Genomic DNA, 288358 nt, shown 5'->3' with positions numbered 1-288358 from the left:
AACTGAAAATGTTCCAGATAGCTGTGAAAACATCAACAAATGTATTAGTGGTAACTGGAATAGCTTTTGTGTAACGAAGCAATGACTAGCTTTGAAAAACTGTACCCTAGCAAGAGGCTGTGCACCATTAGTGAATGTACAGCTTAATAGCCTTACACAATTTCCTGTAGAGGGAACACTACAGCACTCCTGTAAATAGACAGGGAAACCACAAAAGAAACCACTCCAGCAAACCATCCCTCAAAATGAAGTAATAGTCATCACAGTATAGAGTGTACACTCAGTTGCACAGTACAGTGCATTTTAAAACAATATTGACTTAGTTTTGAACAATCCATATATCCAGTAGTTGTAAAATTAGGACATTATAGTAGCATATACCTAATTACAAATCACAATGTTTATTTAGGACACAGAGGTACAACAGTTAGCAGTGCTGCTTGCTTCTCTCCAATCAGTTTGCATTATCTGTTCTTTAGATTGTATCCCCTTGTATATAATTACTTATAACCTACTGTAAAATGTTTTTATGTGTGTCTTTGTGGAACCTTTCTCCCCATCTCACTGTAAAATATTTATTCTGCTGTGGGGCTATTTTCCCCTTGTATATATATAATTACTCATCAACTACTGTTTAAATGCTGTTGAATCTGTTGTGGAGCTTTTCTCTCCATGCCTCCAATGAAAACAAGATATGACTCAGTCAGACTTTACCGGTTATCAAAGGAGAAATAAATAAATACATTTAAAAAATTACTACCAGTGCATAAATAGAAATCACTCAATCAGTGATTTTCTATGGAGAGCAGCAATCAGGGAGCATAAATCGTGAGTTTCAAATGCTCATCCATTTAGGTCACATCGACTAGTAGAGGTTAGTGTATGTCCTGTCGGTTCAATTCTCTCAAGTATGTCTGAGAACAGTTTTTTATTTCTTAATGAAAAAATTATCTTATTTATTTTATTCATTTAGTTATTTATTTTATTTATTTATCTACCTACCTATCGATATACTTTGGTTTACCTGGAAAGTCAGACTAGGCTTGATCCCATTTTCAGCAGAAGCCCAGGGAAAGAAGCTGCACAGTTATTACAGATATAAGTAGAGAGAACATCACAGAGCATTATAAAATGCTTACATAAAGGAGCATTGTGGGAGTGTTTCATTGAACAGGAAGAAAAAGCTGTACAATTAGTAGAGAGACATATGTTTAGAAATATATTAGCAATATTATAGGAAGTTACGTATGTCATCTAACTATTGTAAAAAGGAAGTTTCAGTAGTAAAGTAAGTACGTTTGAGTTTGAGACAGACATACAGACACAAAGATTTTAGCTAAGATAGGAATGAGGTTAAAGGATTAACATATATGGGTTAGAAGGAGTTATCTAGTAGTGTAAATCTTTGTAATCTAGTTTTAGGTTTCAATGTTTTAAGTTCTTTTCCCTGGTCTCTCTTAGTATTTATCTGGTTCTAGAAGTTGTATTGATGTTTAATAGAATGTATTTTTAGTATTTCCAGTTGCCTTCCTTTTGTAATCAAGTTGCTTTAGTTGAAGTGTTACAAGTCTGTAACTTGTTACTTGTAAATTGTTATTTGCACTCATTATAAATCTTTTATGACCATATGAAATGGAAATATATCCAGTCAGACTAGCCCGGTTAACAAATGTAAAATAAATAAATAAAATAAAAATCTATATCTGAAAGAGGAAATGTGTTTATGAGTGGCATTTATGTACTACCATGAGTTGTGCAAGAGTCCAGCCAATTATGTAATAAGTGTTTTTTTCAGTGAAGATTGATATAGATTTAGTTTGTCCATTTGTCTTAGTTCTAAGATGATGGAGTTCCAGATTTTTGTAGCATGGTAACGCGAGTAATCAGAAGTTTTTTATTGCTGGATCTGTGGGTTCTGGTTGTACTGTAAGATTGCATTGAACCTTGTAGAGATGGACATCTGTATGGTATTATATTAGTTTGTGGACTGTTGTGAGTAGTTAAGCAGAGTGGAAGTTAAAGCCAGTTAAGAGCTTTTAGGGGTAGACAGTTGTGAGTCTTTTCAATTTGTAGCAAATTTGGCAATTCTATTAAAGGCCATTTTAAGTTTGCTTTTTAGTGTGGAGTTGAGGTTAGTAAAGATAGTTAATACAGAATATAGAGATGGGAGTAGGTAACTTTTGCTATCGATTTTCTGTAATGGTCAGTAAGAATTTTATTCCCCCTATAGAAGTAGCCTAGTTTTCAGTTTGTTTTATTATGACTTGGAGAAGGAGGGAACATATTTGAGATGATCACTAATTAATATTGTGAGGAGTTTAATTTGAGAAACACATTCTCTTTTTGAGTTATAAGATGTTAGAATATGAAATTAATGTTTTTGTTCTAGGTTTTGTTTTCTCCTTTGGTCTCCTTTTGTTTGAAGGAGATTGGAGACTGTAAAGTGGTGACTGGGCAAAGTGTAGTTAGGCAGCATAGGATGGTGTTTTGTAGGATGACGTTGGTGATCAAGAAGAGGAGGAGGAGTGTGAGGGCAGCACCAAGGATCAAATGGTGGAAATTGAAAAAAGGTAATTGTGAGGTGGAGTTCAGGGATGAGTTAAGACAGGCACTGGGTGGCAGTGAAGAGTTACCAAATAGCTGGGTAACTACAGCAGAGCTAGTAAGGGCGACAGCTACAAAGGTGCTTGGTATGACATCAGGACAGAGGAAGGACAACAAGGAGACATGGTGGTGGAATGAGGAAGTACAGGAGAATATACAGAGAAAGAGGTTGGCAAAGAAGAAGTGGGATTGTCAGAGAGATGAAGAAAGTAGACAGGAGTATAAGGAGATGAGGTGCATGGCAAAGAGAGAGGTGGCGAAGGCTAAGGATAAGGCAAGTGAAGGAGAAAAAGACCTGTACTAATTGGCTAGACAGAGGGACTGAGCTAGGAAAGATGTGCAGCAGGTAAAGGTGATAAAGGATAATGAGGGAAACATACAAGCGAGGAGAGTGTGTTGAGCAGATGGAAAGAGTACTTTGAAGAGTTGATGAATGAAGAGAATGAGAGGGAGAGAAGGTTGGATGATGTGGGGATAGTGAATCATGAAGTACAATGGATTAACAAGAAGGAAGTAAGGATAGCTATGAAGAGGATGAAGAATGAAAAGGCTGTTGGTCCAGATGACATACCTGTGGGAGCATGGAGGTGTTTAGGTGAAATGGCAGTGGAGATTTTAACCAGATTGTTTAATGAAATCTTGGAAAGTGAGAAGATGCCTGAGGAATGGAGAAGAAGTGTTTTGGTACCGATTTTTAAGAATAAGGGTGATGTGCAGAGCTGTAGTAACTACAGAGGGATTAAATTGATCAGTCACAGCATAAAGTTATGGGAAAGAGTAGTGGAAGCTAGGTTAAGAAGGGATGTGATGATTAGTGATCAGCAGTATGGTTTCATGATGGGAAAGAGCACTACAGATGTAATGTTTGCTCTGTGAGTGTTGATGGAGAAGTACAGAAAATGTCATAAGGAGTTGCATTGTGTTTTTGCAGACTTAGAGAAAGCATATGACAGGGTGCCTAGAGAGGAGTTGTGGTATTGTATGAGGAAGTCGGGGTGTCAGAGAAGTATGTAAGAGTGGTACAGGATATGCACGAGGGTAGTGTGACAGAGGTGCGGTCTGCAGTGGGAGTGATGGATGTGTTTAAGGTGGATGTGGGATTACATCAAGGATCAGATCTGAGCCCTTTCTTATTTGCAATGGTGATGGACAGGTTGACAGACGAGATCAGACAGGAGTCCCCGTGGACTATGATGTTTGCAGATGACATTGTGATTTGTAGTGAGAGTAGGGAACAGGTGGAGATGACCCTGTAGAGATGGAGATATGCTCTACAGAGAAGAAGAATGAAGGTCAGCAGGACTAAGACAGAATATATGTGTGTGTGAATGAGAGGGAGGATAGAGGAATGGCGAGGATGCAAGGAGTAGAGGTGGCAAAGGTGGATGAGTTTAAATGCTTGGGATCAATAGTTCAGAGTAATGGTGAGTGTGGAAGAGAGGTGAATAAGACAGTACAGGCAGGGTGGAGTGGGTGGAGAAGAGTGTCAGGAGTGATTTGTGACAGATGAGTACCAGTAAGAGTGAAAGGGAAGGTCTAAAAGAGGGTAGTGAGACCAGCTATGTTATATGGGTTGGAGACAGTGGCTTTGACAAAAAGGCAGGAGTTTGAGTTGGATGTGGCAGAGTTAAAGATGTTAAGATTTGCACTGGGTGTGATGATGGTGGACAGGTTTAGGAATAAGTATATTAGAGGGTCAGCCCAGGTTGGAAGGTTTGGAGACAAAGTCAGAGAGGCAAGATTACGTTGGCTTGGACATGTGCTGAGAAGGCATGCTGAGTATATTGGGAAAAAGATCCTAAGGATGAAGCTACCAGGTAACAGGAAAAGAGGAGGGCCTAAGATAAGGTTTATGGATGTGGTGAGAGAGGACATGCAGGTGGTTGGTGTGAGAGAGCAAGATGCAGAGGACAGGAAGAAATGGAAACAGATGATCTGCTGTGGCGACCCCTAATGGGAACAGCCGAAAGAAGATGATGATGATGATGATGTTTTTGTTCTAGGTAGATTTTAGGGGTAAATAGCATTAGTGCTGTCTTTTTGTGGTTTAAGATTATATCTGAGTTATCTAGCCAGGATCTGATGGCTAAGAAGACATGTTGGATGATGTTTTGCAAGGAGGCTAGTGTCTGAGCAGAACAGATGAGTTTTGCATCACATGCATATTCTACTATGGTAGCTTGTTTGGAGATGGCATGTAAGAAGTGGCCTTACAACTGATCCTGGGGGGGGGGGCAACTGAGACTGGTAGCAAATTGGAGCACTCCTGGTGCCATTTAACAGCTTGTTTCTTATAAGATAGGTAGCTGTGAACAAAGTTAGAGTTTGAGCAGTGAGACCAAGAGAAGCAAGTTCATGAAGAAATGTTTGGTATGTAACTGTGTCAAATGCTTTTGTAAGGTCAAAGAAAACAGTTAAGACTAATTTACCATTGTTTCTGAGTTCACTGATGGTATTGGTAAAGTTAAGGAGGACAGTTTTAGTACTATGATAAGGTCAGGAGCCATGCTGAGTGTGAGAGAGGAGGTTCTAGTCAGTTTGGTATTTGATTAGCTGAGATTGTATGCATTTTTCTAGGATCTTAGTGGTAGGAGGATGTCAACTGGTCAGTAGTTGGTTAGGTTAGTGGAGTTGTCATCTTTATGGAGGGGTATGATGTATGACATTTTCCAGATGTTATGGTCATAGTTTTATTTTATAAATCTATTAATTAAAATGGAGAAGGGAAACTCTGTAGCTTCTGCTGCTATGTTTAGATAATCAGGTGGCAATTTGTCAGTAGCTAGGGTGGTAGGTTTCAGCTTTTGCAAGTTTTCTTTTATTGTTAAGGTGGGGACAGTATTGAGTATGAACTGTTTATTGTTAGTTTTGTATTCTGGAATAGTGACAATTGTTGAGGCATTTTGTTTGATGAGATATGAAGTGGGACTTGAATAGTGTTGTTATATTCTCTGGGGTATTTTTTTATCGGAGGGGGGTTGAGGTTTGCCCTGGTGTGAGTAGTTTGTTTTATGGACTGCCAGAATAGTTTAGGATTGTTTTGATTTGTGTCTTGTAGGTCTTCAGAATAAGCTTTTTGTTGTTACATATATCTTTTAGCTAGGTTCTGTTATGGGACAAGATCAGCTTACTAAAATATATATTAATTTCAGTTCATTAATGATGCTATAATATGATTGTTAAAAAGCAAATATAATTTGTATGCAGGGCTGGGAAAATACAGCTTGATAAGCCACAGTATTGCTGTTTCTTAAACTGCATTATTTTAGTATGTAATAAGAAATAACAGTACACGCTGCAGTCACTACAAAAGGAATTTGTTAGCCTGACTCCTCCAGGCTAGGAGTCCGTTGTTACTAGGGCAGGTTTAAAACATCCAAGGTCAGAAACAAGACCCCTTGGAAGCAGGTGGATTATGTATAAAAGGTGTTTAAGTGAAGTCTGAGGTGAAAATAACAAAGGATGAGGATCTGCAAAATTTTCTATAGGACACAGTCATTGTAACGTAATAAAATTGCATAACCAGTTTGATAAGAAATGCATTATCATTTTGATATAGTGTTTCTGTATATTACCCATGAATATCCTATGATAGGTTTTACATATCATATCTCTCTTTCCAAATTTTGAATTTATTCTTATGTCTTTATATACAGCTTTATTTAATGGGTGTTAATTAATATATATTTTATATTTATACTACATTTATATTATAGCTCATTTGAGCTTTTGATATTTATACAATTAATAGGTAATAATATTGAATTTACATTATATTTATACAATTATAGGGTAATATATTTTTATTTTATTTATAATACATGTTTACTGCTCACAGTATACAGCTTTTTATGATTTGACTTTAAGAACCTAATGGTATAATTGATTGATTAATTGATTAAGAGCTGCTGTTACAAGATATATAAAGGCATGATTCACTGCAATGTTTTTTTTTTGTCTGAAGAAAGAAGTGCATGCATGCGGAAGCGGTTTACTTTTTGGATTTTTTGATTTTTATTAGATATATATTGTTCGGTGGTGGGTGGGTGGTCCTTCATTTTATTGATAAGAAAATGTATAAAAATAAATTTTTTGTATGTAAAATGAGAATGCTTCATCAAGGCTATGAAGATTGACTACAGAGCTGTAAAAATAACATTTCTGTTTGCACATTCTGAAATGTTGTTCTTGACTAAAGGCATATAAGGTAAAATCTTAATGCTATTTATTTATGACAATAACAATTTGGTGCCGTGACTTGGATCTAAACTTTGGTTTTGCTGCAGACTTTCTGTGAATTCCACACTGCTTTGTGTGGAATAGTCAGAGATGCAGATGTGCAGCTATTCAGGGTGCGCAAACATACTAGCCTTGGCAGGAAAATTGTTTTGAAAGGGAAAAGGGTTGGTTTGTGTTTTTTTCTACTTTCTTTTTTGTAGACGATTTTAGCAAAATGCAAGTGCATGACTGTGTTTGTAGTATAAGTGCATGACTGTGGTTTTGTTTGACTGAGTTGTTTGCAAGGTATGCAAGTAATTGTGGGAGGACCCCACAGCAAATAAGTATAGTAAATGTATGTGCACATACAGTAAAGGACAAATTAACCCAAGTAGGCGCCTTGTGTCGAGGGCAGTACCCTCAGAATTAAAAGGTAAGAAGTATGAAAGATGCTTTTATTCTGTCAATGTATGAATGCATGAGAGAAAGAAAAGAAAAAGTTAGAAGTTAAAAATAAAGTTAAAACAAGTTCATGAGCCCACTGCATGACTGTGACATAGACTGTAAAGTTAAAACAAGTTCATGAGCTCACCGCATGATTAGAACGTAGACTGTAAAGTTAAAACAAGTTCATGAGCCCACCACATGATTGGGATGTAGACTATACAAGCAGTTTATGAGCCCATAGCATGATTGGGACATAGACTATATACTGTTAAAACAAATTCATGAGCCTACCGCATGATAGGACATAGAGGTATGCATTGTTAAAATAAATTCATGAGCCAAAAGCACGCGGGGACTTAACAGTGTGATTGTGAAAATGTACCCTCAGAGGGTTCTCAAGAGTGATCAGTTCTGGACACAGTACCTATCCGCCCTGTTATCCTGACCGCAATGCTGGAACTGTAACTTTTGAGCTAACACAGGGATGAAAGCAAGGGGGTGCTGTGGAAAAAGGTTAATCAAAACCTCTCCTCTGTTGCTGCATGCTGACAGACTTTCTACCTTTCCTTCCCTGTATGGTTTGTGGATTACTACAGTTATTTTTTCTCTTCAAAACTGCCAAAATCCAGAAGTTGTAAGGTATGCCTAACATTTTTATTATTACTTATTTATAAAATAAGAAAATGGGAGCAAAGATAAGTAAGTAACATCAAATCCCTGAAAGGAAACACCTGCATATTTTATGTATTTTAACTATGAAAAGGAAAGTTGTAAATATTTGCATGACTGATTTCAGCTTACTAAAAATTATGCTGGTGGGGTATTTCCATTAAATGAAACGTATAATATATTATAATAAATTGCTGACATTAAAAGGTATTTAAAAAAAACACCAAAGTAAGTGGGGGACAAATGACAGTATTTTATTCTTGGTACAGTGAAGCACTTAAAAGGGGAAAAGAGTCAGCATTAAGAGGGTTGCAAAATGTTAATAAATTGTTGCGACAAGTGAAAGAGGTTAAAAAGGCAGTACAGACCAGTAAAAAGGGATCCATTTATCCTGTCTTAGCAGGTTTGGAACAAACTAAGGATGGACAAAAAGCAAAAACTTGTAAAGAGGATAATAATTCTCCAGTAGCTACTGCACCCCCACCCCCATATACACCAGTATGAATACCTCCTGTACAAGACTCTGTTGTTTCTCAGACCTCTACCTTTCAGTCTACTGTCCATTGGACACCCAGTTTGCATAATACTGGTACATCTCAGACTGGTTCCCCTGTTCAATCTTCATCTTCTGAACAGTCATCTGCAGTCAAGGGGGGTTCTTCTTCCTATCCTTCTCAGATAGATTCTACTTCCCCAACAGGAGCATTAGTATTTAACACTCCTGTATCTCACCATACACACTCACATGACAGGGTACAACAAGAGATTACAACCTCTGGAGGGGATCTATTGGCACCTCTCAGGGAAATTTTGGGGGCTAACAATAGGAAACTTGTTCATCGTCCTTGATGATTTGCATACTATATCTAAAAATTTTCCAAATATTAGAGAAGATCCATTAAATTCAAAAAAGAATTAAAAACTATAATAAAATGTTACAATCCTATTTTGACAGATTTACATCAACTGCTGAGGGTAGTTATTTCAGATAAAATAAAAAAGCAGTTACTAAAAAAGGCCAAAATAATAGATTTTACTCTCATAGGGAATGCATTAACAGATAAACAAACAGAATTGTTAAACAAGATTACAGATTTGTGTCAAGTTAGGACTCACTGGTCTGAAATACAGGCATGTGAACAAAATAAAGGGGAAGCCCCTACAGATTATTTGAGTCCCCTTAAAACAGTATTTGCTAAACATGCAAAAATACCAGACCCAGAAGAGCAAGCTAAGTCAGCTATTGCAGCAGCCTTTGTGCGGGGTCTGCAAGCCCCTGTACAAAATCAAGTAAAGCAAGTGCTCATAGACTGGCAAAAAAGGACTTAGAGTCATTATTAAGTGCTGCAAATCATGTACAGAGTATCAGGAAAAAATGAAGCAAGGATACTGAGGATAAGCTGTTAACTGTACAAATCAGGCAGCTGAAAAACCCAAGGGGTTGAGGTAGAAGCAGGAAAAGGGGTAAAGGAATTGCTAGAGGATTTAGAAAAAGTGCTGCTTGAGGGGAACAAGGTGCAGCTGGTTGGCAACACCAAGCTGGCAGTGCCCCTCCAGCTTCATTTAACACATCTTGCTTTAATTGTGAAAAAGCAAGACATTGGAGAGGGGAGTGCCCACTCAGACAAATGCAAAATGTCCAAGACACTTGGACTAAGTGGCAACCAAATTATAATAATGCAGTTTTTCCTCCACCACCTCCTCAGATTGAAAGGAGTCAGAAAGCTCCATACTGACTAGGTAAAAAAAAATACAGAAGTAAATCTTAACCCAATACTGCCAATAAATCAAAATGGGCCCTACGGTAAGATAAAAATAAATTCAAAGAAAATCCCATTTCTGGTGGATACTGGAGCTACTAGGTCAGTGTTAAAAATTACTTCAGATAGTCAAATACCAGTATCAAAGCATAAAGTAAAGGCAGTTAGAGTAACAAATACTACAGTTACATATCCTGTTTCAAAACCCATCCTCATTTCTTTAGGTCCGATTTAAAAAAAAGCATTCTTTTCTTCTGAGTACTACTGCACCAGTAAACCTACTAGAAAAAAATTGTTATGTAAGCTGGGTTGTAATATTTACTGTATCCCAGAAGGGGTGTATCTAAATGTTCCAACAAAATCAGAGGGGGGAGTATTGGCAGTTTTAGCAAAAGCTGAGGAACAGCCTGGTAAAAGCATACAGGCAGATAAAAGGCTACTACCGCAGGTACCTACCAACTTGTGGGCTAAGCATGAAAATGAAGTAGGTATACTAAAATCAGAAAAAACAGTAAAAATAAAATTAAATCCATCAAAACCTTCCCTAAAATTCCACAATATCCACTAAAGCAGAGCAGAAAATCAAACTTGTAATTCAGTCTTTAAGACAGCAAGGAAAAATAATACCAGCTAAAAGCCCTTGTAATACTCCTATGTTTCCAGTGAAAAGGCCAAAAAAGGGTACTTATAGATTTGTCCAAGACTTAAGGGCTGTAAATAATGCATAACTGCCTACTTTTCCTGTTGTTCCAAATCCAGCAACAATACTGAGTTGCATACCACCTACAGCTAGTTACTTTTCTGTGATAGATTTATGTTCAGCATTCTTTTCTATACCTCTCCCATGGTGGTGGTGCTGTGGTAGCATTGTTGCCTCACAGTAAGATGCTGACCAGTTCGACTCTCAGCTAGAGCGTCTTCTGCGTGGAGACATGCGTGAATGGGCGTACCTTCGTTGAAGGTTGTGCTTTAGCGCTGGCAACTCAGCGTGTAAAAATCAAATGCCAATTATTAGCGGACCAGAGTTCCGCTGTGGCGATGCCTAACCAGGAAAAGCCGAAAGACACAACATTCTTTTCTATACCTCTTCACCCTAAGAGTCAGTTTCTGTTTGCTTTCACTTATCAGGGACAGCAATATACATGGATATGGTTACCACAAGAATATACTAAACCTCTTTCATTATTTTCTCAAATTTTAAAAAAAAGATTTGGAAAATGTAACATTTCCAGGTGGGTCTGTGTTAGTACAATATGTACATAATGTACTAATAGCATCAAACTCCTTTCAGCAACGTCAGCAGGATACCTTGCATCTTCTGACTATCTTTGCTAAAAAGGGACACAAAATGTCTAGAAAAAACTACAACGGTGGTCATCTCAGGTACATTATCTTGGTCACTTAATATCCTCGTGGTAGCAGGCAAGTGTTACCATCTCGTATTGATGAAATATCTAAGGCCCCTCATCCGACTACTCAGAGACCGCTTAGGTCTTTCCTAGGTATGACAGAATACTGTAGACAGTGGACACTTAACTACAAAAAAAATTGCCAAACCTTTGACAAATCTTTTAAAGCAAAATACGCCAGAACCTCTCCTTTAAAACAGTAAAGAAAAACATTCATTTCAAAACTTAAAGCAAGCTTTAGCTATTGCCCCAGCTTTGGGGCTACCAGGTTATAATAAACCTTTTATTTTATTTTGTCATAAAAAAATGGATTCACTCAAAGAGTACTTGCACAAAAACATGGGGACAGTTATCGTGCATTGGCCTATTAGAGCACAGCACTTGATTCTGTTGCAAAAGGTTTTCCACCTTGTTTAAGGACAGTTGCTGCTGCTACCATTCTAGTTATTCTGGCACAATCATTGGTGTTTGGGCATGATCTCACAGTAGCTGTCCCTCATTCTGTATCATCTTTTTTGCTTAAAATAAAAACTCAACCACTCTCAACTGCATGGTTAACTATATATGAACTTACACTTCTTTCTGATCCATCTAAATCTCTGATCCGCTGCCTTGCTCTAAATCCTACATCTCTGTTGCCTACTGCTGAGGATACTAAAAAGCATAACTGTGTGTGTGAAACTATTTTCTTTCTCCTAGAAAAGACTTAAAGGACACTCCTATACCCAATGCTGACATGCATTTGTTCGTAAATGGCTCCTGTAAAAGAAATCAAACAAAAAAGTTAATCTTGGGAATAGCAGTCTAGACCTAGGAAACAATATTGTTGCAACAAAGATTAGAGGGTGATCACTCTGCTCAAATAGCTGAGCTAGTGGCTTTGCAAAAAGCCTGTGAGTTAACCAAAGACAAGGTGACCACTATTTTTACAGACAGCCGTTATGCTTTTGGGGTGGTACATGATTTTGGGCAACTTTTGAGAGAATAGGGTTTCTGACCTCTTCAAAAAATCAAATTAAAAATTCAGGGTACATAAAATCATTGTTAGATGCACTTTTGTTACCTAAAAAGCTGTCTGTAAACAAATGTTGTGCACATCAAAAGGGACAAAATATTATTACCAAAGGTAATAATTTGGCAGACCAAGCTGATAAACAAGCAGCAGTAAATTGTAAAAATCTGTGTATATTAACAGTAACAAACTGCAACAGTAAGGATGTGTTTAATTTTGCAAAGTTGTCAGCTTTTCAAGCTAAAGCATCACAAAAAAAAGTTCTGAGGTGGCTCAAAAATGGATGTAAAAAATCCTCTAATGGCATATGGCAACACCTGGAAGGCTGACTGGTAGCACCTGCCTCTTTGCTACCTTACCTAGTAAGGGCATATCATCTACCAGCCCATACAGGTAAGACAGCTTTATTGAATCAAATTACCTAAAGTTGGTATGTCCCTCATGTCTCTTCTTTGATATTTCAGTATGTATAAAATTGTACTATTTGTTTAAAATATAACATAAGCAAGCATGCCAACAGCAAATCTGCATGTTTACCTCCACCCTGGGGACCTTTTGTTAATATACAGCTGGATTTCATCCAAATGCCTAAGACTAATAATTTACAATTTATTTTGGTGGTTGAGTGCATGTTCTCAGCCTAGGTGGTAGCTTACCCATGTCGTAAAGTTGATGCAGTCACAGTTATTAAAAAATTATCTGATTATATACCGAAATTCGGTATACCCAGCATTGTTAACAGTGACCAGAAAACTTATTTTAATAATAATCTGTTTAATTGCGTTATGTAAAACTTTTAATACTAAGTTGATTCTTCACTGTCCCAACCATCCCCAGTCATCTGAATTAGTAAAAAGGGTAAACAGGACCATTAAAAATAAAATTTCAAAGGTTTGTGCTAAAACCCACTTAAAGTGGCCCAAAGCCTTATTGAGTTTGAGGGCCTCACTAAATGCCACCAGAAAATTGAGTCCATATGAAATATTAGTGGAGAGACCCATGGCCCTTCTAGCTAGCCCTCCAGTAAAAAATGCTGATTTAACTTTGTCAGATTGTGCTATGATTTGTTATTGTAAGAGACTCCTCAAAAGTTTGCAGCAATATCATCAAACAGTAAGAGCAGCATTACCAAAGCCTCCTGACCAACCCTGTCATCAACTACAACCGTATGATTGGGTGTATGCAAAACATTTTCACAAAAAAACTGCCTGAGACCGAGGTAAAAAAGGCCTTTTCAGGTCCTGCTCACCACTTTGACTGCAGTTCGCTGTGCTGAACTACCAATGTAGATCCATTTGTCTCATTGCAAGAAGACCTGTCATGTGGGGACCCCAGACAAATCACCGCAGCCAACAGAGGGAAATCGAGGTGTGACAGATAAACCATCTGCACAGTGACACGGTCAACTTCAGTAGCAGTCCATAATGAATCCAGTGACAACAGATATTTTTGCTTTGTTTCTGCTGCTGTTTCCTTCTATAAACTGGTCAAGAAAAAATGTTTCTTGATAGTCCTTCGGCAATATGCCAAAAATCTAAACAAAACCAACTGCTGGATATGTTCGCATATACCTCATCATTTTAAGGCAGGAATTCTTATGATTCCCATCCCTGTATCACAGGTGTCATTTAAATTGGACCTCAATAACATCAGCTTAACCTGGCATAATATAACTGTTTTTTCAAAGGTCATGTCTCCTCAGCTTGCAACCACACATCATGGAGATGCATGTTATGCCAAAAATGGGACTGTACCAGTAGGGAAAAGCAAATGTAATGATACCAGGCATGAAAGTGTATTAGACTCTTTGCACTTAAAAAGCTATGACTGCGGGTGTGTGGCATGGACATGATAAGTGACCGTTACTACATCTGCAGTGATCATGCCTACCCCTGGTTGCCTACAAACTGGTCTAAATGTTGTTTTGTAGGCTATATTACTCCTGCTATTCAAAATTCTAAACACCCACCAGCAGGTAGACTTATAAATAAGTGAGCAATCCACTAAACAAGCAAGTATTTTCAATTTTTAATCCTGGGTATGGAGTACAAAGGACAATGCTTAAAATCGCCATGCTTGCCCAAATTCTACAAGAGGTGGCCAACAAAACTTCACATCACATCAAAATGGCAAATTGAGAAATGACTAAAATGTGAACTGTGGTGTTACACTATCAAATGGCACTTGATATAATGCTTGCTGCAAAAGGGGGGTCATGTGGTCTCATAGGAAGTCATTGCTGTTCATATATTAGTAACTATCATGATGAACAGAAAAAACTGGCAAACTTCATGGAACAAAGGGCCAAAGAGCTGGACAGCACATCCAAAAATTGGATGCTTTTTGGATAGTTGGTCAGTATTTTTAATAACCTGAAAACTAGCATAATCCAGGGTATTGTCATTGTACATTTTATTATATTTGTAATCAGTTTGGCATTTTCTATTCTAAAGGCTGTGATTACAAAATGTTTAACCTCACCTGCACATGAAATGCCACTGCATGCACAAATCAATGACAGTTCTATTTTGACAAAAATTATGATGCCTATTATGATGCAGAGGCGTATTTTATCAAGTTAAGAAAAATAAAAATATAATTATATGTATGGTATGACACTAATACTGTCAGAGGGAGGAAACTGTTATAGGACAAGACCAGCTTATTAATATGTATATTAATTTCAGTTTATTAATGATGCTATAATATGATTGTTAAAAAAGCAAATATAATTTGTATGCAGGGCTGGGAAAATACAGCTTCATAAGCCACAGTATTGCTGTTTCTTAAACTGCATTCTTTTAGTATGTAATAAGAAATAACAGTACATGTTGCAGTCACTACAAAAGGAATTTGTTAGCCTGACTCCTCCAGGCTAGGAGTGCGTTGTTGCTAGGGCAGGTTTAAAACATCCAAGGTCAGAAACAAGACCCCTTGGAAGCAGGTGGATCATGTATAGAAAGGTGTTCACATGAAGTCTGAGGTGAAAATCACGAGGGATGAGGACAGTTGCAAAGTTTTCTATCGGACACAGTCATTGTAATGTAATAAAAGTGAATGACCAGGGTTGATAAGAAAATATATAAAAATAAATGTTTTTGTATTTAATGTGAGAATGCTTCATCAAGGCTATGAAGACTGAATCCCAGCGCTGTAAAAATACAAATTTATGTTTGCACATCCTGAAGTGTTGTTCCTGACTAAAAGCATATAAGGTAAATTCTTAATGTTATTTATTTATGACTATAACAGTTCCTTAGATAGCTATAGTCTTGTAGCACACCTTTCAGCCTGTAGACAATGAAAGTAGGAACAAAAGTTCTCAAAAATAAGAACATACAACTAAATATCTGCACATCTTATTAGCATATCATTTGAATACCAAATAGCATGCAACTCTTCTCACTTTCAGTAGGAATGCAGGGTACTATTCAGAAGCAGTTGTTTAAAAAGCACAGAGTGACAGAAATGACAGAAAAATATAACCCTGTTGTCAAATAAACACTGTAAAATCTGTAGACTTTAATGAACTGTATTGCAAAATTCTATCATACAAGGTCATTTTGTGTCCTCTTTCTTTAAATTGTTATTGCCACTAGTGTATTGGTCATGGGGTTTGGTTTTCTGTGTGCTAGACAGCTTCAAAAATTACATGTGATGAAGAGGATAGGGATATACCTCCAGAAATAGGGAAATCTTAAATCAGGCCTGAAAATAGGAACATTCATCCAATCTAGGGACAGTTGAGAGAGCTCTCTTGTAAGGATGACTTATTTTTTCCCATGTTTTGCAAGTATGACCCCTTTTTATTAAGATTTATTTGGTGCATTTTGTTAGCCAATGTGCAGGTATTGATCTAACTCTTTTTTTGCTCTTAGTGGGGCCACATTAAGTGTATTTAGGAAAATTTGGTTGAAATAAGTTACTGCCTCATCCAGTGCTAATTTTTAGGGGGTTCCATTTATATCCCTGTACAGTAGAGATAAAGATTTCTGATTGAAATTTCTTTGATTACAGACTTGTTTGTAGATTACTTACTGATGAATGCTAAGCCACTACCTGATTATGGAAGTGGGTAGGTTCATAGGTTCATAGGTTCATACTAGGCTATCTGCCCTAGGGCATTTATAAGCCTAGCCAGAGTTGTGTGGCTTTCACCACCCCTTAGGTTGAAGAATACTATACCCATTAGTTTGCCGTGCCTCTGTCCAGCAGTGATACAGAGATGATCCCCGGGGTAAACCTATGATCTCCCATCCACTGGTCAATATTCCTCTTGAACAGAGCCAGCGAGGTGCTCTGTCTCACATGGACCGGGATTCTGTTCCACAGCATAGGGAGTCTCTGGGTGATGAATCTGTCCCTCCAGCATGTCCTATTTATATCCATGTTGAGGTTTAAGTCTCTTGCTCTTGTGGCTCTGGTGGATTTGGATTTTTTGAGGTGGAGCATGTCCATTACTTCCGGGTTGGACATGGCCTTGTATGTCAGGCACAGATCACCTCTGAGCAGACGGTATGCGACTGAATAGAGCTGGAGTTTCTTCAGTCGGGCAGCATATGGCATATTTTGAGCCCCTTTATCCTTTTGGTGAGGAACTTTTGGGGTCTTTCCAATTGCTGCAGGTGTCGGGTAAGATACATTCCGAGTGGGGCATTGTACTCAATCATTGGTCTGATAAGTGAAGAGTACAGGGGAACAATGACCTCCCTTGATCTGGATGTGAATCCCTTCATAATCAGGTGGGCAATGTAGAAGGTCCTCCTAACCACTTTGGCAATGTGAGTGTCAAAAGAAAGGTTACTGTCAACTTGGGTCCCCAGGTCCCTGATAACCTCTTCTGTGCTTAATGGATTGCCACCTATGTGGTAACTTGGGGTTACCTTGTTTTTACCAAAGCGTATGACTATACATTTTTTGGCGTTTAGCTTAAGGCCAAGGTGGTTGTTGATAATGTCAGGTAGGGCTCTACTATCATTAATACTATTGGGTTTATATGTGAGGATCTAGTCAAGTGTTGTTTCCCTTGTTTATGTCCAACCAATGTTTACATCACCTAAGGTTACATTTTCTTTATATACATTACTGTGTAGCCACTGCTGAATTTCTTCAAGTCTGGCTAGACTGTTTCCATGGGGTATGTAAAGGCCTATTAGGCAGATGGTCTTGCTATTATCGGGATTTAGATGGGTTGCTAGAACCTCTGCATTATGACATTGTGAGACTATGAGAAATCGGGGTTTGGAAGTTTGTGATATGAACAAGAGTATGAGGAGAGCTGTAGTGGGTGCATGTGAATAAGGCATTTCTGAATAAAAAAGTAGTTGTTTTTGGATCATTCTAGTAGTGTATTTATTAGTTGTGAGGTAGGTTTTTCAGACTGTAGTTGGTAAATAGTTATGTGGAGTTGGTGGCAGAAGAGGATTTATTATGTGGCTAGAGTTGGTAGAGAAATGTATTAGTGGTATGGATTCTGAAAATGTGGTAGTGGTGAAAGCTTTGGAGACATATGTGGAGATAGTAAGGAAGGAGTGTAGATCACTAATATGGATGGGTAGGATTTAACTGGAATTTTTAGCTAAAGGGTGATGTGGGTTGGGCTAGATAAGTATAAAAATAGATGCAGTGGGGTGATTGAGAATCGGGGGTAGGGTAGGGGAGTAAAGTGGAGCCGGAGCATTGCAAGGGTAGAACTAAGTGGGCTAAAATCCCCAGTGGGGGAAATTGCAGCAGTAATCTACATTAATGCAGGTAAAAAGAAGAACAGTCGGCAGCCTTTGAAGCTGTGTTTACACAGAGAAAAAGGAGGGTTTAAAATTACTATGTGTATATGCGTGCATTATGCATTTATTTTTAAAACTAAAAAGTGATGGAATTAAATTATTTATTTACAAAAGAATGGGGAAATGAAGACTGAAAACTTTGCTCAGTCTGTAATATTAATCCCAGTGTTAGTCATGTACAAATTATACTGGGGACATGCACAGTGACTTTACTGGAATGGTTTTAATAAAACATCTTGGAGGGTGTGAGGTATTATAGGGGTTTGGAGACCTCTAGTGGTGTACACACTACAAAACTGGCTGGGTTAAGCACTGGATGAGACACTGTTATAAGCTATTGCAAGCATATAAATATATTGACTGTACTTTCCTGCTTTTGTACTTTTGACAAGGATTCCTTTAATTGGACATGAATTTCAGATTATAGTGTCTCTCTGTATGAATTTCAGCTTACAAGCCAACCATAGGAATTTCTTTTTTCTTCCATATCTTCAGCTCAGTCATGTAGTAGATCTATGCTATATTTCTGTTTCTTGGTTGTCTAATCTTATGGTCCACTGCATTTATTCTTACAATCACTTCCAATGGCACTTGCCACTTAGCAAGAAGTTTGTATTCCATATAGAGTATTAATACCAGTGACTGCTTTTATGGCTTAAATTCTCTGAGTCATACAATTTTATTATAAACTCATTACATCTCCTCAACTTTCTGCATTTGCTATGGCCATAACTAGCATTACCCTGCCCTGAAAACTAATGTTGTGTTCTACTATACTTTTAAATGGTGTTTTTTCCTCTTCCTGGGTTTCATACTCAGTGTCAAGCAGTCCTTCTGAATGCCTGCATACAAAAGTTCAAATGGGGTAAGCCCATTTGAAACTTGCGGCACATCTCTTGTCACAGATTGCATAAGAAAGCTGTCTTAGGATGGATCTCGGTGTTTTATTGAACCTCTGTATTAATCCATCAATTTGTAGGTGGTAGACTGATATCTTCAGCAGTCTGACTTTTGGCATAACTAATGTAATACCATGACATAAAGAAAATACCCTGGTCAGTAACCCACTCTGGAGAATAACAGTACCAGTTTTCTGGCAATAGCCTTGTCATTAGCTTTGCATAAAAGCATCGCATCTGGAAATTTTGTAGCATAGTCCATATGCATATACAGACACAGACACACACACACACACACACACACACACACACACACACACACACACACACACACACATCAGTATTTTTTATCTTCCACATTTAAAATGAGCAAAACAGTATATATTATATTTAGATCCACTATATAGTAAAATGAGGGCATACAAGACTGTGTTTATAAAGGATTTACACATTATTCATGCATTAAATGACTCCATTTTGACATGTGACACCAGCATATGAAGTGTCTGATTAAAAATGCAATAAGGTACATGATGTTATACTTTATTGCTTAATCAGTACCTGTGAACAGGATAATTTTAGAAGCGTGTACCCACTGTTCCACGGGCAGTTGTTGTAACTCTCATATGGTCACTGTGTTCTTTAATTCTGATTGCTAGCAAATTATTTCACATTAGGTTGTTGTCATTTTTGTATCTCTAATATTAAAGTATGGTGTTTTTGTGCACTTGTTACAGTAAGAAAGAAAGAAATCTACATTTATTTTCCTTAAGATTTCATCTTTGATTAAAAAAAAAGGATTCTGGAATTCATTAACGGAGTAATGTTTCCAATATAAAACTAGAAAGTAACTAAGTGATAATTTGTCTATTTGAATGAATTAAGCAGGCTCTCTCTGTACAAGAGTAAAATTAAGTCTTGACTTTCTGGAAACAATACATTTGTGATAGGAGTCTCAGCTGCCAGAGCACTTCTATAACTATTAAGCTGTGAAAGCAGCTGTTGTACATATCAGATATAAAGTGTTTACAATCAAAGCCCCAGTCTTTGAATATTATATCAGTAGATGAGAGAGAGAGGAGGACAATTTTATTCTGACAAGACTCAAACCCTAGGATTCAGAGAGACATAAGCATAGCAAGGGCATGGATAAAAGGACGACTGTCCTGGGCACAAAGTGTTGGTGGTGTGATCAGCTCTTTATTGCATACCAACTTTTAAAAGCTGGCATTGCATTTGCTGCCAAACTTGAGCACTGTAGCACTCCATGCGTGGTCCAAACTCTAGCATTGTAGTAAGCAGTTTGTTACAGTTTAAAAGTAAACAAGAACTCTTTTTTTAGCTGAAACCTGAGTGCTATAGTGCTCTGTGTGAGGTATAAACAGTAGCAACTACTTGTAGCAAGCAGTTTGCTACAGTTTAAAAGATCTTTTTTTTTTTAACTAATGCCTGAGGACCATAGCTCTCTGTGCAGGATATAAAATAAAACAACTGTTACAATTGCATTTATTTATTTATTTGTTTATTTATTTAGTTTCTAGCAACATGAGAGGAAGGAGGGGCAGGGCATAGAAATGGGACCTAATTGGGTGGGGCAAAAGAAAGAGGAGCATTTTGTGTATCTGGCCAGGAGAAGGAGCAGACTTTTGGGGGAGGGGGATGGGTGGTGAGCAGATTGGGTACTGAGTTACTGCATTTCTGCAGAGTGACCTCACAGTCACATGAATTTCCTATCACAAATCAGACAATTTATGTCCCAAGTCAGAGACAGCTTTTGCCACAATGAGGAAGACCTCAATACTGGATAATTTGCATATCTCTGAATCACATTTTTGTATTGTTTGTGCTGAAACACCTTTGCAGCAATTGTGCTCCTGCAGCCCATGTATTGTGTTGGCAAGGGCACCCCCATGTTCATATACATACACTTAGCGCACATGCACACACACACAAACACACACACACACACACACACACACACACACACACACACACACACACACACACACACACACACACACACACACACACACTCCCAGACATTTGCAAGCACAGAAATCCTCTGAACATCACATACCACCCCATACACAGACATACACATGCTATATCAGACTCATGGACATGCTCACCCATTCACCCACTTGCATGTTTTCACACTCACACACACACACACACACACACACACACACACACACACACACACACACACACACACACACACAGCCACACAGACACATACGTCCACACTCTCAATATACTACTTATCTAACCACCCCCGGCTGTGCAGGCAGACATACACACACACACACACACACACACACACACACACACACACACACACACACACACACACACACACACACACACACACAGGCACACAGGCACACACACACACACACACACACACACACACACACACACACAGTCATCTGATTCCATTCATATTCCTACAGACATGCACATACACTTCCCTACACATGCACATACATGTACACATACTCACGCATCCTTACTTCTACACCTCTCCTGAATTTCACTGCGCTTACCTGCACCATGGCTTTTTCCATTGACTTCAATGGGTGACTACTGTCTTTGACTGAGTTAAATTTTTGGCAGATCATGATAATTTACACAGATGAGCACTTTTCTAAATTACTTAGCAGCACAGATCAGTATCTACAGGCATTTCCAGTAGAGACCACATGGCTAATTAATATTAGCATCTCACCTGGATTGCCTTATTACCATATACCATGGCTGGCACCATCATCCTCTGTGCCAATGCTTCCACGCCTGGAAAATCAATATGGTAGGTGGGTCTTTGAATTGGAAAAGATTACTATGAGGTTATAGTCCCTCATGGTAAAGCTCATCACTTGCAAATACCCTTTTCCAAATCCTTGGACTAAAGTTATCAATAACTTAACTTTGCATAGATTGAAATCATCCATTTAATTATTTGCCTGGTTATAAATAGCTCTGACATTATAAATAAATCAATGAAAGTAAACAGAAACTGAATTTTCAGATAAAGTTACAGCGATTTGTCCAAAGTGCAATAATATTGAAGTATGATACTATGATACAGCATTTATTTTAGTTCTAAATAAATACCTTCATTTTTTTTTTTTAACCAGATAAATCCATCAGGTGCTAATCTCTTTTCAGAGCACTATCTGTTTAAGTGACTTAGGCAAACTGAATCTAAGGCAGTCAAACACTGATCTGCAGAATGAAGCGTGTTAACAGCTCATAACATTAATTCTCTTTGCTAAACAGCCACAGAATGACCTGAAGATTCATACATGCCTGAAAGCATTGAGAGAAAATCATCAATGAAGGAAAGTTTTAGAGCTTGACAAATGTTCATTGTTACTTGTGTTTGATTACAGAAACCCACTTAGTATACATGTATATGTATATGATGTGGAAGTCCACTCTACCATGTTGTAAACAGACAGGAGGTTTTATGACATTCTGTGGTATTGAATGAAAAAAATCTTAAAATCAATAACATATTAGTCATTTTATGGTGAATGAGTATATATGTGGGAGGGGGCATTGTGGGTGTCTGGCAGAAAGAGACAGATGGGGACAGTGTTAACATTTTGGGGGCCCCCAGCAAATGTCAAGATGAGGGTTTCCTGAGCACTTCAAGTTTTAGTATCACCCTATACCTGACACCCCGACATAGCTACCTTTTAGTTTCTGCTCCAAAGTTTGAGAAGTATACGCAGACTGAACTGTAGCTACAATGCTTTCACATTACAACAAGCTAATGTGTCATACTGTTGGCCCATCTCACTGAGGGACATTCACAGTTACTGGTATTTGCTTCATTCATTCATTCATATGCTGAGTGTTACTCTGGACAAACTTTGCAATCTGCTGGATCAAAATCATTAGATCTCCTAGCAATAATGAAGCTTACTCTGCCATGACAAGTTACTGCACAAACGAAACTCAAACAGTAGCTAGCCACACACAACCACAAACCAGTAACTAAGAGAATGAGGCTGATACAAAAAAAAGCTGTCGTGCCAGTAAGAAACCCTTAGTGCTGTAACTCCTCAGCATCAAGTTGATAACACATGCACCAGACCAACAATGATTGAACTTTGTCCAATATTTATTAAAAAACAATATTAAAAACAAACTATACTGTGGAAACTTAGCACTTTCATCCCTTAACTAGTTTTGCATTGCGGGACTTCATCAAAGTTTTTTGTTGAACATGGCATCACCCAGTGACACAAAGCTATGACACTGCCTCTAAAATGATGAAATGTGGGAGTTGTAGTTGCTGTAGGTTCATCAGTGATGATGCTTTTGTCATAGCTGAAGGTGTAGACAGGACCCTGAAGTGTCCAGGTAGATGTAATTGCAACACCAACATGGTGATTTACCTGGTACCAAGCATCTCATGTGCAGGATTTTACTTTAGTAAAATTACAGGAAAATTGAGAGACAGAATAAATGAGCACACTTACAACATTAAGAAATGTAAAGCGATCAATGCACTTTATAAACATTTACTAAGTTGTGTATCTTTCAACAAATTTTTTTTTTTTCATTATTAATAGGGTGGTAATGGATTATAGAAGGAGTAACCCACAAAATTTGTTGTAATTTAAAGAATTTGTTTTCGCCAAATAGATTGAATGTCACGAAGAGTCCTGGTATCAATGAAAACATTTCTTTAGCAGTTTTTTTTTTAATTCCGGGAGAATATAATTTGTTAATTTGAGGGTATATTTACAGATTCAGTTTAGGATGTTAAAATACCATAATCTCAAAATTCAAAATATCGAGACCAAATCCTGAAAGTGCATTATGATGAAAGTTCACAATGTTGAATGTTAGAATGTTGAGTCAGCTGTGTAAACACTATTATGATGTGCAAATCGTTGCTGTGGCTTTAAGACTTGTTAACATGTAGTATAGTAAATAAGAAGGGAACATGACTGACATTACCTGTGAAACTCCATTAAGTATCAGAGAGGTATATAGTAATGCACAGTGTTTTATCAGTGAAGTAGTGTTTCTAAGAGAAGGTTGAGGATACTTTTTTGCAATTTAAACAGGCAGCCATGAAACATGGAATGGTATGTTTGCCATTTTGTTTGGTGTAGTGCGATCTCAGAGTTGATATATTTAAGTAGCAGAAGGTGTGGGGGGCACAGCCCCCCACATGGGGGCTGCAAGGGGGCTTTCCCCCTGCTTATATTTGGAGAACTTTAGTATAGTTTCTTTTTTATTTGTTTTTGTATGTTGTTGTGGTGGAGTATAAAAAGTGTTGTTTGCTATGCTTTTTCGATGTTATGGAATCTATGTTTTCATGTTTCAGTGTATTGCTGTTTTAGGATTTTGGTCTTGATATTTTGAATTTCAAGATTATGGTATTTAAATATTCTGAAGTGAATCCATATTTATATATGTGCACATACCAATATATTTCACCATATTTGTTTTATTTTATACTTTCAAGGAGAAATGGGCTTTAGAATCAGCATTTTTAATTAAAAAAGGTTTAGATTAATATTTAAATGATGGGATAGTGTTTGTGGTTCTAATTCATGTATTTAAGGAAATGATGTCATGTTCAACAACGAACTTTGATGAAGTCCTGTAATGCAAAACTAGTTAAGGGATGAAAGCGCTAAGTTTGTATGGTTTGTTTTTAATATTGTTTTTTAATAAATATTGAATGAATTTCAATCATCATTGTTCTGGTGCATGCTTTATCAATGTGATGCTGAGGAGTTACAGCGCTGAGGGTTTCTTACTGGCACACCATTTTTTTGTATCAGACTCAATGTGGCTGTTCCATTATTTGACATAGGCATGTGGGTTCCACCAGACAGTCTGTTGTATGAGCACAGGGTATGGAGAAAAACAATCAGTGAAATGTTGCAGAAAAGTAGGTAATATCACATAGATGCATTGCTGAAAGTGCAGGCAGACAGAGGCTACATGTACAGCTGCAGTGCAGGCTCAGAGGAGAGTAGTAATGAAGTCACTTACTTGCAGAACAGGGGGGAAAAGAAAAAAAATAGATGAACGATAGATGCCTGAGAGGAGAGAGAGTGAGAACGATGAAGATGTTATCTGAGATTGGACAAGATTATTAGGTAGAGTACAGGTGACAAATAACAGTTGAAAGTAAATAGTTTTGTTTGATGGGTTAATCCAATGGTAGCCTGCATAAAAATCATGAGTAAGAAAATAATTTCAGTTTTATTTTTTTCTTTCAAGGAAGACATAAATTGTGACAAGGCTTAATATTCAAAGCTGAGAGAAATAGTAGCTCATAATAAACTAAAGAGACAGTTGTGAAGATGCACATATCCTATATGAAAGTACTGCCTGCCTCTATAACTCCTCAAGAAATAGCCACTGCCTATGTGTATACCTCTTGGTTTATTTGGCCACAGTCATGTATTTTAATTGACTGCTCTCATACATATATATAACATGCCTCCTCACCCCAAGGCAGCCACCTGTATATGTGTCTGATCTTTGGCCATAATGAAAGTGAAAAAAGTAATGATTACAGTAATGTATTCCACTTTGTTGCTCTTAGACAGTATACTGCCTCTACAAAAACTATAGTAACTCTCTTTATATACCTCTGTGGTCTGTGATAAAAAGTAAAAAAGTAAAAGAAACAATGACCACACTGTCCCCAGCCAGAATACAAGCTAAAATAACCTCCTGTGCCAACTTCTAAGGTTTAATTGTGATGAAAATTAAAGTAGTAATGACCACACAATCCATAGGCCCTCACATAACCTACAGCAACTTTCTGTACAAACATTTGAATATGGGTGGTTTTAGAATAGGTGCATTGAGGGCAGAAGCCACCATCAAGTCCATGTCAAACTCCATTTATACAGACTGGGGTGCGGTGGCCACCAGACTACTAGAATTTCCAAGTATCTGAATTCTCTGAGATATATTTTATTTTTGCTGTTGAAATATAATTACTTGATAACTGCTTTTTTATGCTAACAAGAATAGCAATGTATGTGTCCCCACTTTACTGTGTGTGTTCACAGATAAAAATCTGTGATATTTTTACACACACATACACACACACACACACACACACACACACACACACACACACACACACACACACACACACACAAACACACAAGAACACGCATGCATGCACACACTGTTTCTTTGTGCTCAGGAAAAAGAGATTAATTCCATTTCACCTGCTGCATATTTTGGAGGAGTTGGCATTAACCAGAACACATGTATAGCCACTCAAAAACACACACACACACGGACACACGCACACACACACACACACACACACACACACACACACACACACACACACACACACACACACACACACACACACACACACACACACACACACATACACACACGCACACACACACACACGCACACACGCACACACACACACACACACACACACACACACACACACACACACACACACACACACACACACACACACACAGAAGATATACTGGTGCAATGGCAGTGCTACTCAATGTGCCACAGTGGCAATAAAAAGCTATTTTCACACATTCCTGCCAAATCACTAAAGGAAGCCATCTAACTTGTGTAAGGTCTATATTTTTATGGTAAATGAAAGAAAACATGGCTAGGTTGTTACTTTTAAACACACTGCAACCACCCACTCCCACATACAAGCATAATGACAATGTTAATGATATTTTGTTAGAAAGCAAAAGAAATTATAGCCAGCTTATATTTTTCTGCAGTGCATAGACAAATGGACACACACACACACACACACACACACACACACACACACACACACACACACACACACACACACACACACACACACACACACACACACACACACACGCATAAGCCATAGCAATACTAGTTTTGCATTTATTTCAGCAAAAGGCAATACATTGTACAGTGCTGGCAGTAATGCAGTAATACACAAGATCAATGATTGTTATTTACCAGTTGTCAAACAGCAGTAGGATAAATCACTTTTATTTACCTCATTACAAAGTAATACATACCTGTCACTGTCCCTGATTTTACAGACTGTCCCCAATTGTGTTTCATAATTTTCTTCTGTCTGTTTGATTTGTTGGTAAATCATTCAGGATTGCTTACAGTCAATAAATTCAGACATCAAATTTTCATAAATCTTATTGTTCAAAAAGTGCATGTTGATGCAAAACATGTTCTATTAGCTTTTTAACTTAATTAGTGTAATATTTTAAAAGTACTCCTGATTTTTGGCTTTTCTCAAAATTCTTGAGCAAAGAAGTTGAGAGTTATAGTATCTGATGTTCTGCCAGTATTTACAAAACTCACAGAAACAGAAAACCATTGTTGAAGATCGGAAGCATCAGCTATTTTTATAATCTAAGGTAAACACTTAGATAAGTCACTCTGGTCTGCAAAGCTCTATTGCTTACCTTGCTCATGTTCATCCACTGATTATCAGCTTTATCCTAATAGGGTCATATCAGAACCCTGTTTTGGTTAAACAGCATAATTGGAAAATGAATACAGTTTTTTTTTCTCTCCCCATTTCTCCCAACCTGCAGTGGCTTTTGTGGGGCCCCATAAAGTCAAGGATGATTATCCCCATATCCCCATAGCCACTGATATTGGAGGTACCTAAAGCTGGCGATTATGTTAGTTTTAGTGGACAAAATGCCCACTATCAGGATTTAACTAAGTCAGTGGCACTGTGTCAGTGGTAAAATATTTAATGAAATTGTGGAACCTGTTACTTGATAAAACACCATTATGTAACCAGAGATATTTTTTAAATTATAAAGGAGATATAAATAAAAGTTATTACTCACCTGGTTTATTAAGTACACAATATTGCTTTGCTGGCTTTTGTTGATTTGATAGACATGTTACAAAATATCAAAATAAGATAACCTGTTGTGGTTGGGGTTACCGCAGGGTTCGCTTGTGCCTAAAGCCTGCTATGCAGACAGATAGAGGCACAGAAGAAAGAACATGGAAATTACCAAGCATGAACTTTCAAGTGCTAGAGTACCTACTTTCTTGTTTTTTCTACTTCTTAAAATTATTGAGCAGGGCAGTCATGTTTTAATTTATTTAGAGCTCCAGCTTTTCAAAGTTAGGACTGTAGATTTTTTTTATATAAACAGCTTCCTATACTTAAGCTTCATAAAACAAAACCAGTATTTGGTTGTTATAGAAACTGTTATTGAAGTAGAACTCACAAGACAGAGAAAAAATACACATAGTCGGGGAAAATGACCATATAACCCACTCATCTGCACCTATATGTAGCTGTATTACATAGCTGCAAAGACTTATATACAATACACTTGAAAGTGGTTAATGTATCTTTTTCCACTCAGTCCCTTGGCAATTTCATCCATTTGTCCATTATACTTATACAAAGACCTGTTTCCACAAATCCCTCTTGATTTAGATTCCCTTTTACAACTATGTCACTGTGCATTCAAATAAGCTATCATGCTTACAATAGTATACGAATTAGAAAATGTTGTATATATTAATCTGGATCATTGCTGTTTTTGACATGTTAATCTGGATCATTGAGAAAAAATGTAATTCATGATGTCATACCAGCACCTATGTCACCTGTTCTGTATATTGCACCTTTTCACAACTATAAACTTTTGTCTGTCATATACTTCCTTCGTGCGTAATTCTCACCAGTGTGACAGCATTTCAAATCTACTACCATGGTGAAGAAGTATACCTTTTTCAAGTCTACTTTAATGTTTAGAACATCAAAGCTTTAACAAAAAAAAAAACCTCCCAGTACAAACTGCATAACTAATTATAATGTTGATACGCTTTTGCTGCATTCACTAAGCTTTCTTAAAATCTGCATAAATACTGTCTACTGCAGATTAGAATGCTTATTAAATTATATAAAGTTGCAAAGATTTTGTTCCATCCACAGAGCTTTCACAAGACCTCCATAACGCGTGCTTTAGTTGTGCACAATACATACAAGTATGAAAATTCAGCACACAGGTGAAGTACAGCCTTTATTTAGGCTAAATCAGGCAAAGTGGTAAAAAAACAGGCTTCTTACACAATCACAACCACTTTATAATATTGCTCTTCTTTATGTCCAGCATCATTGAAAATGCATTTTCTAAGTCAGGCTAGTTATTCAAAGCAATATTCCATCAGAATTCAAAAACTTCCCACTCAACACTATAATCTTAGACATGATTCTATACAAGAAAAACCCAAAATGATTTCCATGATCAGAGGTGTAAAAAATAAGGTGACTGCTGCAGCTGCTTGAGGTGCAAGGTGTCAGGGAGCAAGATCGGCCGTATGGTTTCTGAATACTGATATTGCATTTGCTATCAGGGTGGAAGCCCTGAACGCTCCATGTCTGGTATTTCGATCTTTAGATTGTTGCCACACCACTTGCTACAAATATAAGGGTGATTTTTTTCAAGTTCTCAACTGAAACAGCTTAAAGCTGAAGGGGAAGGGGCATCATATCAGAGAATAGCATAGGATGCTAAACTAACTGGCTATAGCTCTATCCATAATTTTCTTTATGGTGCTTCCCAAGTTCATGTCGTAGTACTCTGTCTGAAAATTGCATGGATTACACCACTCCATCTCCAATAACTTCTGTAGATTCATAACTCGCTCTCCACAAGGACTGAAATCCACTGCACCACCCTCACCACTACAACAAAGACTTCCCATCCCACAAAGGACCACTCTCCTCTAGGATCCATGATATTCAAGCTCGTCAGCATGGAATATTTTCCATTCTTCACCATGCGACTTTAACACAGAGAACTTCTGTATAACTTGGTACCACTAACCTCCTCCACACAAACTTTCACACCCCATTCATTAAATTAAAACAAAGTGAACACTCTTTCTCTGTGATGGCCCCCAAATTATTGGAAGCTATTCCAATACATATAAGAGATACCATGTCCTTCACAATGTTCATGAAAGAATTAAAGGCATAAAACTTCAAACAAGCAAAGTGTAGATGCCACTGCAAAGGTCATGTCACATTCCATAAAAGCTGCAGCATACCTGCGCATTAACTTCCAGTCCACGGAATCACCTTTCTCTCTTTGTATCTGCGGACTAGAAAATTGAATTTGAACTGATATCCTTTTGATTACAAAACACTTCTGTGTTACAAATCATAACTTAAACTATGTATTCCTGCAAGCTGCTTTAAACATTACTTATAAATTGTAATTTGTCTGTGTTTATTGCCTTCTATATAATCTTGTTCTTCATGTTATTGTCTTATACTTTTTCCATCCAGGTTGATCCTGAAAACAGTGGACATGTCTTCCTGTTCTGCCTCAATCAAAAAACAATCAAATAAATAAATAAATAAACAAACAAATCCTGTTTCTTATCAGTCTCCTTAGGAAAGTATTGATACAACAATTTACTCTCTCTCTCTCTCTCTCTCTCATTAGAAAAAGCTAATTTTTAACACAATAACTCTCATATCCCTGCTCCCAATAGGTCCATTCATTTTATAGGGCAAGAATCAGGCATCCCCTACTTAGGCAAGAGCCCCGTGACCCATTTGTTCCTACATGAGTAGACCAGTCATCACATTTGTTCTTCAGTCATGAGAATCAGGTGATAGAGAGAGAGACAGCATGCTGGTGCTAGGAAGCAGCACACCCTCCTCCCCCATGGAACACAACCCCTCTCCCACTGCAGCTCTCTGAGCTCCAGTGGATACTGTTTGCACCTGAAAACAAGTCTCCATAAGCTCACTGGACTATGTGCATGTGTACTTTGGCAGCACTTGCTCATAGGCTCATGCTTTATAAATGCAAAACCCAGTGCTCCTACTGGGTGTCACCCAAGTGGTAAGCCAAATTCACCACCCTCCCCCCAAGATGGGGGAGTCAGCAGCACCCACTCACTCCCATTATCTCTGGACAGGCCTATCAGGTGCTTCATTACAGGTTCATAAACACACACACACACACACACACACACACACACACACACACACACACACTATAGTGTGTGTGTGTGTGTGTGTGTGTGTGTGTGTGTGTGTGTGTGTGTGTGTGTGTGTGTGTGTGTGTGTGTGTGTGTGTACGTGAAATTACACTGAGGGAATATTTATTCAAAAAACGAAAAACACACTAAAACAAGAGTTTTTGCTAGGGACAACCCCCCCCAACAACACCATCATACCCCCTGCAACTAGCTCTGAGATCACCCAACAGTGGGAAAAAGAAGTTTACTTAACCTTGCTGTTTGCCTGTTTCTCACAGAACAGCTGCGACTATGGTGATGAAAGAGGAACTGATAAAATAAGTTAACCTTTCCTGTTTCAACAAATGCAGTGGTTTGATGAAGCCATCTGTGTTTTTATATAAATATATATATATATATATATATATATATATATATATATATATATATATATTTAGACAGAAAGATAGACATAGATATCTATATCTATCTATCTTCTCTCTCTCTCTCTCTCTCTCTGGTTGACCTTCAAAACATCTGAAACTCATAACATCTAAAATCAGAACATAGAGACCATAACATCTAAAATCCATAACATCTAAAACCTATAACATCGAATTCCATAACATCTAAACTGTATAATATGGAATAGTATCATCAAACGTGTAAATGTTATAATTTAATCTGTTAATTTTGTGGTATCACTATGGGATGTTGTAGTTTTTATTTCTATATTTATTATTTATATAGTGTAAGAATTTATACTATTTATATAGTGTTTATTTTGCCACTCTTTATGTGTTTTTTAGGCCGTACAGGTAAGTGATATCAACATTATGTGTACCTTCTTTATGGTAATCATGATACAGTGGAATTAGGAAATTAACTTTTTTCCTCTGCAGTTGGTATATTTAATTTAGGGGGGCTAAGCCCCCCACATGGGGGGTGCAGAGGGGCATGCCCTACTGCAGAAATGTAGTAAAATGTATGTTTGTTAGTTTGGCATTGTTATATGTGGAGTGGGTGTTATTTTCATGTGATTTGTTGCCATAGCTCTCAAGCTTCCATCTCCAAAATGAGAAACACTCGCCTTCATAATGTGGAACAAATGGGCAAAATGTGGAACACATACTAATGGGTCACTAACAACTTCAAATAGGAAGGTCATAGGATGGTTAAAATATGTTGGTTTTACTTATAAAGAAGATCCTTTAATGAATTAATATGATTAATTTCTATTTACCACGGATTTCACTTAAAAAAATTCCTAAAACTGAATGTGTGGCAGACTCTTTCAATGTGGAACTTTTAGGAACTTCGAGGAACATGAACTTTTTAAGACCCCAAATGAGGTATGTTCCTCATAATGAGGTACACTTGAGAGGTATGTTTGTTGCATTCGATGTTGTGATGCACATTTTAGATGTTATGAAATTTGATGTTATGGGTTTTAGATGTTATGGTTTTGATGTTATTCTTTTAGATGTTATGGGTTTTAGATGTTTTAAAGTGGAATCCTCTCTCTCTCTATATATATATATAGATCTATATACATGAATATATCTGCAGTGGAGAAAGTCAAACAGTTTAGGCATGAATATAGTTGAATTAGGGATTACAAATATTTAGAAAATAGTCAAACTAGAACCTTAAACCTGATTGAACAAACTAAAGCCGTAATAATGTTGTTACTTCTACATAAAACATTCTAAAATAAAAAATCAGTCCAGGAAAGGCAAATTACAGCAATGTATCACTGAGACATCACCAAAACTCTTTACAGAACAAATTGTTAGGAGTCATGAAAAGCTGTTTAGCAAAGCAAAAAAAAAAAACAAACACAAAAATTATCCTAAACAAAAACAAACCAGTGTATCAATCAACAAATATCAAACTGCAAAGACTAGACACACATACCTCAAACTCAAACACATTAATAAATCTGCATAAAAGTGAAAACAATTTAAACAAAGGAATATAAAAAATCTGAATTTTGACACAAATTAAGCATATTTCATTGTAATAAAAGCACAAAAGAAGAAAATTTAGTAATATTACCTTATCTTGAACAGTAAAATGCATCCCAAAAGTACAGAATGTAACCTGCTGAAGAAATTTAAAATTTAACTTCCACGGACAGAAAGTCAACCACTGCAGCCAGGAAGAAGAAGTGATAAAGTAAAACATTAAAAAACAATAACAGACTGGAAATAAGCTAAAAACGATAACAAATATAGGTTAATTCCTCAAATCTTAAATATATACTTGCAGAAAAGGTCCGCAGTCTCCATAGCAACAGGAGAAACACAGCCAGCCATTTTGATGTTTGTTTGCTCCTTTCACTTTGTCATCTGGTTGAGTGGACTGATGTAAGGACCTTTTAGCCAAGACATGAGCACAGTGTCAATGAAAGTTATGTTGTACATATGAACTGTACACAAGTAATTTATCCAACAAGCACAATTTCTCTCTATATATTTAAAGCATTCTCAGGTTGTCTTTAGTAAGTGGAGTTGTCTGATTTCCTTATTTAATATCTACAAGTGATTTGTGTAAGCATTATATACTTGTATACAAGTAGTTTACCTGAGACACAGTTTGCTAGAGTAATTTATATAAAACAAATCAAAGTGTATCTAGAAGCTCTCTAAACATCATCCAGGACTAACAGATTTGTCACTGTACAATAATAAATTTTGTTTGAAGGATGTTTTCTTAAAGTTTACTTATGTACAGTGATTAACTATGCTTGAATCAGGTTTTCTGAAAGCTGTAATTTACCTACCTAAGTTTACTTATGTGAAGATAGACTTTACCTGTAGTTTGAGAATTATAATGTTAGGCACAGAGGGGGTTATGAGATTAACTATTAATGTTGGTCAGCTTTATAGGTTAATTGTAGATAAAACCAGTTTGTGTTTGAAGTTAGTTAAGAGAGGGCCCATATGTTTCTATACAATCTCATATTTACAGTGCTTCCACACAGCTGCTGTATTCAAGCTGTAACAGAGGCATATTTAAAGGACAGGAATGTATTACCAGAGAAGTTCTAGGAAGATTATTGGATCTAACCCTTAGGAACAACTACTTCATGTTTAATAACAGGTTTTGTAAGCAGACTAGTGGGATAGCTATGGGGGGGTTGCCATGGCTCCAAGCCTGGCCAATGTGTCTCTTGGAAAATGGGAGGAGAAGGGGTAGTGTACAATAGCCCCTATTTTGCATCAATGGAATGCTGTTGCCATTTTATTAATGACATCTTTATCATCTGAGAGGGGGGGGGTGAATCCACACTGAATGACATTTACAATCATTTTAGTAATTCCACTAGCTTCCTGAGATTCACAACCTCTCACAGCAAGACCTCCGTCAGCTTTTTAGACATAACTATATCCAAGGATAATGAAAACAAATGCCTCTTCAACATCCTATTCAGAAAACCAGCCAGGGATAATATGCTGCTCCACAGTAAAAGCATGCATCCCCAGATCGCTAAGAGAAATGTTATAAAATCTCAAGGGATGAGAACTGCATGTGTCTCCAAAGAGCCTAGAAATTTAATCACAAATCTAATCAGCCTACAGCAAGACTTCCTGGCTAGGGGTACTGCAATAGATTACTAAATTCCATCCTCATCCCCATCAAAACATTAAAAGAGGCAAAGGACCTAATTTTGAGGGACCCCCAACTTCTAGGACTCAAGAGAAAGCAACCCTGGGATCCACAGCAAGACAAAGGAAAAGGCAGCATGGCATTCACTTTTACAGTAGATTATGAAACAATCAGAACGACCATGACTGACAACTGGGTGATGATTACAGACAATGAACTGGAAAAACTCTTGGACCTCATCCTTCTTTGTTTTCAAGAGAGCCAGAAACATTAGGGACTGGGTAGAGGCATAGTTAGACCAGAGGAGGGCAACAGAGGAACTTACCCCTATGGCTCCCCTTTTTTGTACTTACTGGTACATGAGCAACAAGGACTACTCCTATTGTCCAGTACAAAGAAATAAAAAATCAGCAGCACTTGTTCTAGTAATTGCAACACTGCTTTTGTGATTTACCATGCACAGTGTCTGCAGTTATTTTTACATAGGGAAAATTGTGAACAAATTCAAAATCAGGGTAGCAGACCACCTGTCTGACATCAGACTCCAGATCCTCAAAAATCAACTAGCAAATATTGCCGTGATTTCCAAGACCATGGAGGTTTCCATTTCCACATCCTGTACAAGGTTACTGTGGGTTCACTCAAAGGAAACAAAAATACCATCCTAATGAAAATGGAGTTAAGTTGACAGATCTGGACACTCACCACCACTACTCTGGTCTAAACTCCAGCATTTCCATTAAAAGTGTGATTCCACTCAGGAAACAAAACCATAAATCATATAGTTAAAATACTTGTATGTTTAATCAAGGATTTTAATATCATCTGTTAATTGATTCTAATTTCTGCTGCTAATGTGAAAAAGCCAATCGAGAAATTAGATTTTTAAATCACTGCATCTACCTTGCTTTGGGTTATCTGGTGAACTAGTGACATGGGAAACAAGCCTCTCTGTTTTTTGTTTTTTATTTGTTTTTGTTTTTTTTTTTTTATCTCTGTATGTGCACAAATCTAAACAGCAACTACTGTGAGTTTAAAATGCTTTTTACCTCATGATCTGCACAAACTTAAGCAGCACCTTTCATTTATTTGAAAATGTTTTCTAGTACTCTTTTGGGACTTGGGCTTTCCTTTTGTTGTTAGGAGTGAGAAAAAGGGGCCAAACACTAGCCTCCTAGTTTGATTGATAGCCCACACACATACTGATTATATCAGCCTCTTACATCATCTAATAACATTATTGCCCCATGGCACCACCCATTCTCTGAGGAGATTAGTTAACTGTCCTTCCTGCTGATCCCTCCCAGTTTCTAGCCCTTTATCTAAGCAGGCACAGAGCCTTTGCACTAACTTTACCATCTGGAACCCAAAGAGAGGAAGAATCTGAACAGAAGAGCCCTCACTAATTCCTACACTCAGAAAAAAGCCTGAAAGTGAAGGCACCAGACTGGAGCACCATATAACCATGCTCTGAGATGAAGCATTCTCCTTCTCACTGCAGCTACCTACAACAACCAGAGAACTTTAGCCACATGGCCTGTCATAGCTCCCAATCATCCCGAATTAACCGGGAGCACCTGTTTTTAAGCTTAAATAAGCTTACTTACCCGAGTGTCCAGTTTTGATGCAAAAAGACCTGCGATCTACAGCAAAGCACACTCTTTTCTGGCTGTAGACATCTCAGCCAATCAGAGCATTGCTTTACTGCAGCAGTTTTCCATGCAGCCAGCCAGCATGCTTCCGTTAAATCAACACCTACATGCGGAAGTTACAAGGGGCTGCAGCAGACCTACTATGGATGGAGGGCTCAATTAGGTCCGCTCAGTCTGCATTTATCAACTCATCGGGATGGTGGAAGGCTACATACCAATCTCTGAGGACTAGGGGTGAGGACTGAGCTACTGCGTCTGGCTGCTACTTGGAATCAGACTGTCAGAGGGAGAGAGGAGAGAACTGCAGAGAAGCAGAATACCGCTAGTTCATGTCACTGGATATTCTGAGAACTGAGAAGGCGAGAGAGAGAAGAAATCGTTCGGTTCATCTGTGAACTTGTGTGAAGAGTGATCGAGGTTTTTCCAGCTTGCCGTGGTGGTGGTCATCGTTTGTTCGTGCCCATGAGTGTGTGGATTAAATAATTGCTCCCGGGAGGTCTGTGGTCTGTGGTTTTTCTCCGTGTGTGTGAGTTTCAGAGGATTGTTTTTTATTTTCAGGTCAAAAACTTCATCAAACAGGTAAGCTCTAAAAAGCAGTTATTTAACTTGCATTAACCACTCCTATAGGCTTGGCTGCTACATTAGCAATGCAGCCTGGACCATGAGACTCCTCTCCATGCTGAGGACCCTGCAATAGGAAAACCTCAGCTGTAGATGGGTTTGTGAATTCAAAATAAGGTTTAGAGTGATGGGTAAACCTTCTGAATTAAGACTTCTCCATCCAGCAAAGCCTTTCTTTCTATATCCCAGGTATGTGCAGTATACAGTGTACAGAGCATGGCATAGTTTCAGACAACTGATAGTATTATTTGGTATTTACATTTCAAATCTATGGCTAGTTATTGAAAACTTGTTAAAAAAGCCATTTTTGCACCTTTGATAGTTTAACCTCAAGTCCCTTTAAAATATTTTTGTTGTATACGTCATGGACTACTTAATTTTTGTATTCTGATGTTTCAACATTTTCTGTGCTACTCATTGCATGCTGTACCTATTTTTGTGTCTATGTAATTAATTAACTGCATCATACTGTTTTTTAATGAAGTTTTGCTCTCTAGAACTCCAATGAAAAGGGTTTAACAAAGTGAGCAGTTCTGGTAAACAAGTACAATTAATGAAGGAATTGATTGACCATATATTGATTGATTCATTCATTAACTAATAGAATCTGGCCAAATTTTTAAAGTGCTCATTCTTAAAATAATGCCTTGTCTTTGTGTAATTGAACAAATGGGTGGGCATGTCCGTTAATGCACTCATTTAAATATGCATCTTATGTAAATTAGGTGTCCCTGAATGTCCCTGATTTTAAGGTCCTTTGTCCCTGATTCTCCGATCTGGAGGTTGAGAGGTATGTGGCCTGTGTTTAAGAAAATTTCTGCAATCTGCAGTACAATGTAAATTATTATCCTAAGACACCACTCCACACTGCTATGTTCTTTACACCATAGGCACAATTTGCCTTTCCTCAAAGAAGATCTGAGATTGTTACTTTTATTAAAGGCTTTGTATATTCTGCAGTTCACCAGTTAATGGGTTTTTTTCCATGGGCACAGAAAGCCTATACAAAAGTTTCTGAGGTCTCAAACTTTACTTGCATTTTTCTCCTACTTGTGCACATCCATAAGCTCTGTAAAAATGAGCACTGTGGCTTGTTTGCACAGTAAGCTATTCCTCTGGATGCATGTATTGTTCAAAAATGGGAGTAACCTAGTGCAGCTTTAAGTGATTACCTCCCCTGCATATAAAAAAGGTCTATCTTCATCAGGGAGATGAAGAATAAGGACTGGTCACAATAATCATGTCTATGAGTATCTTATAAGCAGGCACTGTAAACCTTTGTTGATATGCAAGAGAAGATTAGCCTTTAATAATGTATTTTAGGAGACATGAACTCCATAAAAGTGGGCACAGCCTGTCATATTACATATGATACAAGCATTGATAAGGACAAGTCAGACTGGAAAAAGTTCTATAATAAAGCTTTCATAATTGGCTCCAAGGAATACGAGTCCCACTGAGGCAGACACAGCCTCTCATATTACATGTGTTACAAAACAGGCTAATAAAATCGGTTGATAACCTCATAAAAGCAGGTATTTTCAATGATCAAAGTGTAAACCACGCTATTAGAAGGACTGGATGAAGTTCAGGCAAAAGTGTTTTCTTATAGTTCTCTACTGGTAGCTCATGGTGTGTTGTCATGTTTTGTTTGTTAAAAATAAAAATAAAAAACTTTTAAGAAAGAATGAGGTCCCACAGGCTACTGATCTGGTAAACCGTCATTCATCTTTGAGGAATATTTAAATAAGGGACTAACGTCTAAGATTTGTGATTGACTCCATGTTTCATCTCTCAGATTTTCTCCTATCAGTTCCCCTGGACCCTCCCACCATTGTCTGTAGCTGTCTTTAAATAACTGACTTGTTGAATGTAGTATACAAGAGCACTCATCCATCTACCTACTTAAGAGAATAAACTACTTGAATTTTCAACAAGCTGTCTTTATTCCTCCAACAGGGATTGTATCAGAGACAGTCACCTAGATATGCTAACTAAAGTGATTTTATCTGGACTACTTTAGTATCTGTAATATTTTGTTTTTATGTTAATCTGTTGTATTCCATGTCTTATTATTACTAAATTTCTGGTTAGTTCTGAAGGGCATGGTGGCTGTCTTGGTAGCATTCATTGTTTGTTAAGAAATATTTACGTACTTCCATTGAAGGTTTTGTTCAGCTGGGTTTCTGTTTCCTTGTATAGTTATGTAGTATGTTGTTTACATGCATTTTTTTTTATTTTGGAGGTATGATCCCATTCATAAAGAGAGATAAGAGCACAGGCCAAAGAAATGAGCCTTGGTGTAAATTTGGTTTCCATGTTGTATATTGAAGGTCCTATTAATTTGAACGCTTCTTTTCCAACTCTATGTTTCCTTAGTTTTAATAGGAGTACTAAGTGATCTATACAATCAAATGCCCTCTTTAAATCCATGAAGATTCCTCTGGCAAGGCTGCTTTAATACCACAGTGGAGCATATCAGGTGTGTGGCTGTGTAGATAGCTTTAGGAGTGTTATGACCTGACTTGAAGAAATACTGGGAGACTTTAAGTAAACTGCATTTCTTTATGTGGTCCAGTTTTCTGTGAAATATTTTTTCAAAGATTTGTTAAGTGTGCAAAGGGTAGAGTAAGTCTCGAGAGCTTATAGGTGCAGCAGCTTTTAGGATTCATATTAATTATACACGTTTAACTGGATATAGAACCTTGCCTGTGTCTGAAGACAAGCTTAAATACACCAAGGGGTTGCTAGATGCATTCCACACTTTCCATGGACAGTTTTTTTTTCTTTTTATTTGCTCTCATTTGTATAAAGAGAATAATTCATCCACTATACATTTTAACTTTATACTGAATATTTTGAATGCTGTGGATGGATTATTTGCTAGGTGCAGCCTTCTCCAGTCTATTTGCTCAAGTTCCACAGGCAGCTCATCCTATTGTGATTCAGGTAAGCTTCTAGTCTGCATTATTTTCTGCTTTAGTTTAGGTGCCTTAAAGGTGATGGTGGTTGTTATGGAAGCATGACTACTGATAGTACTTAGGGAGGGTTTTTAGGTCTGCAGATTTGTTCATAATGTTTCTTATAATTAGATCTAGGAGAGTATACCATTTTGTAGAAAAGGTCTTGCAAGATATATTTGAGTGAGACCATAAAGAGTAAGGTTTCTTAGTATTGCCTAATATGTCTAAGCTGGTTCCTGGTCATGATGATTTTGTTGTTTAATGTAAAGCGCAAAATATTTTTATAGTTTCTTGTATTAAGAATATGCTACAGGTCATTGGGATGCATGCTACCTCTATATAGAGATTGTCTGTGTCGCTTATTGTAACCTCGACAAGTAACCAGTCTATATCCTCTGTACATTTTTGTTTATTTTGCCTAATTAGAGAAGCTCTGAAGTTTGGAGTCCTTTTGATTATTAACACCTTGTCCATACCAATTTTTAAACCTGGACTTTTGTCTCAAACCATCCACCCATCCATTTATCCATCCATCCATCCATCCATCCATCCATCCATCCATCCATCCATCCACAACCCCTTTTTCCCATTTTTGCACATGGGGTCAGGATGTCACTTCAACTATGGCAATCATATGATGGGAGTTATTATTAAGATAAAAGGATGGCAGGTTATACATGTTTTAATCACATTTCTGAGATGTCCAAAATACCAGTGTTGCATTGCTGAACTCAAGTCTCTAAGGTATTGCACCTGTTATCCTCACACTGCATGTTTATGTGGTGGGTGTTTAAGCCATTTGGGGAGTTTGTTATGTGGATTAGTTTCTGGCTTATGTGAGATGCTGGGGGGCAGGTATTGTTTGATTACTGTAAGAGGAATGTGAGTAGTTGTTGTTGTTGTTGTTTAAGTTGCTTGTGATAAATTCAGCTCACATTTCACCCCCTCATCACCTCTGGTCACTCCCCATAAACTACACCCTACCATTCTTTTGCCTGCCACCACAAAAGAACATGTCATCACTGCACTCTCTAAAGCTAGAAACACAGCATCAATGGGCCCTGATGGAATTCTAGGGTACCTATTAAACAGCTTGAACATGACCTAGCAGACCCCCTCAGAGCTGTATTTAACTACAGTCTCCAGACAGGCTTTGTCTCAGTAGAGTGGAGAACAGCAACAGTCATCACTCTGCACAGGGGGGGGGGGGGGCATCAATGGACCCAGGAAACTACCAACCCATAAATCTGACTGGCCTCATATTTAAGGTTATGGAAAGGATAATCACGGACCTGATTAAGAGTGACAAATGAAATCTCCATACTCTATACCCAACCCAGTTCAGCTTCGTCAAGGGAAGGTCCTGCCTGCTCAGTTGTGTGAATTTCTTTGAGAAGGTCACCAAGACCATGGATGAGGGTTAGAAAGTGTATACCTCTTACCTTGACCTGGCCAAGGCATTTGACACAATTCCCACTTGGGTAATATAGATGAACTCACAAAATCGGGCATAAACCTTTACATCACCAGTTGGATAGCCAAATGGCTCATGGATAGGACATATGTTAATAAAATGGGGTAAATCCACATCCAGAAGGAGGACAGTCACCATTGGAGTACCACGGGGCTTAATGCCGAACCCTCTCCTGTTTGGGATATACTTCTCAGATGCCAAGGCCAATGTAGATGGCCTCTGGTTGGCCAGGCTTGCTAATAACTGCAAGTTGGGGGCAGTTATTGACTCCCCAAATGATGTTGATATCCTACAGAAAGGACTGAAGCAGACTATTTTTTTAGTGTCAAAGCCATGGCCTCAAACCAAATGCAAAGAAGTGCATAATAATACTCTTTGGGAAATCAAATACCCCCTGCAACTTACAACATTGATTGCACCTCCTTAAGAGTAGACCCAGTGGTGAGCGATCTGGATACTCAGATAGACAGTAATCTGAACTTTGACTAATATGTGTCCATGGTAGTGAGGAAATCCTTCTATGTGGCTCAGCTTAAAAGTAAGGGCACAGCGTCCAGATCTAAGGATGCCACAGTAACACTGTACTCAGCCCTCATCAGACCAATAATTGAATACAGTGCACCCTTTGGCATGTACCTCACCAGGCACCTGCAAAAGTTGGAGCATCCTCATAGGTTTCTCATAAAAAATACGGGTTATAACCAACATGTCATGACCAATTAAAAGCCCTATCATTGTATTCAGTTTCCTACCGATTACTGAGTAATGAGCTATATCTAATCTATAAGGCAGTCTCTGATCCAGCCCTGATGGAAATGTTGCATATTCGCAAAACTACCTGTATAAATGTTACCCATTCCAAAGATCTAAACCCAACCTCTGACATGAATAGATCATGCTGGAGAGATAGTGTCCCACAGATTGCCTCTCCTCTGAAACAGGCTTTCTATTCAAATTAAGCAAAGCCCTTCCCTGACCATTTCAAGCGGATTCTAGACCAGTGGATGGGAAATCACAAGTTCACTCCGAGGTGGCATCCATTTTTATTATGGACAGAAGCAGTCCATAAAAATTGTCAAAATCCTGCCTGCTGGCCCTTATTATCTTTCCCCCTAGCAATAGAAATTTGGGTAAAATCTAGATAAAACTGGCTAGGCTTGTAAGGGCTCTTGAGCCATTAGCCTAGTAATGTCCTATGAAGCTATGAACCTATGAAAATATCAGAAGAAACATCATATTCCGTCACAAAAAATAATTTAGCATTAAATTCCAACAGTTTAATGTATTTCTGATCAATTGAATACTATCTTATATTCTGTCTCACTAGTTCTTCGTGACTTAAAGCTTACAGCTATTCCTAACCTGTTTCACATCAGAGCCACAGTTTAAAAAACTTTGAATAACAACTTGAGCTTTTGTTAAGAAAGTCTTCCCTACTAGAACTTCTATTAACTCTTAATAGCTCACCATAAGTTAAATATATTTTAGTATGCACCAAATGACAACTAGATATGTGTAGAGATGTATTGGAGGTGATAGGTTTCCTATATAATCTAGAGCCCACAAATGTACCGTGTAGAGCATATAACGTGACATCTAAGGAATTTATTTAATTACATTGCATCTTGTATATACATTTCAAAACATATGAGTTTGAACTGTACATAATTACAAAATCAGTAACTTCATTATAACTGCCTTCACAGATACAAACAATATAATTTTGGACCATTTCTAGCTCTTTTGAAGTTCCCTGTTTAAAATCCATCTCTGGCATTTTTTTCTGGCTATACTACTCAGACACAGCTCCACGTGGTCCTGCAGAGTGGTCCTAGCTACAGAGAACTCAGAAAAGCGACTACTTTCTTGATTTAAGTATCCTGCTGTTTTTTTTTTACTTGAATTACCTTCTAGGACTTACCTCAAGCAAGCTTTAACTATTTTTTTAGCTGTTTACTGCATTTAATACTATCTGCACTTAAAGTTACATTTAGTCGAATTTTGATCGAAAATTTGTTTGTTTGCTGTTTAATTTAACTGTTGAGGCTGCCCACTAAAGTGTGCTAGCCTGTACAACTGATTTATTGCTGTTTCTGCATTTCTGTGTGTTTTCTATCTAAAAACAAAACAAAAAAAATAATCCTTGTTTTCCTGCCTCTCCTCAACTAGTTTAAACCAGTTTACAGGCCTTGCTGTATTCTGGGCTGTGGTGTAGTTCCTGCGTTGTCCATTACCTTACTTGGATAGAAGGAAGTTTCTTTGCTCACCAGTGGGAGTGGGGAGCCTTGAGCAGCCTACCTGTTCTTGAGGGAAGTGACCTCAGCATAAGAGCTGTAGTAATTGGTTGTTTTGGACCATTTCTAGCTCTTTTGAAGTTCCCTGTTTAAAATCCGCCTCTGGCGTTTTGTTCTGGCTATACTACTCAGACACAGCTCCACGTGGTCCTGCAGAGTGGTCCTAGCTACAGAGAACTCAGAAAAGTGACTACTTTCCTGATTTAAGTATCCTGCTGTTTTTTTTACTTGAATTACCTTCTAGTGCTTACCTCAAGCAAGCTTTAACTGTTTTTTTAGCTGTTTACTGCATTTAATACTATCTGCACTTAAAGTAACATTTAGTCGAATTTTGATCGGAAATTTGTTTGTTTGCTGTTTAATTTAACTGTTGAGGCTGCCCACTAAAGTGTGCTAGCCTGTACAACTGATTTATTGCTGTTTCTGCATTTCTGTGTGTTTTCTATCTAAAAACAAAAAAACAAAAAAAAGAATCCTTGTTTTCCTGCCTCTCCTCGACTAGTTTAGACCAGTTTACAGGCCTTGCTGTATTCTGGGCTGTGGTGCAGTTCCTGTGTTGTCCATTACCTTACTTGGATAGAAGGAAGTTTCTTTGCTCACCAGTGGGAGTGGGGAGCCTTGAGCAGCCTACCTGTCCTTGAGGGAAGTGACCCCAGCACAAGAGCTGTAGTAATTGGTTGTTTTGGACCATCTCTAGCTCTTTTGAAGTTCCCTGTTTAAAATCCGCGTTTGCACAGCTTTGTGCAATTGTGCGCATAGCGCAGCGCCGGTTAAACAAGGTTAAACTTCTTCTGGCTCCGCCAAGTCTGCTCTTCAAATTTTCTCTTAAGAAAGCTCTACTCTTTGTATAATCAGTCTACTCACTATATTATAAGCCTAGCACTTGTTCTCAAAACCTCTCTTATACGTAAGCACTCTCAAACTAAAGTAAGCACTACATCCACCCCTGTGAATACCCACTTCCCTTAAAGGCACAGCACTCCCTTATACTATTTTAGCATGTCAAGTGGTAGAGTGCTGGCATCCTCTCCGGTTCAGCTGGTTAATCTGGGAATCTTGAGACAATGTTACAATTGTCTCATGTACACAGACAACCCTCTCCTCCTCCCAACAAACACAAATACATGTGAGAGATGCAACTATATAGCCAAACTGGAGGCTGAACTATCTCAACTCAAGGCTGGCAAGACCAGACAGGAGGAGATGGTAACTACACACACAACAGATCCAGTCCCACATAGACCTACCCCAACTGCAAACCAATCACATAACAACACAAAGACATACTCGGAGGCTCTAATAAAAAAACTTACCAAAACAACAGAGGCCCCCGAAGCAGACACCCAAAAATCCACCACCTCAAAACATAACACATGCAACACATACTTCAATAAATCAGTGTGTCAAGCAATCACAGACCTTAAGGCCAAACATCATGCCTGATACACTAGTAATAGGTGACTCTATAGTCAGACACACTGATGTCCCACTTACCAGCCTGAGCAAGGAGAGGGTGACTGTGAGCTGCCTGTCAGGAGCTAGGATCTGCCACATAACACACGCACTCAGGTCACGCCCAAGCAAGTACAAATATGACTCCATCATTGCCCATGCTGGCGTGAATGACCTGAGACGTACCTCCCTGGACTACATGAAAAGAGACATAGAGGAGCTCTCTGATTATGTAGCCCAGGCTGGTATGACCCTGACCCTGAGCAGCATCTTGCCCTCACCAAGAATGATGCCTCAATACAATGACAAGATGATCAGCTTTAATAATTGGCTCAAGTACTGGTGTCATTCTAAGGGGATCCAATGTCTGTCTGCTTGGGATGACATGTTGGACAAGCCACGCTGCTTCGCAAGGGACGGCTTACACCTGTCACCACTGGGCTTCTGGATATTGGCTAAGGCTCTTGCCACCCCCATAGTGCCTTTTTTAAGCAAGGCTCAAAAGATAAACCCACCTCCTTAGAAAACAAAAATGGAAAAAAACTAAGGGTAATGCTGCTCAATGCCGGAAGTCTAAATCTCAAGATGCAGGCTCTCGAAGCACTCCTCAGTATGGAGAACATCGACATCTGTGCAGTAACGGAAACCTGGTTCAAGGCTCCTGAGAGCACCCCAGCACTACCAGTCTATACCTCGTATCATGCTTTTCGACCCCAAAACCCGGGCCGAACCACAAAGGGAGGGGGAGTGTCCATATTCATCAAGGACACCCACACCTCCAGGTTAGTAGCAACACATGAAGCATCAGAGACCATACAGGTGCAACTAACCATAGGCAATACTGCTATACAACTGGTAGCATGTTACAGACCACCCTCCCAATCTCAGGAACCCCATTCAGCCTTCCTGAAGACACTGGAGGATATCAATGTATCACCAAATACCATCATACTGGGAGATTTCAACTACCCTAACATAGATTGGGTGCATTATTCTAGCCCAAACACCCTGGCCCAGAGGTTCCTGGAATTCATAAAGTCAAATGCACTGGAACAGCTAGTCACATCTCCCACTAGGGGAGATAATATACTAGACCTGATAATCACAAACATGGGGACAAAAGGCTCCACACCAGAAGTATACCCCTCACTAGTGAGATCTGACCACAAACTAATCACCCTGGATATACATATCCCACCTACACCCCCAGCACAAAAGACTATATTGAAAAACTTCTCTAAAGCCGACTTCACTCTTCTTAAGACTGAGATGGTATCCTTTAAGCCCACTGGGCCAGTGGAAACCACATCCCACAATGCTGAATCCTTCACAAATGCATTATATGGACATCTCCAAGAATGCATGGATCATGCAATCCCAAATAAATCCAAGACCCTCTCCACCAAGGGCAAGCATCCTGTCTGGTGGACCTCAGCCATAAACAAATTGTATAACAAAAGAAGGAAGCAACTGCACGACAGAGCTAAATCCCATAAAGGGAAGGCGTCTCTGATCAACACTAGCAGAAAGCTATGTTCCCTCATAAAAACATCCAAGGCCAACTTTGAGAGAAAAATCACTAAGGACACTAAAGATAACCACAAGGCCTTCTTCAGCTATGTTAGAAACTTGGGTGGAAACCCTCAGATATGCTCAGAGTTAGTTCACAATGACAAAAAATACACTGAACCCACAGATATTGCCAACATTCTGGCTGACAGGTTCAGTGCAAATTTCTCCCCTCTCTCACCCCCAAAAGATGAAATACTTATCCCAGCTGAATGTAATCTCCCTGTCATCTCAGATGTCCAAGTGAGAGCAGCCCTCAGCAAAGCTAAAAACACAGCATCAATGGGACCTGACGGCATCCCGGGTTGTGTGCTACGTGAACTCCAAGAGGAGCTTAACCCGCACATAAAAATGCTATTTAACCTTAGCCTTACCACAGGATATGTACCTGAACACTGGCGTACAGCAACAGTGGTCCCACTCCACAAAGGAGGCATCTCTACACACCCTGGAAACTATCGCCCCATAAGCTTAACCAGCCTGGTCTGCAAAGCTATGGAAAGAATCATTATGGAACTCATAAACAGAGACATTGGGGACCTACAGACACTTGATCCCACCCAGTTCGGCTTTGTAAAGGGCAGATCCTGCCTTTTGAACCTGGTTGATTTTTTCAAAACAGTCACTAGAGCCATTGATGAGGGCAAAGCAGTCCATACAGCCTACCTGGACTTAGCTAAGACCTTTGACACAATACCTCACTCAGGCATCATAGATAAGCTCAGCAGCTTAAATGTAAACCCATATGTCACTAGATGGGTTACAAACTGGCTAAAGGATAGAACCCATAAAGTCAAAATCGCTGGAGCCTTGTCAGACTCAAAGCCAGTCACAATGATGAATACAGTGCACCCTTTGGCATGTACCTCACCAAACACCTGCAAGAGTTGGAGCATCCTCATACGTTTCTCATAAAAAATATGGGTTATAACCAACATGTCATATGCAGACCAATTAAAAGCCCTATCATTGTATTCAGTTTCCTACCGATTACTGAGTAATGATCTATGTCTAATCTATAAGGCAGTCTCTGATCCAGCCCTGATGGAAATGTTGCATATTCGCAAAACTACCTGTATAAATGTTACCCACTCCAAAGATCTAAACCCAACCTCTGACATGAATAGATCATGGTGGAGAGACAGTGTCCCACAGATTGCCTCTCCTCTGAAACAGGCTTTCTATTCAAATGAAGCAAAGCCCTTCCCTGACCATTTCAAGTGGATTCTGGACCAGTGGATGGGAAATCACAAGTTCACTCCGAGGTGGCATCCATTTTTATTATGGACAGAAGCAGTCCATAAAAATTGTCAAAATCCTGCCTGCTGGCCTTTATTATCTTTCCCCTAGCAATAGAAATTTGGGTAAAATCTAGATAAAACTGGCTAGGCTTGTAAGGGCTCTTGAGCCATTAGCCTAGTAATGTCCTATGAAGCTATGAACCTATGAAAATATCAAAAGAAATATCATATTCCGTCACAAAAAATAATTTAGCATTAAATTCCAACAGTTTAATGTATTTCTGATCAATTGAATACTATCTTATATTCTGTCTCACTAGTTCTTCGTGACTTAAAGCTTACAGCTATTCCTAACCTGTTTCACATCAGAGCCACAGTTTAAAAAAACTTTGAATACCAACTTGAGCTTTCGTTAAGAAAGTCTTCCCTACTAGAACTTCTATTAACTCTTAATAGCTCACCATAAGTTAAATATATTTTAGTATGCACCAAATGACAACTAGATATGTGTAGAGATGTATTGGAGGTGATAGGTTTCCTATATAATCTAGAGCCCACAAATGTACCGTGTAGAGCATATAATGTGACATCTAAGGAATTTATTTAAATACAATGCATCTTGTATATACATTTCAAAACATATGAGTTTGAACTGTACATAGTTACAAAATCAGTAACTTCATTATAACTGCCTTCACAGATACAAACAATATCATCTGTAAAACAATGATGTATCAAGAGCCATAAAAAACAAACAATTATGATAGTGGTCCATGTGGGTGTAAATGACCTGATGCATAAAATCCTGATGGATAGGAAGAGGAACATGACAGAGCTCCCTATGCATGTCAGAAATGCAGGTTAAGACCCTGGTTTTGAGCAGAATCATTACAGGTAAAAGATGACTGCATAGTTGGTGTCATTCCTTGGGGGAATCCAATATGTGTCAGTATAAAGAGGAGATGCTAGACAGTCATTTTTAGTTTGCAGGAGATGCCTTGCACCTTTCATTCCAAGGCTTCCGGACACTGGCTAAAGCTTTTGTGTGCCCTCATATCACCTTTTATAGGTAGAGTCCAGTTAATGGATCTTCCAGCCTAACAAAAGAACTATATCAATAACCAGACTGCTTCAACCAGACCTTTAGGCCCAGCTTTAATTGTAGTGAATATTTGTGTGTCTTATTAGAGGAACTTATTTTAAAACTACAGAAAGCGCTCCCTCCATACCAAGGTTTTGCGTGTAATACCCCTTTCAGTCTGATTGTAACTGTGGTTGAATATCCATATTTGCTAAAGACCACATCACACTTATCCAGATCCCTAGAGACCAAAAAACTGAATTAATTAGGTCCTTACAGATCTCCTTTATGCCCCCAGAAAATCGTGTTATTTTCCTAAACAAGAAATTCATTAACATAAGAGACTTTAACTACCCGTTGATAAACTGGGATACTTGTACCTCATCTGTAGGTTACACCCCATAATTTCTTGATTTTCTTGATGTTTAAGAAACTTTTTTATTGTAATTCTTATTTATATATTTGGACCACCAGGCTGCTTTACTTTTAAACTTCCCATTTTCTTTAGATTTAGTAGAGGCTGCCAGGTCAATGAATTTATTAAGATGCACTTAAGAGTTTGTTTGCGTAATTACTTCCTATGTCAATATCATGGGTAATACAGTTACAATTGCATTCAGACACATCTTCATAGAACTGTGAACATTTGTACATTTGAAGTCCCTGAACTTTGTAATATCTGCACCGAACTGTCTGGAGATTTTGAAGGAAAAGGCTATCCATTTGTGATCAGATTTAACTGGAGAAGGGAATACCAAAGAGATAGTTGATATCAACCTCATGTTGGTAAGGACCAGGTCATGAATATTTTGTGCTGTATTGGGTTCATTTGACGACATGGTCCTGGGAGATTTGATTGATTGCATGAGAAGCTAAAGACAATTACAAATCCTTTTTTAGTTATGTTAGGAAACAAAGAAAGGATATCCAGCATTGCTCAAAACATATCCAAAAATGGTACAACTTGCTCGACTCCAGTAGATGAAGCCAACATAGTAGTAAACAAATTCAGTGCATATTTTACCCCCAAACAACACTACAAACCCATATATTCCATAAAACTTCAAATGCCATCGTAACCAAAGAGCACCTTCCAAAAGGTACTTTCCAAAATGTAAAATACATAATCTATGTGGCTTGATAATTTACCTTGTTGCCTAATGAAAAATACAAAATCCAGCCGAGTGGAACAGCTTTCATAGCTATTCAGCCTGAACCTAGTCACCGCTTTTGTTCCTGAAGTACGGTGCACAGCTGTTGTGATGCCATTTCATAAAGGTAGACCCACCACTGACACCAGAAAATACAGACCCATTAGCCTGGCCTGACTAGTCCCATCTGCAAAGCCATGGAACATATCATAACTGACATAATTAGCTATGATATCAAAAATCATATAAGGTTTGATCCCCAGCAGTTTGCTTTGTTAAAGGAAGATCCTCTGTAATGAATCTGATTAACTTCTTTAACAGAGTAACTCAAGCCATGGACAGTGGACATTCTGTTCATACAGCATGCCTTCATCTGGCTAAGGCTTTTGACACCATACCATATGTTAGCATAATAAATAATCTGAATGAGTTCCAAATTGACCCATATATAGCTAGGTAGATAGTAAGCTGGCTGCAGGATAGAAAATATGTAGTGAGGGTGGCAGATGAATCCTCAGTAAACATGAAGGTAACCAATGGTGTTTCTCAGGCCTCTGTGCTCTGCCCTCTCCTATTTGGAATATGCTTTGCAGATCTCAAAGTTACAAATGGGGATCCTTGTCTAATCATCTGGATAAGTATCCACAAATACACCCCTGCTATGACATGTTGTTCCTTGAAAAAGTATGTAAGGTCTAAGGGTGGTTACTGGTAAAGCATAAATGGCCAGTGGGGCCAAGTTGCCTTCTATAAATTCTATGATTCTATGATGAGATAGTAACAGTAGTGTTAATGTATAGGGGACTATAATACTCTACCTTGGGGAAATCTAAGAAGCATAGAGTGAAAGTCAGCTGTCACCACAGTGTAAATGAGAAAACAATACGAGTCTGCTGGAACCAGAGTACTAAGGTAGACCTAAGACTCTGCTGTAACCAGAATGTGAAGGCAGAACTAAGACATTGCTGGAACCAGGCTGAGAAGGTAGAATGAAGACTCAGCTGGAACCCAAATGTGAATGTGAGGGTGTGTGGGCGGAGGGACAGTTTCACTCTACTGCCACCAAACTTTGGGAAAAGAGGGTTAGGCTATGCTGCCATGATAGCATTAGTGTAAGAGGTGAAGAGGGAATTACCTTTTTTCAATTAGAGAGTTAGGAAGCTTGAGTGTTAGAATAGAGGAGGAAGAAGAGCTATATTACAGTCTGCTATTATCAGAGGAAAGTTGTGATTGATGCGTATAGAATAGATAGGTATATGGTTAAGCCAGATTGTGCTGTTTATCTAGAGACTAAATGCATGGTTAGAGGTAAATAGCTGTGGAAGGGGAGTTGCTTAAGAGTTGGTTTAAGGAAAGTACTTGATCAGGAAATCGTTGAGATTGTAAAGAAAGTTGGAAGATGGTTTAGCTATGATATAAATTAAATTATACAGAGGTACGGGAGAATGGGGGTAGGGAAAACAGCAAAGCAAACTAGGCTGCAGTGTCTGTGTGGAGTGGGATTTTCTCAACCAAATCTTTGGTGTTTATTTGGATACAATCGGTGTGCACATGTTACTAGGGTTCGATTACACAATTTACAGTGCACTGCAATACAATTGTAGCAATATCACAGTAAGAATTTTGTATAGTTTTAGGGTGCAGTATTACACTGTACTGGGTGTACAAATAAGCGGAAAGGTGGAAGGTTTATCCCTGTATCAAATACTATGAATGATTAGTAGAATTATCAAACGGTAATGTGTTTGCAAGAGCCAAAATGACAGGGGACATGAAATAAGAAAAATGTTGAGAACTAGGGAAGTCTATCTAGGCTTGGGATACAACCACTGTCATACCCTCAGCAATACTCCCTGAAAAAAGCTGCTTGACCCTAAACAAGACAGAACTTAAATGGGGCACAAACGGTACTTTAAGTGCTAGATACACAACAGTTATACAGTCATTGTGTATTGGAAACTCCTGTTTTCAGTGAAACACAGCTTTTTTAACAACCTTATTGAATTATCACTTGTGACATAGGCAAATTTACATTTATACAAAAGTAATCAAACTGTATTAACAAATTAACATTAACAAACATTACACTTCACATATTTTGCTATATATCATATAATCTGAGCAAGATTACATAAATTATTCAATTTCTGCTCTCTTTTTTAAACAAGAGACATCTTTTTTAAACCATCACTTACAACATAAGCAATCATACATTTGCATAAATTAAAACAAATCACACTGACACAATCCTAGTTGCAAGCTTTTTTCATCACAAACCATACTGACACACTCCCAGTTGCAAACATTATACATCACTTATAATCTACCCAATCATTTTCAAACAGTACATATCTCATTTAAGTCCTGCCTTCTTTTAACCCTCATTCCTCACCTGTATATATTGTTCCCAAAATTCCCATTTCTTCGTATGTAATTTGCTCCTACCCTTTTCTAAAGATCTCAATATAGTTGTTTTATCTCTGTTACTATATTCAATACTTCTAATATAGTTGGTTTAGATTTTGACTTCCATTTCCTAGCAGTTGCTTTTTTAGCAGCCATCATTAGACACAGCAAGGCCTTACCATGTCTAGACAATTCCAATTCTGTATCATAACTCAGAAGAATAATCTCCCTCTTAACACCAATCCGCCCAGCCAACATCTCCAACAGTGCATCCCGCAGGGAATCCTTAAAGTCCACCAACCCATCACACACCCAGAAAATATGTTACCAAGTATCTCTTTCTTCCCTGTCACACCTCCAATATTTGCTGTCTACCTGAAGAAAACTTCTCTGGAGTATACTTGCAGTATAAAAATATCTATGCAAACATTTCCAAGCAAAAATCCTAAATCTTCTAGATTTTGTTGCATATTTGGGACGTACAAATATCCTTCCATTGTTTTTTTGTGAATTACTTATCCCATCTCTCTTCCCAATCCTTTCTAACATCCTCTGATTGATTCTTATAGTTGTCATGCAATATTTTATATGCTCTACTAATAATTATTTTTTTAATGGCAGCTTCTGTTCTAGATTCTACTAAAAACTCTACCAGTACTGGTCTTTCGTTTAGTACCCCCCCTATTTTTTTCTTTTTGCCTATGAGCTGGTATCAACCCTTGATAGGGAAGGCAACCTCTAACCTGGAGTCCAAATCAATTCTTGTTCTCTTCCCATTCGATTACCTTTCCCTCTCTAGTTACTTACTCCCAATACCTTGGTTCCTTTGCCAGTTTTCTCCTATAAATTCCAGCCCCCTCTTTTCTATTATCTATATCCCTAATTGCACTCATCCCTATCTGCCGAATCTCCTTTCTCCATTCATGTGTTGGCTTAGTTCTTGGAATACTTTCTGCTGCTTTATGGACATAATATTCTGTATGATTATTGTTATTCTCCTTAAAGGCCTGCATTCAAAATTCCAGTCTCACGGCTTTGTCTTAGTTCTTTTGGGGAGGATACATGTTTTAAGTCAAAGTATATTAAAAATGTAATAAATATAAACATTAGCCTTATGCCACAGTTACTGACCTAAAAGAGCAATGTACTTCTTTACCAGGACCTTTAATAAGTTTACAATTAAAGATTTTCCTGATATTAGCATAAGTGGCCACAGTCTAACAGTGGCAAGAAATTTAAAACCTACTATGTGCAAAACACCAGATCACATAATAATATTGTTAACCCTGGGGGGTTTTTGCTAATAGCAGGGTTTTTCTGGAATAGACAACCACATCCCAAAGTATGATTTATGAGATTACTTTTGTGACTGGCGATATATGAAGGGGATATATTAATAATTTTGATTCTTTGCTTACTGAGAAAATGTAAACAACAATAATAGCATAAAGACATGCAGGGGGTGAAAACACTATAGCCCTCATGTGGGCAATGCATATGTGATTATTAGAGTCCATCCATGCTGCTAGATATAGTGTTTAAGGGGTCTCTGATCACCAATGTTTGCTTATTTAGCCTTGCAACTCAAACTAGCTGGTAACATTAACAAAAAAAAAAAAAAAAAAGAAAACATAAGGGCTTCAGGCATGTTATATTTCCAAGCCCTGCAAGCAAAAAAAAAAAACAGAACATTACAATGCCCATAGCAAATATTTCACCATGTACTGCACTAGGTTTGACACAAGTCTAACAATGCATTTGTTATTACCCTTTACTGCTGTTGTTCATATTACCAGAGGCTAAACAGTTTGCTTTGCTCAAGAGATCACTTTCAGTATCATGATGACTACAAACTACAATCCCTTCACTAGGTTTGAAAAGAACCAAGTTAATACACTGAGAGAACTGACATTTCACTACCTGATCACTGATTATTTCCCTTTAATGCCCAGATTCAGTACACAAAAGTTAACAGTGTTTAAATACAAGTATACATCAAAATAATAGTAAAACACACAAAATATCGCAGACACTCAAGTTACAAAAAGGCAAAATGCATACCATCAGCTAATTCAACTTAAGAAAAATTAGAAGAGGAGACATTATTGCTTACAAATATTTGTCATTCTCTTATTTGCATTGCCGGCATACTGATTGCTTGAGTGAACATTTTTAAGCCTGGTCTACTTATGTATATATTTGTAAGATACTAGGCTACTGAGATTCAAGCCACTTCATTTGTACTCATTCAAACCTACCAAATGTCTGTTGGCTGTCACACTAGACAGCAATTTACCACACTGAGTCACAGAGAATTTAAATTTAAAAAAAACATTTTAAGATGAATAAGTAAATCACCTTTTTGTTATTTATTTGAATTTATTTGCACGTGTTTACTGGGGAACTTCGACAGGGAGTTAAATCACCTTTTCACTGGAGGTCCAAGGAGAAAAGCTCCATAGCTGCAAATATATTATGACAATGTGCATTTATAAGGTTATAATTGAGACATATCAAGAGTTCATAGGTTCATAGGTTCATAAATAATGTGCCCATTAGTTTGTTGTGCCATGATTAATTAACAGCACTGTACAACACATATACAGTAAAGTGAATATTTTATGCAAAATTAATGCAAAAATAGTTCTAGTGTATGCACTGTACAATTTACGTGCTTCAAAAGAAATTTTTTTCTAAGATGGTATTGGAGATAGTTAGGCATTCAAATACTGTAGTTGGAGGGTAATGATAATTGGGCTCCCATGTTGGGCTACTACAAGTGTGAAAGAAGTTAGATAGATAGATAGATAGATAGATAGATAGATAGATAGATAGATAGATAGATAGATAGATAGATTGGTAACTATCAGAAGCTCGAGTATTCAGAAACTAAAAATTTATATGATAGCGACCATATGACTGATACTCAAAGCTTTTGAATAAAGATCACAGTGCATTGAGGATCGGGAATTTACTCTTTTCCCTACTGTAGTGCAATCAATGAGTTGGTATATATACTATGCAGGGGGGTGCAGGGGCTTGCATATTTTGGAAAAGACTTTTTGGTCCTTTAAGAAAGCCGGTCTTGGATGGGAGCTTGGTGATAACATGATGTACTGGTTGTTTCAAAAAATTCTTATAAAAGCTTTTAAAGTTTGTTTTGCTATCTGATGAAGTTTAAGTGTTTAAAACAAAAGCGCTCATGTTAATCTTGTATTTTAAAATGTTCAGTATGGTCTTTCCTTATGTCAAACATTTCTTTGTGGATTGTAGTTTGTTTTTTATCATCTTATGGAGTTCTTGCCTTTTTGTAATATGTTAACATCATCGGGGAACTCTATGATTGCATTCAGTTTACAGTCATCTGCAAACCTGGTAAGCCACAGGCCATCTACCTTCATCTGGACTTCAGAGTAATACATTCCAAACAGTAGAGTGCTCAGCACAGATCCTTGCGGTACCTCACTGGTAACTGGTCTACTGGTAGAAGTGGACTCCCCAACTTTGACAGTGTGCATTCTGTCAGTGAGCCAGTTGGCTACCCATCTAGTAATGTATGGGTTAATCCCCAGCTGAAGAGTTTCTCTATGATACCTGAATGGGGGATTGTGTCAAAAGCTTTAGCTAAATCTAGACAGGCAGTATGCACTGTTTTGGTCTCATCCAGGGCTTTGGTGACATTAGCAAGATCTACCCTTGACAAAGCCAAACTGGATCAGGTCAAGAGTTTGAAGGTCGCTTACATACTTGTGGATAAGGTCCATGATGATTCTTTCCATGGCATTGCAGATAAGGTTGGTTAGGCTTATGGCCGATAGCTCCCAGGGTCAGTTGATAGACCCACTTTGCACAAGGAGATTACTGCAGCTGTTTACCACTCTGACATAACAAAGCCAGTTCTCAGGCTATGGTTAGAGAGATTGCTGAGTGGTTCTGCTAGGTCTTGTTTTAGATTGTTTAGGAAATAGCCAGGAATGTTATCTGGTCCCATACAGGCTGTGTTTTGGCCTTGGAGAGTGTTTGTATGACCTGTTCTTTGGAGATACTCAGTAGAGGGCTGGTATCTGGAATGCTTTGGGGTATGTCAAGTGGGGAAATGGGGGGGTGAAGTTATTGCCAAATCTGTTGGCTAGCAGGTTGTCAATTTCCCCAGGTTCAGTGTGAGTGGTACCATCCACAATAAGTTTGGTACACAGCTGGGTATTCTCTCTTAGGTTTTGTATGTAGCTAAAGAATATCTTATGATTATCTTTAGCTATGGATGCTATTTTAGACTCATAGCTAGCCATAGAGGGCATAACAAGATATCTCATTTGCTTGTTCAAGCTGTGGAGGGCCTTCTTCCTCTGTTGAGTAATTTCCTTTCTTATTTATACTTGCAGTCCACAAGGGTGGCTTGTTTCTTTGGGAAGACCTGGTTTTATTCCTGGTAGGTAGAGTTGAGTCAATGCATTTGTTTAAGTGGCTATATAGGGCAACTGTGTATTCTTCTGTATAGAAGACATTGTGTCTATGTTGTCAGGGGCTTAGAAATGTTTTATACCTTTGTTTAGTAGGCAATAGTTTGCTTTGGAGAATTTTTTATATTTTTTTACTCCTGTAGGGGTGTCAAATTTGATCTTTACTTCAAACAAGACAGATTTATGGTCTGACCTTACCAGGGAGGGCAATACAAAGGAGGTTGTGCAGTGACTTCCCCAATATTGCTGAGCACTAGGGACCAGGACATTTGAGCCCCTTGTGAAGGTGCAGACCAACTGTTCCAGGGCATTTGAATTAACAAAGCCCAGGAACCTTGTAGAAATCATGTTTGTGCTCATGTACATTGCCCAGTCAATGGAAGGATAGTTGAAATCTCCCAAATACAAGCTGTTTGGCTGTATGTTGAATGATTCTAGCAAGTCCAGGTAGGTGGTGTGCTTCTCCTGGTTCATGGTTGGGGAATTGTAGCTAGCGATGATGTGGAAGGGTATTTTTCCTATAGTTAATTCGACCTGGAGTAGCTCAAGAGAGACATACTGTTTTACCAGTCTTGAGGTGCATTTGGATTTATTGAAGATGGATACACCTCCACCTTTGGTTCTTTCATGCTCGTTTTGGGATCTAAACATATGAAAGGCATTGTAGCTTTGTACAGTTGGGGTGCTCTCAGTGGCTTTGACTCAAGTCTCTGTGACTGCACAAATGTCAGCATTTTCCAAGATGAGGAGTGCTTCCAGGGAGTGCAGTTTACTCTTTAAGCTCCTAGCATTATGCAGCATGACCTTCAGTTTGCCTTTAGTGGATTTCTTTACATTAGAAGTTTTGTTATTTGGACATTGCCTAAAAAAGGCACTATGTGGGAGGCAATCATCTTTGCCAGTATCTAAAAGACTTGAGGAGACAGATGAAGGCCATCTCTGGCAAAGCAGGGTTGACTGTCAACCATGTCTTCTCAGTCAGACAGATACTGGATCCTCCTGGAGTGACACCAGAGACTAAGCCAATTATCAAATTCAATCATTTTTTGTCTGTATTGTGACATCAACCTCCATGAAGGTAAAATGCTGCTTAGGGCCAGGGACATATCTGCCTGGGACACATAATCTGAGAGTTCTGTCATGTCTTTCTTCATATAGTCCAGAGAGGTACATCTCAAGTCATTCACACCAACACGTATGATGACAGAGTCATAATAGTAATCGCTGCTGAGCGACTTGAGTGTTAAAGGAAAAGGTCACTTAATTATGGCCTGATTTAACAAGGCATGATGATTATGCATATGGAGATGTGTAAGACATGGCCATATTTGTGAGGATTAGATCATGAATATCGGGGGCCCCAGTAGGATGGTTAACTATTTGTGAAAGAGAGTTAGCATTTATAATGTCAAGGAAGCACGGGACATGCTTACCATTGGCAGTGTAGGTCATCCAGTTTATTGATGGATAGTTGATGTCCCCCAGTAGAAAGGTATTGGGTTTAATACAAATTTCAGCTAATGTGTTAAGATAGCTATCATTCCCGGAAAGGGAATAGAGGGTGTTACATAGCTTGCTATAATGTGGTAAGTAGTCTTGCTTACAGTAATTTGGACTTCAAGGAGTTCAAATGTGTGTCCCAAGGAATCTGTTGTGAGATGATGATGATATCTTTGACAAATACTGTTACTCTCTCACAATTGCTAGTGGGTCTGAAGACATGATAGGATAGGCATTATTACTCAGAAACAGATGAAGTGCTTTCATTGCTCTGAAATCATGTTTCTATAACTACACATATACACATGTGTTCAAGATGCAGGACAGCCTCAAGTTCGGGCATTTCTTAAAGACTCCTGGCACAGAGTAGAGCCACAATAATGTGTTTCATATTAGAATTGAATAGGTTGGAATGTCCATCAGATGGACTCTGCCCAAAATACACTATGGTGGCAGCAAAAGCTACAGCCAGAATGTAAAGGCCTTGGAAAGAGAGGTGCAGACCACCCCTGGCAAAGCAGGAAGGGTTGTCAGTCATCGTATCCCAAGCAGACACATACTGGATCAACCTAGAATGGCACCAACTATATACCCAATTAAAAAAGCCAATTTTCTTGTCTTTGAGTCTCAGTACCATTCTGATGACAAAATACCACTCAAGACCAGTGCCTTATGTGCCTCAGACACATGCATAGCAAGCTCAGTCATATCCTTCTCCGTGTCTCTCTCTGGGTTGAGCATTTAAGGTCATTCATCTGCTCATGGGCCACTATCAGGACATAAACATACTTGTTAGGATGGAGGGATTTAAGAGCCTATGTTACATCCTAACTCCTGGCTCCAGAAACACAGCTAACTGTATCAGTATTCTTATCCAGCCAGGTGATGGTGGTGTCCATAGACATTACAATAGAGTCACATATTTCTAAAACATTATCATGGTTTGATGTAGTCTTAATGGGCCATAAGGTCTTGGAGTCTGCACCCTTGTGACTCTCAGAAGTATTTATCTTTGGTGTTAGTGTGAAGGGTAATGTCTGTGGTTTAGTAGCATTTAGCCCAGGAGGCTTATGCAGTGTTCTCTTAACAACCTCAGTGCAAGTTTGTTTAGTGGACATACTCTGTGTTGTGTGTATATGTGTTGTACTTACTGGATGTGTTCTAAGGTGAGAGGGTGACTTCCAAGTTAAGTAAATACATACACCTCTTACATACAGAATCATTTTGAGGTAGGAATAAAGAGTTTTCTATAAGCATCAAACAATTATTACACTGCCTCAAAATACCTAGTGCTATCAAGCTGGCTGCATATGGGAAACAGATGACCGAGATTCCATACTCATCAGTGCAGATGAAAGGCTATAGGATAGGTTAATGTTTTCCTATTTTTTATATAGAATAAATTCTTCCACCTAATGTTTTAAAGTTGCTACAGGATATGTAACTGTTATTGTTGTAGGAAGTATTTTACACCCAAAATATACAGTTATGTAAGTATTTAATAATATCTACACACACACCCACACATGCGCACGTGCATGGACGGATAGTCACTTCAATATACAGACATTTAGAGGCAGAGAGACAGTTTCACATATATCACACATATTAAGAAACTCAGATGAACATAGTCACACACTCTTACATATAGGCACACACATAGACACACACACGCACACACACACACACACACACACACACACACACACACACACACACACACACACACACACACACACACACACACACACACACACACACACACACACACACACACACACACACACACACGTCATTGTAACTGTTGCTGCTGCCATATTGAAAAATGGAGCTGGATGTGAAAGGTAGGGATGATATGTCTATCTAGCTGGGTAAATTACTGAACAACCAAGAACATCAAGAGGTGAGAAACAAGACAAGAGTGTCAGTGCAGAAAACAGATGTGAATGGTGTAAGGGGACTGTCATCCAGGAAACAGTAAAGAAAGTGTTGGGGAAGATACTGTAAGCTGAATGACAGAGGGCAGATGGGAGGCATCCATTCATCAAATCACGGGGAATCATGCTATGGAAGTGTGAAAGGAGACCACATGTAAGGGTTCCTTATGGGGAAGCCCAGCACATGAATATTTAAGTGATTGCTGACAATATTGGTAGTAGGATAGTATCTCGTGGTAAAGCAGCATGAAGAGTACCTGTATCTAGACTGTGTACAGAAATGGAACCATTTGTGAAGCTGAGGCATTTAAAGTTCAAGTACGCAGTTTAGGTGTCATCAGTTGTCATGTTTGTATTGTTATTTATTCCATTTTGTTAATATAATAAATACAACATAGAAAAAATGTATGAGTATACTGGGACAGATTCAGAAAACCACACATTTAGGGGTAGAAATGGTAAAATAGTCATTAGTTATTCCACAATGTATGACTGCTCAGCATTCCCAGATTGTGATTTAGCAGAAGCTGTTATAAATGAATGACTCCAGCACCCTCTAGGGGTAACTTCTATAATCTGCATAGGAGGTCCATTTACCATACAGAACTCTGCACAAAATGCAGATTAATAAAGGTAATGTGTAACTATAGCAACAGCTACAGTCACTGTCTTCTGACTTATAGATTTAAAGCTGTGTTTCTGTGCAACCAGCCTACACATACACCAAGCTCCACATCCCTCCATGTCCTCCCATCTGACATCACCATGATGTCAGTTTACAGGAAGCGATATAGCACTAAGTGACAGAAAGATGAGCTGAATCAGCATGTGACTTAGCCTGCGCTGATCTATTAATTTGTAACTCTTTCTGAATCACTCCCTGTGATTCAGCACAGACCAAAAGGGATTCTGAGATCCTGCATAGAACTTCAGAATCTTGCCTAATATTTGCTCAGAGTCAGAAATTAATTAATCTCCTACCTCTTGATGGTCTATAAGAATCATGAGTCATTGTTAATTTAATAATATAACTCGGCAAATTTCAGAAACATGGCCATGAGAACATTGTATTTGATATGCAGAATATTAAAATCTTAATATCTTAAAATCTTAGTTTAGATTAATACCTACACTAATCTAAGTTTGTTACTGTTGATAGACCTTCTTACGTAGAACAAATATTACTAAATACTATTTCACATTGTGCTGCTTGCCAACAGGTCTCCATGGTCTTTCCCATCCCTCTATGATAATATGTAAAAAATGTTTATCGTTATTCTAGCAAATCATGTTTTTCTATTGCTCTGCTTCACATTATGATATGCATTGTTTTATTAACACTCATACTGCAACTATTTATCAGCTCTTACTAAACATTCTGTTGTTGTCATGTTGAATTCTGATTTACTGTTCACATTCCAATTTTTTATGATCTATATTTTACCATTTATAGTGTAATTTAATTTGGTGATATTGTGTATTTAATTGTTGCCTTATTGCCCAGAATATGACTGACAGGGGTCTTTGGATCAATTTGCTCACCTGATTAACAAACTAAATAGCTTCTTTTTCTTCTTTCGGCTTTTTTTTGGTTAGGGGTCATCACAGTGGATCACCTGTCCGCTCATGATTGGCAGTGGAGATTTACGGTGTTGAGTTGCCAGCCCGGCGCCCAACCTTCCACAGAAGGCACACACATGCACACACACACACACACACACACACACACACACACACACACACACACACACACACCTACATCTAGGGCCAATTTAGAGTGTCCAATCCACCTACAGCATGCTTTGTGATGTGGAAGGAAACCGGAGCACCCAGAGGAAATGCATGCGACCACATGGAGGACATGCAGACTCTGCACAGAAGGCACCCCAGCCAAGGATCAAACCGGAGAACCTCTTGCTGTGAGGCGGCAACAGTTACATAATTGTCTATTGAAGTAAATACTAAAAGAGATAAGTTATACTTAAAAGAGATAACAATGATCAGTACTTCAATTCTAAACTACAGTAGACTGTTAGATTTATTAAAAATATCAAAAACAGTGATAACTCGATCAATAGAAAATAGCTGGATAGATTGTGTTATGTTCAGAAAACAGTAGGTCTTTAATTTATTTATTTATTTATTTATTTATTTATTTATTTATTTTGGTAGTTGCTGTTTCCACCAGGCAGAAGCAATTCTAGAGTAAACTTTTTCACTAACAAGACCAATGTTGAACTTAACAAGATATGAGTACCTCTGTTGATTATTAGTTTGTTAACTTGTTGGTTAATGGGGGTGCAAATGTAAACTTATTAACATAAAAATACACACACACATATATTGCAATATATTGCAGTAATCGGTAACTGCTTTTTTTAAGCAGACAAGACAGGGTTCTGTGATCAGTTTGTGAGAGAAATCTGCATATTTAATCAAAAGTAGTTTGGAGCACAGTGGTACTGTATGATGAGGTCAATTCTACTACTGGGACTGTATATTCTAGTTTGGATATGAGCATATTTTTGGCAAGAGCATTTCTAGCTACAGGGAACACTAGATTGTTAATTTTGCAACTAAGTTTGTTGCCAGAGTACTTTACAATCATTTCATGGATTCCGAAGGATAAAGTTGGATCTAGATGCAGTCCAATACATGTACGAGTAACCTCAATAATTATACAGTTTTGTGCGTTTTTAAAAGCATGAGTGTAGCAGTTTCTTTGCTGTTCTAAATTATGTGACATTAGGCATTTTGGCACAAATTGTTACTTTAATGTATAATGATCAATTCCAAAGTATTGTGAAGACAGACTAACTTTTTCCTGAACAGGGAAGTTTTCATCATTAGGCATATGAATGCCCCCACCCCAAAAAAATAAACAAAAAAACTAAATTCCATACATACATAATGAAGTACACTATGTAAAGATAAAGTGATAAAGCTGTATATGTGTTTTCACATCTGGAGCCATACATATATGACTTGTTCTGACAGACATTTAAAACTGTGTTTTCTGCTTCCACTCATTGCTACCACAGTATGCAATATACTGTACAAGTTTGTCTATCCAGGTGTCTTGTAATGACAAATGTTGAAATTGAATCATAAAACAATGCAGATGCACAGATCTCTTTAGGTATGGTAAAATTTAGACCAGAATGGCCAAGTAAAAGTGAACTGCAACAGCTGCAAAACCACTCAAAACCAGAGTGTAACTACAAATATATACACAGCAGTGATAGTTTTTTTTTTTTTTTTTTTTTTTAGTTGTAATGCTGAGACAGAAAAGCAGTTGGTAATAGCTGAGAGGCATCATCTGGAGAAATGGTTACTGGCAAAAGGATTAAATGGGTTACCAGACTATTCACTTAAAACTGATTACAAAAACAAAATTAAAAACAGAACAGTTTTCTAAATGAAACTTCTGACTGGTGGTTACAGATGTCTAAAAGTTTTTATTGCAAGACTTCAATCTCTTGTGAATGTTATTTTGAATGCACACTAAGGTGTGGGTTAAGTCTTTGTAAGAGTGTGCCCAAACTACAAAAGGCTTTTTCACTTAGAGACAAACGTTGCTCTTCATTGTGTTATGTGATGCTACTAATATAGATTTGGTACACCAAATATGACATGAAAGCTCTGAAAAGAGACCTCCTTGCTGTCACTTGTTCGGAAAAAAAAAAAAAAAACAAGTACTCCTAACTACCAATATCCTAGTCTTCTGTTTCTATGTAGCACACCCAAAACCCAACTGTATAAAATGTATGGCACTACAAGAATCTTAACATCTTAACTTTAACCCTAAATCTCCCACCATACCTCTCAACTGTACACATTTTCGCAGAATGTCCAGGTTTTTGCCTCAGATACCTGGTCCATTCCTCATAAAATCTGTGGTTTTCTGGCACATCACAGAGGATTGAAGTCACTAAAAATGACCAAATAATGATATATATTTGAGTTTCAAACGTCATATCTTTCAGAAAATGCATGGTAACACAAATCCTGTTATTCTAGCAGCTTTCTACATTTGTAAGAGCAATATTTAAAATCTGTCCCTATTTTTGTGTCTTTGGCCCACCCCCATTATTTTAGGCTTTTTCCAAATTTCTTGCATTAAGAGGTTAAGAGGTATGCGACTCCCACCCAGTTCCCAGCCAGAGTCCTCGCTCCCTTACCCTAAAACTCTACTCTTCCTCCTCCCTAACTCAGAAGTCCCAGATCATTCTCTATACCAAAACCTCCAACCCTTCTACCTAACCATAGAATCCGCCCTCGCGCACTTACCTTGCTAAACTCACAAACCATGTTCAAAGTAAGCTGAGGCAGCTGTTTGCCCTTACTTACATTTGAGTTTGTGTACTAGTGGCATCCTAAACAAGTTACAAAACACTCAAGTTCCAGGCTTCAAGACAGTATTTTTCAAGCACTTGAATTAAAAGCCATGGCACACTGTACCATTTTAGTTGAAAGAGATTTATGGGACTTACAAAACTCTGCAGCAAATCCTAAGCTGGTCTGCTCTGAGGATTTATACAAGGACATTTTAATTTCATTGTACTGCAAATGATTCCTGCCCAACTTTACTGGCATTTTTTTCCCTTTTTTAGCCACTACATGCAACTTGCCAATTTCACTTTGTTACAAATCATTACAGTCTGATACATTGTTTAGTCACCAGATTTTTTTCTGTGTGTATAGAAGATAATTTACTTATATACTGCGGTGGTGGTGCTGCGCCCGTTCGATTCTCAGTTAGAGCGTATTCTGTTTGGCGACATGCGTGAATGGGCATTCCTTCATTGAAAGTTGTGCATTAGGCCCGGCGAGCCAGCATGTAAAACTCTACTGCCAATCATTAGCAGACCGGAGTTCTGCTGTGGCGACCCCTAACCGGGAAAAGCCAAAAGACACAAACAAAGAATAGAAGATAATTTACTTGGGTTCCTGTAACCCAGATCTATTATCTGGAAGGCCACATCCGTCACCCCCTGTTCTTTCTATAAGTCCTCATCTAAATTCAAATACAGCATACTTATTCTTGCTAAAAGCTAGCCTTAGTTCCTGAAACAAGAGGATATGCTCACTACAGTTTATTTTTTATGAGCAAAATAAATCACAGCACTTAGGCAGGGGCCAGAATCACTATGGGTCATAGGATCATAGGTGTGTACTAGGCTAATAGCCCTGGAGCTGTTACAAGCCTAACCCATAGAAGTGCCCTGGCATCATGCCACCCGACGTTAGTTCACATCAATATCATAACATCGACAGCTTAGGTTGTCAAATCCAAAATCGACACCTAAGCGTCTAAAGCTAAAAACAGCAAACAGCCAAATCAAATTCTTTCCTAGGGAAAAAATTCACTTGGCCGTCCGCAAACAAAATAAACAAACGCAACCAAACATAGTGGGGGGCTGCACCCCCCCCACCCCCTAACTAAATATATCAACTCCGAGACCACTCTACATTGGGGAAAGGGCAAATCCCCGAAAATGGCCACTCAAATTCTTTCACGAGGAAAGAATTTGATGATGTGGCAGTTAGCTATTTTAAGCATTCGACACTTAGGTATCGAATATGCATTTCACAACCTAAGCTGTCAACAAATCAATAAGAAACCCATTAGTTCCCAGTGCCTCTATCAAGTACAGCCACTGGAGTGATCCCCGGGGTGTACTTTCTATTTCCCATCCACTCATCAAGATTTCTCTTGAAGAGGGCCAATGAGGTGCTCTGCTTGACATGTATGGGAAGTCTTTTCCAGAGCATAGGTAGTCTTTGGGTTATGAACCTGTCCCTCCAGCATGTTCTGTTGATTGTGGTAATGACGTTCAGGTCTCTGGAGCGTGTGGTGCAGAGGGATTTGGATTTCTTTAGATGTAGCATTTCTAACAGAACTGGGTCAGACATGGCTTTGCAAGTCAAGCAGAGATCACCTCTTAGTAGACGATATGAGACAGAGAATAGCTGAAGTTTTTTCTGAGTCGTCCGTGTACATGTGTTTAAGGCCTAGGATCCTCTTAAATAGCTAAATAAATAAAATCTTAAAGCACTGCAGTATTATAGCTTATTTCAAATGTCCAATCTTTGGGGAAAATATCATATTAATAATGATACAAATACCTCTCTAGACTCCGTCACAGACTCTTATCAGTTCACTGAAACCTGAAACAGTCAGAGGCAAAGAACTCACTTATTTTGTTTTTGAGATCCTTTTTTTCTGTGCAGTCAGTCCCATAAAACCCTCATGCTTTGACTCTTGCACACCCAAGTTGATATAAGCAACTCCAAGGTCACTGGATCTTTGGGAAACCCTGAATTTAGCAGTCTTATTTGATAAATATTTATATCAGCCTAGTGTCATTAGTCAAACACTTGACTATTGTGGACTTGACTGGATACCCTATAACACACAGCCCAGTCTAACAAAACTCACAGCAGAATTAGTGAGAGGCGAAGCATATCCTGGATCTTATGCTAGGTAACAAATCTTTAATGTTTATGTAGGGCTCTCATACCTTCTGAGCTCTTAGCTCATGAATCAGGAACAAATATAGAGAACAAAAGACCAAAATTAGAGACAGATTTTATATATTGTTTTTATATACTTAAAACATTGCTAGAATAACAATAACAGATTTTCCATCTGTATACATTTTTGGAAGCATATGAATTCTGAAACAATAAATATTTCTCATTACCTAGTGACTACAATCCTCAAGAATAGGTGAAAGTGTATGCATGTGTGTGTGTGTGTGTGTGTGTGTGTGTGTGTGTGTGTGTGTGTGTGTGTGTGTGTGTGTGTGTGTGTGTGTTATTACATGGATCCTCATACTCTATTAGTGCAAGAAATGATATTGTTCAAAGCTAACATAATAGGGAACAAAGGCCAAAAAATAGGGACATATTTTAAATATTATAACAGAATTTGTATAGCATGTATTTTCTAGAGGATATAAAGTCTAAAACTAGAATGTATGTCATTATTTAGTGACTTCGATCCTTAAGAAGTTAAATGCCAGAAAACCATGGAATTTATGAGGAACTGATGATAAATACGAGTCAAAAATATAAACATTCTGCTAAAATCTGGACAGTTGAGAAGTATGAATCCCTTCATGTTTGGGATCCCTAAAATCCATAAGAACCTGTCGGACCCACCAATGCGAGCTTTAGTGGACGGGAGATGTTCTATTACCCACCCTTGTGCTTAAGTTGTTGATCATATCCTTGGTAAATACCTTTTGCTACTACCTCAAATTTGTAAAGACTCTTGGTCTTTTTTAAAGTCTATAAATGACATCCCTTTCAATCCGGTTTACAACTTTTTAACCATCGATGTGGTGGACTTATACACTTCCATACCACATCAAGAGGCAGTGGAATGGGTGGAGCTTATGTTGGTAGACTTAAAAGCCCCGAAAGATGAAATTGATGTTGTCACTCTCCTTCTCGATATCATTTTATCTTCTAATTTCTTCATCTTTAATAATTGCCACTATTTGCAGAAAAGGGGAATTGCCATGGGCTCCCCATGTGGGGGCAGTGTGGCTAATTTAGTGGTTGCTTATTGGGAAAAGACCTTCCTTTTTAACAACCCTCAGTTTAAAGATGCCACTAAATTTTACACACGCTTTTTAGATGACGTGTTTGTACTCATTCAGGGCAATTTGGATACTGTTACAAGTTTGATTAAAAATATGAATGAGTCATGTACCTTTTTAAAATTTACTTATCATTTTTCAGTCAGTGAGATCGATTATCTTGATGTCAAACTTGTTAAAGATTTTCATAATAATCGACTTCTTTCTAGTATTTTTAGGAAGCATACTTATTGTAATGCCTTCCTACACTTCTCAAGCAACCACCCTTGGAAACAAAAGAGGTCAATTGTTAAAGGCCAGTTAGTTAGAGCTACACGTATGTGTAACACCTTAGCGGCCTTTGAAGATGAGTGTTCCACCCTTAGAAATATGTTTTTGAATAGGGGATACCCCAGTGAGCTATTAGACAATTTAATTGAAGAAGTCTCTTTAAAAAGAGATTTGGGATTTTATCAGCCCCTCCTTCAAGGTATCAAACATGGAACCTTAGATGTTACTGAACATTTGGAAACGTCCCCTCACAGTATGGAACTCGCATCTTTTCAACATGAATCCAGCAGCCCTTCTTATGGTCAACTCACATCAACCCGTGATTTTAAGACCAGTTTTATTATTACACACAATAGGCATGTTAACAATATGTGTTCCATTATTAAGAAGAACTGGCAATTCATTTTAAATAATGCCTACCTATCTGAGATTCTGGGCCCCTCTCCCTTTTTCGTGTTTAAAAGGGGTAAGAACCTAAAAGAGCTGTTGCAAACAGGTGATTTCCCACATGTTACATCTAGACAAACTGGGACATACCCTTGTGGGACTTGCAACTGGTGTAGACTCTTGAGGGTAGGGAATTCGTTCTCCATAAAAGGGGAAAAATTCAACATCAACCACAAGATCAGTTGTGATACTAGGTCAGTGGTTTATGGTGCATTTTGTAACTGTTGCCCTGCATTTTATGTTGGTAAGACGGACCGTAGATTACGGGACCGTGTTTACCAACATAACTATGCTATAAAGAATAAAAAAGCTGATAATGCTCTCTCAAAGCACATTATAGACCATGTCAGTCACAGTTTTTGTTTCATGGGTATTGATGTTGTCAAAGTTGGGACTAGGGGGGGCCCCCAATCCCTTTTGCTTGAAATAAAAGAGTTGGAATGGCAATTGTTATTAAATGCTTTCTCTCCCCCTGGGTTAAATGAAGCCTGCAACATTTCTGTCATTTTAAAATACAAAAGCTATCTTAGATCTTAGATGTGCATCTTATTTTGTCAAAAGCTGGTCTTTATATGGGATCATACTTATTTATTCAAGATTTCTCACAGTATGTATTTCCTAACATGCCTTTAAAAGGCGTTTTACTGTTAGCCAGTTTTTATTAGATTGCCTTATAAAATTACACCACTTCCTTTGGGTATTGAAGTGGTTTATATAATAAATTCTTAACATGTTTTTAAATGGATTATTTATGTTGATGTACACATATTCTCTTGTTAAACAGTGGTTTTAGCTACCACCTTGGTTGTTAAGGAAATGACATCATGTCAGTTAAATTTTAGTATTTAAACAGTGGTTTTGGCGCTTCTTTTTTTGTCTGAAGAAGCTTCTGTTGCACAGAAGCGAAAACGTTCTTAATAAAATACGTTAACATAAAAATTTTCTTGCTTCCGGAGGTTCTTTTGGACTCGCTTCGCTCTCCTGTTTATTGGTTTTGTTTTCTGTTTCCATTTTACCAGGATTTATACAAGGACATTTTAATTTCATTGTACTGCAAATGATTCCTGCCCAACTTTACTGGCATTTTTTTCCCTTTTTTAGCCACTACATGCAACTTGCCAATTTCACTTTGTTACAAATCATTACAGTCTGATACATTGTTTAGTCACCAGATTTTTTTTCTGTGTGTATAGAAGATAATTTACTTATATACTGCGGTGGTGGTGCTGCGCCCGTTCGATTCTCAGTTAGAGCGTCTTCTGTGTGGCGACATGCGTGAACGGGCATTCCTTCATTGAAAGTTGTGCATTAGGCCTGGCAAGCCAGCACGTAAAACTCTACTGCCAATCATTAGCAGACCGGAGTTCTGCTGTGGCGACCCCTAACCGGGAAAAGCCGAAAGACACAAACAAAGAATAGAAGATAATTTACTTGGGTTCCTGTAACCCAGATCTATTATCTGGAAGGCCACATCCGTCACCCCCTGTTCTTTCTATAAGTCCTCATCTAAATTCAAATACAGCATACTTATTCTTGCTAAAAGCTAGCCTTAGTTCCTGAAACAAGAGGATATTCTCACTACAGTTTATTTTTTTTGAGCAAAATAAATCACAGCACTTAGGCAGAGGCCAGAATCACTATGGGTCATAGGTTCATAGGTGTGTACTAGGCTAATGGCCCTGGAGCCATTACAAGTCTAACCCATAGAAGTGCCCTGGCATCATGCCACCCGACGTTAGTTCACGTCAATATCATAACATCGACAGCTTAGGTTGTCAAATCCAAAATCGACACCTAAGCGTCTAAAGCTAAAAACAGCAAACAGCCAAATCAAATTCTTTCCTAGGGAAAGAATTCACTTGGCCGTCCGCAAACAAAATAAACAAACACAACCAAACATAGTGGGGGGCTGTGCCCCCCCACCCCCAAACTAAATATACCAACTCCGAAACCACTCTACATTGGGGAAAGGGCAAATCCCCGAGAACGGCCAAGCAAATTCTTTCACGAGGAAAGAATTTGATGATGTGGTAGTTAGCTATTTTAAGCATTCGACACTTAGGTATCGAATATGCATTTCACAACCTAAGCTGTCGACAAATCAATAAGAAACCCATTAGTTCCCAGTGCCTCTATCAAGTACAGCCACTGGAGTGATCCCCGGGGTGTACTTTCTATTTCCCATCCACTCATCAAGATTTCTCTTGAAGAGGGCCAATGAGGTGCTCTGCTTGACATGTATGGGAAGTCTTTTCCAGAGCATGGGTAGTCTTTGGGTTATGAACCTGTCCCTCCAGCATGTTCTGTTGATTGTGGTAATGACGTTCAGGTCTCTGGAGCATGTGGTGCAGAGGGATTTGGATTTCTTTAGATGTAGCATTTCTAACAGAACTGGGTCAGACATGGCTTTGCAAGTCAAGCAGAGATCACCTCTTAGTAGACGATATGAGACAGAGAATAGCTGAAGTTTTTTCTGAGTCGTCCGTGTACATGTGTTTAAGGCCTAGGATCCTCTTAAATAGCTAAATAAATAAAATCTTAAAGCACTGCAGTATTATAGCTTATTTCAAATGTCCAATCTTTGGGGAAAATATCATATTAATAATGATACAAATACCTCTCTAGACTCCGTCACAGACTCTTATCAGTTCACTGAAACCTGAAACAGTCAGAGGCAAAGAACTCACTTATTTTGTTTTTGAGATCCTTTTTTTCTGTGCAGTCAATCCCATAACACCCTCATGCTTTGACTCTTGCACACCCAAGTTGATATAAGCAACTCCAAGGTCACTGGATCTTTGGGAAACCCTGAATTTAGCAGTCTTATTTGATAAATATTTATATCAGCCTAGTGTCATTAGTCAAACACTTGACTATTGTGGACTTGACTGGATACCCTATAACACACAGCCCAGTCTAACAAAACTCACAGCAGAATTAGTGAGAGGCAAAGCATATCCTGGATCTTATGCTAGGTAACAAATCTTTAATGTTTATGTAGGGCTCTCATACCTTCTGAGCTCTTAGCTCATAAATCTGGAACAAATATAGAGAACAAAAGACCAAAATTAGAGACAGATTTTATATATTGTTTTTATATACTTAAAACATCGCTAGAATAACAGATTTTCCATCTGTATACATTTTTGGAAGCATATGAATTCTGAAACAATAAATATTTGTCATTACCTAGTGACTACAATCCTCAAGAGTAGGTGAAAGTGTATGCATGGTTGTGTGTGTGTGTGTGTGTGTGTGTGTGTGTGTGTGTGTGTGTGTGTGTGTGTGTGTGTGTGTGTGTGTTATTACATGGATCCTCATACTCTATTAGTGCAAGAAATTATATTGTTCAAAGCAAACATAATAGGGAACAAAGGCCAAAAAATAGGGACATATTTTAAATATTATAACAGAATTTGTATAGCATGTATTTTCTAGAGGATATAAAGTCTAAAACTAGAATGTATGTCATTATTTAGTGATTTCGATCCTTAAGAAGTTAAATGCCAGAAAACCATGGAATTTATGAGGAACTTATGATAAATACGAGTCAAAAATCTAAACATTCTGCTAAAATCTGGACAGTTGAGAAGTATGAATCCCTTCCAAATCAGATGCAAGTGTTGATAAATACATTAAAAACTAGGCTTATGAGATTTGAGAGACGTAAACTAAAAGATGAATATTTAACACAGCATGTGGTGATTGAAAGTGTAGATTCATTTATGAACCTGGTTACATGGGTAGATCCAGCTTTGAGTTTTTCTAATCATATCAACTATTTGGTAGATAATGATATAACTATATAGGTTATATAAAAAGATTTAGAAAGTCTAGAAAATCAGAAATGAAGTGATTGTTAGTTACATTAAACTCACACTGAAGTTTGAAATAAAAATATGGAAACGTTATAAGAAAACAAGCATGATTATACTGGAAACAGTACAGTGGAAATATACTAAGGCCATCCATGGATGTGAAACTTATGAAAGACTAAAATATCTGAACTTGTACAGTGTCTCATATAGATATTTAAGAGGAGACTTTTTTCAGGTATATATGGCATTTAGAGACAACTACATCTGAAAATGTTTGGAGTTATCAAAGAAGAGAGAATCATCAGACAACGTATGTTGATTCTACAGGAATTAGAAGTCCATTAATTGGCTCTCTGAGAGAGCAGCTGATGCATGGAATAGACTACCAAATTACATTAAAGCAAGCAGTAACAGCTTGGACCCTTACTAAAGGAACAACTGTTTTAGTTTTGCAGGCTAGAAGGACATTATTGCTCATACTTGAAATATTTGCATGTAAGTGCACTTTTAACTCTTTTTGAATATTTCAGTTACATAATATTCAGAGAATAAAATGCAGTATTCGTGTTATATATATATTTAATATCACAGGATGTCACCATATGTTTAGTCACTTGCCACCCTACATTAACTATACTGCTGAGTTGAAATGCCTAGTGATCAGGCTATATTATATTAGTTAGTGTCAGTGTTTGTATTGTCAGTGGCACAACAGGTAACACCCTTGCCTTTGGAGCAGAAGGCTGAGGGTTATATTCCCACACTAGGTAAATTGATTACTGACACTGCAGTGTAGCATAATGGGGGTACTGCACTCCTGAGTGTGCTGTACTTCAGATGAGATGTTAAACTGAGGCCCCATCTGCTTGAGTTGGTGATACCTCTGGTGGATGTAAAAGATCCCTTGGCAAGCTACCTATTAAAGCATAAGTGAAGTCCCTGATGCCCTGGCCAAACTCCCCCTAGTAGTGTAAATATCACCTCAGCTCTCCCCTGATGTGGTTACCAGCCTAATGGGACTAACCCAGACAACAAATGGTAAAAAAAAAAAATCTTCAAAAAAGTGGCCTGTCCATTGCCTAGGGTTTGCATTATACCTCCCAAGCAACAGAAAGGCAAGGCCCAAAATCAGGAAAAACCAGGGGGAGATTTTATTTATTGGTCTTATAAACTTAGTTTTTAGAAACAAAAAACAAAAAAAAACAGGGTTTGTGTTGACATGTATTTTCTGAAAGGATATGCATCCTGAAGCTGAAATGTTTCATAATAACCAGATGAGGAGCACACCAAAAATATAATTGGCATTGCATTTCCTGAAGGTGATGTAGGACTGACTAAAAAAAGAGAGAATCATCAGACAGCGTATGTTGATTCTATAGGAAGTCCATTAATTGTCTCTCTGAGAGAGCAGCTGATGCATGGAATAGACTACCAAATTACATTAAAAATTGCTCCAGTGTTAGTTAGCAGAGCAACACATTTTGCATTAGCATACATTTCTAGATGGTTAGAAAGTCTGAAAAACAAATGTCTGTTTACCGACTGCAGTCTACAATTACTTGCTGGAAAGCCACACAAGTAAATGGGGATACTATTGAAAACCGGGGCTAGTTGAAAACTCTGTGTTAAAGTTTGATGAATAACCATGGATACTTGTTACATTCAATAAGAATTTTTTTTGTAATAGATGGTTTCAATATGGGACATTGAGGAGCATGAATTTTTTTTAACAATCAAAATGTTCTTTACAATGAGCTTAAACATGCATTTGCGTGTGTATGTACGAGAACTTGTGGTGGTGGTGGTGGTGTGTGTATGTCTATGTGTGTGTGTGTGTGTGTGTGTGTGTGTGTGTGTGTGTGTGTGTGTGTGTGTGTGTGTGTGTGTGTGTGTGTGTGTGTGATATAAATGGACCTCTTTGAGGTGGTACAGGAGCTTCTTGCAATGGATCACTGCTACTGAATGCCAGTTAAGTGTGACTTTGGACATTTCAGAAAACTGAATTTTGGTGGGGTGGATGCATTGGGGGTGAGGCAGCATGGATACATTGGTGGCAGGGCAGTGTGGATGTTTTTTGGGAGGAAGCAGTATAAGACCTTAGAGTACAAATTGAAAAAAAAACTGTCTACACCTCTGATTGATGGCAAAAAAGACATGCATTGTTCTTTTGTTGAAATCAGAAAATGTACAGTCAAAATAGCACATTTTTCCATTTAATGTTGCCATCTCCTTGCCCACTGTAAAATTAATTAACAATATGATAAATGTAGAAAGTCTTAGTTAATTTAGTTGTCCATCAAACACAAATAAATGTTTGACACTACTTTGTTGTGCTGGAACATTTTTTGCTAACAGTTTTAATGGTTCTATATTAGCATTGCATTAATGCAAGTGATGAGATTTAAGTGTCATCTTTCTTGCAACAACAGTGGGAAATTATATCATTCATTTCTGTAATAAGTGAAGCAAACAGGTGAATCTTAGATGCATTCGTTTTTGGGAATATGAGATCTAAGTTATAATAAATCTGAGATCTAATGAAAAGGACAGCAAATTGTTGTGTAGCGCTCAAAGCTTAATGTAGCAACATTAAAAATGGTTGCATAGCTACAGGTTTCAAAAAGGAATGAGTAAACTTTGCAAGCACTGTTTTATGGTGCCTGATGTAAAGAGTTTCTATATTGCACTATATAACTGTACAGGCATTCACATCAAAAAGACTAATAAGTCTGAGAAAGCCAGGCTGATCAAATGGGCACTTCCGTAGTTACTGAATTGAGTTGCTCCAGTAGGCAAACAATGATCGGTAGGACAGCTGGTATTCTGAAATTAAAAAATAAAACACTAAAAGCATGCCCTGTGCAATATATGTATGTGTATTAAGATTCCAAGAGCAGAGTAAGTTATTTTTTACATTTATTTCATTGACTTGCACTTCTTTAACTCTTATAATTGTGCTATATAGGTAATCTTCTACATTTTGCACTGTTATAAAGCTTTTTTTTTACTATTCACTGCATTTGTGCAATGTTTTATACTGTTTTAACTGTATTTTGCATTGCTGTAATCAAGTATCATATAACATTTGTTTGCAGTTAAAAGCATTCTCTAGAGTCTTCTTGCTCCTTTATCTGTTTAAAACTTTCATTTAGTGGCTAGAGCTAGTAGCTGCAATAGTGTTCATTACTGTAATTGCATTTTTACTGAATTACTAAACTGTAAACTGCTTTTTCATACTGAGACTTATATTTTCTGATTCTGAGTACTCTATCTGTGCTTTTCTGTGGCTTTATTGTGAGGTTTCTGTGTTCTACTCAGGTAGCATAATCTGGATAGAGGCCTGCTGCTATCCAGGCCAGGTAGTTTTGTTTGTTGGATTTCCTGTGTTTCTGGCAGCCATCTTCTGCTGATAGTGTCTTGCCTTCTTTGTTATTGAGAGTAACACATTTTCTGACCTTCTCTAGCACGAGTGTAATTAGAGCTTCTATTGGTGTCTTGTTCTTATACGTGGTGGCTTTCCAGTTGCCTGCCCATACTGTAAATTTGATCTGGGACACTCCTCCTCATCTAGTGTCATTAGCTCATTCTACCTAATACAGAGAGAACATTTGAGAAGGCCAACCCACTTAGGTTCTTAACCTTGAATTATCTTCTTTTCCTGCTTTCTCCCTTTCCAATTTACTAAAAAAAAAGAAAAATTTGCTAGAATCTCCTTGTGCTCTGACTGAATGTGCTTCTCAGCTGATAAGTATATATTTTTGGCAGTTTTTAACTGTTCAGAGTTGAATAAAACAATAACTGAATTCACTTCAGAATACAGTTTGAATAATTTGCATTTATTTAAACTGTATTTGCTCTGTTATTGCTACACACTCAAGTGTGCTAGCTTGCACTGCACTTGAATTGCTTTAGTGCGGTTTTAGCTGCTTTTTTGTATAAAAAATTTCTAAGCTTGTTTCCTACCTTCCCTGTAACTAGTCTAGTCCAGATATAGTTTTGCTGTATCCAGGACTGTTTGTAAGCTTCTGAGCCCCCCAAGCCTTTCTGTGTTGGAGGGAAGCCTTCTAGCTTGTCAATGGGTGTGGTAAGCACTAGGTAGCCTATCTACCACAAGAGGAGTGGTTTCTGGCCGGAAATTGTAGTTTATTGGCCGTTTGGGCAGTTTTTCCATCTCTTTCAACTTTCTGGTTTAAAAGTCTACATTTGTGTTTGTTTCCTGCCTTTCCTGCAGATACAGACTTGCTGTATCCAGGACTGTTTGCAAGCTTGTGAGTTCTGCCAAAGTCTGCTCTTCTATTTTTCCCTTAGATCTGCTAGTTCTCTCCTCTCCTGCACTTTTACTAGCTTATTCATCTAGCAATTTACCAGACTTCGTGTAGCAATTATTGTAGCACACAAAAGGGACTACCAGCACTAAATGTTCTACAAGCAAACAGCTCTAGTACTTATTATTAATGCCTACCCCTCTTGGAATGTCAAAAGGTCACTTTGCTGTGCTTTCTCCTATTAACCCTGTGAACTTGGGCACCCTGAGGCAATATAGCAACTGCCTCATGTACACTGATAACACTCTCCTCTTACCTCCCGTCACTCACACTTATGAGAGATGCACTTATATATACAAATTGGAAGCCATGCACTCACCAGCCAAGACTGGAATATCTGGCCTACCCCTCTTGGCATGTCAAAAGGTCACTTCGCTGTGCTCTGGTCAAGAGGAGAAGGTCAACACTTGCACCACACCACATGGCACACATAGCCCTCCAGAACACACACCAGCACTGCCTTCACATAAAACCACAAACCACACACCCACCTTCATGGAGGCTCTCAATAAAAATCTACCCAAACAGCAGAGACCTCCAAGGTAGAAACACACTCAACCACCACAACACAACACTAATCACAAGACACATAACTCTCCTAAACAGTGTGGCACTCAACTAAACCCCCTAAGGCAAAACAGCATGTCCAACACACTAGTCATAGGTGACTCAATAGTGAGGCACACTGATGTCCCACTCACTAGGTTGGATAAAAAGAAAGTAACAGTTGGCTGCCTGTCAGGTGCCAGGATCCACCATATAATGCACGCATTTAAGCCCTCAACAACAGGCATAAATATGACTCTGTCATTGTACATGTGTGTGTGAATGACCTGAGATGTACCTCCCTGGACTACATGCAAAGAGACATGGGGGAACTCTTGGATTATTTAGCCCAGGCAGATATGACCCTAGCCCTGAGCAGCATCCTACAATCACCAAGAATGATACCACAGTGCAAGCAGAAAATGATTGATTTCAACAATTGGCTAAATTTTTGGTCTCATTATAAGTGGATCCAGTATCTGTCTGCCTGGGATGACATGACTGACAGACGTTGATGCTTTGCCAGAGATGGCCTGCATCTGTCACACCTGGGCTTCCGGATACTGGCCAAGGCTCTTGCCACCCCTATAGTGCCTTTTTAAGTGGTGTTCCAAAGAACAAATTACCACTGTAACAGCTGCAAACAAATGCAATCTGAGGGTCATAGGTTCATAGGCTCATAGGTAGGTACTAAGCTATCTGCCCGAAGGCATTTATAAGCCTAGCCAGAATTGTGTTGGCTTTCGCCGCCCCCTTAGATTAGTTCCTTGTGCCTCTGTCCAGCAGAGCCATTGCAGTGATCCCCAGGGAAAGCTTTCTATTTCCCATCCACTTATCAAGGTTTCTCTTGAAGAGTGTTAGCGAGGATCTCTGCCTAATGTAGACTGGAATCTTGTACAAGAGCATGGGAAGTCTCTGGGACAGGAATCTATCCCTCCAGCACATCCTATTTATTGTTATGGTGAGGTTTAGATCCCTAGAGCATGTGGCTCGAGGGGATATGGTTTTCTTTAGGTGAAGCATGTCCATCAATTTTGGGTTGGACATGGCCTTGTATGTCAGGCATAGATCACCTCTGAGTAGGCGGCATGCAACCGAGTACAGCTGGAGTTTCTTCAGTCAAGCTGCATAGGGCATCTGTTTGAGGCCAGCGATCCTCTTGGTGAAGTACTTCTGTGGTCTTTTCAGCTGTTGCAGGTGTTTTGTAAGGTACATCCCAAATGGGGCATTGTACTCTATAATGGGTCTGATGAGTGATGCGTAGAGGGCCACAATGACCTCTTTTGATCTGGATGCAAACCCTTTTGTGATTAAGTGGGCCACATAGGAGGATTTTCTAATCACTTTGGCAATGTGATTATCAAAGGAGAGATTACTGTCTACTTGGGTCCCCAGATCCCTTATTACATCTTCCATATTTAGGGGGCTACCACCTATGTGGTAGTTTGTGGGTACTTTGTTTTTTCCAAAGGGGATGACTATGCACTTTTTGGCATTTAGCTTGAGGCCATGGATCTGAGGCCATGGATTTGACAACAGGTATCTGTCTCAGTGAGACCCTTTTGGAGGATGTCTGTGTCAGCTAGAGAGTCAGTTATAGCCCCTAGTTTGCAGTTGTCTGCGAACCTGGTCAGCCATAGACCTCCTGTGCTTGCCTGTACCTCTGAGAAGTATATCGTGAACAGGAGGGGGTCTTAGAACTGAGCCCTGAGGAACTCCACTTGTAACCGGTTTAGAGTCAGACCTAGCTGCCACAACTCTTACCATGTGGGTTCTGTCCATGAGCCAGTTGGCAGCCCATCTCGTGATGTAGGGGTTTATGTTCAGTCTGGTAAGCTTGTCTATAAAACCAGAATGGGCAATGGTGCTGAAGGCTTTTGCGAGGTCTAAGTAGACTGTGTGGACCACTTTTCCCTCATCTATAGCCTTGGTAACTGTCTCAAAGAAGCCCACCAGGATTAGGAGGCATGATCTGCCCTTAACAAAGCCGAACTGGGAAGGGTCCAGTGTTTGGAGGATCCCAATGTCTCTGTTAATGAGATCCATGATGATGCACTCCATAGCCTTGCAGACCAAGCTAGTCAGGCTTATAGGGCGATAGTTCTTGGGGTTTGTTGTGGCTCCACCATTGTGGAGCAGAATAACCATTGCTGTGCACCACTTTATGGGCACATAGCCTGTGAAGAGGCTGAGTTTGAACAGTGTGTTTAGGTGAGGGGTTAGTTCATCTTTGAGCTAGTGTAGGATGCGGCCTAGGACACCATCCAGTCCCTCTTTGAGCTTGTGTAGGACGCAGCCTGGGACACCAATCCATTGCTCAATGCTAGAAGTCTAAATCTCAAAATGCACTTACTCAAAGCACTCCTTAAAATGGAGAACATCGACATTTGTGCTGCAACAGAGACCTGGTTCAAGGCAGCAGAAAGCACCCCTGCACTACCAGGCTATAACTCATTCTACACCTTTCGGACCCAGAACTTGGACCAAAGCTCCAAAGGTGGTGGTGTTTCCATATTCATAAAGGAATGCGCACACCTCCAGACTGGTAGCCCAACATAATGCATCAGAGATACTACAGGTACAACTAACATTGGGTAAGACAGTAATTCAGGTTGTAGCCTGCTAATAGGTCTCCAACCATGTCCCAAGACTCACACTCCATGCTCCTAAGCACTGTGGAGAATATTAGGGTCCAACCTAACACTCTCATATTGGGCAGCTTAAACTACCCCTTCATTAACTGTGAAAACTACTCATCTACCAAAACTCTTGCCCAACGATTCCTGAAATTCATTAATTCCAATGCCCTGGACCAGCTCGTTCTTACCCCCCACTAGAGGTAGCAACATCCTTGACCTGGTCATTACTAACATGGGCGACTGTTGCTATACACCAATAGTCAACTCCTCCCTGGTTAGATCCGACCACAAACTAATCACCTTGGAAGTCTACATCCCTCCCACACACACCCCCTCACAAAGGTAATCACCATGAAAAACATCTCCTAAGCTAACTTTGGACTCATAAAAACAGAGGTGGCTAACTTCACGGCACCCATGCAAATGGAGAATAGTTGCATGACCACAGAATCATACACCAATGCACTGTACAAACACGTACACAAATGCATGGATCTCGCCATACCCAATAGAACCAAGATGCTCTCCTCCAAAAAAAGAAAGCCAATCTGGTGGTCCCCTGCCATAAACAAACTCTACAACAGAAGGAGGAAACTGACACGGAATAAGGTGAAGTCCCAAGACTGGAAAAACTATCTTATCAGCCTAAAACATAAAGTTGAGATCCCTCATCAAATCCTCTAAAGCTAACTATGAGAACAGAATTGCAGCAGATATTAAAGACAACCACAAGGCCTTCTATAGTTATGTAAAGAATCTCCACGGCAATACCTACATTTGCTCTGAGCTACTGCACAATGCTACCTCCTATACCAAGCCAACAGATATTGCCAATATACTTGCCGACAGATTCATTGCCAACTTTACCCCTCTCTACCCCATCAAAGGACCAATCACAATACCAGTAGATTGCCAGGCACCCAGTATTACTGTGCACAGGTCAAAACATCACTGTCCAAGACCAAGAATAGAGCTTCTATGGGACCTGACAATATCTCTGGCTGTGTTCTACATTAACTACAAAGTGAACTGGCACCTCTCCTTCATGCCCTGTTCAATCACAGCCTCACCTCAGGCTTTGTTCCTACGGAATGGTGCACAGCTACAGTCATCCCTCTCCACAAAAGAGGACTGACTACAGACCCTGGGAACTATTGTCCCATTAGTCTGATGAGCTTAATATGCAATGCTATGGAACGCATCATCATGGGCCTAATAAACAAGGATATAGGGAATCTCCAAACTCTGGATCCCACACAGTTTGGTTTTGTGAAAGGTAGATCATGCCTGCTCAACTTGGTCAACTTCTTTGAATCAGTTACCAGAGCTGTGGATGAAAGCAAGGTGGTTCATACAGCCTACCTTGATCTGGCCAAGGCCTTTGATATCATTCCCCACTCAGGAATCATAGAAAAGCTCACTAAGTTATATCACTAGGGGGTTGCAAACTGGCTCACAGATAGAATCCACAGTGTGAAAGTAGCTGACTCCAAGTCTGACTGCCTACTAGTCACGAGTGGAATCTCACAGGGTTCGGTCCTTGGTCCTCTCCTGCTTGGTATATACTTCTCTGAAGTCCAGGGCAACATGAAGGGACTCTGGCTGACAAAGTTCACAGACAAAAGAAGGCATTATAAGAGATCTGGGAACAAAGTTGACAGCAACCTCTCTTTTGATCACCACATTGCCACTGTGGTCAGAAAGTCCTTCTATATGGCACATCTCATTACTATGGGTTTTGCATCCAAGAAGAAAGGTCATTGTCTCCCTCTACCGTTTCCTCATTAGACCAGTCATAAAGTACAATGCCCCATTTGGCATGTATCTCACTAGACACCTGCAACAACTGGAGAGGCCACAAAAGTACCTCACAAAGAGAATCCTAGGCCTTAAACACTTGTCCTATATGCACAGACTCAAAAACCTACAACTATTCTCTGTCTCATATCGCCTACTTAGAGACAATCTCTGCCTGACTTACAAAGCCATCTCTGACCCAGCTCTGTTAGCAAGGGAGCCCGCAGGATTTTTTGCAGGGGGGTGCAAACCCAAGCCCCGCCCATGTAGCTCCACCCCTCTGTTGCCCCACCCACTCAGTCCCACCCACCCCGCCCATGCAGCCATTGTCCCATTACTTGGCTATTTTTCCCCATTTGTCATAGACACTATTAAAATCTGTCAGTGTGCATACTGTTTTATGCTTTAGTTCTACAATGATTACAGATATTTGGATTTCATTTACAATGTTTATTTAAAATTTTATAGCACAAACACTGATAGACGTTTACTAAACCTAAACAAAGCAATAGACTTACAATGAAAAGAGACTTGGCATTAAAACTTCTTTACCTTTGAAACCCACATTCACTGAAACAACATTGAAACCCGCATTCAAAGAAAATGCATCTGGCCAGTGGCAGGGTATGTTTACCTTTGGGCTTGTTTCAAATCATAGGCTCCTTGCACACATTTTTAGAACCATGGAAAAGTTATTTGATTCACCTTCCTGACTGGATTAATTGTACTATATAATAATTGAATTATATCCCTTGTATAATACAGCACCACTTGTTAGAGCGTATTTTAAATTTATAGTTCTGAACATTTTTCCTTTAAACAATGAAACATACCATATATACCAATAATGACAACCTGCCCAATTCAGAACATTTCAACCATAAAGGGCCACTCTACTCAAACTTCTGTCATACAATCCACCAATTTCAATCAATATGCAGAATCTTTGCAGAAGTAAAAGTCATCTGAATAATTCCACATTAAAGAGATCTGAAACCAGTGAAGAGGTTGTTGCTAGAAAACAACTTTATATTTCAGCGTTTAATCTACAAATTCATTGCCTGCTGCCCTTGAAGAATAAATTCCCTATGTTATATTAAAAAAAATGGTATGCTGGTATATTGCAATGAGGAATGGGTGGCAAGCTGAAAAACAAGTTCATAGTTATTAGGCATCACATCCAAAGGAGGACATACTCAGGACTGTAGCACTCCACCTCCTTAAAATACAAATCTACATGTTGTAAGAGTAGAACCTATAGCCCTATAGCCCTCTGTATCAAGATGCAAGTATGCTACCTGCTGTGCTGCTTTAAAAATTCTATACCACAATAGTGATACCATTTGCTAAACAAAACAGTTGCACATTTTAAGTAAGCTTAGCATGAGCAGCAGTAAATTTCTCTTCCCTTGAAGCTCACAATTCCTTGAAAATGCACTTGAAAATAAAATTCACCTGCTAACTCTAACTAGGGCATTTCACTCTCTCTCTCTCTCTCACACACACACACCTCAACCTCTTAATGGAAGAAATCTGGACAAAGCCTAAAATAAATAGGAGCAGATTATAAATATTGCTGTCATGAACTTAGAACATTGCTAGAATCACTGCACCTGCTTCTGACAAAGTACCTTCTTGATGACACACAGGACAAATATATATTTGTGCAGTTATTCAAATCCAGACTGTTTTTAAAATAAAAAAGTCACTTACTACCAATGGACAAATTATGCTACCAAAGAAAAATAAGTAGTAGATCAATAACTACAAATAGGTCTAATTAAAGAGCTGAATAATATTACCTATGTACTTTCTTCACAGTGCGATTCAGCTTCTTAACTACCACAGTTTGTGCCAAACCTGAAGTGCTGAGAGCAAAACAGAATAATGGAATCACTGGAGATAATTGAAAATAGTTTAGAACATTACTTGGCTAAAATATTATGAAAACAGCATGAGTTACAGAACTTCTTGGGAAGAAATTGAAATGCAAAGTAACATTAGTCAAACATTTCATTTATAGCCCCATGGGTGTTTTATGTAATGAAATAAGTACTTTGCCTGCAATTTCATAACATACATGTTTAGATACCTACTGTACGATGATGTATACTAGTTGGCCTAGTATACATCGAATGCAGTTTTTTTCAAATAGGGAATAAAATGTATTGTTTGAAAAGTAATGTATTTCTATAGTCACCTGCAGATATATTTTATAGAACTTCATATAAATGTATACATGTATTTCAGAACCTCTTACATTAACCTTTATAAAAATTTGTTAAGTTATATGTCTATGAACTTTAACTAAGAGCGACCATATGAATTTATTGGTGTGTGTGTGTGTGTGTGTGTGTGTGTGTGTGTGTGTGTGTGTGTGTGTGTGTGTGTGTGTTCATGATGAGTAGTGAAACCATATGAAATCAAGTTCCTTATTCCTACTAGTATTATGCTAAATTCAGTTAGTAAATATTTAACATTCAGTCCAGTTCATAAAACAAAGTTAATATTTTATTTCAATGAACACTTGCATCACTAGCTGGATTGCCAACTTCCTCACAGGATGCAGGAGATCAAAATAGAAAATGCCTCAGCGCCAAACCCTTGGGGACTCCACTGGTAACTGGTCTCTTTCCCTATTTTGATCTCCTGCATCCTGTGAGCAATTTGGCAATCCAGCTAGTGATGCAAGTGTTTGCTCCTATTTTATTCATCTTTTGTACTACACCTGAGTAGGGGATTGTGTCAAAAGTCTTGGCCAGGTCAAGGTAATGTGGTGTGAACTGTTTTACCTTCATCCATTGCTTTGGTAACAAAAGTAAAGCCTAAACTTTGCCCATGATTTTGAGCCTTTCACACTTTCCTCTGGGCTGTTTTCAAACACATGTTTAGGGTCGCAAGTGCATACATGTATGCATTCTTTGATTCACCTTCCTGATTATATTAAATTATATTTCTTGTATCATACAGCACCAGCTCTTAGACTGTTTTAAATTTGTAGTTTTGAACAGTCTTCTAGTAAGCAATGAAACAAAATGTATGAACCAATGACAGAACTACCCATTTCAGAAAATTTCAACCATAAAAGGCTACTTAAACTTCTGTCATTACAATCCACCAATATCAGTAAATATGCAAAATGTCTGCAGAAGTCAGTCATCTAAATAATTCTACATTAAAGGGATCTCTAATGAAGAGGTTGCTGCTAAGAAAACTTTATATTTCATTGTTTCATGTACAAATAAAGTGGCTGTTGCCTTTGAAGAATAAATTGCCTATGTTACATTAAACAATGATAAGCTAGTAATATTGCAATAGGAAATGGATGGCAAACTGATAACAGGTTCATAGTTACTAGGTAATTTGTCCAAAGGAGGACATTCACAGGACTGCAGCATCCACTCCCTTTAAAGTACAACAGTACAGTATCAACGATCCACCTGCATACTGTGGAAGTAGAACCCCTAGCCTTCTGCATCAAAAGTAAGGCAACTACCTGTTTTGCTACTAACAATGCAAACAGACTTGGAATAAGCAGCACTAAACTTCTCTTCTCCTGAAGCCCTCAGCAAAATGTTTCATTTATTTAACAGGAAAGTACAACTTGAACAAAGCCAATTTTCAGTGGAGGTGCAGGTAGAAATGCACCAGACCAAGGTATTTGTAATATAGGAGAGAACAGACCACCCAGAGGGAACCTATACAAACACAGGGAGGACATGCAGACTCCACACAGGAGGCACCACAGCCAAGAATCAAACCACAGAACCTCTTGCTCTGAGGCAACACTACCACTGCACCATCAACTTGCCACAGCTAAATCTCTCAATTTCATAGCAGAAGAAAACTGGAAAAAGACAGAATTTATTTGGGGAAGAGGCACATGCCCAAAACCAAGGACACATTGTAAATATTGCTTGCATTATCTTAGAATGTTGCTGAAATAGTGTTTTGTGTTGCAGTGTGTTCTGAAATAGTGTTTTGTGTTGCAGTGTGTGTTTCCAAAAAAAGATTATTTAGTGAATTCCATTCTCACTGATTTAACACAAAACCAGAAATTCTAAGAGGACCTATCACAACTGGATTGGTGGCGACAGCGTGGGTAGAGAATGCAAGCTGTTGTGCCTAAGGTTCAGGCTTTAAACCTGGGTAATTCTAACCCCCATGTATAAGTAACTGGGGCAACACGCACACACATTAAGTGAAATGGAGCACAGTTCTGCATAATGAAATGAAACAGCCTACTTAAATTGAAATGCCTGCATATAGAAATGAAACAGAGCTTACACACCCCTTAAATAAAATTACTTACTGAAGCACAGTTAAAAAATGAATTCAGGTTTGGACCCAGAAATACATTGCCTAATTGTTTTTATGTCCAAATAAAATGGCACAGGGGAATTGTTGCTACAACTGTGGTCCACAAGCAATGCAATATATTCTCAAATACTAAAGCTATTTTTGTGATAAAATGCTGGTGTTATATAAAATAGCAACTGCGAGTTGAGTAGCTAAAATGTTATACTATAAAATGCTAATCAGATCAAAATTATGTTCTATCTACCCAGAAGTAGCAGTTAACCACCAATGAAAAAATAAGCCTCTTAAGTTAACACTCTAACTTAAATGACCGTGTGCTGTGGTCTGAATATGTACAGTGAAAGTTACTTTCCTGAAAAGTTCTCTGTATTCAGTTTCCAGCATTTTTAATTTTCCACAGCAGAGAATTATCAAATTAGACAATTTTAACAAGCAAATGAACATGATAAATGCATCACATTTTTCCAACTTCCAGAAGGAAATGCAGAAATGTATTAACATTCTTTTAACAGTTTTATAGTTATGCTTTTATTTGTTTTGATATGTTTCTCATATTTTTTAACTTTGGATTAAATTGATATATATTCTTTTATCCCCCCCCCCCTTTGAGGAGTTCTTTATTCTTAAATGAAACAGAGCAGCACAGCTCTGCATAATGAAACAGCCTGCTTAAATGAAACGGGACACAGCTCTTGATGATGAAATGAAACACAGACATTTGTGTTACTATTTTGTGTGGTTCCAGAGGAAGACTTTTTGTTTTGAGAGACTTTTGACTTTGAATAACTGTTTCCCTCCAAAGAGGTTTCACATGTAAAATACACAAACATTTATTACAGTAATTCTCTGTTTTAGTAAACTCCCAACACTTCATTACTAGGACTTTCACTAGTAAGCATAAACTTCACATTGGACTGTCATCTCAGAGCCCTTGGTCTGTCTATCCTTTCACAAAACATCTTCAGACTCCTCTGGATTCTAACTCTAAATGACTTCTTCATCTTAAATTTTCCCTGGCCTTAAAAAAGGCACACATAATCAGCTGGTTCCCATTATCAGGCCCGTAGAGACCATTCATTATTTATTAGTCCAAGCTTAGTCTTCCAAGTAATAACTACTTTCCACTTCCAGAAACAGCTCAGCTTTGGCTCACTAATATTTCTCCTAAACAGCCTGCTTAAATGAAACCGAGCACAGCTCAGTCTCCACATAGAAATTAAGTTTGCAGCATTCCACAGGTGATCAGAATAGACTTGCACTGTACTTGCATTTTGAGAAACTAGAAATCATTAACAGGCACCCTTCTGCCTTAGCACAGATCTTCTAAAGCCACAGAAAACACCTTGACCAGGAAAGCTTTGATACTCCACACAAGAAACAATCATACTAAAATAACAGGATTTCCTATCAATGAACTGTAGTCTTTCTGATACAGTAACAGTGAAGTCGATAAAAAGTGCATGTGGCAAAGCAGCATACTTTCCTTAGCATAATACTGATAAATCTGGTGGAAATACCTAGTAGTTACAAATATATTCCTAAAGGAGTAATGTCCAAAAAAAGCTTTATTTACACTAATCAGCAACTGTTCTAATTTAAATGTATTATTTTTCATGTTTCATCCACATACATATTTACAGCTGATTTTAAAGAGTAAAAAAAATTGAAAGAAATTAAATGAAATGGAGCTTACCGTCCCAACCCGTGGAAGTTGACTTAGTGTGAACTGATGCGATCGTTTTTTTTCACGCGCACTTTTGTGTTTTTAAATTAAGTAGCGTGCGGCACACGCATGAGTCAGGCCTTGCAGCTGTAAAGTGGGAGGGTGCTTCTCTCCTCCTCGCGCTATGGTTCTGGCGCCTAAAACGGTATGCAATGGGCATTCTTAAAGGGGAATGCCCTTTCTTTAAAAACCAAAAAAAAACCTTTTTTTTTGTAAATTAAAATAAAATGAATTTCTCGGCCAGCCGATTCCAGGGGGGTGCAAGTGCACCCCCTTGCACCTGCCTGCGGGCACCCTTGTCTGTTAGACAAGCTACATCTAAAGAAATCCCAATCCCTCCACACCACATGCTCCAGAGACCTCAACCTCATTACCACAATCAACAGAGCCGGCAGGACAAGTTCATAACCCAGAGACTGCCCATGCTATGGAATAGACTTCCCATACATGTCAAGTAGAGCACCTCGCTCACCCTCTTCAAGATAAATCTCGATGCATGGATGGGAAATAGAAAATTCACCCCAGGGATAACTCCAGTGGCTCTACTCGACAGAGGCACTGGGAACTAAGGTTGGGTGGCACGATGCCAGGGTAATCCTAAGGCTAGGCTTGTAAAGGCCCCAGGACCATTAGCTTAGTACACACCCATGAACCTATGAAACTATGTGAATACTCTATACATATATATATATATATATATATAGATAGATAGATAGCTCCTTTCAAATATCGAATTGCCAGAATCTCGAATCTTGAAATACTGAGACTGGAATGTCAAAAGTTTGATTTCCTAAAAGTTCATAATATCATATGGCAAAATTCTGAAATGCAGTTAATTATGGTATGGTATCACTTTAACATTTTGTAGTCTTTGGACAAGGGTATGGTGGCCGTGAAGTTGGTGTGGAGTTTTGTAAAGTTTGAAAAGGAAAGTCTGTTTTTTAATGTTGAAGGGTAAGTGGACTGTATAGATTGGATTGTTTAAAGGAAAATGTATGTTTGTTTTAAGTGAAAGCTTGAAAGAATTGTTATGGTCAGAAGTAATTTAAGTTTGTAGAGAACAGTAAAGTGTTTAAGAGCTACATTGTTATGTACAGAGTAGAGTCTGTTAAACATTACAGATGCACCCGTACAGCTTGTACCAGTATTTTTACAATTTTTTCATTGTAATGCGATCTCAGAGTTGATATATTTTAATAGCAGGAGTTGTGGGGGGCACAGCCCCCCTGCTTAAATGTAGAGTAGATAATTATTTGTGTTGTTTGTTGGTGTAGCTTGTACTAGTGATCAGCAGGAAGGTAGGGGTTGTTTTGTGTTTTTCGACATTTTGGGTGTCTGTGTTTGGAATTTCAGGTTAATTACGTGTTCAACATTCTGGTTTCAATATTTAGTAGTTCTGGATTCTAGTAATTTGATATTTTAAAGTAGATCCATATATCTATCTATCTATCTATATATATATATATACATATATATATATATATATATATATATACATATATATAAAAGCCGAATTCCATATAGCCAAGACCATATGATCGACTTTTGAAATTTCGATCATGTTAAAAATACACAAACAGAACAAACACTAACCTTCACTGCTAGTGGGGGGTAAGCCCACCTGCACCCTCGTGGGGGGCTACACTCCCCAAAATTTAAATATACCAACTCCAAGATCTCACTACAGTGTGGAAGATGGAAGATGGAAATCTTCCCATTCTGCACTGTACAGAGATGCTTGTTCCTCATGGTCGATATTTCAAAACATGACCATATGGTCTTCGACTTCGTGAAATTTCGACCATGTGTAGGGGACCCATAAATAAATATATATATATATATATATATATATATATATATATATATATATATATATACATTCACACACACGCACACATATAGATAGTTTTGAAAAACAATCATTCACTCATTCATTCATAAAAAGACACAATCAGCAGGAACTGCACTATTTACTAATTTTTTGTTATTGGCTAAAAGTGTCAGATTTACTAGGGGATGCTAAAGCTCCTCCATTATGTCCATTTGTCTCTCAACTGTACCACTTTTGGAGGTATGTTGTGATGCCTTACAAGAGTGTCTCTTGAAATACAATTCAACTGTAAAGGATTAGTTCCTTATCAGCTGAGGCTCACAGTCTAATCATGTTTAGAAGCCACAGTAATCCAGCTCAAAGTTTCTGGGAAGTGAATTATTAACTCCTTCATGCTATAGCAGATATACTGCAGCTAGCGGGGTAGCAAACACAGTAAATTCTCTTAAAAAAAGCTTTGTCATGTCATCTTCCCATCTTCACATAAGCACGCCAGCCTCTGTAGCTGCTTTTATGGTCAAAAGTTTTAAATTGAGAATGAAGCACCAGCCCGCAACCTGGATCAGTAATTAGCACTTTTATTTATTCAAATAAAAAAATGCTGAAATAGGTAGTAAGTCATACTTAATTATATTTAATCAAGGTTTGTTGCTTGGGGCAGGGTGATGTGGGAAAACATTGCTAGTGACCTTTTTTTTTTTTTTTTGTCAGCTGGTAAACTCTATGGACCTCATAAAATAAGGTCATTACAGACACGGTGCGCAATAGGGGCAGGCCAAGATTTGGCAGTCTAGAACGGAAAATTTTTTGGCTGCTTCTGTACTAGCAGCATGTTTTCACTTTGCCTGCATTTACAGCTCAGTTCCATTGCTTTGTTTATGTTACTGAGTCATACAGTTTGCCAATTAGATTTATTTCTATTATACTTGCCATTTTTTATTTATTTTTGTTGAGCTGCTGGTCTTCCTTTTCTGTGGGCTCCACTGACCCCTTTAGACTTGTTTTGCCTGCTTGTGAGTTAGGGGTTCTAGCTGCTCATCTTATGCAGATGAAGCCTGGATCATTTTTTCTTTCTTCTTATCTTTCTGTGGAAATCCGAAGTAATGAAGAGTAAATTAAATAAATTAATTGTTAATCGCATATGTCTCACAGAGGTGGACAACATGTGATCTTTTCTTCTAGCTTTGCATTATATAAATATTTTATTTGCATTTCTTTTTGTTACACTCTAGTTGGGTCCTTCATAGGTTCATAGGTATGTATACTAGGCTGGTTGAGAGCATTTCTTATCACACAGTATTGGCATTGACAGTATGCATAGTCTATGTTTCTTTATGTGAATGTTTTTGGTGGCTTCTTTCTTTTTAGTTTGAGCATAGAATATATTTTTGAACATTTCTTTCTACTTTTTTGATAAGTTCTGTTTCATTTGTGAGTTTTTATGGCTTGCCTATCCAAACTAGTGTTTACTTCTATGTCCTGCATGGGAGGTATCGTCTTAGATAAGCAGGAGAGAATCAGAGAATGAGAAAGAGGCATAATAGGAACATGCAGATGGATTATTGATACTGTGTTTACTTTAAGGGGGGGTTGCTGCAGCCTTGAGTGTGTCCTCCTTTGGATGAAATGTGTAGTAACTACATTGGTTTGCCATCAATTCCCTTTTGCAACATTATCAGCTTACCATTTTTTTTTGTAATATAGGGAATTAATTCTTCAAGGGCAGTAAGCACTGTATTTGAAGATGAAATATAAAGTTGTTTGCCAGCAACAACCTCGTCATTAGTTACAGATCTATTTAATGTGAAATTATAAAAAAAATTACTTTTACATCTGTAATGATTGTGCACATTGACTGATATTGGCCGATTATAATGACAGAAGTTTGAGTAACCTTTTATGCTTGAAATGTTCTAAAATCAGCACTTTTGTCATTATTGGGTCATATGTTTTGTTTCACTGCTAGAAAAATGTTCAAAAGTACAAATTTAAAACACACTCTAAAAAGTAGTGCTGTATTATGTAAGGAATATAGTATAATACAATCAGGGAGGTGAATCAAAGAACACAGGCATGGGTGCATTGTCCTAAAAATGTGTGCAGGTATCATTGGTTTGAAAACATCCCAAAGGTAAATGCATCTGCCATTGGCCAGATGCATTTTGAATGCATGTTTGTTTCAATGAATGTGAGTTTCAAGACCAGTGAAGTTTACAGTTTATGCTGTCTGTTTTTGCTGTTTGTGCTGGACATACTTCCTGTCTTATTTCCATATGTAAGCTGCCAGTGCTTACCATGCTAACACACTCCCATTTATTTCTTCTCAGCCATAAAAGCAATTGCAGAGAATGTACAGTTGAACAGGAGAAGCCTGGAGCCCCTCAGAAAGTGCCAGGGCGAGCATACCAGTTGCAGTCAGTAAAGGTGCATCTGGTCACCTCTAATAACTGTAGTCAGGGTAGGTGTGGGTTTTCCACAGGGCTGCCAACTTATCATATCTGCAGTTTTGAACTCACATGATTTTACAGGACTAGCCATAATTACAGGCAGGAAAAAAGACTGTAATTAAATCTTACCCTACGAAGAAGGTCATTGTTGTACGTCATTTGTTTTGGATCTGTCCTAAAACTCTAAGGTTTTTCAGGTGCTAAGGTAATAGTTTAATGCAAGTGCAACAGGGATGTTAGAAGTATTTCTTTCCCTAATAGTTTGGAACATTTGTTATTTTACCTTTTATTTTGCAAAACACAGCTGCCTATGTAGGGACTGTTCTGCACAAAGGGGGATGGGTCTTAACCCTTGCTGTATGCAATTTTGGCACTTAGGGTTATAGGTGTATACCAGGCCCTTATAAACCTAGCCATGCCCACAAACTTGATTAATATAGGGTGGTGATTTAATGACTGCTTCTGTCAATCAGAGACATACGTGCCAGACCAAGAATGAATTTCTGATCGGTCCAAGTTGCACTTAAATAGGGTTAAGAAGAAATTCTGTTTCACATGGATGGGGAGCCTGTTGCAGAGAATGTGAATTCACTGAAAAACATATCTGTTTCTCCAACATGTCCTATCTGTGCAAAAGGCTCATCAAAACAGTGTCCACTGATGCCTTATATACCAGACAAGGATCACCGCTCAGAAGTCTGTATGATACTGAGTAAAGAAACAGGGCTTTGTGGTGATCAGCACAGGACATTGTCTTTACTCCCTGTATTCATTTTGTAAGGAACCTTTGTGGACATTTCATTTGCTGCATGTGTCTAATTAGGTACACACCAAAGTGGACATTATACTCTATGAAGGGGCTGATAAGGGCTGAGTGCAGTGGTATAATGACATCCCTTGACCTAGAAGCCATGCTCTTACTTATAAGTTGAGTAACATAGAATGATTTTCTTACTACTTTGGACACATTTGGTCGAAGACAAGGTAACTATCTACATGAGTTCCTAGATCCCTAACTAGTGAATGAATTTTTAGTGGTGTTTTATTGATAATGTAGTTATCTAGGATGACCAGCTTTCCAAAAGGAACTATAATGCATTTCTTAGCATTGTGGTTTAAGCCATTGCTTTGGCACCAAGCATTTATCTGTTAGACCTTCCTGAAGGGTGTTCCTGTCTTGTGGGGATTTGATGACTGCTTCCAGTTTACAGTAATCGGCAAACTTGGTCAGCCAGAGGGCTTTGACATTGGCTTTGACTCCTGAGAAGTAGATGCCAAAGAGGAACAGGCCCAGCACAAAGCCCTGAGGAACCCCACTGGTGACCAGCCAGTTTGTGGAGCTAGCCTCACTGATCCTAACCTTTTGGGTCATATCTGTGAGCCCGCTAGTTATTCAACATGTTATAAAGCGGTTTATGCCTAGCCCTGTAAGTGTGTTGACAATGCTTGAGTGGAATATTGTATCAAATATTTTAGACAAATCTAAGTAGGCAGCATGTACCGCTTTCCCCTCCCCCATTGCCTAAGTGACCTTTTTAAAGACGTCCACCAGGTTCAGTAAGCATGACCTACCTTTGACAAAGCCAAACGGGGATGCATCTAGTGTCTGATGGCCTTCTATATCCTTGTTGATAATTTCCATGACAATTCTTTCCATGCCTTTAAAATAACACTACTAGGCTGTATGTTCGATATTGAATGGTAGCTTTATAAATGGTTTATGCTATATATGTTTGTGGCTGAATGCTTCTGTGGAGCTTCACATGTAGATCAACATATTAACATGCTGCTGTAATAATCTTATGCTGCCAGTGGGTTTAGTTCCTCCATTGGCAAACTATTTTGACTTCACTGCTGTTTAACTTAAGTGCTTATTGTACTTTACAGTAGTACAGATACTACATTTAATGGGAAATTAAGGGACAGCCGCAGTCTTCATGTCATCTTTACAAAGTTCACACATCTATGTTACTAAGCTGCCTGGACTGATGGCATTAATGCATATTTAACAGAAATATTCAGTCAGATTATGCAGGTGGATCAGCAGCTTGTGCCTTTACCTTTGGTATTGTTTATGCTGATGGCTATAGGTTCTGTTCCCAGCTCTTGCTCATTTACTGTCACATTGTACACAATTTCCAGTGTGTGCTTAATTGCCCTTCTGACTATAGTGTCTTATGTAGTTTACAGAACCATTTGTGCTACAGCAATGGCTGTGATCTCCATAGACACTAGTGATACATTAATATGCATGACAGAAATAATCTTTTTGGGTATATAGATATTTATATTTATTTGTGTGAGACAGTAAATCAGTGCAGAAGGAGGAGGAAAAAGAATATGTTTGACTGGATAAATGAACTGGTTGCTCAATCCACGTCTTTATTGCAGTTACATTTATTTTCGTTGAAGAGGTGCGATTTGAAGTATTCTTGAATGCTTTTAACTTGTCAATTTTCCTTATTTCTTCCTGGAATATCATTACAGTTTGTTGGTGAAATTTATGAAAAAGCTTAACGATTAATTAACTAGTTGTATGCCCTCTTGGCTCCTAAGGAAATTGTTATGATGCCGGATGCACAGCTTACTTAGGAGAGAAGTGCAGTATCTTGGAGGTAGTACTTTATATATTAGTATGTTGAGAAGTACTGATGCTCTAGCTCATGCTGGAAGCCACTTAGCTATAATCAGTGTGATGCTGTGATGCTCTGTGTTGCGAGTTATGTTAATAAACCTACATATTTTGATATCTGATGTTAGTACCAATGCAGTATTCTGAAGAGAGAGTAGTGCGACTTTTGCTAGGCTATATTCTTATATCTTAGGGAGCACAGCATTTAGAGCTATGGCATTGTTAGATTCAGTATTGCACAGATTAAATATTTTCTGCAAGTTAACACTGTTAGTTTGAGATTCTTGAATTAAAGATTCTCATTTAAAATGATACCTAAATATTTTTACTGCATGGCCCAGGCTAGCTGTGTTCCTAATGGAGCAGGTTTGTTGGAAACCCTTTAGCATTTCTGGTGTTCTGAACAACTTTACTGCTGTTTTAGTGTATTTACTCTAAATTTGCTGTTATTGAACCTGCGATGCCCATGTGCTGGCCCAGTAATCAAGGAGCCTCAATCCTTACCACTAACACCAGTGAGGGGTGTCCACATTAGGGAGGATAACAAATACACACACACACACACACAGTAAAGTATAATTTCCCTTAAGAGCACACAAAGATCACAGTCAGTCTGAGGCTGGTTTCTACCTTTCTCTCCAGATCCCCAGTAAGACTCTTCTAGGGTCCAGATGTCAATCTACTGGTCAAGCTAAAACCTCCAGCACCCTCTCTGTCCAACCAGTGCTTTGTGTTATTGCTCAAGTAGCTGACACGCACACACTTTGAGATATGAGTTATATACAAACACACAGACACTCCTGGGGAAGGCTGGCACAGGTTCTCCAGCTATGACCCTTCTGCCCAGACTATATGGCAGTATCACTTGCCACCAACCACTAATATCAGCTACTAATAAGGCCCTTATCAAAGGGTGTCCAATTATTACTGTGCAATATTATTATCCAATTAGTAAGTGTGACCAGAACTTGTTAAGGCTTATTGGAGTGGTTTGGCCAGTATCACTATATACATGCAATATACTCTAGAGCTTAAATTATCTCTACACAAAACAGTCACAGTTGAAAGGTTTAAAATATTTAATAATAAATAATAAAAACACAAGACAATACTTCTTACTACACAGTACTGCTAGTCAAGAGTTCAGAGATCACGGGAAATGCTTAAAATAATACAGTAAAATTGTTCTGACATCAGTACAGAAAACAACTTGTCTAATCTTCCTATCTCCTAGGTATTTCTAAGAGAGACACTAAAGTCTAAGATCCTACTTACATACAGTGTACAGGCAGAGTGCTGGTGACTTGGATGTTCCCAAGACAAATGCAAGATGCTCTCTCTCTGTCTATGAGAAAGTCCTTTAAATTGATAATACATCCTGCTGACTCATTTTAGATCACATCATTCTTAACAATTTTCTAGTTCCCAGGCTGACAGAAACTCTACATTTACATTTCTTAGTAAGCATGCACCTGCTCAGAAAACACAGCAACAAATGACATTATACATGTAAATTCTAGCAATTAATTCTGCTCTCAAAACAATAGGAAGAATTCCTTCATCCAGACATCTCAGCTCCGAATTTTGAGATCAAACAATTATACAATGCTTATCAGCTTTCCTCCAGCAGAGTGCAATGTGGTTACATTTTTGAAGTTCATCTTCCAATATAATTGTATTATTTAAGAGAACAAGCCTGTGGCTTATATTGATATTTACAAATGACAGAATTATCTACAAAATTCTATCTAGCTAGGCTGGCAACCTTCCCATATCTTCACAGAATCAATTTCATATATTTTAAAATCTTCCTGTAGAACTTTTGTCATGGTGGATTGGTTCTTCTTTGCTTTTGTAATGATTATATCATCTGCATCCATTTTTTTATTTGGTCTTTGGAATATCCCAAGTGATTTCTCCAATAAAAAGAGAAATATTGGTATACTCAGAACTGACACTTTTGGACCCCCTTTATTGATAGTTCTTGTTTCTGAGTGCATTTTAGGATCAACACGTTAAAAGTGCTATTAGTGAGAGGACTCTTGAACACCTGAGTGATATTTCTAGAGAAACCAATATATGACATTTTTTTTAGAAGTATTTGCACAGTCAACTTCTTCAAATGCATTTTTTAGGCCTAGGAATATTACACCTGTTTGCTTTCCCTGTTCCATTTTAATATATATAAATTTGTTCTGTCAATGTATATATAACATTTGATGAGGATAATATACATATGCTACTTCACTCTAAGCAGTCCCTGGAAGTCAAGGAAAGCACAGGATAATAAATATTGGAGATATAGATTGGATGCAGCCAACACTATCTGTATGTTTTGAGAATGTCTGAAGGTTAACTTTGACTAGGAGTACTTATTTCAAATCCTGAATGATGACTATGATTTTGATATTCCTTATAGGCTGTGAATTTTGGTTGTTTGGGATTTTTCCCCCATAAAAACCCTGCAAAATCTTCCTAATGATTTTTGAGTTCTGGCTAGCATTATAAAACTGACTGCTGCAAGACATCAGAATCAAGAGACCAATTAGCAGTGGGGAAAAGAGGAGTGGGTGGGTGGCATTTTCCAGAAAAAAATTAGGTTATACACTGCATTCCATAAAGGACACAGGTCTATTTAACTTCCTCCGGTGACCAAGGCAGTTTATCTTAACTCATTTTAGTAACATGAATTTCTGATCTGTTTTCTTTATTCTTTTGCAATAGAATCTGCAATACTTCTGAGCTTGCATATATAGCTGAATTTTCAAATAGTATGCTGACCATTGTGTAAATAGTTTGTTGTGTTCTGGTTTGCTTTTCTCCTTTTCTTTTTCTATATACTGTTTACTTCTTTTTCTTATTTGGTCATTGGTGCAGACTGTTATCTTCTATTGTTTTGCAAAAATTTAATACATACAGTTTAAAATGTATAGGTAGCAGTTAAGTGCTATAGTTAAGGCAAAAGCCATGATGTTTATCAGTCAAAATATATTTTATAAAGTATCTGTTCATAGATAACCTCTTCCTATATGTTTTCCTAGTAAGCTTAGACTATCAATTGAGAAGTAATTTGCTATTGAGGGGGGAGGAGACCTTAGCTTGAGGTATGACTAGAGCATGTTTGAAACTAAATTGCTCCAAGAAGTTTCCATACTTTCTAGTGACTGGTAGTCTCTTGGAAGGCTAGAACATAATGTCCCTCTTTTATTTCTCCTACCAGGATCAAAACAGAAGCTCCTAATCCCAAACTGATCACTGAGAAGTGATTTCTTTCCAACCAGAGATTAGTAGTATTGGCCAAATGTCTGTGATTTTAAAAACAAGGTGGAAGAAATGACTTAATATTTTAGGTATTGCACTGTGTGTTTATCTGTGAGAAGATATGAAAGAGGTAGCAACTAAAGCTTTGACAGGCTAAGAGGATGGTCTTCCCAGTTTAAACTTCTACTGCTCACTAGTATAAACAGATAAGATGAGAATGAGAGGCGATTCCAATCTCAAATATACAGTAGCACGGGCTACCCAAGAGCCATTGAGTTTAGTAGCACAACAGGGAAAGGGTAAATGCATTGGGAAAATTAGTCACACAACAGCAGCAGCAGTCACAGATCAGTACCAGCTTCACAAGGTTAACATTTTTCATGTTCTGTTTACCTTAACTGCTACTTCTTAGCAATGCTGGATTAGGGGCCTTACAGGACAGAAGCTGAGAGGGTTTTGCTTATCTGACATGGTAACAGCATTTTGTTGCTTTAGATACTCCCTTAATAGCTGTTAATCCTAATCAACAATCTCCCCTAACACAATGGTAGCTTTCTACTACAGAAAGTGCTATAGTGCCCTCCTTTTTATTTCAAAATTATACTGATGCCATAAGTATCAAAACATCTAGGGAACATAGACCGTGGATACATCTCAAGTGTCCATACACTGCTCCTGAAAATACTGTTGCTGGCAAGCCACATAATTTGTAAATTCTTAACATTATTTTTAACCTGGCAGTCTGCAGATCTTTAAAACAATGACAATATTGACAATATTATATAGAAATATATGTAAAACAGATTTAAACATTTGTCATGAAACTGTTAAAAGGTTACCACTGTTTCAGCTTATTTAGGTTATTAAACTGAATATTGTTTGCTTATAGGAAACACATTTAACATCAGAAGAAAACTAAACTGGATGGATTTTGAATTGTGTCATTCTTCATATATTCCAATATTTAATTTATTCAAAGTCTGTATTCTTGAATATCAACTGGAGGATTGAGAAGGACGTATTCCTAGAAGATAGGGTAATTATTATTACAGATAATTACTGACAGTAATTTCTTGTCATCTTTTCGTAACCAGTAAAAGGCAAAGCTAAGTCCATAGCATGCAGGGATGAAGCTCTATGAACCAGAAGACCCATGTTTGAGTAGTGACTCATTGATAAAGAGACTAGTCAGAGAGGATACAAATGAGGTGATAATGCCAGCTTGCCCATCCTTGGTGGAGAGATAGCAGCATGATTTGACTTACAACACTAAAGCCACAGTAAAAGCTGGGTGTAGAAGAAGGAAGGGCAACAGATCAGGGGCATGTGTTAGCCAGCCAACATTTATACAGTAGATGAAAGATTATCCACATGAGCAGAAGGGCATGGAGTCTGGTACACATTCAAGTTGCTGATAATGGGGTTTGGCTAAAGTAGAAAATTCCCTGTCATCTTCTCTTCAATAGCTTGTAGGTTACCATGTAATTTCTCAGTCTGGGCACAATTAGGGACCAATATTACATGTCTGTTTCTCTGGTCTTGGGGTGTAAAACCAGGCCATTAGGTCATTGGGATAAAGAGATGCAGCTGAAGTGGAGACAGTGGAGAAACATGAAATAATTTGATTTATATGCCTGGTGTTAGTTCCTCAGGTGAGATCTTTCAGATGGGAGAGATGTAGACTGATGGAGAGTACCACAGTATCTGCAAATGTAAGGGGTGAAATCGTACAATAAAAATTGAAAAAATATTGAAAGAGATCAGTAATTCTCTTTGGGGATATTATTTGTATTGCATCTATTAGATATTCATGAAAATGAATTGTTTGTAGAATTTTTACAGTATCTATATGTTTAGAGTGATTTCTAGAGACGTGTTTGAACTATTTAGGAGATATCCATGATTCTTTAATGAGGAATTTGCATATCATCTGGTATCTCATATAGACAGATTGCAAATCAGTCATTTCATCTTTCCGTCATGCAGGGATCTAGCAGCAACATTTATAGTCTTAGTACATAACACTACCAAACTACACCCCTCTTCCAGATATCTAGCATTTCCAATATGCTGTAGAAAATCACTAGAGTATCTATAATTAATGAAAAATGGTCCTAAAGATAATTGGGGATTTAGAAACAGTAACAAGGTTAATATCAAATGTCAGTGTAATGTTTCTTAATGCCATGTGCCTATATTTTAACAAACTAAAAAGTTAGACAGATAGTTGGAAAAATAGATGGAAGAACATAAAGATATCATAAATTTGTTTTTATGACCATGGTTACTAAAATACAGAATGAAGTAGAATGCAATGATTTAGTCAAGATTGCAAGGGATGCTGACAAAGTGTCCACATCACTGTGCTGATAAAGTCCTTGAAAGAGTGAAATGTGCCCTGGGATTCATCAACATTCATGTAGGTGTCACACTAAGCCTACACAATTTAAGTGATTTAGCGTGATGAACAGCAGCACTAATCGAGTATCCATGCTGCTGATCACAGATATACCTTTGCACTAGTGTTTGTGGCCATGGAAAGGTGTTTGCAAGCGCTAGCATAGAATGTAAACAAATCAGCTTACCTATAGCCAAACCTAATATGCGAGTATTCACTGTAGCTCAGAAATTTATTTTTTATTTATTTATTTATTTATTACCTCTGTTAACCGGGAAAGTCTGACTGTGCTAGGAGCCTGTTTTCAGTGGATGCCCGGGGAGAAAATCTCCAAAATATAGTACAATGCATTCTATGAGTAAACAGCAGTAATTACAGTTAACAGAATAATAAGTAATTAAATACACACATTTTGTTACAACAAATACATACAGGCTATGTGAAAAATGGTATATACAAATAGCATGTTACCAGCAATAGTATTGTTAGACCAAAATTGAGTTGAAAACAAAGCTACTGTTTTTCAATAGTGACTTCACAGTGGTGCCAAATACTGTAAGAAAGGAGGGTTAAAGAAGGACAAAGGAGACAGTAGGAGATCAGGAAGAAAGAGGTAGTAGTAGGATGCAATATTTTTATGGTATAGGAAAGGTGGAATGAGGAAATAGGTGGATTTAGCCTGGGGTAAGATAGGAGCAGTGCCAATTGTTAGATAGGTAGTTTAGCAGTAGTAGTTTGAATTTGTGATGGTGTGGATTTTTTGTAATTGCAGGAGGGAGAGTATTCCAAAGTTTGGTAACTTTATTGGAATAAAGACAGTACTCGTGATAGATGTGGGATAGGTTGACCTTTAATGTAAGTTTATTGGAGGATCTGAGGGTTCTGGGGTGTAGACTGGGTTGGACAAGACTGGAGAGGGCTGGACAGTTTGTAGGTTGGTGAATTAACTTGTGGACCATCGAAAGTTGGTTGAGAGCTAGAAGGTTGGGAAGTTCTAGCCATTTTAGTTGAGAGAGTACAGTACAATGATGAGTCCTGTGAGGGGGTTTCAAGGCAAACTTGGCAATTTTGTGATAGTAAGCTTCTAGATCATTTAGGTCAGATTTGCGAAGGTTGCTGAGAATATGAGAGCCATAGAGGAGGGAGGAAAGCAGGTGTGAATGGGCAGTGGCAAACCTGGCATTGTGGGTAAGAAATGGAGTGGCTCTATATAAGGTGCCAAGCTTGATGTGCACTTTTTTGATTGACAGAGAGACATGTTTATCAAAAGTTAGATTCTTGTCAATAGTGACCCCTAGGAGTTTAGTGTGAGTTATGGGTTCTATATTTGTTCCGTTTGAGGAGTGGATTGACAGAGGGGCATGACAAAGTTTGGATTTTTTGTTTTTGAAGATTATTAATTTGGTTTTGTTAGGATTGAGAATTAGCTGATGTTCTGATAGGTATTTGTCTATGCTTTGAAAAGATGACTACATTTTTAATTGAAGTTCATGGGGTGAGCAGCAGAGCATACAAGGGTAGCATCATCAGCATATTGGACAATTGTGGCTTGATTTGTTGCCGAGCTGAAGTCATTAGTGAATAAGATGAAGAGTAGAAGGCTAAGTATAGAACCTTGGGGGACATCAACAGAGATGGGGAGTAGAGGGGAGAGAGTGTTTTGCCATTTGGTGGCCTGCTGCCAGTTGGAAAGATAACTGAGGAACCAAGGCAGAGAGGGGGAGCTGATTCCATAAGTAAAGAGTTTATTGAGTAGAAGTTGATGGAAAACGATGTCAAAGGCTTTTGACATGTCCGGAAAGATGGGGGAGACTACCTGGCCTTCATTTAGGAGCTGATGAATGGTGTTAGTAAAAGAGATTAGAGCAGTGGAAGTGCTGTGTTTGCATCTGAAACCATGTTGTGAATTGGATAAGAGATTGTTTGATAGTAAATGATTAAGGAGCTGTTTGTGGATGCATTTCTCTAAGATTTTTGCTGGGGGGGGATGGCAATGGGGCAGAAGTTGGTTAGCTCTTTGGAGTAACCACCTTTGCAGAGTGGAATGATGTGGGATATTTTCCAGAGTGTTGGGACATAATGTTCAGTAATTGAGCGATTGACCAAGATAGATATGGGGTAAGCAATAGATGGGGCTGCTACTTTCAAAAATTCATTAGGAAGCTGGTCAGCAGCCAGACAGCAGGGTTTAAGTTTAGCTAGGAGAGATCTTATGTAGCTTGTTTGAATGGAAGCAAAGCAGAAGGGGTTAAGATTATCTGAAGTAGATGTAGGGTGGGTAAGAGGAGTATTGGGTTTGTAGCCTAGTAGGGAGGTTATGGAATTTATGAAGTGGGAGTTGATTTGGATTGCTATGGGATCTGTGTTGTTAGTGGTTGTTGGGGTGGGGGTGGGTGAGTGGCCTGGGCTAAGGAGGTAGTTTATGTTTTCCCAGAATTTACGGGGCTTGTTTAGGTGTTTTTGTTGGCAGGATTGGAAGTACTTCTTCTTGTCTACTTTGATTTGTTTTTTTGCTTGATTCCTTAATTGTTTATAGATGGATAGGAATGTTCTATTTTTGGTGGTGTGGTAGTCTGACCAGACTCTGTCCCTTTGTTTGAGTAAGAGTTTAGTTTCTTTGGTTAACCAGGGCAGTGGCTTGGCTTTTGGGTGGACTTTTCTTATTGGGGCAAGATTGTTGAGTATGTTAAGGAAGGTAGTGTTGAAATATTGTACTGCTAGGTCTAGCTGAAGGTGTTTTAGGGGTGACCAATCATGTTGTTGCAGAATCTGGTTAAAAACTGAGGGGGAGAAACACTTTTTGCAACGGGTGTATTTGTCGATGTTATGTTGGGTGTGTATGTATACATTTCCTGTAAAGAAAGGTAGGGGAATAGTCACTGAGTGAGTCAGGAAGGCAGCCTGCTATGTAACGTAGGTTGGGATTGTTTGTTAGAATCCAATCTAATGTAAACTGTCTGTTGGTGTGTTTATCAATACGAGTTGGACAATTTATGCTCTGGGTGAAGTTGCAGGGATAGAGGAAATTGGAAGGGTTTTTGGAGGTACAGGTTTGCCAGTCGAGGTTGAAGTCACCAAGAATGATAGTTTCTTGGTTGAAATTTAGAGAAGCCCATGAAAGAAGAGTTTCAATGATGGGAAGGTTGTTGTCCAGGAGGGAGGTAGGAAGCTATGATAATTATTGTTTTGCTTGGGTTTATTTCTAGAAGTGTTGTTAGAATCTCAGTGTTGGGACAGTCTGGTGGGGAGCACTGCATTTGTTCAAGTTTAAGGTTTTCTTTAAATAGAACATCCACACCACCACCTCTTTTGTTTATTCTGTGTAGTCTAATAATGTAAACCAAAACACGAAACACAAACTTGGAAAAACAAAAAAAGTGATACTGTTGAACAAATCACGCTAGTCTCTACTAAAATAAAGAAATGTATTCCGTTCTGTTAGCGCTTTCGTGCATTAACAAATAGATGCACTTCTTCAGACAACATTTTAAAAAATGACTGGAACATATATAGGAAACCAATTTGTTCACACACCCAACAGCTCATTATCAATTAAACATTTAAAACAGTTGATGCATTGACTACTTAAGGAAATATGTAATAAGTGCTTTTTGTTACTTAAAAAAACAATCATTAAAAACCAAATATATATCGAATTATAAATGCAATTTCATCATGTTTTATAAATAAATGGAAACATATATTATTAACCAACGTTCTAAATATTTCCTAAGACACATTTTAAAAAAAGGCACTTAGATATATATTATATATTGCCACTTTTTAACATATAACACTGCTAAACCTATCGTTGTAAAGCCTTTAATTTAAGAAGACATTTAATTGAGCAGTGTTCATTTATACCTGGATATACATATGCTTCAGTTTTAAATTGCCACAGCAGTTCCTGCTCCTCAAGCCTCAAATGCCAAGGTCCACCTCTAAGGTTTTTATGGACCTTATTTACTACATTAAATAAAAAAACTGTGATTAGGGAACTCATTAATATGTTTTGCCAAAGCATTTGTAGGCATATTCCTAGATATAGCATATATGTGTTCATATATGTGTTGTTTTAACTGACACTCAGTTTTCCCCAAATAGAAAGCAGAACATAATTTACAGGAAGCCAGATAAACAACACCAGAGCTTTCACAGTTATACTTATCATTACAAAAATACTTTTTATTTTTAATCTCAAAAGAGGAACCTGTTTTTATATACTTGCAATAATTGCATCGTCCACACTTAAACATTCCCTTATTTGGTTTATAACTAATATTAGTTAATTCCAATAACATCTTAAGAGAAGGTGCCTTTTTATATACCACTACTGGTTTATAACCTAGTATGGAAATGGAATTTATATCATTGGACACCAATTTCCAATTATTGTTTAATATCTTCCTAACTTGAGGGGCTAGATCATTAAATTGAGTCAAGAAACTAACATTATAATTAGTTTTAGATTGGTCGATGATTTCTGTTCCCTGACTACTTACATTTATTTCACATACTAGGTTATTCATATTTGTTGAACCAGATGTCAATATAGGATTCATAAGTCCCTTATTTCTTTTAATACTGACCTCATTAATAATGGAATGAATAAGTTTCTTTGGATATCCTCTATTACTAAACATTGAAAATAATTTGTTGCATTCTTCAACAAAGAGGTCATCAGTACTACACATACGAGAAGCGCGGACTATTTGGCCCTTTATTACACCTTTCTTTTGAAAAAAGGGTGAAAACTACTAAAGTGCAAAAATGAATTACTGTAAAATGGCTTCCTGTAAATGTTGGAAACAAATCTATTGCCAATTAGATCTTTGGAAATAAGAATGTCTAAATAATTAATACTAGACTCTGCGTAGTGGTGTGTAAACTTTAAAAAGGAAGAAAAGGTACACATCTCATTTATCAATTCCTCTGCTTCTTCTTTTGTACCTTTAATGACCATAAGGATGTCATCCTGGTAGCGGGTATACCAAACTACCATTTTTTTGTATAAATTATGTTGGAACAAAAAATTACACTCCCAATACGCCATTACACTATTAGCAAAGCTCCCACCGCAGGGGGAGCCCATTGCTATTCCATTTTTCTGCAAAAAAATCTGTTTCTTAAACATAAAAAAATTGTTATTCAAAACAATCTCCAGTAGGCTGACTATGAGGTCTATGTCACTGCCTATTAAATGTTTAGCTAATAGAAACTCTCTTACCCATTCTACACCTAGATCTTGTGGGATTGCAGTGTACAAATCTTTAACATCTGCAGTTAGAAACTTTAAGTCTGGTTCAAAGGCAATGTCATTCAAAGATTTTAATACATGCCAAGAGTCACGGCATATTTGTTGTTCTGTTGCCAGTACCTCTTTTAATTTATTATCCACCCATTTAGCACATGTGTACGTAATTGAATGTCGACCATCTATAATAGGTCTAAAAGGCGGGTTGTTCATATTTTTATGTAATTTCGGTATTCCGAAAATTACTGGGACTAATGGAGATAGTATAGTAAAATAATGATACATCTCCAAAGTAATACTACCTTCTATGAACATATCACTTAGTGTGTCTTTGATTTTCTGATAAGCTTGATTTAATTCATTAGTAGATACTTTTAAGTAATCCACTGAGCTTAACATTTGACCCATCCTATGTTCATATTCATCATTATTCATTAGGATAGCCCCCCCACCTTTATCAGGCTTCATAATGCGTGTGTTCTGTGATTTAAGCAACATTATGAAGTCCTTGTCATGGGCAATGTAGCCATTATAATACGCCTTGTTCGAATATTCGTTAAATAGTGCTCTAATATGTAACTCAGAAATCTTTTCAAAAAGGGCTACATTAGCGTCTAATGGGGGATTATATAAACTGGAAACATGTTCGATACTTTGAACAGTAGCACAATTCTTAAACATTAATTGAAAGTTTAATTTACGTGTGTACAACCTCAAATCACATAGTACACGGGCTATATCTGCTGTTGGCACTGGTACAAAATTGAAACCTTGTGCTAAAAAGTCAATAAGTCCTTGATTTACTTCAACAGAAGAAAAATTTAAGACATTGAAGTCTCCGTGTATACTAGAGGAAATTTTAACAGTACAAATGTCTTGATGTTCATTTACCTCCTGCGTTTGTTGTACTTCCATTTCGGTTGTGCACGTTTGTTCCAGTTCGAATTCTTCTTGGTGGCACTGGCATAAGATCCGTGAAAACCGTGGCGCAGTTCTGCTGATTGATCCTGCACATCATTCACTCTGTTGTCAGCCTGCTGGTTCCTATTAAAAATACGTTCGCTGCGTCGAACTTCATTTACTTGGGGAGACAAAGAGTTTTCTTGCTGAAAATTAGGCATTTCCTGAGACTCGGTAATTACACTATTGTTATTTGAAGCCACACCTTGCGAGTTACGGTTAATTGGTGGATCCGGATAAGCCGTGCCTTGTGCATGCGCGGCTTTATCCCTATTGATTTTATGTTTTTTAGTACCCATGATTTTATCTAAAAGATTCTCTATAGTTGCAAATATTCTCGTGTAATCATAGTTATAGCGTAAAAAGTCAGGGTGGCTACAAATGTCTTTTTCTAAGACATCCAATTGTAATCTCAAGTCATTTATTTGGTTGGTGTATTCTGCAATAAGCAACTCAAGAAACTCTAGTCCTTGCTTATTGAATAACTGGAGCAGTTTACGGTGCATATCAGAGTTTTTTAATACACCTGAAGGGTATTTCCATTGACGTAGACCCTTTGGAACTATCTGAAGCTTAATACATTCCTGGAAATACAAAATTTCAACCTGCAATTTTTTATATTTTAAAAGGTTGACATCAAATGACTTCAATTTGTCCATAATAGTATTAGTTCTTACTTGATTTTCTTCCCGCACTAGATCTTTTTGGTTAGAGCAGTTGGAAAAAATATTAACGGGCGTATTTAAAAAGTCATTAAGTCCAGGTAAAAGAATCCCATCATTATTTTGATTGTTATTTGGGACATTATTTGTTAAAACTCCTACCAAAGGTGTATTAGGTAGGATGTTGTTAGAAATACTTGCGTTTCCATTACTATTTATATTAACTTGACTTTGCTGTTTATTAGAACTGGCAAAGCATTCACCAAGAGGACGATGTATCGCTCCTGTGCGTGGTCGCACAGCACTGCTAGTCTCATCGGTTCCTTGACCCAATACTTGCTTTGCCAAATTGTCAGCTCTTTGAGTTAGCTGCTGTATAAGAGCTGTTAGGTTACCAATAGCGTCCACTTCACGACAAGTAGCCCCAGGTAAATCAGGTAAACCAGTAGAGCTGGGGCTAGTGGAAAAGAGAGACTGCGATTGTTGCGTATCACCAGATTCAGCCATCAAAACTTTGTAAACCAAAACACGAAACACAAACTTGGAAAAACAAAAAAAGTGATACTGTTGAACAAATCACACTAGTCTCTACTAAAATAAAGAAATTTATTCCGTTCTGTTAGCGTTTTCGTGCATTAACAAATAGATGCACTTCTTCAGACAACATTTTAAAAAATGACTGGAACATATATAGGAAACCAATTTGTTCACACACCCAACAGCTCATTATCAATTAAACATTTAAAACAGTTGATGCATTGACTACTTAAGGAAATATGTAATAAGTGCTTTTTGTTACTTAAAAAACCAATCATTAAAAACCAAATATATATTGAATTATAAATGCAATTTCGTCATGTTTTATAAATAAATGGAAACATATATTATTAACCAACGTTCTAAATATTTCCTAAGACACATTTTAAAAAAAAGCACTTAGATATATATTATATATTGCCACTTTTTAACATATAACACTGCTAAACCTATCGTTGTAAAGCCTTTAATTTAAGAAGGCATTTAATTGAGCAGTGTTCATTTATACCTGGATATACATATGCTTCAGTTTTAAATTGCCACAGCAGTTCCTGCTCCTCAAGCCTCAAATGCCAAGGTCCACCTCTAAGGTTTTTATGGACCTTATTTACTACATTAAATAAAAAAACTGTGATTAGGGAACTCATTAATATGTTTTGCCAAAGCATTTGTAGGCATATTCCTAGATATAGCATATATGTGTTCATATATGCGTTGTTTTAACTGACGCTCAGTTTTCCCCAAATAGAAAGCAGAACATAATTTACAGGAAGCCAGATAAACAACACCAGAGCTTTCACAGTTATACTTATCATTACAAAAATACTTTTTATTTTTAATCTCAAAAGAGGAACCTGTTTTTATATACTTGCAATAATTGCATCGTCCACACTTAAACATTCCCTTATTTGGTTTTATAACTAATATTAGTTAATTCCAATAACATCTTAAGAGAAGGTGCCTTTTTATATACCACTACTGGTTTATAACCTAGTATGGAAATGGAATTTATATCATTTGTATCATATATGAACACATATATGCTATATCTAGGAATATGCCTACAAATGCTTTGGCAAAACATATTAATGAGTTCCCTAATCACAGTTTTTTATTTAATGTAGTAAATAAGGTCCATAAAAACCTTAGAGGTGGACCTTGGCAGTTGAGGCTTGAGGAGCAGGAACTGCTGTGGCAATTTAAAACTGAAGCATATGTATATCCAGGTATAAATGAACACTGCTCAATTAAATGCCTTCTTAAATTAAAGGCTTTACAACGATAGGTTTAGCAGTGTTATATGTTAAAAAGTGGCAATATATAATATATATCTAAGTGCCTTTTTTTAAAATGTGTCTTAGGAAATATTTAGAACGTTGGTTAATAATATATGTTTTCATTTATTTATAAAACATGACGAAATTGCATTTATAATTCGATATATATTTGGTTTTTAATGATTGGTTTTTTAAGTAACAAAAAGCACTTATTACATATTTCCTTAAGTAGTCAATGCATCAACTGTTTTAAATGTTTAATTGATAATGAGCTGTTGGGTGTGTGAACAAATTGGTTTCCTATATATGTTCCAGTAATTTTTTAAAATGTTGTCTGAAGAAGTGCATCTATTTGTTAATGCATGAAAGCGCTAACAGAACGGAATAAATTTCTTTATTTTAGTAGAGACTAGCGTGATTTGTTCAACAGTATCACTTTTTTTGTTAGTCTAATAATGTGATAGCCATTTGGGGTGATTTTATTGTCCCGGACATGTGGCTTTAGCCAGGTTTCAGTTATAACTGCTATGTCAGGAGAGTAGGTCGCTAAGGTGGCATGGAATTCACTAGTTAACTATACTGTGAAGGTTGAAATTGGTGAATAATAGGTCAGAGTTGGATGTTTTTGGGTCTGGGGGTAGAGATGGAAATTTGTGTGGGAGTGAGAGGGGAGAGATGAGATTTGTGGGGGAGAGGGGATGTTGTTGGGGCCTGGGTTGGGGTGGATGTCATATTGCAGTTTAAGTTTTGTGATAGAGTATAATATGAGTTGTCTTAGCTTGCTAGTGAACTTGGGATGTCTGTATTCAAGGGGGATCTGGACAGAAAGATTTTAGTAGTTTGAAGGAGGCAAGTAGATAGGTGGAGTTATTATATAGCTGTGGACAGATGTCAGAGAAGGAGTGGGATAGTGGACAAGTTCATTGAAAGAATTCTGGGGGTAGGAAAGTGAAATGGGGTAATTGTACACCAATAACATTAGTTGTACTGGAGAGGTAATTAAGAGGGGAGGGAAACTGGGGAAAATGCAACCAGATACTGCAGGCAAATGTGCTGAATTGTCAAAAAAATATTTGCAACATAAATACTGCCATACTGATGTAATGATAATTAATTTCAATGACGATACTTGACATATGCGTATAAATAAAAACTGGCATGCTAACAAAGGATGCAAGAGGGACATAAAGCTACATTGTAACAAAGGGTAGTTAATGTGATATACATTTTAATAAAATCCTGAGTTAAGATAACAGATGCCAAGGACAGTAGATAACATACAGAATAAATGCTTAGACTGCAGTTATTGCATATGAGATGTATATGCAGAGAATTTATGTATGCTGTCCAATACCACTGATGTATTCTCCACTTCAGCATGTAAGCACAAGAAGAAATGGACTTACTGCTGTTGTGTCATGCACATCAGAAAGAGTCATGTTTTTGCCAATAACTTATTGGCACCCATAGAAAATGGGTGTATCACCTATAAAGATGTAATAGACAGCCATGTGTTGTATAGTTATGTAAATGCCAAATGGTAATATAACAGCACTCAGCATACATAAGTGACAAATGACAACACAGATCTGATGACATGATTTCAGGTTTTCCATTGGTAAATGGCTCATGCATCATTATACTGGACATGCTCACAAGGAGTTATAGGGAACAGTGACATAACAGCAATTCAACAGTACAAAGACACACAAACAAGTGTCTTAACAAAGGCCCAGTCACACTTTCTGATGATCTGGCAGCATGCCATAAAGTAAGAAATGTTTTATGGAACCCCACATCTACTATTAAGCTGTACAGTGTAAAATAAGAATTACAGTAATAAAGCAATGTTTGAATGAACACATGCAATACAGAGCATAATGATTTTTAAAATAAGTAATGCCCGCGAGTAATGAATCACATAATAATCATTCACAGCTTGTCATTTTTAAACAAATGCCAGGACAGATATCAGAGAGATGTATATCAATTATGGATGCCACAGAAATACGTATACTAGTTGCATCATGAAGAACACCTTTGAAAGGCTTACAAGACCTTCCTATTATAAGGGGTATGGATGCCCTATCTTGCAGGATAAAGCCTGAAAAAGGTGGCCCTTTGTCCCATAACTACTTTCTATGTGTACGCCACTGCTGCCTGACAGAAGTTACCAGATTCAAACCCCTGCCTATGATACTAGGCTTTCTACAGATTTTTGTATTGACTGCATGTGCCACAGGAGACAGCAATGGAGGCTGTCAAAAATAACTGAAATCAATGTGTGAAGTAAGAATGGAGTTATAAATATAATTTGAGCAATCTGCTTTAGTCAAAAAGGAGTTACAGATGTTACTGTTGACACAACAGTGAGCAATTCAGTATCAATGCTTCTTTGCCAAGGAATGTGTCTCCATCATGTAGTACACACGCTGTCCCAGAACTGAACCGCTGTCTATCTGTGTAGGTACACTGTACAAGCCAGCACTCAATGCACATGCCACAGGAGCAAACAAAGCACAATATCCCCAAAATATCCATTTCACTGCCATGCAGTCACAACATGTGAGTATATGGTTTTTTTTAGATTATTATATTTTTTTAATATTTTTATATAATTTTTATATAATTATATAATTTATATTATATATTTTTTTTTGTAATATCAATGCATTCATATAATGCCACCCTTTTCTGGAACTGAACAGCAAGCTATGTAAATCTACTGACCGATGACATGTGGACGGAACACAAGCGCCACAGTAGAACTCTTAACACAATTGTCACGCTCCACCTATGCTAAGTCATTACATCATAGGATCATAGGATCACAGGAAGTTACTAGGCTATTGGTCCTGAAGTCCTTACAAGCCTAGCTGTGAATTTAGCCCATGTTCCAACAAGTCAGCACCCTATGCCACTGTTCAGCATGGACATAGGTGGAATTCCAGGGGTGTATTTTCTGTTCCCCATCCAGTTATCCAGGTTGTGCTTATAGAGGTACTCTGCTTTATGTGGTGAGGGAGTCTATTCCACAAAAAGGGGGAGTCTCTGGAGCACAAATATGTCCGGCCAACAACTCCTAATGATGTCACAGACCAGTTTGAGGTCTCGCGCATGGGTTACTTGAGTGGAGCTTGACTTGCAGATATGCAACAGTCCCATCAGAGCAGGGTCTGCAATTGCTTTGTATGTCAGACAGCGGTCACCAATGAGGAGTCTGTAGGAGACTGAGTAGAGAGTTTGGGCTTTTAGCATATCTGTGTAGGGTAGATGTTTGAGGACCAGGATTCTTCTGGTAAGGAATCTCTGTGGTCTCTCCAGCTGCTGCATGTGCCTTGTGAGGTACATGTCGAAAGGGGCATTGTATTCAATAATCAGTCTTATAAGGGAAGAATACAGGGATGTTATGACCACCTTGTCCCTGGATGAGATACCCTTATTAATAAGGTGGGTCTTGTAGAAAGCTTTCTGTACAATAGAGGCAATATGGTGCTCAATAGTCAATTTGCTGTCAACTTGGGTTCCCAAGTCCCTCATGACTTGATTGCATGGTCAGTGCCTTATTATCAATGTGATAATTTGTGGGGATGTCATTCTCCCCAAAAGGGATGATGGTGCATTTTTTGGCATTCAGTCTGAGGCCATGTTTCTGGTACCAGTCATTTGTTTGGGTGAGACCCTCTCGGAGAATGTCCACATCACTAGGGGAATTGATGACAGCACCCATCTGCAAACTTGGTCAGCCATAGCCCACTAGATTTGGCCTGCACCTCTGAGAAGTATATCCCAAATAGCAGAGGCCTCAAGACTTATCCCTGGGGTACACCACTTATTACGGGTCTACTATTTGAGGTGGCTTTCCCTATTTTGACTAGGTGGGTTCTATCAGTGAGACAATTTGCTACCCATCTGGTAGCATATGGATTGATGCCTAGTTGAGAGAGTTTATCTCTTATACTTGAGTGGGGAATAGTATCAAAGAACTTGGCCAGGTCAAGGTAGGCGGTGTGCACCATCTTCCCCTCATCTATGGCCTTGGTGACTGTCCCAAAGAAGTTGACCAAATTTAACAGGCATGACCTCCCCTTGACAAAACCAAACTGTGTGGGATCAAGTGTCTGGAGGTTGCCAATGTGCTTGTTAATGAGGTCCATGATAATCCGCTCCATGGCCTTGCAGATCAGGCTAGTTAGGCTGATGGGTCTATAATTTCCTGGATTGGTGGACACTCCACCTTTGTGCAGAGGAATGACAGTACCTGTCCTCCACTCAGCTGGGATGAAGCTGGTACTCAGGCTTTGGCTGAATAGGGTGTCTAATGGTGCTGCAAGTTCCTGCCTGAGTTCATGTAGGATGCAGGCTGGGATGTTATCGGGTTCCATGGAGGCTGTATTTTTTGCCTTTGAGAGGGCAGTGATGATTTTCTCCTTAGACATAAGGGGGAGGGGACAGGTACTGGGGATGTCCTGTTTTGCTGATGGGGGGGGCAGAGAAGTGAAGTTTTCACTGAACCTGTATGCCAGCAGGTTGGCTATAGCTACAGGGTTTGTGTATGTGGTGTCCTTGACCACCAGTTCTGAGCAGATCTGGGTGCTTCCCTTGAGATTGCGGACATATGTGAAGAAAGTCTTTTGATTGTCTTTAGTAGATGTGGCAAGTTTGGACTCGAAGTTTGCTTTGGAGGATTTCACTAGTTCTCTTATTTACTTGTTCAGGCTAAGGATAGATCGCTTCCAATTAGACACCTGCTCCTTCTTGGTCCTGGACAGCAATTTTTTTTCCTTTTATTATATAGTTTATTTATTGTAGATGTCCACCAGACAGATTTACTCTTCCTTGAGGAGGAGGATTTTGTCCTGTCTGCAGTGGCGGCTGGTGACTTCATATCAAAGGGGGAGCTGTAGGAAACAGCTGAATGGGTGGGGTCAATGGGAAGGGGTGCAGCCAACTAGAAAGGGGAGGAGCTATGCTCAAAACCACAAAAGCTAACTTTAATTAAATACGCTGCCCTGGGTGCCAAACCGTCATTATGAGAGTCCAATCAAGACAAAATGAAGTGTAGAAGAATAAAAATATTTCAATGCATTGGCTGCATGACAGCTTACTTAATATCTAGATGGACACAAAAAGGTTGTGAGGCATGAAAAAATAAATTATGTTTTAAATACATTACTGGAATGCCAGTCAAAATCAAGTATAAGGAAAAACAAGCAGCACTCAACTCAAACCACTTCTCCTTACACTGCAGTTCTAATTATAATTTATATTCAGCTTTATTAAAGTACCAAGTAACACACTGAAAGTAGAAATCTCTGTGATGCCCCCACTTGTAAAAATGTTTCTTATCCAAAATAGACCTGCTGCCTGACAACTATCTACTTGTTTCATGGGGAAAACATGATCAAAGTAACAAATGAAAAGCAAGCAGGAGACAAGCTCAAGATACATTGCTTAAACAGCTGAATGGGCCACACATAATTGGTATTCTGTTTAGTTTATGGATAAAGCCTGCAGAGATTACTGGAAGTCTCCAACAAGTATAATGAGCTTCTTAAAATAATGTAATCCTGTCCTTTATTACAAATACTGTCATATGCATTCCAATACCAAAGGCTTATGCATTATCTAGTTAAGTATTCTCAGCATGGCAACAACAGAAAGGCTTTTAGTGTTGGCAATTCTTTAACAGTATGCTTATTAAAGCTTACTTGTGTCTTACAATCTCAGTTAAGCTTACCTGATGTTCATTAAAACATTGCTACTTAAACACAGAGCAACAGGCACTTTGAGTAATAAGCATAAATCAACAGTACAACAATATGACAAACCAGACCATTCTGCAAAATCAAGGACAGATGAAAAGCCACTGTTGTACTTGTGTCTACCTTGGATGGGGGGATACTCTGCACATTTACACTGCATAACTACTCCTTGCCTTGCTTGGACACATCCAGAGTCACTACATGGGGGAGTGGGGTGCAACAAGTATGTCACAATTTGAAATGTTTCTTGCTGACTGTGATGGCCCTGACACATTTGTCATACCTCTCAACCACAGAGCAAGAAATCTGGACAAAGCCATACACAGAAATGGGACAAAGGCCCAAAAATATTTTAAATATTGCTCTTATAAACTTAGAAAGATAATAGAATAGGTCTTGTATTAGTATGAATTTTCTGAAGGGTATGAAATCTGAAACTCAAATGTCTGCCAATATTTTCTAACTTCAGTCTTTAATGAAATGTCACTAATTTGCCAAAAAAAAACAATTTTATGAAAAATAGACCAAAAATGTGATGCAAAAATATAAAATACCCACACAATACAGCTGGGAACCTGTCAAAGAAGGGACACTTTAATATTAGTACTGCTTACTTGAGCAGCTGACAAAATAAAATAATCTACATGCATTTCTGAAATAAAAGTAATCTATAACTCTGATTATTACAGTTATTTCTTAATTGTAAACCCTCCGTGTTTTCTTCCAAAATTGATATTTTGCGGAGGGATTATTAGGGGGAAGAGCAACATTTTGAGCCAAAATCTGGGACAGTTGAGAGGTTTGGCTATGCCTAATTCTATAAAGCAATTTATTTGCATGTACCTCTCAACCTGTTAATACAATAAATCTGGACAAGGCCAAATATATTGGGGGAACATATAAACTGTACTAAAAATTGCTCTTGTATAAACTGAGACAGTTAATAGAATAACTGGTCTTACTTTAGCATGCATTTTCCTGAAGGTTATGAAGTCTGAAACTCAGTGTGTCATTATTTAGTGACTTAATTCCTAAATGATTTGCCAGAAAACCACAAATTTTATGAGGAACAAACCAAAAATAAGAAGCAAAAATCTATTCATTCTTTGAAAATCTGGACAGTTGGGAGGTATAGTTCAGCTGGGGCTGTCTGAGTTTGCCGCCCTTCCCCCTCACAACATGGTCGAATGGAGCCTCCCCCCTGCAGCCATTCCAATGATCCATTACTTGGCTATTTCACTTCATTGACCATAAACACCAATGTGCATACTGCTTTACTTCTATGATGATATGGACTTCATTTGAAAGTTTTATTTTGCATTTTACAGGACAAACACTAAGACATCTGCTAAACAAAGCAATGCAGCCTCACAATGAAAACATACTTAGCATTAAAACTTCTCTGCCCTTGAAACTCACATTTATTGAAACAGCATTGAAACCCACATTCAAAGAAAATACATTTTGCCAGTGGCAGATAAAGATTAATTCTGGGCTGTTTTCAAATCATAGGCCCCCTTGCATATGAAACATACATGTGCTCTTTGATACACCTTCCTGATTGTACTAAATTTTATTCCTTGCACAATACAGTACAGTTGTTAGAGGGGGTTTTAAATTTATTAAGCAATGAAACAAAACGCATGCACCAATAATGACAGAACTGCCCAATTCAGAACATTTTTCCAGTAAACAATGAAACAGAATGCATGCACCCATAATGACAAAACTGCCCACTTCAGAACATTTCCACTTCAGAACATTTCCATCATAAAAGTCTACTCAAACTTCTACAGTCCATCATTATCAGTAAATATGTACGATTCTACAGTCCACCATTATCAGTAAATATGCACAATATCTGAAGAAGTAAAAGTCATCTAAATAATTCCACATTAAAGAAATATGTAACTAATGAAGAGGTTGCTGCTAGCAAACACCTTTATATTTCATGGTTTCATCGAAAAATAAAGTATCTGTTGCCCCTGGGGAATAAATTGCTATATTACATTAAAAAAAGATAAACTAGTAACATTGCAATAGGAAATGGATGGCAAACTAATAACAGGCTCATAGTTAGTATCTTCACCAAGGAAGACATTCTCAGTACGGCAGCATACACCCCTTGTGGGAGTAGAACCCACAGCCTTCTGCATTAAGCACAAGTACACAACCAGTTGCACTATTAACAATGCAAGCAGACTAAGCATAAGCAGCACTAAACTTCTCTTCCCCTGTAGCTCTCAGCTCCTTGTAAAATCCACTCAATACTCAACTGCATCTCAACTTTGCAGCACAAGAAATCTGGAAAAAGTCAAAATCTATTGGGGGGGGGCAAAAGCCCAAAAACCAGGGACACATTAAACATTGCTTGTATAATCTTGGAAAGTTGCTCTAATAAAAATGCTGTGTTACCACCATACACTTTACTGCCAAGGCCCCTGTGCAAAACAGTCAGGGCAATATACCACTATACCAAATCAGCTGATTTGTGAAAGAAAAATGTTGTGTTACCACCATACATTTTACTGCCAAGGTCCCTGTACAAAACAGTCAGAGCAACATACCACTACGCCAAATCAGCTGCTTTGTGAAAGAAAAGGAAGACTGAAACTTAAATGGCTATCATTTAGTGAATTCATTTCTCACCATAGCAGTCAACCTCTTAGCACAAAACACCTGGACAAACCCAGTAATGAAGGAATACAGCCCTCAAACATATTCATTGAATTCAGTTCTTGCCATAGCTGTCAACCTTAGCACAAAAAACCTGGACAAAGCCAATAATGGGGGAATACAGACCCAAAAATAGGGACACATTTCAAATATTCATCTTATAAACTTAGAAAATTGCTAGAATAAAAAGGTTGTGTTACTATGTATTTTCTGAAGAATATGAAGTCTGAAATTCAAATGCCTGTCAATTTTACTTCTGACAGAACAAAAACAATTTTCAGCAGATGCCCAGGGAAAAATACTGCAGACACGTCTTTGTAAAATGGCAGGACACCAGAGAAAATCCACACAAACACAGGAGGAGATGCAGACTCCACACAGAAGGCACCCCAGCCAAGAATCAAACCAGAAAACCTACAGCTGTGAGACAACAATGCTACCACTGCACCATCAAATATGTAAAGAATTAAACATTCAGAAACCTGAAGTCTGAAATTTAAATGCCTGTCAATTTTATTTAACATTTGTTAACCAGGACAGTCTGACTTGGAACAAAAAAACAATTTTCAGCAGAGGCCCAGGAAGAAATAATGCAGACATGTCTTTGTAACATGGGAGGACACAAAAGCAAACCTACACAAACACAGGGGAAAAGATGCAGACCCCATACAGAAGGCAACCCAGTCAACAATCAAACCTAAGAACCTGCAGCTGTGAGGCAACAATGCTACCACTGCACCATCAAATATCAAGCATTTATCATTTAGAAACCACAGATATTATGAGGAATAGAACAGAACAAATATGAGGCAAAAATCTGCAATGTTTTTACAAATGGTGGTGGGTAGGGAATTCAAGCCCTTAACACCTGCATACAAGGTACAGGGTTCAAGCCTGAGGTATTCCCTACCACACCACCATGAGTTTGCTCTAGCCAATAGTATATAGCAACTGGGGCATTACACACACACACACACACACACACACACACACACACACACACACACACACACACACATGCACACACATACCTCTACCTGTTTAAATGTGCCCAGATCTAAGCAGCAATACACTTCCAAGTCCATGAAGTAGCCTGCTTGACATCCATGAAGCAGCAGTACAAAATCCAGTCTGTGATGAAAGCCATGAATCCATGAAGCAGTATCAAGTCCACCCTCCATGAAGTCTGCAATAAATGAAATCCCCTGTGAGAGCTTAAAACTTTCACCTCTCTCCTGATTGGTCCTGTCTGCTGATGAAGCAGTCTGGAGCTCCTCTGTTCTGTGTAGTTGTCACCGCACAGATTCCTGGGCATCTGTAGGGAAGAAATGCCTTCCCTGTATCTAGACTGCTGACTCAGGCAGTCTGACTTCGCACAAATTCCTGGGCATCTGAGTGAATCTGTGCATGTGCAGCATTAGTTCTGGGACTCGTGAAAAAACTTTTATGTTTCACGGTTTGTTTTTCTTTTTGTTTGTAGGTAGGAGGGCTGCAGTCCTGCAGTCCTGTAGCACGAGCCTCACCTGCCTGTCTGGTATTCCTGATTCCATGCTATATAAATGTTCATATAGTACTTTGGTGTAAGTTTGGACATATGTGCCAGCTTCTGTGGAGGGGTGGGGCTGTGAAGGTGTTTATACCTTCCCTCAGTAGGTTGTAATCAGTTTTGGAGTGTTTTTGTTTGAGCCTAGCTGGGAGGGGGGTTGGGTCGGGGGAGATGGTGTCTTTGAAAGTGACTGTTTTGTGGTTGGATCTTACCATGGATGATCACACTGTAGGGATGCTGCAATGATTACTCATGTTGGTTAATACCAACTCCAAGATATTTTCACTTCTTTTGGAGGTGTCAACCAACTGGTCCAAGGCATTTGCATTAACAAAATCAAAGAATCAAGGAATCTCTGGGCATTTGTTTTTGGCATGAGTATTTCTTCCATCATATAATTGTGTCACAAACAATCTCTTTGAGGTAAAAGGGGTGGGGGAGGCATCTCCCACTAGCTGTTAACCGTGACGGATGTAAATCATGCATTACTTTTGAAGGCTACACAAAGCTAACAGTCACTGAATGTGGGTAGTGAACCCCTGAATATTTGACTACAGAAAATGTATGATATTGTACAGAATGAATGTGCAATGGTAGAAGTCTCACTGCAATTGTGAGATAACGGTATTTCAATGCATTACATCATATTATTGCTGCCTGTAACTGCCGTAGTAAGTCAGCGACATACAGAATATTGTCTCAGTCATTCATGTCAGAGAGCATGCTTTCTACAACTGTTATGTAAGGAAAATGTACTCACATATCATCATTATTCTGAATAAAAGCATTGCTATGTGAGAAATTATAATAGCTTTTTGTAAGAGGAATCAACATCTGTACTTGTACACAGCAAATGATAGTGACATGTACTGTTTCAATAAGGCTGACACAACATAGTCTGAGCAGTAATGTCTGGATTTGAAGTAACTAGCTAAGATCAAAAGCTACAAATTAGTGCCTGAATTACAAGCATCACATGACATGTTGCTGTACAACTGTGACAGCGCACAGTTGAATGGATGAGATCGCCATTGTTTATTAGCTGGATGTTTATGCTAAAAAGTCATCAAAGCCAACAATAATACTGTACAGCTACCCATTTTACACACACACACACACACACACACACACACACACACACACACATATATATATATATATATATATATATATATCCTAGTCTGAACATCAAAAGTACGTTAAATCAAAACGTACTATAGCAAACTCACTTTCGAGAAAGTGTATTTTACCGAAAATGCACTTTCGCAAAAAAAAAAAAAAAAAAAAAAAACAACATGCAGTTTGCATGTAGATATAGTTGTACATCTACATGTACTGTTGATTGTACAACTAAGCAAACTATTGCTTAGATCGCGGTACAGTGGGGATAAGGGAATATTCCCTCTTCCCTATTGTAGTGCGATCTTGGAGTGAGAATATTAAAGTAGGGGGTGTGGGGGGTGCAGGGGGGCTTGTTCCCCCCTGCATAAACATGAGTAGTGTTTTATTTTTATAGGTTTTTTTGGCATTTTGTTTTTTTTTTTTTTTGCAAAAGTGCATTTTTGCTAAAATGCACTTTCGCAAAAGTGAGTTAGCTGTAGTACATTTCTATTGAACTTACTTTCGATGTAGCAACATAGATCCATATATATCTATATCTATATATATATATATATATATATACATATATATATATATACACATATATATATATATATACATATATATATATATATATATACATATATATATCTATATATATACATAGTTTCACTTCAGAATCTTGAGCTACTGAAATATCAAACTTCAGTAGCTCGAGACCGAAGTGTCGAAACTGCACTTGTGCAAAAGTGCAGAATACTCAGTGTGGAAATGATGAATGTGGAAATGTCGAGTCCGCGGTGCAGCTGTAGCTGGAAATTCAGGCAAGTGATGTTTTACTAGGGGTTTTGGGTAGGGATTTTAGTGTGAGTGAGTGTGTTTGGAGTTTTCAGGTGTGGGTTGGGGTAGGTAGGTAAGATTGTGTGTGTGCAAGTGTTGCGAGTGGTGATATTTGTACATATGTGATGTGTGTTTGTGCAAGGGGAGTGTAGAGTGTGTAGTGGTGGTTTTTGTGTGCTTGTGTTTTTAGTGCGACCTTGGTGTTAGTATATATAAGTAGAGGGGGTGTGGGGAGGCACAGCCCTTCACATGAGGGGGTGCAGGGGGGCTTGCTCCCCTGCTTTTATGTAGGGCTAGCAGGTGTGCTTGTTTTGTTGTGTTTGTGTGTGTTTTGTTTGTTTATAGTATAGGGAGGAAGGTGTATGTGTGCTTGCTTGTGTGTGGAGTGTGTACATGGGCAGTTGTGAATTTGAATTTCATGCATTTGGGGTTTTTGAGTTTTTCATTTTTCAGCTTTACAGTCTCGGGATACTGAATTTCGATATTTCAGTATTTCAAGATTGTAAAGTGAAAATATATATTTGAAGAGTACTATATAAAGTATGAGAGTGAAAGACACACTCACTGCTGAACTCAAACTTCCTGCCTATATAGGTACACATTTTACAAAGTACAGAATCAAAGTCAAACACCACAGGAGAAGTCACGCTAGAACTGTGACATACTGCAGTTATGTAGCCATTATGTAATCATTGTGTTGCCAAAAATTGTATTTTCCATGGAGATAGTAGAAATTGTTAGTACTGAATCTTGGATGCTTAACAATCATTTTGCCCTAAATTAAAAAAAAAACTAAACTAGTAATTTTTACTCCTAGGAAAACCACTCCATTTGATAAAAAACTCTTCACTATACAAGCCCAAGGCAATACCACTATAGAAGTTGTCCCACACACTAAATTACTAGGCATTATTATAGATGAAAACCTTAACTTTGACCTACACATAAACAATAGCATCAAAAAACACACCAAAAGCTTGGTATGCTCTACAGGCACCAACACTTTCTTAGCCTCTCTACCAGACAAACCCTTGCAACTACCTTTTTATTACCCTCTCTCCTTTATGGTGCCCCTCTCCTCATTAATATCCAAAATTCTACAAAATCCAAACTTGCTATGTGTTACAACAGAATAGCAAAATTTGCCACCAAGGCCACATTCTCATCCCACCATTGTAAGTCACTGAAACAATTAGGGTGGCTGTAACTCCCTCACCATCTCTCATTTATCCAACTTACTACTGTGCACAAAATAATCTACAGACCCACAGACTGTCCTGTTCTCTCAATGCTACTTGCCAAATACCATTCCAGCAGGCATCTAAGATCTGAAAATCATCTACTTCTAAAAGTAGATAAGCCCACCTTACCTGCTGGTCAACTCCTCTATGCCTTCACCGTTGCCAAACTATGGAACTCACTTCCGCCTTCTATAAGAAACACAGGCAGCACCACCACCTTCAAACAAATGCTGAAAAATCATCTCATCTCTTCCTGGCTATGTTCCTGCTCTATAACCTAGCCTCTTTACTCTCCTTATATGATTACTAAACTTCTATGTCTTTTGCTACTAATGACTTATGATATTTTCTCCATATTTATTTGTATCTTCACTTGTTGATTCTGGTACAATAATACTGATCTCTGTTTATACCAATCTGATTGAATTAATTGAATTCTGCTTTAATGTATATTTTCTGTATATATTGCTGTAATCAAACAAACTAGATTCCTGCTTTTATGTATGTATTCTGTATATGTTACTATATTTACTATCTGCAACACTGTTTCTGCTTCTGTACTAATTAATGTTTATATTTTTTTCTGTATCTCGTTGGAGCTTTTCTCCCCAGACCTCCACTGAAAATTGACTCTTTCAGGCCCAGTGGACTTATCCCAGTAAACAAATGCAATAAATAAATAAATAAATAACACGGTGTCACTAAAATTATATCTCATAAGTGTACACAACATTGATTGTGTATTAGCCAACTATACATGACAGTAATCACAGTCAGACTATTTAAGCAAAGATGGACTCGAACCACTTATCTATCTAGTTACACAATCTGCAGAGCACAGTATCAGCAGCCAGTGCCATGGGAGAATTCTGAGTACAAGTGAGACATACAGCATCTATTAAGGGATTTTATTTATTTATTTATTTTATTTTTATTTGTTGAATTACATTGTTACATAATAGTACAATTGGTTAAATTAAAAAAAAAACAGGAGAGGAGGAGTCGTAATTCGTAATAAATAGTAGGTGAAGAGGGTTTAGATTACAGGTGGATAGATCTGGAACAAAAGATATGAGCATTGGCATAGCCAGTGGGACTTGAAATATTGGATTAGACGGCTGTTTAGATTGGTATAAGGTATGACTAGGTTCTTTAGTGTGCTGGATTTATATCCGATATTTGATTATTTTAAATGCCTCGATAAGTTGGGGTTGCTGGAAGGTTTGGAAGTTCTATCATCCCAGGTATTTTAGGGTTTAGTATGATGGCAGTCTATGTGGGATGACAACAGAATTGTATTACCAAGATGATGGGTGTTAAACTGATTTTTACAGTCATCTAGAGTTGCAAATGTTGTTACTACCAATGTATGTAAACCACTTCTGAGTCCATTTATAGCTTCACATGCATATTCTTAGAGAGTAATCACTGATATATTCTAAACTCCTATCTAGTTGCCCATTCTAGAGAACAGTGTTAGAATCACAAGTGCCACAGAAGTCAGAATTTTAATGTGCACTTTAGAAAGAATGACCTCATCAGTGTGTTACAGAGGAGATGCTGTTATGAAAAGTGGAATAAGGGGATGGGAAGTAATCTACCTATGTGAAGCTTTCCCCATGCGGAAGTGGATTGATTTCTGCTGTTGTAGAAGTTATAGCCACCTGACTCTACAGCCCCTCACAAAAAAGTTCACCAGTGTGAGATTCGGACATACTACCTATCGAGTTACAGGTCACTGCATTAAATGCACATGCTATGGTACAAGCCTGACTACAATAAGAACATGCATCATCTTTGAGGAGATGACATCATCACTTTATTATAGAAACACTGTTATGGTTAAAACCCAATACATTGATGTTGAATGGAATCTTACAAATTGCAAGTGTGAGTGAAAGTATTCCAGTGTATTATAAGCTCTACCCAGACATGGTAGTAAGTACTGTATTTGAACCACCTACCTAACTTCTTACACATTTTGGAGATCACTGTATGAATCCCAAGTGTTCCATGAGAAGTCTGACTTCCATAGAGTGAGAGTGCACTTTAGAAAGAATTGCCTCATCAGCATGTTACGAAGATGCTGTTGTGAAAGGTGAGATAAAGCAGTTTAAAATGTTTCTAGACTGGAAACTGATTGAGCGCAGGTGTGTTAGAGGATATGCTCACCTGATTTGATACCCCACTACCACCACACACAAAGTTTCCATGCTTAAGCATCAAACCTACTTATCTAGTTACAGAATCCAGAGAGCACAGTATCGTTTGCAAGTGACAATGAAGACGTCTGACTCTTAAGGGGACAGAGTGCCCTTTCGATAGGATAAACTTATCATTATGTTGCAGAGAGGATGTTTCATTAAAAAGTGGGATAAGGAAACTATGTGCAAAGTTAAATGTATTCCCCTCAGGGGAAGTGGACACAGCACCAGGTGTTAATTACTTTTCACCATATCTTTCTCTTAAACATGGGATAAGGGAGCTAAATGTATTCTCCTCAGGAGAAGCGGACACAGTTCCAAACATTACTTAACTGTCACTATACACCCCACCCAACACACACACACGTTTCCCATAGTGCAAACTGAATCTCCTACCTATCTAATCACACAATCTAGAGAGCAAATATTAGTCACAAGTGTAACAGGAGACTGTAAAAAGCACACTAGTAATTGATAAAAATTCACTGCTTGGAACAGGTTGTACTGTGCATCACATGTTTTGGGAAAATGTATGTGTGCTTAGGACAAAGTAACAGCACCATGGTTGTCCCATGTAATGATATACCTCTCTACTAAGATTTATGTACTGCCCTTCATGTACCTTGCATTACTGTGAGGGGACAAAGGCAATCACAGTTGTAAACCAGTGGATTATCAATCAGATGTTCCTACCACTTCATTCCAAGATGACTGTGCACTTGTCTTTTCTCATCTGCATTTACAAGACAAATAAATACTTCCAACATCAGACAGTGCACTGCAGAATAACAACAACAGATTATGTGTGAATAAGTTAAACAACATTGTAACACAGTTGCAATAGTAACTATTGGAGAGCAGACACACATTAATACACTGAATTAATTGAGTTAAAATTACTTTGAAATAAAGACAAGTTGTCAAAATTCAGTAAAGACATACAAGCTTTGTGCAAGCTAAACAAAAAATTATCTGTTGTACATTTTTTGTACTATCTGCACTTTCAAGCTCAATTGCATTGCTGATGGCAAAGTATCTAATTCATAATCTTATCTTGAGGTGTTGAACTGAGAATGGGAATTAGCAGTACTTTATGATGGCCTTTGCTGACTTTCATGCAAAAAAGCATTAAACACATACAAACATGTGTGGACCTGCTGCAGTACTGAAAATATATGCATTATGGTCATGTTTCATATGTAATGATTTACACATTTGTCACGACAGTTGCATTTACTCAGTCCTTACGTGAATGTCACGAGTATTATGAAACACATGAGAGACCAAACATGTTATTGCTGGTGGAAATATGGCTTATGGAAACATTTTTAAGTTTTTATTGGATTTTCAATTTGTAAAATAATCACAAAAATATTTATAGTCAGATATTTGTGAACATAATAAATGAAAAATGTTCAAATAAACCTCACACACAAAAGAAAAACAACTATTTACAGGAGTGTTCATTAACCATCAACTCATTCAAGTTATTATACATTACATTAAATCTAAAATGCAGTCATTTTTCCTTATCAAGCAGATCTCTAAGTTTTGTCCATGCATTGTAGCAAGAGGTAATTCTTGTTCTTGACTTAATTGTCATGATTTCCAGGTGACAGACTTCAGTTGCAATATTTATAAATTATTTGAAGGAGGGTGTAGATTTGTTCTTCAAATTCTGACTTATAACCTTTCTCACTATGGATAGTATAGACCACAAAATGCAATATTTCTTTTTTTAACACATATAGGGATAGGAGTGTTAAAAAGAATTAGTGATTTAAATAAAACAAATTTATCTTAAAAAAGCCTATAAAAGCAGATTAATGTTATTCAATAAGGTGTTAAGACCGTACAGTCAAAAAAAATATGTTTACATCACGAACAAACTTGTTTCTGCTTGAACATTAATTCAATTTATGTGGTGTGAAGAAAGATCTATGCAAAAGTTCCAAGTAAAGAGATTCCATTTGAGAGATGAAGATGTATGCTTAGAAGATATTAGAATAATTTTTTTATCTTCTTCACTTGGACGTATATTATTAATTTGGGTAAAATAGTTCCAATAATTGTCATTGCAGCTTTTTCTTTCTCTCCTCACAGCTTTATATAATTTTGATAAGAGACCCTGTCCCAATGTGTTTTGTTGCATTAAGAATATTAGATATTCAATTAATTTTGAGATGTTGTCTCTTATCCTTGGTTGCATTAACTTACTTTCCCCTGCTCCATGTTGTCTGCAGGATTGTACATCTAGCCACGTCTTTATCTAAATTATTTGTTGTTAATATAATCAACAGAATGTAGCTTTTCATCTTTCATTAATTGAAACCAATATGACAGATTTTTCTCCTTAAATGTGATCATTGTTTCTAACTTTGAGGTAGAGATGTTATTTTTGGTATACGCCAAAGGAAATATAAGGAAGATCCATGCTTTGTATGCCAGGTTTCTATATATACAATTTAAAAAAGTCTTTAATATAGTAGAAATGAAATAGGAGTCACTTGTCTGGTGACTTTTTCCTATAAGGTAATCCTTTAATAACCAATGTAGACTTTATTTAGTATGAGATGATTATTAGAATATCTATTATGTTCAGAGTTTATAAAAAGAGTTCCTAAAAATTTGTTCCACCTAGATGTGTAAGTGTTATTAATCCAAATATATATTATTTTTATAATTGATGATAATAAATATATAATTCTAGATCAGGTAGCCCTATCCATCCTGCTGCCCAGTGTCTCATATGATGGTTTAAAACAATTCTTGGTTTATTGGGATACCAGGGAAATCTCAAAATTAATGTGTTAAATTCTTTATTACATCTTTTTGTGGGGGTAATGATAGTGATTGCATACTATATAAGATTTTTGGTAAAATGATAATTTTGATTATTTTAATCTCTTTTCCATCATGAAGACAATTTTATTCCATTTTAATAGAGTCTTTATATTGTTTATGCTGTTAGTATAATTATGATTTATTATGTCTTAAATATCTGTTATAATTATTTCTAAATAATTAATTGTCTTCTCTTTGACAATATATTTAATTATTTTTTATTCTATTCTTATTTGTATTTATAAGTAGGATTTTTGTTTTATCTTTGTTAAATGTTAAACCAGATTCTTTTTTAAATACATCCATTGCTAAGAAAACTGTAGATAGAGAATTATCATTGTCATTTAATGTCAGTAGGATGTCAACAGCAAACAGTTGAATTTTGGAGTTTAAATTCTCATTCATGTTTATACCGTTTATACTTATGTTTAATTTTGATTATTTTAATCTCTTTTCCATCATGAAGACAATTTTATTCCATTTTATTAGAGTCTTTATATTGTTTATGCTGTTAGTATAATTATGATTTATTATGTCTTAAATATCTGTTATAATAATTTCTAAATAATTAATTGTCTTCTCTTTGACAATATATTTAATTATTTTTATTCTATTCTTATTTGTATTTATAAGTAGGATTTTTGTTTTATCTTTGTTAAATGTTAAACCAGATTCTTTTTGAAATACATCCATTGCTAAGAAAACTGTAGATAGAGAATTATCATTGTCATTTAATGTCAGTAGGATGTCAACAGTGAACAGTTGAATTTTGGAGTTTAAATTCTCATTCATGTTTATACCGTTTTTACTTATGTTTGATCTGAGAAAATTAACAAATGGTTTCATAATTTGGGTAAAAATCAGAGGTGAAAGAGGACATGCTTCTTTGGTTCCTTTCAAAGTTTGTATAGAGTAAGAAGTAAAAGTACATATTTTAACATATGCAAAACAATCATTATAAAGAAGATCAGTAAGCTGTGTGAAATTACTTGAGAAATTATATTCTTCTAAAACCAGCAAAAGATATTTCCAGTTTACTGAGTCAAAAGCACTATTAATATCAAGACTCATTAATGTTAAGTTCTCTTTTGTTTTATTTGCATAGTCAATTATTGTGATTATTCTTTTAATATTATCATAAGTATTTCTGTTTAAGATAAAGCCAGTTTGATCTTCATCAACCATGAAGGGTTGAATATATTTTAATCTATTGGCATAAATTGCCATGAATAAGTTATAATCTACATTTAAAAGTGAAATCAGTCTGTATGAAGAGCATTCAGGGGGATCTTTGTCAGTTTTTAAAATTGGAGAGATAAGGTTATATTTCCTTGAAGGAGGAAGTCAAAGAGGTTTATTCGATGACAAAGAAGTGGTGGGAAGAGGTTGACAGGAATACACAATACAGGCATAATAACCCAATATTGCATGTTTCATTTCTGCTCATATTTTTGTTGTGTTACTGTTTGCTTTATCAGCATAATTATTCAGGCAAGATTTGTACAAGACATGTTTCACAATAGGGAACAGGTTCATTAATATAGCAGCAGGATAATGGCATTTTAGGGAAAGGTATAGCCAAAATGTATAGCCACAGGAGTCATATAAAACATTCCATTTGTTGTATACATCTGGATTTCAAACTTGAGAACATTCCAAAAAAAACTACATACCTGAGTATTATTATTATAATTATTATCTAAAATCACCATATATGAACTCCACCTTCACAAAGTTCCCATGTGGCAGTAGATTGCAGAAAAGGAGAATTCATGTATTACTTTTCATTACCCTCTTGACAAATGTAAGCTCTGGATTAAATTCTTCAGCTTGTTGAAAAATAGAGTAACCAAACTATGAATAGCTAAGCACAACAGTGTCAAGGGCACCACAGTAATGTGACTGAAGGTAAAAACTCTCAAGATTTTGCCATATGATGTGTACTTCCATTTAGCCTCAGCTGCAGCTGCTGCTTGGCCCAGATATTGAGCAAGAAATGCAGAGGAAAACTAATGACAGAAATGGGAAGAAACAAAGACAAGGACAAAGACAAGTAACTTATGACAGATGCAAGATAATGCTGGCTCATAACAATATCTATACAACAGTTCCGCATAAAATAGTGCACTAAAAACAGTCAGTAACACTTATGTAATGCTTGGATTAGAACACTTGAAAGTAGTCAAAAATCTGCCTATACACGAGTATTATCTCAAAACACCACAAAGAAATTGCTACTTCATAGCATTTAAATAACACAATTGAAGGACACTACCAACTTACTGAAGCAGACGGAGTGAACATAGAGAGAGAGAGAGAGATAGAGAGAGGAATAGAAACTATTTTGTGGGACATATAGGACCATCTATATGGTGGTTACTCTTATTTATTGCCTCATTATTAACCTGTCATACTCTGTACACTAAGGTACTTTCTATAGGGAGCAAGAAGGGGTAGGAGACTGCAACCAAAATTAAGACATAAGCAGGTTAATGTTGGCTTACTAAGTTTCCTTGTTGGGATTGTAATGTTTTTGCAAATGATGTCTTGCTGCATGATTCAAATATTTTGTTGATGAAATGTGGTAAATGGAGAAAACTACAGATGTTTGCAGTCAACTATATGGTAGGGATATGAACTGTCATGAAATACTAATTTGACCTACAACTATAATCAAATCCATCATGCTACAAACAATGACATTTTCTCAACAAGCCATATAGAATCTTCTAGCTCATTGCATCTAGCTGTCTGAGAACTATTACAGTAACTGTTTCACAGTACTGCATTTAGTCTGCCTTTACACTGTATTCCCATAGGACAGCAGATTTAAACACATTTGTACAAAAGTAACCACACTACTGTGGCTAAAATTAAAATCCTCAGCTTTTGCTATAGGAAGTTGAATGCCAGTCACCATCACTCTGCATTGGTGCACTATGCCAACCTCCACACAAATGCTGAGGACAAAAATTAAAGGCTTTTCCATGGGCCATTTCTGGCTGGGTGTGTTCTGTGTGAGTCTATTTTTTGAATAGATTAACCATGTGAAAAAGGGGTTGATAAGAAGGTGGTGTAAAAATGGGGGTCAAGCACTGCGTCATGCACAAGGCAAAGAATATATGAATTTGCAGGAGGGTGGTATGAGAACACAAGAGCTATCCACTTCTTCAGAGCATAAATGTAGAATTATACAAATAATTTCATGACTTTGGAGAGTCACCACACCAGAGATGTATAACAATAACAGAAAAATGTTGTGTAGCCAATTGGACTAAATCAAATGTGTCAAGAAGTCTCACAGGTGAAGTGGTGAGCAGTGTATGGGGCATATATATATATTTTTTTGTGGGACAAGTGCCTATTTTCTGTATTTTTATAAAGAGAGAGGAATTTTGGCAAACAGGCTTAGGAATGTCAAGGTCAGGTTGGTAGGGTAGGTTAGAAAGCAGGACAGACATACAAGACAGACAAGGATGGTAAGGGACACAAAATGTTGGGGGACACCATGATTGGGGATAGGTAGGTGACATCAGAAGTACACCCATGTAAAATCTGAGAACAGTAAGAATCTCATCCTCACCATCAGAACTGCTATTGCAGTCTCCTGTGTCAGTTGCCTGGGTCAGTTGTGTGTGTGGCATTGATTTAACAATGCAATTCAGAACCTTTTCAACCATGCCAGTTCATTCACCAAGCCCCAGCCACAAGCCCTGGCATCTTCTGCTGGGAGGTAAAATAGCCACTTCCACTTGCACTACTTATGGTGTGTGCCACTGTGTAGCCATGGCAGAGCTACCACACACAGGTGTAGCAGGTAGGGCAGGGATTGTGGAGGCAATGCTGACAGGTTGTGAACCTAAAGTGCTGGGTGCCTGTGCTGCCATCTGTCAAGGTAGGACAGGCTGAGCCACAGTGCTTGGTCTACCTCTCTGTGATGTTAGCAATTTTGATCTCAAGAGCAAGGTATGTGTTGTTCATCCCTCTCTAACATAGATGACAAGCAGGTGGGGTATTCTGTTTAGATGCTTTAATATATAGAAACACATCAGAATGGATAACAGCATCATAAGGTATAAATAAACTGATTAACAGACAAACCTTACATACATACATGCTTACATCTCAACAGCTTACGACAAAATGGCAGTCAGGCTTGCACATGCTCAGTATTTATACACTTGTGCAAGTCCTTAGATACCTTCTTAAAGGTACACAAACACACTGATCTACATCCTCCCTCTTAAAAAGATTGCCCTTAGTAAAAACAACATTAGAGTTAGACATGCATCATTATAGATATTAGAAACAAACATAATGTTCATGTCCAAGTTGCCCTGTATCTATCACATGGTCTGGAGATACAACCGGATCTTGTAACATAACAATCTGGACTGAATTTAGCAACAGGGACAGTCTTCGATGAACAACTCATATCAGGAACTTCTGGATTCATTACAGGAATATTCTATGCAACTCCCTCTAGAACTGGAACATGAAACAACTCACTCTGTGATAAAGAGTCTTTCTAACAGGCTATATGATGTCGTATAGGCTTGGATACAAGTAGCAAATGTTTCTGATTCCACCTAAACTCTGCTCCTTGGGATACCACAATGTACGAGCTCAGCCTTGGGCAAATATTCTTCATAACTCCAATCTGATCATAAACTTTGGATGTTTGCAACCTTACCACTTCTCCTCTTAATGGATTGAGCAGTTTGCTGGTGTTATCACAGCAGGACTTCTGGGTTAAATGCTTCTTCAGCAGATTGGTTTTCACTGACCTGTTGTTCTTGACACATGTAACCAACAATTGACTACTGATTGGTAATGCGGTTCTTGTTTGTCTCGACAAAAGTCTCTGAGCAGGTGAAACAAGGTGTTTATCACAAAGAAAATTTCTGAGATTCAAGAGATTCAGGAAGACATCACTATTGTCTGATTTTGATTTCTCAATTAAGTGTTTTGCACTTTGAACTGCATGATCTGCCAAACCATTTGACCGCGGATACTCTGGGCTACTTGTGACATGAGTATATTCCCATTCTTCAGCAAATCTTTTGAATGGTTGGCTTGTAAACTGCATGCCATTGGCAGAAATAACTTTGTGCAGACTACCGTAGACTGCAAAATGCCACTTCATCTTAGTGATGACAGTACTGGATGCTAGATTGGGAAGTAGGTCAATCTCTAACCAATTGGAGAAAGAGTCTGCTAACAGCAAATGATGTTGACCATTCCACTCAAAAATGTCAGTGGCTACTGTCGACCAAAGTAGTTCAAGAATCTGGTTTAGACCAAGTGGTTCCTTATGTTGATGTGACTTAGTACTATTACACACTGAACAAGATGAAAGTATTCTCTCAAAGTCTTGTGACATAGAAGGCTAAAATACTAGTCCTCTTGCCCTTCTTTTGGTAGAGTTGGTTTCTGTGTGACCACAATGCAAGATAGTAATGTACTCTTGTTGTAAGGACTTTGGAACAATTACTTTTGGACTTTCATAATTATACCCTTGTCAGACAAAATCTCTCCTCTGTGTGGAAAATAAGGTTGCATTTCTTAAAGTAAACTAGATTGCTTTGACAGCCATCCTTCATGGATAAAGTGGTTAAACGTTTGTAAAATTGGATCTGTTAGCTCATCAAGACATGTGGAAGAAAACATTTCTCACTTCCATGACTTCAAAATCAAGGTTCTCATTCTCATGCTGCTCCTTGGTGTTTCTGGGTGAGATGGATAATGTATCAGCAAGATAAAGAAGTTTGCCTTTCTTGTAAACAAGAGTAGAATTATACTTTTGCAATCTCAAAATCATACGTTGCAGTCTGGCTGGAGCTGTATGCATAGGCTTTCTCAAGATAGTGAATAGGGGTTGGTTGGTGGTCTGTTACGATCTGGATAGGTCTACCATAAACATAACCATGGAACTTCAAACATGCACACACAATTGCCAAAAGCTCTTTCTCTATCTGAGCATACTGCATTTCAGTTTGGGTAAGAGTTCTCAATGCATAGACAACAGATTGACCCTCTTCTAGAATGACTGCACCAAGGCCAAATCTCAAAGCATCACATGAAGGAATGACTGGTTTGTGAACATCATAATATTTGAGAGCCAGTGGACTAGCAATTCTCTGTTTCAGAACATTAAATGCTCTTTGGTGCTGCTTTAACCAAGACCAGGATACATCTTTATGTGAAAGCTCTCTAAGTGGTGCTGAAAGTTGGCTTAAGTCTGACATGATAGTTAACCACGCCAAGAAAATTTTGCAGGGCTTGAACATTGCCTGGAGCGGGCATCTCAAGAATGGCTGTTTGCTTAGAAGGGTCTGGTCATACATCTGAACTAGTAAATAAATGACCAACATAAGTAACCTCTTGAAGCCTGAATCTGCATTTCTGTGGGTTGAGCCTAACATTCACTTGACATGCTCTTTCCAGAACTTTTCTGTCATGCTCACCTTCACCATTACCTCCAATTAGTATGTTGTCTACTATAATAGCACAAGGATACCCAGAAAAAAAATTGCTCCATTGCATGTTGAAAGACTTCACTTGCAGAATTTATCCTAAATGACATTGTCAAAAATCTGACTTTTCAAATGGAGAACTAAATGTAGTTAGCAATGATGATTTATTGTCGAGCTGAATTTGCCAAAATGAACTCTTTACATATAAGACAGAAAAAACAGTGGCATTTGGCACCCAAGCTGCAACATCTTCGACAGTGCACATTGGATGATGAGGTCTTTTTAGTGCTGTGTTCAAATCTCTCATGGATTAATACATATTCTGATGTCTTCAGAGCTTTTCTTATGAGCTACCACCATGGAAGATACCCACTCAGTTAGTTCAGCAACTGGACAAATCACACCTTGTTGCACCATTTTATCTAGCTCATCTTTGACTCTGTCCTGCATGACTATTGGAACTTTTCAGGCTGGCCTGATAACTGGACTGACATCTGGATCTAACTTCGTGGAGTACACAACTGGAAGCTTCCTTAGTGTGTCTTTGAAAAGATCAGCATAGGTAGAAAAAATGCACTGGGTGAAATTAGAGTACTGGTCTTTCAAGCTAACATGACGGACTTGCTTATTAAATGAAAGCAGTCCCATTTTCAAACTGTCTGAGCCCTAATAATGACTGGACATGCCTCTTGACCACATAAAAGAACAAGTCGTAACTTCTCCCAGCAGAGTAACATAAAAGCACTACTGAGCCTTCAGTCTGAATTTCTTCAACACCATAAGCAAGAACCTTAGCACACTTTGCCAAATCAAGCCTTTCACCATTACACACTCTAGCAAATATTTCTGCTGACATAACATTGTACTTGGGACCTGTATCAACTTTGAGCTCTATGGGTTTGCCATTTATCTGAACAGTACAAAATACTTTATTCTTTGCTCTTAAATCTACTGTATTAATTGTTTCATAAAGCACTGACACACCATCAACATAAAGAGTAGGGTTGCAGCTCTCTAATTGATCTACTCGTTTCTCGAAATTGTCTCTTATAATAAAATAATGTGGACCGTTTGTTTTACAAAACCTTTTGAAATTATACCATTTACTGCATTTGTGGCATTGCTGACTAAAAGCTAAACATTTTTTTCCTTTTAGATTCATGATTTCCACCATAATTACAACAGTTGGCAATATAACTGGGTAAGCACGCACCCTCATCCTTATGCCTGTTTGCTGATTCACTCTTAGGCTTCACTGAGACTGTGTAAACTCTGGAATTTACTGGAAAGCTCTGGGGTTTACCAGTCAGTGCTACAGTGGCTACAGTTACTGCCACATGCTTAGGCCTGTTTTTTTTAACCACTACTATCAACGTGAGCTTTGACACTGTGCCTTCTAGAGCTATTTCCGTTTGTAGGTATATTTGTGTGTTTTTCTGTGAGCTCGTATAGCTGACAAATCTTAATGGCCTTATTCAAAGTTAAATCAATTTCACAAAGCAAAATCATTCTCACAGCATCATCTTTAATACCATACAGAAGTCTGTCCTTTATCAACTCATCACTTAAATCACCAAATTTGCACATTTTAGCCTTATTCCTCAGGTCAGTTGTATATATGCTGCAAAAGTCTCACCAGGCTTTTGATCCCTTGTATAAAATAAGTACATTTCCATTGTCACATTTGTCTGCGGGTTACACATGTCTCTAAATTTACGTTTTAAACACTCAGGGTCCTCCCTTGACTCAGCTGGTACAACAATATGACATTTTTCCCCTCTCCTGTATAAATAGCAGGTGCATACACAAATGAATGTTCCCTGTCAATGGCTTCTGACCCAGCTAAATTAAGAAGAATAAATGCCTTTGTACAGTCATCTTTATCAGAAAATGCAGCCTGTATGAAAATGTACTCTTGCTCAAACACTGCCCAGTTCTCTGCAATATTACTGTCAAACATAAGTGCACTGGGTTTTGGAAATCCATCTGTCTTGCCCACAAAGTATACACAAAACACACTGAAAATATGACCCTTGTAATTATGTATGAACAAACTGTTCTGTGAGCTTGTAATAACATTCAAATGCACAATAAACTCTTTGAAATACTGTACATTGTGAAATATGCTCTGAAATGTTTTTATTTTGCGAAATAACTTTACTGTAATACTGCACAAACATGCAAACACTTAATGCACTTCTGATAACTCAGATATCTTTAATTAATATGAAAAATATGTGCTTTGCCCCTTATTTTATTAATTTTATGCAATTCAGACTTTATTTCAAACATTTTCCATAGTAGTTTGAATATGTTTGCCAATATTGGACATATCAGTTTATTCAAATGTCATTTAGAGGGTTCTGTATGCCTCAATTCATATTTTGCAAATAAAAAATAATTTTGAGCAAGTTTTAACATCTAAAATTAGTTTCTGACCTGTTTTGTGAATTATGCATGCTGTAGGGATGATTCACTACTCTATATTCCTCCAATGCCAATCAGGTGCCTCTCAGACTCAGAATGGAGAAATTGGCTTCCATTCTGGCCCCATGTACATTTTAGACATGCCTCTTCTGACACCATGTCACTTGTCCCTCTCTAAGATAGATGACAAGCAGGTGGGGTATTCCATTTAGATGCTTTAATACATAGAAACACATCAGGATGAATAGCTGCATCATAAAATGCAAACAAACTGATTAACAGATAGACCTTACATAAATACATGCTTACATCTCAACAACTTGCTACAAAATGGAAGTCAGGCTCGCACGTGCTCAGTATTTATACACTTGTGCAAGCCCTTGGATAGTTTCTTGAAGGTACTTACAATCACATTGATCTACAGTATGCAAACAGCAGAATTTTAAAAAATTATGAAAAAAGAGACAGAGAGACAGGAGTGGGGGAGACAAAAATAGAGATAGTTAGAGCCATGACACTTCACATTATTTTACTGTTTCAATATTTTTTTGTAATACACAAGCAAATATATCTGACAATTGTAGGGTCTATATTATAAACTCAAACATTTACCTTATCGAATCCTTAAATGTCAACCCGTCCTTATCGAACCGCATAAACACCGAACACCCAAAACCGCGAAATTCAAAACGTCGAACTATCATACTTGTCCCAGCCCACCACCCACTACATACTACCTACACAAACAAACTAAATAAACCACATACATACACTAACCAAAACCCTACTTCTAACCCTAAACTAAACCCTACTTCTAACCCTACACTAAAACTTACATATACCACCATGTATGTACTTAACTTAACCCGCACCCTAACCCTAAGGTCTGTAACTATCGCACACTTACCTTAAAAAGCTAAACCCAAACAAACTAAATAATCCACACACATACACTTAACAAAACCCTACACTAAATCTAACATACATTACCATATATGCACTTACCTTAACCCGCACCCTAACCCTAGGGTCTGTAACTATCGCACACTTACTTTACGGAGCTATACCGCAGAAGGCCAACCATGATGGTTCAACGTTTCTGGTTTCGCTCTTCTGGATGTTCAATGTTTTCGCGGTTCGATAAGGACAGGTCAACATTTAGGGATTTGATAAGGTAAGCATTCAACTTTACAATATATACCTACAATTGTACATCTTTGCCACATCCAGATATGATGGGAAGGTACTAATGTGTCATAAAATAAACAGGCCTTACTACTAGGACTTAAGAAATAGAAGAAAGAAAACAAGGTTCCTCTAACAACCAAAGAACTACACCAAAACCTTTTTACTCATTACACCCTGACTAACATTGCCCATGCCATAGCCTTTGCGATTTTCTGCTGGAATGTGAATGTTTTATACAAAAGACAAGCTTCCCCTGGCAACTAACATAGGTCTCCAAAACCTTTTCCTGCAGTGTTGGCAGATGCTTAATATAAGGTATTGACACATAATGTCATACTTGCTTAACTAAGAAGTTATTGTAGAAGATAGCACTTAACATCTTAAATAACATGTCTGCTAGCCTATATATATATATATATATATATATATATATATATATATATATATGGTTTACAATCACATAGTCAATCGCTCTGTGTGTTATTAACATATGTGCGTAAATCAGGTAGCAGAACCATTAGTGCGAGTACTATATTGTCGAACCTTACAATAGTGAACAGCCACTAGAGCAAGGTTTGACAGTGTAGTGCAGATTGCACTATATTGGGGACTGGGAAATGTACCCTTTCCTCAGTGTAGTGCGATCTCGGAGTTTGTATATATAAGTAGGGGGATTTGGGGGTGCAGGGCGGCTTGCCCCCCTGCAAACATGTTAAAATATGTTTAGCGGCTATGAGCATTTCAGTGAAGTTGAAATGTTCGACATTCGACTTCACTGAAATACTCAGTTCGGCATTTACTGTAGTCGGTGTTGTGATTTCCGAACATTTTCTTCATTAAAATTTTTAGATATACTAATCTCTTATCATAAATTACTCATCAATCTACAAATTTAATAACAAATCCACTATTTGTGTTCACATAACCTAATACAAATTTTGTTAGTCTTATATCTTCTATCTATCTATTTTTTTCCTTTGTTTGTTTTTCTAATATATATTAGACCTTACAATTTTGTGCTTATAATAATTAGTATGTGTATGTTTTGTAATATGTTGTAACTTTGTCTTTCTAATAATTTGTTGTTATTCTTTTCACTTCTTCCTCTTGCCTGTTTTTATATTTTTTTGATACATACTATAATATATAAAAATATAAATGTTAAATAAAAATAACTTATAATAAAAATGTAAAAGATATCTGCACTTTCGACCACAGTAGTGTCAAACATGTGATAGTAAACCTATATATATATATATATATATATATATATATATATATATATATATATATATGTATGTATTCCCAGCACCCTCACTAACTTTCTTCCACTTTCTGACTCTTTCTCTCTCTCTCTCTCTCTCCTGGACCACACTTCTACTGCTGCCATTCTCTCTACTTCAAGTTAGCATGATAGTCTTGTGCCATCTTCTTACTTCCTCCTGTGTTTCTTCCTATCTTCTCTCCGCATGTGCTTTAAAAGAAAAAGATACAAGCCTAATTATACTTTCTTAATTTGTGGAAAATCTTCCCCGGGATTCACAGAAGCTTGCATGGAGTGCAAGATGAGCATAAAAGCTCACGCTGGCAATATGTCTGCCATGCGATCCAGGAACAGCCGGCAGGGGCATGCATGAGAGCTGCTAAAGCTAGTCTTGCACAGACAGCGTCATGGTATGCAAATTACCTCATTTGCTGATGAAAGTCATGCAAATGAGGTAAATTTGTGATCCAGCAAACACAAACTGTTCGTGGAAGATTAGTGTTACCTGCAGAAATGTACTCCATTGGTAATGGAGTACATTTCTGGAAATAGCTAAATGGAGCTATGACAGCTCCAAATAAAGGATGCATACAGTTGAGGAAGCATGCCAATGGCCAAATATAAGGCCGTTGGCATTGCAAAATGTTTAAAAACATAAAAATGTAACTTTTTTTTCCCCGATCTCCGATGTTTAAGCATAGCGCAGCACCGCGCAAACGTGCAGCACTTTAAAAAAACAAGAAAATCATTTTAAAAAAGTCAAAAATAGGCATTTTCACTAAAAAGCTTATTTTGCCATGCATGTGAATGGCAGGCTGAAGGCAATATGGCTAATGACTAGTGGTTGCTAAGGGGGGAAGCTCAGTGTGAGAGATGTAACCATGCATTACTAGGCAATCCTATGCAAATGAGGATAAGGATAGTGAATCCCAATTTTCCCCAGCATGTGAAGCATGTCCCAAGAGTGTAAGATTAGGAGTAGGTGAGTAGAAGACTAGAATATAAGTGACATCATGAGGGGGTGTGTCAGACAGGCTGTAAGCTAATTGGAGCACAGTGGCTCGTGTTTGCCCTGAGTTGCTTAGGATTGCAAAGAGACATGTCTACAGTTGTCCTATTTGAAAACCTCAAACCCAAGGTGCACACTGTTAAAAGACAGGAAACTCCTTGCAAACATGCACACAGCATGTGTGTGCATTTGCGCTCGTTTGCGTGGTGCTTCCCCGGGCGGAAACAGAAAGCCAAAAAGAAGGAAAAGAAGTAGTAGGAAGTTAACCAAGGAGAACTAGCAGAGCTGCCAGGTGAAATATATCAGAATCAGCCAATTACACAGGCAGCAGACTAGCCCAGCCCAGCCCAGCACTTTAAACTCTGCAAACACCATTCCCCCCTGTTTTTTCTCAAGAACTCTGCAACACTGCAGTATACAGAGAGGGAAAGCTTAAAAAGCTTAAGTCAGACAAAATATCAGGGGCTGCTGTTGCTATCATAAACCAACATGAGCAAGGTGCTGAGGGTGGTGATGTTGTGAATGCTGCTGAGCAGCCCACAGTGAGGAGATGAAGAAGAGTGTACAGACCCAGGGTAACCTACCAGGGGCTACATGAGCTGGAGATAGTAGAGAGCTATAGGGTGGACAGGGACCTCCTGCAGCAAATTGTTGAGCTGTGCCGGCCAAGCCTCACACACAGAACCAACAGAGGGGAACCCATCCCAGTGGATACCAAGGTATGTGTTGGCCTAAGAATACTAGCTACAGGTACCTTCCAAAGACCAACTGGTGATATGATGGGGATTTCACAGGCATCAGCATCCAGAGTACTCCACCAGTTTCTGGATGCCATGTCAGCATATGTCAGTAACCACATATATTTCCACAATTCCTGTGAGGCATTGGCCAGCAATATGTGTCTTTTCCACCAAATAGCAGAATACCCTGAGGTAGTGGGTGCAATAGACTGCACGCACATACGCATCAAAGTACCACCCGGTGAGCGGGGTAGGGTCTACATCAACCGCAAGGGTTTCCCCTCCATCAACTGCCAGTTCGTGTGCAATGCCCAGGGCATAATAATGAATGGGTTGGGAGGGTGGCCTAATGGTTAAGGTGTTTGCCTTACAAACACAAGGTACAGGGTTTGAATCTCACAGGGGATAACTGGCTAGGTTTAAAATGGCTCACAAGGGCAGTTAGCCTAGTACTAGCCTATGAACCTATGAACCTATGTGTGTGCTGGATGCCCTGGAAGCTATCATGATTCCCATATTTGGCATCTGAGTCAGCTGTACCAGTTATTTGTCAATGGGGACATTCCCTACGGTCACCTAGAAGGGGATGCTGGATACGCACTGAAGCCATGGCTGATGACACCCATCAGAAATGCACACACACCTGAACAAGAACTCCATAATGAGGCACACGCACAAATAAGAATCATAATTGAGCGTGTGTTTGGAATGCTCAAGTCATGGTTCCGGTGCCTAAACACATCTGGTAGAGCCTTGCAGTACTCACCAACTACATGTACCCAAATTGTTCTGGTATGTGCCGTGCTACACAATATGATCCTGCAAAAACAGCTGCAGCAGGAACAGCATGGGGCAGGGCCAAACAGCCCCCCACCATTGCCAAGGTCTGCACAGGCACAGCGTAACTTGAAGGAGGAACAACCTGATCCTGCCCCAGTAGGCAGAAGGAGGCATGCCCAGTATGCCCTGGCCTTGGCAAAGAGGCAACACATAGCACATACACTGACTCAGTAGGAACCCTGGAAATGACACCTCTCTCTGACTCGCACATACAGTAAAAGGGATACCTAACTTGACACTACCTGTTTTCAAACATGTATAGGGAGTGTAGTATGTGCATCCGCCATAGGCATCCCTGCAGCACCACCCTCAATACTGGCACAGACACAGCTTAAGTCACTCACACATTCTAGTTGGGGGGTCACATACCTAACAGTCACAGCCAGCAGGACAGTTGTAGACAAATGCAAACACAAACAAATGCTGTATCATGCCCTCTGAAGAGGCATATGGGTAACTTCCCCCCAGGCCAATTCAGACAGATAACAGCAGTCCAGGCAGTGTAATGTGGGCTGGGTAGGCTATGAAGTCACAAACTAATATGCATGTAATTGAAAGCTAAGGTCTGTACTACAGTGGTATTCCTCAAGCCAGTATGATAGGCAGCAGTACAGACTGAAATGGAGTACCTGACACAGCAGTGCAAGCCTAGCAAATGTGTATAAGTGTCAGGTGTACCCCTCATCCTATGTACATCTACAGTAACAGTCAGGTGTGTCCCCTTCCCCGGTAGAAATGTACAAATAATAGCTGTCCCCCCTGTATGTAGAAATGTTGATAAGTCTATGCAAATTGACTCATGGAAGCCCTGCAGGCACAGCATGCTTCCTGTCGATGTACAACACAAAGGTGAGCCCTGAAGTAAAACCAACTTGATTTTTCACATACATATAGTATACATGCCCATAGTGGGAATGCTCACACACTTAAACAAATATAGCAAATTTCAGTCAACAACATACTGAAAGGTCATACTGGGCATGCTCACACACAAACAAACAAAGCAAATGTCAGTCAACAACATACTTGAAAGGTCATGCTGGGCATGCTCACACACTTTAACAAATGAAGCAAATTTCAGTCAACAACATACTGAACAGCCATACTGAGCATGCTCACACACTTAGGCCACGTCTGAGTATAGCAGTGGGCCACACATATCTGGCAGTTGCAGTTCTTACTCCAGACACATGTCACTATTCACCAATCCTCCCTTGCGCACACAGTGATATGAAAACAGACCCATATAATATATTTGACCCCTGTCATAATCAAACTATGTAATACAAATACTTAAGTTGTTCAAAGAAAGTTAAAATCCAAAGAAGATCAATAAATCTCCGATCAGTATCATCAAGAAACAATGAGCACTCCTAACATTATCCAAGCCAAGCTCTGCCAAAACTATTGCCAAAGATTCCATAGAGAACCATGGCGCTGTCTTTAACTATGTCATAAATATCAATGTAAACTCATATATGTTCTGAGTTAGTGCAAAGTGTAAATGAATATGAACATGACTGACATTGCCAACATCTTGTCAGACAGGTTCATTCATATTTACCCCTTTCTCACTGACAAAAGGGCCCATTACCATACCTGGAGATTGTGAAAACCCAGAAAACCCAGAAATCACATATACATTGGTTAAACAGCTCTATCCAAACCTAAAAACACGGCGTCTATGGGATGACATGGTGCCCCTGGCTGTGTCATATGTGAACTCTGAAACAAACAGACCCTGCACCTGAACAGTCTGTTGAGACTTACCCTTTGTACAGGATATGATACTGTTGAATGGGTTACAGCAATGTTTGGCACACTCCACAAGTGTTGGTGCACAACAGACCATGGGACTATTGTCTTATAAGCCTAATAAGCCTGATCTGCAAGGCCATGGAGTCCATCTTTATGAAACTCATAAAAAGAGCTATTGGGAGCCTACAAACACCGAACCCTACCCATTTTGGTTTGGTCAGGGGCAGATCATGGTCCCTAAACCTACTAGACAGTATTCAAAGCAGTTACCCAGGACATACAGCAATGAAATGAGCTCCACACGGCCTACATAGACCTTGAAAAGCCCTTTTCCAACATCCCACACACGTCATATCCACAAAATCAACAACCTGTGCATAAACACATATGTCATCTGATGGATTACCAACTGGAGCACAGATAGATCCCACAAGGTAAGAATTGTGGTCTCCCTGTTGGACTATAAGCTGGTAACAACTGCTGTCCCCCATGGCTCAGTCCTGGGACCCCTCCTGTCTGGTGTATACTTTTCAGAAGTACAGTCAAACACATGAGGGTTACGGTTAGCAAAGTTTGTGGATGACTGCAAAAAGGTTGTCATAATTGATGTTTGGGACAACAGAGATATCCTTAAAAAGGGTCACAGTCAGACAGATGTGGTGTCAAAATTATGGTCTCGAGCTACAGTCATACAAATACCACATAGGTGCCAACACCCTAAATACGGAGGTAATAATAAGGGATCTATGGACACATGTGAATAGGCATCTCTACTTTCAGAAACACATTCACAAAGTGATTAGAAAATCATGCTATGTGTCCCCACAAATTGCCAAACTCTTTGCATGTAGGTCAAAGGAGGTTCCCTCTACTCATCAGTCATCAGACCCATCAGAGAGTACCACGACACACTTGCGATGAATCTGACTAGGCACCTTCAGCAGCTGGAAAGACCACTGAAGTACCTCAACAAGAGGATTACTGGCCTCAAACAGTTGCCCCATGCAACTAGACTGAAGTAACTCAGTCTGTACTCTGTTGCATACCACCTACTCAGGTGATCTCTGCCCAACATACAGGTCCATGTCCAATGCAGAACTGATGTGCATGCTCTATCTGAAGTAAACCAAAGCTCACTGTGCCACATGCTCTAGGGATATAATAATCACAACAATAACTAGAACATGTTGGAGGGATACATTACTAACTCACAGACTTCCCTTGCTTTGGAACAGGTTCCCAACCTACATTAAGCTGAGTCCTTCACTGGCACTCTTCCAGAGGAGCCTTGATGAGTGTATGTGAAACTGAACTGTCACACTATGGATCACTTCATCAGCTCTACTACACAGAGACATAGGGAACAAACCCCAGGTGTGGTGATAGCTGCACACTCTGGCCATACTAATATATGCCTTCAGGCAGATAGCCTATTACCTACCTATGTACCTATGTATGTAGGGGGAACACAGTATAATAAGCCAAAGATGGATGGGCAAAGATGTGTGTAAGAGGGTGACCATGACAAGGAGCCATCCAGGACTGTCCCACCCAGCACACATCCCAATGGCACAAAAGACATGAGGTGCACATCTCACCCACTGTACATAATAGCCACCAGTATTTATTTTTATTTTATTTTACATTTGTTAACCGGGCTAGTCCAACTGGATATATTTCTATTTTCAGCAGAGGCCCGGGGAGAAAAGCTCCATCTTAACATTAAAAACAAAGTTTATAATGCACACTTATAAGATAAGAAAAAGACAAAGTAAAAAATATAAGAAATAATAAAACAACAAAATAAGCATTACAGTGTATGTGGTGCATGTGCCTGCTGTACAACATGACTGTACAATGAAGTACACATCTACTATCTGTAAACATGTACCTGTCACATAGGTTCATAGGTATGTAGTAGACTATCTTCACGAAGGCATATATTAGCCTAGGCAAGTTGTGCAGCTTTCACCACCCCATTGGTTAGTCTCCTAAGCCATAGTTCTAATAGTTAGTACCCAAAGCCCCTTTCTAGTAGGGCTGCTGATGTGATCCCTGGCATGAATTGTCTGTTTCCCATCCACTCATCAAGGGTCCTATTGAAGAGTGTCAGTGAGAGGCTCTGTCTGATGTTCATTGGGATTCTGTTCCACAGTAAGGCAAGTCTCTGGGATGGTACTCTATCCCACCAGCATGTTGTATTCATATCCCTGGAGTGTGTAGTGCGACTCAATTTTGTTTTCCTTAGATGGATCATGTTCAACAGTTATGTGTTGGACATGGCTCTGTATGTTAGGCAGAGTTTGCCTCTGACTAGGCGATACGCAACAGAGAACAGATTTAGTTTTTTCAGTTGTGTTGCATAACACAACTGTTTGAGGCCAGTAATCCTCTTGGTGAGGTACCTCTGTGGTCTCTCCAGCTACTGGATATGCCTAGTCGAGTACATCCAAAATGGTGAATTGTACTCAATGATGGGTCTGATGACTTAAGAGTAGAGGGCCACCACTACCTCTTGTGACCTTGATGCAAACCCTTTGTTGATTAGGTGGGCCACATAGGATTTCCTAACCACTTTGGCAACATGGTTGTCACAGGAAAGATGACTATCTACTTGTGTCTCCAGATCCCTTATTACCTCATCAGTGTTCAGGAGGTAACACCTATGTGGTAGTTTGTGGGTACTTTGTTTTCCCCAAAGGGGATTACTATGCATTTTTCCGCATTGAGCTTGAGGCCATGATTCTGACACCACATATCTGTCTCATAGAGTCCCTTCTGGAGAATATTTGTGTCATCTGGGGAATCTATTATGGCACACACTTTACAGTTCCCAGCAAACTTAGTCAACCACAACCCTCCTGTGTTGGCATGTACTTCTGAGAAGTATATAAAAAACAGGAGGCGCCCCAGGACTGAACCCTGGGAGACACCAGTTGTTACCAGTTTAGAGTCTGACATGTAGCCAGCAACTCTTAATTTGTGGGATCTATCTGTGAGCCAGTTTGCAATCCATCTTGTAATGTATGGATTTATGCCCAGGTTCGTGAGTTCATCTATGATACCTGACTGGGGAATGGTGTCAAAGGCCTTAGCGAGGCATAGGTAGGCTGTGTGGAGCTCCTTTCAATCATCTGTAGCCTGGGTGACTGTCTCAAAGAAATCCACCCAGTTTAGGAGGCATGATCTGCCTTTGACGAAGCCAAACTGGGTGCGCTCAACTGTGCGAAGGTTCTCAATGTCTTTATTGTTGAGTTCCATTATGATTAGCTCCATTGCCTTGCAGATCTAACTCGTCATGCTCATAGAGCAGGAATGCCAAGGGTCTGTTGTGGCCCCACCCCTGTGGAGTGGGAAGAATGTTGCTGTGCAACATTCTATGGGTACATATCCTGCAGAGAGGATGTAGAGAGAGGTGTAGGTATCCTTGATGAATATGGATACATCCCCTCCCTATGTGCTATGATCCAGGTTCTGATGCTGGAAGGTATGGAATGAGCAGTATCCTGGTAGTGCTGGTGTGCTCTCTGGAGCCTTGAACTATGTTTCTGTTACTGCACAGATATCAATATTCTCCACACTGAGGAGTGCCTCGAGTGTGTGCATTTGGAAACTGAGACTTCTGGCAGTGAGTAGCATTTAGCTCACTTTGTGGTTATATGTGTTGGTTACGGGGGTTGGTTTGTCCTTTGAGCCTTGCCTAAAAAAGGTAATATGGGGACAGCAAGAGCCTTAGCCAGTATTCAGAAGCATAGGGGGTGACAGGTGCAAACCATCTCTAGCGAAGCAACGAGGCTTGTTTATCATGTCATTCCAGGCAGACAGAGACTGGAACCCCTTTGAATGACACCAGAAGCTCAGCCAATTGTTAACGTTTATCATCTTTCTGTTATATTGCAGTATCATGTAGGTGAAGATAAGATGCAACTCAAGGTCAGGGTCATACCAGCCTGGGCTACATGATCATAGAGCTACTATATATCTCTTGTCATGTTGTCCTGGGAGGTATGTCTCAGATCATTCACACTGACATGTACAAAGACCACGTCATATACGTACCTGTTCTGGAGTGATGCAACTGCTTATGTTATGTGGTGGATCATAGCACCTGACAGACAACTGACAGTAACCTTCTCCTTGTCCAGCCTAGTGAGTGGAACATCTGTGTGCCTGACTATTGAGTCACCTATCACTAGTGTGTTGAGTATGTTGTTTTGCCTTAGGGCCTGTTGTGAGGCACACTGCTTTGGTGTATTATGTGTTTTCTGGCGTGTGCTTGGAGGTGCATGTTGCTTGCTTGTCTGCTTAGGAGGACACTTTTTCTTTTTCAGATTAATATTTGTATTCACCGAGTATGGTAATGTATATTTATGTGTGTGTTTTGCTCGTGCTTATATTGTACGTCTATGTGAGACTGTTGGTATTGTGCTTGTATGAACCTACTCCTCTTGACTGTATTGTCCACTATTGAGTTGACAGTGCTTAGCCACCAGTTTGACCCTGTGTGTGCCAGCATGTGATGCATCAACCCATATATGATATGGTTATGGCCTATGCATACAATACACTCACAATACACCTAGTATGATAAGCCTGCTGAGGTTAGCAAATGTGAAAAACCCCTTTGGGCAAACTGTCAGCAAGTAATGTCTGTATTGCACCCTGTAACTCCATATTGCTTGCTGAAGGGTAAAAAAGTACTTAGATTGGAATAAGAACCCCACACTTGCCAACTGTATGTGTGTGTGTCTGTCTGTCCCTGGGGAGAGAGCAACCTTTTTGGAGACTACTCATACCCCTTAAAAGTAATATGCTCATCTTTGTCAAGTCCAATGATGTCACCATCCTACAAATACACCTGTGGGAAAGTGAAATCCCAGTAATGTGTACAGCGTGTCATGTAAATGCTTACTGCTGTAGTATCATAATGAGTTAGGTAGGAGTCTGAATCCTGCCTTTGCCAACTGTGTGTGTCTGTCTCTCCCTGGGGAGAGGGCAACCTTTTTGGAGACTACTCACACCCCTTAAAAGTGATATACTCATATTTGTCAAGTCTGATGATGTCACCATCCTAGAAATACACCTGTGGGATGGTGAAATCCCAGTAATGTGTATAGTGCGTTGTGTATAGTGTGTTGTGAAAATGTGTACTGCTGCATTATCATAATGTAACTAGGTAGGAGTTTAAATCCTGCACTTACCAACTGTGTGTGTTTCTCTCACCCTTGAGAGGGAGCAACCTTTTTGGAGACTACTCACACCCCTTTAAAGTGATATACTCATCTTTGTCAAGTCTGATGATGTCACCATCCTACAAATACACCTGTGGGAAAGTGAAATCCCAATAATGTGTATAGCACATTGTGTAAATGCATACTGCTGTCATATCATAATGTAGTTAGGTAGGAGCTTGAATCCTGCACTTGCCAACTGTGTGTGTGTCAGTTTGTCTCTCCCCTGGGGAGGGAGCAACCTTTTTGGAGACTACTCACACCCCTTAAAAGTGATATACTCATCTTTGTCAAGTCTGATGATGTCACCATCCTACAAATACACATATGGGAAGGTGTAATCCTAGTAATGTGCATAGCATGTTGTGTAAATGTGTACTGCTGTAGTATCATAAGGTAATTAGCTAGGAGTTTGAATCCTGCACTTGCTAACTGTGTGTGACACCATTGGTCAATTTGGAGTCGGTTTTGATTTTTCTAGTGTATTACATATCACAATGACAACTGTATGTGCATAACACATGTAAGATAGCTGTGGGGCAAAGCCATGTACATACAATTTTTTCATAGATGGGTACTATGTTTTCTCCATGAAAGCATCCGTTAGCCTTGCCAGAGCGTGCTCGAGTTTTCCAGACGTTAGGTCACTTCTGTATGCTTGTGACAAGCTTAGCCACTGCAGTGATCCCTGGGCTATGTCTTCTGTTTCACATTCACTCATCACGGTTTCTATTCAAGAGTGTGAGTGAGGGTTTATGCTTGAGGTATATTTGAATCCTGTTCCAAAGCAAGCAAAGTCTGGCAAAGTTGACTAATCATTATAGGTGTGCAACAACCTCTGTGGATCTGCATGCAAACCCTTTATTGCTTATGTGCTCCACAGAGGGATTTCCAAAACCCTTTGGTAATGTGATTATCAAAGGAGAGATGACTAAGCACATGGCTCTATGTATACATTAGTACCTGTTCCACATTTTGTGGGCTACTACCTATGTGGTACTCTGGGGATACTTTGTTTTCTAAAAGTGGATAACTATGCTTTCTTTGGGTTAGCTTTACAGCATGATTTTGACACCAGGTATCTGTCTCTATGATACCCTTTTGGAGGATGTGTGTGTCATCTGGAGAATAAAGTATAGCCTACAGTATGCATTTTCATCAAACATGGGCAGACATATCCCTACTGTGTTTGCCTGTACCTATGAAAGCTATATGTCAAACAGGAGTGGTCCCAGGACTGAGTGCAGGTGAATACCACTTGTTACTGGCATAGAATTGTACATGGAGGCTGCAAATGTTACTGTGTGTCCTACATCTGTGCGTCAGTTGTCAATTCATCATCTAACAGTTGTTTATGGTCAGTCTGTGGAGGTTATGTATAATACCAGAATGAGGGATGGGTATAAATTGCTGGGTGAGCTATAGCTTGGCTTTGTGGACCTCCCCTCCCTCACCTATAGCCTTATTGACTGGCTTGAAGTCTATTAGGTGTAGGAGCCATGATCTGGCCTTTAAAGAACCTAAGTGGGTATGGTGCAGTGTTTGCAGGTTTATAATGTCTCTGTTAATGAGTTCCATAATGCTGTGCTCCATAGCCTTCCAGATAACATTTGTCTGGCTTATAGGATGAGAGTTTCCAGGATCTGTTGCAGCTCTACCCTTAATCAATTTATGTTAACATTTGCACTGGGTGTGATGAGGGTGGACAGGATTAGGAATAAGTATATTAGAGGGTCAGCCCAGGTTTGAAGGTTAGTAGACCAAGCCAGATAGGCAGGGTTATGTTGGTTTGTACATGTGCTGAGGAGGGATGCAGGGCATGTTGTGAAATAGATGCTAAGGATGAAGCCGACAGGGAACAGGAAAAGAGGAATGCCTAAGATGAGGTTTATGGATGTGGTGAGAGAGGACATGCAGGTGGATGGTGTGACAGTGCAAGATACAGAGTGCAGGAAGAAATGGAAACAGATGATCTACTGTGGCGACTCTTAATGGGAGCATCCAAAAGGAGAAGAAGAAGAAGTTGTAGCTCAACCCTTGTGGACTGTGAACACCATTTCTGTGCATCATTCCACAAGTATGTAACCTGTATAGAGGCTGCATCTGAACAGAGTGTTTAGGTGAATGGTTACTTCATATGTCAGCTTGTGTATGACACCGCCAGGGACACTGTCCAGTACCATTGCCACTGTAGTTTGGACTTTGGTAAAGAGATGTTTTAACTAGAGTGTCTGTGAATCATCAGATTTTACATTCTTCAGGTCTGGAAATGTGGCCCTTGCATAACGACAGGGTGGTGAAATCCGCATTCAAACTGTCTGACAAGATATTGGTAATGTCATTCAGATAAGTGTACTTTGTGACCATTTACATCTGACCCTATCTGAGATTTCCCCTCTAGATTATAAACAACACTAAAGAAAGCTTTAGTGTTGTCTTTGGAACCCTTGCCAATTTGTATTTTGAAGCTTGCCTTGTATGATTAATGAGGGCTTTTATTTTCCCAATGATACTGACCAGAGAGGTTATCCCTTCTTGGTATGTAACTCTTTTTTTGGAACAACTTCACAGCTTCTATTATATATTTAGTTTTCGGCAGGGGTCCATGAGACTAATGCACTTTTACGGTATAAGTGAGTATTTCTTGTGTTTGTGATAGCACGGTCCATGCAACCCTGTAGGTGAACAGTGTGCATTACTAAAAGATTATGCAGCTGGAACAGTGTTAACCTTAGTAATGCAAACCAATGACAGATAGCAACAACAGCATCACCCACAGCACAGTGTCAACCCATGTCATACACACACATGCATACTCAAGTTCCAAAATGTGTGTAGTACAATGCAACCTGGCCACCAATAGACACTATGGAGTGTTAACACTGGCCAATACAGGGCATGTCACCCTACCCATGTGTCCAATATGCAAGTACATGCAGACAGTGCACCTCCACCATGTTCACAAATGAACACCTGCAAACCTGTGTTGCACACACCCCACACTTACTGTCCACTGTATAATGCATGCTGACACAACTACACACATCAGCCAAGTGGCACATGGGCAAACAAAACACAATTGGAATAAACACTGGTGAAAACAATACAACATTGCTAATTACAGCTTTAATGCATCATGCCTGCTCAGCTACACCTTCAAGGATATCATTACACTTTACTGCTGACAACATGCTACACATCCAACCATTACTATACTTTATTAAAGTCACCCTGTGCATCAGCACCATGTTAGCCTGTTCCTGCATCAATGTTACAGATGACAGGAGGTGGCACAGGTTTCATCATATGCACAGGGTGTGTTGTTGGTATGCCAGAGACCTAAATTGAGCCATACAATCGACATGTGTGTGTGAGTGTGTGTGTGAGGGCTATGAGTACTGTTATGGGCCAATGTTGATGTCATGTGTGCAGATATGTGTTTGCCCTAGGTTTCTGGTTTATGTGTGTGTGTCTGAATGCACACAGTTCAACCATGTGGCTGCCATATACGGGAATTTGTGAGACAGCTACAGACTGTACCTGGCAGGCTTTACAGATCACCATCTCTGGCCATGGATACGGAACTTGTGCCTGGCAGGGGTGCGACAGACAGTATCAGGTACTACTCCAGATTAGGTACTATCCTCAGAGGTTGACAAATATCTACTGGATCCAGGTCCCTGCTGGGACTGGCCAGAGCCACGTGCACGTGGTCTGTTAGGACAGTCTATAGACAGCCCCCCCAACATTGCTGGGGCTGGTACTGGCACTACAGGAGCGGCTGTGACTTGCTGGACATTCACAGCGACCTCCAGCGGGTGATGTTGCTGGCATACGTCCACGTCAATGTCTCAACCGTCCCATACTGTCCTGACGCATGGACATGACATTATGGAGGAGATCCAATGTCTCACCCCAACGTCTATCAATGACCTCAGTGTAGTTACATATGGCACCTGCTAGGTCACGGATACTGTCATTTACAGAGGTGTAATGAGCCCTCTGTGCCCTTAGCCCCTGTCTGGTGTACTGCTCCATTTGTGTCTGTGCCTCCATGACAGCCTAGAACATGCATGTGGTAGAAAGAGGTGTGGCATGTCTGCCAGGGGCATGATGACCAGCAGTGCTCTGATGAGAACCCCTGAGCATCTGCCTATGTGGTACCATTCCAGACATCTGGCTATGGCTACTGTGTCCTGATACATGTGCCATAGATACCACACTGTCCTGGCCAGTGCCAACCGTACACTGTCCCTCAGCTAAGGGCAATGGTGATGATGGATGTACAGGCAGTATGACTGTGTGCATGGATGGGGTGAAGACTTGTGTACTGTCAATTGGTGGCCCAGCAATAGACCCTGACAAACCTGTCTGTGCCTCAACACACCTATCCTCATGGTCACTGTCTGTGTCAGTGACATCAGGTTCCTTGCTGTACTGAACCAGCCCTACCTTGCCACCTGTGAGAGGAAAACAGAAAACACACTTTAAGACCTGAACATAACTTCAGACCACATGAGCACATGCACACATGCGCACTCACAAAACTACACACCTCCCAAAAGCAAACACACACAACACCAGCAATCATAGAACATACACAATAGCAGGTGATGGTGGAGTACAGTATCACAAGCAAAACAGTCATATCACACCGGTCAGCATGAAGGACATGTGTTGCTCAACAGCATGCAGTGCAAGTGTAGTCAATCCTTGTTACTAACAGACATGGCTTTGATGCGTGTGTTTTGTTATTCAGCGATGGCCCTCCCCCTGAAACACAATGCATACATGGACACAACATTGCTGTGCAGGTATTCATAACCCTGTGATGTACTGTGCACCATAACTCACAGGTGTACATACCATTGCTGGATGTGTATCTGTGTGTCAGATAGGTATTCAATGCTGATTACAGCCTCTGTATCTTTAGCAAATAATTGTGGACACACGTTAATTGTGGACACATTTTTAGCACATGCATGATGAGTATTCACACAACATCATCAGTGGTGCATGGATAACTGATAGAATACCATTTGGCCACATACCCAATGTACGGTACTTATGGTGAGTGTAGATCATATTGTGTACATGCCAGTCTCATCCATGACATGGCATGCCAAAACACGACTGCATATTTAAACACTACACATACCCAATATGTGTCATATGACCTAGCCATTCAATAGCATCACAAGACATATATGTGTCAGTTGTGCAAATGGTGACTGGTATGCATACTGTTTAGAGGTGCATATGTGTGCACACACGCATCATTATAGTGTGTAGCAATGACAGCTATGTGCAGTACTGTGGTTACAATAACTGGATGGGGTACAGTACCATAGGCCATCATCATGAGTCATCAGGTGATCACTCAAGGCTACAAATGTTTCACAAACTAGCACAAATCATGCTGTGCTGGAACTGTACTACCTTGGCTAAATTCACAATTTCACAACCAGTTGTTACGTGATTTTGTAAGGAGGCCAATAAGGAGCATTCCCTGCCATCACTGTGTAGTGTGTTGCAGAGTGTTTAAATGCCCCAGGATAGGCCTCTACCCCTTAGGTATATTCTGTGTAATGTGTAGATGAGATTTTGGATACTGGAGTGTGTCATTACAGAGGGTTTGGGAATCCATTATGTGTAGCATGTTAAAATGCTCTGTGTATGACATAGATGTATATGTTATGTGCATGTTGAGTATCAACTGTGCCTATCCAATGGTCACTACAGTCTAGCCACATTTGTTTGAGATGGTCTGGGTATTGCATGTGCTTGAGGCTGCTAATCACATTAGTGAGATGTGCGTGCTCTTACACCAAACATGCACAGCATGCATTATGGGTAGGTGTGTTACATGTGTACATGGCCTACATCTTAACTATGACATGCACTTTTTATCTCCAATAATAAATATAGAACACACTCATCAGCATCTGTCCGCTGCCTTAATGTCATCCCAGAGATACCTACATAGAGATGAGACAGTTTGTCAGTGGCCACAGCCGTGGCATTGCTACTGTGTGTTTGCAATCTTACAGTACAACAACAGTTTACATTCACAGGGCTACAGCTTATGTTCCAAATGATCAGTATTGCACAACAACAGGCTCCACATCTTCGAACGACACACTACACATCTCACATATGCATGATCTACCAATACAGATAACAGTAGTCTACAGATATGCCATGTTACCTTCATGCTCCATGTGTACTTGCTGGCTGGCTCCAACCTCCATCATGGTGTATATCTGCTGCTGTTGTTGGGCAGTTTCCACCAGGCTCATGAGCAGCTCCTCCACTCTGGTGAGGGGGGGATGGATGCTAACACCACCCCGTGTTGCAAGCTGTTCCGTACACACAGCAGAGGCATGCTGACGGACATGTCGGAGAAGATCATTGCAGTGGTGGCGTACCTGATGATATGTGCGGTTATGCAGGCCTACCTCATTGACCCTGCAGACAAGATCTTGCCACATTGCAGTACGCTCCTGCTGGTCTTGGCTGGTTCGTGAAAACAGTAAATGGTAGTGCTGAATCATAATGCTAGTGATGATATCATCTTCAGCCCTACTGTAGGTTGGGTTCCTGTGGTGGGCCATGATCCCTGGAAGACATAAATACAAAAATATGTCTGAGCAAGTCATATGGTACATTTAACATTATACAGTACAGATATCACTTATATATATATATATATATATATATATATATATATATATATACTTACATACATCATACAATATGTTGTACCTGAGCACAGATTACAATAATTATTCACACACATGCATCTACATGTTGGAGTACATTTTCTGTAGTGTTGTATGATTGTACTGGATGTTATGTTTGTGACTACATAAATGATATGTATATCTGAGATGGCTTAGTGGCAAATCACTTATGTTGTGATGTGAATGGTTGTGTGCTTTTTTCCTAGTGAATGCTTTTCATTTTGTTACTAGCCAAAACAAAGGTCAGGGACTACAGACAGAATAAGGCACATTTCAGCAGTTGCAAGTGGGTTTTCAGAAGGGTAAGCACAGCTTATGAAAGTTTAGCAACCTATAAGCTAACTGAGAGTGAAACACTGTAACTGCCACTTATCACTGCTCACCCCACAATTGCTTGAAAGTGCCTTGCTCACTCTCTATCCAATGAACCATGTTCTGCACAACAACACAATAAAATCACTATATAAGGCTATAAAAGAGTACCTGGCACACTGTATCCAACACGATGCACCACCTAGCCACAGCAGATATACATCAAGCTGATGTGTAAAGAAATATATCATCCATCACAATCAGTGTAAGGCCCAGTAAATGTATTAATATTATACCACACAACTTGTTAATGCCAAACCCGTGGCCAAAATATGTGCACAATTGGGAATATAGGTCACATACTCCTGTAGTACACCATGAATGTTGCTAGATACACAGTTATATGTATTACCACACTTATGTCAAAGGACATGTTACAGACATACCCACACAATTGTCAGACATAATTACAGGACAGAAAGGTATGACAACCCAGATAAGCTTTCAGTGTGTACTATACAGTACTGTGTGTCAGTACTTACACAACCTTAATCTTGACAAATGTAATCTGTGATGAATACAGGGACCACACAAAATAGTAGATGCAAGCAACGTGGAAATACACCATACTTTGCTGTACAGGCCCAGAGCTTCAATTAGTATTACAGTACACACAGGATTTGTTTTCAAGATCGGTACCAATCAGCAATCATATATGTAGTGCTTTAGCCTCCAATGACACACCGTAGTTAAAACCAAGGGACTTAATCACACTGTATGCAATAACACTTGTTCTGCCTAGCAACAGAATATGCAGCTTTTGCTAGGATCAAAGCAAGGACCCAGAATACCATAAAATAAACAGTTTCCCAGTAAGCTATCCCACAGATACATATCTTTGACATATTCACAAACATATTGACCATCACAGTCAGTCAACAGTACAGAGACTCTATTGCAACAAGTACATGTAGGTGTGTATGAGTATATATGTATATATATATATATATATATATATATATATATATATATATATATATATATATATGTGTGTGTGTGTGTGTGTGTGTGTGTGTGTGTGTGTATATATATATACATTTACACATTCATTTGTCTATATATATATATATATATATATATATATATATATATATATATACACATATACAATTCACCTTTCATAGTGAGAATATTAATTATACAAAGGATGTAAGGTGTACAGTGATGTAATAACATTGCACAGTCTTGGGATAAATGCATTGAAGGTGTTCACAGCCCAGGTAGCTTTAGCAGGCCTTACTGGCTTCAACATTGCAAACTGAACAAACCACCCACAGTGCTTAACCATCACATGTCATATACCAGTACTGTATGCTGTCTTGTTTGTTACACACTAAAACCTACATACAAATATGCACATACTAACCTTCACCAACATATATACCCTCCCTTCGCAAATGGGCAGCTATAGTTGCAATATGTCCCCTGCTCTAGGCACATATACAGATGTGAATATATATGACACATATATATTTCTCTGTATGTGTGTGGCATACACACACATGGTCCACACTGTTGTAAGTCCCTGGACCTCACAGCTGAACTGTTGGGCCTTGCTGCAACACAAACAGGTGTCACATATGAACACAGACTAACATTAGGGGGGTATATATGGCAACAGATGCTAGATAAGCATACTAGACTACTACAGCACTTGCCAATGCTAAGCTACACTTTAATATGACTATCATGCATGTGTTGTTCTGTCACACCCATGTTTATATAATGTCAGCACTAATCCCCCCAACAGCCATTGGCCACACTACTGTACAGAACACAGATAACATGGATCAGATCTTTGACATTTAATGCTGAGCTACACATTTCACAGGTATGTCCCATTGCCCACAGGTACACACAGTATTGTCCATAGCAGTAGTTAAGCAGAACATCTGTGCAGAAAGAAGTACTGCTGCCACATATGAATGTTTCACATTATGTAGACTATTCTTCAATAACATCTACTACATGCCAGTAAATACATATGTGTCACATACCTTTCCTTTGTATAATTTGGTGATATTTCTTTTTCCTTTTCTCTTTCTCACTCTCTGTCTCTGTCTCTGTCTGTCTCTCTCTCTCTCTCTGTCAGTCTGCAACAGAGTGATTGAGTTTGTTGGCATAGATTGCAGCCTGCTTTTGTAGGAATTGCACATGAGCATATGATGGCCTCTGCACAATTAGTGCCCACCATTTGCTAATTGCATGCAGCCTGCTGTGTAGTAATTGAAGTAATCACTGTCATATTTGCCCAGTACTATAAACTGCTGACTCATGTAGGTGTGGCCCTTTTAGCTTTCCAAGATGATGATCATCCTTGTTTGGTATGGACATAATTGTTTAAGACAGAAGGTTGGAATAGTTCTTATATCAGAAGCCAGGTGTTTAGCCAGAGATTTACATTTTGTACTCAGACCTAATGTTGCTGCTTCCAGTACCCACTTGTCAGTGTAAAAATGTACTCACCCCTCAAAATACTACCCCAAAATACATGGAAAGATGTACTTTCTTTTCAACTGTTACAATTAACTGCCATACAAAGCTAGTTATATAGATGTATTCCTTTGACACAAGAATTGTTTGTGAACTGCTATACTGTAAATATTCATTTACACACTTCTAAACATTTTGTGCTTTTTTAGTGTTGACATTAGCATGAGCTGCTCAGAAAAACTGGACTCATTTCAGTACAGTGAGTATGCTTACCTACATCCTTGGTAGACCCTGCAAACACAGGTAAGTTTTACATTTGGGTAGGGTTGCAGAAGTACAGAGAGCATAAGTAGTATTGTGTGCATTTTATCTTGCTGGACTTATAGGGTTGCTGTGTACATCTTACTTTATCAAGGAATGTGGTCTGTCTGTGTAACTCCCAACTGTGGACCTATCCACATGATAGCCAGAGAATAGCCTGTTATTTTTTGTCTGTGCACCACACAGGTCTTTTCACCAATAGAGCAATGGCATTCTTATAGTTGGTTGCTACCAGTACATGGCTACATCCATTTGTATTTCAGTGTTTTATTCCTACATGAGGTTATGTTTCCAAAAACTCCTTCCAAAGCTATTTGCACAGTGTGTAACAGCAGAAAGGCTAATATGCCTCTGTGTTTCTGCCTCTAGCTCTGCCCTAAACATATGCCAGTGTTTGTCCTGCTGTGATACTGTGTGGGGTTGTAAGGTGATGGTGTAACATTATTTACTGCTAGAATGGCTGCTTCTCTTATCACAGTCAGGTAATGTAATCCTACAACAACTGTTGGTCAACATCCAGAGAACAAGTTGTGTGGTATTCCTAATTTTCCTTTACATTCACTTATTCTGATGCTTGATATAATTATTTAAGCACCAGCGTAATGTATATCTACCGTGGCTTAATGGTACTTCATGTTGTGTAGTGTGTGCAAGGTCTGGGGTTCGAGACTTACAGAGGTGTTTTATTTTGTTCCTGAGCAGAACAAGGGCCCTCACATACAGAGTGACTAAGGCACGTTTAAGCAGTTGTAAGTGGGTTTGCATGGGTTTGCACAATGCCTCGCATTGCTTAGCCAAGTTCAAACAAGCGCAAACCCGCTCACTACTGCTTAATAGTGCTTGCTCCCGCTCACCTCCGCACCTCCGCGCTAATTTCTTTGAAAGAAAAAAAAATAGGGAGATAGCAAAGTGGTGAAAAAGGGGCACAAAAAGGGAAAGACAGTATGGAAAATAGCTCAGGATGTGCAGGACAGGTGTAGGGAAGGTCCATAGCTGCCCATTTCTTCAACAGCAACAGCTGTGCATACGCAATAAATTTGGAGGTAGATATGAACCCTTCAACCCCTGAGAGAGGGGTGAGGACAACAAAGTATGTTGTAATGCCAATTAAATAAAATTTCATGTGTCCAGTGGACATGTGTGCAAAATGGGCAGCTATGTATGGGGTGTATTTTTTTTTGGGAACAGATTGCCATTTTTTTTTTTCAGGTGAGAGTGGAATGTGAGGTAGGGGAAGTAGGTATATTTGGGGAGGTAGGTTGGGGAGGTAAACAGACAAGACAAACAAGACGCATACAGGGGTGGTATATGATATGTGTGGTGGGTGAACACCTTTGACAGGGAGGGATGTTTGGAAACCGCAAGCCCATGAGCCCACAGATGGAAACAGTGGGACTGAGGTCCCCACCCATGGGCAGTCACCACTGTACCTTCACGGCCCAGAAGGTGGCTGTGCTCGGGGCTGTGTAAGAGGGGCAGGCTGACCCATGAGTTGTGCCACTCGAGCCTCAAGCTGGCGTAGAGGTTCTGCAACAGAATGTTCAATCTCTCTATGCAACACAGCCCGAACCCTACGAAGGGTGATAGGTGCCTCTCCGCCCACACTTGCACGGGGGGGCCGAGCCCCATCCCAGGCAGTGCTTCCACCTGAAGGTGGCACAGGGCCAATGGAGGAGGAGGTCCCAGGCTGGGCACCGGATCTGCTGGTGCCAGGTGCCATGGCCAGCTGAGGTGGGACAGGTGGATCCACTGGGACCGGCCTTCCCATGCGAACTATGTTTTGGAGAGTTTAATAAAGATATGGGTTGGTAACAGTCAACAGCATTCCAAATTAGTTATAACAGCATGCAGAAGTATTACCATTAACCCAACACATCAGATTTTCAACAGTTGAAAGGCAAGCATAACACATGCATATATAGAGCAATAGTGGACATTACAACAGCATGCAGGTTTAATTGAAGGCAACAGGCCACCAATATTGTGGTATTCTAACAGGGCACATGCATAGAAATAAATGCAAATATTTATAAACCAATGGGACATATGTACCAACAAATGTTTTGAGATTAGACATACCGATTGAGGTGTGGAATTGCATTTTTTATGCACATACAGTAGGGTGGAAAAAGATAGCTCAATTAACAACTTATATATCCTTCTAGTTTTGACTACATTCCTATTAACTGCAGTTATATGTCCCTTACATGTATTATTACACTACCCAATGTCCTTATATTGTGCAATTGGATTTTGCTAGATCATTATATACATGAGCTGTATCTTACATACAAACTGTCCAAGATGCAGATGTTACTGCATCATATTTTGAGAATTGCTCACAGACACTCCTGCTAAGATGGTACACTGACAGCTCTACTTTCATATAATTATCTACACATGTTCAGGTGAAAGTATCATTTACATGTTGACAGCTCCCTACATTTCTGGCAGCACACTGACATTTCTGAGGAATACAATACCAAGCTACTCATGTGCCAGATTAACCTGTACATGCTGGGCATGAACCAACAGTTGAGGGCTGTAAATGTGCATACAAGCTACTGGCACTCCCTTCATCCACATTATATGGGCCTACCCAAGTGTGAGTTGACACTGCTTAATACAACATTATTATTTGCAGAAGAATGCAACAGTATATCAAAGAAAATGACACAGACGCACTCCATGAATCATACATTTATTAAAGGATTATTACACCTTTATTTATTGGCTTAAAAGACTTTTTGAAGGCTCTCGCATTTATTTTATATAACAGTACATGCAGAATAATTACCAACCTGCCTCATGACACAGCCTTTGCAGCCTATCTTCATGGGCTTGCAGGTTCATAGCCTAGTTACCTGAAGCTGTGAAGTAAATGCAGTGATATTGAGACATACCTATCCATAATATAGACAAGCATGGCAATTCTTAACTACTTAATACAATGGCTACTTACTCAGTACTGGGGCATTAGGCACCATATGGGATTCCTGGATCCATCGGTCCAGTTCATCACCCCTATGCTGCTTCAGGTCAGAATAATGATGCCTGACCTGCTCACCAGTCCAAGGAACACCAGTGGCACTGGTGAGATAATGGACAAGATTGTTCCAGGCCTCCACTTTATATTAGGTACCCTAGTACTGGCCCTGCAGCAGTCTTTCCTCATGTTTGTGGATGAGGAGCCAAACCATAATTTTGGACTCCTGGATGCCCCAGCGTTGCATTCTAAACCGAGTGCCTTCACCTACACCAGCCATGCTGACTGCAGAAGGAAGCTACAACCAGTTATAGCAAGTATTCCCACCTGTGGAGATCAAATATGCCTCATTTCCCACACTTATTTGTGATTGGCCATTTTTGAATAAGCTCAGCTGTGGGCATGCCTGCTTAGCTGATGTTGGCAATGTTTAAAATCCCTTTGATAGATATGTCTCTGTTGAAAGTGCATGCCTGTCAAATGCTATCATGGCTTAGTGGTTAAGTACTGTGACAATAGTGCACAGTATCCTGAGTTTGAGCCGTGTCACTGATTTTTATTTTCCTGCTGGGCAGAACTGACTGGTTAAGGAACAGTAAAGCAGGTGTGAGTGTGTTTACCCGATTTTGCCCGACTTTGCCTGATGTTGCCGGACATTGCACTGGTTAGAGTGGAGTTGTGCGAAGGTAATCAGCAGTAACGTGCGGTGAACCTGTGTTACTCCTCCTTAGCATAGCGCAGCTACGTGCAAATGTATTTAAATATGCTCAATACTGGTAAAATGTGGTTAGCACTTCTTTATATTGCTTAAAATAAGGTACTCGTGCCTCAGAATGCATAAACATTTCACCTTCATATATATAATTCATGCACTACTAAATTTGACATTTAAATGCTTTTTACAAAACTTAAAACATAAAAAATGTCAGGAAATGTTTTTGTATACAGATTTCACACAGAAAATGGAACGTGCAGTAGTGGGACTTGAACTGGAATGCCTCCTCTTTGTGCGACAGCTCTAACCACTATGTTATTGCTATGTTGCTTAATTTGCATATATTTTTCTTATTATCCCCTTCTGGTGTCTAAGCTGCTGTAACTGTAGCTAAGCAATGGGAAAACCTGGGCAAATCCACGCAACTACGGGCAGCTATATCGGAAGAAAAAAAAAATAATTCTTTATATTTTTTTATTCTGTTAGTTGTTGAACATATGGGGGAGTGTAGTGTTACATTGTACACGTGCGCAGACCCGCTCATTTAAACGTGAAGTTGTGGCATTTCTTCATTGCAGGGGCGTGGATATTTGGACTGCTCGGCAGTCTGACACGCCCCCTAAACTCGTCCACGATCCATGTAAGCTTTGGAATTGAAGCAGCACGCCCTCATTAATATGCATGGCACACTGCCGTCATACTCTTACCCTGGCACTTACGTGCAAGACTAATCTAGTCTTACATGGAAGATTAGTAAATCCTGGGGCTTATCTTAAACAAATCTGCTGTTAGTCATGCATATACAGTAACCATCTTACCCTAAAGAACATTATGATTATGAAAACAAGTGCTTGGTTTGAAAAATCAACTAGGTGGTGTCAATTCACAACTGAAGTAATTGATTAATTGTTTAGGTCTGTTTAAGGATATGATGTCATGCTATATTGTTTGGATTTTTAACTCTGATGAAGTCACATTTTGTATGAGGGATGAAACTGCTAAGTCATTTTTTTTTAATAAAACTTGTGAATTTATAAGTGAAGACATTTGCTTTTTAATGTGGATGTGACTGGATTAGACTTTCTATTATGTGGTTCCATTTCGTTATAATACAGCATGACATCACAGGTTCTTATGATACTGATGATACTGGGTGATTTAACCGGGTCTATAGCACTTTGTCGAATAGTCTATTCGATGAATGACTATTCATCGAACCCACTAAAGCGAAAACTTATTTTAGTGAACAATCATTTCAGCAAATTATTTCGCAAGGAAAAAAACTAGTGGGCCAGCTACTGACCGTAATAAACACTACAGCATTTAAAACTCAGAAAAGTGGGGGGCTTCACCCTCCCCCCACACCATCCCCTAACTAAATATACTAACTCCAAGATCACACTACAGTGGGGAAAAGGGCAAATTCCCAATGATGGCCAACTGCTTCCTTTCCCTATGAAAAAAAATTGCTGAAACGATCGTTCGCTAAAATGAGTTTTCACTTAAGTGGGTAGGATAAATAGTCATTCATTGACTAGACTATTCGACAAAGTGATATAGACCCAATTTAACCATAGTTATCATGCAGATTTCCAAATACACCCTTTCTAATTGTTTGACACAGGAAGGTAATGAAGGTGTTAACTCATTCATTCCAATGGAGCTCAGGGAGTTTGTACTGTAACTTCCAATGGGCGGAACGTAAACCTTTTAACAATAAAATTATGTCCTCACATTTCAAACAAAATATTCATATCTATGGAAGGGTCTATATTAGATCACTGAACACTTAGGTAAGCAAACGGTGATTAATCCACCCCATGTAAGCGAAAGCTTACAAAACCGAACTGTCAGAACAGCGATTTTTTCCAAGGGGAAAAAATCGCTGTTCCAAAAAAAAAAAAGTAAACACTTTAAATATAACATTAAGTGGGGGACTTTGCCCCCCACACCCCCCAATGTGGGGGCTGTGCTCCCCACACACGCCCTACTTAAATATACCAACTCCAAGACCGCACTACAGTGCCAAAAATGGCAAGCTACCAAAGTGGTCAAGCGAATTCTTTCCCAGGAAAACAATTCGCTTACATGCCACTTTGATATTTTGCCGTTTCTGTGTTTTCAGTTTGACCAAGATGCATTCGGAAACATGCAACTTCAGTCTGCTGATAGGAACCCCTATGGAACCATAGGGGCTATAAAAGAAGTATAGATAGCAAATTCTTCAGCACAAATGTTTTATAGTGGCAGTATTCTTTAGGTTCTAGGTCTTGAACTGTATTTTATAAATCAGAGTAAACACAGTAACTATTACATTTGTAATATTTTGTAAACAACTTAAAAATATCGCGGCAACCACTCAAATTCCACACATATCATTAGTAGCATTGTATCCATCTAGCTGAGAGCTTTCATAAGAGGCTAAGGAGTTGTGTCTGTATTACTTGGTTTTTGAGATATTTAGAAAAATGTGAAAATGATATCTATATAAATTAATATTATAAAAACAACAGTTAATATCTACTTACCTTTACTAGACAGAGGTCAAATATTAATGCAGTTGAGATTGCCATTGTGTAAGCTTCAAGATCAAATCTTTTAAAACCTTGCACATGGCATGGTCTTGGAATTATTGATGCAAATATGAGCAAGCAATATTCGATGCCTAGAATCATCAGTAGAACAAATGTACCTGGAGGTGTCACTCGGATGAACAAGACAGCATCTAGGTACAAATCAACAACAGTATGTATTGACAAATGACACTTTTCACTTCAAAATATACAGTTTCATTAATATTGATCTTAATGATTTTTGTTCTTTTTTTTATAAGGGGTTCACATTTGTACTCATTTTAAAGAGGACTTATCTTCCTTGATTTTACAAATAAAACTGTATGTTAGGCAATTAAATTTAAGATAATTTTTCAAGGACAAAAACTCTGAAATTTAAGTACACAAGCTGTCCAGGAAAAGTACTTTTATCCCACCCCTGAATCCTATGGCACTACTATTTGAACAACTTTGTGGGTGTAACATAAAGCAAATACTTGGTGAGCCAGTTAGTCGCATAGACAACCTAACAACAGGTGAAAGAAAGGCATTGAGTCTATTGAATGTCAAAATGGTCAGAGTAATGAAACTGGACAAGGGGTGGGGTAGTTTTACTGTACTATTTTATAGGTTCATAGGTTCATACTAGGCTATCTGCCCTAGGGTATTTATAAGCCTAGCCAGAGTGTGTGTGGCTTCCACCACCCCCTGGAATGATAATACTGTACCCATTTAGGGTTTAGTTTACTGTGCCTCTGTCTAGAAGTGACACAGAGATGACCCCCGGGGTAAACCTATGATCTCCCATCCACTCGTCAAGATTTCTCTTGAAGAGAGTCAGTGAGGGGCTCTGCCTAACATGGACTGGGATTCTGTTCCAGAGTGTAGGGAGCCTCTGGGTTATGAATCTGTCCCTCCAGCATGTCCTATTTATTTCTGTGTTGAGGTTCAAGTCTCTCGCTCTCGTGGCTCTGGTGGATTTGAATTTTTTTAGGTGGAGCATGTCCATTAATTCCGGATTGGACATGGCCTTGTACGTCAGGCATAGATCACCTCTGAGTAGGCGGTATGCAACTGAATAGAGCTGGAGTTTCTTCAATCTGGCAGCATATGACATATGTTTGAGTCCCTTGATCCTCTTGGTGAGATACTTCTGGGGTCTTTCCAACTGCTGCAGGTGCCGGGTAAGGTACATACCAAATGGGGCATTGTACTCAATCATGGGTCTGATAAGGGAAGAGTATAGGGGCACAATGACCTCTCTTGATCTAGATGTGAATCCTTTCATGATAAGGTGGGCAATATAGAAGGTCTTCCTAACCACCTTGGCAATGTGGGTGTCAAATGAGAGGTCACTGTCAACTTGAGTCCCTAGGTCCCTGATTACTTCTTCCATAATTAATGGATTATCACCTATGTGGTAATTTGTGGGTACTTTGTTTTTCCCAAAGAGTATAACTATACATTTTTTGGCGTTCAGTTTAAGGCCATGGCTCTGGCACCAGTTATCCATTTCTGTGAGGCCTTTCTGAAGGATGCTAGTGTCTGCTGGAGTATCAGTTATGGTGCCTAGCTTGCAGTCATCTGCGAACTTTGTCTGCCACAATCCTCCTATGTTTGCTTGTACTTCTGAGAAATAAATGCAGAACAAGAGGGGTCCCAGGACCGAGCCCTGTGGGACACCACTTGTAACTGGCTTAGAGTCTGACATGGCTCCAGCAATTCTGACCTTGTGGGTTCTGTCCTTTAGCCAGTTTGCAACCCATCTTATGACATATGGGTTTACATTTAAGCTGGTGAGCTTGTCTATGATACTCGAGTGGGCTATTGTGTCGGAGGCTTTTGCAAGGTCAAGGTAGGCTGTGTGAACTGCCTTACCCTCATCAATGGCCTTAGTGACTGTTTCAAAAAAGTCAACTAGGTTCAAAAGGCAGGATCTGCCCTTAACAAAGCCGAATTTGGTAGGATCAAGTGTCTGTAGGTCACCAATGTCTTTGTTTATGAGTTCCATAATGATCCTCTTCATAGCTTTGCAGACCAGGCTCGTCAAGCTTATGGGGCGGTAATTTCCAGGGTCCGTAGAAGCACCTTCTTTGTGGAGTGGAACCACTGTTGCTGTACACCATTCTTTGGGTACGTATCCTGTAGTAAGGCTAAGATTAAACAGCAGCCTTATGTGCAAGTTTAGTTCCTCTTGGAGTTCATGTAGCATGCAACCTGGGACACCGTCTGGTCCCATTGATGCTGTGTTTTTAGCTTTGGAGAGGTCGGCTCTCACTTGGACATCTGTGATGTCAGAGAGGCTACATTCAGCTGGGATAGATATTTCTCCTTTTGGGGGAGGGGAATTTGCACTGAACCTGTCTGCCAGTATGTTGGCAATATCTGTCGGTTCAGTGTATTTTTGTCATTTTGAACTAACTCTGAGCATATCTGGGAGTTTCCACCCAGGTTTCTAACATAACTAAAGAAGGCCTTGTGATTATCTTTAGTGTCTTTTGCGATTTTTCTCTCAAAGTTAGCCTTGGATGATTTTATGAGTGATCATAGTTTTTTGCTAGTACTGATCAGAGATGCCTTCCCTTTTTTGGGATTTTGCTCTGTCCTGTAGTAGCTTCCTCCTCCTGTTGTAAAGTTTGTTTATGGCTGGGGTCCACCAGACAGGACGCCTGCCTTTGGGGGAAAGGGTCTTGATTTTATTTGGGATTGCATGATCCATGCATTCTTGAAGGTGTCCGTAGAAGGCGTTTATAAAGGATTCAGCGGTGTGGGCTGTGGTTTCCACTAGCCCAGGGGTCTTGAAGGATACCACTTCAGTCTTAAGAAGTGTGAAGTCAGCTTTTGAGAAGTTCCTCACTCTGGTCTTTTGTGCTGGGGGTGGGGGCGGGATGTGGATTTCCAGTGAGATTAGTTTATGGTCTGATCTCACCAGTGAGGGGTATACTTCCGGTGTGGAGCATTGTGTCCCTATGTTTGTGATGATCAGAACTAGTATATTATCTCCTCTTGTGGGAGTGGTGACTAGTTGTTCCATTGCATTTGAGTTTATGAATTCTAGGAACCTTTAGGCTAGGGTGTTGGGGCTTGAGTAATGCTCCCAGTCTATGTTTGTGTAGTTGAAGTCTCCCAATATGATGGTATTTGGAGAGACATTCATACTCTCCAGTGTCTTCAGGAAGGCTGAGTGGGGTTCCTGAGTTTGAGAGGGTGGTCTGTAGCATGCTACAAACTGTAGGGCAGTTTTGCCTTTGGTTAGTTGCACGTGGATGGTCTCCGATGCTTCGTGCGTTGCCACTATCCTGGAGGTGTGGGTGTCTTTGATGAATATGGACACTCCCCCTCCCTTTGTGGTTCGGTCCAAGTTTTGGGGCCGAAAAGCATGATATGAGTTATAACCTGGTAGTGCTGGGGTGCTCTCAGGAGCCTTGAACCAGGTTTCAGTCACTGCACAGACATCAATGCTCTCCATACTGAGGAGGGCTTTGAGAGCCTGCATCTTGAGGTTTAGACTTCTGGCATTGAGCAGCATTACCCTTAGTTTTTTTCCACTTGTGTTTTCTAGGGAGGTGGGTTTGTTTTTTGAGCCTTGCCTAAAAAAGGCACTATGGGGGTGGCAAGAGCCTTTGCCAATATCCGGAAGCCTAGGGGTGACAGGTGCAAACCGTCCCTTGTGAAGCAGCGTGGCTTGTCCAGCATGTCATCCCAAGCAGACAGACATTGGATCCCCCTAGAATGGCACCAGTAATTAAGCCAATTATTAAAGCTGATCATTTTATCTTTGTACTGTGGCATCATTCTTGATGAGGGAAAGATGCTGCTCAGGGTCAGGGTCATACCAGCCTAGGATACATAATCAGAGAGCTCCTCTATGTCTCTTTTCATGTAGTCCAGGGAGGTACGTCTCAGGTCATTCACACCGGCATGGACAATGACTGAGTCATATTTGTACTTGCTTTGGAGTGACCTGAGTGCTCGTGTTATGTGGCGGATTCTGGCGCCCGACAGGCAGCTTACTTTTCCTTGTTCAGTCTGGTGAGTGGGACGTCAGTGTGTCTGACTATAGAGTCACCTATTACAAGTGTATCAGGCATGTTGTTAGACCTTAAGGGCTGTGACTGTTTGGCACACTGACTTTTAGAAATATGTGTTGCATGTGTTATGTTTTGAGGTAGTGGTTTCTTGGATGTCTGCTTTGGAGGCCTCTGTTGTTTTGGTAGATTTTTAATTAGAGCCTCCGAGTATGTTTTTGTGTATTTATGTGTTTGGTTTGCAGTTGTGTTTGGTCTATGTGAGACTGGGTTTGTGGTGTGTGTGGTTACCTTCTAATCCTGATTGGTCTTGCCAGTACTGAGTTGAGAGAGCTCAGCCTCCAGTTTGACTATATAGTTGCATCTCTCACATATATTTGTATTTGTTGGGAGGAGGAGAGGGTTGTCTGTGTACATGAGGCAGTTATAACATTGCCTCAAGATTCCCAGATTCACCAGCTGAATTGGAGAGGACGCCAGTAATTTACCTCTCGACATGCTAGAATAGCGTAAGGGATTGCTGTGTAACTGAGTCAGAAAGGACCTAAAGGGAAATGGGTACTCAAGGGGATTGTAGGTGGATGTAGTGTTTCTTTTGTTCAAGAGTGCTTTACCTGTGTAAAAATGCTTTAGGATCAAGTGCTGGGCTTTTTAGATAGAGAATAGACTGATTTTATTGAAGGTAGAGCAAGATGTTTGACATTTTATAGAATGTGGATCCATGTATGAGTGTTTCTAGGAATGAACTCCAGCTAGCATGCTCTAAAATTGGCATAATTCTGTATGACATGTTAAGCCAGGGCAACATTTCTAATGATGTATTTAATTACAGTAAGGTAGACCATCCAGTAATACCAGCTATTGTTGGAATACCAAAGATGCACAAAAATATGACAGATCCCCCATTAAGACCAATAATAGCAGCAAAGGGTTCTAAAACTGAAAACTTGCAGCATATGTGGACTATCATTGTAAACATTTGTTGTTGCATGAGAAAGACATTTTAAAAGACTCCTAGCATTTACAAATTTGTTGAATGAAGCAACTTGTAAAGAAGGCACCCTGTTGGTGACAACTGATGTTATTAATTTATTCTCAGTCATACCACATGAGACATGGATGGAGTTCTTTTCTAATGCTTTGTATGGAAAGAGTCAAATGACTGAAACAGAATGTTTTGTTCTTGTATAGTTTTTGGACCTAGTATCAAGGAAGAACTTTGTCTTCTTTGTAGGTGAATTGTTCCAACAAACGCTAGGCATAGCAATTGGGGCAAGATGTGCCCCTATACACATAAATCTCGTCTTAGCAGAATGGGAACACAGGTTTGTTTTCAACTCACCCTATAAAAACAACATGTATAGATATTATACATACTCATATTATGGGAAGGAAACATTAAGTATTTTGAAATGTTTGTGGAATATTTAAATGCTACTACAGAGTTTTTAAGATATACTTCATCTTATGGTTTAGAAAGTATAAATTTTTTGGATGCTACCATCAATAAAGATTTGGTTAATAACAAATTTGTTTCCAATATTTTTTGTAAAAAAAACATACTCTAATACATTCTTGCACTACCAGATTTCTCACCCTTTCACTCAGAAGAAAAATATAATTAAGGGGGAGATGGTATGACTATTGAGACTTTTCTCCAGTAACTTTAATTTTGCATTTGAACTTGACATTTTGATAGAAATGTTTAAGAAAAGAAGCTATCCTGATACCGTATTAAATTTAATTAAACATGAAAAGGGAGAAAGGACAAATATGCCCCTATACTACGGAATGCACAAATGGCATTTACGTCAGGACAGGATTTTTACCAGTTGAATAACAAAGTTGGGAGTGAGTTAAAGAAATCAACCATTACATATAAAAATGGGAGTTGATTATCCCATACAATCTTATTTCCTGGAAACTGTTAAAGATGCTGAATGATGATTGGGAGATAGTTTTCATGGAAGAACTTAAAACTATTTTAGGCAACAAACCCAACATTGGACACAGTATGGGCAGGAATATCAAAAACTTGCTAAAAATTTCAAATATTGAAAGTACAAGAAGTAAAATTTCCAGAATGATGAAGCGTGGTAGCTGTAAATATTGCAAATGTATAAATGATGACCCTTATATCATAGTTGAAGGAGCAAATAGAGTTTTAAGATATCCATGAAAATGCACCTGCAACACTAGTAGGGTAGTATACATTGCTACTTGTACCTCATTTGCTGCATGTTACATAGGAAAGACCAGTAGAAAATTTAAAGACAGAATATACAAATATGTATATGATATAAGAAAACAAAAAGATGATAACATTTTATTTAAATGTTCATTTGTGGTTCTTTCAAAAAAAAATCATCTGTTACATTATTGATTGGGTGGCTAAAAGAGCAGGGGAGGTGACCATGACAACTTATAGAACTTACAGAATGAATCTGGCAAATTCAACTAAATGCCTCTGTAAAGCCATGAATCAATGAAACTAGTTAGTTTGTTAAGAATGAAAGCAAATTTAATCTAAAGGTATTTTGTCTCTTGTTCAAAATGTTAACACTTTTTTAAACTAAATAGGCATTATTACCTGCTGTAATTGATTAATTGTTTAAGTCTATTTGATGATATGATGTCATGCTATGTGATCAATTGTTTAGATCTGTTTAAGGATATGATGTCATGCTATGTGTTGTATTGTTTGAATTTTTAACTCTGATGAAGTCCCATTTTGTATAAGGGACAAAAGTGCTAAGTCTCCTTATTTTATGAATAAAACAAGTGAATTTATAAGTGAAGGCATTTGCCTTTTACTGAGGATGTGAACTGACACCACCTAGCTGATATTTTGAACCAGGTACTTGTTTTCATAAGGTTTGTTCAGGCATTTTAGTGTGTCCATATTTGTGGTAACCAGATAACTTTACTAATTGTTTCTGTAGAAAATCTTACTCCCCGCTCTGGAGTGTGGACCCTGCACTGTTCCCCCTTGTTATGCTCAGGCTCACTCTGCTCCCCTACACAACTCTTAGTTTCCACCCAACTCCACATCATCTCAATTTATATAAAACAGACACCTCCTATTCACTCCTCCACCTATTAACCCTCACAATTCATAAACCAGTTAAACACACCAACCCACCTCCCTCCATCTAGCCTCTTTCCATTTTCCTAAAAAATACTACACCTTTTCCACTTTTCCTAAACTTCCTAAATACACCAATCTTTTTTACTCTACTTCTTCATCTCAGAAGCAACCCCAATAAGTTCCCATTCATAACTAAAAGCTGACATTGCTACTTCCAAAAATCTAATTCTTTTATTCTAATTATATTATTGTCAATTTCTTTAAAAGCATGTTACTCCCTTCTATTCTTACCTTAATTCTCCATTATTTCCCACTCTTAAAATGTCTTCACTAATCAGCTCTTTAGCAAAATTTACCACAACTATTACCTCCCCCACAACAAAACTATTTCCTAACAGTTTCTACCATATCTCTCCCAGCCTATTTCACCTAAGCCCTATCCTTTATTCTAAACAAAAAATATTTAACAAGTGCCACCCTAACTTGAAAAATAAAGTTCCTACCCATAACTAGAACAACTTAATTCACAAGCACACTCTGTCTCTCCCAGATTCATCTGTGTGGTGACATACACCCAGACACAGGACCATTCCCATCTTCCAACCACCTCAAACCTTGCTAAAACACTAATCCTGGTCACAGTAAACTTTGAAATTTTATGTAACAGAATCACCATTTTCTACTACTGGATAAGGCATCATAAACTCAATATCCTAGCAGCAGCAGTGACTTGACTTAAATCAAAAATGTTCTTCCACTAGTCTAATTTATAATAAGTGATAGAACTCAAATGAAAGTGGAGAGAGTAGCCTTATTTCCCAATACTCATAGTATAACTCCCTACTCAAAAACCATTCAAACATTCCACCCAGCCAAAATTCTTACCACCTTCCAAAAACGTAATAGCACAAAAATATTTACATCATACTACTATGTATCCTACCAGAACAAAATATTCCCATCATTGAAGAAGTACTATTTTATTTATTTATTTTATTTTTATTTTGCATTTGTTGACCGGGATTGTCCGACTGAGCTGAAGAGCCCTTTTTCAGCGGAGGCCCGGGGAGAAAAGCTCTAACATATTATACAATTTTTATTATAAATTAGCATTAAACTGCAGTGTTACAGGACAAGGCATTAAGTAGTAATACAATGTTATACAGTGTCAATAATCAGGAGTATAGCAAAACTATTTCAAGACGAATAAAAAGAAATATGTCATTATCATGAATATAGTTTTTGGGGTAAGTGGTTACAAAAACCCAGTTTTATCATAATGTAGTTGCATGAATATATTAAAGGTCTCTCATGCTGTAAACAACAAAAAAATAATTTTAGGTAATATTAACTGGCAGAATTTTTCCTCTGACTTTTCAGTAATTAGCCTAAAACTATTCAGGTTCACCCAACTAATTAACTCCCCCACCAGAATTAATAAAATTATAACCATGGCTCCACACTAGACTGGATACTGGTCTGCAACCCAGAAAACTATTCTACAGTTGGTACACTCCAAGACATTTTATGTGAACATCTACCAGTTTATGCCTGTAGGACTACCTCACAAATAAGCAATGAACATAAATATAATCAACCTAACAAAATTCAGTCAACAACTGTTCATTGAGTCATAAAAAGCCATGGACTGGTCAAGCTTAAAAACTTTACCCCTAAATAATGCAGTAACCCACGTTAATACAGTATTTCTAGACAAGCCACAAGAACTGGAATTAGACTGAGAACAAGAGGCACAAATTTTAGTGTAAACAACTATTTATTTTCCACTTTCGTCATTAGACTTCATCAGAAAACAATACATTCAACTGTGACAAACTTTCAGTTTACAAATATCTGTAAGCCAATAAAAAGTACATTTCATCCCACAATTAAGTGACATCACAAACTCAACTACTAAAGACATAAACTTCTGTTAAAAACTTACCTGTTCAAGTGAACCCTGTGGTTCTTTAAGAAACACTTGATGTTGACTATATCCTTCAACCCTAGTGCTTTGTCAGAGTTTACCCTGATCTCCCACAGTGTTTCTTTTTATTCCAACTTTGTCTTAAAATTCCCACCCCTTATATGATGTGCTCCCTATTCCAAACTCAAAAAAGGAACTTATTATAGCTGGGACAGTTCAAGGTCTGTTTAAAAAAACACCGTTCTACTATCCTTCTTTTTTATGCTATGTGTTCCGCAGTGGCGACCCCTAACCGGGAAAAGCCAAAAAGACAAACAGCACTGCTCTTTAATCCTGATGCAGAGAACCCGGGTGGTCATCCCGATATAAAATGTAGTACAGTGAGAACATAACCCAATGTACACCACACTTTAGTTTTGCAGTTAAAATGACCTGACACTGGAATAGTGTGTGGCAAATGTTTCAAATTTACAAAAGGTCCCTGTAATATTAACCTACATATGGTACAACCTCTACATTTGTGCATGGAATACGGTTTGCTTGTGTGTAAAATAGTCCTTTTATCTGCTTTTTTCACCCCTCAAATAATAATTTTAAATTATACTGATTTTTATACACAAAATAGGGATGGGGGCCGACTGTCGCAAAAAGGCCCTGATTTCCCTCTAAAATTTTCCAGTTGTCCTGTATAATGCCGCTTATCAATTCACTGTCCAAAGTCATGTTCAAATTGCAAAATATTTCTTTGTTGGACTTGCTCAAAACTTTAGAGTCACTATAAGGAACTTGTAATATGGGCGGGTAGAGTGTCATTCGATTATCCATGACATATCTGGCTGTACTTCTTAGTTTGTCTTCATGGTAACCTCTTTCCAAAAAAGTGAACAAATAAAATCTATTTCATTAATAAAATCACTGTCTTCACAAGTCATTTGACTGGCCCTGATATATTGGCCTTTGGGTATGTTGTCTTTCATAAATTCCAGATGAAAGCTTTTATAGTGTAGGTAACTGTCAGTAAAAGTTTTTTTTATGGTGAATTCTGCTTACAAATCTCGTCAGTACCTTTACCCACTCTAAAGTGACATCCAAAAAGTTAACCTTTAAACCCACATCACCTAAAGTAAATTTTAGAAACTCTGAACCGGAATGTAAACTTTAAAATGAAAACTCCAGCCAAGCTAGAACTTCACTCATTGGAACTTCTAGCTTTTCTGGAGTTTTCATTTAGTTTTTTCTGATTGTTTTTTTAGTGTGACCTTCTAACTCTTTGTTTTAATTTGTTAGTTGGGATATTTTGCAGTCACCCTAATGATAATGGACATCAGCTGGGTACAACAACCCTGTGTTTCTTATGCTTAGATAAACCCTCTGCTTATGCTATGCTGATGAGGTCATAACAAGGCCGAAATATGCATATCCATAGCTAGTGGGGTTTGGCTTTATTGGCCTGAAATTGTCCATTAAAACGACTTCAAATGTAAAAGTCATGGGCAATCAGAATCACTATATAGCTGAAACACCTGATGTTCATAAGGGTCATTTGCATATATCCCATGTGCCTCTGTTACAGGAGGTTTGTGAGGTCACTCATTGGAAGTTCTAGCTTGGCTGGAGTTTTCATTTAGTTTTTTTCTGATTGGTTTTTCAATGTGACCTTATAACTCTTTGTTTTAACATCTTTTAAAATGTAATTTAAGTTCAACAGTGTTGTGTATTTTTTTTAATTCTAGAACAGTGCTGGAAATATCAGCTCTATTTCTTGGAACAAAATTTAAACCCAAATTAAAAACTTTATAATACTCAGAAGTGAGTTCAAGTTTAGACAAATTTATAACATTATTATTATTATACATCTTACACTCAGCTAATTGTCCGTGGATGAATTGAAAGGAATCCTTTCCTTTTTTCCTGGCCATTCTGGTCCTCGGGGCCTTTCCTTCCTTTTCTGAACTTAAAAAAAAACTTTGGGCCTTGCTCCAAGTTCCGTGGAATTACTGGGACCATCAGTGTTACTTAATTCACCCACAGGAAAAGCACTGGCTGTGTTAGTTTGCAGGAAATCAACTGCTGAAGCCCCAGTTGCTTCACTTCCTACACTATCAGTAGCCTCATTCTCATTTTCCATCAGTTGTTCTCTTTCCATTCCCTTAAAGATATATTGTCTAACTTTCATACTGGGCTGTTGAAAGTTTAAAAAATTCCTCCTGGAAAATGTTCTTGCCTGTGTTAGCAAGCCAATAGGCATTGTTACTTTCATGTGCTTTAATGTCTCTATTTAATTTATTGTTTTTGCATTTAATAACAATTTGCTCATGCTTCTGAACTTCTTCTTAGATATTATGGTAGTCTGAGCGCTCACCAAACTTACTATGAAACCCTCTATGAATGGCCTGCTCAACAGTCATTATTTGTTCTTTTAAACTGGCCATAGTTTTAACATTGTTGTCCACAAGTAATTTTAGAACATTCAGACCAGCATTGTTGAGGAATTCCTTTAAGGTGAAAAAAAAAGGAATCCATAGCCTTGACACCATTTGGGCTTTTAAAAAATCTTAGCCCCTTAGAAACTATATTGAGATCAATGCATCACTGAAAATATTTGTTCTCTAAATCAAGACTTTTATACTTCTTCAACAGTCTAGTTAAAGTCTCACAATTCTCTCTATAAGATAACGTCAGCTGTATTTATGTCTTTCTGTGATAAAAAAAGGATCAGTACCACTAGTAAGAATAGATGCAACATTCGCATAAGTCCTTTTAGAATTTAAATGGACTTCAGTGTGGTTAATTTGTGCAATAATAGATTGAATATTGCACATGACCACTGTGTCACCATCATCTTTGGAACTGGTGTACCCACGGGATTCTGTCACTCACTCTTTCACCAGCAAATCCAAGGATTTTTGAATGCCAGCCATGGTCTTAAGCAGTTGCATCATGAGATCATTTTCACTGCTGCCTGGTGTACAATAAATACTGCATTCAAGAAGAGGATCCCCCCTTGTTGTTCTCAGCCATAACACGTCAGGTAAAACCAATAAACCACAAAAACAGACTGAAACCCAGAATATCACAACAAGCCACAAGAACTGGAACTTAGACTGAGAACAAGAGGCACAAATTTTAGCTTAAACAATTTATTTTCCATTTTCGTCATTAGACTTCATCAGAAAACAATACATTCAACTGTGAAAAACTTTCAGGTTAAAAATATCTGTAAGCCAATAAAAAGTGCATCTTCATCCCACAATTAAGTGACATCACAAACTCAACTATTAAAGATATATACTTCTGTTAAAAACGTATTTATTCAAGTGAACCTTGCGGTTCTTTAAGAAACACTTAATATTTCTAGACAACCTGAATGCTCAAGCCCCACAATGTGCCAAAAGAATAAAAAAACAGTCATGCAATCTGGATCTCTATTACAAGCAAAAACCATATTAAAAAAGGGATAAGGCATGGCATGAATACCAGACATCAGAATCCAACAGAAATATACAACGCTTCATGCAACTCTGTAATCAATGCAAAGAACAGGTGATCAGACACAAAAACGAATATTATACTCACCTACAATCCAACAACAAATATGATCCCAAAACTTTTGGTCTTGCATCAGCTCACTACTCAACCTAAGAAAAGCTCAACCCTCTGCCTTGATTCCTCCTTCAAACAACAACCAAACTTAACTCCTATTTTATCAACTTCATATCTAGCTTAAATACACATACCAATCAAACCAGCCCCTCCCCATTCAAAACTACCCTAGCTCTACTACTAAGTCACAGAACGGTTATCTCCAAAAGTCCTCTATGCCAGTCTCTGCTCAAGTAATCCAAACATTCCTCGCACTTTCATCCGACAACCCATTCCCATTTGCACTATTAAAAAAAGTTTTACTAAAAGTCAGACCATGCTCTTCCTCTGCTGATAACCCCCGATCTGAAGACCTAAAACATGATGCTGTGGCCATAGCCTGTCCTACTAGTATCCTTATTTACAGATCTGTCTCTGACTCTTACAAACCTAATCTACAGAAAAAATTCCCACATAACTCCACTGCATAAAGAAGATACTTCCACAAGAATTCTCTTTTGCCCATAGTTATTCTACTCCCCTCTCCAAGCTTCTAGAATGATGTGTATATAAACAGCTCCTAAACTATATCCTTCAAACTAGCTTACTAACCAATACTCAACACTGCTTTTGCCTAGGCCACAGCACTACAATTGCCCTAATATCTTTCCTAGACACTATAAAGAAAGCTATAGAGTCAGGTAAACTTGACTCTGCTGTATTTCTGGACCTCTCTAAGGCTTTTAACATGATATTACATAACAAACTCCTTCATCAACTTTCTTCTCTTAACTATCATCCCACTTTCTCCAGTGGTTCTCTAGATACCTGTTAAACAGGCGGCAATGTGTAAAATGGCAAGGTTACATTTCTTCTTATCTACCCATTAATTATGCCATCCCACAAGGATCCATCCTTGGTCCTCTAATCTTTAATGTCTTCATAAATAATCTACATACCTCTTCCCAACAAAGTACACTAATCCAATATGCTGATGATTCTATGATCATTTGCACATCAGACAGTCTAACAAGACTCAGCAAATCACCCAAGAAAAAAATTCTTCTATTGTAACTTATCTTTTTAATGCCCAACTCTCACTAAAAGCAAAAAAAAAGTCTTCTCTGTTCACATAAATTTCTCTCTGACAAAGAAAAGTTCAAGAGTTACTCCTTAAACAATTACAACAAACTAAATTACGTTGTTAGATTTTAATGTTATTTTTATTTTTTGATGTGTTTTGATTTTTTACTTATGTGTACTCGTTTGTTTCTTGTCACATGATCTTTGGACTATTGGTCATGTGATTATTTTGACTTGTATTTAAACTCAATTGGTTTTTTAATATATGTAATAGTATTGAGGAAAGGTTCTACCCAAAAGCTTTGCTGTTTTGTGGTTTATAAAGTGGTTTTCTCAACGCACTTTGCTGTTTTTTTGCATTCTTTGTCTGCAGCTTGTGGTATTTACTTATACGTTCTCTGCTGTTTGTTTGGGAATACCTGAAGAGTCGTTTGCAGTCCTTTTATTCGTTATTGATATGGAAGCATCAAAGACTGTGAATTCAGTCAGGTCTCTTTTAGTAAATGAGACCAATCCTTTGTTGCAGTTTGCTTCTACAGCATGCCCTGATATGGAAAATGATGGTTGTTTAAAGACTGAGAATACTTTGGATTTTAATAAGAAAATACAACTACTTGAAAGAAAAATAGGTGCTTTTAAGTGCCTGCAATGGCAGCGTTTCAGTTTCTCTGCATATCTGGATAGAGGCATTGTACCACAAGGTTTAAGAATCCTTAAAATGCCCTCGTATGGGAATGCCTATCCAGACCTATTAAAACGATGGCAGCAACTGAACATTAAACTGAGCTTAGACTATATGACTCTTATGAATTACTTTTTTTCAATTACTGAAAATGAATTGAAAGAAGAGATAATGACTATGGGGAATGACATCATGGATATACCTATTTTTGCTAATATGGTGAACGTTTACCAGCAGATGCTTGATGGAATGCAAACCTTGGATGATTGATTAGAAGCAACTAAAAAACTTATATTGATGTGAGATGTAAATGATTTTCAGAGAGGCCATATCTTTTCTTGGCTGAAAACTGACTCTTCTATTCGTTTTAATAATAAACCTCATGGCCAGAAAATGGCATTGGATACATTGGATGATTTTCATCAATCCGTGCCAGTTAATTCCCAGAACCAGGAACCGGCATCTATAAACCTATTGAACTACGTGGCTAAGAGCACACCTACTATGGTGACATCAGCAGTGACTGGTGTGAGTGGATGTTCGCATAGTAGCGAGGAAGATAAGCAAAATGGAGATACAAACATGCGTGTGAATTGTGGTAAGAAAACCCAACAACTTACACTAAATTTTTCAAATAAACGGTTTCAATTAGATCAACCGGAGACTATTTCTGAGCGGTCAACTCCTAGGAGCAATTCGATAACAAGACAAGCAATGGTTCAGAGTAAACGAAAGAATGATAGCCCTTTAGGGCAAGGCAAAATGAGCCGAAAGTGATGGAAGGTACTTTAAACTATTATATAGGGAAGTGAGTTGGCAGTTGAGGCTGAAGGCTAATATTTTCCCTGGCTTGAATGAATACATTAGTATCAAAGACATTTTGGTTGACAGAGCAGGGGAAAGTTTAAATTAATTTCAATTTTAATTTTAATATTTTAACAAATGTATTACTTCCATTGTTATTTTTAGCTTTGGTCATATTTATTTAAAACAATATAAATATATAAATATACAAGTAATTAGTTGTTTGCTATAAGCAATTTTGTAAAATCTAAAATTTTATTGTCTATGTACACAAAAAATTGTTAAAATATACATAGAAGTTCTTTAAGAGGATTAATATTGTTCACTACATTTTTTATTGTGAAAGTTTAAATTAACTAATCTGGTACAGATGATTTTTTAAGTAATTTTTCAACTTAATTGTTTGATTGAGACAATTAAGGGTCTTATAAATAACATGAGTGGTGCCATTTCTCATTTGTCTGATGAAGTCTATATGGGTAGACGAAAGCGCTTACCTTTTATTGTTGGAATAAAGAATTTTTATCATCCTTGGCGACTTGGAACTACTATCTTTTGGTTTTACAGTCTATTCAGGTTATTTGCTGTGATTTGTGCTTACACTTGGTTCCTTGGTTGCTTGAGGGTAGTTAATTAACTACCGTTACTATTGGCACCTCAGTTATGGAAGGGACTTCCAGCAACTCTACAATTTTGGTTCAAGATAAAACTCTTAGCCCAGGCAGTTTCATGAAAACGCAACAAGAAGTGGTGAGGAATTGGCTCGTTAAGAGGGACCTCACTAGGCTTATTGACCTGCTTAGTCAATCTGAGCCTGCAGAAAAACAGCAAGACTGGCCTTCGTCAACTTTTTTAACGTCATCTCCATGCTCACAGAACCAGAGTCATGGTGGAGCTAAGGTGAAAGCCGTGGAAACAGTACGAGACAATGGCTATCAAGGGACTGTTCTTTTCCCACATCATCGAGGAGAAATCCAGCGATCTTGTGCAAGGCAAAAGGAACGTTTGTTGCAGCAACCTAACCAAAAAGAAAAAGGTACTGTTTCACTAGCTCACGCTAGTTCTAAAGGGGTTAATACTACTTCTCAAGCTTTGGACAATTTGCCTAATACACCTTCGGGCAATGTTGACATTCTTTGCTATCAGGATGTTTTAGACAGTAATTTTGATTTCAATTATTCATCTTTAGCACATTATCAAGAAAGTGGTGCAAATGAGCACAATAAAAACGGAACTGCTTCTCCTACTTTAAGGGACATGATTTTTTCTTTTGAAAAAAAGTTATACAAATACAAATGTTTGCAATTAGATAACCGTTACTTGCATTGTTGTGTTAACCATAAAATAGTCCCTTTTGGACTTAGAATGTTCAAATACCCTTTTGGCATTACTTACACTGATGTAGTTTTGAAAGATTTTCATGATTTTTTTAATTAATGTGGGTTAGGGTTGATAAAAAAGTTGATTAAACACAATGAGATAATGTTGAACAGTTTACTAACAGACTTAAACAAGTTAAATTTAGATATTTGTAGAGATTTGTTATTTGATGAATATAAACATCTTTATAACAGGGTCTTGGATAGAACTGTTACTAGGATTAATAAAGTGTTTATTAGGAAACAAAGTAAGTTTTCTAGGGATAGGGAACAATACAGAAAGGATAAAATGTACCCAGGGCCTTTTCATAATAATTTTAAGGATAAGAATAAAACACAGACTCGGTACAAACATTATGATACCTTTGAACCCACTGCTTCACCTATGACAAACCCCCAAGTTAGAAATGTACACAGTATGGGTAATGGTAATGTCAATGGAGGTATGGACAAGCTCGATTCCTTTTCCGAAAATAATGAAATTTTTTTAGGCCCCAGAAGATCAGAATGACTAGCAAGCAAGGCCAGCCTGCCAACCGATCTAGGCCCCCCAGTTCATTTGGATGGGAACAATTATGGTTGGAAGGACGTGAGAAGGAAGGGCAGATAAACCTTATTACATCTGATGTTAATAATATTATTTTTGAATATAATGGTTTTAAGATTTTCAACTACACATCAATTATTTTGGGTATTGAACATTTCAATTTACTTTCCAAAGGCTTTAAATTTGTTAAATCTCAGTTAGAGGATTTAGCACATATACTGATAGAACTTAAGACATACCTTAGGAAATTAAACCTTAAATTATTGCATAAAAAATCAGGTAGTGAAGGTTCCACACTTAATAGAGAGCTAACTAGGAGTAGTACATATAACCCCCCACTTCACCCAGCTATACTTGAACTTTGAAAATATTGTTACGAATGAGATCTATGAAGCCTACCATGAAAATAGAAAGGATAGATATTATCGTAATGTAAGTAGAGATGAAGAAAAATTATTACTAGATTTCAAAAACCAGAATGACATTAGAATTATGAAGCCCAATAAGGGAGGGGGAGTTGTTTTATTTAATCGAGAAGAATATAATAATCTCCTTACCAACACATTGTTAGATACCAATACATACGCTTTGGTATCTTACAATGAGATACAAATAGCTTATGGTAGGATTGATTCCCTCTTGTATGAATATTTGTTAGAAAATAGAGTAGAGAAGACCATTTACAATTTTTTAAATCAACATAACCCTACTATTTCACAGTTTTTTGATGTGCCTAAAGTCCACAAGTCTATTGTTGAACCACCTTTTAGACCTATTGTTTCTGCAAAACATTCAAAAACACATCCCTTGGCAGTCTATATTGATAGAACCATTAAGAGTATTGTCACAAAGACAAATCATATACTTAAAGATTCTTGGGATTTTTTAGGTAAAATTAATAATGACATGTGGTCTGAAAATTGCATCTTTTTAACTATAGATGTAAAGGATTTGTTTACCTGTATCCCAAGATTGATAGGTTTTGAATTTTTTGAAGCTAGTATACATAAACATCTGGAAGCACCTCTAGATCAGAAACAATTGATTTTGGAACTAATGGAAGTCATTTTAGACAACAATTATATAGGCTTCCAGGGGGAATATTTCCAACAGGTGAGTGGAGTGGCTATTGATGTTGGAATGGGAAGAGAGACATATATTCAATAGTATATATTCTAAATTTATGAAGTGTTATTATAGGTTTTTGGATGATATTTTTGTTTTATGGGAAGGTACAAAGGAAAATTTGGAGGAATTTATGGTTTATATTAATAAAACAACTAATTTTTTATCATTTACACACACTGTTGGAGAAAATAGTATTAATTTTCTTGACCTTACAGTTAGTAAAGTAGTGCAAGGTTTTAAGTCTAGGATCTTTCATAAGGAGACATGGTGTAATGGTTATTTACACTTTGATAGTCATCACCCCTTTCACCAAAAAAGGAGCCTTATCAAAGGGCAGGCTGTAAGGGTAGCACGGATGACTTCTGACTTTGGAGACCTTTATGAAGAATTTGTTTTCTTAGGTGAAAAATTTATTGAGAGGGGGTATCCGAAAGTGTTGGTAGGTGGTATTTTAGAAGAAGTATATAATGGGTGGGGGACAAAATTCAAGTCATTATTGGGTAAACCTTTTAAAAAAACAGAGGAATCTGATAAGGAAAAAATAAATTACCAAGGGACTTGTATAACTGAATTTAATGTTTTTTCTGAAGAATTCACTAAAATTTTGGAATCCAATTGGTCAATACTTAAGACCAACAAGGAGGTACATGAAGCAGTAGGCAATAGACCCCATTTTACTTATAAGATAGGTATTAACTTCAAAAGAATTTTTGAAAGGGACAGTAATTATGGAAATATTAAAAAGGCTACTAATTCTTGTGGTAGATGTGGACAATGTACCCACATTTATAAAAATGAAACTATAAAATTAAATAATGGTTTGGATAGTTTAGTCCATTTCTGCAAGGGTAATTGTCACACGAAGATGTTAGTCTATTTAGCTATTTGTACACAATGTTTGTCTTTCTATGTGGGGAAAACTGAAAGGGCACTAAAGGATAGGATTTATGAACACGTGAACGATATTAGAGTTAAAAAAGATACTGGTGCACTTTATAAACATTCTACTGTCTGTAGTTCTTTTAAAGGTTTCCAATTCGGTATTATTGACCTTGTGGATTTGAAGAATCTTTTATTATATAGGGAAGTGAGTTGGCAGTTGAGGCTGAAGGCTAATATTTTCCCTGGCTTGAATGAATACATTAGTATCAAAGCCATTTTGGTTAACAGAGCAGGGAAAGTTTAAATTAATTTCAATTTTAATTTTAATATTTTAACAAATGTATTACTTCCATTGTTAGTTTTAGCTTTGGTCATATTTATTTAAAACAATATAAATATATAAATATACAAGTAATTAGTTGTTTGCTATAAGCAATTTTGTAAAATCTAAAATTTTATTGTCTATGTACACAAAAAATTGTTAAAATATACACAGAAGTTCTTTAAGAGGATTAATATTGTTCACTACATTTTTTATTGTGAAAGTTTAAATTAACTAATCTGGTACAGATGATTTTTTAAGTAATTTTTCAACTTAATTGTTTGATTGAGACAATTAAGGGTCTTATAAATAACATGAGTGGTGCCATTTCTCATTTGTCTGATGAAGTCTATATGGGTTTATTGTTGGAATAAAGAATTTTTATCATCCTTGGCAACTTGGAACTATTATCTTCTGGTTTTAAGGTACTTTAAACTTATCAGCCTTTGTCTTAAAGGTTGCTCATTACTCCCTTCTACATAAGAGTCTTAATTTTATACCAATGCCTAGTGATGATTTAGTCACTGCACTTACAGATCTTAAACAATTTGTTAGCGATGTTAACCTGAAGGTTTTGTTTGGTAATTCTCTTTCTGCTCAAACATGTTGTAAATGACGCAGTACATTTATACCTGCCAGCATACCTGTGTTAACTGCCTACTATGATTTATGTGAGATGGAACTGAGACATTTATATTCTGACCATGTAAGGCTGAGGCGCTTTAATTTAACTTATGATGAACATGTAGCCCTAAAAACACTACAGGCTAATAATGATATAGTTATCAAGCAAGCTGATAAAGGGGGTGTGGTGGTCCTTATGGACCGGAGTAGTTATGTATGTTCTATCTCCACCATGCTTGATGATGTTAATGCATTTAAACACATTACTCTTCTAGATGTTAAGAAGCGTATAAGTTCTGTAAACATGATGATTTATGACTTGCAAATTAATGGTGATATTGGATTAGATTTATTTAATTTTATTAATGTCCCATGACCTGTAATACAACATTTATACGGTCTTCCTAAAATACATAAATCAATGTCAGACCCCCCCATGAGACCCATTGTGTCTGGTGGTGGTTGGCTGACTGAACCATTTTCCATCTATCTACAGAAACAGTTACAACCATTTTTATTACAGTGCACTAATGTTTTGCGAGATACCACAGATTTTCTATCAAAACTATGATATTGATATAATAATTTAGATGACAGTCTTTTAAGACAGGGTGTTTTATTTGTAACATTAGATATTACATCTTTGTTTACTGTAATACCAAATGAGTATGGTATTGAATCAATAAGAGAATTTTTGACTTCACAACCCTGTCTAACAGCAAGGTACGTGGAAAATATTTGTTTTCTCTTGGATATAGTTTTAACCAATAATATCTTTTTATTTGATGAACAGCTTTGTTTACAATTGACTGGTGTAGCCATGGGCACTTCGGTGGCCAACACTTATGCTAATCTGGTACCACACCAATGGGAGAAAACTTATATTTGTAGTGATGCAAATCCTCTAAATAGTAATGTATGTTTTTATCAGCGTTTTGTAGATGACTGTTTTATGATCTGGAAAGGGTCTTTGACTCAACTTAGTGAATATGTGGATTATTTGAATACAACCACGAATTTTCTGAAATTCAAAATGGATTTTTCAGACAATACCATTGTTTTTTTGGATGTTAAGATACAATTATTAGAAGGATCTATCCGTACTAGTGTTCATAAAAAGGAGGTATATGCTGGTAGATATGTTCATAACACCAGTATGCATGTCCCACATCTCTTTAAAGGTATAGTGACATCACAGTTTAGTAGAGTTAGTAGGCTGAACACTGAGGATATATGTTTTAATATACAGCTTGATGAAATGATGGATGACTTTCTGAACAGTGGTTATGATCCAAAATTGTTATTGGATTTGAAAGCTAAGACCATAGCTGATAGAAAGACAAAATTAAAACCTATTTTTGTTAGATGATGATTATAATCCTAGCTGTATAGAACATCAAGATTCTATAATTAGGTATATTACTTCTTATAATATCAAGACACATTTGGTTAAACAGATCATACAGAGAAATTGGGTTGTATTGATGGCATCCGCTGATGTGAAGGCTGTTTTAGGTGATAGACCATATTTTTCATAAATAAATATGAAAACCCTAAAGAGTAAACTACGTTATAAAGATTTTAATAGACCTTTGAAATGTGCTGTTTCCATTAAGTCAGGTACTTATAGATGTATGAATTGTACTTGTTGTTTACATATTACTAGTGCTAATAGTAATGTGTTTAAACATCCCGTTACTGAAAAAATATATAGGTTTGATTTATCAGCTACATGTGTCAGTATCAATGTGATCTATCTGGCAACCTGTGTTATGTGTTCCTCGTTTTATGTGGGGAAAACAACCAGGAAGCTAAAAGAGTGTATCATTGAGCATAAATCAGAGATTAGGAGAACCATTGATAAGAATGCTTTATATAAACATATAGCAGAATCTGGTACTGACCATAGGTTTACATTTAGGGTTATAGATGTTTTACACATAACATTAAGGAGTGGGGATATTAATAATTTACTTGAGATTAAGGAATATGAGTGGATACTCAGACTTGCTTCTGATCGCCCCCCCCAGGTCTAAATTCCATGGTTACATTGAAACTTGTTCTTATTAAATTACAACAAACTAAATTATGTTGTTAGATTTTAATGTTATTTTTATTTTTGATGTGTTTTGATTTTTTACTTATGTGTACTCGTTTGTTTCTTGCCACATGATCTTTGGACTGCTGGTCATGTGATTATTTTGACTTGTATTTAAACTCAATTGTTTTTTTAATATATGTAATAGTATTGAGGAAAGGTTCTACCTGAAAGCTTTGCTGTTTTGTGGTTTATAAAGTGGTTTTCTCAACGCACTTTGCTGCTTTTTTTACTCCTTAAACAATACAGAAATAGAAGCAGTTCTCTACATTAAATGTTTAAGGGTTGTAATAGATAATAATGTAAATGTGGCTCTACACATACAAAGCAACATCAACAAAACCCTCAAGAAACTTGGAATACCCTACAGTAATAAACACTTCTGAGCACATCTACCAAAACTACTCTGGCTAAAACCTAATTAGTGCCCTCAATCCTATATTGCACTCCAATCCTAAGTGACCTACAAGCCTCACTAAAAACAAAACTCCAAACTTGCTATAACAAAATTGTCAAGTTTACTACAGGAGCATCACACTACTATCATCATTGCAAGGCTCTGCAGTCACTCCATTGACTTGAACTTTGCTAACACCTGTCCCAACTTCAACTCATAACTGCCAAGAACATCATCTATAAACCAGATTCATGTCCCACACTGAACCCTGTACTAATATTTGCCTAATAGGTCTCCTTGTTCTGAAGATAAATCAGTCCTTTTTCCCTATAAATCCAATAACTTCACTAGATCTCCAGGACTTATGGCCTACTCCTACTCTGTAGCTAAAACATGGAATTCTTTACCTCAACCTACCAGGAATAACCTTCCTACATTCAAACATTTCCTGAAGGAATTTCTATCTATATCATGAATCTCCTCTTATGCTTACCCAGGCTGAAACTGTATGCAAATCCCTCTATCCCCTTCAACCCTTCCCCACACCATATTACATATAACTTTTTTAAGCGCTCCACTAAATATGGTCACTTTCTCCACACATCTAGGTTATGCATTATAACAGCTTTCCCTGACTCTCCCCTCCCATTCTCATACATCCATTATGATTCTAACCTCCCTACTACCTTACTATCATACTTTTCACACTACACTACTACTCAGCTCCATTTGTATGTACACTTCTCTTATAACTTTCTGCTCAGTACTCTTATTACTTCTTAATTCTCTTCATAGATATAGTTTTTCAAAACTATATCTAATGTATTATTAAACTACCAATTTCTCTGTAAATTATAAAAAAAAAACTCAAATAAACTTTCAAAACAATGTATTATCTCTACCTCTGCATACTTGCACACTTTTGTAACATTAATTAATGACTATTATCTTCTTACGTGCATGAAACTACTTGTATTTTGCACAAAACCATATTGTATGTAACCTTTAGCCTTGTACTATTCATGAGTCCATATTCTATGTAACCACGTGTAATAATTGTATTTACCAAAACTGAATTGTTCCCAACATTCATTATTGTTGTTAATATTTAAAAAATACTATCCTGCAATAAAATAATTGCTGCTTCTGGGTACTGAAGCCACACACAGTTAAACTGGTATTTTCATTGCCTAACGCAAGCAGCATGAGCTATTGGAGAAGGCATGCATGCTTGATATCAAAGTTGAGGTATGCCTGCTCTAGATGGTAAGGAGTGAGAGACTGACAACACTTGTCTAGTTTGCATTATGAACCTGACGAATATTTACCCCATGCTTCTCTGAGTAGAGGTATCCTCTCCTGGTCTGCCTCACTGTTTTCTGCTATTTACTCTTCAGCTGTAAAGCAGAACACATATGAAAACATGAAAACAAAACAAGTAACTTTCTTGGCTGTCAAATTCATGTGATATTATTGTCTGTTAATGGGTCAGTATACTTTCACAACTGAAGAGTGCTTGCAGTTTTAAATTAATCATTTCATTGGCTTTATAATCCTTGGTGTTTGGAATGATAAATAGGATGAATTGTGAAATATGTTGATATTGGGACTTATAATTGGGTTTTACCATCTGGCAATGAAATCCACGGGATAAAGAATGCAAAAATAATTAAACTTAACTTATTAATTCTATTGCCACAGAAGAACTTCCTTTTAAGCATGGTAATTAGAAATATACTAATTTGAGAATGTCTGAAGCTATACTTCAGAGAGGCTTGTATATATGTGATTTTAAGTAATTCTGGAATGTATCCATTTGTAAAACACAGTATTTCTGTTTGTTCATAGGTTCATAGATGTGTACTGGCCCTTGAGCCTTTACAAGCCTAGCCCCAAAAAATTGCCCAGGCACCATGCCACCTGATGTTAGTTCACAGTGCCCCTATCAAATAGGGCAACTGGAATTATCCCTGGAGTGAACTTTCTGTTACCCATCCACTCATCAAGATTTGTCTTGAAGAGGGCCAGCGAGGTGCTCTGCTTGACATGAATAGGAAACTTATTCCAGAGTATGGGCAGTTTTTGGGAGAGAACCTGTCCCTCCAGCATGTTCTGTTAATTGTGGTAACATGGTTGTGATCTCTGGAGCGTGTGGCTTTGGGGGATTGGGATTTCTTTAGGTGTAGCATTTCAAGTAGGGCTGGGTCGGACATGGCTTTGTAAGTCATGCAGAGATCACCTCTAAGTAGATGATAAGAGACTGAGAACAGCTAAAGTTTCTTGAGTCTGTCCATGTAGGACATGTGTTTAAGGCCTAGGATCCTTTTTGTGAGGTACTTTTGTGGCCTTTCCAGCTGTTGTAGGTGTCTGGTCAGGTGCATGCCAAATGGGGCATTATATTTGATGATTGGTCAAATGAGGGATGAGTAGAGAGGGATGATGACCTCTTTCGTCCTGGATGTGAAACCTTTAGAAGGACTTTCTGACCACAGTGGCAATGTGGTAGTCAAAGGTAAGGTGACTGTCGACCTGGGTGCCCAGATCTCTTATGGCCCCTTCAGTGTTCAGTGGACTCTCATCAATGTGGTAATTCATGGGAACTGAGTTTTTTCCAAAGGGGATGATAACGCATTTTTTTGGCATTAAGCTTCAGGCCATGGTTCCAACACCAGTCATTGGTCTCAGCGAGGTCTTTTGTAGGATGTCTCCATCACTTAGGGACTCCTAGCTTGCAGTCATCAGTGAACTTGGTCAGCCAAAGTCCTTCTGTGTTGGCCTGGACTTCTAAAAAGTAGATGCCAAACAGGAGAGGGCACAGGACCAAGCCCTGTGGGACTCCACTCATGACTGGTCTGACTGGAATCTGCAGCTTTCACTCTGTGGGTCCTGTCTGTGAGCCAATTTGCAACTCACCTAATGATGTAAGGATTGATGCCTAGTTTGGTGAGTTTATAAACTCTATTTTAGATGGATGGAGTTGCATTACCTGAGTAATACAGTTTGGGATGTGTTACTTCATAGGACATTCAGTCCTAAAGACATAGATAGGATATGTCATGAATCATGATAATTATAACAAAACTATTGTGCCCTTCATACATATGCAAGTGTATTTTAAATTAAATATCATTGTCACGTTTAATAAATTGTATACACATTATATTGAGGCTACATGTGAAGTATTAATGATGTATGCTAAATAGAAAAGTTTAGTTGTGCAGTCAATCATTTATTATTCTCATTATTATTTAGTTTCACATTCCTGATCAAAAGTATGTGATAAAAGGGATTCTGACAACCTTTGTAAAAGTATCTGTTAGCTGGATTTGAACCCTTAATCTCCAGTGTTTTTTATCTAAACTCGCTACACTTACACCTTGTGCTATAGGTATGTGATAGGTCAAATGTCTCCATTCAGTAGTATCTAGATGGCTGACGAAAGCACACCATTGCCAGGTGTGTTTGTGCTACATAAGGCAGCCCAAAAAACATTTTTCACTTTTTTCCTTAGACACTGAATCATGTTTGCACACTGGGGATTGGAAAGCAAATACAAAAGTCATTAGAAATAAAGTATGACAAAAAAAGCTGACAGTAACAGAAATACTTAGGATAGTTGTGTTTTTCACAACAACACAGTGATAATAAAGGTATGTGACTATGTATTCATCCCACCTTTGTAAAAGCAATAATTAACTGTATTTGAACCTGGCATGATCTGTCTTATTTCTCTTAATTTACTTTACATATACCTTGTGAAATAAGGATAGATATCTGAGAACTGGAAATTATTCACTAAGTACTATTCAGAATGATGAACTCTGCAAACCATTGCCAGGCATGCTTGTACTACAGAATGCAGCCCAAATTAATTTTTTTCACTTTTTCCTTCATCAGTGAAACCGATTTGCACACGACTTGGCAGTACACAAATGCAAAAGGCAGCAAAGTAACAAATTTTATGAAATTCTAATGAAAGTAAAAATGAAATATAAATGCTACTTTCATCATTGGCTTGCAACATCATAACTTGTGTTATACCTCATGACTATCTCAGGTGATGTCAGCATTCATCCTGTTCTTAAATATCTGTTCTAACATTTTAGAAGATATGTTGGCCATCACAGGAAATGTTGCTATTAGTAAGAAATATAGATGATGTTACTATACAACACACAGGTAAACAGTAAGTACAAGGACTATAGTTAATATATTTAGCATTTATACCACACACAAACACACACACACACACACACACACACACACACACACACACACACACACACACACACACACACACACACTTAAGGTGTGCAATTCTTCCAAAATGCATGTCTATATTTGCAGCTGATACCATTATCAAAACTAACCTTACTACTGGTTTGAACGCTACAACAAATCTACGTTTTCTCCAGTGTCAATGTACCTACAGCTTGTGCCACAGAGGCAAGTAGATAACAAGTGCATTTTATGCAGTTATTTCTATATGGAGTACTGACAGCTGCACAACAATGCTATTTTCATTTCTGATACTGATGGCAATCTAAATTAACTTTTCACATTTTTCCTTTAGTAGTGAACCCCGCATGCAGGCTGCAAAGCAGCATGTAAATGCAGATTGCAAATAAAAAAATAAAAGAAAGATTGCAAATAAAAAAATAAAAGAAATACATATTGAGGATAATTGAAAAAATATCTCTAAATAGGATTTGCAACCTGCATCAACTGCTCTTTTATTTTAAGCTCACTTCATTTATACATTGTGCCAAAGAGTTGGACATCTGTCAGGTGCATTCTCTGTAGCCGTTGCTATCCAGGGTGCTGACAGCCTTGTACTAATTCTGGAATTATTTGGGCAGGTGAAGGCAAGCTAAATTAAATTGTTTCACTTTTTTCCTTAAACCATGAAACTTGATTGTGCACTGCCAAGTGATGCACAAATGCAGATGGCAATAATATAAAACAGAAAAAATTGTCTTCGATAACAATTGAAATTAATATGTATTAAAGTGTATATCTAGCAATGAGCAGAGCTACTACTGCATTACATTGACACATTCAGCCTTCTCACATCTCCTTACATCATGATTATCATTTCTGTCTCACAATATCAAGACTTTAGGTAATACCATGAATGGCAAGGAGGACAGAGAACAGCAGAAATGCTATAAGGTTTTACACAGCACACACAATTAATAGTCAGCACTGAGATTATCTGAGTTTCTCACCACAACACATTCATACACCAAAATGAGTTTTAATATTGATTATAATCTCCCTCAGTAACATGATCTGTAACTAGGGTTTGAACTCTGCATCACATGTACTCGCTGCTCACTTCATTTACACCTTATGCCACAGATATAAGTAGCTGAGAGTTTGAATTTTTTTCAGTCAGTATTATCTAGAGTGATGAGGAAATTGCATTAATGCCAATTTCAGTTGTGCTATTGATGGCATACCAAATTATATTTACTAGTTTTTACCTCAGGAAGTTAACTACCATTCACTGCTACTGTCCACTGCCAGTCAATAGAGTGTAATGCCAAGTGGCACATAAAGGAAAAAAAACATAAGGTTGTGTTTTGAAACAAGTACTTTAAATGTACATATCTGATGTTTCCTCAAGTCTGTAGTCTTGCAACAATAACCTGTATGTATTTGAACCATCAAACCAAGGTATTAAGAACAATCATTTGAGATTATTTCCCATGCTTGCTACATACACAGATATATATTATCAAGGAGAAAAAGTGTTTAGATGTACTCAAATGTGACATTGTATCAAGTCACATTGAAAGTGCAACAGAAACAAGTTCTGAAAGTTGCCCTTTCTCCTTTGTCAGTACATGTCTGGGTGAGTGGAATATAGGCAACAGTTAGGATGCCCATGTACTTACACAATATTAAACAAAGAGTGAAAACACTGCAGCTTTTTCCCTCTCTTTATGTAGGGTGCCTCATTCCCACATCTACGCTTTCTTAGGAGCAATGCTATGTTATTTTTATTGCATATGGTATTTTTATCAGTGAGTAAAGTACTCCCTTGAATTTGCACAGCATTTCTTAGTAAGAGGCAGAAAGAGTAGTCATAAAAAACAGCATTTGCATGTTAGGAATGTTTCTATAATAAGCCAGTCAATGTACTTTCAGACTGTTTGGTAATTATCTTCTCCTTGACACACCACCAGTAAGTTTACATCAAAGATGGGAGACTGTGAAACATTAATTGTTCCTACAGTCAGACTAATCATTGACACCTGCAAGCCATTAGCAGGTAACACTTCTCTATGCTCATGTTTGCAATGTTAGCCATGTACTTGCAAATGTGTAGCCTTCCCTACACTTAGTGCCAGTTGTGGTATTCAGGAATGCAAATGATTTAACACCTCATTTGAATACTCACAGTGCTCAGCGGACTGAATCTGTACTATATTAAGGTACTTATGTCGCTAAGTAACTTGTATCATAGTGGGAAGACTGTTTGGATCCAGAGAACTGCTAAATACACTTTGAGGAGATTTATCTACTTTCTAAACTGCTTCCTTGTCAAGGTATGTTGCTATTTTTAACAGAGTATTTTTTAGTTTAACATTAAGACATAATGGATGGATATCAATGCCAAATACATCCACTGGTTTATCTGTCTGCATTTTCTGTATCATTCACTGTTGGCATAGACTATACATATTAGTCATTTGTCTGCATTACAAATGTTTGTAAAGAATGCTACCTGACATAATTGTCAAGGTATTATTTACTGGAAGTTTGAACAGATATTGCAGAAGAGTGCAGTATACCATCTTAGCATGGTCAGGTATTTTTACCTGTGTAGGCCAACAAATATGCTAAGGTTGTGATATACACCTGCCTGTCCTCCACACCAGTGGAGATGTCACTATAAACGTTTTCTCCATTTCTACTTGTACAGTATGAATTAGTAATGTTACTGCTGCAATGCATTACACAGCCACACAACTGTTGTCCACATTACAGAACTGTTATAATTGTTATTTTATGAATTGTGTAGGGGGTCGGCCTTAACTTGTCTGTATTTATAGGGAGCATTAACTTCACAATTATTGTGTGTAGGATAGATGCATACATTCAAACATAACTGAGTTCACAGGCATCCTATCTGTGTATTATAATTTATTTTGTGGCTGTTTTCTGTTTGATCTCATACAGGGATATGGTGCTCAACATATCGTTACCCTGAAACCCAGCATTCACTGATGGAGAAAATGAGATCATTATCCAAGCCTTCCATTGCCATGGAGTTTCTCTGTTAGAGAGGGACAGGAGACACATTTGGTTGATGACATCAATGCTGTTGGAGAGCATGGAAGAACTTACTCCCAGATATGACATTGGGTAAGTGATATGATAAACTCTGCTCATTGTAGGGCAGCTGCAGTTTCCCTGAAACAGGTGGCTATGGGGGAGGGGGTGGTCCTGCTACCAAACCACCACTGACTGAAAGAGAGGAGTTTCTGTTCACTGTCAGAGATCCAGATAAGCTCAGCCAAGGGTACACACAAAATATTTGATGTTGGTGCTGATGTGAACAACAGACCTAGGGTATTTTAAGCAGAGCTTCTATGTATGAAAAGTAAAATAATGTAGGTATCATTCTGTATATCTTTATATACATAATCTTATATCCCTGACATATCTAGAGTCAGCAATAAGTGTGAGTTAGATGATACAGTACAAGAGAGATAGAGGAAGATGTTTGGGGAGAATTCAGTTGGTCAGTACATTTCTGCATGAGATGATTCTTAATCTGTACATGCAAAGGGCATTTTTCTGTTTCTTGTTTCATTTACATTGTGACACTAATCAACCTTCTTTCTTCTCCCTTTCATACAAACAGAGGCATCTGAACTGCAGTCTGTAAGACCACTTCTGCACGGTAAACACACCTTTGTATTGTTATCAGTGCATGTAAGGTAGATTTAGGTTGAACTGAGACTAATATTTCTTTAGCATATATTATTGTTTAACATACCTTTTGTATAACAATGTTTTGGTCATTTTCATTCCCTAGTTCTCTCTTTGTTGTGTTTATGTTGCATGTTATCATAGATGATCCAGACAGTGGCACTGTGGAACTCCTACCACCTGATGCCAATGTATCTGTAGCCTCTGATTATGATGACAATGATGGCAATGAAGAGGTACAGTCTGGGGGTGCAGCGGGTCAGTCTGACATTGGGTTGTGGTTCCCACATCCCCTGCCCATATTTCAAACATAGTATGCCTACACATATCCATGCTATGAAGCCATCTGATATAGGACAGGTTGAGGGTGACACAGTTGATCAGAGGAGCGTGGTTACTCTAGTTGATTCTTCCAGATGTCATCATGAAGGTGAGGTGCCATGCAGGAGAGTTGATAGGGCTGCTAAGAGGAGGCCTATTGTCCACCATAATATTGATGCTGGTGTATCATTAGGTGTAATCAGATGCATGTATAGGGCTGTCATGGAGGCATAGGCACATTCCACTAAGGCCTCAGAAGAGATAGTGTGAGTACTAAATGTTATGTATTTTGATGTGTACGACTCTCTGACCTGTGTAGGTGACTCCTTGTACAGGCTGAATGACACACTGGATCTGCAGTGTCTGTGATGGAATGTCTAATGGGGAGGATAGACATTCATGTGCTGAAGAACTGATACATCTTCTGGTGTTAGGCAATTTAGTCATGCCAGATCCTGCTCTTTTAATTGCCTACTGGTCCATCAGTGATTGTGGTGTCCACACCCAGACATGGTAGGCCACAGGATCATGGTCCTGGACATAGTCATGATGAGAGCTTGTCCAGCAGATATCATTCACATTAAGGTAGCACTACGGCTTCTAGCCAGGGCTATAGAAATAGCAGTGCAACTCCTGGCAGAGGTAATTTTTATGGTTGGGGGCGAAGACTCTGAACTAGCAGCTGTACCATACACAGCTAACACTTGGCCAAGACTGCCAGGACATAGTGCTAACACAGTGCTTGATTGTGTTCTTGTAGACACACACACACACACACACACACACACACACACACACACACATTGAAAAAAAAACTTGCCCATACAAACTCAGACTCAGTCAAGCTATCTAAACAGTAATGTTGATGTACATCTTTTGTTACTCACTCTGAAAGCTATATACTTTAATAAATACACACATTTCTTACTCACACACACTCACTACTTTGGTGTCAGTCTTGCCCTCCTACCCCCCCCCCATGCAAATGATGATGACTGTGTCCTGCCCTTTGCACATCTTTGTAAATTATGACTGCATATATGTGTGATGCACACAGTGGATAAACCAAGAAAAACAGAAATGAGCAACAGTCAGTGAGTCAACTCCACAGCTCAGTACCATCACAAAAACCACAAATAAAATCACAAACATTTTTGACACGCAAAACCTTTTATTATAACACTATAAAAAGGTAATTAAAATGAAACAAGTGCTTTCATCTCAGAGTTCCAAGAACTTCATCAGGTACATTCAAAATTAAAACTTCTCATTTTAAACCAAAAGCTCAATAATCACGAGTCATACTAGTTTTGTTATTGTAATTCATAAATTTAAAGGAATAGTGAATTTGTGCTGGTACTGAGCCATGGTGCTGACTTCCTGACTGTTGTTTGTTGCTGCTTTTCTTAGTTTATCCTCATTGGAGTTTTATGCACACAGTGGAAAGCTAATGATTGCTTACTCACAAGCTTGCTTGTATGAATATGTATTGCAGAAGAAAAGATTTTGACTTCTGTTCATACTCATTTGTGAATGATTGTTTATAAAACTGCTGAACCTCATTGTACTTCAGTTATCACTGTAAGTAATCTAGTTGAAGCAGTACGTATTCCAGTCTTGCTTAATGTTATACTTGTACAAATGATGATATAATTGACCTGTCCCATGGTTTATAGACAGTGGTCAAGTGAAATGCTTCATGCACAGTACTGGGTAGAATACACAGCTGTATACTGTAAATATCAGTCATATAAGCTATTAGTGACATAAGTGTACACCTCAGACAAATGCTTTGCTTAGGAGCGTATACATATTTCTATAAGAGTGTACACGGTTGTATAAAATGTTTTTTTTTCTTTACAGGTTCACACTTAGCTTGTCATTACTGCAGTTACAAATTGTGTCTTTGGGGGCTGTCCTTGTCTGATGGTATTAGAACACAGCCATTACATGGTTAAGTAAAGGTTGTGGAGTTTGATAGGCAACAGTTTTCATATTTGTATGTGTGTGGGATCTTAAGGCTTTTACCTGGGTAGTGAACATGAACACTATCCTTTGCATCGTGGCCAGAGCCAGGGCATACTGTACATTACTCCACCTGCAGCTGGTGGTTCTCCCTCAGAGCACTTATCTGTACCTGCTGCTGCTAATAGCTATCATTAAAACTGAGAAACCATATTAGTGACAGTGTGATGTACAAAGTACATGAAATAATGTTTTAAATAGTAATTTAGCATTCATGGGGGCAAATAGCTAAATATAGACTTAGCTTATATCTAACATATGTATATAAAGTTACTTTTCTACTTCTAAAATGTTACAAGCCAAAGATTTAAAAGACTGATTTACAAAAATGAAATTAGAAATTACACTAAAAACAAAATCAAAAACAAAAATGACTGGGAACATCCTAGGGGTAGATGGCTTTCCAGGAGAATTTTATAAGCTTTTTGGAATGTTGGACAAATAGAAATTATTAGAAGTTATTAGTTTTCACTTGGGTAACTGGCTCCTTACCATCAACCTTATGGAGATGCTACTTAATTTTAATATTATGGAAGCTGAATAAGGATTCTCATTAAAATGAATTAGTTACCATATAATTCCTTTACTAAACTACAATAATATACATAATAATGTGGAACAAAAGTTTACTCCCACTGATTAGTAACAATATATTGGGATCAGGCTGAATCTATATAAGGAAGCAGTGATAATGTAGGCAGAGTTATAGACATTATGAACTTAGTAACATTACAATAATAGTAAGGAGAAAAATAATTGTATTAGTAAGTGCAGATACACAAGAGGAATGTATTTAATTATTTATTTACATTCGTTAAATGGGTAGTGTCTGACTGGGTTGAAAAAAAACATTTTCAGTGGACACCCGGGGAGAAAAGCTCCACAACAAAAAGAACATTATTAAGGTACAAACATTAAACTTAGTTTAAGTAGTACATTACTAATAATATGTAAATGAACTTAACAAAAATATTATAGCAAAATATAACAGAATACAATATAAACATACATGTTTCAGGCATACAGGAATCCTATTTGTTTTACAATAGATATGAGGTACATAAGTCATGTATCTTTACAAGGTGAGTCACTTATGAAAGACCGAAAATGGTCATGTAGTTTTACGAGTTAGGTCATCTGAAGGAACAAAGATTAATAAAGACAAGACAGATAGTGGGATTTAATAAGGTCTTCTGGATATATTTTTAAAAGAGCATGGTATATATTATGTGCTGATTTTTTTTTAAATATTGTGCTTCATGGTACCATTTGACAGGTGTCTCCACTATCACCTTTTTCTACCAGCTGTTGAGCCATTTGCTGAAATTATTAGGCAATACCAACCAGGCTTTTGTTTTAATGGAATTTCATGGAATTCTTCTTATCATTTCCGATCCAAACATACAATTAACTGAATCATTAAGTATATTGTCTGTTTTGGGGAGTACTGTAAATTAACACAGAAACTATGTAATAAATATCAATTATCATTAAATGTTCATAGGTTCATAGGTTGGTACTAGGCTATCAGCCCTAGGGCCTATACAAGCCTAGCCATAACAATTCCCTGGCTATTTCTTCCCACATTATTTACTTTCCATTAATGAAAGTAGCATGGGAAAATAAGTTACTGAATCTCTTATGTACAAAAATCAGGACTTACAGAATGCTTACAGCAAACAAATTTATATGAAGAATAAACAACATTTCATTTTCAGTATTTTGAAGTGCTGTTGTGTTGAGGGCAAAAACTGGGGCAATACCTGGCAATGCATGTTCAGTTTTAGGAATCAGTTGTTCAGTGGCTATAGCCCTCCTAGCTTCAGAAGTAAGTAGATGAGAGACAATATATGCTACTCTGAATTGCTTTCAATGCTGACTGGCAGTATGTTCACCTAGGTCACTATAGGAAAGTGATTCACTTAGAATAAACCACGAATAAACTTTGCAGTGTGAAGGGTGTGATGTTCACTTCCTGAATGATGTTATGCACTTAGTTCACGTTATAAAAATCGAAGTGTAAAATATAACTGTAAAATATGTGCTACAAAATAATCAAATAGAAAAAATAAATAGTAGGTAGTCTACAGTTTTAAAAATGGAATATCCTTTATTTCAATGAAGGATATTCTAATATTCAGTTTTTAACTCAGCTGTGGACTACCTACTATTTACTATTTTCTATATGATTATTTTGTAGCACATATTTTACAGTTATATTTTACACTTCATTTTCATTAAGTGAACTAAGTGCATAACATAATTCAGGAAGTGAACATCATACCCTCCACACTGCAAAGTTTCTTCTTGGTTTGTTTTGGACCCAGTATAGGTTGCATAATGGGCTTTTCTGAGAGTTCAAGGGATACCACAGATTTATGTTTTTTGCTATTGATTCATCTAGAATATTTTTTTGGTATTGTTGCTGCTAGTAATTGGAAGGGTGGATCAACACTTTTTGATAGAGTAACATTGTTAAGTCTTTTATGTATACCAAAAACACACTATTGATATTTTGATATTTTTTGGTATTGTTGCTGCTAGTAATTGGAAGGGTGGATCAACACTTTTTGATAGAGTAACATTGTTAAGTCTTTTATGTATACCAAAACACACTATTGATTTATTTTGATATAAAGTTTGATTTTGTTGCTGTAAGAGGTGTGTGTTGTTTTATGGTTATTAAATCATTATTTGCTCTGGTTTTCATAGTGCAAAAGCATCCTTTTCCATGGCACAGCCTTTAATACAGTACAACTCTTGCATCAAAGACATAAGAAAACAGGTCAGCAGAGTCTAGGATGGATAGACAGCATTGCTTCCATGATAATCCTAATTTATTCAGTCGTGCCCTGAAAAGTTAGCGATATTATATGTCCTGCCATTTAAGTAGAAAACATTATTCCTACTTTTCTTTAAATGGCATATACAACTGTACAGTGTGTACCTGATTGTAGCTGAATAATAAGCTAAATAATATAAAGAAATACAAATCTACAGTGTCTAAAAGAAGAAATTTGATAATGAAGTTAATAGTTATGTTTTGTCATGTTCACAGTTGTTGACTGTCATACAAAAAGTTAGGTTTCGGTAAAAAATACACACAGCTTAGGGCTTCTTGACTCTTTGGTCACTTTCCCACTTTTCATATCCTGTTTTACTAAAATTCTATAGATACCCACACAATGGCAGTTTTCCCTAATATGTGTAAATCCTGAAGATATTTATTTGTGAATCAGTCTTACCAATGAACAGTATTTAAAAAATCTAATACAAATAAAAAATTAATAATTTCCTTTGTAATGGCATCTAATGCCATGTAAACTGATGCATTAAGTTAAATTAGATTTCTGTTACATTTCAGAATGAATGCAGACAGAAGAACTGCCAGCATGAGGAAAGAAAAATAACGATTACTTATTTAAAATTAGATATTCATGTTGGGGAGCCAAGAAGTTCAGACATGATTATTCTAATATCTTAAGATGAATAATAATGGAAATATTTCTGAATTAAAATGAAACACAAATGAATGCAAATCATAGTAATAAAGATAGTGGTTACCATGGAAACCTCAGTTACTATTTTAATTCCAGTATACTTGAAACTCAGGAGAGCACTTCTATGCATCTGCCCAGAGTTAAGAAAGAAGAAAGAAGAAATTATTGAACAAAATAAGCATCACATATGTACATTCCAGAAATATTCCAGCTCCTTTGTTATAGACTGGTTATTAAAATCTTACAAACCTGTACATGTTGACAATTTTTTTTTCTTACAAATCTCACATTTTATACACTACTTTCAAACTTGCATTGCTTACCATTGTACTTCCTTTAAGGAAGTTCCCCATTATCTGCAGTTTAAGTGTTAATACCATTTTTGTGATTGCTAATAATAAACTGCAAACACCCCCTCCCCAAATATACAGTAATGTCTATAACTAGAAGAAGAGGGTTCTTTACCTTTAGAACCTGTCGTATGTCCTATTGCACTTCTGAAGTTAACATCACTGTGATGACGATGATGATTACATCTCTATTATATTATTATTGTTATTACATCATTATTATTATTATTATTATTATTATTATTATTATTATTATTATTATTAATTTACTTAGGAAATGTCACTGTGGTCTTTCTATAGGGTATAGTCTGACAGTTTAGTTCAGAGGATTAAGGTAATAAGACTTAAAGGTGTTTATACCATTTTCTATATTTTGATTCCTTCAGTCCCATTTGCCTACTGTATGACTTCGACCAAGTAACTTAATCCACAGTGCTTCCAGCTCACCTATGACAGATATATGTATGCTTAATGAACTTCCCTTGCTAACAAATTTTAAAAAGTAAACTAAAATATTTTAGTCTAATTTAGAAAAATAATATAGTAATCAATCTTAATGATACTCTCATAAAATAATATTTTTTCTGTGTTGAGTCATCTCTTACCATGACCATTTTCCTTCCATACTTTCTTATTCCTCTGTCACCAATATTCAGACACACACACACACACACACACACACACACACACACACACACACACACACACACACACACACACACTCTGACGGCAAACTGAAAATTATATATACAGCAATGACATTTTGCTTTTAATTTGGTGATTACATTTACAAAAATATAGCAGCTTCTTTTCTGAATGTCAGCATTATGCTCAGAATTATGAATGAACTGAATCATAGGTGGTTAACATTATTTATGCAGAAGTTACATTTTTTCATTTGGTGACTGCATTCACAAAAATGTAGTAATTACTTTCTTGTTCGTCAGTATTATGCCCAGAATTATGAATGAATTGGAAAAAAGAATCATAGAGGAGTTGCATGTGGTTTCTTCTTCTGTAAATGGAATTGTGGTTAAAGCTAGGAATTTCAGTTGTATAACATGAGATTCTGGTTGCTGGAAAGAGGAAGCTGCATATTTCAAATACATGTTTATTAGCATCCCACTGAGCTGCAGCAGTGAGAAGGGGCGTCTACTTTGTCCTTGAGAGCCATACTGTAAAGAGGCAGTTCCATTAAGGTAGCAATGTGTTTACTGGCATTGACAATTCAGTGATTAATTCAAAGGCTTAGAAATGCAGGAAGCTTTGGTGGGTAGGTATTGGTTGGTGGGGGAGGTGGTAAGGCCTTGGTTACTCATCAAGTGGAAATAGAACATTCCTTTCTGTGTGAGGGGAAGACACAAGGACATAAAATATGTACCTAGAATAATACACAGGCTATTAATATATGAGGCAAATTAAACATATAAATATGTATGTATGCACACATCACACACTGAATTTTATATGTATATATATATATATATATATATATATATATATATATATATATATATATATAGGTTCACTTTATAACATCGAAATACTGAAATGTCGAATTTCAGTATCTCGAAGCTATAAAGTCGAATGTTCAAAATAGTGAACGTTCATAATCACGAATTTGACGTATGTCGAAAATATGTCGAATTCGCGGTTATGAAGTTGCGCTATGTAATGTCCGGGTTTGTGTTTTGTTGGTGCGCGGTGCCGTGTTTGGATGTAGGTGTTATGTCAGGTAAGTGAGTGTTTTGTAAGGGTTTTGAGTGGGAGTTAGAGTGTGTGTGAGGGATTGGAGAATGTGCGTGTGTGAGTGAGCTTTTGTGTTGTGTTTGTGCGATCTCGGAGTTAGTATATATAAGTAGGGGGTGTGGGGGGTGCAGCCCCCCACATGGGGGGTGCAGGGGGGCTTGTCCCCTGCTTATGTGTGTGTGAGTTGTGTATGTGTGTTGTTTTTGTTTATGTTGTGATGTGGGTGTTTTGTTGTATGTTTAGTGTAGTGTGTGCGGTGTTTTCGGTTATGTGGTTTCACGGTTTTTGTTTGTCGGTGTTTTGTGGATTCGGTTTTATAGTCTCGAGATACTGAAATTCGATATTTCAGCATTTCAAGGTTATAAAGTGAATATATATATATATATATATATATATATATATATATATATATATATATATATATATCCATACGTCCTCAACCCCTTTTTCCCATTTTGCACTTGGAGTCGGGGTGTCACTTTCAACAGTGACAATCATCTTGAACCAAGTTTACGCCGCTGTTATAGGTATGTGCAATACAGGGATCTTGATGATTTTTCTGTCTTTCATCCATCGATGAGCAGGACAACGATGGGCATTAGTCTGGCATAACAAACTTTTAAAAGCTTATTTGCAAGCCAATATAACACCTGAAATAAGGCCTTTATGTCAAAATGGAGGGCCATACAAATGACTGCAACAAGAATGTTTATGCAAACTTTAGTTGAATATTATGAACAACAGTTGGTGGAAATGAGTGAGCAACTAAAGCAATTTGATATGGAGCAATTTGAAAAAGAGTTACAAGTTAGAAAAAAGAAAAAGTATGCCAGAGATGTGAATGATTATAAGACTGACCAGGTGTTTACTTGGAAAAACTTTGAACCTAAAGGAACATTGAAAAGGAAAGGGGGTAAATCAATATTGAGGAAAAAGAGTAGCAATAACCAATTGGATTATTCATCAAGTCGTTCAAATACAGACACGGACACTGATTTAGGAGACATAGAGCAGCAGAGTTCACCAGCTGCTAAGAGGTCTTGTACCCCTTTAGAAGAACTAGAGGCCATAGAGCAGGCCTTTGTGATCAGCCTGCAGATGGAGAGAATTTAGTGGACTTTAATTTTGTCAGAGATGATGCTAATGATTTGGTGGCCAACTTGTCCAGATATAATTTTGACAGTGGTGAATTACAGCTATTAAACAAGGGTTTGGGATATGTTCCTTCCTTTTTTGTCTCTTATTTTGATGTTATTAATGATCTAAAGTCTTTCTCTAGGTGTCTGAATCTTAAGTATTTTTTTGCACATCAAGGCCAAGGTCAAGAACAGCGAGATGGAGTTGAAAAGGTTTTTATTTCAAAAAATCTGAATTTCAACCACCATATAGTGGGATAGTGAAAACTTTTGAAAATCTAGTAATGAAAGATTTGCATTTAAATAAAACTAAGATATTCACACACCACACTAAGAACTTGACCGAAGCAGAATATAAAGCATTACATGCTTTAGTAGAGGCACATGAGATCATAATAGTAGGAGGAGCTACGGTTATATGGGACAAGGCAGAATATATTCAAGAGGCCCTAAAACAGTTAAATAAGTCTACCTCATACATAAAGTTACCTATAGATCCTACTCCTGATTTTAAACATACCATAGATAGTTTTTTATCAAGAGCAGTGAAGAGAGGTTTAATTGATATAAAATTACAGCAACAATTGACAGTGGGGGCGCCTAAACATCAATATTTCTACCTTGTCCCAAAAATACACAAATCCTTGGTTAAGCCACCAGGTAGACCAATAGTGGCTGGAAGAGGTTCGCTGACGGAACCACTGTCAGAATATTTGGAATTCAAGTTAAAACCCTTGTTGACATCAATAAGATACAACACAATTTTTGAATCTTATGAATGAGTTACAGGTTTCGACTGATACACATTTGGGCACTCTTGATGTGCAGTCTCTATATACCAGCATCCCTCATCAAGGGGGTTTAAAGGCAATACATTACTGGATGTCACAGGCAGGTACATATGCTAAGGCTGAGATAGACTTTATCATTAATATTCTACAGATAGTTTTGGAACATAATGTATTCCAATTTGAAAATCAGACAGCAATGGGGGCTACTTTTGCCCCTATTTACGCTGATCTGTTTATGGGGTTCTTTGAGGTGGAGTATATATATAATGAACACTTTCCTTTTAAAAAAGAATTGGTAATGTGGCGACGATATTTGGATGACTGTTGGGTAGTATGGCATGGAACACCGTCAAGATGGCAAATGTTAGTGGAATATTTGAATAACAATATATTTGGCATTAAATTCACTGGAGTAATTAATTTATTCACGGTAGATTTTCTAGATGTACATGTCACTAAACTTTTGGACGGTACTATTAAAACAACATTATATAGAAAGCCTTTTTCAAAGAATTTCTTGTTACATGCAAATAGTTGCCATCCCCCACATGTCATCCGAAATATACCTAAGGCCCAATTTCAACGGATCAGACGTATATGCTCCACATCAGAAGAATTCGACATACAAACAGGAATATTGAAACAAAGGTTTCTAGATAGAGGCTACCATAAAGCCATAGTGGAACAGGCATACACTGAGGGTTACCAATTGAATAGATCTCAGACCCTACAATACAAAAACCGTAATGTCCAAGAAAAACATCAGGGAGTAAGGTTTATTACAACATATGGAAGTAATACCTTCAGAATAAAAGAAATTATATCCAAATATTGGTATTTACTTGGTAATGATCCATTTTTTCAAAAAGTAGTTAAGCAACAATGTGAATTTGGATATAGAAGAGGAAAAACGATTGGACAACATTTTTCGGGTTTTAAAAAACAAACTACCAAGATAGAACATAGATCGCTAGGTAGGGCAGGTAGTACTTTTTGTGGAAATTGCAAGTATTGCAAAATAGTGTCAAAAACTTCTTCCTTTACATCAGTAAATACAAACAGAGTGTATGAGATTAGATATCATATTAAATGCAATAGTACCTGGGTAATCTACATGGCAGTCTGCAAATGTGGAGCATTCTACATTGGGCAGACTTCTTGTAGTTTTAAACAGAGGATTGCACTACATATAAGTGACATTATATAATCCTGCTTCTCAAATAATGAATCATTGGCTCATCAATCTTTAACAAATAAGGAACGAAGATGGATAATCAATTTGGGAGCCCTTTTCAAACCAGGTCTTAATGACCATTGGTAAGGTTCAAGATAATTTGATCTAATCATGAATATTACATTTAGGTTAATCAACAATATAATATAACATTTACTTTTATACTCATGTATTTTGTAACAGCTATATTCAGGTATATATACAAGTTAATACTGGTATGTATACATACATTATATTTAAGTGTGTTTCAATTTAGATATGGTTTGGGTTAGGGGTAGAGGTATTCACATAGACAGGTAGTATATTGAGTAGCCTTAGATATAGTGCCATTGAGTTCAAGGTTAATAATACACGTAGGTAGCACCATATTTAATAAATTAGGTACTATGGTTTAGATAGGAATCATTTCTTATTTAAATGATGTATATTGACATGGTTAATTGCCATATATTTATAGTACATTCAGTAAAAAGATGTTAGATTGCATTGACTTTACTTATATGTATGTGATTGTAATAATGGGGAACTTTCCCCTTTAAATAGATGGCTTGGCACTGTATATAATAATAATATGCGCATATTTCGCCACTCACTGATGGCCTGTCTCTGTTAAAACCCGGTCTAGGGGGATTGTGTTCACAATAAAGATGGCGTAATTCACCAAGCTGCTTATGTCTCTTAATCAGTGCTGGAAAGTTTTTGGGACTGTATATATATATATATATATATATATATATATATGTTTATAATGAATAATTGTCAGCAAGTTTGATCGAAGTGAAAAACAATGACCAAACTCAATGGTAATTATTATTAACCACAACTAAAATCAATGAAAAAAAGTAATCACAACCAATAGGTTACATTTGTTATTACAAAAAGAAAAACAAAAAAACACACAACCAGGTCCTCCACACCACCAGAAATTAAATATAATAACTGCAGGGTGAAACATACTCAAAGAAAAGGGAAAACCCCAGGACTTTTTTAATGGTCAATATAATGAACTTCAACCATTACATAATTCGACCAGCTGTACTACCAATGAAAAACACCAGAGTTTCAGCATGCTATGAAATGTGTGCAGGAATAAGTTATATAACACACACTCACTCACACACACACACACACACACACACACACACACACATGTATATATATATATATATAGATATATATATATATATATATATATAGATATATATATATATATATATATATATATATATGAGTGGGATCCGGACACATGCTCGACTAGCATATGTCCGAATCACAAAATACTGAACACACAAACACGAAAGTGCTTAACATCAACAAGCGCTTCCGTGTATGTGTGCCTGTCAGACTACAGTGCGGGTAAGGGAAAATTCCCTTTTTCCCACTGTAGTGCGATCTCAGAGTGAGAATATTAAAGTAGGGGGGGTGTGGGGGACACAGCCCCCCTGAAGAAATGTAGATTTTTTTTTTTTGAACTACACATACACCGAAGCACTTTTCGATGTTAAGCACTTTCGTGTATGTGTTTTCGGTGTTTTGTGATTCGGACACATGATTGCCGAGCATGTGTCCTAGACTCATATGAGTATATGTCATTAAATTAACAAAACACCTCAGTGAATGACTAATGATCAAAACAACATGATCAAAACACAACCTGATGCAACTCCTGGACAGGTTTTAACTTGGGTCCTACTGGGTTGTAAGTTCTTTCCACAATAGTAAGGCTCCCTGAAAATCCAGGAAGAACTTTTACACAGGCCAGAAGTTCCGTACTTCTGATGTGTGCCATGTCAGGGCTACTCAATGATGCAAAATATGTCTCTAGGTAATTTGATCATGTTAATTAATGTCATCAAATGGGCATGGGTATTTGCCAGTGATAAGTGCAATAGCAAAGAATAGGGCATCGGAGGCACTGTACCAACTTCTGGAAAGTGACTCAGTAAGGGGCTCAAAGAAACTATATCAGGTTGCAAGGCAAAGACAGAAAGATAAAGAAGATTCTCAGACACCCTCCATAAGGGATGCCAGCAACAACCTGCTTACCAGTCCAGAGGACATCAAAGGCATATTTCCAGCAGCTTCTGAATGAAGAAAACCCCCAGAAGCTGTACCATCCTAGAAACAGCCTATGATCAGAGAAGAAGAGGAGCCCACCTTAGAAGAAGTAAGAACAGCACTAAGGAAGATGAAGTCAGGGAAAGCACCAGGCTCAGATGAGGTCACAGCAGATATGATAAAGATGCTGGGTGAGATAGGAGAGAAATGGCTCCTGAGGGTACTAATAGCAGTGTGGAGAGAAAGGCATATCCCAGATGACTGGAGTATAAGCATACTCATGCCAGTGTACAAGAACAAAGAGAACATCCACAACTGTGGGCAGTACAGAGGCATCAAACTCCTATCACATTGCATGAAAGTTCTGGAGAGGGTGACTGATAAATGGTTATGCAGTATAGTAGAATGTAAGATGGGAGATGAGCAGTTTGGATTCAGATTAGGATGCAGCATAATTGACCCAATGTTTGCACTGAGACAGATACTTGAGAAGAAGCTAGAGATGAGGATAGAGGCCAACTGGGCATTCCTAGACTTGGAGAAAGCATATGAGAAGGTTCCAAGAAAGCTGATCTGGACAGTACTGCAGTGGTTTCAAGTCCAGGAAACATTGGTAGAATTAGTGCAGGCTATGTACAGATTATGGTTATTTGGGCACATGTGTAGAAAAGCAGAAGACAATCTGGTGAGGAAGATTTGGGACAGACGGGAAGAAGGTAAGAGGAAGTGAGGAGTTTCAACAAGGAGGTGGATGGATTGTTTGAAAGAAGATCTGCGACAGTCAGGCATGAGTGTTGAAGAAGGCAGGAGTGTGGCACTGAATCGAGGGAGTTGGTGACAGTTAACACAATACCCCGACCCCCATGTAGAAAAATGGGAAAAGGGGGGCTGATGATGATGATGATGATGATTGAGGACCCAGCCTACTCCAAATTACACCAGATCTCCAAGCTAATGGTGAGAAGAGTGCATGTGCCTTATTGGCCAGTGTGTGCCTGCCATAATACCCAGCAGCCCTGGGTCAATAATCTACTGGCTGGCTGGTGTCCAGTTACTTAGCCTGGGTTACCTGAGATAGGTCTATGATCGAAAGTTGGACATAAAACCAATCAACACGCCAAACAAGAACTAAGAATTGCTACACTCAGTATAAGTTCATGGGCAGGATGGAGCTTGGAAGTGGATGACATGATGGTAAGGAGGATCCTGAACATCCTATGTATCCAAAAGACAAGATGGAGGGGCAGTGCCACAAAGCCACTTGGCTTGGGATCCTTAGTCAAGTACTCAGGAGGAGGACAGGCTAGAAATGGAGGGGAGTTGTGATGAGGGACAAGCTTCAGAAGACAGTGAGGGATGTCATCACAGACTCATAGCAATCAGACTTCAGTATAATGAATGATAGGGCAGTATTCATAATTTGTGCATTAAGACAGCAGTTGCAGGACCTGCTAAATAAAGCAAGACAACATGAATTTGTGTTGATATAGAGTAATCTGCTGAATGCATATATTAGGACAGGCAGTATAGGATATAAGGAACTGCCTGGGTCCACATGGGTGGGGCAACAGGAATATCGAAGGAGAGGCCATTCTAGACTTCTGTATGGCAAATGGATTGATGGTGACCAAAACATGGTTCAGCAAGACAGACAGCCATAAGATCACGTGCAAGTGTGGCCAACATGCAACTCAGGTAGAATTCCTCCTAGTAAGGAAAGGGCAGTCTGGTATAACACCAATTGCAAAGTCACCCCAGTGAAACAGTTGGCCCACAGCATAAACCACTGGTTGCCACAATCAGCTGCAAGCAGTGGTCAGAGAAATCTCTAAGGTCAACAGAGACCAGGCTGAAGACCTGGAAATTGATTGGAGAGAATAACCAAGAGTTCAAGGAGCTAATCACGGCTCTTGCACCTTGGGAAGATGAGGAAATAGGTTGAGTTGAAGAAGAATGGCAGTATCTCAAAACTGCATGTGTGAGGACTACAGAATAGAGATAATTTGCCTTTCCAGATATGCAAATTTGGTACATGAAGACAATTGATGCTAATGTTAGAATGCAGAAGTCCAGGAAGTCATTAAAAGAAAGGCGTTCAGGAAAAAAGTAGGACAGAGAAAAGACAAACCAAGCTAGGCAGGAATACTTGTTGCTTAACAAAGAAGCTAATAGAGGAACTGCAATGGTAAACAACAAGGTATCAGAGGCACTCTACCAGCTTCTGGAAAGAGACTCAGTAGATGGCACAAAGGGACTATATCTGGTTGCAAGGCAAAGACAGAAAGATAAAGAAGCTAACCAGATACTGTTCATAAAGGATGCAAGCAACAACCTGCTCACCTGTTCACAGGATATCAAAGGCAGATGGAAGGAATACTTCCAGCAGCATCTGAATGAAGAACCTCCAATGAAAGAAGAGGAGGAGCCCACCACAGAAGAAGTAAAAAGAGCACTAAGGAAAATGAAGTCAGGAAAGCAGCAGGCTTAGATGAGGTCCCAGCTGCTATGATAAAGATGTTGAGTGAAACATGAGAAAAATGGCTTCTAAGAGTGCTCATAACAGCAAGGAGAGAAAGGTGTATCTCAGATGAGTGGATAATAAGTATACTAATGCCAGTGTTCAAGAGCAAAGGGGACATTCACAACTGTGGGCTGTACAGAGGTATCAAACTCATATCACACAGCATGAATGTTCTGGAAAGGATGACTGATAAACAAATACACAGACTAGTATAAAGCAAGGTGGGAGATGAGCAGTTTGGATTCATATCTGAATGCAGCACAACTGTCATTTGCAGTGAGACAGACAGTTGATAAGAAGCTAGAGATGAGTAAAGCTTACAACTGTACAATCTTAAATGTGGAGAAAGCACATGATAAGGTCCCACGAAAGCTGATTTGGGTAGTTCAGCAATGATTCAAAGTCCCAGAAATATTGGCAGAATTAGTGCAAGCTATGTACAAAGATCAAATGACTCAAGTACAGTGTTCAATCTCACAGTGGAGTTGCAGGTGGGAGCAGGTGTGCATCAGGGTTCAGCTCTGAGTCCACTGCTGTTCAAACTGGTGATGGACTTCATCAGCAAACAGGCCAGATGGGACAGATCACTACAGCTGCTATATGCAGATGATGCGGCATTACAGGCATGCTCTAAGCAACAAATTCAGTAAAGGATAAGGGAATGAAATGCAAAACTGAAGGCACATGGGATGAAACTGAGTACAAATAAGACAGTTATAATGGCAGCAAATAAGGGAAATTAGAAGAAGCTGAAAATTAAGATAGAAGGGAAAACAGTGAAATTGGTTAATAGCTTCAAGTATCTGGAAGGGGTGGTTGAGAAGAAGGGAAGTCTGAATGAGGAGGTCAAAGCTAGAATCAGAGGGGTCACAGCCAACTAGCACAGAATGTCAGGTGTAGCATGTGGCAGAAGACTGTCAGAGAAGCTGAAAAGCAAGGTGTACAAAACAGTGGTGTGACCAGTACTACTGTAATCTGGGCAGTAAAAGAAACAGTGGTGTGACCAGTACTACTGTGTGGTACAGAAATCTGGGCAGTAAAGGTAGAGCAGATGAGGAAGCTAGAGGTGATGGAGATGGAGTGTATGAGATGGGTGGTGATGCAAACTGAAATCATAAGTACAGAAGCCAAAGTAGCTATAATTGCCATAAATGTGAAAGAGAACATATTACAGTGGTTTGGGCACATGTGCAGAAAATAAGAAGACATTCTGGTGAAGAAAATTTGTGAAAGACAGGAAGAAGGCAAGAGAAAATGAGGTCAGCCAGCAAAGAGGTGGATGGATTGTGTGAGATAAGACCTGTGGCAGTCAGGCATGACTGTCAAAGAAGATAGGATAGTAGCATTGAAAAGACAGAGATAGTGAAGGTTAACATAACACCAAGACCCCACTGAGAAAATTGTAAAAAGGGGAGCTGTTGATGATGATGATCATGATGATCTGATAAAGTACATTCTAGTGGACATAACAGAGAACTTTGTATTCTGTTGCAAGTGGTTTGATCATATGAAGGTAACTCTATATCTATATATGTATATGTATACATTTACCGAAGTAAAATATTTTGTCCTGGATATTAATTTGCAATATTTGCAATGTCCACAAAAAGTGCTTCCCACTGGTATATTACCAATAGAACCCAATACCAGAAGTATGTCCTTTTTTGTAAGTCGAAAAATGCTCACCCAATGTCTTACCTCTACGGAAACCAAACCTACAAATTTTATCAAGCAAAGGTCCAAAAAAATGATTGGTTGATCAAGGTTTCACTATATCCCCTAGATATAAATCTAGATCTGAGGTTTTGAACCTCAGTGTTAAAATCCCTATCTGTTGTACAAATATGTTTAATTCTCAAAAGCTAGGCCTTCGGAATGTTATCAACTATATGCCTGGGGTAGCAACTGTTGGCATGCAACAATGCATTCTTAGAAAAAGGTTTAAGGTACAAACTGGTAACAATGGCCCCTTCAATAGTCTTAGTTACACTAGCATCCAAGAAATCCACATTGAATAAATCTATTTTACCACTAAAATGTATGGCATATTTGTTATTGTTTAAATAGGCTACAAAGGTCCTCCAACCTTCCATGTTGCCATTCCAAACTATCTAGCAATGGTCCAGATATCTTTGCCACATAACTAGTTGATGGAGAAACAAATTTGACTCATTGTATATGTACTTCAGCTCAAAATACCCCATGAAAAGGTCCGCATAAATGGGTGCGAATGTAGCACCAATTGTGCTACCTTTGACCTGCAAATACCATTCTTGACCAAACACAAAAGCATTATGTTCCAACGCTTATCCTAATAGGCTCAGTAAAAATTCACCTTCAGCCTCCTGATATATATCTGAATGTTGTAGCCAATATTTTACTACAGTGATACCACCCTGATGTGGAATACCAGTATATAGTGCCTGCACATCAAGGGTACCCAAATATGCATTACTTGGAACTTGTCAATCATTCAAAAATTGGTTAGTATCCTTGATTCTGGCTCATACAAACACCAGAAGGGGTTTAAGTTTAGATTCAAGGTAAATAGAAAGATGATCAATAAGTGAGCCTCTTCCCACAACAATGGGCTGACCAGGAGGTTTGGTAACCGATTTATGAATTTTAGGTACCTCATAAAAATATTGTGGTTGGGGATCATCTACCATCAATTGAAATAACAGTGATTTCTGAATAATCCCTTCTGCGATAACATGATTCAAATATTCATCGATGGTCCACTTAAATGCCATTGTTGGATCTAATGGGAGATGACAATATGATACTGGATTGCTTAATTGCCTAATAGCCTCATGTCTGTAATCTTGTGTATCCAAAACCATTATAGCACCTCCCTTATCAACCCCAGAAATAACCAACTTATAATTACTTTTTAAATTTCCTATTGCAGTCTTCTCACTAGCTGTTAAATTATGAGAAAAATTCTTAAAAATATGTCCTTGATTCACATGTAGCTCATGCAATACCTGTTGTTCAAAAATCTTAACTGACCCTTGATAAGGTAGTTGAAAATTCGATTTTCTAAACTAAAGGAACCTCTTTCAGGTTTCAATTGTACCTGCTGTTTTTGTGCAAAAAATATTTCAGATTAAGCATTCTACAAAAATCCTCAACATCTTTAACTGTATCATAGTGAGAAACATAAAATGAAGGCACATATCTCAATCCTTTATTTAACACCTGTGACTCTATATCTGAAAAGTAATACGCAGTTAAATAAACAACCAACTGATTCTCATCAACATTAGAACCAATGCCAGGCACATGTCCATCATTTAAGTCTGTAAACTGTTGGCAAACATTTATTCCACTGTTTTGTTTCCAATGTTTACGTCCTCTCCTTCTAAAGGGACTTTAGATCTCTTAGATATCAGAGAAAGTGGTGGAAATTGTTCCCCTGTATCTGTCTCTGTATCAGTGTTGGAATAACCTGATGAGGCCTCTGAAGTACATGTCCTATTGTTGGTTTGCCGCAATATAGATTGATCCCTCTTTTTCTTGCGTCTACTGGAACTGGAACTGTTGAACTCTGAAAAACAAACTGACCTCTTTGTTTTCTTCCATGTGTAAGCACTTTTACTTTTAAAATCATTTAAATCCCATTTGTACTTTGTAATTTTGCAATCTTATAACTCCTTATCATAGTTGTCAGTCTCTTTAAGAAATATAGCATGTTTCTCAACATAACCTTGTTGAGTATTAAACTTTTTCATATGCTCATAACCCTCATTAAGTTTGGCCACTAACAATGGTAACTGCTGCTCATAATATTCAATCAACAGTGAAATAAACATACTTGATGCAGTTTGTTGTACCGTGCGCCATTTTTTCATAAATACTGTATCATCTGCCCCTTTCCCAGGTTCTACATAATCAAAGCCCTCATGGGGCAGTTTTAGCATTTAAATATGCCTTCAACAACTTACAGTGCCAAACATTAGATCGCACCTTTTTAGTAGTGTCCATTAACCTCTTAAACTGTCGCTCCATATCCCACTTATCAGTCCCTTGTATATTCTGTGAAACACTGTCTCCATATTAGAAAAAGAGGAAAGGTCATCCTTATCTGTGACCACTTTGTCCAAAAATGACCTAAAATCTTGTTCTGCCGCCAATGCAATGTGTATCCCACTACGAGTTGTAAAATCCAACTTTTAATAGATTACCGGGATATCAGCATCCTTCAACCTGTTACCAGTAGACCCAGTGTGCGAATAAATATCCACTTTTCACTCGCCGTTAGAAATAAAAGCATCAGCACACGTTCAAAATAGAATCACCAAAAGAAACAGTGCTCAATGACTAAAGTGCCCAGAGATAAACCAACAATGTCACAAGACTCCTGCACTGAAAATAAAACAACCCAAACAGTGGCATGACTCAACTTTAATGGCAAACAATGGCAGGCAGTCTACTCTAAAGACCGGTTTTGCCTCATAGCATCATCAGTATGTGTCAGGAAGTAGTATGCCCTCAATATATGTACAGAAAAAGAAGACAGTGTTTAAAGCAACAGTACATGTAAAATATTCCCGAATAGATCTCATACTTATTACTACAAAGACACAACACTTCTCATATCTCTAAACTAAACTAAACATGCTTGATACTAATGTTACCAATGATCATTAAGGCCCAGTTTAAATAATGCCCCTAAGTTAATTATCCACATATGTTCTTTTCTAGTTAAAATTTCATGTTTTTTGGAAGCTGTAAGATGGTTCCCCTCAACTTTATCTATCCCCAAAAAAACAAAATGGGCAGAAAACTCATTTGACTGAATCTCATTTTACTGAATTTTAAGCCATAGACATGATGTGGTTTTCCATTCCCATGTGACTTGTTTGTGATAAAAAGAATGTATGTAACTTACAGTGCTGACTGTCAGAATACTGATAGTCATGTAGAAAGTAGTGCTGTAGCATATTTAAATGTGGGTATGTCTCTTTACATTTTTATGGGAAGTATCTAAAGTAATATGGCAGATGTTCTGTGCATTCCCCGCAGTAGTGGCAGTGTGTAGAGTACTGTAAGACAAGTAAAAGGTATATGCCCTTTTCCCCACTGCAGTGCAATTCTGGAATGAGTGTATATAGTTAGGGGGGATGTGGTGGGCATAGCAGGGCAGTGGTAGTATTCTGGCCTGGCTGAAATCTGTGTTGTGAGTTAGCGAGCAGTTTCTTTGATAATAGATGGTTCATTACCTGGATGCATTTTTCTAAAATTTTTGAAAATCGGGATATTATGGAGATTGTTCTATACTTGCTGAGTTCTAATGAAGAGTCCCCTCTATGGAGAGGAATTATATAAGAGATTTTCCAAATTTGTGGTATGTACTGTTCTGCAATGGATCTATTAATCAGGATTGATATAGGGTAACAGATGACATCGGCTGATAGTTTGAGGTATTCATTTGGAAGGCTTTAGTTTGCTTAATAATTTCTTTATATTACCTATTTGGATGGGTTTGAGGGAGAGTGAGGTAGGGGTGTCTTTGATTACAGGTTGAGTGGTTTGTAGGGAACTATCTCTATTTGGTATGAGTGAGTGTATAGAGTTTTTGGAGAAAGAGTTAAATTAAGATACTATACTCTCTTCTGTGTTATAGGTGTTTGGAAATGGGGTGGAACTATGACCTGTATGTATAAGTTGTTTGATATTACCCCAGAATTTTTGTGGGTTATTTTGATGCTTGAATTGCCCATTAATGTTCTCTGTGCCGATTTACATGGATGGATAGATAGATAGATAGATAGATAGATAGATAGATAGATAGATAGATAGATAGATAGATAGATAGATAGATAGATAGATAGAGACAGAGATATTTATGTATTTATATATTTTTCCCAGCAACCTTCTCTGTTTATATATGGTCTTACAGAAGTCATTGGACAGATGGATAACAATATCTGCTGCTAAGTGGGGAAACAATGTTGTATTGTTTTACATTTTAAATTGGCCACAGTTGCACAGTTTTGAACCTGAACAGGTACCATGATATTTTGTAGAATGTAGGGACACTATGACCTGTGTCATCCTATTTAGTGGACTTGTGCCTAACCTGCATGCATTCCCTTCCACAGTGATATCACCAAATAAGTCTGTTTTCTAATATAATAAATCCAAGGCCAGCAGATACCATAGATTCTCTGAATTGCATCTGGTTGTTCCTTCTAATACCACCCTTAGGTAAGAGTGAATAACACCTGGCTTATTCAGATAACCTGCATTGTGGAAAAAGGACTGCATTCATTACTACTGTTTGGTGACTGACTGTGTAGTATTCAATGTTTTTTGCATTCTGGATTTAAAGATAGACAGTAGAACCTTACCAGCAGCAGTTGCAGAAAAGCTGTAGCTGACTTACAATGTCTGTGGAATGCAAATTCTCTTTTTGATAGTGCACCTTGTGTTTATGTGATTGCCACATCACCAGCATAATAATCAACAGTGATCTAAAATAATGTGGGAAGTGGGATGTGTATGAGAAACAAACGTAATACACACATTCGTAAGAATGGGGTGTTAGGAAAGATAAAGAGGTGAGGGGAAGAAGGGTATTACACAATGAAAAAGGGAAAGGATGGTTAGATGAATGATCAGAGGGGTATGGTAATTTTTTTGTAAGGATAGGCCCATTATATTATTTTTTGGAGAGGGGATGAGTGGGTGAGGCAGTTGGAAATGGGAGAAGATAAGGGGGTGAGACCAGAACACAAAACATGTAAGACATATGACACAATAAAGACAAGGAGGTGCAACATTAAGGAATGAAGTAACAGAGACTTACAATACACAGCCAGTAGGGGGCGGCAACAAGTACTCCATACAAAGGAAGGGTAAAATCCATGCATGTGGCAGCATGCCACAAAAGGCTAGTGATTGCACAGCTGCAGTACCACATAGTGAATAATCTTCCATGTGTGTATTGCATCAGTGGAACCCAGACACTGGGGATGCACAAGCCAGTGCATTTTTTTGTGCTGGTCCCAAGCCCAGATAAATGGGGAGGGTTCCATCAGGAAGGGCATCCAGCATAACATTTTGCCAAATCATACATGCAGGCAACAGTACAGAAATGCATACCGGATCAGTCGAGGCCCGGGTTAACAACGACCGCCACCAGTACTGTTGGCCAACAGGGTGCTGGCGGAAATTGGGATACTGTTGGCCGAAGGAGTAGAAGAGGGGGAAGACATGCCCGAAGGCAGGTAAAGGCTAGGACTGTAATAGTGAGGGTCAGAACTTTGAATGTTGGCAGTAAGACTGGTATAGGAAGAGAGCTAGCTGATATGATGGACCAAAGGAAGGTTGGTATATTGTGTGTGCAAGAGACCAGATGGAAGGGGAGCAAGGCTAGGTGTATCAGAGGCAGTTTCAAATTGTTTTATCATGGTGTGGATGGGAGGAGAAATTGCATAGGCATTATCCTGAAGGAACAGTATGCTAAGAGTGTTTTGGAGGTGAAAAAAGTGTCAGATAGAGTGATGTTTATGAAGCTGGAAATTGATGGTGTAATGATGAATGTTGTTAGCGCATATGCTCCACAAGTTGGGTGTGCGATGTATGAGAAAGAAAAAGTTTGGAGTGAGTTGGATGAAGTGGTGATTACTGTACCCAAGGGTGAGAGACTGGCGATTGGAGGAGATTTCAATGGGCATGTTGGCGAAGGGAACAGAGGGGATGAGGAAGTGATGGGTAGGTATGGTGCTAAGCAAAGGAATTCAGAAGGTCAGATGGTAGTGGATTTTGCGAAAAGAATGAAGATGGCTGTGATGAATACGTATTTTAACAAGAGGGAGGAGCATAGGGTGACATACAAGAATGGAGGAAGATGCACACAGGTGGATTATATCTTATGTAGAAGGGCCAGTCTGAAGGAGATTGGATTGAAGGAGATTGGAGACTGTAAAGTGGTGGCAGGGGAAATTGTAGTTAGGCATCATAGGATGGTGGTTTGTAGGATGACATTGGTGATCAAGAAGAGGAGGATGAGTGTGAGGGCAGCACCAAGGATCAAATGATGGAAATTGAAAAAGGGTAATTGTGAGGTGATGTTCAGAGAAGAGTTAAGACAGGCACTGGGTGGCAGTGAAGAATTACTGAATAGCTGGGTAACTACAGCAGAGCTAGTAAGAGACATGGCTAGAAAGGTGCTTGGTGTGACATCTGGAAAGAGGAAGGAGGACAAGGAGATATGGTGGTGGAATGAAGAAGTACAGGAGAGTATACAGAGAAAGAGGTTGGCGAAGAAGAAGTGGGATTGTCAAAGAGATGAAGAAAGTAGACAAGAGTATAAGGTGATGAGGTGCATGACAAAATGAGAGGTGGCAAAGACTAAGGATAAACTTGGAATACTGAAACAGGTAACTGCAAAAACAGGAATGCAGGCAAGAGGACTTGAGGCACGCACACAGTAGTAGTTTCCAAAGTTTATTCTTCAGACTTTGCTTCAAACAAACAATAAAAATAATAAACAACAGTAACCATAAAGCACTTTTCGTCTCACCCCTTAGTGAGACTTCATCAGACAGTTGCAACAAGAATGTTTCAAACAGTATATACAAGTTCAAACCACATCAACCTCCTCCAAGCAAAAGGCAAACCCTCCCCCAAGGTAAGCAGGAATGAACAATTAACCCATTGTATGCTTCTTTAAAAATCCAGCTTCTTGTAAAACAAGTATGTATGCAGTAAATATATTTGCATATGTGTAAATATAAACATAGCTCATCAGTTAGAAAACACTCTTAAAAGACCTTTTAAAAGTATATTCAGAAATATTTAAAAACCATGCTAACATTAAAACCAATAGTTAAGGTAACAGTAAAAAGTGAGTTGTCAGGAATGAAGTGTAAAGCTGAAAACAGTATAAAATAAAATACTTTACCACTGTGTGAAAAAGTATTAAAATCTTAAATAACTTTCAATAATAGTTAATAATGACAGTTCTAAAAAGTAGGATGAAGAAATATATAACAAAACATTTATATTAGCCCCATGTTGTCTGAATTTAAAACCATCAAGCTAAATAGCTATAAAGACTGGAGCAGAGAAAGCCATCCTGTAAAGGACGTCCGGTGAATATGATAAAAGATTAAATAAGAGTGTACACATTCACATAAACAACTCTAAATGCAAACACATTCATGTGTAGATAACAACTAAGTGAATGTGAATAACCATGTATATGTATAAACATGTATAAACATGTATATACCTAACTGAACAAATAAGTACATTTTTGACTATTTAGATAAATATTTAACTAAATATTTAACATATGAGTGTGAGGGCAGCACCAAGGATCAAATGGTGGAAATTGAAAATGGGTAATTGTGAGGTGATGTTCAGAGAAGAGTTAAGACAGGCACTGGGTGGCAGTGAAGAATTACTGAATAGCTGGGTAACTACAGCAGAGCTAGTAAGAGACATGGCTAGAAAGGTGCTTGGTGTGACATCTGGAAAGAGGAAGGAGGACAAGGAGATCTGGTGGTGGAATGAAGAAGTACAGGAGAGTATACAGAGAAAGAGGTTGGCGAAGAAGTGGGATTGTCAAAGAGATGAAGAAAGTAGACAAGAGTATAAGGTGATGAGGTGCATGACAAAGAGAGAGGTGGCAAAGTCTAAGGATAAGGTGTATGAAGACTTGGACACTAAGGAGGGAGAAAAGGACCTGTACCGATTGGCTAGACAGAGGGACCGAGCTAGTAAAGATGTGCAGCAGGTAAGAGTGGTTAAGGATAATGAGGGAAACATACTCACAAGGGAAGAGAGTGTGTTGAACAGATGGAAAGAGTACTTTGAGGGGTTGATGAATGAAGAGAATGAGAGGTAGAGAAGGTTGGATGATGTGCAGATAGTGAATCATGAAGTGCAGTGGATTAGCAAGGAGGAAGTAAGGATAGCTATGAAGAGGATGAAGAATGGAAAGGCTGTTGGTCCAGATGACATACCTGTGGAAGCATGGAGGTGTTTAGGTGAAATGGCAGTGGAGTTTTTAACTAGATTGTTTAATGAAATCTTGGAAAGTGAAAGGATGCCTGAGGAATGGAGAAAAAGTGTTTTGGTACCGATTTTTAAGAATAAGGGTGATGTGCAGAGCTGTAGTAACTACAGAGGGATTAAACTGATCAGTCACAGCATGAAGTTATGGGAAAGAGTAGTGGAAGCTAGGTTAAGAAGGGAGGTGATGATTAGTGATCAACAGTATGGTTTCATGCCAGGAAAGAGCACTACAGATGTGATGTTTGCTCTGAGAGTGTTGATGGAGAAGTACAGAGAAGGTCATAAGGAGTTGCATTGTGTGTTTGTAGATTTAGAGAAAGCATATGACAGGGTGCCTAGAGAGGAGTTGTGGTATTGTATGAGGAAGTCGGGAGTGTCAGAGAAGTATGTAAGAGTGGTACAGGATATGTACAAGGGTAGTGTGACAGTGGTGAGGTCTGGGGTGGGAGTGACCGATACATTTAAGGTGGAGGTGGGATTACATCAAGGATCAGTTCTGAGCCCTTTCTTATTTGCAATGGTGATGGACAGGTTAACAGACAAGATCAGACAGGAGTCCCTGTGGACTATGATGTTTGCAGAAGACATTGTGATCTGTAGTGAGAGTACGGAACAGGTAGAGGAGACCCTGGAGAGGTGTAGATATGCTCTAGAGAGGAGAGGAATGAAGGTCAGCAGGACTAAGACAGAATATATGTGTGTGAATGAAAGGGAGGATAGAGGAATGGTGATGATGCAGGGAGTAGAGGTGGCAAAGGTGGATGAGTTTAAGTACTTGGGATCAACAGTTCAGAGTAATGGTGAGTGTGGAAGAGAGGTGAAGAAGAGAGTACAGGCAGGATGGAGTGGGTGGAGAAGAGAGTCAGGAGTGATTTGTGACATACGAGTACCAGTAAGAGTGAAAGGGAAGGTCTGCAAGAGGGTAGTGAGACCAGCTATGTTATATGGGTTGGAGACAGTGGCATTGACAAAAAGGCAGGTGTCAGAGCTTGACATGGCAGAGTTGAAGATGTTAAGATTTGCACTGGGTGTGATGAGGATGGACAGGATTAGGAATAAGTATATTAGAGGTTCAGCCCAGGTTGGAAGGTTTGGAGACAAAGCCAGAGAGACAAGATTACATTGGTTTGGACATGTGCTGAGGATGGATGCAGAGTATATTGGGAAAAAGATGCTAAGGCTGAAGCTACCAGGTAACAGGAAAAGAGGAAGGCCTAAGATAAGATTTATGGATGTGGTGAGAGAGGACATGCAGGTGGTTGGTGTGACAGAGCAAGATGCAGAGGACAGGAAAAAATGGAAACAGTTGATCTGCTGTGGTGACCCTAACCCTAACGGGAGCAGCCGAAAAAAGAAGAAGTGTGTATTGCATCAGTGGCTGCAGGTATTGTGTGCAAAGTCTTCCTTTACCACAAAGGACATCACAGAACGTAAAACTGCATGCTGAATTCTAGACATGTTAAATGCATACAGCCATAGCTATGCACATGGATGTGTCACACTGCACCTTTAGTGTCCAACTGACAAACTCTATCTCACTTACAACACCATTAGAGACCCAGTTGCCCTGGGGGGTCATGTTTTTCCACATGTCCAATATCTTGCCCAATACTAGAACCAGGGACATAAATCTTCACCAATAGATAACTCAAACATTGTGGAGAGAGAAGTTTATGACCCAGCACCTCCCAAAACTTTGCAATAAACTCCCCCTGCATGTTAATCAGTGTGAGTCACTATCTTCCTTAAAACATAAATTAGATTGCTGCATGGGTAGCTACAAATTTACCCTAGGACTGCCCCTAAATTTACAGATGTCAGTGTCATGCATTGATAGTTACACAAAGCAGTTGGTACAGCACATACAATCTTGTAAAGTGCACGTAAGACTGACAAAGTGCAGTGTACCATACATTACAGTAGCTATGCATGCTGTAGTTATGCCATGGCCAATGTATACACTATGATTGCTGTCTCTATTGGAGACCTTTTTGTTGCAGATAAGGAATGTGCATTATTCAATTCTAAAATAAGGCCTTTGGGGGTAGTATGCAGGTAGAGGCATATCATGCCTACAGTCAAGCAAATGCAGTGCTGCAGTTGTCAGGAACTGGTATGGGTGTCTCTACAGTCCTATAAAGCTTGTAAAAGTGCCAGCAAGGATACTCAGGGTCAAAAGTGAAATGTTGCATGTGTTTTTGGGAAGGATGGCGTGTACATCACACGTGTTTATAGTGATGACATGGGATATCTGTAAATGTGTCAAGCGAACATTATCAACCATGTCAATCCCCATTTTTGTATGAGAAATACTAAACAAATAGTATTAGTCTGTGCATATGCCCCCCCACACACACACACACACACCCACACACAACCACACACACACACACACATATACACACACATGAAGGCATACCACTAAACAGGAACTAAGTAACATGACATTGTATGGAATGAGTTAGAAAATACTATCCAGAGGATACCTGCAAATGTGAATATGTACCACACAGTCTGATTCAGGAGAAGTGACCCCAGGCACAGGCATACATGACTGTGTATGCAACATATGCATCATGTACTTGTCACAATAGACATGACACATGAATGTATCTGTGAAATGTATCCAGCCATAACGATGCATGACACACATAGGCAGTGGAAATCAAGAGAATGCACATGCATTTGCTCCTACACAGGGAAACATGACAGTGTGATGCCACTGGGTAACCTGTTACAAATCATCAGAAACCTATAACTACCACAACAGTATATGTTATCAGAATGTACAAGAGATTCAATATAAGTACTGACTCCCAGATATGTAGAGTCATATTAACATTATAACCATCTACAGTAGCATAGGTAGATATGCTTCTTTAACAGTGCAGAGAGGCTGTAGAATAAAATGTATTCAGGTTATCCTAAGAAGCGCTGTTACACTATATATGCACATTATCAAAATGCCATTGCCAATCTCTGTGCTACTGATGTTCAGTATGCAGCACATATAGCCTTATTACATGCCTCAAGGCATATCACGAATGGCATGGAATACCATAATTTGTTGGATATTAACATATAAAGGCTACATGGCATCTCATGTACCATGTGTGGGACACACAGGAGCAACAGCTATTATTCTAATTGCATACATGGTAAATTAAAGCACTGCCAAACTTCTGCCACTGTTGAGTAGTGGCAGGCAAGCTCACTTTGGCTCTGCTGAAGTGATGTTATGTAAGTACCGCTCAGTGACAATGTTTGTTTTGCACACAGATGTTGGGCACACTGAATACTAATGTGTGCTGTGTCATTATAGACAGACTAGGTACATCATGGACAATGTGCAACACAAGACATGTAGACCAGTAAGTCATGGGGCAAGTGTCAGCACTATAAGCAATCATGTGGACAGCCTGCAGCAGTATTATAGTGTAGTCATGACCTACATATGCAAGTATGTCTATATGAAGAATGCAAATATATCTCATGTCAGATACAGTATAAATATAGGTGGTAAGCATATACAGGGTATAGAAAACATTTAAGGAACACACAACAAAATACTTAAATGCCTTAGGGGCCTACCTCATGGGGCTAACCTTCCCTTGTAAGGTCAGTAACAAAATCTTAGAAAGCATTATGCATGTTGTCAAAGAGGTCATGTATCATGTCCCAGATCTGCTCCTGGAACACATCACAGACTTTCTGTTGCAGCTTTTCTGAGAAGCAGTCATTCAGTGTGAGAGGATGGTCTACTACTCTGGCCAGAAAAATGGAGTGTGTTACAAATAGTACTAGTCATGCAGGCAGTACAAAGATCAGATGGTGCATCCTCCTACTCTTCCGTTTCACTTTCCATGTCGGTGGTGGTCATTGACATCTCCACAATTGGGATCTTATCTTATGGTTCCTCTGTAAGATAAGATGGCAAAGAATAACAATAGTTTTATATATGAAAAGTGCATATTACAAGCATTTTATGATAGTACAGTACTTTGCACTGTTCTGCATTAAATGACTCTGCATTGTGATGCAATTTTTTACTTTGAGTAACTGTACACTTGAATATGCAGAACTATGTATGCTGAACAAAGCTGTTGTTAAATGTATCACATAAGTATGGGTTGCATAACAATTGATATAGCACATACATTTCATTCAGTGGCATACTTTGCAAATAGCATCAGTAATATGGTCTGGGAAAGCACAGATAAGAAGGATCTCTGTGGGGATCTGCATTTAAGCAATGTGACTAACACAGTAATATGTCGCATTGTAATGCACATAAACCAGACTGTAATGCATGTAAGCCATATGGAAGTATATCACATAGAAAATATGTTTTAGGCCCATGGAAAAAACATCACATATATGTTCAAGACACACAAGAAGACTCAATCCCACAAATGCCTGCATTTCCATTAAGCATACTTCTCACCAACCTATGATGATAACAGATGTATCTGCCAGTGGTATCAAAGACAAATGACATATGTTGAACAAAACAAAATGCTATGTTAAATAAACCATTTATTAACAAGCAATGGCATCATGACTGTCCTACCAAGTTATGTCAGGGGAATGTTTGTCATGCACCATAACAGTGCTATGCCTTTCAGCCATAAACCAATAATGCTGCTGTGGCCAGAAATGCATTACTTTCTCTCATTACATGGCCATCAGTCATCCGTACGCTGTTTCACATTTACAAACAACAGTGTCCTCAGTCATGCATGCCTCTCTGTCTGCAGTCACAGAAATCAATATAATATACATCACAAGGGCCATTATCCCAGTTTACATACTATAATGCATACTGTATAAAATGTGACATACTCTACTAATGTCCAAATGTATGCATTATGTGTAATATGTGTGCATGTCTATGTAGATAAACACAAGGGAACACACCACTGTGCAGACTGGCAATGAGCATACTTCAGTAATTAATCCTGCTCAGCCTGATCAACAAATACACACCCTGCACCTATTTTGCACATTAAAAATGCCCACCTTGTCATACAGCCATCAGTCTCTCGACACATCACAACTACAAATCTGCTAAATGCACTGACCACCCAAAATGCCATATACCATAGCAAAGCTGAATTATGTGTACACATGACATGGTGGAACTCACACTGTACTAGAAGTGGCATAAACCTTTCACTCTAGCAAGTAACACTACATACAGTAGTGTAACAAGCCCTGCATAGCTAACAAGACACCTGCAAACCACAGCAATAGCCTTCTTGCCACCAGAAGATAATGTGCATCTATCATGTACAGCACCTTAAATTACACATAGGCATGGATGCCCCCCCCCCCCGTCGTAGAAGTATGCAGCAGTCCACAAAAATCAGAAAAACTGATAGGCCAAAGAAGAGCCATAAAGGCAATAGAGTGGACTTTTGAGGATAAGAAAGAAATTATGTATTGTTGCTACCATGCAAAAAGCCCAGAATTTCCAGATACAAGATATACAAAATGATTAAGAGAGAAATTAGAGGAAAGAAAAATACTTCCACAAGAAAAACTGTCAGAAACTTCAAATGAAAATTTACGTTCATTAATACAACAGATTTGTGAAAAACAGTATATAGATCAAGAAACTTTGATCTGTTTGGAAAAAGAAGCATCTGAGGAAGTGCGAAAATATAAACAACAAAACCTAGATATATTTGAACAATATGAAAAAGAAATATGGACATGGAAAAAAGGAGAGATTTGATATGGTGCAATATTTATGCAAAGGAGAAAGCCAAATTAATCAATATAAAGAAGGCAACCCCAAAGATATTTGAAGAGAAATACAAATCAAGGCATCCTGACATGGAAATATCAGCAATAGCAGCAATATCCTAGACCTGGTCATTACCAACATGGGAAACCGGTGTTCCACACCAGAGGTCAATTCATCATTGGTCAGATCCGACCACAAGCTAATCAGCCTAGACATCCACATCCCACCCCCACCCCCAGTTAGGGAAACCATCGTAAAAAACTTCTCCAAAGCCAACTTCACACTTCTTAAGACAGAAGTGGCAAACTTCATGACACCCATGCAGACGGACAATAGAGGTACGACTGCTGAATCCTACACAAATGCACTTTATAAGCACTTACACAAGTGCATGGATCATGCTATCCCTAATAGAACCAAGATGTTATCCTCCAAAAAAAGGAAGCCATTCTGGTGGTCCTCTGCCATAAACAAACTCTACAACAGAAGAAAGAAACTGTTGCAAAAAAGAGTAAAATCCCATGGCTGGAGGAACTCCCGGGTCAACCTCAGTAAGAAGCTGAGATCCCTCATAAAATCCTCCAAAGCTAGTTACGAAAACAAAATTGCCACTGACTCTAAAGACAACCACAAAGTATTCTATAGCTATGTCAAGAATCTAAATGGGAACACTCAGATCTGCTCTGAGTTAAAGCACAATGGCACTAAATATACAGAACCAACTGATATTGCCAACATCCTAGCAGACAGGTTCAGTGCTAACTTTACCCCCCTCTCACCCCCTAGAGGGCCCATCTCTATACCGGAAGAATGCAAAGTTCCTATAATCACGGCTGCACAGGTAAAGAACACAATCTCCAAAGCCAAGAACACAGCATCCATGGGACCTGACAATATCCCAGGCTGTGTTCTACATGAAATACAGAATGAACTGGCACCCTACCTAAGTACCATGTTCAATCATAGCCTCACCTCAGGCTTTGTACCCACTGAATGGTGCACCATGACGGTTATCCCACTCCACAAAGGGGGAGCCACGATGGACCCCAGGAACTACCGCCCCATTAGCCTGATGAGCCTGGTCTGCAAGGCCATGGAACGTATCATCGTGGAACTCATAAACAAAGACGTTGGTAATCTCCAAACTCTGGACCCTACCAAGTTTGGATTTGTAAAAGGCAGATCATGTCTCCTAAACCTGATTGACTTCTTTGAAGCAGTCACCAAAGCTATAGATGAGGGTAAAATGGTTCATACAGCTTATCTAGATCTCGCCAAGGCTTTTGACACCATCCCCCACTCTGGAATTATAGATAAGCTCACTAAACTAGGTATAAATCCCTATGTCACAAGATGGGTTGCCAACTGGCTTATAGACAGAATCCACACTGTGAAAGTAGCGGATTCCAAATCCGACATCAGACCAGTGACAAGTGGAGTACCACAGGGTTCAGTTCTGGGTCCTCTCCTCTTTGGTATCTACTTCTCTGAGGTGCAGGCCAACACGGAAGGTCTTTGGCTAACAAAGTTTGCAGATGACTGCAAACTAGGAGCCATAATCAAAACTCCTAATGATGTGGACAAACTACAAAAGGGCCTCACTGAGACAGATACCTGGTGTCAAAGCCATGGCCTGAAGCTCAATGCCAAAAAGTGTATTGTCATCCCCTTTGGTAAAAACTCTGTACCCATGAACTACCACATAGCTGGTAGTCTACTTAATGCTGAAAATGTGATGAGACCTTGGGAAACAGGTGGACAGTAGTCTCTCCTTTGATAATCACATTGCCACAGTGGTCAGGAAATCCTTCTATGTGGCTCATCTCATCACAAAAGGATTCTCATCCAGAAAAAAAGAGGTCATTGTTCCCCTCTACTCATCACTCATTAGACCCATTATAGAGTACAACGCCCCTTTTGGTATGTACCTCACAAGACATCTACAACAACTGGAAAGACCACAGAAATACCTCACAAAGAGGATTACTGGACTCAAACAGATGCCCTATGCAGACCGTCTAAAAAAAACTACAGCTTTACTCCATCGCATATCGCCTACTCAGGGGCAATCTCTGCCTAACATACAAAGCTATGTCAAACCCAGAGCTGTTGGACATGCTCCACTTAAAGAAATCCCAATCCCTCCAAGCTACATGCTCTAGGGACCTAAACCTTGTCACCACAATAAACAGAACATGCTGGAGGGATAGATTCCTGTCCCAGAGACTTCCCATACTCTGGAACAGACTACCTATCTATGTCAAACAGAGCTCCTCATTAGCACTCTTCAAGAAAAATCTTGATGATTGGATGGGAAATGGGAAATTCCCGGGGATCACTTCTGTGGCTCTGCTCGACAGGGGCACAGGAAAATAATTTTCTTGGTTGGCGAAAGCCAGGATACATTTTTTGGCTAGGCTTGCATGGACCAGAGACTTCCCATACTCTGGAACAGACTACCTATCTATGTCAAACAGAGCTCCTCATTAGCACTCTTCAAGAAAAATCTTGATGATTGGATGGGAAATGGGAAATTCCCCCCGGGGATCACTTCTGTGGCTCTGCTCGACAGGGGCACAGGAAAATAATTTTCTTGGTTGGCGAAAGCCAGGGTACATTTTTTGGCTAGGCTTGCATGGACCAGAGACTTCCCATACTCTGGAACAGACTACCTATCTATGTCAAACAGAGCTCCTCATTAGCACTCTTCAAGAAAAATCTTGATGATTGGATGGGAAATGGGAAATTCACCCCGGGGATCACTTCTGTGGCTCTGCTCGACAGGGGCACAGGAAAATAATTCTCTTGGGTGGCGAAAGCCAGGGTACATTTTTTGGCTAGGCTTGTATGGGCCCTAGGGCCGATAGCCTAGTACCTACCTATGAACCTATGAAAATTTTACAACAAAAAAAAATAATATTACAAAGATGGAACATAGAAAAGAAGATTAGTAAAGTAGAAGTTAAAAAAAATAGAAACTGAGGTTATGGAGTACCTACGAAGTGAAGGATTTGGTGTAGAAGGTCTAATACAGGTTACATCACAGCATAATAGAGTGAGTCCCCAAAGTAAGGAGAAACAGGAAGATCAGGAAACATCTGAAGAGGAAATATGGACATGGGAAAGAAAAAGAGATTTAATATGGTGTAATATTTATGCAAAGGAAAAAGCAAAATTAACCAATACAAAAGGAGCAGCACCAAACATATTTGAAGAGAAAATACAAACAAAGGAATCCGGATATGGAAAACTTTACAATACAAAAAATAAGAAGACAAAGAGGAAAAGTAGAAAAGGAGATTAGTAATGGAGATGTTAAAAAGTAGAAACTGAGGTTATGGGGCACCTGCAAAGTGAAGGATTAAGTGTAGAAAATTGAAAGCAGAAAGCACCACAACAGGATAGAGCAATGGATATCCAAATTAAGGGAAAAGCAGCTGAACAGGAAGCAATTGGTCAGGTGCCATATCAAGATATTTCTGAGCCTTCAACAGGACATCAATATAAACATTCACTTGAAGCTAGACAGCAAGGAAAGAAACAGGAAACTGTGGAAACTCTGATACAGTCAATGTTGAGGAGTGATAGGCCAGTGAGTTTGCATATGACAGAGCAACAGATTACACAGGATGAAATTGAAGAGAGGGTGCCACAGGAAGATGCTATAGAACTTTCTATAGAATGCCCACAGGAAATGGAAAAGAAGGGATGTGGCCTCAGTTTGGAAGAAAATTAGCTAAGAGAAGAGTTGCTTGATTTAATAGACATGGATAGATATGTTACGATCAATGAGAGAAATAGACTGCAGAAGGTCAATAAAACTCAAAAAGTCAGAAGCTTGATAAAACAAATGAACACAGTATTTAGGACTGTCCATAGAGATCCATGCGATATAACAGAAGTAAACAGAATATATTACTGTGCTGCTAAATTAATAACTGATAAAGTTCTACCACAGGAACACAGGGCAGTGAGGAAAAGGAAGGGGATAAATCAAATACCAGCATGGAAGTATTGAATAGAGAAAAATATAAAGCAATTAAGATAAGAAGAGTCACTCTTAGAATACTACAGAAGAGGGAATAGATCAACAAAAATACTAAGAAAGATAGATATGATTAAAGCAATGCACTGTATTAGAACAGACCAGGCTCTATCATGCATTATCGCAAATAACAAACTAAAAATTTCAGCACAAGTGGAAAAACTTAGAAGATACACAGATACATATAAAGGAAAAGTACAAAATAATCAATTTATTGATGACCCAAAAAAGTTTTATAGAGAATTGGGAAATAAGGTAAAAGGAATTGAAAGACCACCAAAAAAGAGGAAGTAGATACATTTTGGAGAAGTATCTATGAAGATCCTGTGGAATATAACAAACATGCTAAACGGACAGAAAAAGTAAAAGAAAGACTAAGAAGTTTAAAGGTGCAGGATATGAAATGGGATGAAGTGACAGCCAGAGAGATTGAGACAAAGTTAAGAAAAGCCTCTAATTGGAAAACCGCAGGCCCAGATGCAGTACCTAACTTTTGGTTAAAAGTATTAACATCTTTACACAAGGATTTAGCCATGAGTAAGAACTATTTATATGCACATCCCAAACAGACACCAACCTGGCTAATAACAGGCAAAACAATGCTCCTTCTTAAGAGTGAACCTGCAAGGTACCCTAAAAATTATAGCCCAGTAACTTGCCTTCCAACGACATATAAACTTTACATGGGAATTGATGCCAATAGAGTTTATAGTCATTTAGAAGAAAACTAAATTATGGCAGTAGAATAAAAGGGCAATAAAAGAAAGTCATATGGAACAAAGGATCATTTGTTGTTAAATAAAGTCATACTGGAGAAGCGTAAAAATGGGAAGACTTTAAGTATGGCATGGATTGAATATAAGAAAGCATTTTATAGTATCCCACATTCATGGATAAAAGAGTGCTTAAAAATGTATAAGATGCACCCTACATTGATAGACTACATTACAGCGGCCATGAAACAGTGGCAGACCACTTTGCAATTAAGCCATGATAAAGGACAAATTATTATCACAGGGATAAACATTCAAAGGGGGATATTCCAGTGTGACTCTCTGACACCATTGCTATTCTGTCTTGCCATTGACCCATTAAGCTGTTTACTTAACAACTTAGGCTGTGGCTACAATTTGGCTCCTAAAAAACAGCAAAGTATAAAGACTTCTCATCTTCTCTTTGTTGATGATTTAAAACTGTAGAGCTTATCAGATGAAGAACTGAAAGCACAGCTGCAGGTTGTCAACATTTTTTCAGATGATATAAGAATGTCATATGGTCTTGATCAGTGTGGAAAAGAAACCTTTAAAGCAGGAAAACTGCAGCACCAGGAAAATATCAGTTTGGGACAAGAATGTGATATAAAAGAAATTGAGCAAGATGTAGGGTATAAATATTTGGAAACTGATGAAGGCTCAACAATAAAACATTAACAAATGCAAATAAAACTTAGTAAGGAATACCTCAGAAGACTTAAATTAATCCTGAAAACAGTGTTGACATCTAGGAACAAAATACAAGCTATAAACCAATTTGCTCTTACTGCCCTAACTTACAGTTTTGGAGTGATTGACTGGCCCTAAAAGGTGTTGGATAGATTAGATAAGAAAACAAGAAGGATGCTTCATGCTCACCAAATGATTTATAAAAATCAGTGCATACCTTCTTCTTCTTCTTTCGGCTGCTCCCATTAGGGGTCGCCACAGCGGATCATCTGTTTCCATTTCTTCCTGTCCTCTGCATCTTGCTCTGTCACACCAACCACCTGCATGTCCTCTCTCACCACATCCATAAACCTTATCTTAGGCCTTCCTCTTTTCCTGTTACCTGGCAGCTTCATCCTTAGCATCTTTTTTCCCAATATACACTGTATCCCTTCTCAGCACATGTCGAAACCAACGTAATCTTGCCTCTCTGGCTTTGTCTCCAAATCTTCCAACCTGGGCTGACCCTCTAATATACTTATTGCTAATCCTGTCCACCCTCATCACACCCAGTGTAAATCTTAACATCTTTAACTCTGCCATATCCAGCTCTGACTCCTGCCTTTTTGTCAATGCCACTGTCTCCAACCCATATAACATAGCTGGTCTCATTACCCTCTTGCAGACCTTGCCATTCACTCTTACTGGTACTAGTCTGTCACAAATCACTCCTGAAACTCTTCTCCACCCACTCCATCTTGCCTGTACTCTCTTCTTCACCTCTCTTCCACACTCATCATTACTCTGAACTGTTGATCCCAAGTATTTAAACTCATCCACCTTTGCCACCTCTACTCCCTACATCCTCACCATTCCTCTATTCTCCCTCTCATTCACTCACACATATTCTGTCTTAGTCCTGCTGACCTTCATTCCTCTTCTCCCTAGAGCATATCTCCACCTCTCCAGGGTCTCCTCCACCTGTTCCCTACTCTCACTACAGATCACAATGTCATCTGCAAATATCATAGTCCACAGGGACTCCTGTCTGATCTCATCTGTCAACCTGTCCATCACCACTGCAAATAAGAAAGGGCTCAGAGCTGATCCTTGATGTAATCCCACCTCTACCTTAAATGCATCCGTCACTCCCACCACAGACCTGACCGCTGTCACACTACCCTAGTACATATCCTGTACCACTCTTACATACTTCTCTGACACTCCCGACTTCCTCATACAATACCACAACTCCTCTCTAGGCACCTTGTCATATGCTTTCTCTAAGTCCACAAAGACACAATGCAACTCCTTCTGTCCTTCTCTGTAGTACATACCAAGATTACATATTCTCCATTTGGAAGGAGGGATGGGCCTCCTTGAAATTGATTATATGTATAGATCTGCAATTGTAGGGCTGCACACATATCTGCTGACCTCACCAGACCCAAATGTACTGAAAGTTTTGAAACATGAGGAGAATAATTCTAAGATGATTTCTCTGCTTAATTTAACAGAAGCATATGGGTGTCAAGCAGGAATGGAAATCAAACCAGAAGTAGATAAAATAAGGCAGCAACTGAATGTGCCAAAAAAACAAAATAAAGTAAATATAAGGTAAAGGACAAGATGAGAAGGCAAGAAATGTGGAAAAAGGATAAATATAGTTGCAAGTATAGAAAACTTCTACAAGAACCTCATGTTGATCAGGCATGAACTCAGGCATGTTTAAGGAGAAGCAAATTCAAACCAAGAGATGAAAGGTCAATGCCTAAGATAGTGGGCTACAAAATACACACTGGTTTACAAAGTCCATCAAACATGTGGGAGAAACAGACAAATGTAGGTTTTGTAAAACCGAACTGGAAACAGTCGCACACCTCGTTGCTGGTTGTGACATACTAATGGCAGAAGGACTGTATACTGAAAGGCATAATGATGTGGCAAAACTGTTGCACTGGGGATTGTGCAAACATTATGGTACTAAAGTGGCTGAAAAACATTGGAGACATGAGCCACAAAGCATCACAGAAAATGAAGAAGTCTATATCACATGGGATTATCTATTACCAACAGCTCAAAAGATAGACGCTAGAAAACCAGATATAGTGGTTCAAGGAAAGAAGACAAAAGTAGCATAGATCATTGAAATCGCCACACCCAGTGACTACAGTGTCCTGCATACGGAGAGACATAAAGTCATAAAATATTAGGATTTACAGGCAGAAACGAGAGCAATGTGGAAGAAAGATACCCAGACAATTCCAATAGTAGTAGGAGCAACAGGTCCTATAAAGCAGAGTCTGCAATCATATTTAGATATGCTACCAATACATGTAACTCCATACGAATTGCAGAAAGAGTAATTATTGGGCACATTGCAGGTGCTGGCTGACATCAAAGAGTGAAACAATACTAATTTCATGAACTTTACTTGTACTTTGACCTAGGAATGGGGTCCATTCCCATCATGGTATTAGAAACCCAAAAGATTTGGAGAAATTAAAAGGCATAGAATTTATTGATGGGGACGCCCAGAACAACACACAGACAATGGGAAGGAACTTATGTGCAAGTTGAAAGGCAGCGTATAAAACACACACTAAACTACAACATCAGGTGTGTTCTGTGCTTCACCCCCCCTGCACCACCTTACTAATGCATGCTAATCCTAACCTTGCCCATAGCCCTAAAACTCCATCTTACCTTGTAAAAGATGTTGCATAACACTACCACTACACAAGACCTTCCAAAACACATCATGCACAACAACACACATGCACAACATTGGATACATTCCCTTCCTTAGCTCATACTCTAACCTTAACCTAAAAACACTCACTCACACTCCCAAACCATCACAAACAACAACAAACACACATTGTACTAAATCTAGCCACATCTCTGGCCCTTACTCTAATCATAATCTGCCCACAGTCACAACAAACAAATCTCCACCCCTTAGTGTTGAAAGTTTCGTAACATCCAAAACTTTCAGCATTACACCCATAAAAATGTACCTTCTCAGTAGAACATCCTTATTCAAGCATTAACACCACTGAAACAAAACTCTACTCACTCAACACTACATTCAACAAAATGTATACACAGCATACTAGAACATTCTTACACTACTCACTCAATCTTATCTTCACTCACACACTTGCAAACACTAACATTTGACAATTTCAAATTACCAAAAGTAACATTCTACCATATGTCTTTCAGCAACATTAGGGCTCCACACACGCATGCACACACACGTACACACACACACACACACACACACACACACACACACACACACACACACACACACACATACACATATAGGGTTCATTTTTGTGTTGTCAAACAAAATAAAAAACAGCTTGTGTGATCAAAAAATAAGCTGATATTCAGCACAGCTGAAAAAATATAAGCACAGAAGCAGAAACCAGCTGTAAATTGAACTGTCACACACTTGCAAAGTATTTGGGGCCTACATTTCATGTATTCATTACAACTCAGTTGAGCAGTATCTGTGTCTTATTCTATATACTATTTACTGCATAATACTGCTGCACTGCATAACATCACTTGTACTGTAGCATTATCAATGCAGTCTGTATAAGTATCATGGAACTTTTCAACCAAATGGACATGACACAGTCATTTCTGTATGTTTAAAAATATCAGTCTACAGTATACTTCCAGCAAAACATATAGATAAGTTGGTGCGCATGAATCAAAAAAATGTCATTCATGTAGTTGATCAGACATTGTACACACATATATATATATATATATATATATATATATATATATATATATATATATATATATGTATATATATATATATATATATATATATATATATATATATATATATATATATATATGTATATTTTGGCTATGTCCCTGTTCAAACCCTGACTAAGACTATCTCTGTCTATTTACATCACAATCAGTCTTCCCAAGTTTCTTACTCACTTTATTGCCACTTTAAGGCCTCTACCATCTAGATGCTCTAGTTGCTCATATTCACCTAAGATTTAATTTACCTGTTTTCTGTCTCCTGAGTTTCTCCCCCTCCACTTACTCTCCCAATCCTGTTTTCAACTACCTGATCTCCCATATTCTGCAGAAGACTTTCTTCCCACAGCATTCACCCAAAAAAAAAAAACCTTATCTTATTTTTGTGCTATTCTTCTGTTCCATCAATGTTTGCTAAATTACCTTAATCACCTGTTTTTGTCTAGCAACCTATCTGCATCTGAAGTTTAATGTTCTGTAACTTATTACTTAATACTTTGTGTGTCTATTCTGTTTTAATGTGGAGCTTTTCTCCCTGGGCCTCTACTGAAAATGGACATATATCCAGCTAGACTAGCCTGGTCTACAACAAATGTAAAATAAAATAAATAAATAAATAAATAATATATATTCTTGGGCAGTCATGTGTTACTCTGTGTGGCACGTGAGTAGTACTTTACTAGTGTACAATAAGTAAAATAGTCTCTCTCTCTCTCTCTCTCTCTCCATATACTTAGCACACCAGCAAAAATCAAAGTACAGAAGTGGAAAATGGTTACACATTAAGTTGTGTCACACACATGCAGAGCATATGCATCTTACATTTCATATTCACAATGTACATTCATGTCCTATTATCATAAATATAAACATTTAATTACAGGAATATATTCCAGACTGATAACACAGCAATTTGTACTGTGAAATGTGTTACTGTTGTAATTTCAGTGTTATGACAAAGCAATAGGCTTGACTTTTTCCCATAGGAATCATAGAATTATTGGAAGTTACTAGACTAATGGCCCTAGGGCTCTTACAAGTCTACCCAAGTTCTTACCCTTATTTCTGCGATCAGCACCTACTGCCCCTGTCCAAGAGGGACACAGGTGAAACCCCAGGGGTGAATTTATGGGGGTTCCACCTGAGTCCCTCTTGGGACCATATATGTAGTAAATAGATTTTTGCATTAAATTCTACATAAATGTATTCTGTTAGCAGTACAAGAAACTGTTGTGTTGTACATTATGCACAAATACACATAAACATTTAACATACTACTTCTGCAAGCCAACATTTCATGTGGAAGGCAGAGAGGTATTAGGGTGGGAAACGTTGCAACTGCTGTAATCTTGCAGTGGCGTTCAGTAAATGTCATTGATCCAGTAGTATCAGGGATGCATTGGTGCAAATCATTGTACCTGGGCCTTATTTGGACAGTGGTCTAGTAGATGCTGCATATCATTGCAGCTCCTCTGTGATGCTTTCCTAGATGTCTACTATAGGGAAAGCATAGCTATGATCCTGCAATCATGCTTCACATTTAGTGTAGATATGAATCAGATGCAGGGTCCCTAGGCATATCCAACTGAGTGTACAAACATGGCACAATCTCCTCACACTTGCCATAATTCCTGATCACTTAAGTATGCACGTAGGTAAACAGATATAATTAAATGTCCTTGAGGCATAAATTGTAAGATTATTACATTTTTTGAGTTTTCATGGATAGGCATATCCATTAGCTGAATGTCCTAGTGATATGCCATGCCTGTTTACAGCTTAATATACCTTGGAAACTTGTGTGCATTACTACCACTGTCCACTGAACAGTATATGCTGTCACACTCCAATGTGATTCCATAATCTTCCATGTTAATGAGCCTCATTAATAATGCTTGGCGTAAACAATAGTTAAATGAGATATTAATGCAAATGGATCCTTGGCAATCTTCACATTCAAACTGAATTAATATTTACTGCATTGGGTTCTATCCATAAATGTCTATTTTATTAAGAATATAAAAATTGCACTTAATAGCATTTCAACTATTAAACTTCATGTTCCATACTGTTTGAATAGGGGAACAGTAATGATGCTTTTTGTCTGTATTTTTGTTGTAGTAAGCAGTATTAAGTTATACAGAATGCTTTTTTAATTATATCACATTGCAACAGCATAGTTTTGTGGATGTGTCTGTTACAATGCAATGTGGCTATGTTGTATGGACAATATGCCAGTGTTAGTTGCCCTGACATTTGCAATGCACACAGGCATCCACAAACTGCCCAATAACATGTGTATGATACACAGTTATCCTTGTTTATTATTTCATCTGTATAGTCAAGCTCACCCTAATCTTCAAAGTTAAGTATGATGTCCTGCTATTTAAGTACGATTCTTTTTCTTTTCTTGATTTCTGACTTTGTCAGATGAAATGATTGTAGCTGCATATGTGTGCATGAGCAGTATACCAATGTTGTTTATTGCAATCTGCATGAAGAGCTGGATAGCTTGTGTTCCTGTGTACACTGGTGCGCACAGCCAAATGTCCAGAATATTGCATTACTATAGACATGCTTCCTAAATTCTAACTAATTGAAAGGGTTTTTCCTTTCACTGAGGTGAGATTCATGTGAATGTGTGTGTGCAATTCAGCAGTACAACTGCTTTATCTTTTGATATCCACAATGGGATTTGTTTTGAGTGTATCATATCCATAGCTGTCTGCAAGGCACTGGCAAATGTTCATATGCTGCATTTTAATATGAGATGAGGATTTCAGATGTATGATAATGCTGGCGATATGAGGTACATGACAGGCTTGTACCGCTTTGCTGGTACAGCTGGTGCAAGTTTTATAAGTTGTACTTTGTTAGAGTGAGATATGTTTTTAGGCAGGGGTCTGTATAGTACCCTCTACAGTTCTTTGTATAGTACAGTAATACCTGTGCTTTTCCATTTCACTAATTTTGGCTGAATATGACTTTTCCAAGCTTGATGAAATAGGTAGGAGACTCTCAACAATGTATGTAACCTGGTATTGATTTATGTTTAGACATAAAATGACTAACAATGTTTCTATAAGCTTTCATGTCCCCATGTTTATATATAGCAAAGGCTGTACTGACAGGCATTACCCAAACAAGTATATCTTTTTTAGATAAGCAGACTAAATCACCAAAATGATCATTTTAATGAGGTACTCACTGATACACTCTGTGAGAATGAACAGAACCTTACTGATAAAGACGATGTTATTTGGAGTAACTGCACATGGAAGGATTTAGCATGTGGGCAATGCTGTGGGTAGCCAAGGGAAGTCAACAAGGGCCTGTCATAACTGTTGCACTGACATGCTTTCACATGCTCCCTAATATTTGTGTCAGTATGGAGTAGGTGGGATACCACTCAGAGTGGAATGCCATAGCCTGTCCCATATGGCACAGTAGAGTTCTTTTATCCCTAATTTTTCAGTGATTGAGACATCACAGAATCCTAGGAAGGGTCACTGAGATTGGTGTTTCCAGGTGCAGAGGTACAATATTTGTATATTGCCATTTTGATGAACTACTGATGCTCTGATGGAATTCCGTGCCTATTTTACTAACATGTCAAAAAAACAGTCATTAGGTATGCCAACAACAACCTGTCCATAGGAAATCAAAGGAAGAGAGTATGAGTAATTCCAGCAGCTTCTAAATGAAGAAAACCTCACAGAAGCTGTATCACCCCATACACAGCTTACTGTGAAAGACGAAGAAGCACCACTCTACAAGAAGTAAGATGAGCACTAAGGAAAATTAAGTCAGGGAAAGCAGCAGGCTCAGATGAGGTCAGCGAAGATCAAGATGCTGGGTAAGTGAGGATAAATGACTCCTGAAGGTACTTATAGTATCATGGAGAGAAAGGCATATCTGAGATGACTGGAGAATGAGCTAAGAACAAAGAGGGCATTCACAGCAATCGTCAGTAAAAAGGTATCAGACTCTTGTCACATTGCATGAAAGTGCTGGAGAGGCTGATAGATAAATGAGTATAGACAATAGTAGAAAATAAGATGGAAGATGAGCAGTTGAGATTCAGATCATTATGCAGCATAATCAACCTGATGTTTGTCATGAGGCGGATAGTGGAGGAAAAAGCTGGAGATGAGAATCTAGTCCAAATGTGCATTCCAGTACCTAGAGAACGCATATGGCAAGGCCCCAAGAAAGCTTATCTGGGAAGCCCTGTGACATTTTTGAAGTCCTGGAAACAATGGTAGAATTAGTGCAAATTATGTACAAGGATCAAATGACACAAGTACAAACAGAATTTACTCACAGAGGGGTTCCCATAGTGAATGGGGGTACATAACAGTTCATCTCTGAGCCCACTGATGTTCATACTAGAGGCTGACCGCTTTAGAAGACAGGTTAGACAGGACAGCTCAGCAAGCTTCTCAGTGAAGACGATGTGGTATTAAAATCAGAGTCTAAAGAGGAACTCAAGTAAATGATAGGGTAATGGAATGCAAAACTGAAAGCACATGAGATGAAACTGAGTACTGACAAGGCAGTTGTCAAACAGTGTAGCGGTGGATGAAGAGAAGGGACATTTGAATGAACTGGCACAGAAACTCTCAGGGGTAGTGTGCAACAGAATGCCAAAGAATCTGGAAACTTAGGTTTACAAAATAGTGGTGGGACCAGTACTTCTGTATGGTATAGAAATCTGGCTAGTGAAGGCAGAGCAGCTGAGGAAGCTAGAGGTGATGGAGATGAAGTGCCGTAAATTGTGGTAGGATGCAGACTGTGGTAAAGACAAAGATATGAGAGAAGCAAAAGTAGTTCCAATTGAAGAGTAGATCAAAGAGAACAGATGATGTTGGATCATGCATGCATGCAGGAAAGCAGAAGACAGTTTGGTGAAGAAGATTTTAGACAGAAAGGAAGAAGGAAGCAAGGATGCCCAGCAAAGAGGTGGATGGTTTGCATGAGAAAAGACCTCTGACAGGCATGACTGTTAAGAATGTAAGAGAGTGACACTAAATTGACATGAGACCCCAACTCCATATAGTAAATAGGAAAAGGGAGGGTTGATGATGATGAGGATTACTGTCATTTCATGTATATTACAACTGCAAACTCTGCAAAGAGTGATGTGGCATCACCCAATGATGACAGGCCATGCACAATTTGTTTTTTTTTTGTTTTTTTGCAGTTTTTACTCCATAGCTTGTGTGACTTTTTTACTCTTTGGTTTGAATGTTAGTTGAGATATTTTGCAGACAATTTAATTTTTATTGGTATCAGCCAGGTTTAAAGACCCTGTGTTTCTGAAGTATAGCCAAACTATCCACTTATGCTTTGCCGATGAGGTCAATAAAAAGGCTGAAATATGCATGTGCACAGCTACTAGGGTTTGGCTTTATTGACCTGAATGTAGCCATAAAGACTTTAAAAATAAAAAAAGTCACAGACATTCAGAAAACATGTAACTGATGCATATATCCCATGGGCAAGGGAGCCCACAGGATTTTTTGCAGGGTGGGTACAAACCCAGAACCCCTTCACCCAGCCCTGCCACACACCCATTCTAGTGTCCCATTACTTGGCTATTTCTCCCCATTTGCCATAAACACTGCTCAAAACTTTCAGTGTGCATACTATTTTATGCTTTACGTCTACAATGATTACAGACGTTTGGATTTAATTTACAACTTTTATTTGATATTTTATAGCACAAATACTGATAGACATTTGCTAAACCTAAACAAAGCAATAGTCTTACAATGAAAACAGACTTAGCATTAAAACTTCTCTACCTTTGAAACTCACATTCACTGAAACATCATTGAAAACCATATTCAAAGAAAATGCATCTAGCCAGTGGCAGGTTAAGTTTACCTTTGGGCTGTTTTCAAACCATAGGCCTCTTGCACACATTTTAGAACCATGTTTTGATTCACCTTCCTAATAGTATTAATTATAATATATAAGCCCTTGCATAATACAGAACCACTTGTTAGAGTGTGTTTTATACTTTTGAACATTTTTCCAGGGAGCAATGAAACAAAACATATAAACCAATAATGACAAACTGCCCAATTCAAAGCATTTCAAACTGCCCAATTCAAAGCATTTCAACCATAAAAGACCACTCAAATTTGTATCATTACAATCCACCAATATCAGTCAATATGCACAATCTCTGCAGAAGTAAAAATCATCTGAATAATTCCACATTAAAGAGATTTGAAATTAATGAAGAGGTTATTGCAAGAAAACAACTTTATATTTCAGTGTTTCATCTACAAATTCAGTGCCTGCTGCCCTTGCCTGCATTGCTGGTATATTGCAATAAGGAATGGGTGGCAAGATGAAAAACAGGTTCATAGTTACTAGGCATCTCATCTAAAGGAGGACATACTCAGGACTGCAGCACCCCACCCCCTTAAAATACAAATCTCCATGCTGTGGGAGTACAACCTACAGCCGTCTGCATCAAGATACAAGCATGTGACCGGTTGTGCTACTAACACTGCCTTAAAATTCTACACCACTATAATGATACCATTTGCTGCACAAAACAGTTGTAAATTTTAAGCAGACTTAGCATGAGCAGCAGTAAAAAAAATTTCCCTTGAAGCTCACAATTCCTTGAAAATGTTAACTCTAGCTAGGACATTACACTCTCTTTTTCTCTCTCTCTCTCTCTCTCTCTCTCTTTCACACACAAACACACACACACACACACACACACACACACACACACACACACACACACACACACACACACACCTCACCCTCTTAGTGCAAGAAATCTGGACAAAGCCTAAAATAAATAGGGCCAGATTATAAATATTGCTCTCATGAATTTATAAAATTGCTAGAATAACAGCAGTTGTGTTAGTATGCATTTTTCTAGAGGATAGGATGTCTAAAACTATTTAGCAACTTCAATCCTTTTTAGGAGGAATATGGAAAAAAATCTGGACATTCTGCAAAATCCTGGACAGCTGAGGGGTATGCTACCTCCCTTAGAGACTTTGTCAAACTGTTCTCCTCTCCACATATTTTTACAATGTTTACTCATTCCAGCCTTGACAATGTACTTATATAGATTTTTCAAAGTTATGACAATTTTAAACTCTGTGTGAACTTGGCATTTTGTTTTGTTTGTTTTTTTTTTTTTTGACAGAAAGGTATAAAGGAACTAATGGCTATGCATATAGTTTAATCTCTCTGTGCTGAGGTACTCCCTACCATGATGCTGCTTTAATAAATAGTGTGTTTTCATTCAGAAACTTTGACAGCTTTTATACTGAATTTTATAACTACATGAATTAGAAAATAACCAATTTCCTATTCAGAGCCTAAGCTAAAAAGTTCACTCCTTACAAGCACTCCTTCCCCTGGAAAACATCTATATATGCATCATCACAGAGACCTAGTTCAAGACTGATGACAGCACTCCTTTAATGCAGGATTTCAATACCTGCAACAAGTTCAGGCCTACCACCTTAGATGAAGGCACTCAAGGTGATGGTGTCTACATATTCTTAAAGAACAATTCATCTCCAGACTTACTAGATGAGATAATGATGTGGAACTCTTTCACATCCAACTTGGCATTAACAAAACTCCTTATTGTGTCATGCCTAACTATAGGTCCCCTCCATGTACCCCATCAGGCTATATCTCCTACTTAACTAATATGGTGTCCCTATGAATTAAGCCAAACACATTATTCTAAAAAACTTCAACTACTCCTCCATTAACTATGAAACTTGTATATCCATGAGTATGTATTCCCAGAAATTTCTGGATTTCATCAATAGAAGATATCGGGATCATTTAGTCTGTACCCTAAACAGGAGTGATAAAATCCTGGACTTGGTCCTTAACTGCCACTTCCTCCCTTTTTAAACTGGACCACAACCAGGTACATTCAGTAAAAGTCTGAAGCCAAATGCATCTTCCAATACCTCTGTTTTCAAAGATTATGCTAAGGTTAAGTTACTAAAACTAAGCGATGACCTGAATTATGTGGAATCCTTTACTGTCAAATCCTATGCACATGTAAATAACTGCATAGACACATACACCCCCACCCCTGAAGTAAACAGAAAGCCACATTTAAGAATAAATCCATTTAGTGGAACCCAAATATAAACAGGTTCTATAATAAAAGAAAAAAGTTATTGCCTGCAAAAATAAATTCAATTCTCAAGATGCTAAAGGCACTCTTGCTAAACTTAATAAAATCAATCAAAGCCAGATATAAGGTAAAACTAGACAACTAGGTGAAGGGTAACCAGAAAGCATTCTTTGACTATGTTAGAAACATCAGAAACAACGTGCAGCACTGCACAGAACTAATAGTAATGAATTTGAAGTTCCTGGACATAGGCAATTTGCAAGCAGAAAATTTAATTCAAACTTCACCCACATTTCCCCTCCTATATTCCCAGATCACATAACTGCATCTGTAATTCCCCTACAGACCTCTAAATAACAAGTCCACAAGCACTTTCCAAGACCAAGTACACTACTACAATGGGACCAGATAGCATACCAAGCTACCTACTGGTCAGCTTGAAACAAGACTTGACAGACTCCTTACAGAGGGTAGTTATATTAATGTCCAAGCAGGCTTCATGCTGGATTAATGGAGGACAGTAACAGTCATGCTGTTGCATAGATGGGGTATCAATGGACATTGTCAATGTTAGATCCATAAGCTTGACCAGCCACAATTGTAAGGCTATGGAAAAGATCATTTTAAAATTAATAAATGAGGATATAGGCAAGCTACAAACTTTGAATCCAAGCCAGTTCAGAATCATTAAGGGCAGTTTTTGCCTTCTTAACTTGGTCATTTTGGATAACTTCTTAGAGAAGTTACTGAAGCAATGGAAGTGGATAAATCAGTGCACACCATATATCTATACCTCATAACAATATGTGACACCATCCTCCATTCAGCACTGTAGATAAACTCCCCCATTTAAATGTAACTCCTTTAGTAACTTGCAGGAATATAAAATGGATCACAGATAGAATCTGAGAAATTAGGTGGGCAGCTCTACCTCTGCCCAAAGAACCGTTACTAGTGGTGTACCCCAGGATTTTATCTTTGGGGCACTCATCTTTTGCATTTATTTCTCAGAGGACAGAGCACATTTTAAGGGTTTATGGGTGCCAAGTTTGCAGATGTAAACTTGGTGCCACCATAAACTCTCTATAGGACACCAAGATCCTCCAAGATGGACTTTCCCAAACAACTAGTATGTGTTAAAACCGTGGACTAAAACTAAATGCCAAGAAACGTAAAATAGTATTTTTTTGGCAAGCACAACTTCCCTTGTAACCATCACACTGCCAACACACCCCTGAAAGTTTATCCCATAGTGAGGGATCTGGGAACCTATATCAGCAATAAAATGTCCTTTGATCACCAAGTATCCAGTATTGTAAAGAAGTGCTTTTTCATCACACATCTTAAATCTAAAGGTATGGTGTCCAGGTCCAGTCATGCAATCATTCCACTGTACTAGGATCTCATTAGGCTGATTGTACATTCAGAGTGTACTTGTCCAAACACTTGCCACAAGTCGAATGATCACAGTGCTTTCTCATTAAAAAAAAAAAAAAATCAGAAGCCTAAGTCATAAAAACTATGCAGATTGTCTCGAACCTTCATCCCTCTTCTCATCATCATTCAGGCTACTAACAGGTGATCTCTGCCTCACACATAGCTCCCCTGTAGAGCCTATTCTGTCAGATCTATTACACATTGGTAAGTCCAGTAGTATTGTAAACACTTGGTCAAGGGATCTTAATCTCTTTTGTAACATAAAAAGGACATGTTGGAGGGGCAGGTATGTATTACACAGAATACCACTTCTATGAAGCCATCTTCCACTCCACATAAAGCAAAGTACTTCTCTTACTCCATTCAAATGCAGTTTGGACAACTGCATGGTAAACTGTAAATTCACCCTTCGTTTACCACCTATGCTCTTCAATGTAAAGATGTCCCAACATATCCTTCTACTGCTCACCTATGGGCTATTCATACATAAAATCTTCTTTTGGCTTTTCCCGGTTAGAGGTTACCACAGTGGATCAACTGTCCACTCATGATTGGCAGTGGAGTTTTACAGTGTTGAGTTGCCAGCCTGGCACCCAACCTTCCACAGAAGGCACACACATGCATGCGCTCATGCCTCGGGCCAATTTGGAATGTCCAATCCACCTACAGCATGTCTTTGGGAGGAAACTGGAGCACCCGGAGAAAACCCACACAACCACAGGGAGGACAGGCAGACTCCACACAGAAGGCACCCCAACCAAGGATTGAACCAGAAAACCTCTTGCTGTGAGGCAGCAATGCTAACTGCTGCACCACTGCAGCCACCCAGCTATTCATACATAAAATATAAGTACTAAAAAAACTATCATGTGAATGTAGGCCTAGGCTTCTTAAAATCCTAACAGATCAACAGTTGAGTACATAATTATAAATCCATAAGAAAAATAGCTGCATGCTGTCACTGCAAAACAATTGCTTACAGTTAAAGAAAGTAACAAATCAGCTGAGTGATTAAGATCTGAGCTGGCTTCAATCTACTGATCAAAATCAATCTTCTCAATCCCTCACTTTCACTACTAATACAATTCAAGTAATTTATAGTAAAAGCATCTGCTAACTTAACTAACTTTACTGCTGTACTGAATGTAATGAATAACTGATAAAAGACATTGTAACAAGCAGTTAAACACTAGTTTCATAAAATCTTATATGTGTATTTTTATACATAAAGTGATGCATATATATATATATATATATATATATATATATATATATATATATATATATATATATATATATATATATATCCAACAGCAAAAAGAATGGAACCAGATAGCAGTGTGCTGTAAAAATTGTAAAATATCGAAACAGCAGCAAACAGCACGTATTTCACATCTAGGGCAGAGTCTCCAAAAACTGATAGGTGCGGCAAGAAAACACAACCACTACCAGTTCTCGAGTTACTTCTTACATCCACTTTCGTTTGCAAGCATTATTTCTATAAGCATCACCTTAAAACAGTTGGCATCAACAGAGCTGAGCGTACACTTCTGGATAATTTTAAAACAGCTTCTATTTATTATAAAACATCGTCAGGACATATTAAAATAAAACAAACACAGAAAGATAAGCGCTTTCAGGTTTCAAAGGGTGAACTTTACCACCGCGGCATGCATTAACCTTTATAAAATCTAAAAAAATAATTAATCAATCTGAAGAAATGGAATGGAATACCAGCTCCCTGAAAAGAATGGCAGAAAGAAATAGATGGAAAAAGAAATTAAATAAAAAAATTACTTTTTATTTGAACAACATATACATGTTCTCTAACTTCTAACCAGTGTTCTCTTACAGGTATAATGTCATATGTACATGACTCAGTCTTCACATTATAAAATGTGTGAAAAAAGGGAAAAAACAAACATGCAATACTTTCATTCATTTAAAGGGAATGTGTTTTAAAAAGTAACCTCACTTCCATCTATCATTATGTTAATATTTTGTATCCGAATACTAAAATGTACAGTTTTACTTGACTACTAAATATTTGATTATTTTTAATATAAGGGATTGTTTCAATGGATTTATCATTAATATTGCACTTGAATATATGACATAAATAATGCTGCGGGCTTGATTATGTGTGAGAATATCATGTAAAAATTAATGCCAATAGAATGAGTGAAAAACTCTGCTGTTCAGACTGCCATGGATCTTTTTTGATCTATTTTGGTTTGATATATTGCTGGTTATGAGTGCTAGTATGACGGATTCTGAACAGAGTGATGAGAGCAATAGATTTGTTTTTGTAGCTTTTTTTTTTTTTTATTGGCTCTGCTTATATGTATTGGCATGATGGTGATCTCGTACATATGGCTGGCTTTAGAGTGTTATGATACTGTCAAAAAGATTAATAAAATGGCTTTGGTTTTTGGTTTGTTGGACAGGAGATGGGAACAGAGCTTTCTGGCAGTTGTTGTGCATGAATTTGGATGCTTTCATTCCATATTCTGGATGGCTGTGTCTTGACACAGTGGTGGCAATTTTGAGAAGTGGGAATTTGAGTTTCGTAATCAAATTCAAATTCTAACTGAAAGCACCTCAACTGTAACTCTGGGTCATTGTTTTCTAGTGCGTATGTGTAGCTAGCCTAGAGAATGACACCATACACCACTTGCTGTTTCATTTATTTCTCTTTTTTTTTGCTCAAAGGAGGATTTGATTATTGAAAACAACAGGCACTGTACGTACTTGCTAAATGGGGTAAGTGAATCAATAGGATGATAAGAATGGAGGTCATGTGTTTTTGCAGCATGTATTATTGTGAAGTCTTCTCTTGCATATGAAAAAGCCTGAATCTCTCTAAACCTGAGAGATAACTTTGATGTGATGCCTTTAATCTTGCTGCTAGGATAGTGAGAGATGCAAAGTAGGGCTTTTGAATGGGTCTATTTTTTATTGGGATGGGCAGAGAGAGAAGGCAAATGTGAACACTGATGCAGCATGAACTTTTTTGTTTTGTCTTATTTGGTTGTAGATGTATGGGCAGGCAGTCATCAATTCTGTAGTGTGCCATTGATGTGCTGAGAATAACAATAAATAGTATGATAGACTCAGAGGTTGTAGATAGATTATCTGGATGATACTGGAGGATGCGGAGACTGGGGAAGTGATGAGAAATTGATTAAATGGTAGTCCGTGATGACAGTAATTTAATTATAGCTGTAAAGTAAGGTGGTATTCTTCAGAGGGGTAAACAGATGGCATGGCAAAAGAACGCTTGGGGGATTTGTGTGAGCTCATGAGGGAGCAATGCTTAAATGAAGATTTTTGGAACAGCTCATGCTGGCTCCCTATCTATTTTCCCACCATTAGATAAACTACATGAGGCATTGGATTGCTTATTTAAAATTGAATGTAGTAGAATGATTATATCAAAGGGAATAATTATAAATAAAACTGGATAACTCAAAACCAGTAAACAGAATATGGCTGTTGCAGTTGTACATAAATATAAAATGTGTTTACGCAATGATAAACATTTTTAATGGCCTACTCTGAATATCTGAAGCCTACTAGTCCTGTGTGTAGCCCAGGAACATGAATTATCAATTTATTAAAAATCAGGAACAATACAAAAGCCAAGGTAATGATTTAGACAAATTAGTTATTAGCTCCCATACTATTTCTCTTTCATTTTACAGCTGTGATTCTATTATGTGAAAGAGAATGCTTGTGCTGTTAAATACATAAACAAAATAAAATAAAATAAAACAAAGAATTAGCATTCTCATATTCTTCATCAGTCTATGTTGGCGTTGCACTTCTTTAAAGCTGAAGGGAACATATGAATATGGTTTATTGGCAAGTCAATAAATGCATTAAAAGAGACCAGAATAGACTAACATATATAGTGCAAAACATGTAGTGATAGATACTCCTGCAGACAAATACTAATTTCTGAATATTTTGTGATGTTTACATGAGTTAATGTTTAATTTTTGGAGACTTCTGGGTTGCTTTTTAAATAAGTGATAACAGCATAGCTCTCAACCTCCCTTCTCCAAAATGAGGAACACTAGCCCTCATAATGTGGGACAAATGGGCAAAATGTGGAACACTTACTAAGGGCTTTCTAACATCTTCAACTTTGACAGTCATATAATGGTGAAAATATGCTGGTTATACTTCAAAAAAAAATCTTTTAACAAATTAATATGATTAATTTCTATTTACCATGGCTATCAGTTAAAAAATTCCTAGCACTGAATGTGTGACAGATCCTTCCAATGCTGAAATTTGAGGAACATTAATTTTTTAAGACCCCAAATGAGGTGCGTTCCTCATAATGAGGTACACTTGAGAGGTATGGATAACATAGTTACGCATAGTTTAATGAGTTAATGTGGATTGAGTAGATGTTGGGAGATGTGCATGATTAAACAGAGTAATGCTTTTTATAATAGATTTATATTAACTTGCATTTTTTTTTGAAGTGGATATCACTGTGCATTGTTGATAGTTATCTTTTGAACTGGTAGCTGTATGGAACATGTGGAAACCTTAAAGACATTGACTAGAAAAACAGTCTCTTATGGACAGATGCACTACCAAAGTCTCTCATGGGCTGACAGATAAGCAAATTGAACTATGCTGTAGATAAGGGATGTAGACATACATAGAGAGGGCATTGCATATGTCTTTGATGGCATGTATTTGATGGTATATATATATATATATATATATATATATATATATATATATATATATATATATATATATATATATATATATACTAATTACTTGACTGTAAACCCAAGTAAGGTTTCTAATCTTTATATTAGAAATAATATCTATATTCCATATAACTAAGCCACAAATATCATGGCTTGATATTAAGTTTAAAAGATTATTTTTACAGAAGCTGTCAATAATAGATGCATAATAGCATTCAGAGTCACAAATGGATTACATAAACTCAACATACTGTAACAGGTACAACTTACTGCATTGTATTGAGAAGGATTATTACAAGCGTGCACGGAATTTGAATAGGACCGGGAGAGATATTGTGACAGGGGATAATGTTACTGCACTATTTTTAGGGACATGTAGATAACTGCATTATAGAGAATTACAACAAATGTTGTTAATCAAGAGAATGACAAGAAAAACTACACTAACTATTCAGATTGTAATTGTTACATTATACTATAACATAATACATGCAGTTAAAGGGGAGAAATATATATAATAACTATGGAATAAGTCTGAGGAATTGATCTCAGAGTCTCTATCAATCGAGACTGATGTCTCTCAATATTGATACAATGTTTGTTGATGTTCAAATAGATGGAATTTACTTAGTGAGTTACAAACATTTATAGCTGGTGAATTAACTGTCTACAGATATTGCAGTTTCCATACTTAATTGTAAATGTGAATCTAATGACAAGGAATTTGTCCAGTTGAAATATAATGGTTAACACAAGACAATCTTTAGATATACATAAGTACCTTTATTTTACAGATTATCCATAAGCACCTGACTTAGTTAAAACACATATAATGTATTTTAATTATAAGCTCATTTATACATAGCAATTCTCCAAAGACCTGGAAAGCTTCATAGGTGGAAATTATTCTAATATTTCAACAGATTTTATATTCTCAATTTCATTACTCACACAGAAACAAAATAATTTATGGTACATAAAAACCAATGTTGACTTTATGAGAAAACTCTCTCTAGATACAGTTATGCACATAAGTATGTATATTGTTTGATATATGTTCACATATGTTAAAAGTTGTTAGTGTTTTTTGACAGACATTGAGAAATAGTATAATTTAAGTGCTTACTATAATGTTCAATTTATAAGTGCTTAATCATTTTGAGAGTTGTTATAACACTCAAATTATCTAATTTTCACATTAAATCTCTTACACTAAGTCTATTAGAACAATTTAACAATCTGTTAGAACAATTTTGCTACTACTGTTATGGAGAATGGCTTAGATATATTTACTATTCAAGTCTGGAGTTTTATACTCCATGGAGGAAAGATAGATAGACTTGTTTTATGTTACTTATATTTTGGATTATTTATTATTACTCAGGTGTCTATTAAACCATATAAACTGAACTACAATAATATTATAAAATTCTTGAGTTTTAAAATTATTAATACAAAATCTTCCTTAGAAATAGATGGATCATCATAATATCTGTCTCAAGAAAGCCTTAAACTATCTGTTTTATAAGTTAAAAATGACAAATCTAAAATGTATTTCAGTTAATATAAATGGGTTAAATAATGGTTGCAAAAGGAATAATTTCTACAAATATATAAAATTATTTTCTCCACAGATAATATTTATTCAAGAAACATATTTATTAACGGATGATGTAGGCAGACTTAATAATAAACAATATACAGTTATAGCTTAGTTAGTTAGTTATTATTGGTTATTATTAGTTAATTAGTTATATTTGTAGACTTTTTTTATTGCTTTGCATGCATTCCCTGGCCTAGGTCTGATTACACTGTATTATTTGGCCATCCCCTCACACCTGACTGTTATTGAACCTCCCCCTCTAACTTGCAAAAGTTTTTTTTAAACCCTGGGAGCCATCTTTAAATTTCTCTAAGCAGCTGCAGTTTCTGATATATTTGACAGTGTAAACATTTATCAAACTATCATCTTATGTTATAGCGATAGTATCTGGAACTGTGTTTGTTTTCTGTGTATTGTATGTGATTGTTTTACATACTACTACTTTACTTAAGTACATATTATCCTTGTCATAGATATTGTTAATGTTCTGCTGGCATTCTCTGCTGGCATTTAGTTCAACCTCTTGAGATCTAACACTGTATCAGAGGCTGCACATGGATTTTTAAACTGAACCTGTGCATTCCATTCTTATATTGCTTTTGTTTTCTGTTCCTGTTAAGACCAGGGCTTTATATGTATGAATCAAGTTACTTGGCTGCATGTGGCTTTACAGTTAGTGTTTCTGTTTTTATTCTGCAGTCATTTTATATATTTTTCACTGTTTTTGTACAAACTGGAATTATTAGTTTTCTGTGTTTATCTGCAATCTGTCTACTGATTGTAGTTGATGTATAACTGAACTATTAGAATGTTATTGCTAAGTAATTCTGCTGCCTAGTGTTTGCTATACACCCTGAATGTCATTGATATTAGGTTTGTTTCAATGAGGTTGTCTAACTCCTTTACTACAATTTCTTCCTTATCTATTTTCTTTTAGTGCCTGTACATCACGACTACATAGTGGGTCCAGTTTGTTCCCATCCCCATACATGACAGCACGGACACTCCAAAAAAATTATAAACTTCAGAAAACTTTTTGGACTACTAGTTGATCACCTCCACAGCCTCTCTGCTTCTATATGGGTACTTACAATGGCTATTTTCAACTCCACTCCACTGAATTTTCTCTTGTTATCCTTTCAGTAGCACTAGCTACTGCTTTGTTAAGCAAACGGGTATTTGTAGTGCCTTTTGGCTGAGCTCTGCATCAGTACTGACAGCTCCACTGTATCCCCCCATGACTTCCAAGTTGTTCTTACCTTTTTTCTCTCTTCCCTCACCATAGTGTTTAAGGTAGGCTGCATGTAAACTTATTTTAACTCTCCCTCCCCATATTGTTAGTTACACTCCTTCCTTGTTAAAAGTCTATCTATAACAGCCTTAGCTGTACCAAAGTTACATACTCCTAGATAATTGTTGAAAGCTTAGACTTCTACTTCCATAGCAAGCTCTTAGTTCCCCTTACTGTCTTATTTCTACTACCTCCTTCTGCTCTCATAGGCCCCTCCATCCATCCATGCAACTCAAATTGGCTTACTTATCCACATCTTTTACCTTTCACATAACTATACTACAGAACAGTCCCTTTGCCACATTACTGATTGATTGTTTTTGTTTAAATGCTCCTTACCTGCCATTCTTGGTGTGGCCCCGCTCATTTCACCATCGCTAACACTTGGGCTCACTCAGATCCCCTACCCTGCCCCCATTTCCCACCTAGCCCAACTACCTCTACATTTACTCTGTCCATAACTCCTCCGACTCTGCCACAGCATCCAATCACCTACACAACTTCCCAACCCCTCCCATCACCTCTCCTAATCTCAACTAAACCTATTCATACCTTGTCTCAGACTGCAATACACTCTTTTAACCTAATAATAATCACTCTACTTTAAATTCTTTCCTGTTTTACCTACCTTCCCTCTTATACTTTTCCTTCACAATATGCATCACACTTCTACACTTTACATTCACACTATACATCAGACTTCAAACACACTACCTATCCGTCTTTCTCTTCTATAGCCCATGAGCTCTACTCTTCAAACACTGCCCTCCTATTTAATTTCAGAGTAATTCCCATCCTACCCCATCCTCTTCTCCCTCACTTCCCACACACATCCAAATACACCATTCATTATCACCTGTACTCACCCTCTTTAGTAAACTATATAGGTTCATAGGTTGGTACTAGGCTATTAGCCCTAGGGCCTATATAAGCCTAGCCATAACAATTCCCTGTCTATTTCTTCCCACACTATTTACTTCCCTAGACCCCTGTCTAGCAGGGCAACTGACATGATCCCCGGGGTGAATTTCCTTTCTCCCATCCAATCATCAAGGTTCCTTTTGAAGAGGGCCAAAGAGGCACTCTGCTTGACATGTATGGACAATCTATTCCAGAGTCTGGGGAGTCTCTGGGTCAGGAACCTATCCCTCCAGCATGTTTTGTTTATTATGATGATAAGGTTTAGATCCCTGGAGCGTGTGGCTCTGAGGGATTGGGATTTCTTTAAGTGTAGCAAGTCCAACAGCTTTGGGTTTGACATGGCCTTGTATGTTAAGCAGAGATTGCCTCTGAGTAGACGATATGCGACAGAGTATAGCTGGAATTTTTTAGGCGGTCAGCATAGGGCATCTGCTTTAGGCCTGTGATTCTTTTAGTGAGGTATTTCTGTGGCCTTTCCAGTTGCTACAGATGTCTTGAGAGGTACATACCAAACGGGGGACTCATACTAGACAGGGTCTCACTCTCTATCTCCGGGGAAATCCACCCCAACCCTGGCCCTATTAATGCCACACCCAACTCTAATCTTCATCTACCACATTCCCCCATCCCCAAGAATTTCCGTTTTATTACAATCAATGTCCAAAGTCTTAGAAATAAAATTCCCATCCTCCACGCTTGGCTGTCCCATAACCAACCTGACATTGTTGCCATCACAGGGACCTGTCTTAATTCTGATATAAAAAATAATGAAATTCTCCCACCAGGCTACCAAATGCTATGCTCTGACATACCCAATAAAAATGGTGGCAGAATAGCTATACTGTACTCCCCTTCCTACACTGTTACTCCCTACACCAATCCCATTCCTAAATTTACCAATCCTGAACTCTGTATTGCCCTCCTTAAATTCAGCAAACACAAATCCATATGCATTGCTGCCCTTTATATTCCTCCAGGCAACAACATTCCTATACTTGAAGACATACTGTCCTGGTTTTCAACTAACATCAAAAATGAAACAGTTATTTTAGGTGACATAAACATAAACTGGGCCATGATAATCTCTGAATCCCCCTCCCTAAATATCAACCTCTACAACTACTCCCAACTAATAAACTCTCCTACCAGGCCAAACAAAGGTGTAACCACTGGTACCCTCATTGACTGGATCTTAGTGTCTCATCCTAACCTTATCTCAGATACTGGCACCTTTCCTGACTCTGTCAGTGACCACCTGCTTGCATTTGCTGACCATCACTCCTCTCCCCCTCAGAAGCTACACCACTATGTACAATCTCAGAATCCCACCAATTTCAACCCACAAATATTCATAGACTGCCTAAAAGTAACAGATTGGTCACCTTTCAAAACCTTGCCTCTTGGCAATGCCATTGATTACCTTAATAAAACCTTACTGAACCTTCTTAACAACCTTGCTCCACTAAAAGCTGAAAGAGTTAAAACTTCATCCTCCCCTTGGTTAACCAAATAAACTAAACAAATTGAGCAACTAAAAGACAAAAAGTGGAAACTTTACCATAAAAATAAATTACCCCATGTCCTAACAGAATTCAAACAACTCCATAACACTGCAAAAAAGCTACTAATCAGGGATCGAATATCATACTACAGTAAACTTCAATCAGAAAACTTATCCAACCCAAGAAAATTCTGGGACTCTATCTCCTCCCTTCTCTACCCAGGCAATAAGGATAATCCATCCCGTAACCTAAACCGTACTGATCTAGAAAATGCCTCTAACTTTAATACCTTCTTCATAGACTCCATAGGTAAATTCACCACCAGTTTCTCTCACCACTCTCAACCTCCTCCCCCCAAAAAACCCTCTATATCTCCATACAATCTGACTGACCCCACTACTACTTTTAGCTTCTCTCCTGTCTCTATAAGCAAAATAAGGAAGCTCCTCCTTCAACTCAAACCATGCTCCTCTGCCCCAGATAACCTACCCACAACTTTCTTCAAATTGTCTGCAGACAGCATTGCCCATCCCATCTCTATCTTAATAAACTGATCCTTACTAGAATCATATGTCCCATCACTATGGAGACACACCTTTATCATTCCACTCCATAAAGGAGGCAAAAACACTGACACTTCTAATTTCAACCCATAGCCATCCTATCCCCACTATCAAAAATCATGGAGAAATGTAATGAATCCCACATGATGTCCTATATCACCCAAAACAACCTACTAACCCATACACAACATGGTTTCTGTCCCAGGCATAGTACCATCACTGCCCTCATCTCCTTTCTAGACTACATAAACCTTGCTTGTGACTGTTGCAAAATAGTTTCTACTGTCTTCCTTGACCTGTTCAAAGCCTTTGATACCATTTCCATCCCTTACTATTATCCCAACTCTCCTCTCACAACCCCCTCCCCCATCATCACCTGGTTCACCAGCTACATCTCTAAAAGACAGCAAGCTGTCAATTGGAAAAACTCACTCTCTTCCTTTCTACACACCCCTACAGGAGTTCCCCAAGGTTCTATCCTAGGCCCCCTCCTCTCTAACATCTTCATTAATAACTTCCACCAATCTCTCTCTGATGCCACACTAATTCAATATGCTGATGATTTGACCATTATTTGTACAGCAGACACCCTCTATGACCTACTTCTCAAAACTCAGTTAGCCTTCTCTAATACCAAATCATGTATGTATAGTAATCACCTCACCTTAAATGCCAGTAAAACAAAGTTAATGATCTTCTCCCCATCCACAAACACCAATATAGACAAAAACTCTTTTACAGTGACTGCTCAAAATAACAGCCCCATAGAAATAGTATCATATACCAAACTGCTTGGTGTCATAATTGATGAAAATCTAAAATTTGACATCCATAGCCAAAGTAATATCAAAAAGTTCACCAAAAACTAGATCTCCTGTATAGACACAATGATTACCTTACCCCCTCCACCAGACACACCCTTACCTCTACTTACCGTCTTCCCTCTCTTATATATGGCTCCCCTCATTCACTAATCTTCAGCTAGGCTTACAGGTCTAGATGAAGCCTGTTACAATAAAATGTCCAAAGTTGCCACCAACTCAGAAACTCATCACATCAAAGTCTCTCTCTCTCCACTCCCTGAAATGGCTTGAACTTCCTACTTACCTGAAACTCCTTAGACTTACTACTGTTCATATGCTCATATTCAAACCTTCTAGTTATCCTTCTCTGTCCACCTCTTTAACCCCCTACATTCCCAACTGCTGTCTAAGATTAGAAAACCACAATCTTCTAGACATATATAAGCCTCATCGACCCCCTGGCCACCTACTATTATTCTGCTCCCTAGCTAAACTCTGGAATTCTCTCCCTACCACACTTCAAAATACTCAGAACTACTCAAACTTCAAAACACTTATCCAATCTCACCTCCTTTCAAAGTGAGAATGTTCCTGTACTCCTACCACATAAACTCTTTTACACCATATCCCATGCACTATATACCTCCACCTTCTATCACTGTGCTCTCTTACCCTTTGCATCTACTTCCTCTCCTACCCTATACCTCATAAACTTCCCCCAACCCACTATCTTTCTCCACTATATACCACATTTTATCTCTCCCACCTCACCTCTTTCACTGTGTCCTCCCCTCATATTTCTAACTTCCAAAAAAAAATCTTGTTTTTATCTGTACTTAATTGTTTTACTTACATGTTTTTCATCTGAAATACCTGTATTTTTAATATGTTTAGACTACACAAATGTCACTTTTGTAAATCATTACCTAGGAAAAATGCTAAATTTATGTTGGATAAGATATCACAATATTCAAAGGGAAGCCTTATTATGCCCAGAGACTTTAATTGTATTCTTAATGATTAAAACACAAATGTTAGAGGGAAGTGAAAAATATCAGCCACAGCAAAAGCCTTAATAAACTTTAACAATCTTCTCATCATTAAGGATACTAATGACTTTTTAGCCAGTGGCTCTGTCTATTTTACACAGCACTCAAATAGGCATAGCGCTTAGTCAAAAATAGAGTTTTTTATGATTTAATCACCAATTTAAAATATTTTAAAATAGTTTCTTGTCCAATTTGGATCATAATGCCATAACTTTTGAATTTATTTTGAATGATAATAAAAATGTTCATATTAAAATAATTCCAGCCTATATCACTAACCTAAAAGATTTCAAAGAATTCTTCAACAAGGAAATTGAAACATATGGAATTTAATAATAGAAAGGAGATATCAGGATTATATATTTATATATATATATGTATATATATATGTATATATATATATATATATATATATATATATATATGTATATATATATATATATATATATATATATATATATATATATATAAATGCTGTTAAGTCCTACTTAAATGGGAAAATCTTGGTACTCATTCAGAAAAAAACAATGGACAAAGACCTAACAGACTTACAACAAAAACGATAGACTAAATTTAAAGCAACAAACTGGTAAAAATAATCTGTCAAATGAAATAAATAATCTTCAAAATAAATACTGATAAATACTAAACCATAAAACTAAAATAAATTTAGAAAAAATAAAACTAGTGAATCATACAATAAATCCCAAATATTTACATAAAATAAGTACTAGAACAAAAACAATGTTCAAAACAAGACATATAAAAGAATTATATAGTGAAGACGGAAAGAGGAGTGTCACTGCAATTGAAGATATTCTCAATGAATATAGAAAACATTTTATTAAAATCAACCAAAATAATCCAATAATGGATCAACAAGAAACAATAAAAGCTTTTATTAAAAAACATACTAAAAGTAGGATATCAGAACAACAATTGAACTCAATAGATAAACCCATATTGATGCCCGAACTTACAAATTAAATTAATAAATTAAAACTTAATAAAGCCCCAGGGAATGATGATATAATACCCAAACTTTATAAACTAATGCCTAAAACTGTATTAAATATATTACTACATACTTTTCAGTTAAAAACTTAGTAAATGTTCTTCCATCCTGGAGATACACACTTATTTCACCCATATTGAAAACCGATAAGGATCCTTCAAAATGTACCTCTTACAGGTCAATTTCACTATTAAATTTGTTGCGTCTTTCGGCTTTTCCCGGTTAGGGGTTGCCACAGTGGAACTCCGGTCTGCTAATAATTGGCAGTAGATTTTTACGTGCCGAGTTGCTGGCCCTGATGCACAACCTTCAATGGAGGTACACCCATTCATGCATGTCTCCACAAAGAAGATGCTCTAGCTGAGAATCAAACAGGACAACATCTTACTGTGAGGCGACAATGCTACCGCAGCACCACCACTGCAGTAATTTCACTATTAAATGTTGACTACAAATTATTCATGTCTATAATAGCAGATAGAATTCAACAATTTCTACCTAGCCTAATTCATAACAATCAAACTGGTTTTATAAGAAACAGAACCACTTATGACAATATCAAAAGAATTTTAACTACAATTGACTATACCAACAATATAAAGGATAATTTAACATTACTAAGTTTAGATAGCAACAGTGCCTTTGGTACAGTTAATTGGAATTATCTTATGTTAATATTATAGAAATATAATTTTTCAAAGGATTTTCAACAACTTAAACAAAACCTTTATAATAACTCATTAGCTTATATAAAAATAGGATCTTATGTTTTACAATCAATGCAAATAATGAAAGGAACAAAACAGCGTTGCCCACTATCTCCCATATTATTTGCTGATCATAGAATCCTTTGAGAATTGTTTAAGATCAAGTACATATATAGTAGGAATACAGTTTCACCATAATCTAAATTCAATCCTTTGAGAATTGCATAAGATCAAGTACAGAAATAGTAGGAATACAGTTTCACCACAATCTAAATTCAAAGATACTACTATTTGCTGATGATATTTTATTGATGTTGAAAGATAACTAAAACTCTCTTAATTGTCTTTTCAAATTTATTAAAATATTCTAGTCTAAATCACGTCTTTCATTTAATGAGGATAAAACTAAAATCGTATGTATAAATACCAATATTTCAGATATATTGAAGAGCTTTTCTAAATATATAGTCAAAGATCATAAAATAACATATCTTGGAATCATATTAACTGAGAACATAAAATAAATCATTAACATAAAGTATACCACCTGTTTAAATAAAATGAAATGGATTATAAATAAATAGAATAAATTTCTATTCACAATGGAAGAAAGATATCTAATAATTAAGATGATATTATTGCCAAAAATACTATATATAATGCAGTCATTGGCTTTTACCATACCAAAACAATATTTAAAAGGATTCAATACATTGATACTCAAATTTCTCTGGCATCTCTACAAACTCAGACTAGCACTTAATCATCAGTTAAGAAATTGGACATATGGAGGAATAGATCTATCTAACATAGAATTATATTATCTCTCTGGTGTTATAAAGACTATTATTTGTTGGACAAGCAAAAACTACCATGCTAAATGAAAAGATGTACATGAAAGTATTTATCAAAATAGTAATAATAGAAAATATGAATGTCACAATAATACAATCAACAACTTTCTTTGGATTTTACAAGACTTTATTTTAGATCATCAAAACTTAGTGATAAATTCACACATTAGTACATTAACAACGAAAATTTTCAAAAATATTATATATAAAGATCCAGAACATAAAGCATGGTTATTTCTGACATTTCCTATAGTTTATACACAAAACAATATTAATATATTTAATACATACATAATGAATGTTTTCAAAGATAAACAACTAGTATATTGGTATCATTTTATGATTAAAAAAAAGTTAAATACCTTAGAATATATTATGAATAAATTTAACATACAGAATGAAATGTGGCTGGAGATGCAAAATTGCAACTTTTATATTGAGAAAAAAATAAACTTGATGCCTGCTTCAATTAAAAAAGAGATACCTAAATTTGCAGAATTGTTAATATCTGATGCATCAAGATATCAAATAAAAAGGACTACTATCTAAACTATACAAGATCAATAATATTAAGAGTAATGAATGTAAAGATAACTATTGGAATTATTTTAGAACTATTAATACTTATTAACCTAGTAGCAGTGAGAACACTGTGATCCTTTCTTGTACAGTGCAAACCACAATGTCCTTCAAATGGAAGTTTTTTTTTTGGAAATGTATTCATAAAACTTTCATTACTCCACACAAGGTTGAACTTATGTTTAATAAGAAAACTAAATGTTGAAGGTGTGGATTAGAACTTAAAGCAGACTGGCTGCATATGATTTATGACTGTAATATAATTAATTCATTTTGGAAAGATTTTAATTTATTCTTACAGACATTATTCACTGATAACTTCACATTAAACAAATTTTTAATACTTTTCAACACACCAATTCCGTCATGTGTCAAGAAAAATGAATGCCCTCTTCTTTGGAGCCTTTTGACTTTTGTGAGAAAAGTGATTACAAAAAAATAGAAAAACATCTCTACACCCTAGATGAAGGAATTTATGAACATTGCAACCGAAGCTTGTCAACTAGAGATATTATCAATCATAGGAAGAACTGCCAGAACAACATCAGCACTTAAGGCATGGCTCAAACTCAAGAAACTGTTAAACAACAAGTAATCACTAAAGAAAGATAAACTGAAATAATAACTAACAACATGATTATAAATATAGTTCTTCTTATATGTGTAGACACCTTGTAAATAGTTGAGGTTGTTGTTTTTTATTGTTCAATGAAATATCTGTTTTTATTTAATAATGTAAAATTCATACTTATGGTTATTACCTTTTTTGTTATCAACCTATAGCCATTAATACAACGTTTTTTTGAGAAAAAGAAAAAAGGAATATATATTCCTGCTTTGAAGTTACCACTAAATTTATTTGCCAGTATGTTAGCAATATCCACTGGATGGGAGTAGTTGGTACTGTTATGAATATGGTTGGAAAAATGCTGGGTGTTGTTTCTTATTTTCCTGACATATTTAAAGAAGGGTTTACATGCTATCTCTGGCTTCTAAAGCTAGTATATGTTAATGGGATGTCGTTGTTTTTCTTACATTCTTTTTATTTTCTTATTTAGCAGCTTGATATTCTCATTAATTTTGGGATTATTTTTCTAGTTTATAGGTTTAGGAGTTTCTTCTTTTTATTATACAGTTTATATATGCTTGGAGACCAATACACTGGTTTACTAACTGGGGCAGCCAAATAAATATATTTGTCCAGGCATGAATAGAACTTTTCTGAATAATCTTTTGCAGAATCAATGTTTTGGGTAATAATGCTATAATTAAATTTAGAGACCTCATTACAAAATTGTACAGATTTGTACATCTGAAGTTCTTGAACTCTTTGATATTTGTTTCTGGCAATTTGGAGATTCTGATGGAGAAGTTTACTTGTTTAAGTTCTACGATTACTAATGAGGGGGATACCTTGGGGATGGTACATACAGATGCTAAGGTTTATTACCACCACGCCAAGTATATTTTATTCCCTAGTAGGATCCTTAACAATCTGGTCCACAGAGTTTCTGAGTATAAGATATATTAATGTTTTGAGCATATCCTATTTTAATCGTATAAGTCCCCCAGTTAATCACTGAGTAGATAGAAATCACCTAGGATAACGGTGTTCCTGCTTAAAGGAACTCATCCTTTATGAATGTTGTATTATTTTTCTGGAGATATTAAATGGATTCTGTAGCATGCTATCAACTGTTAGCTAATCTTATTTAGTGTAATTTGGATCTCAGTAAGCTCTGCTTGCAGTCTTCTAGGTATCTATCTTGAGAAAATGCAATCGCTAACAAATATGTATACAGCACCACAGTTTTCTTGTGGCCTAAATGAGAGGTATACACAATACCTGGGTACAGAGGGAGTGTACTCTGGACACTTAAACCAAGTTTCAGTAGCAACACATACATGAATGTGCTCCAAAACAGGAGGGCCTAAGGCTCTGGCACATTATTGTTTAGACTTCCAGCATTAAGTAGAGCCACCTTGATAAGATGCAGTGGTTGATTTCACTTAGAAATTAGGTCAGGAGGTTTATCAGCTGGACCTTGACTAAAAGGCAAAATGGGTACAGCATACGTTCTCCCCAGTATGCAGAAGCTTTGGAATGGGAGGTACAAGCCACCTCTGGTGAAGCTGTTACATACTGGATCTCCCTAGGATGACACCAAGTGTTAAAGCCAATCATTTTTTTCTTTATACCTTGGCATCATTTTTGGTGATGGAAGGGTCCAACTCAATACTAGAGACTTGCCTGCATTGGTAAAATGAATGTAAACCTCTATTATCTCTCTCTTCATATCCCTCAGGGTTTTGCATACCAAGTTGTTTACCCCAGTATGGGCCACCACCATGACATACTCATATTCGTTTGCTTTAAGGTTTCTAAAGCCCTTGTGGCATAAACCATCTTGGCTCTTGAGAGATAGCTCACTGTCACTTTGTTTTTGTTCAACCTTGAGAGTATAAAATCCATGTGTCTATGTAGTCACCAATCACTAGTATATTTTTATTCATGTTAGAAGATTAAATTAGGAGTAATTGGTTTGGGACATGCTATTTTCTGGTGACTCGCAGCTCTGTTGTCAGTAATTGGTGTGGAAGTATTTAATTTATGTTGGGCCTTGCATCTACTAGACTGCTATGGCTTGTGCAAAAAGTTTTTTGTGCCTCAGTGTATGATAATTCAGTGTGTGTGTGTGTGTGTGTGTGTGTGTGTGTGTGTGTGTGTGTGTGTGTGTGTGTGTGTGTGTGTGTGTGTGTGTGTGTGTGTGTGTGTGCAGATTACTAAGTGAGTGATACTCACAGGATGGGTTTGATTATAGGAATGTGGCTTCATATTGGGCTAGGTACTTGCATCTCTCACAAATACAAAGTGCTGAATTAAATAAAATATTATTGTCTGTGTGCATCAGGCAGTTCTTACATTGCCTGAGTATCCCAAGTGCTACAAGGCTGACATCAGTGGGTAGACTAGTTTGTTGACATTCCAGTTTGATCATGGGTGTGGGATGTGTCTAGGAATAGTAACAGTGTACACTAATGTTTCTGTTCTTGGGATAAAATGCTTGTTCAAGAAAAGTTGTAGCGGTCAATTAATTTATGTTTTAATTGCTCAATTAACATTATGTAGTCAATATTCTGGTGTAGCCTAGTTATAAGGTCTGTTTGATGGAGGAATAGGAGATGATAATAGCATTTTATCTAGTAGTTAATATAGCAGTTTGGTATATACTAATACATGTGGATGGGGAATGTTTGGTTTGAGCACCAGTTCAAGTAGACAGTAATTAACTGGTTTATACTGGTTATGAGATCAGCTACATATTGTAACAATGTATCGCTGCCTAACTCTATTATTTATACAGCCATAACTGGGAGGTTAAGTTAAAGAAGGTTCCCAAGAAAGAGTTCTAAAATGGAAGCTCCTTTGTCTGTTGGGCTCTGAGTAGTGCAACACTGTGCAGAGGCCCACCTCCTACTGTTATGAAGAATGGGTAAGTGAAAGAATCAATAAGGAAGTTAAAAGTAGAGCTATTAATGTCCTTCTCACAGAAATAGCAGCAAATTACTCCATGCCATCAAATAACCATTACTTCTCTCAGCCAGTTTACACCCTGACTAGAAAACCAACTAAAAAACTGCCCTTTAATGTAAAAGTAAGTTTTAAAAATAGGAAAAAGAGTGGAAAGACAAAGGAAAAACCCTTCTGTTAGATGGAGACGTTGTTTAATGCACTAACCAGGGAGAACACTCAGTGTAACAAAATGAAAGATCTATTAATTATATAAACAACAGGGAACTAAGAACTGTACAATATAAGCTATTTTAACCGAGCTGCAATTTAATGTAAAAAGTTTGGTAAAGTATAAAATCTCAGGGAAAGACACTTAAATAAACTTGAAGGTTACGCAATCAGATACTTACAAAGTTGACATGTTTTAGCAAACTGTAAAACTGTTGTAAAATTAAATTTAAAAAGTGCTAAATCACAAAACGAATATAAGTACAGGAATTAAAAGTAGTTTTCTAGATGTTTTAGCTCTTTCCCGCAGTAAGAATCAAACCCTACACCTTGTGATTGAAATGCAAACACCTGTACCCCTGTACCACTTGGTATTGTGGAGATTACGCTTGAAAAACACTGGAAAAGCTTCAAGCATGCCATTCAGTTCATTCTCTTGGAAGTCTTGGGAAAGACACATTTAAATGGCTACAAGAACTGATAAACTGCAGTTTTACAGATTTATCTGTGTAAAAATGTAACTGCAGTGCCTCTCTTATTTTATATATTTTATTTACTTGTCCTTTGTTAACCGTGTTTGTCCCATAAGGCTATTTAAAAGAGTAGGTCAAGTTCTCTAATGCCCTTGCCAAGTTTCTCTCAGTAGAAGAAATACCACAGGTCTCATCAGGTAAAGCAGTCATTAAAATACATATTTGTTTGTAAAGGAAGAGCTTTTTCCTTTTGAATAAGTGATGTAATCTATTATAACTGCCCCAATTTTCTGCAGAAAGACAAGCAAATATATATATTTGAAACTGAAAGTAGTATAAAATCAGTTGTTCTTGCTTAAATACCCATGGTAAGCACATTTATGTGTATTGCTAAGAAAATCTAAGATTTTGCTTTATATATTTTATAAACTACTTATGTCCAATGTTTCTTAAAGTCAAAGTCATCTAGGAGATTTACCTAGGTCAGTCAGAGATTATCCTTCAAATATCCTCTCTGTATATTCTAATTATTTTGAGTTCGTTGTGCATTATTTACTTATGCATACTTAATGTAAATAAGCCTTGTCTTGGTTTATTTAATGTGTTAAGTAATATTTTATGTATTTACTTTAAAGACTGTGTAGCTGGTATTTATTAATTTTCATGTATTAGTTATTATAGCAATAACCCACGCCTGGGTGTGGGTAATGCTGGATTTACCCACGGTTGGCGTGGTTTGGTCCCGAGGGCGAAGCCCGAGGGACCAAACAAAGCCAACCATGGGTAAATACAGCATTACCCACACCCAGAAGTGGGTTATTGCTATTATACCATGACATTATTTAAGAAAAGAAACTATTACTTTTCTTAAATAATGGCATAGTATAATGCCTGTTTACTGCCCTTCCGCAGATGTCTGGCATCCGGCAGTTCTGATGTACTGCGCCTGCGCAGTACATCAGAGTTGTGAAAAAGCAGAGAAAGCAAGATTTCCATTGCTTTTTACTGTTTCGCTATGTTAAATGGGTTTAACATAGCGAGACAGTTTTAAAATAAGCAACGGTGTCCGTTGCTTATTTTAAAACTGTCTTGCTATGTTAAACCCATTTAACATAGCGAACAGTAAAAAGCAACGGAGATCTTGCTTTCTCCGTTTTTAAACATGTCTCGCTATGTTAAATGGGTTTAGCATAGCGAGACAGCTTTAAAATAAGCAACAGAGATCTCCATTGCTTATTTTAAAGCTGTCTCGCTATGTTAAACCCATTTAACATAGCGAGACAGTGTTTTAAAAGTAGAGTTATACTAATGGAAAAAAGTCCGGGCGACCGGACCTTTTTCCATTAGTATAACGCGATTTACAATGTGCACGCTGGCCAATCAGCGTGCACGTTTTGGGGGGGTCTTGGTATAATATTTGATAAAAAAGCTTACTTAGTATTAAATGTTGGCAAGCTTTAGTGTCCACCCCAAATCAGCCAGATCATTTGAGCATATTACCAGTGTGATATAATAATGATAACAATAATAATAATTAATAGTAATAAATTTTATATTTTTTATTTAGTAAACTCAAAAATGGCAGATAGTTGGTGTGTTGTACCCCTTGTTATATCTAAGGCGGTGACAGTACTACCATGCCAGGAAGAATGCTGTGGGAAATTGAAACATTATACCAGTCTTCCCTGGGGAACTGTGTACATGTAATGTGTGTGTGTGTGTGTGTGTGTGTGTGTGTGTTTGTGTGTGTGTGTGTGTGTGTGTGTGTGTGTGTGTGTGTGTGTGTGTGTGTGTGTGTGTGTGTGTGTGTGTGTGTGTGTGTGTCTGTGTGTGTGTGTGTGTGTGTGTGTGTGTGTGTGTGTGTGTGTGTGTGTGTGTGTGTTTGCTAAATAATTTGTTTGAACGGCAGTTTACCATAGATAACGGTCAGTGGAAGTCACTATGTTTCACAGAAAGAGTTACGAAAGGGGCCCTGAGTTATAGGCCAGAAAGTCAACTATGTAAATAGTCAGTTTAATTCAAGTCTAGGATGGATGCTGGAAGCCTATACCCATGGCAGCAGTTCATATTCCCTTTCTGCTATTTGGGCCAAGTTGCATTTGGTGAAGTGGTTATTGAATCACAACTGTGTGCAAATTTCTGCTTTTGCTTTAATCTGTTTGGGACCAGTAGTATGACATGATAAAAAATCCCTTTGTAACCGTCATTCCTTTTTGGAGAGTAGATCAGATCCAAGGTTATAGCCCTTCTTCTCCACATACCCATGGGGTACACTGGTTGGCAGTATTAGGATGCAAATCCCATAAATGTCAAATAGGCAATCACATACTGGAGGTATTGTTCATGTGTGATATTGGTTAGAAGGGATGGGATTCAAATCCCCTCTAGTGCTAATCTGCTATGTCATAACATACATATTTAAAAACTAAATGTTACACTGTTTTCATGTGTTTATATCACAATTATGTCTACCCTTTATGCTCACATATGTTACAATAAAAGGTTAATTCAGAAAGGTAACAATGATGTATAAGCCTGAAGTACACGTCAGGCTAATATTTCATCTGATGTTGTAAATATTCATTCGTTCCTTACTGATAGGACTTTGGTTTCATCTTTGATACCGACCCAGCCAATACACAAGCTCGTGCCAGCCAAAGACAGTCGAGCTAAGTCCTAACCATGGTACTCCTATTCTCCTTCTCCTTCTCTCCAGATTTCCTTTGCCGCGTACTTTTTAAAATGTGTCAAGCCATCTCTCTCAGCTGAGTGATAGATTTTTGGTATTTTTACATGTCTTTCATGAATTTACTTGTACTTTGCACCCTTTTTATGATTATAGGTTCATAGGTAGGTACTAGGCTATCGGCCCAAGGGCCTACGTAAGCCTAGCCAGCAAGGTTCCATAGCTTATGCCACCCAAGAAAGTTGTTTTCCTGTGCCACTGTCCAGCAGAGACACAGAAGTGATCCCCGGGGTGTATTTCCTATTTCCCATCCACTCATCAAGATTTTTCTTGAAGAGGGCTAATGAAGAACTTTGCTTGACATAGATGGGTAGCTTGTTCCAGAGTATAGGAAGTCTCTGGGACAGGAAACTATCCCTCCAGCATGTCCTGTTTATTGTGGTGACAAGGTTTAGGTCCCTAGAGTGTGTAGCTCAGAGAAATTGGGATTTCTTTAGATGTAGCATGTCCAGCAGCTCTGGGTTTGACATAGCTTTATATGATAGGCAGAGATCACCTCGGAGTAGGCAATATGCTATGGAATAAAGCTGGAGTTTTTTGAGGCGGTCAGTGTAGGGCATTTGTTTGAGGCCAGTAATCCTCTTTGTGAGGTACTTCTGTGGCCTTTCCAGCTGCTGCAGATGTCTTGTGAGGTACATTCCAAAAGGGGCGTTGTACTCTATAATGGGTCTAATGAGTGATAAGTAGAGGGGAACAATAACCTCTTTTTTCCTGGATGAGAACCCTTTTATGATGAGGTGTGCCATGTAGAAGGACTTCCTGACTACTGTGGCAATGTGACTATCAAAGGAGAGACTACTGTCCACCTGGGTCCCAAGGTCTCTTTTCACGCATTCAGTGTTAAGTAGATTGCTGCCTATGTGGTAGTTCATGGGTACAGAGTTTTTACCAAAGGGGGTGACACTGCACTTTTTGACATTGAGCTTGAGGCCATGGCTCTGACACCAGGCATCTGTATCTGTGAGGCCCTTCTGTAGGATGTCCACATCATTTGAGGACTTAACTATGGCTCCTAGTTTGCAGTCATCTGTGAACTTCGTTAGCCAGAGGCCTTCTGTGTTAGCCTGTACTTCAGAGAAGTAGATACTAAACAGGAGAGGTCCCAGGACGGAACCCTGTGGTACTCATCTTGTCACTGCTTTGAGGTCAAATTTGGAGTCTGCAACTTTTACAGTGTGGGTTCTGTCAGTGAGCCAGTTGGCAACCCATCTTGTGATGTAGGGATTTATACCTAGTTTAGTGAGTTTAGCTATAATTCCAGAATGGGGGATGGTGTTGAAAGCCTTGATGAGGTCAAGATAGGCTGTGTTAACCACCTTACCCTCATCCATGGCTTTGGTGACTGCCTGAAAAAGAAAGTCGGTCAGATTCAGCAGGCATGATCTGCCTTTCACAAACCCGAACTGGGTGGGATCCAGAGTTTGGAGGTTACCAATGTCTTTGTTTATGAGTTCCATGATGATACGTTTCATTGCCTTGCAGACAAGGCTCATCAGGCTAATAGGTCGATAGTTCCCGGGATCAGTGGTGGCTCCCCCTTTATGGAGTGGGATAACTGTTACTGTGTGCATTCAGTGGGTACAAAGCCTGATGCGAGGCCATTATTGAACATGGTGCTTAAGTGGGGAGCCAGTTCGTTCTGAAATTCATGTAAAACGCAGCCTGGGATGTTGTCCGGTCCCATGGATGCTCTGTTTTTGGCTTTAGAGAGTGCAGCTTTTACCTGCGTAGTTGTGATTACAGGGACTCTGCATTCTGTGAGAGGGGGGTAAAGTTAGCACTGAACCGATCTGCCAGGATGTTGGCAATATCAGTTGGTTCTGTAATTTTCGTGCCTTTGTGCTGTAACTCAGAGCAGATCTAGGTGTTGCCATCTAGATTATTGACATAGCTATAGAATGCTTTGAGGTTGTCCTTGGATTTAGTGGTGATTTTGTTTTCATAGCTAGCTTTGGAGGATCTTATAAGGGATCTCAGCTTCTTACTGAGGCTGACCAGGGAGCTCCTCCACTCATGGGATTTTACTCTCTTTTGCAACAGTTTCTTCCTTCTGTTGTACAGTTTGTTTATGGCAGGGGACTACCAGATTGGCTTCCTTTTTTTGGAGGATAGCATCTTGGTTCTGTTTGGAATAGCATGATCCATGCACTCGTGTAAGTGCTTATAGAGTGCATTTGTGTAGGATTCAGCAGTTGTAACTGTATTGTCCATCTGCATGGGTGTCATGAAGTTCACCACTGCTGTCTTAAGAAGCTTGAAGTTGGCTTTGGAGAATTTTCTTACTGTGGTTTCCTTAATGGGGGTGGGGGTGGGATGTGGATATCAAGGGTGATAAGCTTATGGTCAGATCGAACCAACGCGGAGTTGACTTCAGGTGTGGAACACCGGTCACTCATGTTGATAATGAATAGGTCTAGGATATTGTTGCCCCTGGTGGGGGTGTGGATAAGTTGATCTAGGGCATTAGAGTTTATGAATTCCAGAAAGCATTGAGCTAATGAGTTGGTACACGAGTAGTTTTCCCAGTTAATGGTGGGGTAGTTGAAGTCACCCATTATTAGGGTGTTTGGTTGAACCCTATTTTCCAGTACATCAAGAAAAGAGGAGTGGGAATCCTGGGGCATAGTGGGGGATCTGTAGCAAGCTACAATTTGGATTGCAGTTTTGCCCAGAGTTAGTTGCACTTGGATAACCTTGGATGCATTATGCTGAGCAACTAGCCTGGAGGTGTGGATATCCTTAATGAATATGGACACACTTCCGCCTTTGGTGCTTTGGTCCAGGTTACATGGCCGAAAAATGTGGTATGAGTTATAGCCTGGTAGTGCAGGGGTGCTCTCTGGAGCCTTGAACCAAGCCTCAGTCACTGCACAGTTATCAATGGTCTCCATTTTAAGGAGTGCCTCGAGTGAGTGCATTTTGAGATTTAGACTTCTAGCATTGAGTAGCATTACCCTCAGTTTTTGCTTGCCTGTTCCTGTTATGGTGGTGAATTTGTTATTTGAACCCTGCCTAAAAAAGGCACTATAGGAGCAGCAAGAGCCTTAGCCAGTATCTGGAATCCCAGGGGTGACAGGTACAGGCCATCTGTGGTAAAGCATCATGGTCTGTCGACCATGTCATCCCAAGCAGACAGATACTGGATCCCCTTAGAATGACACCAGAAGCTTAGACCTTTATTCTTCTCCTACCTGTTTTTTGGTAGTTTAAGTACCATTGTTGGTACGGCCCCCCTCTTACCCTTGTGGTAATCCTATTACCATACTTGGTATTTTCTTTCTCTCTCCCCTTTTCCAAAAAAAGGAAACTTTTACATAATTTTATATATATATATATATATATATATATATATATATATATATATATATATATATATATATATATATATATATATATATACGTACATACATACACTTTATCCTTTATATTTTTTATATATTCCTCTCTCTCTGGATTTTCTGCTTATATCTGGCTGTTTTTCTATAACTGTTGTTACCTTAAATATGTCAGACAAAAAAGGAACAACCAGATTTAAACAATGTGAAAAGTGTGGGTGGAAAATCCGCATTTTGGATGGACACTTAATGTGTGTCTACTGCCTTGGAGTTTCCCATCTCCAGACTCAACCTTCTTGTGACCTGTGTAAAATTTTAGTTCTCGCAATCTTGCTGAGTGCAAGAACAAACTCATTCTTTAGGGCTTGCTAAAACCCCCTTTTTCAGAGGCCCTGTCTGAATCAGAAGTCTCACCACCTCCCAGAAAAGATAAGAAAAAGAGAAGTCATTTGGTTCTGACCTCTCCGACTTCTATGGATCCCAAGCACTCTCAGACCATTTCTGAACCGAATATGGCAAAATTATCTGCACTGACTATTTTGGCTCCAGTGCCCATGACTAGTTCTTCGGTGCTAAAGCCATTGGCAACCACTGAACCAACAATTTCTACACCTGCTTCAGTACCAATTATATCCTCGGTATCGGACACAATCTCGACACTGATACTGATTAGATCCTCGGCGCCAAAATTCAAAATTTTGCCTAGGACCAGATACTTCCCAACTGCAGATCCCTTCCTTGGACAACAGTATAGCCCTTTTCTGAAAAGACCAGACTCTCCTTCTGGAGTATCTACACAGTCCACCAGGAGGCTCTCTGAATTAGATAGAGGCTTGTCGATCAACTTTTGGCAGCTACAGAAATTCCAAAGCCAACCAGGACTTCCCTCCCACCTGGACCCAAAGTTTTCTCTGCACAGTCTCCAGCATATTCTCCTTAAACCTCTTCCCAGGCTTTGGAGCCCTCCATTCTGATGTCTACCCTGGTGCCTATGCCTTTGTTTTCTGTGATGATTCTCTTCACGGTTCCAGAGCCTCCCCTCTGGACTGCACTCCATTCAGAGCTGATTCACCCTCGGATCCATGACTGGTTTGTTGACACCATGATTCCTAGTTTGGCGCCGATTATTTCTATGGCGCTGTCTATGGCTCCAGCTGTTCCTGCAGTTCCTGGTTCTCTTGAGGCTTCTATCCTGGTGGTGGGCTCATCAGAGCAGTGTGTGACCCTGGTATGAGGTTGTCCCTCTTGGTTCTGGGCTCACATCCCTCTTCGGGTGGGCCTGCCTTCCAGGTGATGGAGAGGGCGCTTGCTTCCAGAAGCATTCAGTCGGCACCTCCAGCATCAGAACTTGATCTGTCTCTCTCCTCTAGCATGCAGTTCATGCAGCCCACTAAGTGGGGACTTCGAGCATGGGAGCAGCAAGAGACCCTGCTCCAGGGCACCTGCTCATTGGAGTCCTCCTCAGAAGACCCCACTGAAGAACCACCCCAAAGGAGAACATGCAAGAGGAATCACATAAATTCCCCTGAGGCTTCCCCTCACCGAAGATACGGATTTCAATGAGGGAGAAGGGTCCCCACAATTTCCCCCTGAAGATGCCTCCTTTGGAGACATACTGGAGATCCTAAAACAGAGGGGTGACTGGAAGCCCATTAACCCAACTACTGAGGAATCTGTCTTCTTGCAAGCTTTCCGTGCTTAATCCCCTACTTCCTGGGTGACCCCACCTGCAGATGAACTAATTAAGCTCATTGTGCAGCATGCCTGGAAGGCCCGACAATGTTGAGCAGATTCCCCGTAGGCCTGATAAGATTCTTTCTCCACCAGAAGACCACCCATGTTGGTCCAAAGGTTTGACAGTAGACTCCATGGTTGTGGTGGCGGCCCCCAAGAAAGAACTTGTGGAAGAAAGTTCGACTGTCCATCTTATGAACAGGGAGTCCCGGATGATAGACAGATTGGGAAAACAGACATATGCTTCAGCAACTTTGCCATATGGTTTGTGAATTACATGTCACATTTCACACGTCTACAGAGGGACCTGATTTCAGAACTTTCAGATACTTTGGCAGGGGTATTACCTGACGAGGTGTGGAATAAAGTCACCTCTCAGCTTGCTATCATAGAGTCCATTTCTAACTCCTCTATGTGGTTTATCACCCATACAACAGAGTAGGCAGCTAGAGCAGCTGTTTCAGGCGTTGTCATGAGACGTCACAACTGGATGTGCTTATGTGACTTCGTGGACCCCTTCAAGTCTTTCTTTGTCAATGTTCCTGTTGATGAGTCTTCCTTATTTGGCCCTAAAATTAAGGACACATTAGCCAGGTGTGAGAAAGATGGAAAGACCTTATCTGCCATGGGCATACATTTCTCAGCTCCTCAGCGATCCTATTCCAGGAATCAGAGGGGCAGAAAGATGTCATTCAAGAAATCCCAAGAACCTTTTCATGACATACATGGTGAGCAAACCCCACCAAGTAGCAGTGGGGGAACTCATCTGGGAGATGCCCCTATTGTGGCAGAAGTGGGCTGGGAAATCAAGGTTCCAGAGATTCCTTCTCTGGTCACCCCTATCAGCGCTCCTGAAGAGCGTCCTGATTGCTTTCCTCTGGAAGCAGTTGGGGGACATTTTTTCCTGCACTAATTGGCCTGGCAATCAATAACTTCAGACTCCTGTGTGCAAAGAATTATGACTAGAGGATACCATATTCACTTCGACCTTTACCCCAAATCTCTACTGTAAATCCCTGATATTTCACCCAGTCAGGGAGATGCAGCAGTGCTAGAAGTTCAAAAGCTGCTAGAAGAAAGAGTCATCTTAGTAGTCCCATCAGGCCAAATAGGATCCAGTTTTTACTCAAAATTCTTTTTAGTGCCAAAAAAGACAGGTGACTGTAGACCAATTTTAGATCTCAGTATTCTAAACAAGTTTGTCAGACAAGAAAAATTATGGATGGTCACGGTTCAGTCCATTCTCCCATTCCTGGAGAAGGATGACTGGATGTGTTCTATAGATCTTCAGGATGCATATTACCACATAAAAATGGACAAACAGTCCAGAAGATACCTCCGCTTCTGGCTGGGAGCCAATCATTGCCAATTTTGAGTACTGCCCTTTGGTCTCTCCACAGCCCCATGATTGTTCACCAAATGCATGACAGTAGTACTAGTTCACCTCAGACTACAAAGATTTGTTGTGTTTCCATACCTATATGATTGGCTCCTCACCATCCAACCAGTAGTCTACTGCTTCAAGTCATATCACACACTCAAGGCCTGGCAGAAATACTGGGAATCTCTATAAACTTAGGAAAATCGAACCTGGTACCAACTCAAACCTTAGACTTCAATGGGGCAACAATCAACACAATCTCTTGCTGAGTTGCCCTGCCTCTTCACAAGCTGCTAAAACTGAAAGCTCAACTTCAAATTATACTTCTCAAGACCTAGTCCCAGCCAGACAAGTTCTACAACTGCTGTGCAACATGGCAGCTACAATTCCATTGATCCCTCTTGCAAGGTTCCAGATGAGGCTACTGCAGTGGCTCTTATCTTCTCAATGGTCTCTTCTAACACATTCAATGTCTCACCCGATTCACATAACGAGTCGATGCAAGCAGGATTTGAGTTGGTGGATGAAGCCAGAGGAGGAGTTATTGAATCAACCCTTTCCACCCCCCCAACCCAAAGCCACAGTGACCATGGACACTTCCCTGATTTGGGGGGAGGAATTTTCAAGGAAGGATCGTCCAAAGGACTTGGTCCCCCATAGATGCCAGATTGCATATCAATGTCCTAGAACTGAGGGTGGTACTCTTAGCAATGAAAGCATTCCAAACAACCTTCCCATCTGGGACAATTGTCATCCAATCAGACAATAAGTCAGTAGTCTGGTACATCAACAAGCAAGGTGGAACCAGATCCTATCCCTTATGCCGGGAAGCCCTAAGAGTGTGGCAATGGGCGATAGCTTCCAACCACTTTCTATTAGCAATGCACATTCCTGGGAATTTCAATCTGATTGCAGACAAACTGAGCAGGAACATTCTGATGCCTCATGAGTGGTCTCTCAACCCTGTAGTAGCGACTCAAATTTTTCATCATTGGGGCCAACCTTGCTGTGACCTATTTGCCTCCCCCTTCAACCACAAATGCAGCAGCTTCTTCACCCTAATTCCCCCTCCAGGGGGAGTCACTGACAGATGCTCTGATTCATGATTGGCCCCCAGGTCTACTGTATGCTTTTCACCCTTTCTACTCATACCACAGTTCCTGAAGAAAGTGCAATGGCTGAGAAACAAAGTCATCCTCATTGCTCCTTGCTGGCTCCACCAAGTTTGGTTCCCCTTCCTTTGGCCTCATGTGGTTCACTGCCCGTGGACCCTGGACCCATTCTGGGGATGCCTATCTCACCCACAGGGGCTGGTTTATTCCAACCTTCACAGCCTCAACCAGACAGCTTGGTATCTCCACTTCCATTGATTTTCAGGCAAGTACACTTATCTTCCCCAGTCCAAAAGATTTGTCTGGCAAATTTATCACAGCAAATGGGTCAGATTTACAATTTGGGCTAAGGAATAAGGACTAGACCCCTTTTCAATGCTGGTCCATAAAGTTTTAGAATACCTGTCGACCCTACTTCATGCAGAAGCCTCAGCCTCTACTATTACAGTCCAACTGGTGGGTATCACCAGTTTTCATAATGGATTCAGTGATTCCTCATTAATGTCTCATCTTTGCAAAACCTTCATGAAAGGAATTGTACACCTCAAACCACCTATTAGAACCCCAACTGAACCATGGAATTTGACTTTAGTCCTACAAGATTTGACCTGCTCACCCTTTGAGCCTTTCTTCTCATGTGACATAAAATTTTTATCCTGGAAAACCTTATTCCTAGTAGCTATCACCTCAGCCAGGAGGGTATCAGAAATGTAGGCCTTGTGTGTCAACCCACCTTACTTGGTTTTCCACAAAGAAAGAGTATCACTTCGTACTACCCCTTCCTTTTTGCCAAAAGTTATCTCAAATTCAAGTCTCAACCAGTCCATTGATTTACCAGTCTTTTTTCCTGAATTATCCAACAGAGTTGAATACCAGTTACTCATGTTGGATGTACAAAGACAGCTTCATTTTTATTTGGACAAACCTAAACCCTTCAGAAAGTCAGACCAACTGTTCATAGCCTTTTCAGGTCCCAGACTGGGGAAAGCTGTCTCCAAAGTCACCTTGTCAAAATGGCTAAGAGATTGTATTACCTTTGTCTATAATCAGAACAAATTATCTTTGCCTTCTAGAATCAAGGCTCATTCCACTAGATCAATGGCCACATCAGTGGCATTTAATTCCAGAGCCTCTATGGAGGACATTTGCGTGGCAGCCACTTGGGAAAACCTCCATACATTTATCACTCGTTACAAACTGGATATGGCCTCCAGGGGAAGAGTATCTTTTGGCTCATTGGTGCTCAGGAATATCCATCCATAGGGCCACCCAGGGTGCAAGTATCTGGGGACTCAGTCCTATCAGTAAGGAACGAACGAAGATTTACAGCATCAGATAAAAAAGTTATGTCTTACCATAATGTTCCATCTGTGTTGTAGATTTTCATTCATTTCTTATGCCCCGCCCTCCATCCCCCTGCCTAATGATTCCTGGTGGATCATTTGGTCCTGTCTGCCTGATAAGGTATTTGCTCAGATAGGGCCTTCATTGTCTCAACTATCTCTATTATCTCTACTGTCTTATACTGGGTGAGCAAACTCAATCTGAAGAGAAGGAAAAGAGGGGCACTATGGGTAGGACTTAGTTAGAGAGTTTTTGGCTGGCGCAAGCTTGTGTATTGGCCGGGTCAGTTCCGAGGACGGAACCAAAGTCCTATCAGTAAGGAATGAATGAAGATCTACAACACAGATGGAATGTTATGGTAAGACATAACTTTTTTTTTTCAGGGACAGTCTTGCCTCAGTGCTGTGGTGCATCACCATGCTGGGTTGTTTCTGCAGCCTACCACAAATACTAATGAGGTATTCTGGGTGAGCAGACTATGCTAATTAGCCATGCGCTTTTCCCCCAGAAATGCATGCTGTAGGGCATTTATGCAGCTGAAGAATCACTGGGATGTGTAAGTTACCTCTGCCAGTTGTATTTATAAATGCAGTCAAAAGCTTGCATTCACTCATTGCTTTCAGTGCTGAGGAGTGTTGATGAGTGTGTGCATACATGTATGTATGGGGCTGTATGTGTGAGTGTACACAGAGGGATGAGTGGCCTCAGTGGTGTGTGTGTGTGTGTGTGTGTGTGTGTGTGTGTGTGTGTGTGTGTGTGTGTGTGTGTTCTGTTTTATATATAGACACACACACACACACACACACACACACACACACACACACACACACACACACACACACACACACACACAGAATGTGTGAATGTTTCTGAGGGTGATTGCCACACCTCCACACTGCTCTAGAGTATTGAGCAAATACTTCAGTATTGGATGGTGAGGAGCACTGGACACCAGTGATACTCTTCATATTGTGGTTTAAAGACGCATAAAAGATATTACAACAATGTTTCACAGAATGAAAGATTTTGGGCGGTAACTCCAAACACCAGGAATACTTTTTATATTGTGCCATAAAAACACTTCAAAAGATTCAAACCCTTGGCACTCATGCATGGCTCATTAGCTCTCAGCCCTACCACTAGACATTACGGGGTGCTCCTAACATATTACAGTAAGTCCTTGAAAAAAATGAATACAGTAAATGGTGGAGAGAGTTTTTGACTCTGCATTCTTGACTCAGAAAGCAGCTTTTTAAGCAGGAGTCTTAACCCTCTCATTAACTGAGGAGTCAGTTTATGAGGGTATTTTTTACATAATAGGTTTGAAACTCTTAATGTTTGGTCTGGTATTATTCATTGATAGCTGGAGCCCATTACTTACAAGGGACAGGGCACATATAAAAGGCAACAACAGGAGTGTTCCGTAAAATCAGGGACAGTTGGAAAGGATGGGGTGTGCCTATGGGAGGAGGTCTGGGGGACAAATCCAGGAAGAACACTAGATGACACCAGGAATAACTACTTGAACTCACTGAAATAGTTAAAAGATCAAAAGGTCCAGAATCACAATGCATTTTGTAAACAATAAGATAACTGAAATTCTAATGTCTGGCATTATTAACTGACAGGGACAGAGGTGTGTTTTGTGTGTGTGTGTGTGTGTGTGTGTGTGTGTGTGTGTGTGTGTGTGTGTGTGTGTGTGTGTGTGTGTGTGTGTGTGTGTGTGTGTGTGTGTGTGTGTGTGTGTGTGTGTGTGTGAATGAAGGGGTTCCGTGACAATCCAATGCAATGCATGGGTCACAAGTGCTGCTTACCACAGGAAAGTGTTGATTTGTACTTACTATAGGTGCAGAAAATTCAAAGACATTCAAATTAGCTGACAACAGGATTTTTACTCATTGCAGCTAATGTTTCTGAAACACATTTTCCTGCAGAGTGGAAAGAGTCCCCATGGGCCACAGCACTCACTGCCAGCAGTGGGGTTCTTTCCGAATACCATAGAACCTTTATAATAAAAATGTTTCCATGGAAATTTTCCCTCTGAAAATCTGCTGAAAGCTAGGGTCAATCAGACTTTCCTAATAAACAAATTGTAAAAAAATAGGTACTTGATATCTAAGATTTCCTGGTATGACTGTATTTTGGCAGTCTTGAAAACCAGACCTAATGCCACATTGTTTGAATTTTAACTTATCTATTTCTCTCTCTCTCTGCATGTATATATATATATATATATATATATATATATACACACACACACACACACACACACACACACACACACACACACACACACACACATATATATATATATATATATATATGTTTGTTTGTTTTTTTAAACAAGAAACATCTTGATTAAAACATCACTTATGATGTAGGCAATCATATATTTATATAAATGTAAACAAACCATATTGACATAATCTTAGTTGCAAGCATTATACGAGTTTTAAACTTGTTACCTGTTTTCTAATACACATAAGAATAATGTCTAGTAAATATAAGGCACTATATCTTTCTAGATGCACCTAATGAACAGAATACTGTAATATAATTGCAGAGTATTTTGGTGGTATTATTGAGCATCCATGTGCTGATGAAGCAGTTCCAAATAATGCCAAAGTACAAATGGGCTCTGTTTGCATTGATGATATGATGCACAACAAAGGAATGAAGCAGCAGTAATAACATTAGCATAATGTGCTCAGATACCTATGGAGATCTAACTAGTCACTTCCAAAAGAAAAGGTGTGAGTCTGCTGCACCCAGTGGCACAGAACCACTGTCATTAGATGGCTTGTAGTAGTGCATATTTGTGTTTCAATGTAATGGGAATCTCATGTAGTTTATTAATACCCTGTTATGATTTGGTACATCTCACATTAGAAGGGTAGTTTAGTTGAGCTAGTATACGTGTAGGATGTGGTTTAAATTTCCTTTAAGCTTAGCTGCCTGCAGATCATGTAAAACTTGTTACATATATTGCATGTATTGCATGTCACTGCTAAAGAACAGACATTTATTTGAAAATTATTCTGTGTCATTTCTGTATTATGTGGCAAATTTCGACCTATTTGCAGTGTAAGTATGCTAAATAATTTAATGTTAGCTATGTTTCTGTAGATAAGATTTTATGTGCAACTGTTGAAGAAAGGTCTTAGGGAAAACTTGAATACCTTTGTGAGATATTCTGTTGCTTGTACCTTTTCTACCATCTTGAATAGCTGAGTTGATGTTTTCCCCATTTTTAATAATAAAAATAGAATAACAAAAAGTTAACTTTAGCAGCACTAAATGTTGCATATTTCATTGAGAGGAAGCGACTGAGGCTTTTTTGTACATAGCCTTATTTTTGCTACTGCTAAACTTCATCTGTGTAGCACAATGTTTAGATTCTTGGTGTGTTAATACACTGACTACCATTTTAAAACAGTAACATTAAACATGGATCAGGCTTAGACAGATGAAGAGATATTAATGCCCTGTATGTGCAAATATGGTGTTCAATGAATCATTGGTCATTAACACATTAAATCCATTCCATTCTAGCTCTGCAAGTATTAGACATCTCATGTGTTTAGAAAACTGCAACTCTGCAGAAAGTGTCATGTCCCGCTTGACATGTGGTTTCCATACCTTCTAAAGCTTACTTATTATACAACTGTGTGAGAAACATTTATGTTTTTAGATGACCATAGCTCCACTGCATTATTAGCTCCTTAGAAAAAATGCTTTAATGGTTTGAATGCATGTTTCAACATTCACAGTATTTCTTTTGAAACTAAAGTTTTTTTTTTTTTGCAGATATGTGTGCACCTGTTCTTATATACAGGTGCTTCATTCACTGTACAGCATTCATATTTTAAAAGATATTCTTAGAAAAAAATAAATGAGAATAAACTCATGCAAGTTCAAAAGGCAAAAAGTACAGTAGGAATCCTAAAAGGAACATTAGCATTTCAACTACCAGAAGTCTTTAGCATCAAGATTTAACCCCTAAGAACAACCTAATAGAAGATTTCTCACACTTTAGACAGACATTAACAGTTCAAGTGATATTATGCTCTAGTAATAAAATCTGCCTATCAGTTTCCCTTTTCCTTTTCAAATGGAATGGAATAAATTATGACAAGGAATGTGTTTGTGTATTTCCAAATGTATTGCCTTGAGTAGTAGGGAAATGTATAAATTAAGCATCAAGTACAGTCTCAGGGTTCTTACCTGGTCTTTGTTTTAAAGGACTGCATTTTATACTGTCACTTAATCCATATGCAAAAGTTTGTCTTTTGTGACTCTTCTAAAGATGTTTATTGTTTCAGTTCAAGCACCTACAGTATTTATGCTTTCAGACACCTAAATCCCATTTGGCTGGAGTCTCCACAGTATCTGTCCAATTTCACTCGGGCTGAATGTGCTTAGTGCCAGCCTTTGTCAGCACAAAGTTCACCCCACATGTAATGGCATCCCAATTATTCTAAAAGTTCACCCATGTGATGTCATCCCAATTATTCTAAAAGTTCACCCCACATGTGATGTCATCCCAGTTATTGTAGCAATTCGTCCTGCTAAGGTCTGCCTTAGGTGACAGACAGGACTTTTAACCAATAGTGAACAGAACATGCTCTTTTTTCTTCCACAAGAAACTTATTGTTATACAGTGACATGATCACAATTTATACAATTCCCTTGGTGCTAGATGTGTGCTTCATTCTGAGTGACTCTGGAGCCTTGATCTATCACTGGAGTCTCTATCTACCTGCATGCGGACAGCATCTATCCAGGTGATTAATTTTACCCATATCACTATTGACTTGACAATGTCTGACTTGGGTGATTGGCAGCACAAGTAAACACTTGCCCTTTGGGAATGTGCCATCCAAGAGGATTATTTGCATGGATGCTGCTCTTCATCCATCACTATGAGCAGTGCAGTCATTGTCTGCAGGAGAATGGGAACAGAAAATGCAGTGCAAGGAACAGGGGTGGAACTGCCCTGCCAATGACCCTGACACATTTTTCCTTTGTGGCATGCCAGACCTTCAGGCATGCTAAAGCAAATTATTAATAAAATAACCAAGTAAAATGTTATTCATAGCTAGGCTGTGTTCATTCAGCTTTTAGCAAACTTCAGTCAGCAACTCCCACAACTGTGTAAAAGTGTAAAATGTTGGAGATCAAAACCAACTGTACTGTACTACAACAACATGTACTAACCCACATTAACACTAACTATCGGGTATACTGCTTTTTCCCCTTCTATAACCCACTAATAAGCAAATAAACACTCCTCTTAGTTAATTTTGTAGTTTCTTATTTCTTTCTTATTACATGAAACGTACCCTGTACATTTCTAAAACCCTACTCCTGCTCCTGGCACTTTCATTGTCAGTTTTTGCATTAATACCACCCATGTTATATATGTGTAAAGTTCTAAATAGGCATAATAACTAGTTAGAGCCTCTCATCTCTTCCCCACTCTTCTGTATAACAAACGTCAAACTATATACCTCAGTTATATGCTTCTCATACCAGTGCATTGTCAAAACCTGCATTCATGTTTTTCTATTGATGTTAGTTCCTTCTATGCTAGCCTACAGCAATAATGTATTTAATCATTTTTTAGCGTTTTGTGCCTTTACTCCTTGAGGCTAGTTGTACTATTATAGTCTGCAGCATTACTGTATTTGTATTTTTAACAAGTATTAGTTTTATGTTTCTGTGTTGCCTTGTATTCCTATTGTATTAGTTTAATCTTGGAGCTTATCTCCCCGGGCCTCTACTGAAAATGGACATGTATCCAGTTAGACTAGCCCAGTCAACAAATGTAAAATAAAATAAAATAAGTAAACAAAATATACTGTATACATTTCCAGCATAACATGTTATCATAAAAAGTAAGTTGAACTGTTTTCAATACATATGACAATCATATTATTAAAAGGAGAGATATAAATCCTTGTTTGTATTATCAGCCTATTTCTATTTCTTATTTTTAAGAGCTGAAAACTTAAACACCTTTTTTGCACAGCAGAGAGCATTGCACCTCACAACAAGAGCTTCCCCAGTGTTATTCCAACTGCGGTACCTTCTGTGCAGAGTCTGAATGTCCTCCCGGTGTTCATGTGGGCTTCTTCCGGGTGCTCTAGATCCCTACATTCTAAAGACTTGCAGTAGGTGAACTGGACACTCTAAATTGGTCATAGGTATGAGTGTACATACAAGTATGTGGTATGGAAGAACTACCATTGCAGGGCTAGCCACCCCAGCAATGTAAACCTTGGCTATAGATGATTGTTATTGTTAAAGTGACACCTCAACCCCACATGCAAAAATGGGAAAAAGGGTATGCTTTATGTAAATATGGATTTTAGCATTTCTGACTATGTTTGAACTAAAATAAATTTTTTGGGGGTAAGGGATTCCATGGAGATAAGCAAATAATTGTTGCTCTGTCCCAGTTATGTATTATAGGTTTGCAAATTCATTTATATAGATTTGCAAATGAGTGTGAATGTATTATTTTGTGTTATCATATTATGTCAGATTATTGAAATGGTCTATTGTAATTCCATTGACTCCACTAGACATAGAGTAGCATGTTAATTGAATGCAATGTTTGCCACAGTATTGTACTTCTATAGAATGTACCGCTCATAATGGCCAGATCATGCCTGAAAGTGTCCTTGTAACCAAAAACAAAAACAAAAATAGGCAGCAAGCTGTAGAACTCCAGCCAGTTTATTGTTAGTGCTTTCTTTCAGAAAATACATGAACTTCAGACAGAGAAACCCCAAGAGTCCTCAGTTAAAATAATACTATCAATTAAGATGACATAATTAATTATAAAACCAATTAACATAATTTAAGAAATTTAAAGACCCAGTGTTATACCAGGTAAAATGTACATGTGAATAAATATAAATGCTTTTTTTTAAAAATCAGCAACAATTTTAAAACCACAACACATCAGTCTTATTACTTATTTTCTCATGTGTATAAGTTAATCTAAATACTGTTAAATGCTAGATGACAACTTAAACAGCTCAAACAAGTGGAAATATAAAATTTGTATAGATGTATAAAGATAAACATGTATAAATAAATATTCATAAATTCATTAAACTAATAGAAAAGTTGTTATACAACCGAATTTCATCTTTGAAGAGCTTTCAATTTCAAAATACATTTTATCGAGTATTCATTATGTATTTTGAAACTGAAAGCTCTTCAAAGATGACATTTGTTGCTGATTTTTAAAAAAAATCATTTATATTTATAATTAATTATCTCATCTAAATTGATAGTATTATTTTAACTGAGGACTCTTGGGGTTTCTTTGTCTGAAGAAGTTCATGTATTTTCTGAACGAAAGCAGTAACAATAACCTGGTTGGAATTCTACAGCTTGCTCCCTATTTTTGTTTTTGAAAGTGTCCTTGTGGCAATGTACATTCTAAGTTACCAGTTTTTAATTCTATAAAACTAATCAGCTAGGAAATGCATATTGCAGGCCAAAATTATAAAAGAATAAATCTTTAATCAATTAAAATGTATTATAAAAAGTTTTAAAATGTATCTATCTACAAACAGTCAAAACGAAACACACATACTACAGTTGAAAAGGAATTTATTATATATGCACATTATTGTATTCATTTAATGAGTCAATTGGCTGTTTCATCACCTAGAGACATTTCAGGCAGATATCAGGTATTTCTAAGATATTTAATTAATGAAACACATGAAAGGATAAGTTACAGATGTGGATAACTTCATAAAATCAGCAGGCCCTTTAGCTGGTAATTAAACCATAGAGAGGATCATGCTTTCCACCCTTGTTCCATGCACCACGTTCCAATTCCCATTCTCAAACAGAAAATTACTGTACTACTAATAATGATGATAATCCAAGTAATAAACCAGGAGACAACCAAAGCTCACTTCACGAATTCACTCTCGTCAATATCCAAAGAATGTATCCAAAGAATATACTCTTTGGATATTGACGAGAGTGAATTCGTGAAGTGAGCTTTGGTTGTCTCCTGGTTTATTACTTGGATTATTAGCTGTATTTTATCGACAACTTGGGGACATTTATACTGCTGAACGCTGTGTTATTATACGCTTGAACATTTTACTAATAATGATGGATGATTTTGTCTATACGTCTCACTATAATGGAAGAAGCTTTCAACACACATTAGCATAAAAGATATAAACATAGTTATACTTACGAAGTTATGGCAAGCACCACACAAAGAATACTTCAAAGCAAGATTTAGCTTCTTAATTATTTCATATATTAAATAATTTCGTAGTTGAACTGAAATTGTAATAAACAACATAGAAAAATGAAGGAATATTTATTCCTTTTTTTCCACATTCAAAGTTGTTACAGGTCAATCTGCTCATAATTGTAAAGAAGTAGACAGAAATAATTTCACCACTTAGTGGTTTGTCGGTGATATTGTACATTTAGTCACTTAAACCATACATTTGGATTCAGGCATGTACAGGAGTTTAAAAAGTGAAAGAAATAGCAACATACATAAATTATACTAACCAGCTCCTGATTAGCCAACACTATTGCTCTCTAACATATTAGGCACTTATGCTCTGCAAAGAAACTCAGGATCATATGTAATAGTGAAACAAGTATATGAAATGAAAGGATTAGTATGCTGATTTAGATAGACCATATAAAACCATTTCTTACATGGCAATGAAATGATTTGTTTATGTTTGTTTATATTTGTTGCCAGGAATGTTCAACTGTCAAGATTCAATTTTCAGTGGCATCCCAGGAGAACGTTCATGTAGCACCCAATTAAGTATAATCAGACACATATACAATTCGATCACCATGTCTCCACAATGGTAAGAAGGGCATTTTATATTGCTCATCTCATAAGTATTGGCATTGCCTCTAGAAAAAATGAGGTTATAACCCCTGTGTATTGTGCCCTCATCAGGCTAATAGTAGAGTACAATGCTCCCTTTGGTAAGTTCCTTTCCAAACACCTGCAGCAACTGTCGAGACCACAAAGGTTTTCTTAAAAGAAAATTACAGACTGCTCAGAGGTGACTTGTGCCTTTGCATATAGAGCAATCTATCCCAGTTTCAGGTCACGCCTTCAAAGGACCTTAACCTGTATGCAACATCAACAGAACGTGCATGAGAGACAGATCTTTCCCACAAAGGTTGCCTCACCTTTGGAACAAGCTTCCTATTCATGTTAAACAAAGTCCCTCTTTGGCCCTATTTAAAGCATAATTTGGATGATTTGATGGGTAACCAGAAATTCACCATGGGGTTCCACCTGTGTCCCTCTTGGACAGGAGCAATAGGTGTAGATTTTAGTGTCTGGTTGAACCAGACACCCTTGGGAGCATGGGCTGAACTTGGCTAGGGTTGTATGGGCGTATATACACAGGTTTCCTGTTAATCAGCAAATGATACCTGGGCATTCATTAAATAGCCAAGTTGCAGTGGACGATGTATTTCAGTCACTGAAATGCAACCTGGCAGATTTAATTGCATGAACAGGAGGAGGAGGAGGCTCCAAATAAATGAAGAGGTGGATGGAGGAAGTCATAAAGGAGGAAAAAGAAGTAGGACGTCATAAAGGAGGAGTCACTGAATAGAAGGAGATAGTAGCACATGATGAAAAAAATAAGAATAAAACAGTCTGTTATATGTCACATAGCCAACATACTATGTCACATAGCCAACATACTAATTCTGGGAATTGCTAAAGCAAAGGATGACTGTACACGCCACTATATACATGCATTGCATGGATACCTGTGGTTGTTAAATGACTGCCATGCCACTCACCTGTTTACAGTTTGTTTTGCACCATGTTTTTGTCCTGTCCCTCATAAACATTAATCTTTTTGGATAACATATGTAGGATCACAAACTATCAATCATGCCAGACATAAAACATTTATATAGACTGTCCTGTATAGCATGCACATTGACGAGAAGCACGTAGGTGTATTATCCTTTTAGATAAACTCTTCTACCTGTCTGGTTGTTGGTGAAGGAGAGTAATGCTCATTTCTGTGAATGCACTGGTTCCTGTAATGCATGGTTTGATCCTCTCAGTCTCCATTTTTCCTTCTCTGTGATTTTTGATAACTTTTTTTTTTGGACAAAGAACTTAGTTGTTTGAATAGGTCTTTAAGGGACAGCAAATATATTTAAATAAATAAAATGCAAAATGAAAATATATACTCATCCCCACTTAATGGAATTGTCCATGCATCTCACCATTGTTTTGACTTTGTCTCTAATTCATCAAAATGTATACCAATGTATGGTATCACACATCACATGTGTTATCTCATCCGAAATCTTAGATTAGACAAAGATTAGATAGAGACAAAACTACTGGTAGAGCAAAGGTCAAAAAGCAAGGGCAATGTGTAAATATTTCTAGTATTTCATTTGAAAAGGTAATAAATAACAAATTTATATTAAACATGCATTTTCTGAGATATAGTAAGTACGCAACTCTAATGCATGAGATTATTGACTGAATGTAATTCTCATTGATTTATCATTCTAAATCAAAATGATTATATGGTACAGTATAATGATATGAAACAAAGTTATGGACATAATGCAATTTTCAGGTACACTGGAGAGGCTTATTAGGGATGAATGCTTTACATTCTGCCTTCCTGCACATAATGGCATAAGTAAAAACTCTGGTTTGCTCCACTTTCTGAATAGGAGAAAAGATTGTTAACTGCCTGTAAACTGGAAGATCCTAGTTTCACACTGGTGGAATCCTAATCTTAATAGGGTATATAACAAGAGGAAAATGGCTAAAATCAAGAAGAGCAACTCCCATAATGATTGGGGCTCTCTAATTAAAATGAACAGGAAACTAAGAGGATTAATTAAGTCCAACAAGGTCAATTACAAAGTAAATATAGCCTCACAGGCTAAAGACTACAACAAGGCCTTCTACAGCTATGTCAGAAACCTCAAAGGCAGTACACATCAGTGTTCCAAACTGGTGGTCAGAGGTGCCACCTTCACTAAGCAGAGGACATAGTACATTTAGCTCAAACTTCTCTCTCCACTCCCCCCTCGCCTCCCCCTACAAAATACTTAGTAGCATAACCTCCCAACTATTAACACAGAGCAGGTCCTGGCAGTGCTTGTTAAAGCCAAAACCACAGCCCCAGCGGGCCCTGGCAAAATCCCAGGATGCCTTCTAAATAGCTTGAAATATGACCTACTAGGACTACTAAAGTCACTTTTCAGCTATAACATCAAAACAAGCTTTGTACCACAAGAATGGAAAGCTGCAATGGTTATCCCACTTCACAAGGGTGGACCATCAACCACCCCGGAAACTACAGACCTGTTAGTCTGACTAGTCTAATATGCAAATCCATCCAACAAATTATCATGGAAATGATCAACATGGAAATAGACAACATTCAGACACTGGACTCAACCCAGTTTAGCTTTGTCAAAGGAAGGGCATGCCTACTAAACCTGGTGGACATAATTCAGACGGTCACCAAGGGAATGGATGAGGAGAAAACAGTGCATACCACCTACCTGGACCTGGCTAAGGCATTCGCTGGAATACCTCACTCTGGTATAGTTGACAAATTCACTGAACTGGCCTTAACCTTCTACATAACTCACTGGATTGCCAGCAGGCTCAAAGACAGCACCCAGGAAGTCAGGATTGGTGATACCACCTCCACTAAAGGACTGGTAACCATGGACAGGTACCTCAAGGCTTCTTGCTGGACCACTCCTATTTGTCATCTACTTC

Source organism: Protopterus annectens, chromosome 7.part0 (assembly GCF_019279795.1).
Source record: "Protopterus annectens isolate FY-2018-M chromosome 7.part0, PAN1.0, whole genome shotgun sequence".
In the NCBI taxonomy this organism is placed as follows: domain Eukaryota; kingdom Metazoa; phylum Chordata; order Ceratodontiformes; family Protopteridae; genus Protopterus; species Protopterus annectens.
The sequence above is the reverse complement of the archived record's forward strand: the minus strand, read 5'-3'. Positions refer to the sequence as shown.